The sequence below is a fragment of the Sylvia atricapilla genome, chromosome 6 (assembly GCF_009819655.1).
Source record: "Sylvia atricapilla isolate bSylAtr1 chromosome 6, bSylAtr1.pri, whole genome shotgun sequence".
Taxonomy (NCBI): domain Eukaryota; kingdom Metazoa; phylum Chordata; class Aves; order Passeriformes; family Sylviidae; genus Sylvia; species Sylvia atricapilla.
The window spans coordinates 56,832,393-57,106,458 of record NC_089145.1 but is presented as its reverse complement, the minus strand read 5'-3'; the positions used below and the strand labels follow the sequence as shown (position 1 = coordinate 57,106,458).

Genomic DNA, 274,066 nt, shown 5'->3' with positions numbered 1-274,066 from the left:
CAGGAGCTGAATCCTAGCAATACCCAGGGGTTGGAATGAGATTATCTTTAAGGTTCTTCCTAACCTAATCCAATCCCTGATTCTGTCACTCAAACAGCCTTCTGTTGTATTCCAGTCAGTACCAAGGCATTTGACAGTCAAAGTTTAGGGCATTTCTTTTTCAGGCAGCTTGCTTGGCCTGTAACACAATAAAATTAAAGCAGGGGGTTTAGGCCTCTTCCTTTTTATGCAGCAGCCTGTGACTGTAAAATGGAAAATGTTCCATCTCTGTGCAGTGTGCAATACTGCAACTCCCTCCTGGTTCCTGTAGGACAGAGGGTATTTGATGTTCTGGTAGCATTTGTCCTCTCAAAACTCAGCTCCCACCTTCTAAGAATTAAAAATTTTGCTGTGGGACAGATGGTCCACTGGACAGGCTAGTAAATGACAGTGGAATCTCCTGGGTGTGGGCAGGAGCAGAGGGCACAGGCCAGGCAGAACCTGTGTTGCTGCAGGCCAGAACATGCTTCCAAATCTAAAATGCAAAGTTTCTACCTGTGGCAGCATCCTTGCACTTGGATCCACTTCATCTATGGACTGGTAACACGGATTTGTTGGAAAAGTCAACTGACGCTTCTCAAAGGCCAGGAAGCCACCTCCTGGCCGTACCACACCACCCCATCCTGTGTTAGGTGCGCTGTGGGCCACTACTGGAGCAGAGCTGAAGGGATCTCATAGTTCTGGGGCAGGGCTTGGTGCCGGTGCTGCTGGAGCAGTGTCCTGGTAGCTGTGGGCTGTTGTCAGCCCCACGTCCCCGCTCCGACCAGCAGTCGGCTGCATCCCTCATCCTGGTGGGCGCACGGACGCGTGGATCCCTCCCGTGGATGGCTGCAGCTTGTAGAGCCGCGGCTGCTGGTGCTGGGCGCAGGAGCCCTGAGGACGGCAGCCGCTGCTGGCACACGGCTCTGGTCTCGCTCTCTGGCTGCTCCAGCCTGGAGCTCTGCCGTGCTCGCCCCAGCCCGCGCAGGAGCCCGGCGGGATGCGGCAGCGCTCGGGCACGGGGCGGGTGCGGCCGGTGCCTCTCCCTGAGCCCCCGTCCGGCCGCTCTCATGGCCTCATCCTCACACCGCCGGCCCCGCCGCTGCCCGGGTCTGCGGAGCCGCCGTGCGCTCGGCGGCGGGGGCCGGGAACGCCGGCAGGAGGCGCCGCGGGAGCGGCCGGGCTGTGCTGTGCCGGGCTGTGCCGGGCCGGGCTGGGCTGTGCGGGGCCGGGCTGTGCGGGGCTGTGCCGGGCTGTGCTGGGCCGGGCTGTGCTGGGCTGTGCGGGGCCGGGCTGTGCCGGGCTGTGCCGGGCTGTGCCGGGCCGGGCTGGGCTGTGCGGGGCCGGGCCGGGCTGTGCGGGGCTGTGCGGGGCCGGGCTGTGCGGGGCTGTGCCGGGCTGTGCGGGGCTGTGCGGGGCCGGGCTGTGCGGGGCTGTGAGGGGCTGTGCGGGGCCGTGCGGGGCCGGGCTGTGCTGGGCCGTGCGGGGCTGTGCGGGGCTGTGCGGGGCCGGGCTGTGCGGGGCTATGCGGGGCTGTGCCGGGCCGGGCTGTGCGGGGCTGTGCCGGGCCGTGCGGGGCCGGGCTGTGCGGGGCCGGGCTGGGCTGTGCGGGGCTGTGCGGGGCTGGGCTGTGCGGGGCTGTGCCGGGCTGTGCGGGGCTGTGAGGGGCCGGGCCGGGCTGTGCGGGGCTATGCGGGGCTGTGCCGGGCCGGGCCGGGCTGTGCGGGGCTGTGCGGGGCCGGGCTGTGCGGGGCCGGGCTGTGCGGGGCCGGGCTGGGCTGTGCCGGGCTGTGCGGGGCTGTGCGGGGCCGGGCCGGGCTGTGCCGGGCTGTGCGGGGCTGTGCTGGACCCGCGGGGCTCGGAGCGCCCGCTGTGCCCCGCAGCCTGGGAGTGCCCCGAGCACCGGCCGCCCCCGGCCCGGCGGGCAGCGCTCACAGCGGGTCCGGAGCTACGGGCTGGAGCCCCTCTCCTGTGAGAAAAGGCAGCGAGGGCTGGGGATGTTCAGCCGGGAGAAGAGGAGGCTCTGGGGAGACCTCAGAGCACCTTTCCAGTAGCTAAAGGTCTCTTAGGGGTACTCTAAAGGGTAAGCTGGAGAGGGACATTTTACCAGGGCTTGTGGTGGTAGGACAAGGAGCAATCGGGGTTCTAAACTGAAAGAGGATTTGGATTGCATATAACAACCTTTTAAAATGAGGGGGCTGAGGCACTGGAACAGGTCCAGGGAAGTGATGAATGCCCCATCCCTGGAAGTCTTCATGGCCGGGTTGGATAGGGCTCTGAGCTGCCCTATCCAGTGGAAGCAGTCCCTGCACGTGGCAGGGGGTTGAAACTAGATCACCTTTCAAGACTCCGTTCGGTTCAAACCTTTCTGTCATTCTATGGTTCATGGTGTCATCCCATGGTTCCATCAGATGGTTCTTGTTAAACATGTGAGCCCACTTGGCAACACTGATGCTTCCTGGCCATTTCACCTGCAGGCCTCTCTGCTTCCGAGATACCTGAAGGAGCTTAACAACCAGGACCACCAGCAGGAATTTCCAGAGTGCCAGCAAGCCTCCTCCAGGACATGCCCATCTTCTGTTTTGCAAGATCCACATTCAGGTCATAACTGTTGTGCTCGTTCTCACACCCACTAGTAGTTCAGGCCAGAGCTCTCCCCTGAGTGATGTGATACCATATTTCTCCTGAATCCCAGGCAGGTGAGCAGCAATACTTTTCCATTGCCTAGATGCTTATAACAGCCCTCTGGTGCCCTTCACATACTACCCCAGTTCTCTCTGCAAAGCCCCCCTTTCCTCTTCACTCCTAAGGAAAGGTAGGTACCACTGGCCCAAAATCACCAGGCCTGAGGCAATGAGGGATAATTCCAGCTACAGTAGTTTGGTGTGACTGCTCTCCACTGCATGCCTGACTCTCTTCTTCTTGCTGGACCCCTGGCAAGTGTCAGGGTCCATGGGCAGCGAGAACTATATTTCCCCAGAAGTGTTTTGCCAGCTCCTCACCCCTCTCTCCTGCCATCAGCTCATTCTGAAGAGGTTTAGTGGGCCATCATGCTCCCAAAGCTTCATTGTGGCCCTCTTCCTTTCCTCCTCATCCTCTCCCAACCCACTGCCCCCATCCTCTTGTAGGCAAGGTATGTGTGCAGTCCTGGGGACGGGGGCATCCAGCCTCTTCCTCCTTTGACTTGCAGCAGAGGATGCTTGGGGGTCATTACTTTGCACTTTTCACAGTACTGTTCTCACTTTGTCTATGAAAAATTGCCTTCTCTGCCCTTCTTGTCGGTGGCTGAGGGTGATTCCGTAACAATGTGGTAAGTGGTATTAACTAACCTTTGGCAGTGACCTGTCTCTCTTGTTTCATTTTGAGCCAAAGGCAACAGGTATGCATTTGTCTTTGTCCTTATTGGTTCTTCTACTCAGCTCGCTGGAAAACAAGCCCCAAAAATCCCCAGCCTTGATATTTACCAAGAGTCACGGAAACTGCTTTGATTGCCATGGTTGCCAGACTCTGCTGAGCACTATTGGCAGCAGCATGGCCCATGGCCGGGCACAGGACTGGAGACAGGGAAAACTGTGCTGCCAGGATGCTCACAGGGAAATGAGAAAACCCAATTGCTGCTCCCCTGAGCCTGGAAGCATCATCTGGCTTCCCATGGCTTTGCACACTTTCTGATTATTTGTGATCACTGGTTGCTGGTGATTGAAGTGGAGAGAGGTGGGCACAGGCAAAGGGAATGGCCCATGTGCATCCCGTGCTCACATGGAGGCATCATGCTCCTACTGGGCTCAGGAAACTGCTCTGTGGGCAGAGCTGGGTGGGTCACTTGTCCCTGGTTAAGGCCATGAGTCTCCCCACACCATGCAGCTGGTGGGGTGGCCAGGGTCATCTCCCAGCAGGGTGATGGAGGCAGGCAGGGCAGCTGCTGTCAGAGGTGTGGCCAGCCCCACGGCAGGGAGCTTGCTGTCAGCAACTCTGTCACCAACACTTTCCACATGAGGAAAAGATCCTTCCCTGCAGCTGAGAGGTCTTGCTGGTCAGGGCCACCAGGAAGGGCTGGCACCCATGACATCTTGGCTGGAGTTTGCCTTTTCTCTGCATCTGAATCCCCAGGAGCAGAAGCCTTGGGAGCACCTGTCAGCTCAGGCTGACTCCTCCACTGCTACCGAGTTGTAATTCCAGGCACAGCTGGTGCCTGTGATGCTTCCCCAAGCCTCAGTTCCTGTGACAGCCTCAGTGGCTCTGCCTGCATGCAGCTGGATCTCCTGCCCAGCACAGACATTTCAGCTCCTCACCACACACTTGGGGAAAAGGTGGTGAAGGAGCTGGTGCCAAGGCTGGCAGGGAAACACAGAGTAGCTCACTAAGGCCACTTTGCAGCCCATGCATCACCCGGGGCTGAGTTTGGGCTGAAGATGCAGTGTGTGGTTGTGGGATGAGAGAGCTTAATGATGCCGAGCCTTTGATTTTGTCTGTCAGGGTGAGCAAGAAGCTATTCCCAATCAGCTAAAGTGATGGGCTAATTTGATGGTGAAAAACCTTCCTCCAGATGCCTTGCTGTGGAGTTAAAGTGGGTTTTCTTTGGTTTGGCTTTTTTAAGTGGAGTGACCAACTCGAGTAGACTGAAGCCCAGGGACGTATTTGGTAGAGCAGGCAGTGATACGACTGACTGTGCTGATAATGTCTTTGTGAGCAAAGCCTGCCCAGGGGGTAGGGAGTGAGCCCAGTTGTACTAGGATGGCTTTAATGCTGATTAAGGACATCTGCCAAGGGGTTATTGAACTTCAGTCACTTCCAAGAAGGGAGGAAGGACTTTCCTCTCTCCAGTCCTGTGTCCTGCTGTGCTTGCATGGAGTGTAAGTGGGGTGCCATGGGGACTGGAGAAAGGTTAGGCCCTGTGGAGAAGGAAAAGCTTTTGCTGCTCGAGGCAGGAGGTGAACCACTGTGAGTAAGACTGACAGCTCTGCATCCCTGTCTAGTTCAAGGGACTCTGCTAGACAAAAAGGCCCCGTGTTTGCAAGGTGATGGACTTTTCCAGCCCTGGCTCCCAGCATTGTGGCCTGGAGCTCCTAGGAAATACCAGCATGAAGCTACTTCCAGAAGCCCACACGGATTTCAGCAAAAGCAGAGTTTGGGTCTCTTTGACAGAAGGGTTTCACTGCAGCCTGTCACGTCTCAGATGAAGCTTCAGGAACAGGATTGTTTGCCAGTAACCACCACCTTGTGCTGATGTTATCTAGTTTCTGCAGAATGAACTTGCTGAGTTGTCATCTGTGACACTGTCAGGGGAAGTCCTGACTCCTGACACTGCAGTTCCTGCCTCTGCTTTGCCATGGCTCCAATTCCAGCAGCATCAACTGGGCTGGTTGGATTTGCTGGATACCTGCTTGTGCTGCAGTGTCATGGGGCTGTCAGAAAGAGCTGGGGAGCAAGGCTCTGCTGCAGGCCTGCAGACTCCCAGATCCTATGGAGCTACTAGCAGGCTAACAGGTAGTTTCTGGCTGAGGATAAAATGGCTACTGACAGCTCATCTCAAGGTGCTGCTGAACACTTGGTGACCAGGCAGACAGCAAGAGGAGGTTTGCACTAGAGCAAACGTGTGGGTATTGTAAGTGCCTCTCAGTACGTGGGCTACTGACTTCTGTGACAGAGGCAAACTCTGTGGGTGCCAAGCAGAGGCACTGCTGCATTTTGCAGGTGTTTGCCAAGGGCGGCATCCCTTTGCTTCTGTGCAGACCTGCCCTGGAGGCAGTGACCTGATTCACTCTCTAGCTCCAGACAGGAATGGATGAGTGGCTAAGGTAGTCAGGTGCTGGCGCATGCTGGCACTGCTGTATGACTGGGCAGCATGATGCCACCCCATGCAGCCGGTGTAACAGGCTGGCAAAGCCAAGCTCACTCGTCCAAACAAAGCCCCTCAGCTGCAGGTGCAAGGTGTTCTCTGTGTCTGCAAAGTGGATGCAGGCACCTCTTCTGCTGTCTGTTGAATACCTGCAGGTTACTGGATCACGTGCGCAAGTTTTAGGAGCAGCCAGTGTGACATGGAGCCTCATTCAGGCAGGGCTTTGGAGCAGCACATTTCTTCATCTGACAGCAACCATCTGCTGTGGCTGCAAGGTCCCACAGTGCTTGGCAGCTGAGTTTGCACGCTGGGGTAGCAGCACCTCTGCGTTTCTCCCAGCCGTGCTCTGGAGGGTGCCTAAGTGCCAGCTGGCACCTGTGGTGGTTTAGATGTGAGTGCCAAAGGGTTCAAGGCTGTGCTCCAAATTTGAGATAGAGCTACCTGGTGGGTTCCTCTCCTGTGCAGTGGTGGGGAGAGGGGGAAGGCTGCATGGGGAATGGGATGAAGAAGAATACATCCATCCTTTATAGATGTAATGCCATGGTAGATGGGGAGAAGCTTCCCTCGGCTGCTGTGTTTGCTTCTGTCTTCCCTGCTGTGAAATCAGTAGACGTCCAAAGATGGGTGCTGACCTAAATTAGGACTGCAGGAAAATTTCCCTATGTAGGGACTAAAAGTCCCACTAGTTTAGAGTGGAAACTAGTGAAATGCCGCGTGATAGAGATGTGTGGAGCAATTCCTGGCTTAGAGATAAGTCTTTTCCTCTGCTCACCCCCTCACAAGATGTTCAAAGAAATGGAAAGACAACTCATTTCACACTGGTAAACTGACACACTTCTCACAGAGCCAGCAAACTGGTTTGTGCAGGTGGACAAGATGCCCTGCTGGCCAACAGTTTCAGATGGCTCACAAAGGATCAGGTATTGATATGAAAAGCAAGGATACCCAAAACCGAAGTAAAAAAGTTTGGCTTAAATAAGATAAAAGATGACATGATTCTTGGATATCTACTTTGGGGTTCAGGTAAAGAATGGTGGCAAGGAGTTTCTATTTTTCTGTCCCTTCTTTGAAACCAATTTTGGCATTATTAGTGACACCAGGAGGATCGAGTCTTCAAGTCAGGGCCTTGCACCATCACTGCTGGTATGGCTTAGGGTGTAGCACCTCTCCCTCATGCTGCCTCCAAAGCATCATGAGGGATGAGGTGCCAAGGGAGGCTGCAGGTCACTTGTGTCTGGGCACTGGTGTTGGCAGCCACACACAAAGCTGTAGGAAAAGTAGCCATGTCCCAGGAGGCTGATTACAGAGCACCTCTCTCTTGCCAGGTGCCAAAATGCGAGGGCAGAAAGCACAGAATTGATGATCATCTGAAACTGCTCCCTCTCCCTCCTTCCATCTGCTGCCCCTGAGTCCCCTGGGGAAACTTGTGGGACTTTACAAACCCTCTGAAATAGCCAGCACTAAGCAAGTCCTCCCTTGGTGTTTGGCCATGGGCCTCCTTCCTTATGTTTCTCTCAAAAAGGCACTGAAGAGCCCTGGCTGGGGGCTCTGGGGAATGGATCAGGTTTGGGTCAGGGGCTCAGCCCTGCCACTGCCTCCCTCAGCAGCCTGCTCTGGGACTCTGGGTTGTCTCCCAGGGAGCTGGCAGTAGGTGAGAGCTGTGTGAGCCAGGGTGTGACAGCACGTTGCCAGGGCACTGTCCAGGCTGATGGGGCTCATGCCCATTTCTGTGTTTTGGTGACTCTGCCATTGTGGTTCTGCCATTCAGCACTACTTGCACAGGCACCAAGTGTACCTTTGGCACAGCTACCCTGTCCCCTCCTTCACAGCCACTCTGCCCCACGCTGCCTGTCCTTCCCCACACTGCCTCCGACGTGCTCCAGCACTGTTTGCACAAGCACCACACATCCCTGGGCACAAGCTCACTGCATGTGAGCCTGTCAGTGCAGCTGCTGGTGCTGAACACCTCCTCCAACCATGCTGCGTGAGCTGAAGGATTTGGGAAGCTCTCGTTCCTACCAAATGGAGTGGAGAGAAGGGAAAACCGATGTACACACCCCCATAATCCAAAAGTGAAGCAGATCCCCTTGGGGTGTAAGTACAGTACTGGCGTGTGTGTTGCTCACAGCCATCTCCTGCTGAGGTGGATGTCTCAGAGTCTGTCTGCAAGAACATGTCCTAAATAAGCAGTACTCAAGCTTGGGAGTCTTAAACATGTTTTGTGGTGATGGGCGATGTTGAAGGACATTTTCATCTGAATGGAGTCATGAAGCAGCAACGTTATACACTCAAGAGTCATGTATTAATTTAAGAGACACCATCCGCCCCCATGCCACGAATCATGGCTTCAACCAAAGCCCTGTGAACATCAGATCCTCCATCAGGCATTGTTCACCCCCTGATTTTTGCTGCTTGGTTGTTGCAGTTGGGTTCGCTGCAGCAGTAGCAGAGTGTCAAGGTTGAGTCCTGTTGCCACCATGTTCAGGCTGAACAGCCGTGCCTCTCCTGCTCCTGTATCACCTGGAAATGCACACACTTGGAAGCACAAAGGAAGCTGGGGCCGTGGCCCCTTGCCATCACCAGTAAGTCTACCCCTGGGTGGATCAGCCCTTCTGGTTAAACGGGTCACTGCCCTTCCTCTTTGGGCCTTCCCCGTCATCACCGAACGAGACTGCCACCGAGATGAGTCAAACCGTCAGACAACATCTGCGCCCCGCGCACAGCACGTCCATGCGCTTGGATAGTTCAACTGCTGGGCTCAGCCCCGGCAGCGGAAGCAGAGAAACCCTGGCTGACTGGGGGGCGTCTGGTAGCTGAACCTTTTCAGTGTCCCAAGCACAGCTGGGTGACCTGGTTCGTTTTTCGACCGATCCCAGAAGGTAGACAAGGCCTGTGAAGACAGCGGTGAGAGAAAGGTTGGCCTTGAAAGGATGTACTCTACCAGGGTTTGACAGCTGCTGACCTGGAGACTCTTGTAAGTGTACATCTGAGTGTTTGCTCATGAGCTGCTAAGCCCTTGCCAGAAACAGATTAGAGGTTGGTCAACTCAATATACAACCAGTTGATCTGTTCAGGACAGAAGGAGAACGTGGTTCATCCCTTCAAAATAGCCTGGAGTGAACTCTAATAATTTCAGTCTTGAGACGGAAACTCCCGTGTATGCAGGAGGTCTGACCCTGCCAACCTCCTGTCAACCCTTCAGCTCAATCCAGGCTTGCTCTTCCTCTCCAGTTGGGTCAGATGGATCCCATCTACCTGGTACTCAGTGTCCATATCTGGAAAGCTAGCCCATTTGGCACTTTCTTTCTACAGTTTCCTTCTTTTAAAATATGGGAAAAAAAAAAAAAAAGGCATTACTAATGACATTTAAAAAAATCCACATAAAAGTGGCAAAGCAAAGTACTGAAAACCTGGAAATTGCCAGAAATGGGTTTGCCTGGGCAGCCTAGCTTCAGCTGTCTTGTGCACATGATCACTTCCTACATTTTGCACTGGATTGCCACCTCTTCAGCACCCAGGCTGGACCCTGGCTAGAGGGAGCAATAAGCTGAACAGCTAGGCTACCTCCTTTCTTGGCAGGGCTGGGAAACTCCTATCAAGTTGGTGAAGCAAGAGGCTGCAGAAAGAAAGGTGGTTCTCCTGGGCAGACAGCTGCTGCCTCCCTGGAGAGCTGGGTCTGTGTCTACCTTCCTTGAAGTTACTCTGTGAGTTGGTGAGCCACATAAGCAAGAGCTTTCACAGGAGCAGCCGTGTCTTCCTCGTTCCCCAAGCTGCTTTACAGAAGTGCTGAAGATTTGCAGATGCAGTCACAGACATCAGGATCTGGAGTTTGACTAAACTTAGTGCTATACAGTGCCAAATCCATAACAAAATTTAGTTCTAGTTGGTTCAAAATGTGTATCCAAAATGAATGAGTGCTAATGACCGAAATCTCTTTTGTCTCTTGTTTTCCACCTGTTAAATAGGTATGACTCCATCCCCTCATCCCCAGCTCCAGACCTGAAAAGTGGCTGAGAAAACAGCTTCATTAATAACCCTGAGACACTCATCTAGTGCTGAAGTGATGAGCATTAGAAAGAGTCCATGAAGAAATGGAAAAGCAGGATGTTGGAGCATGCTGACTGCAGGACAAGATAAAGGTAACACAACCATCCCAGGGGAATACACCCTAGTGGATCAGGCAGCCACAGAGAACAGCATATTATGCAGCATAAGGGCATAAATGCAGTGTGCTTTAAGAATTTAATTGTGGGATTTCTAGATTTTGAGTGCTTGACTTACAGCCCTTGTCATTTATCAGACATTCCGGGTGTAAAGTACCTGTTTATTGTACACTGGCTGGTAAGGACTGAAAGTGTTGGTGTTTGCTCTGTGCCAAGTGGGATGAATTTGGTGGGACTATGCTTCAGCTCTCCTGGCACAACCTCACTCTCACACTCAGCTCAGTGAAGATAAAATAGCCCTGGTGAAAGAGGCTGGAGAAGCTGCACATGTTGCAGACAGGACCACATGTGCTGGCAGAGCAGGACGTGGCAGAAGCATCTTGTAGAGAGCAGGGACATTGTTCAACACAGCCTTTCACTTAACATCTCTTCTCAGCCCTGATTTCTATGCAAAAGTCTTCAAACTCGTGTTAAAAATTATAAATAAATTGTTGCAATTGTCCAAATATTGTAAGAAATTATTTGCATAAAATGCTACATGTGAAGCAGAAACAACCTTGGTGGTTTACAGGAGGCTGAACTGCTCTAGGCTGGATTTTTAAATAGCACGATGCACTGAATGGTTGTGCAAACGAGATGAGTGAGGTGCATGGGGTGAGATGCTATTTTGAATGTTGTTGTCATAAGCCTGCTGCAGGCAAGAGCTCTGGACCTGGTTTACAAGGAAACTCCAGCACCCACCTGTGCTGAGAAAGGGGGTTGCACATATGGGACATAGAAATAAAATACTCCATGTGCTCTCTTGGTTCTGAGGAGCCCATCCTAGTAGCACCTCTTTTTTTTTTTTTTTCTCTCCCCTTATTTAAACTGTGGGAACATAACTCATAACATAATCCATCCCCTCACAGAGGCAGGATTCAACCTGGACTTCTTTTGAGAGATGTTTCTTCCCAGCCACTTCATGTAAAGGGGCTTGAATAACTTTCCTGAATTTCCCATCCTGTGGTCTTCCTAACCTCATCTTGCTTCAAATGTCAGATCTCCATCTTTCCTGCTGCAGTTGGAGCCTGTTGCTTCTTACCTTGCTTTGGCTGCACAGAAACCAGCTGACCACCCTTTCCATTACAACATATGACTGCTCTTCCTCACCACCCACTTCCCACCCCCAAGGCATCTCTTTTCTAGGCTAAATGGGCCCGCTTCTTCACTCCTTTCTCTCAGTGCAATATTTCTGTGTGTTCATCCTTTGTTTTGTTTTCTTCCAGACTACTCCACTTCTTGGCCTGGGGCTCTGAATGGGTCCTGTCAAGGCTGCACAAGGCAGTCATCTCCTCTACCTTGCCCCAGAACCCCAAGCTAATCCCTGACCCCTTTGCTGCTGGCAAAGCTTCAGTTTTCAGTCCTCTGCATCCCCTGGATTTTTCACTGCTGTTCTGTTGCCCCATCGGTTATTCCTCAGATCTTCTACCTACAGCTCACTTTGCTTTACATTTGCATTTGCTCTTGCTGAACTGCATCTTGCTGCTTTCAAACCATTGCTCTGCAGTCTAGATCACACTAAGCCTGGCTCCAGAGTCCCTGCAGCCACTCTGTCCTAGGAGAACAAGACTCCTAGGAGAACAAGACTCCCTTCAGCATTGCCTGCTGTAATTCACAAGGGACGAGTACAGGACTGGTTGGTCCTGTCCTTGCCCTAAAACCTCTGGAACCATCCTTTTTTTCATCAAGGTACTGGTATGGCAGTAGCTTAGGACTGGGGAGTTTTTCCAGTGCCACTGACAGCGATTTCACAGCTCCTGTGATTGAGCTCAAAGAAAACTAAATGATTGCAGAGAAAAGTTGCAGAAAGAGGGAATATTATTCACAGTGTAAATTTAGTCAGCTAAGTCAAGCACAGAGATTAGGAGACTGATTTCTGAAGCTCCCCCTCACAGCGTGGGGGAGCCTGGGCAGGGGCAGCAGGAAATCAGTTCCCCACGTTTTGCCTGCAGCAGGTGCCCAGGTCAGTTCCCACAAAGCTGTGAGCGGATGCTGGTGGAGCCATACTGGTGGTTTCTGCTGCTCTGGGTTGGGGAATCACACCTCTGACCAGAGAAATGGCAGGGGCCCCTCACTGCCTATGAGGAGACAACATGGGTCCAGCCCAGCCCACAGAAGTGCTGTGAAGGCTCTGCCCATCTTCCCACCAGGAGACACTTGTCTCGCTTATTTATCTGTTCATAAGTGGCAGGAACTCATAAACATCATGGCCAGTTCAAGGGAAAAGAGTGTGTTTGGACAAGGCAGGAAAAGGAATGCTCTCTTAGTCCTGGTCAGAAAGACCAGGTGTCCAAACCCTCTCCCATGCTGTTGCTTTCTCCTGAAGTATCTTCATCAGCTCTGAGCAAACCAAGGTGAACTCAAAACCTTCCTCCTGTGGATCAAAGAACATGATCAAAGGCTATGGCCTTTGCCATAACCACGTTCTGGGCAGTTTTGCACTGACTGTCCAGCTTCTGCCAGGACACTCAGCTTCCCTCACCACCTTCTGCCAACAGCTCCACACCTTCCCAGATGCCTCCCAGATGCTGGCCCTGCTAGGTGCAAAAGGAAGGAGTTCAGCTAATTTGTCCAATAACGAATAAGGATATTTTTCTGAGGAAGGGGTTCCCTCCATCCAGCAGCCTGCAGAGCAAGACAGCCAGGCAGACTCTGAAACCTGCTCACCAGCAGAGGAGTGTGGTTTCCTCAGGAGAGTGGGAATCCACCAATGCACTTCCTGGAAAGGAAGTGCCACACAGGGTTGCAGAGTTCAAAGGAAGTGTAGTGATGCAGCGAGCTAATGGATCCTTCAAGGGTTGTGCTGCTATCCAGTGCCTTGGGAGGCCTGAACCCAACACCTCTCCTCTCACTGATGCCTTTGGCTACTCCATTTCTGGAGCCAGCTGCACCAGAAGAGCCCTGTGTGCTACAGAGGGGATGTGCTTCCAGGAAATTGGGTCCCTCAGTGTGAGTCATGCCAAGAAAACACTTGCAGCCATGTTAAAAAGTGTGGTGGATCCTAGCATTTCCATATAGCACAGCAGGAGGAAAAATACACTCAGTGCTGTGAAGTGTTCAGATAAAAGGGCTAAGAGTAGAACACCAGTGCCACAGGATGTTTCTAAAAATGGAAATGGGTCAAAAGGGAGTAGTTTCCCTACTGGAGCAAAGTCAGGTTTCCCTGAGCCACCAAGCCCCATGCAGTTCTTGGTTTTAGCTATGTTTAATCCTGTATGGGCTCCATGTGTAGCAAGGATGGGGAGAAATGCTAGCAGTGCCCATGCAAGTCTGCACTGTGTTCCAAGCACGTGCTTCTCTGCTAGTGTGTTTTTTGTGCTGCAATACAGAAATTATTTCCAATACTTTCCCAAATGATGACTGCATCTCAAGTGCCCTGACCTATGTCCTGCTGCTGAGACTTGCTAGCAGTTCCTACCTGAAGGCAGGAGAAATTCAACCAAAAGACCCACAGGCAACAAAAATCAGTAAGCTGGGAACTGAGAATTGCTGTTTTCCACAGGAGTGGGTTACTGTAGGTGGGTTCATGGCTGTTTCCAGATCTGCTCCTTATTGCACATGCAAGAACTTAGCAGCTCCAAAGTTGTGTGCTCCTGCCTGTGGATGGAGAACCTTGTTGGCATGTGGTCCTGCCTCACCCTGCTGGATCTGGTGGCCTGGTGATGTGGTGAGCAGATCAGAAAGCAAATGGTCCTTGCTTTGGCACATTCTGCTGCTGCATTGTCACCTACAGAGCCACTACCATGGGGTACTCCAAGGATATCCCTGAAGCACTGCTGTCCTAGGGGCTGATGCCACATCTTCAGTCTTCTGAGGCATGTACCAAGGACAGAAGCAGTCCTAGAGAGCACAGCTGGTGGGAGGATGACAAAGAAGGGGATCCAAAGCAGCTTCTCCTTGCTGCTGTCTGCATGGGCTGATCCATAGATATATCTTTATATTTACAGCACTTTGTCTGCCAGGTTTGATAGCCCCTTAAGGGCCAGTAGTGACATCCTAATGAATGTTTTAAAGTGCTAAGGCCCTTTGCTTTGTAGAAAACACTACTCCTACCCAACCCAGTCCAAATGTTCTATGATCCTGAGCCTTTTTCTTCTTAAATGGGACTGGTGCTACAACCGTGCCCACATGAGCCAACTCAGGCAGTGTTTGTGTGGCACCTGCTCAGGGTGCCCGTCCCCTCCCTGGGACCCACGTCAGTGGTGTCGGGGGCGGCAGGAGGGGGTGGCTGGGTTGTGGGGAGATGTGTGGCTGCTTGGGAATTTCCTCTGCTGCATCGGGGTGACTGAGGTTGCCTGGGGTTGGATTGACCTCCTGCCTGCATCGGGCCGGAACACAGTGCCCGTGGAATTTCTGGGGCTCCCGGAGCCACCTCCTCCTCACTGCCCTCCTTTGAGGGTCCAGGTTTCACAGCCAGAGCTGGGGCTTTTCTTCCTTTCCATCTCTGCTGTTTGTCTCAGAGAAAACCCATCGCGTTGTTTTCAACTGCCTGAAGGTGTTTTTCGGGGGTTTTTCAGGCTATTTTGAAGCTCATTTTTCCCAGATGTACTTTTTTTTTTTTTCTTGTTCTTTTTTTTTTTTTTAATTGGGTTTTTTTTTTTTTTTAAGAAAAATTCTTCTGTAACTTTTCTTCTTTGCCCTAAAGTTTCCGGCCACGTGACTTTCAGCTTACATCCCTGAGGTTCTGAGAAACCACAGGAGGCAGAGACCTAAAGGGAAGGTGCAAGGGGCTCTGAGAGGAGAGGCAGCGAAAGTGTCATAGTGCTGGGCAGGAGGACAGAGTGAGAGCAGGGAGCCAAGGGCCACATCAGAGGTGACAGAGGAGGACAGAGGAGAGGCAGAGAAGCAAGACAGAAAGCAGGCACACCAAGAGCACAAAGGAAGCTGAAGAGACCCTGGGAGCCAGAAACAGCAGCTATGCCCCACAGCTCCGACAGCAGTGATTCCAGCAGCTTCAGCCAGTCTCCCCCTCCCAGCAAGCAGGTAAAGCCCTTCCCCAGCTGTCCCCAGTGATTTCAGGGTGGGCTATGGGTGGGCACGAAGTAGGGTGGCACCCACTGTCGGTGTTTTCACCGTGCAGTGTGGCACAGCTTTCTAAGAATGGCTGCGGGGACAGATGTGCAGGGCTCAGCCAAGGGCCCTGGCAGAAGCTCCAGCCACTGGGCTGGGGATGGGCAGAGAGAGATGACTCGGTCACCTGGGGCTGTACCAGCTGGGACCAGCACCCCAGGCACCGTGGATCCTGTGATACATGCCAGGCAGGAAGCTTTGGCTGACCTGGTGCTCTGGTGAGGAGCCTGAGAAGGCACCTCCTGGCCATGGACCAGGGTGGCTCAGGGACAACCTGCCTGCTTCCTGCTTCTGTGGACAGGGCTCAGGAAAGCCCTGCTACTTTGGATCTGCTTTCTTTACTCTTCAGTCTCAGCTGTTTTTCATGTCAGTGATGCTTCACAGAGGGATTTTGTTTTGTTGCATTGCATACCTTAGTGGTAGGTCTTTTGCTGGCAGATGCAGACACAAGCCTGAGGTATCCTCACTGCCTCTTCTAGCTAAACTTGATTTTATCTGTCATTTGCCACTTCTCTAGGGCTGGCAACAAGAGCAAGTGCCTCAGACTTTGCTCAGAAATCTTGCGGTTCATCAAGGTAGATGATTTTTGGCTTCCAAACAAGGATGGGAATGCATCCTGGCTTGCATCCTGGTAAAGACAGGGATAAAGCACAGGATTTTCCAAAGGATAGGAACTGGACTCGATGCAAGATATAGGAGCTGCTATATCTGAGACATTTTCAGGGCACTGAAGGCAAGGATAGAACGGTTAAGTTCAAAGAAAAATATCTGGGGTTGGGGGAGGGGGGAGAGGATGTGGACAGATAGATGGGCTGGGAAGATAACTTTTGTGGCTGAATTTTGTAGTCTTGTGGAGAAGTGGTGGTGTGAATGTTCAAGAGTCCACAAGAGGGGCAGTGCAATATGAAAATAGAAGATGAAAGTCTGTGTGACACAGTTTCAACCGTCAGAAGGACCAGATCTCAGCAGAGAATGGCTGGTGCATGAAGCTCATGAGCTGAAGCTTGGAGACCTCTGTTCACCCCTGCCTAAGAGTCTTGGGTGTGTTGCAGTCAGCACTGCAGGCATTGCTAACAGGGGACTCCAGAAAAGAGCAAGGAACAGAGAGAACAGAGAGGTGGAGCAAATAAGATCTGTGTTAAAACCAAAAGCTCTGAGTCTGTCTGGTTAAACAAAGCAGGGGCCATATTGTGTTGTGAGGGTCTGCAAAAAATAAAGCCTGAGGCAGAAGGGTGCTGGGGAAGAGAGGGACCTACAGGGGTGAAAAGAGGAAAACACGGGCTGAACATCTGGGATATGGTATATCCAAGGAGCTGGAATGTCTGCAGTGCCATTACCCTGCAGAGAGACAGGAAAGGAAAAGGTTTTCTGTACAAGAATTCAAATTGTCTTTTTTCCAGAGGAAGGTCCTTACTCTGGTCCATCAAACTATATTCCAGGTCAGTGTGTTGGTGAAGGGAGAGTGGTCATTTCCCAGCAGTTCTGGGATCCTCAAGAATGTCAGATGTGCCCCTGCTGGCAACAGGGGTACTAAAAGCATCACACATCGCCTGGGCTACAGCTTTATACTGGTGTGGAGGGTGTGTCCTTTGCTTCAATGATGTTATCTGCTGTGTCCCTTTCCCAACTATTGCCCTGCAGAAGAAGGGTGAGGGAGAGGATTACCCTGTCATTTCCATGCCTTGTTTCCCCAGGACTCTTCTGATGACGTGAGGAAAGTCCAAAGGAGGGAGAAGAATCGCATTGCTGCCCAGAAGAGCCGCCTGAGGCAGACCCAGAAAGCAGACACACTGCACTTGGTGAGCACTCCCACCTTCCCCTGGTGCTTTTCCCCTGGGACTCGGAGCAGAGATGCTCGGTGGAGGCAGGACAGGAGAAGTCAGGCCAGGGCAGGATGTAGGAGTCAGCTCTTGCAGTGAGAGCACACAGCCCAGAATGACTGCCACTGAAGCATTTGGTTTTGCAGCTAGTTTTGAATCCAACTTTATCTCTCAGTCTTTCATTACTGATTTCCTTTCCTAACCTCTTCTGACTGAGCTCTTTGAAAGCACAGTCTCAGCTGGGTTGGCTCTCTCCAGGTTTGAGATTCATGCCACCACTTATGCAGAGGTGCAAGAGCACACAAAGACACTTCAATGTGGCACTGTGGGCACTGCCAACAGCTCTTCCCGGTGTGAGGAATTAGATAGCTGCCTTTCAGGAGGGATGGTCACTTCTGGCTGTGTGTGTTTGGGCAGGCCTGTGCAGTCAGTGTTGGAGCATAAGGGCTGGGATGCTCTGCATTTTGCACAGTGGTAGGTGCAGCCCCAAGTATTTTGGGCCACTGCTGGGAAGGATGAAGAACATGCAGCCTGCAGTGGCCAGAAACTATCCTCATCCTTGTGCTGGGCTTGACTGTCCTCTAAAAAGTGGTAGTTGAGCTCATGTTTGAAAAAAACTTCCTTTGATTTAGCAATCTCCATATTCCCATTATTGGAAATAATTCTTGAGGATCCAGTTCTCAGCCTTCCTCCTTACACAGTGCCCTTAGTCCATGGTTGGAGCTAGGTTTAAGACAGAGATTTCACTCTTTTCTCAGTAGCTGATGAACCTTCTATCTCTAGGCTGATTCCATTACATCAGCCAGCAGCAATTCTTTCTGAGAGAGGTGAAAAATACCCTTTCCTTGGGGTCAGTGCTCTCTCCACAGTAATCCTAGAGGTAGGTATGGGCTCTGAGCTTCCTCCAGGAAAATCTGCCTAGCTGTGCCCCTAACAGAATTGGGCTGCTTTGATTATGAGATTAATACTGCTCAGCTAACACTGATAGCACACAGTCCTTGCCTGCCCATTTGGATGGGGCACTGGGGCTAAGTCCACTTTGGATCTTGACAGGCAGATGAAAAAATGTAGGGAGGCAAGTAGATGATGGATGGTAAATTTCTGCTAGGATTTTTTCAATTCCAGTGGACACCCTGCTGTTCCTGGGTTCATTCCCTGAGCACTCTTCTTTGCCTTTGGTCGATTCTGCATCAGGGCCTTTGTTTTTCTGACGTTGTTCTTCACAGACAAGCATGGCTCCTTTTGAGCTATGGTGATATGAAAGGAGGCACCAGCTCCATCTGCCCCAGGGTCTTCTAGCTTGTGTTTTGAGGGGAATGAGTCATGGGAAAGCTGGGGGTCCGGGCCCTTAGGTAATTCCCATCAGTTCCTGAGTTCAACAACAGTCATGATTTCCAAACCATTTGGTGATGCCTTCGAGATGCTGTTTGCTGTGTGAGCTCCTGCTGTGGCAGCAGCTGTAATTGCTGGGTGCACTTCAACCTGTGCACAGAGTGGGCACCACCAGGAACCAGCGTGGCAGCAGAGGGGTGAGCAGAAGGTTCACTTTGACAAGGTGGTGGTGCAGCTTTCCAGAACCTCCAAGTGCTGGGTCTTGCTTTAGCTCTCTCAGCTGAATTTCCAGTCCTCTGGTCCTGCCCAGGCTGCTGGCTCCATGGTCAGTTCATGCCTGCAATGCTCCAGCCTGGAGCTGGCTGCACTTCAGCAGAAGCAGAGGTAGCAAAGGCTTTGATGCTCTCAGTACTGTTGAGACATAGCTGAGCATCATTATTAACCCCTTTGTTGTTATTCTCATTAATACCAGTATTAATTCAGTTCTTCTGAGGCCTTAGTTTCTCTTTTCTTCTGACTCAGGCGTCTCCCCTTCCTCCCCATCTCGCTGCCGCTTTCCTCGGCCGCTCGCAGGAAGCAGTGAGTCTCTTCTTTCCAGGGCCACGGCAGGTTTCCTGTGGCAGGTGGTTTTCTGGTTAAAGACGGCGGTTATTCAACGTGCTCTCCCGCTGGGGGCTGGGAAGAGCCCGGAGATGTCTGTGTGCGAGAGAGGGAGCGAGAAAGCCTGGGCGGGAGCAAGCCGCAGTCAATTCTCGTAAGCCGGGGCTGGGGAGCGTGGCTGGGGCTGCCGGCATCGCACCCACACCCGGCCCGGCCAGCTGGCGGAGGAGGGTTTGCCCAGGCGTGGCTCTGCGATGAATTTACCAGAAATAAAGCATTCTGGAAATTCTGCGGGGCAGAGGAGGTGAAGTACCGCAACCCTCAGGTCTCTATCTCGTCGCCGTGGGTCCCATGCTGAGGAAGCCCCTGTGGTTTTGTCTCCTCAGGAGAGTGAAGATTTGGAGAGACAGAATGCTGCCCTGCGCCGGGAGATCAAGCAGCTGACAGAGGAAATGAAGCACTTCACCTCGATGCTGAGCTCCCATGAACCGCTCTGCTCCATCCTGACATCCCCTCCACCGCCTCCAGAAGTGCTTTATGCCACACACTCTTTTCACCAGCCCCACATTAGCTCCCCACGCTTCCAGCACTGAGCCAGCCAGCGGGACAGAAGCCTGCCAGCTCCACCGATGGAGGAGTAACTTTGTGGGGCTTGCTTTTCCATCCAAGGGAAGGAATTGGACAGATGGACATTCCTCCTTAAAGTATGTATTCTGAGTGACTTGCCTAAGACTTGCTCCCCGTGCAGAAATGGCAGAGCCACCATGAGGTGCCTTTGGACAGTTTCCAGCTTGGATTCTGGGAGGAAGGGGCAGTCACAAAAGGGCACCAACCCCATTCTCTGGCCCTTGTTTGGGGAGACTCCCAGGAGTGTGCAGCACCGGCAGCCTCCACAAGAGGCACGCAACAGCCAGACCTCCAGGAAGAGGAGAGGGAGCAGGGATGGAGGGGAAGGTTGGGGGCCACAGAGTGTCAGGGCAAAGCTGGTTTATTTTTTTAAAATAAAGATTGAAAATGCTTAACTCTTTGTTTCCAAAATAGGATTTGAGTCACTCCTAAGGCCTGGCATGATACAGTGAAGACACAGGCAGCAGGAGGGGAGAACTTGGAGCCCAGAAAACAGCCCTGCATGCATAGGGGTCTCATCCAGGGCAAGCCAACCAGAGGCCCACATTTAGAAGGGGAGCCCATGGATGTGGGCTGGGCAGGCTGAGGAGTGATGGTTTCTGGGGTGATGAGGTCCCTGGGGAGGATAGGTCTCTCCTTGCTGCAGGGCTGGACCTGGCTAATGACTGTGACATGCCACGTAGTATCACAGGTCTCTTCTCTGCTGAGCCCCTCAGCTCCCTGCTGCTGGTGGCTATGCCTCCACGTGCTCCCCTTGCATGTGTGGAGGTGCACTGCCGTGTTGTGTCAGCTCACAGGCAGGTCTTGGTGGGCTGCTGGAGCCTTCAGTTTGGCCAGCAGCACAGCTGGGAAGGAAGGAGCATCAGGGCATGGAGGGAGCTGGTGGTGTTTTCCTGGTGCATACAGGAGAAGCAGGACCTAGCAGGACCCTTGCTCCAAGGGACCCTGCTGAGGCATGTAGCTGCAGCCTACATTCTTTCCCCTTGCCCATCGGTCACAGCTTTACAAAAGGCTGCTGCACTACCTCATGCATTGAAACTGATGAAACTTGAAAGGTCAGAGAGGAGTATATTAGTACTTCTGAGTCTGATTTGTTGGAAACACGAGCCAGTCCATACAAGCAACCTCTGCACCTTACCCCACACCAGCCAGCAGCCCACTGATCAGCCCCACTCCACACACGAGGCTGAAGCCCATCTGGCAGTGGTTCTGTTGCTAACAGTGGCTCAGCACTGCTGCCATCTTCAAGAAGCATCAGCTGCAATCTTTTCAGCATAGAGTACCACAAGCAGTGCTGCTGATATAGGCTTTTAAATGAGGGAAATAGACCCAATTTGTAGATATCCTTCTTGCAGGCACAGAGAAGCAGCCTGTTTGTGGGAGCTGACAGTGGTCAGAACATGGATTCTTAGGCTCCAGGCAGTGCCTTGAAGCCTGTGGGAAAGCCAAGGACAAAACTCACTCAGTCTGGCCTGGAAAATCATGAAGAGAAACCCAAAACCATCCCTATAAACAATCCCTGTAGATAGTCTCCTCCTGACACCTAGTGTTTTTCCAACTTGTTTACTGGTAGAGATGCTTACAGAAAGGTGGTGCCCTTGAAGGACCAATCCTATTCATTTTACCAAAACACTGTATAAAAAGAATCTGTCTTTCAATACTTTGCTATAAGCCCTCCAAAAAACCGGAGTTCTACGTGTCATTATGTGAACTGTCCTGAATTGTAACGATAGCCCATTTCCAGATGGGTTTTCACAGCCCTCAAGAGCAGTTGGGTGAAGTCTGTAGTGCACCGTGCTGTGCACATTTTCTCTCTCTGGTTTGCAGTAGCAAGATGACAACCAAATACTGCCAGGTCTCAGCAAGATGTCCTCAGGATAGGCACAGGCAGCATTGTGATTTCTCCTGCCACAGTCTGTTCAGAGGTTTGTGAGCCTCCTGCCTCCAGTTTCTGTGCCAGCAGAAACTGTGGTCAGAGATGCCTGGTGTCAGCACACTGGCCTGGGTGTCACCTTATATCCGGGGTGTCACCTACAAAAGCAGTGCTGAGGCAATGGGTGATTGCACTGGCCCTCCCTGTCTGTGTGGCTCTGGGATGAGCACATTTAGGGAGGGACATAGGGAAGGACGGTGGTTATTGCAGCCAGGGACCCTGGTTTCTGCATATATGACGTGCACAATACATCTACAGGAACAATTTCAATGTGTCTACACCACCTCTCTCTGTTAGATCTCACACTAATAGGCTCCACTCTAAACATTGGTTCAACAAACAGAGCTGCTGATTCCTTGCACGGGCCATGCTTTGAGCCAGTCAGGCTACACAGGCTCTTCCCAAGGTGCTTTTCCCTGTAATTTCCCTTTAAGCCTGAGAGAGACAACTAACTCCAGCTCTAAATGAGATTGTCTTTACAGGGTCTGCTTCTGCTCCCTAAGCTTCTAATGGATTTTCTCCCAGATTTTTCACTATCACTTCTGCTGTTCCTTAGGGTTCTGATGTTCCCATGCTTCCTGGTTTAAAGGCAGAGAAAAAAAGCTACTGCTGTCTTGCTTGGGGCTTGCTGTGGAAGGCACTGCAGGCTCATGCTCTTCACTGGAGGATGCAACACAGTCCCACCAAAGCCTGCAGTGTTGCCTACAGTGAGAGATCTCCACCCTTGCTGTGACCTTTGTCACATTTTCTCATGGCTGTAGAATGCCAAGCTTGATTTTAGCTGCAGACAGAGAAGGTCCTGCCATGATGTACATGTCACCTATGCCCATTCAGATACGGAGCCAATATCTTTGCTGCAAAGCTGTCCAAGTCTAGATGCTTCAGGCTGGGTGGGGCTCTGTGGGAGCTGACAGTAGAATTGCTAGGCCCAGTCATATGTCTCAGGCATATTACTGCAACTCAGAGTGAAAATAACCAAATAGCAAGTGGTGAGACTGGGAGATGGGTTTGCAACAACATCCTCTCCAAAACCTAAACAATATTGTTGGCATCATCAGTCAGTGTGTCCTCCTTTTGCTCGCCTGACTGTGAGCTGGAAGCCTCCTACCAGTGCTGCACTCAGCAGTTTTGGCCAAACCAAGCCATTCTGGTGTTCGCTGGTCCTAAGAGACACATCTTCCAATCTGACTTGGCTTTGCCCCTGTCTTGCCCGCAAAAACCTGACCACAGAACATGATCTGCGTGGTTTTGACCTCTGCCTCCCTCTGTGAGGTACCTGATGCAGGCTTTTAAATGAGGGAAATAGACCCAATTTGTAGATATCCTTCTTGCAGGCACAGAGAAGCAGCCTGTTTGTGGGAGCTGACAGTGGTCAGAACATGGATTCTGGTACCTGGGAGGCAGTCTCTCTTTGTTATAAAGAATGGTTCTCCTGGGAGAATGTCCTTATCACCCAAGCAGCAAAGGACAACATATCATTTCTGCCCTTCCAAACAGTGTAGGGAAAAAAGATCATTTTCCCAAAGCTGTCTGCAGAGCTGCACGAACTGCTTGTTCCAGCTGTGCATGGAGATTCCTTCACATCTGTACTGGCGCTGTCTCTCGCTTCTATTTCCCGGCCTCTCTCAAGGCTCCTGACTCTCTACTTTTGGTTCCTGAGTAGCCAAGTGCCTGTCCTCTGGTGTGACCCTCACTGTTGGCCGCAAATGAACTCCAAATGAGCCTAAACGAGGAGCAAGGTGCAGGGAGGTGGCCGGGGCAATCACTGCCGATTGCTTGCCATTATCTGCTCCTCCCGGCAAAGCAATTCCTGTAATTTTCGTTTCCTTGGCATCTGGCATTCCTCAAGCGTTGCGTGTGTTATCTGGCCGTGCCCGGCCTTCGGGAGCACCGAGCTGCTGGCTGCCCCAAGGGAAGGGGACATTTCTGGGCACACAAATGGATACACCGGGTGATGTCCGGGGCTGTGGAAGCCTCTCCTTGCCCCAGCAGAATGTCAGCGCCTTTCTGCTGCGCTGCAGAGCCCCTCACTGAAATCCTCTCTGGAAGCAGGACGTGAACGAGGGGCTCACAGGAGGCTGGGAGGGTCTTTTCCAGCCGGGGAAGGAGGGAGACAGCTCTCTCCTGCTGAGAGCAGTGCGTGTGTGCTGGCCTCTGCTGGGCGGCGGGGAGCGCTCACAGCCGGCACCTGCGGCACCTCGGCACCGCCACCGGGGCAAGGCACACGCTGAACACCTCTGCCGCACATTTCGCTGTGGTTCCAATGTATTTATGCACTTGTCTCACGAATCCCATCTCAGAATTCTCTTCTGTTCGAGCTGCCAGCCTGTGCCAGCAAGAGATAACCTCCTGCGTGCCGAAGCGAAGCGTCAGCCCATAAAAGAGACCCTCTCCCTGCTTCCTTCATAGTGCCCAAAGCAGCACTAGTCATACAGAAACGCTGCCTGGATGCTAATGCTTCAGCACACAGAGATCAGCAATCACTGCTAGGAAACAAAGTATTTTTATAAATCATAGGCTGTCAGGAAGAAAAAAAAAAAAAACACCAAATAAACAAAGCAGGACATTGTTAAAATTTTCTCAGAGTGAACAGCCAGCCCTGTGCTCACTTTGTATTCTGCTGTGTGCCACCTTAGTGATTGTGGATCTGGAGGAGATTTGAGCAGTGAGGCAGTGTTATATGTATCCATGAAGTTTTTGTTGAGGTTACTCAAAACCCCTACAAAATGTTAGGGAGTATATATTCATTGCTTGCCAGGGCAGGGTCACAATTAGTATCTTAGGGTTAGAACATGAGACTATAATTTTTATCGCAGCTGATGTTACAGACACCAGCTCCTGAGAGTTCTCCTGCCTCAGAGACATCCATGCAGTGACTGAGACACCTTCCCCCCAACCCTTGTACCAGTTCTGTGCTTTTTGCTAAGACGCTGTCAACTTTTGTCCCCCCACAACAGTGGTGGTTTGGTGCCATGGTCCTCAGAATTTTTTCTAGGTTTGTTTTTTTTTTTTTTTTTTTTGCTGCGGGATGAGTGGGAGAAAGAAGAGGGAAATGCCTAAGTTCAGCAGTGAGGCCATGCACATTTCCAGCACTCTACTATTAATTAATGTCAGCTGCAAGCTATAGAAGATTAAAATCTTTTTCTCATGTCATTGCCATGAACTGGTATGACTCACTGAGATGGAGGCTGGAGGATGATGAGTAAGAAGGGCTTTTAGACTTCAAGGTTTGGTATTTGGGGTTAATCTGTGACCCTGATCTGGACAGGGCATGGAAATCTATGGCTGACTTTTGGGGCTAACTTAATCTTTTTTAACTTCTTTTATTCTGAGCTGAACAAAGAGATCTTCATATGTCATGTGCACGCCTGGTGCACAGCAGAGGAGTGAGGTGGGTTTGCTCCAATAACAGAGCTTATGCTCAGCTTTCCTCACAGCTGTATCTCCACAGCTTTTCACAAGCAGAGCTCGAGAACTGGGCTTAGGTACTCAAGCAGCTCAGCAGGCTAACCACAGTTACACAGTTTCTGGATTAGAGCTGGTTCTCATCCGGCCTGATCAGAGGACGGGGCAGAGCAAGTTGATGTTTTTGCAGAAGGCCATGCAGAGGTAGCACAAGAACCCTGTGTCTGGAGGGGTGTGTACTAACCAGAAATTGGCACCTTTGAGGCATCTTGCATTCAAGTGCTCTTCCATCCTGTGCGCTCCTTTTACATCTTTTTCTTGCTGCAAGGAGGCACCTGTGAATATTGGCACTTCAGCCATGCCCTCCCATCTACACTTACACGATTCATCCACACAAACATCACACCTGAACTGGACAGGGTTAAATGAAAACCATTGCTCTGTTAAAGCCAGGCTTTGAACAGGGAGATGGGATCTGCAAAGGAGTGTTCATTTCAAGGTGCTCTCCAGCAAGCCCTTGCAGCCCAGGCTGGAAGGTGTCAAACTGGCAGGGCCACACAAACCACCACTACTCTTTGTGCCCCTGTAAAATAGACACAAATGATGCATCCTCACTGAAGCTCCCAGAGATGGAGAGCTACACATGAAATATGCTAAATGGGAGCAAAACATTATTACCCTTCCCCGAGTTGTACTTCTGAAAGGCCAAAAGCTTTGGACAGTACAGGCTGGGTGCTCAGTTAGCCCCTGCACCACTTTGGTGGTTCTGAGGTCTGAAGTCTTCTCTAGATGAGATTTTAGACTGTGCAACTAAGCCATTGTGTTTTGTTTAGAGGAAGGTCGTTTTTGCGAAATTTTGAGTGCTGCAGATGTTGCCTGCTGCACTGTTGTGAATGGAGCTCTCCACCACTGTTCATGTATCCAGATCTTCACACTGAAAATGTAACAGGAAAGATTCTTAAGGGTTTAGGGCGTCAAAATAATTGTGTATCTAAACTACAGTAATAAATGAATCCATTGCCTTTATAAGCTGTATTCTGGGTGGCTCTTGGGATGCAGAAAGCTCTGGGAGCCAGCAGAGGGCTTGCAGGGTTCCCTGCTCCATCAGGGAACACCCCTGGCTGTGTCCAGCAGCCCTGCCAGCCCATGCTTCACTGTGTGTCTCCAGCTCAGCACTGAATCCACGTGTGACCCTGAAATGAGTGGCTCTGCCAGCTATTCGAGTCTTGTCTTTTGCTCTTATGATAAAACTCTGGAGAACTGGCCTCTGGAGAACTTCACTGAAGCAGTTTAGGTGCTGAACCCAAAAACAAAACCTTCTTCCTCCACTAACAAAGACCTTGCAATGTCTGTTGTGAAAAGTTGTGTGGGTATCTGCTGACAGTTCTTCTAGACCAAAATGCTATCAGCCAAAATGTGATAGAGCCATCTAAGAGGTAAGATAGTTAGGCTTTGTAAGTGCAATGATGAAATTTAGAGGCACAAATAACAAGCCTGAGTGTTTGAAAGCCTGGGACATCCTGTGATCCTTTGAGGTCAGACACTTCCCACTTAAAAGGAGCCTAGAGAACTGCATGGATGTAAAATCTGGTAGATCCTTGAGTACTTGCTTTTCCTTAGCAGTCTTTTTCTTTTGTTTACCTACTCCTTTGGATGTCTGAACAAGTGTGGAGAGAAAAGACACCAAGGAATTATACTTTTTCACAATAATTTTCTACAATACTTTGTGTATACCCCCCAAGCCAATTTTCTTCACCCATTCATTCGCTTTGCTTGTCACTGAGGCCTGCTGCCATCTGGATTATCATTGCTGTCACCATCCCTAGCATTTATATTTATATTTATTGGGTGGACTTTGAGAATAGCAAGCTTGTTGCAAGGCTTTACATAACATAAAGGAACTGTATGTACTAATTGGTCCATAAAGGCAGCATGTATTCCAAGAGTGTCAGTGCTGGATTTCTTGAGATCAGTAGGGAAGATTATAGAGGTTAGGCTCTACCTTACGGCCTGTACTGTTACACTTGATTTGGGTTCTGCTTCTTCCTCTGATTTAGTGCATTCCAATCTTCACAGACACTTTTGGCTCTAGGATCCTATAAGCTTTTTAGCACTTCTGTTAATCTCCATGTAAAGGAGATTTCCCTCTAGCTTTAAAATCCACTTCAAGGGGTTGTCCTGAAATATAAATAATTTTCCATGGCTAAGAAATTTTTATATAAATATGCTGTGATGAGGGAAATCCAAAAGCAGCTGCTCTGTTGCTTCGAGATGGGAAAAGAGGCATGTGAGTAGAAACAGATGCAGCAATAGAGGAGGAAATGCAAAGCACAGGGGTTTTATTTTAGTATTTTATAATTAGAAATCGGCAAATTATATAAAGGGGTGATTGAATAGTTCACAGAGTTAGTAACAAAACAGCCTTGAAATCCAAGGACAGGAGTTCAAGGAAGTGTGGGCCTATAGGAATGAAAAACCCTTGTCTGACTCAGTTTTGAGAAGCCAGTGTTGTTTCCCTGCCTGGCCCATGTTGACTTGCCAGGCTGCAGTCACCAGGGGCTGGGCACTGCTTTCATGCATCCGATTTCAGCTGTTATTTTCAGCAGAGTCTGTGTTGTAGTCATTCTTGACTCACCATTTGACTTTTCTGACAGGACTAACACATTGGAGCACATGGCTCCTTGCTTGGCGGGCTCTGACTTGCTGCAGATCTTATGTGATGCTGAGAAAACCAGAGGGTTTTTGAGAGAAATGTAGGAGCTGCAGGTGGGGCAAAAACAAAACTCAGGATGACAGACTGGTTTTGACTCCAGTTTGGAGTAGAGCTGGCAGGAGGCAAAGGACCCAATGTGTGTCTCATTTATCTTTCATATATCCAAAGATTTTTCTATTGTGTGTGTGGGTTTTTTAGCCATGTATCAAGAAATTTAACCGTTCTCTGTGTCTTCCTGATGTGTGATAGTATCTCCTCAATTCCTAATTTGTTCTCTTTACACTTTTTCTGCTTGTTCTTTTTCTGAAAACCACATTCAGTCACTGATATCTTCCTCTTTGCTGCCCAGAGACCTTATGACAGCAGACTGCCATAGAGTAGATAATTCCATTATCCTGCATTTATCTGAGTTTACAAATTAAAGATGCCATGGATTGTGATGATACTTTCAGTTACAGATAGCTAAAGCTACAGTCCTAAAGCCATTTCAACCTTAATATAACATGTAGGTGACATATTTAAGTTGGGCTTGGCTAACTGAGTAATATCTCAACCATCTGCAAATTTTGTTCCTTACACTGCTGAAGGGATAATAAATGATGGTCCTCTGAACAAACCCAGATAGCCACCCTAAAAATTGCCTGTACATTCCTTTTCTTGATTTTATTTTGGACTGCTCTTTAATCAATGATAGTGATTACCTCTGTGTAACTATGATTTCTGTATAACATCGTGGAGAATTTTATAAAGGTATTTTCAAATCTTATCAGCCTAGAAGTTAATCTTCTGTACTATCTCACTGTTTTATCGCTAGAATTCTCAGACTAAGCAGTTGTTGAACCATGATAGTCTTTTTCCTGCTCCATTTCACCTCTGCCCTATCTGTACTGCCATCAGTCATTGCATTCCTGATAACATTCAGATTACAAATTTGTTACAACTCTGTTCTTTCTGTTGTCTCAGTGCAGAGCTTTGAGTTAACTTTCGTTGCCTAACTTAATAATAAATGGGACTGAAAACCTCTTTTCTGGCTTTTGCTTCTAAATTTGCCTTTCCTTATTTATTATGTGAAAGGGCTGCATTTATGACTATGTTGTACTATTGTGAGAATCACGCCAGTGTTAGCGAGGAAAACACATAATCTGGGAGATTACGTGGGTGCTTTATTAAGAGCTCTGGGAGCCGGGGTACAAACCCAAATCCAACTCCGACGAGGGTCCAAGAAGACCCCAATATTATATATACCCCTCTGTTACACAACTCTATGTCAAACATTAACCTCCATTGTTCTATTGTATATGCCCACGCATGAATTTTGGTAAATATCTTGCCTTGTGATTCTCACGATTCTGGTTTGAGATAATAATTACGTTTAGCTACCAACAATCGTTACAATCATATCATCTATCTTATGATGATTAGGTACAGTTTCACCTGACCTAGTAAAGGAGAGCTTTATTTCCAAGTACAAATCGTCCTGACCTTTTCCTTCTCCCCCCACCCCGATTACCCAGGCAAAGTTATACTTGATTTGGTTGGAACAATGGAAGCAACATCCTGGTTGCAGTGGAGCTGAGGCTCCAGCTTTGCGGCCACAAAAATTATTAACCCTGTCTTAACACCAGGTGAGGCTGTAGGTTTGTTGGCAAAGCTGTGGGCTGAGGAGGGGGAGAGTAGGAGGGTTTGCAGCTCTGCCCTGTGGAACTTTCAGCAGAGTACATAGGGAAGACTGCACTGGCTCTGCTTGTCTCCAGCTCTTCTTCTGGCCACTGCTGAGAGTAGGGAATCCAAGCATGTGACAAGGAATAAGCTCTTGTGTGAGGATACACAGCAAGAACCACTTAAACTGACGTTTGTGCTGCTTGGAATAATTTGTGCAAAGCTTTTTTGTTAAAGGGTTTTGTTTGGTTGTTTGTTTTCTTTCGTGGTGAGATGATAAAGGCATCAAAGCTGTTTGTCTGTCTTTGCTCCTTACAGCAGGTAGATAACTCAGAGGAGAGCAGCAGTAACCTCTGACCATGTTCCACCAAGTATGCAAAAAGGTTATGATGCAGCTATCAAGTAAATACAAGCCACTTCACTTTTTCATACTCTGTATTCCTTTGTTTCAGGAGTAAAACATCCAAAAGACACTGCCCCTATTTTTTCAAATGAATTTTGACCTGCGTGTTAAATGCTGGAAGAGAGCTGAACACCACCAGCAAACTTGCATCCTTGTGCTGAAGAATGTTTATGCAATTCAGGTAACATGATGCTAATTAAATGAACTGTAGATCATAAATGATCTCCAGGCAGGCATCTGCCCGTGGTGTGTTGTTCAAGTAATGGGAAAACAAGCGCTGACTCATTAACTGCGAATTCCCCATGAGAATGGAAACAAACACACTCTTGGCTCTTTTACTTCAGCGACGCTGAGATGTTTTAATTTTGATTTCACTGGATATTTTCACTCTCTAGTGTGCCATTGCGAAAAAAAAAAAAAAAAAAAAATCAGAGGCCAACCCAAACGAAACCCAAACCTGTTCCTCCTCCAGGACTCCACCCTGGCATCTCTGGGGGAGCCGGGCATTGCCCACTCGCTCTCCGGGGTCACAGTTCTACCCAGCCCACGTTCCATTCATCACCGGCGGCCGAAGCCTCTGCTGTCCCCCGCCCTCCTGACGCCGGGGGGGCTCTGGGCGGGCCCGGGCAGCGGCCCTGGGGAGGGGGTCCCAGTCCCACTCCTGTCCGCAGGAGCGCCCCGTGAGTGCCCCGGGCCGGCCGAGCCCTCCCCGGCCTCGCTGCGGGGCGGGGCGGAGGGCGGAGAGAGCCGAGCCGTGCCGTGCCGTGCCGTGCCGGGCCGGGGGCACCTCCCCGCGCCGCGGCCGCCACGGAGCCCAGCGGGGGCGGGGGCCTTTGGGGCAGGTGGTGCCGTGCCGCGCCGAGCCGTGCCGGGCCGAGCCGAGCCGAGCCGAGCCGGGCCGAGCCGGGCCGGGCCGGGCCGGGCTGTACAGAGCCGTGCCGAGCCGTACAGAGCCGGGCCGTGCCGTACAGAGCCGTGCCGTGCCGAGCCGTGCCGAGCCGAGCCGAGCCGAGCCGTGCCGTGCCGAGCCGAGCCGAGCCCAGCCGAGCCGGGCCGGGCCGTACAGAGCCGTGCCGTGCCGTGCCGTGCCGAGCCGAGCCGGGCTCTGCCCACGGTGCCGGCATGGTGTTGCAGGAGCCCGCCGGGACGCCGAGTCCGTCGATTGCGGCGGGTGATGCCGCCGCCGAGGTGCGGCTGTCGCGGCTTCGCTGGGTTGTGCTGCTGCTCTTCAGCAGCTACTCGCTGTGCAACGCCTTCCAGTGGATCCAGTACGGCAGCATCAACAACGTCTTCGCGCGCTTCTACGACGTGAGCGCCTTCGCCATCGACTGGCTTTCCATGAGCTACATGCTCATCTACATCCCGCTGCTCTTCCCTGTCGCCTGGCTGCTGGACAAGAGGGGCCTGCGCCTCATCGCCTTGGCTGGCTCGGCCCTAAATGCCCTGGGCGCCTGGGTGAAGCTGGGCAGCCTGAAGCCGCACCTCTTCCCCGTCACCGTCCTGGGACAGGTCATCTGTGGCCTGGCGCAGGTCTTCATCCTGGGCATGCCCTCACGCATCGCGTCCGTCTGGTTTGGCTCCCACGAGGTCTCCACCGCCTGCTCCATTGCGGTCTTCGGGAACCAGGTAATGCGCCCCGGCTGGTCACGCGTGGGGCGGGCTGTCACCTGCCCGCCGGACACCCGGAGTGCTGAGGGAGCGGACCACGGAGGGGTAGGAGAAGGGCAGCCGCAGGGATAACACCTACTTACATGAAATTCCCTCTGCAAGATGCAGCTGGTATCTGGAAGGATACTGGTGTTAGCCTGAGGGCTGATGGTGGTGGCAGAGGCAAGGGAGACTTCCAGCTACAAAGTTCAGGGCAGCATGGGGGTCAGGTATGGTTTATGGTCAGGTATGGTTCTGGCTGTGAGAGGGCTTTGCTCAGGCTCTTCTCCAGAGCTTTGCACTTCCCGAGTGTGTGAATCTCCAGTCCAGGGCTGTGATTCTGTAGAACTGTGAAAGGCCGGGGCGGGGGGAAAGCAGAGTGCTGAGGAACTGCTGCAGGCAGAATGTCCTTCAGATCTTGTATCTGCGGTTGTATCTGGACTTGACACTGCAATATCCTCTTCCTGCTGACAGCTAGATGGGACAAAGGAGATTAGCCGTCTGCTGAAAACATTGTCATTGGGCCCTGGAGGAAAAGGACTTTAGCACTTTCACACCTCTTAAAAGTAGATAGAGAGTTTCCACGAGCAATTGCTTTGAAAAAAAGAAAAGTTCCATCAGGTCAGTGTGAGGTCAGCTCCCGAGGACTGAGGACTCTTGTATCAAGGCGGGTGCCGGAGGCCAGTGACCCACACTTGTTCAGGCTGTGACTGTCTTTTCTCGTAGCCAGAGGAGGTCAATTTTTATACAGCTTTGAAAGGATCAGGGAAATAGCTTCTTGACCCTTGCACCGGAACACCTGCTCATACCAGTTGCATGGAGTGAATAAGCCAATACTGATGCAGTGGAGCATAAGTGAAGCGAGCGTGGCTCTGCGGCTCTGACACAAAGGAGAGGAAAGTGGAACCTGGCATTAGCTGTGCCCCTGGCTTTGAGATGCAGTGTGTTCCCCTGCATGTGACTCCGCTCCACCCTGGACCGTTCAGCCTGTGAGTGACTGCCGTCCTGATTGGAATGGTTTTCAGTTCAGGTGGCTTTTAATGCAGGCTGCTTCTTCCCGTGTTTCCGTATTTCCTTAGATACTGCTGAGGCAAAAAGAGGTGAATGCTTGGAGGTGGATTTGAGGAAGAGTAGTTTGCTGGGCAGCACTAGGGAATTGTTATAAATGCCTATTATAAAGCTGGCTTTTCGCAAGATGTGTGCTGTATGATTAATAACTTGGTATGAATCATATAGCATAATAACTTGGTATATGGTAAGGATATAAGTTTTCATTTCTGCTGTTAGTAAAGAAAATTAGGCAAAGTGGTAGTAGTGATAGAGTATGGTTAAACTGTCTGTTTGGCTGGGATAACATCCAGTGAACGTGTAAAGAAGACTCTGCTATTGATATACCAGCTATCAGCATCTCCCATCTGAAGAAAGCACGGACCAAGGCCCAGTCTGGAGGTGATAATGAAGACACAGCCCAGAATCACGTATGCTCTAAAAAGGCGGACCCAAGGAGGGGCCCTGCAAAACAGTCCTTGGAATATGGAAATTAGTTTATGGGAAAAGATGAATATTCAACAGATCGATACAATAGGAACGGTATTTAAAGAAAGCCTGTGAAATAGCAGGGTGTGGACCTGGCTAAATGCCAAGTCACTGGCCAGCTGTACTTTGCTTTTTTCCCTTATCTCCTAATTGTCTTATCTTTTATTAAACCTATTTCTTAAAATCTATGTAAAAAGGGAATCTCGTTTTTCACAGGGAATTAAGGGGGTCACTTCACATCTTTTGGAAAGAGAAAACATTGAGTGCATCTAAGCTTTCCTTTTTGCTCTTGTCATCCCTCCTAGTGGGCTGGTTTTTATGTAGTTTTAAATGGATCTTTTAGAGTGGAAGGCATCTAACTTGGCATGAGCAAATAAGTAACTGAGCATTTTGCTGTCATATGATTTCTTAAAAATTATTCATGTGGAGTTGCTCAACAATGTGCATTAGAAATCCAAACAATGAGGCTGTCAGCCTGTGCTATATGCCAGTGTGGAGTCATCATCATCCCAAAAGGAGTGGCTTAGTGTAAAGGTTGCGAAAAGCAAACGTTGGCTACCCTTTTGGTGCTCCACACTGCTCTGGTGGTTGAACTGACATGACAATGAGACCTCAGTTCAGTACAGTCTTTGCTTTGTAAGCTCAGACTGTCCTTTTAGAGAATTGGGGAAGTCAGAAATGGTAGTGACTAAAGACAGAGCATACTCCATAGGGAAGGCCTATTTATTCCCAAAGTCAAGCATAATCACTGTGAATGAAAACTAGCTATTTTGTTTACTGGTGAGGTTGGGCAGGGGGAAGAAAGAGAGGCATACATTATTCCTGACTGCAGTTAAAGACTGTATTAGGGAGTGTTAGCAAAGGGTATAATACAGTGGTTTTCCAATTGCAGTATGATAAATTATTCCCTATGCTCATTTCTCTACATCTGTATGGTTTTCCTTGCCGTGTCACTTAGTTTAATTATTATTATTATTGAAGACCAAGCACTGTTGTCCCTCTCCACTAGGAATTGTAAGCAACTGCATGAAGAAGCAGGGAAGAGTCACTGCTTCTTTATTTACTATACTTGCCCTCTTTCTGCTCTTGCTGTCGTGGCCCCAGGCTGCACTTCAGCAGTGCTGTCCTGTGGAAAACCCTGTCTGCTGGCTCATGTTGGTCTGCTGGGGCCATGTTTGCTCAGGACACTGCCTTTGCTTGCCGACTGATGGTAACTTTCAAGTTCAAAGTTAGCCCTGAAGAGTAAATCATTGAATCAATCAAATTCCCTTTTAAAAAATCAAGCAATCCTTAGTAAGGTGTCAGAATCACCTCACTTGTTTCTGGTCATATGTTGGCTGTGGTGCAAAAACTGGTTGGATTGAGCACTCTTGAATCAGTGCTGAGGAGCTTCTAGAAGAGTGAGCACCTGTGAGTGTGATCACATTCTCCTGTTTACCCACTGCGGTTTTCATGATGTTTTACTTTTCCACATTTTAACAGGAAGATACATAGTTTTTTTTCCCATTTTCTTCCTTGTCATGGAAGTTCGTGTGGGGGGAGGCGTAGAATGAAGTTCACGTGTTGGATGCTTTGGCATTAATATATCAGTGTTATTGAAATACTACTGGCTTCTCCTTGCTTGAAAGACTAGCAAAAATCTATGTGGGGACTCCTCCTCACACTGAAGATCTGGGGTAAAAAGCAGAAGTGTTATGAGAGTTCACTAATGTTCTTCAGATGTATTTTAATATTGGCAGGAATTTGTCTGACATGTTACGAAATACAGCTGTCAGTAGTGTTGTGCCTGCTACATCAGCAGTGTTCCCTGTGGAGCACCTCGGTGCTGGAGATCTGTGTGCAGCCCCACACACGGAGTGGATGGGAGAGAGTGGTCTGAGTCAGGCCATGCTGTTACCATTTGGATGAATTGATTCATCAGCCCTGTTTGGGACTGTGGTTCAGACCTGACAGGCAGCAGCAAACAGGCTTCTAAACTTCTGTGCTGATGGCACACCGTCCATCATTTTCTGCCTGGTGGCAGGACGGCAGTGGGAAGAAATGCTCTCCTGGGATACTGGCATTTGCAGGAGTGTGTGCTGGCTGGAGCAGCAGGTCTTGCCCCTTCATTTAACACTTGTTCATCCCCACACTTGGGCATGAGGAAGCACATGGTCCTTTGGCATGACAGAACTAACATGGCTGTGGCGATGTTTAGGTCGCGAGTGAGGTTTTCATGGCATTTTGAAATGTATAAGCTGGATTTGATGGCCAGGTACCAGCTCTCTCCTTTAGCTGCCATGGTGCATGCTGAACTGCTGTGCCTGGGTTTTATGCATCTCTCACTCTTAACAGTTTATCTCCTTGTCACTTGATGGGGAAAGGGCATGGGCAGCATGTAGAGAAGTGTATAATTGTGTTGCATCCAGACGAAGAACATTCGTGGATTTGATTTGTATTGCTTTGCCACCAGTATTGGGTTTTTTTTTGATTGAGAGAGACCTTGTTCCTGTTTCTTGCTGTTTTGGGAAAGAAACAAGCAACTGATGGGCTTGGGAGTAAGGATGCAGGCCTGTTAAATGATCTTTTTGCAGTGATTTTGGTTTCTTTTTTTTTTTAAGCAGGGCTTGAAAAAAAGTGATGTGATTCAGGAGGAAAAAATACTTCAGCCTCACAGTAAGCTCTGATTTAGAGGAAAAATCATGCAGCACCTTGCTGATCTTAGGATCTGTCCCTGTTCTGATGTAGCTGCCATGTGACTTCAGAGATTTAGGACTTCTGTAACAGAGACAGCCTGAGCCAGAGATTTTAGGTGGTATCTGGAGCCTGCTGGGAGTGGCAGTCTCGAAGTGATTAGATGATGGCTTTTGAAATGGACAAAGCTAGTGATAAGGTGTAAATAAAATTCAGGGAAATGTTCTCTCTTTCGCCCCTGGCGGGTCCTTTCTTCTGTTTTGAATTGAGGGAAAGAATGCCTGGGGTAGTGGCTGAGGTGGGTTTTGCCGTGTGGTTGGGTCTGCAGCATCTGAATAGCCATTGCATTTGAGCTGGTAATCCTACAGCTGTTTGTACTCAGCATGTGCCATTGTTTGATGCTTCACTGATAACTCTGTTCTGTACCTTTTGCCCTTCAGGGAAGGCAGCATCTCAAAGTCTAAGAAGCACTGTGGAAATGTATCATATCCTGTGGAATCCCTGTCTTCCAGTCTTTGAGTGAACTTCTAGATCTTCTTTGGCTGCTTTGTCTCTGCTGAAGGATTTCCATTCCTTCAGATGATCCCCTGCTAGAAATATGGACAGGTGGTGATCTGTCTCACAGCTCCCTAGCTTGGCCCTGTATCTCTCAGAGTTTTAGCTATCAGAGTAGAGAAGATTTTAGTGGCAGTAGCTAATGGTTGACATAGTTGCTTGTAGTGAGGGTAGTTAATGGGTGACGTTCTCCAGCTCTCCTTTCTGTCCCTGAAAAAAAAAAAAAAAAAAAAAAAAAAAAGGGCAGGGCAGATCAGAATGCTTGGATCTCAAGGAGTGCTTTGTGGCCAACTCTCCAAGATCCTGGACGTGGCTCAGTGTGGGAGGGCGTGCTGACCAAACAGCAATGTGGCTTTTGCAGGAATGCCTCAGTTTCTATAAATGGACATGAGAGCCTGAAATGAACATTTTCTACCCATTTCGTGTGGTGCTTCCTTGCCAGACCAAAGGCAGTTCCCCTTTCTTTCTCTTAGAAGTTGGCTTTTGGGTTGAGTTCTGCCTGGGAGTTTAAACAAATGCCTGCAGTGTTTTTGATGGGAGGGCCTACCCTACAGCAAGCACCCTCAGCACTTACCCTGCAGGATATCCAGGACTGTCTGTGTGAGGAGACTGGAGTAGGTCCTTGACCAAAGCATATCCTCACTGAGGATTCTATAGTAGCAGCTGAGGTAGCTGTCAGAGCTGAAACCCCTCTGTTTTGCTCTCTCTCTTGTCTGCTTCTGTTGTTTTGCTGTGTTGCATTTCTTTCCCAGCAGACTAGGGGAAGGTGCATCTCACTGTACAGCATTGCATCATATAAAGCATTATGAAATGATGCCACAGGAGCAGAAGTGTGCTGCAGAAGGGAGTTTGCTTTGTTTTCAGACGAGCTTTGGTTGTGCAAGTGCAGTTTGGAAAAAACAAAAGGCCTCTCACATTAGTGGGAAAGTAAAACAGAGCTTAAGCCTTATCTTATTCTCATCAAAAGGCTTGATCACAATTTCTCCTTTCACAACTTGTATACTTTATTTTTTTGTAAAACACTGCAAGAAGGTTACATAAACTGTGTAAATATGCACGTTGACTTCCTGACTATCTGGATTTCAGTAGCTCTTCCATGCTGTCAGTGGTATGGAAGCATATTCTGGACGCCAATTCATACGAAAGTTTACTGTGTAGGAACTGGCAGCTTTTGCTTAAACAGCACCTCAGTTGGGCATTTTTCAATTCTCCTGTAGCCTTTTATATGGAAAGACTGCTGAGTCCTTTGCTGATAGCAAAGTATTGGGAAGCCAGTGTGCAGTTGGGAGGCACAGGGTGTGAGAAGGGGGTAGCTGTCTGCTCTCTGCAGGTTGTGATATATGAATTATAGGGTCAGGAGGTTCAGCTGCTCTTGTGAAATGTCATGGTTACAGTTTGAGGGGCACCTGTAGTTAGAAAAGGAGGGAGGGCCTAGGGCAGAGCTTTGATACCCAGATAAGAGTAGAAGAGGTTGCTGTGTTGCCCAGAGCTCTGGAGCAAGCATCTCCTCAAAGGGGTTCCCTGGGTGAATCCAGAGGGAGTCTGGAGTATATCCTCCTCTCTCTCCAGAGTCTTGGCTTGGGAACTTGCTAAGACCATGTTGAAATCATGTTGTCTGAAAAACCTGTTGTATTGGTGTTTATCAAAGTGTAGATCTTTCGATTGCCGCATTTTCTGTCCACTTGGCCAAACAAGCAGGCTGCTGGTCTCAGGGTTTCCTGTGAGTCCTGCTTCTGCTGAGCCTCCTAAAATTTAACATCACTTTTCTCTTCTTCTATTCTGATTTGAATATTTGGTAACAAACCATTTTGTATGTTTGTGTGCAAGTACTGTGGATTTTCTGTTGGCTTGCTCTTTTGAACCCCTAGATGAATACCAGCTGGTCCTGATGCCTCATAGAAGAAATTAGTTTAAATAAATTGAGTAATATCTTCCACTCATAATGCATCATGTCATGAATGATGGCCCAAAACCTCTTTCTCGAATGTTCTCCTTCCACACTGATCATATTTTGACCCTTCTGTCAGGTTTCCTGATTTCGTTGTGTTTGAAGAGTTTTGACTTAGTTTATAAAGCTGTTCTGGTGTCTCTTTTGGCCTAATTATGGTTTTACTTTAGGATGGTCCAGCTTTCTGTCATTTTTCTTTGCTTGAAGGAATAATGTCCAGTTTTAGAGCTGAGTGGTTTATGTTCTTGTGGTTTTGTTTTGTTTGTTTCTTTGCTTGTTTTGAGTATTTTTGCATTTTTGTTTTTTTTACTTAATAGTGATTCCTTTATTCTAAAATATTTTACTAATATTATCTAGGCTTGCAGTGAGACACTGATTCAGTGTCTTTGCACAATTTAATGCCACTTGCAAGCATTTAATTTCTTAGGCTTTTCTTCTTCATTTCTATTTAATACTTCTTTCCTTTTAGGCAGCTTCCTCTTGTGAGTTATATATTACTGTAGTGTTTTGGAGGGTGTTCCCTTTTTTTTTTTGTCGCTGCTGCAAGGAAGCTGAATTTCAGTTCAGTGCAGAAGCATTCTGTAATATTGATCATAGTCACTGTGCTGTTCTGGGTCAAAATCACGAATTGTGCTGCCTCTTATAAGTTTTCCTCAGCAAAGGGTATTTATGGAATCCAAAAATGCAGTCTCTGCATCATCCCTGTCATGATGCTTATTTAGTTTGCAAGGGCATTGTCAAAATTTCTTACTGTTGTATATTTTTGCTTTTGCAGCATCTCTCTCTCTCTTATCTTTTAACATTGTAATTGACCTTCTGGATTTGGTGGTTCCCTCTGTCAACATTTATACCTACTATTGGAATTTTACAGGGCTTCTGTGTTCCTGTTGCTGACTTGTAGTTTTATTTGAGGTGGAGGTTCACTCCTGCAGTCCTCCTCTGATCATTCATTTACAATTTTTATGGTGATACACCACTGGTTATCTTTCTTCAGGACACTCTTAGCAGTTAACCTTAGACATGTAATTTTCTATTTCGAGATTTTGAGTACATTTATACCATCTTCTTAGCTACTTACTCTTGGTTTTGTTGCCTTGTGCACACTTGAATATTGAATATGATGTTGTTTTTGTGACTGGTCCTTGGCAAAATTCAGGTAGAAAATACATTCCTTCTATCATTTACTAGTCTCTAAAGAGTAAATTGTCTGAACAGTGCACTCTGCTGTAGTTGTTGACTTTCCTGGCAGTGTGTTTAAAAATTACCCCAAAGCCTTTTTAAAATAAAGTGCCAACAGCCTGATCTCCTGGAGAGATCCTCAGAGATCAGGACAGTGCTGGGTGTTTTGGGTGAGGGGATTCTGAGTGATGTATCAAATTTTGAGAACAAGCTTATCTATATAGGTATTGGAGACCTGTCTGCTGGCATAAAGGCTGGAGATGCAAATTAAATAAGTGGCTTCATTATGATACTTTATGACTGATAGTGTCTGTAAGGAGGGTAGCAAAGACTTTTGCAGACCTAACCTTATTTTTACATTGCTCTTTTTTTCCCTGATGTGCAAGGGATGGAGAAGGGAGAGAAGTTATTTTTCCCTTTCTAAGGCATCTTTTAAATTTTCTGGTTAATTGGTTACAGTGTTTCTGCGGGCTGATGGTAATGTTCACACTGACCTGCTGAGAACCAGGCTAAAAATCTCCTTATAATAGTTAAAGTATATGCAGTGTAATAGTTATCATGTTGTTGAGAGCTTGTCTTCTTTGCTAAAAATGGTATGAATAATCCAGAGTCTGTGAGTGTCGTTCAGGAAATCTTTAGTTTTAGTCAAGACAAGGGGCTTCATCTTCACAGAATTATTAGCATGGGTTGCTCTGAAATATAAAATGTAGCTCCTATTGCTATGATTTTTTTTAATCCATTCTGCTACCTGGTTCTTATCAAAGGTATAATGAACTCCTAATGGATAAAAGTTGCTTCTGTTTGAGGGAAGAGAAGAGAAAGGACAAAACATCAATTAAAAAAGTTGTTTAGGAAAATTCTTCTGAAAAGGCAACAAGTAGTTCAAGAAAGCTGAAAGGTAAGTCTGTGACCCCTTGTGTAAGTGATGACTGTAGGACCTCTCAGTAAAAGATTTCTAAACAATCAACAGCACAATACCTTCTCAGTACCTTCTCAGTACCTTCTCATCACCTTCTCTGCTAGGTACAACAGATCCTTTTTCAGGAAGGAGCAGCTGGAGGGAGATTGGAAAAGATTGAATCTCAGCTGTGGTCCTGAAGAAACTTATGTCAGAGGTCAGAATAAAGCAAGGATCTCTCCTCTCCTGTTGTTTTGCTGCTGTTCAGCAGCTCATGTGGCTAGCATGTGATTGCAGAGAGGAGGAAGCCAAGAAGTACCTAGCACAGGAATCCAGCTTAGTTCTTCCAACAATGAAACAGTGGTAAAACAAAGAGTCAGTTTCCAGTCAACTGTTTGTAAACTTTAACTTGGGAAAGGGTGGAGGGCACATGGAACACCTGATATATGAGGCTCAATAGGACTCTTCTCTCAAATGGAAAGGAGCAATGTTGTCTTTTCCTTAAAGGCTAAATCTTTAGAAATGCTCTGGAGACAGGAGTGAAGTCCAGGCTGGCTGTGCCCTGGGCAGACCAGGCACACCAGAGGCACAGGCTTGCACCTGGCCACAAGGAGGGCAAAATAAATGTGCTGCAGGTACAAACGAGCTTCTGTCCTCTACCAGTGATCTCTGCGAGCTTCTGTGTTTGATGCCATTACCTTTTGTGTGCAGCTGTAGGTTTGTGTAGGGAAGGGGAGGCATGAATTTGATGGAGATTGGGACTTGAAGTCTCTGAACCATGATAGCTATGCTCACTGTAGTCAGTGGGCAGAGGAGGAGAGCCAGCCTGACTTGCTATGCTGAGAGGCTGGGCATAGGTCATATCTGAACAAAACTGAGCTCTGGCAGGTTTAGTCTTGTGTCAGTCTCTCTGTGCCACATGGATTTTAGGAAGGTTTATCCTCACTAATGGTCTTTTAAGTTTCCTCCTAAATTCTTTCAGTCCTTGACTTGCTGTCTAGGATGGCACAGCTTGGGTTTGGCTTCAGTCTATGTGACCAAACCTCAAATGTTCTTATTCTCGACAGTGCCTTGAACGGGTGGGGCACATCTGTAATCTCTTGGTGGCTCTTCTCACTAGCTCCCTGCAATGTCTGAGCACCAAGAATGAATTTAGCGTAGATATCTGTTGCTAATCCTGACCCAGAGCATTTCCAGTCCCAGTGGAGGGCACTGTTTGACACAGAAGTTTGGGCAGACATGGTTGAAAGTCACTTGTTTGTAAGCTAAATAGGATGCCTGAGGGTAGCAGATAGCTCTGTTTGAATCCAAAGCATTCTTCCTCTCTCAAAAATACACCAGCTGGATGGAGGAGGAGGGATTTGGTGGAGGGTTTTCTGGGGCTGGAGGGCACAAGCTGATTTTTAGCTTAACTACCAAATATTGCAACATATGAAATACAGCTGTTCTGAGATCTTTGTCTCGGCCAGTAAGTCAGTCTTCCAGAATGACTTTATCAGCATCCCAGAAACATGGGGACATGTCAGAAAAAAACATGACATGAGAAAGAGAAAGCACAAGGAGGTTTCGCTAGAAAACAGCCCAGGCAAGCTGTCCAAGCTCATGCCTGGGTTACAGGGCTCTTAGGTCTTCTAATCTGTGCTGATGTGCTTCCATGAGGTTTGTGGGCTACACAGGACTTGTCTTCCTTAGTCCTTGCTTTCTGTATAGTTCAGAGCAGTTTATCCAGGGACAGTTGCCAGGCTCTATTACTAAAACAACCTCGACATCTGAGATAGGTGCTGTCAGTACTTCCTTTGCATTCAGCCTTGATGTTCTAGGTTCTCCTGGTGGTCATAGGGTGAGCCTTGTCTTGGGAGGCTGTTCATTTGAAACTGTATCAAAGTTGGCTGAGCCAGATTAATATCTCAATTATGTGAGTGGTCAGGTGCCTCTGCCCTTGAATTTATGTGGCTGGAAAATAAATTGGTTCAACTCAATAACCCAGCAAATATTGGTTGGTTTTGATGGTCTTGTTTTCTGCCATTTTTAATGAGCAGAATTGAGTTACCAGGTGATCAGGCCAGCTCTAGGGCAGAGGCAAGGTAAGGAATGGGATGTGTGTGTTCCTGGGGAACAGGAGCATACATTTGTGGGGGAAGTAAGGGCAGGCCAGACCTCCACTGTGATGGAGCCAGGTATTCATTCTGCTCAATTCTCAATTCAGTTGCCTTGAATATCCTGACAGTTGTAAATGCAGTGGGAAAACCTCTCTTGTGGCCTGATTGCAGTGGGTGTCTGACTTTTATCTCTTAATTTTTAGGTGGTAAAGAAGATTTTAATCTTGGTTGTGAAATTGGATTGGTCTCAGTTGAGCCTGTACTGAGCTGTAGGGCAGTGGCATTGTTGTTTCATGTCATGCCTCTGTTTATCCCCTCTCTCTCCTCAGCTTGGCATTGCTGCTGGATTTCTAGTCCCTCCAGTTCTGATCCCTAATGTGGAGGATGTGGAGAAGCTGGCCTACCACATCAGCATCATGTTCTTCATGACTGCAGGTGTGGCATCAGCCCTGTTCATCCTGGTCATCATAGGTAAGGAGGTGGGAGTGTGAATGTGAAACCAGATGGAGCTGAGATTAGCTGAAATGCCCAGCAAAGAAATGGGCTGGGCAGGCCATCTGGGGATGTGTCCTACCATGCACCTCACAGGGTCATGCAATACTATATCTTGCTGCTTCAAACCCTTGATGAACAGCACACGAAGGAGGGAGGTTGTCAGCGAGCCTGCCAAATTGTTAGTTTTGTCCATTGCCTGTGTAGTAAATGCCAGGCATGAGTAAGTCCTTTGAAAACCAAAAGATATCTTGAAGGTTTTGTAGTCATCTTCCCTGCAAACAGGGAAGGTTGGGCCTTGGGGTTATGTCTGGGACCTGGCTACCCCTTAAGAGCAGAAAGAGGGAGATTATATGGCATCACAGGAACAAGCTGTTCTCAGGTATGAGTGGAGAGAATAAAGCATGAAGGACAGTAGTGGGACACAGGGGGTGCAATTACCCTGCTTAACACATGAATAGAAGCCAGATCTTTAGCATAAAAACTGGCCTGGTCACTGGCAAGCTGAGTTTGGTTGCTGAGTTCCATGCAATTTTTTTGACAGGTTCCTCTTGACAGTTTATTCATGTTGCTGGTGGCTGAATCAGATGTAGACTTCAAATAATGTGGGGCATGGAATAGACAAGGTACAAAAATACCTGTCTAGCACCTGGCACAGCATTATTGCCTGTGACTGGATTTCTGGATGCTACTTTAATACTAGTAAGGGGCAGCAGATGGCTTGGCATAAAAATAAATTCTGGTTTCTGAAATAAAACCTGGCAAAGGTTATTGTTCCCTGGGCACTGGCCACTGCAGAGCGCTAACCCACCTCTGTCAGCTGACTTGTCCAGTTCCACTTTGTCATTTGTAAATCCACATAACACTTTTGCACCTGGCTGCTCATCCTTCTAGAGCCAAAGGCATTAATAATACTAAGAACTCTTTCAGTGCTGCTGGGCACTGCCTACACAAAAAGCTAATTGAAGGCAAGATGTTTCCCTTGGGAAGGTGACAGGAGTTACTGTTGGAAGAGAGCTGTTTTTCCCTGTTCCTGGATAAGATCATGCATGGGGAATGGAGATCATTCTTTTTCCCTGTTCCTGGATAAGTTCATGCATGGGGACCAAAGCTTAAGGAAAACAATGTGTTTTGTACACTGGGTTCTACCAGCCCCTCTGCCATCCCTCAAACGGTGCAGCGTGTGCTCAGGCCCCTCACCTGCACCAGTACAAACAGGTGTACTTTGTGCCTGCTTTCAGTCTTCAAGGAGAAGCCTCCAAACCCTCCGAGCCGAGCTCAGGCTTCAATCCAGTCCAGACCCACGGCAGACTATTCCTACGTGCAGTCGATCCTCCGCCTGCTCCGCAATGCCAACTTTCTGCTGCTGATGGTCACTTATGGTAAGATCTGGCTTTTCTTCTTGTGTGCACTTATCATGGCTTCTCCCTCCCGCTCTGTGCTCTGCTGGGACAGTAACTGGCTTGAGTTGTTGTAGGGGAATGTAAAGATAGCTCCCCTGTGCTGCCAGAGACCAGGAATCCTTATAGCCCGGTTCTCTTCAGCAGTGGTTACCAGCAAATGCAGTGGGGAAGAACTAAAGGAAGGCAAGCCTTCCTATATCACAGAGGATGGTACGCTTCCACAATTGTTCTCCCAGACTTTGTTTGCTGTTCAGGGGATTTCCTTATCTGTTCTTTTTTCCTAGTCATTTAGTTAATTGCATCACGATCTAAGTGAAATACGTAGAAGTATCTGAATGCAAGTTGCCAGGACTGAGTGGAAGTCATTTCTGAAGGCAAGGATATGAATGTGACTGCCAGGCATCCCTGTAGAGGTCATGTGGAGTATGCAGATGTGCAGATCAGCTTCCTAGGCAGTCCCTGTGAAGCAATTGGAAAGAAAAACTGGAGAACATCTTATGTCATCTGTCCTTGCATGCTGAATTTGCTGCTTCCTTCTCATCAGCAGTCTCAGTCTGTTTGTTTGAGGGCAGTGTGATGTGTTGAATCTATTCCCTGATGCTGAACTGGCATATGGAAGTGCTTTTCTTACTAGCAGAAAGGCCACTGTGGTCTGTGCCTGGCTGCATAATAGGGTGTACTGTAGCCAGCTAGTCTGTGGGTAGTTTTGTCCTCACTCTTCCTACCAGCTTGATATGGAAACTTCTCAGGGAGACAGTTAAATATTGCTGAAAGTTCTGCACGTTCTGCCAGCAGTTGTATCTGAAAGACCTTGTGGATGAGTAGGCAGGTTGGAGAGAGGTCAGATGGTGGCTTTGTACTTGCTGAGGAGGTTAATGGTCTTTGGAGTTGTTGGAATCTCTGCTCCCTTCCTTCTCAGTGCAGTAGACTTCTAGAAATGCCCCTCTCAGATTGCTCTTAAACTCTCCTGGTTCACACTGCAGCTGCTGAGGTGTTTTTTTTTTTTTTTTTTTTCTCCATAGTACATAATGCCCTCTCAGAAACTGAAGACTGAAAAACCTGTCAGGCAGATTGTGTCTAAAGTTGGATTGTATCATCTGCTCGGTTCACATTTATCCTTCAGGAAAAAGAAAGTGGAAAGCATTTGCTCTAATAGGGAAAAACAAGTCCTAGAGGAGAGAGGAAGACTCTGAGTACAAAGAGCGTGTTTAGAATCTGACCCTCCTGGGATAATCCTTTTCTGGCAGTCAAAAACAGTGTGGAAAATGCATTCAGTGGGTCATAATTCATTTTCTCTTGCTGCTGGTCTGTGTATTTATTCTGTTCTTATGCCAATCTCCAGCTTCACTTGAGTGGTGACTGTTACTCAGAGAAGGAACTATGCTGTGAAACTTTTTTTTTTAGCTTGTCTGGGTTTAAAATGGTGACAGTTTTTCCTACTCAAGTCAAAAGTTACGTTGGCCAAGATTTAAGACATCTGCAGCCACATGAGCGCAACTGAGTCATTCTGCCTACCTAACACAAAGTTATCTGCAGCCTGTTGGCTTCTGTGTTACCATAGCATGTGTCAGGGGAGAGAGGTGCAAACCTGCTGCTTGTTCATCTCTCCTGGCTGTAGAAAGAACGGAGATCACTCTACAGTGCCAGGTCAGAACGGGTCTGCAGATCTCTAAGGTCTTGGTGTTACCAGCAGGCAATGATTCCTTTCCTGTGGCAAGACTGGCAGTGCTGGAAATGATGGTGTCACTCTTGCTATGTCAGTGCCAGTGAACTGTTTTCAGGAAGGCCCTCAGAGAACTTCTCCCCCGAGGCTGCTGACATTGCTTCCATAAAACTGAGGAATAACATGGAATGAGCATTAAGGAATTCCAAGTCTTGTGGGGTTGGGCTTTGCATTGGAGAGCATGTTGCTTGTGGGAGGCAGTAGGCAGGAAAGGGGTGGGAAATTCTGGGAAAGGCTGGTACAATGGGAGTAATGAGATAGTCTTAAAGAATCAGCATTTGGAATGGCGATCGGCAGTGAGGAGGAGGGAGGGCAGTGAGAACTGTGTAAGGAACCATTGTTGGGAAGGATTGCAAGGGTGAACAAGAGAAGGACCAAGAGTCTGACAGGTAGGTAATAGGCTATCTACCTGTGAGAGACCTAGGTTCTATTCTGAGGCTTAATAAGGGCTCATTTTGGAGCTATAGGCAATGAACTTGCCTCTTCTGGCCTCTATAAAATAGAGGAGACACTGAGGTATCAAAATTGTTATTCTACCTTACAAACAAACCATAGTAATTAGCTAAAGAATCAGGTGGTGCTGGACCTTCAGATGTCCTGCTCTCAGCTACTAGTTCTGGTTTCCCTCATCTGGGTGGGCAAATGGCCACTTACCCATTGCAAACAACCATAACCTGTTTTACAGACCTTCAAACAGCTGGAGTTCTCAGAGAAGCTTTACTGAGCAACTGTGACATATGAAGTGCCCACAATTTTTCTCAGCCCTCACATATGCAAATTTGACACATTGTCTTAATTCTTAGAATGTTTTGCCTGTCCTGCTGTCAAGTGCTGCTGCCAGCTCTTACTTACTGTCCAGCTTGGGAGCAGGGGCCCTTCTCTGTCTTGGAAATCACATGGGCCACAGAGCTGCTGTAAAGCTGGTTTACTGCATTAGGTACCAGAGCAGCATCTGACTGCCTTCACAAGGCTGCTGTCCTCTTGGCTGGATGAGAAATAGAGGTGCACAAATGAGTGGTTAATGCTTATGCCCAGCTTTGAAGCGAAGAAGCAGAAGGACTGTGCTGATCTGCCATACTCCTGTGTCCTTGCACTGCAGCATGTGTCAGCTTGTGAGTGGGGTGCTCCAGAGGTGGAGATTGGATGACGCTGATTTTGGGTGTGTTAGCTGTTTTGCCATAGCCAAGTGTTGCAAAGAGACAGCTTTCGAGGCTGGAGGGCGCCTCCTTGCTGTGACATCTGCAGTTTTTCTCCCCCATCCTTGGCTGCTGGCCCTGCTGGAGTTTCCAGCCTTCCTGAGTAAGTCTTGATAAGGATTGGGTATATTCTCCTGCCTAATGAGCATGTCACTCAGCTTACTAGCCTGTCCTGTAACCTTCTGACACATGATTTTGAAGTGGGGAGCATTGTCACAAGCAATATTTGGGATCACTTGTATCTTCATCTGTTGTCTGTACCATACAGCTGCAGAGTGAACTTTGCTTAATCACAGAATGGTTTGGGTTAGAAGGACTCTTAAAGATCATCTAGTTCTAAACTCCATGCCATGTGCAAGGACATGTTCCCTTAGACCTGGTCACTCAGAGCCCAGTCCAGGCTGGCCTTAAACACTTTCATCTACACCTTTGGGACAACCTGTTCCAGTGCCTCACCATCCTCACAGTAAATTGTAATGTTGTCAGAGGTGGTGTGTGAAGGAAGTGCTATGCACCCTCCAGCTGCCAATCCTGTGGCTCCTCATAGTGCTGTTTACTGCAACAGGTATCCGGTGTTTAGTGGATAGGTGCAGGATTTCGGAGCACTTAAGGGGAGCTGGGGGACTTCAGGGTTAGGAGAGCTCAGGGCTTTGTTCCCTCTGTCAAAGCTTTGCCTGCTAGACTGTACTTCTTTTTCCTGTGTTGTTAGTTTCTGCTTTTAGCTGAGGCTTAGAGAGGAAAAGTAGGAAGAGGAAACTTGACATGTATTCAGGATGTCAGGCATCTGTGCCTGAAAATCTGTTTTTAAACCCATGGCTCCATTTGGAGCCTATAGACGTGTGAGCTGCAGTGGTGAAATCTGTCCCTTTCCCTCCACCCATCAGAATCACTGAAGCCTTGAAGAGAAACCAGCTGCAAATGTAAATGACTTTCTGAGAAGAAAGTTACGGTGACTGTTACAGACCTCATCCACCTGGGGAGGGTTTCTCAGTATCAGCCAAGGTGAGAGTGTAGCCGTTGCCATACCTCTGGTCCAGTGCACAGGCATCTGTTCTTGCCTGCTGAACAAAGCTGTTGGGCTTTCTGCCCTTTTGAGAAAGCATTTAACCAACAAGAATTGCACGTAACATGGAGCAGTGTCTGAATGGGGCTTGACCAGTATCACCCCAGAAGTTTCATTCTCACCTTGGGTGATACTGAGAAACCTTCACCAGGTGGTTGATCCTTGTAACAGTTAATGTAAGTTCTCTTTCAGAAATACAATTACTTTCACAGTTTCTTTTCGGGCCTCAGTGATATCTTTTAAAGTGCAAGACCCTTCCCATGCAGACACACACCCCAGGTGCCTGAGGGTAGTGCTGTCTGTGCCTCACCAGTCAGCTCTGCTCCTACTTGTCTTCTGGCATTTCTTGGAGAGAGTGTTATTTGCAGGCTGTCAGGAAGAATGCTGACAGGCTCTTCTCTGGGAGGAAAACACACAGGTCAATGACACTGTTGTTAATTGAATCTCAGGTCATTGTTCAAGGTGTGATGCTGAGGCAGATACTTTTCTAGTATTCTGACTTGGCTGGGGGCAGAGGAGGAAATTGCACTGCTAAAGATGGATCTGGCTGTGAGAGAGGGTTGAGACTGTGAAGGAGTTGCAAGACTTTTCAGTACCAGAAATGTGCACAGCCCTTCCTCTAGCTGCTTAGGTAAGAACCATCCTGAAAATGCAGGGCTCTTCCTCCTGCTTCCATCCATGCTGAGGCCTGGATGTTGGTCTGCATTTCTTTCAGGAACCTGTGTCTAGCCAGTCTGTCTCACTCTCCTGAGACTCTGCAGCCTTGTTCTGGACTGATGGTCCCAAGGATTTCTCTCTCTGCATTTCCACCCTTTCACAACCCAGCGGGAGAGTAGCAGGCTCTGAATGTGCTGCATTTTTATCCCCTTCTCAGGTCTGAATGTAGGTTGTTTCTACGCCTTGTCCACTCTGCTGAACCGCATGGTGATCCATCACTACCCAGTAAGTGCACCCAACCCTCATGGCCCTCTCTAATGTTTGCTGTTGTCCAGCACTGGCTGCCAAAGGAGAGTCTGTGAGAAAGGCAGTGTCACAGCAATCCTGGCTGACTCTAGCACAAGTTGGCTGTTCCTTTTTTCCTTTACACCACCCCATGCTAAAGCTGGTGAGCTCTAGAAAAGACTGCTCCTTTGTGCCTTAAATGAAAGCATTTACTTCTGAGAAAATCTTCCAGCAATTTCCTCCCGTTGTTTTGACTGTGATTTCTACTGGGACATCTTTCCCAGGAGGCTGCCCATGCTCATGCTCAGGTGGCAGAAGGGTGGGATGCCTCAGTACCTGAGCTATTGTACAGCTTACTGCTGGTGTTGCATGCAGCAGAGCTCCTTTCTGTGCTGCCTTGAACTGAGTCCTAGTATTTCCTAGTCAATCTGGTCCAAATCCTATGAGCAAGCTTCATAGAGTTTATGCTAACTCCTCTGAGTGTATCTGCTCTCACTGGCCAGTGCACAGCTTTTTCTCAGGGCTGGCTCAGACACAATTGCCAGGCCACTTTTTTTTCATGGACCAGAAAGCATTGGCTCAGAAATTGGGCTTAAAATTGTTCCTGCAAAGGCTGGTTCTTGGTTAGTGTGTTACCAGCAGAAAACATGTACGAAGGCTTACTTTGATGTCTCTTCCTCTCTGGGTTTTCTGCACTTTGCTTTTTGTTGGACATGAGTTAGCTCCCGCATTTGTGTGAGTGTGTATGTGTCTCACCACAGGGGGAGGAGGTGAATGCTGGCAGGATTGGACTCACCATTGTACTGTCGGGGATGGTTGGGGCTCTGCTCTCCGGCATCTGGTTGGACAAAACCAAAACCTACAAGTAAGTCCCTTGTTTGTGCCCTGGTGACTGTGCTCTTCCTCCATACTGTGCAAGGACCAAGCCTGTGCAATTGCAAGTTGGTGGTCCAGAGACTGAATCATTGGGAGGATTTGTAGGGAAAAAAATAGGGTTCTTCAAAACCCAATTAGTCTAAAGTGGAATTTGGAGCTGTACATTATCTGGCACTGGGCCCATACAAGCTCTGGTGTTCGTGGTTCCTAGGGAAGCTTACAGAGAAGATGAGATGGCCCAGTAACTGCTTCATCAGGGATGAGAGAGTTCTTGGCACAAGCAGGAACAAGACTGTACCAGACCATTTCCCAGCCCTTACAAACCAGCCTCTGTGAATTTTTGTCCAGCTTAATGAAAGACACATTGAATCCAGTGCCCAGAGGCATTGTGTTGATGGCGTGTTGCTGTATTTAGGGCAGGCACAAGGGTCATTTGGGTTACGGGTGGATGATTCTGTGTTTGTTGCCCAGTGAGTTGGGAAGGCAGATCTGGCCAGCATACCTTGCCATCTGCAAAGGGACAGTTAAGAGTCTTTGCTTGTCCTACAGTTCCCAGTCCTCAGGAATTTGGATTTCACTGAAACATATCTCTCTGGAGGATATCCCAGGGGATACAGAGAGACTCTTGTGTCTTGTACTGGAGTCCAACCAGCTTTTTGGTTTCTCTGCTGGCTTTGAGAACTGTACTATAACCTGTTGTCTGAGCAGGTTGGCTGAGAGGGGGCTTTACTGGTAATGTACTGGTAATGACTTGAAAGGAATTTCAGAGTTTTGTTCCTTGCAGTGGCTTTTCATCTGGGGTAGTCTTAGTGCCATTATCCTGCCTCATATCTTGGGATAGAAATGCACATTCTCATTGTAGACAAGCTTAGATTAATCTGGCTAGCTGTGAGCTTGCAAATTCTGAAGTGGCCTCTGGCTTTATCTCCCTGTAAAGTACAGGGATCAGAAATAGAAATTTGACTTCACTAATAAGAAAGAGTGGTAGGTGAGGACTCCTGGGACTGGCAGGTAATTTGTTGCTGTGTCTAGATGGTTGTGTGGCACTCCAAATCTCATATGGGAGTCCTAGGAAATAGAAATACAGCTGTTAGAACTGCACTGCTAACCATGCAATGTGACTTGTCTCTTTTCAGCCCAGGGCTAGTGGCAAGGTGGCCTCAGCTGGCACTGCTAGACTGGATGATCTTCCTGGTTCTCCCTAAGGGAGGTTAAGTTGCAGTGTGAAGAGCTTGAAGAGCTTTGTGACTTACCATGCAGAGCTGGGACTTGAAATTTGGAATGGGAGAGAAAAAAACACAAATCCCATATTTGTTCCACATCCCCTCCTTCCTTGGAGGGATCATATAGGTAGGCAGAGCTGGGTAACAGTGCAGAAAAATAGGACTGTGTCATCCATGGAGTTTATCCTACAGACCCCAGGGACTATTGGGAGATAGTTTCAGCCTTAGGTGAGGAAAAACCCTGCTAAGAATTTGTTCTCCATTACAGCCTACAAAATGGATTTCTGTGAAACTAGCACATTTTTTTTTCTGAATGCTACATAGTCTTTATTTAGCCCCATTTAAAAGTCTATTTAAAAAAGCTGTCAAGATGCCAGATGTTCTAGGTGGATACCCTCCCCCTTCCCTCTGTTGCTGAGATAGTATCAAGAATAAAATGGTAAGTACATGAAAATCAGGAAGGAAAGATATCAAGCCTTTTTTTTTAGCCAGCTTGGAGAGAGAGGGAAGCAAATGAATGGGATCCAGCTGTGATTGAGGGGAGCAGAGGAAGGTTAATAACAGAAGGAATTGCAGAGCTCTACATGCATGTTTGATCTTTACTGTACCATCAGCAGTTCCTTGAAAGGGTGAGGCTGTGCTAAGTCAGGCTTTCCCCATATCTCATGCTCGGGCACCAAATGGCCTTGCACTCTTGCTTTTATTTGGCAGGCAAGTCCCTGCAGCATTCCCTGCACTGTTCTTGTTTTTGAAATAGCAGGGGCAAATTTGGTCCATCAGATAAACACGAGTTATGTAGTGACAAGAGAGCAGTGCAAGAACTGGGGTTGTCTTTGGTGGTATGGCTTCTTGAGAACAAACCCATCTCTTTGAGTCATAGAATCAGGAGAAGACCCTTAAGGTTTTGACATCGAGTTCCTGGCTCAGAGGACGGATGAGGTTGTGACACCTGGCTGGGTGTATTGGTATTTGCACTGGCTCAGAAGGAGGTGTTTGGGGACTGAATGAATTATCATTTCTCTTTGGATGTGCTTTTCTTTTAAGTGCAGTGTTCACATGGCCTCAGGTCCAGCTGGTTGCAGTCAGCACTCACCACTTTCATTGCTGCATCTCTGTAAGGCAGGATATATCCATCTTTTTCTCCATTGACTAGACAGAAGACCCCAAGTGTTGTTTTAGGACTGTACATATGCAAAGTACAAAAATTTGGGGGAGGGAGAAAAGATATTGGAGGATAGGGCACTTGGGCTTCTTCCACTGAAAGGTGAGTGCTCTCTCAGCCTAGCCTGACCTGCAGTTGGGGCCTTCTTATTATTGCCATTTTTACACAAGGTTAGTCCTTGTATAGTGGTTGTGTCTTCACCCTCTCCTGCTATATGTCTTATTTATATCATTTACCAAGACTATAATTTCTGACCTTCATACAGGAAGAAAGTGGCATAAAGCTGAATGCCAAAGGATAAGGGCATGGTGAAAACCAAAGCAGTCTTCTCCAATTCATCCCTTTCTCCAGCATCTGACACTTCCGTGTCTTCAGCTAGGAGATCTTCTGGGAGCGTAGGAACAAAGCCTTTGTTCAGGCTTGTGTGCAGCCTGGAATATGCTGTCCTCATGGCAAAGCCTGTGGAGGCCATCTGTCACCTTTGTCCGTACAGCAGAGCATGCTGGAGCTGCACACAACACTCCTGCGAGCAGCTAAAACTGTTGTACGTGGCTGTGCCCCTCATCTCACCTCCTGCTCCCAGCTTGTTCATTTGTTGCCTCAGATGTTGCTTGACTCAAGTGTTTTTGCAGCTGCAATCCCCTCTGAGTCTTGTCCTGTCACTTTTGCTTTCCTCGTCCAAGTGACCTTGTGGACAAGGCTGAGCTGGGCCATATCCACTCCTTACTCTGAGGCTTCTTCTGGAGCTGACTGAACAGCAGGAGGTGTATTCTTCATTTCAGCCCTGTTCCCTGCTGCTGCTGGCCCTGTCTGGCTTTTTTCCCCAAGGTCTCTTTTTTCTCACAGCCCCTTGTGTGAGCTCTTTAATCTGTCTCTTCAGGAGGTTTGGGAATGTGACTAGGAGGGCAGATGAATGTCAGGGCTGGTAAGGTTCATCTAAGTGACAAGTGTGTCAGGTCCTTCACAGATCTCCCTCTGGCTCTGCCACAGAGACTTGGCACTGGTGCCTTTGTAGCAATACTTCACATGGGTGCAGCAGGCTTCCTTTCCACACCCCAGAGCACAGGGTTGGGTTAATCTCAGCTTTTCTGAGGTAATGTAGCAGGATGCCTAACTTCCAGCCTGTATTCACTGCACTAATCAGACCGTCAATTAGACAGTCTCTGTTCCCTGTTCCAGGCAATGAAAATTGTCAGTCCCTGTAGAGTCATAGGAGTGGGTTGCTAAAAACACCAGAATGCAGTGCTGATGTGCTCTGATAATCTGCTTCTCCCCCTTCATGCTTTTCTCACTCCCATGAGATTTATGGCTATGATAAGAGGCTTATTAAGCTAAAACTGGGCACTTTTCCATGCCCTGTAGCCTGTAGGGCCACAGAGCATTCTTGTCCTCTGGTGAACAGGGTGTCAAAGGCCACTTCCTGAGAACACTCTGCCTGTGTGTCTTTCCTCAGGGGTTTTTGTTCCCCTGTGCACCAGTGTCTACCAGTATCTCAGTTAACCCTTTTCGAAATTTTGCATCTTTCTTGGACTGCTGAGCACTAAATCTCCTTTTCTTGTCATCAGCGGTATGCTCAGGGGAGCAGGGTTTTGCTGAAGCCTGGTTTAGGAGAAGTCTGCTTGTGTGCTTAAGGCTGTTTCCTGCAGCAGGATTTGCATTCACTGCTGTCTGTTCAGATCCTGTCAGGGGTCTCCTGTGGTGAGCAGGCAGCAGCTCATGGTGCTTCCTGGTCTGTGGGAATCACAGACCAGGAAGAATCTGGATGTGTTTATAACCAAAATTATGTGGTCTTGTTCTTCCACAAAGATCTGTTGATTAATTTTGTCTTTCTGCAGCCTAATGATCCAGGGAGGTCAGTGAGGAAAACTTGCTAGCTGAGGTACCCATGGCAGGATCAGTTTTCTCCATTTTGTCCTCTACATAGTTCTGCAGTTTCAGTGAAGAGCACCTTCAAGCATTTGCCTGCAGCTATGAATCTGCCTGCTCTGTTTCACAGTGGGGCACAGCTTGTTCTGGGAACTCCTCTCTTGCAGCTTGACTAATGACATAGCATCAATGTGAAACAAAGTCTTGACCACATCTGGTCACTATCTCATTCTTCACCTTTGCTTGGAGATGAGGGGCGAAGTGTGACATTTGGCAACTGTCATGACACTGAATAAGATACAAATCATTTGAGAAACCTGAACCATAAGCCAAGAAAACTTGAGATTTTGTGTGACTATCCTGAGACCTCTGCACTGAGCTCAAAACTGGCTGTAGTGAGAAAAAAATTATATGACTCTCCATGGGTTGAGTGTCCCTGCTGGCAGTGACTAAACTTCCAGGGGCTGCAGCCACCTCTTGGAGCCCTGGATAGTATTTTAGTACTGACTGCTATGTGGTTTGGAGACTTGTGTTCATGAAAGGAGCTCCCTGTTCAAACTTGGTTCATGTAGCCCAAGTACAGAACTGTAATTCTAGCTTTGAGCTCCTTTCCTAATAATTTCTTTCCTCCATGGCTGCTTGTCAAGGCACGGGAGGCATAAAAACCCATGGGATATACATGAGGAACCTGTATTGAACAGAAAAAGGCTTTTACTTGCATCTCTTTCACACTCTCTGGGACTGCTCTCTGTTCAGTCAGTCTTTCAGCTCTGCTCCTTCTGCAGCCTCCAGGTTCTGTGCCAGCCATGTAGCAGCTCTCTGCAATGGATTATAACAGAAGTAAGCAGGCCCTTTATGCTGCCTTCACAGATGAATTTATCCCTCAGTGAAAATTTTAGAAAAACGTTACTCTAGAAATAATACAGCACTGGAGATTAAGGGATTTAACTACTCCTTTGATACACAACAAAATTACATGCCACAGCATGTGGTTTAGCCTTTCAATATTTTAAATGAGCCTGGTGAACCCTGTGAGTAGGGATCAATAGCTGAAGCTTGAAATTAGCTTCTCAGGCCTATATTTGGATAAGAACTGACAAATGGGCATGAGCCCCACTGACTGCAGTCATTGCATAAATGAGGGAGGACAGAACCTTAGCTGGAACAGTCTGGATTTATCTGTAGTAATTCAGTTTACTGGAAACATTTTCTTACACATTGTAATACTTACTGCCTTCTTGGATTGGATTTTTGACCATGATAATTTGCATTAAAAAGGAAAAGTGAAAATAGTTTGAGATTTAGTTTCTTCAGTAGAATTCTAAAAACTGATATCAAACACATTCTTTAATGGATTAAGACTTCAATTTGGGAGAAAGTACACAAGTAGCTTGTAGTAATACATGTAACTTCTTCCTAAAAGACAATGATCAAAAGGTTTTATCAACTCTGGTAACTGTTCTGCTTTCAAAATCCTAGTGGAATTTCAGTCAGGTTAAGTATTGACCTTTCCCTCCTTTCCCTGCTCACAACTATGTACTGTGAAGACCTACTACTGCCTCTTGTACTAGAAAGAGCCTTTTTTTTTTTTTTTTTTTTTTTTTTTTTTTTTTTTTTTTTTTTTTTTTTTTTTAACGTGGAAGGGTTTTCTTGCTGTGCAGTCAAGGATGACAATTGCTAAATGTTGCGGTAAAAGCTGGCCTGGGCTGCTGCCTGTGTCTCACAGTACTGAGTCCACTAATGATCCTTGCGTGGCCTGGCTGCAGGTTTGGCTGCTCCCAGGATCTGACTGGCATACTTCCTGGGGTGTCTTTGTCTTCTCTGCACAGAGACAAGAGCTCGTGGCTCAGCTGCTGTTGGCTGTGGAACTACCACTGTGAGCTAAATGCTCACAAGGCTTGAGGGGTGAGGCTGTGAGGGCAACCTGGCTTGCATGTCACCTCTCCAAATACAGCAGGGAGTTTAAACAATAGAAAGGAGCAGCAATAAAAGCTGTTTCAGACAGCACTGAAAAATATAGGCCTGTAAGACTTTAGCAGTGCTGACACCTCTTTCCTTTATGTTCCTGCTTGATAGTGCTTGATCTCCTTGCCTCCTGCTTATAAGCAAGCATATTCAACTCACTATAGTACAGAGGATGCCCAAGAAAGATTAATGATCTCTTTAACAGGCATTTGTTCTCCTCCTCAAGTGGCATGTACCATATATGACCAGACACCTGTCAACCTGTGGTAGGATCTTCCTTCTTCTGCTGTGCTGCTCAATGTACAGACCCTTCCATGCTCTCTGTCAGTCCACTTCATCTGTTTGGGTATTAGTGTCAAGAGACTGTGAACCTTGAAATGTGTTTATTTTGTTTTTATGCATGTGCTATAAGCTATACTAAGATCTGTGGGCAAAAAAGGAAGACTGGATTAAATAAAACCCTGGTTGCTTTTTCTTGCAGGCAAACAACGCTAATTGTCTATATCATGTCTCTGGTGGGAATGATAGTCTACACCTTCACTCTGAGCCTGGGCCACCTCTGGGTGGTCTTTGTGACTGCTGGGTTGCTGGGGTAAGTTCATGTGCAAATGGTTTTCCTCAGCATATGATCTGTTAGTGGATGAGCAGGGAGGCAGAACTCCTGCTGTGGGTGGGACTGGGGAGAGCCATAGCATCTGAATGCCTCCTGCATGGTTTAAGGACAAAATTATCTGCCCTTCCCAATTCTCACTTGTATGTGTTTCATTCTAATCAGTGGCATTATCATGACTCTGCTCAGCTGCAGCCACTTAATTGTTTCAGGTAGTCAAGTGCAAGCTTTTGGAAAGCAAGTGGTACCCACAGGCCTAAGGATGATCAGTGGACAAGAGTAAAAAGTATGTGGGCTGAATGGCTGTTTGTGCTGGGGATGATGCCCCTTAGAGTTATGGTCTATATTGTGCCTCTTCAGTCTTCCTTCTGGCAGTTGCTGAGTCTTCTTTTCTGTGTACTTCATTACAGGTTTTTCATGACAGGGTACCTTCCCCTGGGCTTTGAGTTTGCTGCAGAGTTGACATACCCAGAATCAGAAGGAACATCATCAGGGCTCCTTAATGTCTCAGCACAGGTAGGTGTGCTGTCTTCCCTTTGCTTGCCTCTTTTTATGCAAAAAGAATTAATTGTAGTTCCAAGCCTTGAGTCTTATTTCTTGTCCATTATTGTGTAATGTACTTCAGATCTAAGCACCCTGGGACCTGGCATTTTGAATGATGTTCCTGATGGCATTTCTGTAGTGGTACTCATTCTGCTTCTGTTTAAGAAAATACTTCAGGGTGCCAGTCATCCTTGCCTTTCCAACATAGCTTCTAACAGTCCTGGCTTGTCTCCAGTGAGAGATGATATTCCAGCCATCGGGGTCATCTGTCATTCCATTAGCTGTAAGGAGGTGCCTCTGGATGTGTTTATAACCAAACTTTATCCTCACTAGGCCAACTGTTTGACTGGCCTGTATGCTCTGATAATTTGGTAAAGATTGGAAAGAGTTTGGGCTGCTTTATAGTAACAGTACAGCTTGACATTACTTTTGTTTGTTTGTAGATTTTTGGTATTGCCTTCACCATTGGCCAAGGGCAAATCATGGATCGCTTTGGGACAAGGGCAGGAAACCTCTTGCTTTGTTCTGTCCTGTTCCTGGGGACGGTTATGACAAGTAATTAAAATTTTCAGTGTTTTCTGCTCAGCCTTTGCTTTGGGCTTGGTATATTAATTGAAGGCTTTCGTGTGCAGTGCTTGCAGGAAAGGGCAGAACCACACAACAGTGCCATAACAATGCTGTTCCTCTTTAAGCATCTGGTCTTTGCTACAAAGAAGAGCCAAGGCTTTTTGCCCTGACTCTAGCTGGTGTCTCAAAGTTGCACTTTCTACATGCTGCAGTGGATAATCTCTATCCTGCCTGTTTCAGAAGCATTCTCAGCCTTGTGCAGGAGAGTGGTTTCTCTTGCTCACTGTAATGTGTTTCTGTCTCTTCTGGGGCTTATGCTGCTCCTTTGAGTCCTGGGGAGATTGACTTGGGCACTTGCATGGTGACTTGACTGCCTTCACATCTCTCTTCCTCCCTGTTTCAGCATTCATTAAGGCTGATCTCCGAAGACAACAGGCCAATTTGGAAAATGAACAGACAGTGAGTAAACCCCCCTTCAATTCCTGCTGTGCCCCTGCTATTAGCTCAGGACAACACCCAGCTTCTCTTCTTTCTAGGAAAGGGGTTGGTTTGTGGGGAAGCTCCTTGTTGTCATTTTCAAACTGGATGTAATCCCAGCTCTGCCAGCTGTTGAGGCCTCTGTTTGCTCAGTGTTAATGCATGCAGAATCTGTAGGCTCTGGTCCTCTGGGGTTCTGCAGGGCTTCACACATCTTCATACCACCTAGGGCCAGATATAGGGCAGTGCTGTGCTCCCTTCTCTCCCTTGACAATCTGCTGAGGTGAGTTCACAATGTGTTCAGTGCTTTGTTTTATTAGAGCTGAGTAACTATTATTCTAGGCCCCTAGGCTGGCAGGTTATTCCCTTTGCTCCTTGCCATCAGCTGCCAAGTGGGGTTCAGTGTATGTAACTGGAGGAAGCTCAAGTGACAAAGCCTAAGTGAGGGCTTGAGCAACCTGAGCACTTTGCATGGTGCTGCTGACACGGCTGCCAGTTCATCCTCGCACACCAGAGCTTGGTGTGTGATGTCCCTGTAGCATACTGTGCAATAAATGCAGCTGTTTGCACATGGGAGAAAGCCTCTGGTGAACCAATTGCAGTGGATACTGTCAGAAGCTCTCCCTGCAGGGAAGGGGAGGGGACTGGTTGCTTGAGGCTATTTTTGATATTGCTCTGGGCTCCTCTTGTAGGATGTTAGCAGAGATATCCACTCAAAGTTCAGACAACCATCAGCAACCATGAGTAGTGAAGTGCAAAAATCTCAGTTCTCTGCTGTCTTGAGTCAGCTCTATTCAAAAGGCAGTGCTGCCCTCCTCCAGTGCTGGTGGCACTGTTAGTTAAATTCATAACATGTATGTGGAAGGCCCAGGACAGGGCCTGAGGACCTTTGGCAGTGAAGGTGATGCCTTCTAGTAGTGAGATCCTTTCCTTTTGTCAGACATTTCTCTCATCAGATGAATTGTACATTTTTGTGTAAGCTGTTTTTAGTATAAATCTTTTTCAGTCTAAATACTATTGTAAGAGCTTGCTGCTGCATGGGGAAGAGCATTGCAACCAGAGCAGAGGTGGTGCAATGACATTTTTATAATCCTAAAAGTCTCCAGAACTGACAGTAGTAAGAGCCAGAGGGATGTGTGTAAGATAACAGGTCTCAGTCAGTAAAAATTTCACTGGCAGCTCCTTCCCTCTGAGGAGACATGCTCTGAAGAAGTAATGGTGCACACCCCACCCACACCCCCAAATGTGTCCTCCACATGGCTGAGCTCATCTGAGTGTTCTTAAACTTAACAACCAACTGCAGGTGCTCGACTGACTGAAGGTAGGCTGAATCTGGTGTTCTGCACTAGGATGGATGCCTCAGCCAGGGGAGCAGCCAGCTGGGCTTGGGCATTGTGTGCTGCCTCTGTGGAGAGCTCTGACAAAGTCAGGTACTGCAGCTTTTCTATCTGGCACAGCTGCCTTACACATGCTTGGGTGATTTTACTGGTTTCTTCCATTGCCTGTTTCCCTTTCTTATTTTGCTCTGCTTTCATTTCTTTTCCTACTTGCCTCCATATTTTCTGGGATGGTGACTTGTGACTATCATTACAGAGACTCCAAGGCAGCAATCAGATCATGGATTATGGGACTGTAGCTTGTAACTAACCCCATCAATTCCCACTCCTGCTCACTAGCTTAAACACATCAAGGTAGGATAATTGCACTAATCTACTTATCTGAACACTCACAGGGTGGCACAGGCACCAAACCAATGGCATTTTTGGGGTGGCTGCAGTGGCTGTAGAGTATCAAGAATCTTTCTGGTCTTCTTGAGTACTCAGCTGAAAGACAAGACAGCTTCCAAGAACAGAGTGGAGATCCCCCCAGACTCATGTCAGACAGAGATCTAGGGATTCAGCTAGATGCAGCAAAGCAAAGCCTGGTGCTGGAGCAGATGGAGAACTGAGCTGTCAGTTGTTTGTTAGGGAGAGGAGGTGCAGATATTTGGAGCCACTTCTCTGATACTATTTTTATAGTCCAGGTTCTTGGCAGGGGGTGATACCAGGAACCCTTTAAAGAATTGGCTTTGATCACAGCCAGGGTGAATGGCCAGCTTCAAGAGGGAAATTGAAAAACATGTAGCAATAATAGAGTCATTGGTTTGGCACCTTGTGGTATAAGAATGCCTGAAAATTGTAACATTCTGTGCTTGTTGATCTGTGAACCTCACTGGCATTTTGCATTTTCTCAGCTGGTGCTTGGGGTGGTATGCTTTACTACCTGCTGTCCTCTGCTTCACGCTGGCAGGCTGGTCTACTAAGTTATCCATGCTACCCTTTTCAAGGTGTGATAGACTGTGTGTATCATTTAGTGCCACAGCCTAAATGACTAACAGGCAAAAGCAGAGTGAGTCGATTGGGAAAACCAGCCTTAACCCTGCTAAGATTAGGGCATGTTCTACAGGGACCATGAAGCTGTTGTGCTTTGATGGAAGTATGAGGAAGATCCCTCAGGGGCAGGGAAAGAGTGATGGTAAATGGAATTATATCCAGTTGGTATCAGGTCACCAGTGGTGCGCCCCAAAGCTCACTATTGGGGACAGTCCTGTTTGATGTCTTTGTTGATGACCTGGCTGAGGGGATCGAGTCCACCCTTAGTCAGTTTGCAGACCAAAATCTGAGTTGGGCAGGAGTATCGTTGGAGGGTTGGAAGGCTCTGCAGAGGGACCTGGATAGGCTGGATCCATGGGCTGAGGTCATTTTATGAGGTTCAACAGGGTCAAGTGCTGGGTCCTGCAACTGGGTCACAACAACCCCAGGCAGTGCTGCAGGCTTGGAGAAGAGTGGCTGGAAAGTAGCCCATTGGAAAAAGACCTGAGAGTGCTGGTCAGCAGCCACTGAACATGAGCCAGTGTGTGCCCAGGTAGCCAAGAGGGCCACAGGCATCCTGGCTTATGTCAGGAACAGTGTGGCCAGCAGGGCTAGGGAAGGGATTGTCTCCCTGTACTTGGTGAGGCTGCGCCTCAAGTCCTGTGTCCAGTTTTGGCCCCTCATTACAAGAAGGTCATTGAGGTGCTCAAACATACCCAGAGAAGGGCAATGGAGCTGGTGAAGGGTCTGGAGCACAAGTCCTGTGAGGAGCACCTGAAGGAGCTGGAGTTGTTTAGCCTGGAGACAAGGAGGCTCAAGGGAGACCTTTTTGCTCTCTACAACCATCTGAAAGCAGGTCACAGTGAGCTGGGGGTCAGTCTCCTCTCCCAGCTAACAAGTGTCAGGAAGCTTGAGGAAATAACTTCAAGTTGCCTCATGGGAGATTTAGATGGAATATTAGGAAAATTTTTTCACCAAAAAGGTTGTCAAGCATTGGAACAGGCTGCTTAGGGAAATGTTAGAGTCACCATCCCAGGAGGTGACATTTATACGACATGTAGATATGGTTTTTAGGGACATGGTTTAGTGTGGACTGGGCAGTGCTGGGTTTGTAGTTGGACTCGGTGATCTTAAGGGTCTTTCCCAGCCTAAACAATTCTGTGGTTGTTGCAAGGAGACTTGACAAGAGTCAGTTGTGAGCTTGCAGAGCTGTGGAGTTGTGCAGATCTCACTTTCCATTGAAGCACTGTACCATTGGCTGTGTAGCACTTTGTCTTCTATTGGTGCTCTCGTCTGTTGTGGTTATAATTAAACAAATGTTGTTGTTAGTATATTAAATTAGCCTTGTGTACACCTTGTGTACATTGTGTACACCTTGTCCTCTATTAATTAAGCTGTAGTGTGGTCTCAGCAATCCTCCCCACTTTGTCTGCCTCAGTTCCCAGAGCTCCAGCTGGGTTAGCTTTCTATATCCCAGGATACTTGGATCAAATGCCTGTTTTATGTGATAATGAGGCTCTTTGTGTACTGCATTTGTTGTAAATGAATCTGAAGCCATTCTAATGTTTTGCCTTAAGATTTTATAGTAGTGTCAGTTGATTCAGCACAAACATTATACTCATAATATGCTGTGTACTGCTTGTGCTCATTTGCTTGTGATTTTCAGCATCCATGCAAGTCTTTTTGTACTGTTTCTTTGCATTAAGAAAAAGCATCTTTGCTGCTCTTCTGTAGTTTGTTTAGGACCAGTGTCCACCCTCAGTAGCTTACTTGATTCTTTTGGAAGCTGCACCATGCTTAGCCTCTAATGAAATACTGCTAATTAAAAATGCTGGAATTTTGTGTAGTGGGCACAAACAGTGTGTACCCATGCTCTGCTTCCCAAACTTCCCTACTCCATTTCTGTGTTTACTGTGTGGGAAGCAGGTTCTCCTCTCCCAAAGCCATAGGCAGGCTATCTGTAGGCCCTTTTCCAGTACTGTGACTCACAGCTGTGAGAGCAGCCTTCCTTTCCCAAGGTGGTGGAGCCCTGCAGACTGTCTGATCTAAATGTCTGCTCCTATAGCTCCACAGCAGATGACTGGTGCTGGGACCCCAGAGGTCCTTGGGGAGCCTGTTCTGAGTTGCTTGAGTGCTTCCATGGTGCATTCTGGGGGAGTTTCCAAAGTCTAAATGCAGATTTCCCCTTATTCCTACCTCCGGCACTACTTCATGAACCCCCCTACCCTTCCTGCTTGTTGAAGTCCCCCTTTGCACTTTCTGGCTTTTGCTTCCAGATGTCTCTTTAAAGCTTTCCTTATCTCACTGCTCTGCTTTGGGATATTGCTGCTGAATTCTGTAAAACCTTTTCACCTACAGATTGTGTAAGAGCCTACCAAAAATGAGACTGTTTCATATCTCTTGCTTCCATGCTGTCTGGATTTCTCTTAAACTGCACTGGGGATGTGAACCTCTTTCCTGTGCACCTCTGATTTCTGCCTCAGATGTCAGTCTTGCCCTACAGTGAAGAACTCAGAGTCCAGGCTGCAGGAAACTCCACATTCACCCTTACAAGTCTGTGTGCTGTCTTCTGAATTGGTGATAGCTGGGCTGTCTCACTGTAAGCAGCAGCAGAATCTGAGAGGTATCAGAAATCCACCAGGGGAAGAAGTCTCAAGATTAATCCTAACACCTCAGAAAGACTCAGAAGCTGAGCTTGTCAAACTCCACCCAGGAAAGCTGCACTGGAATTGTGACATTTTGACTGTTCTATGAAGCTGAGGATGGGGTGGTAATTGGGCACCAGTCTCCATTTTCCTTGCTTTTCCTCTGGGAAAAGCTCCCTTCCATCTTAAGGTTTCAAGAAATTAGGCTAGTTCTTCTACAGGATTTATTAAGAAAAATACTTTTGTATATTTGCCTCTTATTTCTTATGTTTTTTTAAGGTATAAGTAGTGAACTTCAAAGAAGTTCTGTGGAATTATCTCAGCCATAAATCTAAGATGGGGAAAGGGAAGAAGCAGGACAGAGGGTGCTAGCACTTCAACGGGCAGTGTGGGTGGAAATGAAAAGACTTGAAGATAAGGAAGATAAGCAATGTGTCTGGAAATGGAAGAGGCCTCAGACATGCTGGAGTAAGAACACAGGGGAACTAGTGGTTGAGCTGAGCCTCCTGAGGAAGTAAGAAAGCAAGTTCTCTCCAGTGTTTGGACAGACACTGTGGTGCCTCATGGCATGAAGGAGTTCCCAGCACTTTTCCTTGGGAACTGGCCCTGCAACTTCATGCTTTGAGGCTGAGCTTGTGTCACAGTGAAATGCTGGTGAGCTGGCTGTGGTACCTTCGGTGGTATGAGCCCCACAGTGAATTAATAATGGTCTGAGGACTGCAGCAAGTAGCTTTAAGAGACTGCCCTGCTGCCCCAGTGCCTCTGGCTTAGGCAGTCAGAGTGGCTAGAGTAGGAAGAGGGAAACCAGCAGCAGGCTGATTCTGAGGATGGTGATTCTTCTTTGGGGACTTCTGCACTAGCAGGGAGCTGTGAACTACCCAGGCTCTGGCCAGCTGATGTCTCTGAAGCCTGGGTCTGGCCAGCCAGGATCCTAACCATGCTGTTTTTCTCTGACTTGCAGAAAGTGTTGCCGGAAGCCTACACTAATCCCATAGTCCTTGAGGAGTCACGGCTGTGAAATGAAGGGGTGGCAAAGCTGGGAGATGAAGCCCCTCTCCTTTTCATCTTTTCTACTTGCACCATCCTCCTGTGACACGCACCCCATGGGAGTGGGGCAGCCTCAGGACAGGAGCCCTGTGAACTGCTTCTGAAAGTGTGAAAAGCAAAACAAGAGGAGGGGTTGCTTTCGTCAGGTTCATCTTTGCATCTTGCTGTTTTGGTGTTTGGGAGGAAAAGTTGGGAAAATCTCCCAGTCCTACTGTGTATGCTTGGAAAAAGCACATGTGCTGAGAGAACAGTGACAGTACCAGGCTAACCCTGAGCATGGTGGCACCTTGCCTATTGCTGTGACATGAAAGGCAGAAGCTAGACCACCCTTACTCTGTGAGCAGCCCTGGAAGACCTGGCTCTAGGGAAAAGGGATTGCTCTGCCTTGCTTCTCATGATGCTCTGTGTTGCACAGGTAAGTAGTAGAGGCCTCAGTACATTACCAGCAAGTGTGAAACAGTTCACAAGCTGCTGCCAGCTCTTCTTTTTTTTATTTGGCTTTCCCAGATGAAGCACTCTTAATCTGGATAAACTTCTGCTCAGAATTCACTGGGGTTGCCCTGACATTCCTACATATTAGGAGTAACAAGAGATATCAATATACCTCCTTCTAGCTCGAGGTAAGGACTAGTTCTGCAGCCTAAATCTAGCTCATCACTACATTAGCAACAAAAATGAGTCAAACCACAATTTCCCTGGGCTGAGGACTGCGTCTTCCTCCTTAAAAATGAAGTGCCTTTTGCATGTTTCAACACTACATACAAACTTTTGTGAAGTGTTATATTGAGAAAACCAGCCACGGCTGTGTTGCTTTTCACAGCCACAGAGAGGGGTGTGATGGGAATCCAGCTTTGCTCCAGTGTGGAAGCTTCTCACTTCATAATAGAGAACAGGAGAAGGTGCCCACTTACCAGCATTTGTGTCTTATAGACACTGCCCATCTGTATGCTGTTTATCTTCTAAACACAACTGTAGATCCTTTGATCACTTCTCCATCCTTTCCAGCATCCCACTCCTGCTGGTGACCTCAAGTGTCCTTGTTCACCTTAAATCATGTATTATGTAAATGATAAATAAATTCACCTTATATTATGTATTAATAATACATATGAATTCATATAAATAAAATACATATTAATTATATAGAAATTCACCTTAAATTATGTATTATTTGAGGCAGGGGACAAAACCTGTACTGAGGTGGAATGGTTAAAAATGCTCCTCTCTGATAAACTATTTTTGACAAAACTTTTTTTTTTTTTTTTTAACATTTTTTATACATTACATTTTGATACAGCCTGAGTTCACTAAGTGCTTAGACAACAGTCTCGGGCACATGGTGTGATTCTAAGGGGTCCTGTGCAGGGCCAGAAGTTGGACTGTGAGCCTGATAAATTCCAATTCAGTATATTCTACGATTGGAGTCCTAGCTTAAGTAATTTGGGATTGAGGATGGGGGTTTAGAATGATTTTCAATAGAAATTTTAATGTAAAATATAAGCTTTGAAGTGTACAATGAAACCTGACACATTCATATTAAATGGTTGAAACCAGTCTACATGTGGCTCATTTAATAGCCTGAAATGTTCGGCAGAGTGGAAAAATCATCTTTCTGCCCAGTGCTACTGCTGCGTTCTCTTCCTCCCTTTGTTTCCTTTTTCTTCTGCATGTGAATTGTCTTTCCACCTAGGAGTTCCTGCTTGTTTTTTTTGGTTGTTTTTTTTTTCTGCATTCTATGTGCTGCCCACTGTTTTGGGCATTATTTTTTCTAGGTCTAAGGAACCCGTTCCTGTTTTCTTCATCTTCGGTAGTTGTAACTCACTACACAAGAAGCTCAGTCCTTGCTCACAGAAGCATAGTTTGAGTTTGCATGCTGCAGAAGAGCATCAACGACCCTCTTCATGTGTGTTTAAGAGCAGTCAGAGCTGGAACTTTGTGGCAAGGAGTCAGGGGATGGTAGGTTTGTAAAGAGAGATGATGTATTCTGCAATATACAGTGGAAGCTACTGTTGGCTCTGATCCTTCTACCCACTGCTGTGGAGCAGAAAGACAAACATAGCCCATTCAGTTTTTTGTCATTTATTAGAAATGGCCCCTGGGGGAACACACACATGCAAGTTACACAGTAGTGCCAGGGGTAGCACCTGTTCTTTCTGGTCCAAAGCATTCAGCAAATCCTGGATCGTTCTGCCCTTTGTCCCCACAAGTACAGCAGGAGAGAAATCCTTAGTGCTCTGGGCATGCCAGAGACTTTGCCTACTACCCAAGGAGTCAGTCACCAACTGCCCCCCATAAGCTTTGATACAAACTCCTCTGGGACTTGGTCTTTGACTTCAGTCAGTTGAAATGTTGCCTGGACAAGACAAAAACAACTTGGTAACGACAGTGATTGACAGAGTCCAACACAGACCCACCAGCAGGACTGGTGTCCTGGAGAAGTTCAGCTGAGCTTTCGTAGAAGTCCAGCAGTGAAGGCAGAAGATGACACCGAACCTACAAGAAGCCCTAAACTTCAGTTTTTCTTCTTGTTTTGTGATAGTGCTTCTACCTCCAGGTACTGCAGCCCAATCAACATCCCCATAATAGAGAAACCTGTGACAGAGATACAGGATGAGTTGTGTAGAAAACGCTGGACAAGAGATGAGGCATCCCTTCAGCCCAGAGCTGCAGGGGGAGTTTTTCTGGAGTGTCATAGCTCCAAGGAGAGTGTGTATGGGGAGGATGCAGAGCTCTACTTACTTGCTACCATGAGGGGTGCCATAATTCCGATTGTCAAGGCTGCAGTGTGGTATATGAAGACCTCAGAGAGGAAGTGAGCAAGGGCCAGAAAGAAGGTAAAGAGCGTGATGTGATAGAGGCTGTTAAAGAGCAAAAAAAAAAAAAAAAAAAGGCAGGTTATCATATCATACTACAGGCATGAATATGGCTGAGTGAAAAAAAGGCAAACCTGCATGCTGCCCCATCTGCTCTCAGTGGCAGCACAGAGGGGACTTTGTCCCTCATCCACTGAGGTGCAAAATCTCCCTGGGCAGCAGCTGAGAGGAGAATGGGGCAGCACGTTCAATGGTGCATTGAAAGTCACAGGCATGAACTGGCCCGAAGGAAGGTGAAGAGGGGAGAGCATGAGTAGGGGACCAGTGATATGAGAAGTGTGTGTATATATAAAAAGGCGAGAGCTGGATGAGCAGAGAACTAGGGAGACAGGAGAGCTGGATGAGCAGAGAACTAGGGAGACAGGACTTGGCTGACTTCAGGCTGCATCACCCAATGTCTTCCCACTTGTGCTCTGCTACCCTCTATGGGCCACAGCTGTTGAAAAGGGAGCAGGTTCAAGAGATGCAAGATAAAATTCCTTGAAGAAACAACTATGTGTTTCAACTAATGTGACATTGCCACAACCCCCTAAAAACATATCGTTTAGTCCCTGCATCTCCCTACCTCAGATAAGCCTAGGCAATCCAAGCACATACTGGCAGGTGAACAGTGACTTCTGCTGCAGGGCCGAGGGAGGCAGGGACAAAAGCGTTTTAGCAACCTCCAATAAAGGCTTTGTCTAGCACAGACCTCAAGTCAGCTTGCTTGGAAACCTCTCTCAGAAACACTTGTTAGCACAGGGAGGAGAATTGGTGTGTCTCCCACTAGGCACCAGGCTGCCCCTCAGGCCCCGTTATCAGCCCCAGGTAAGTGTAGGAAAAAGAAGGACACCGGTTAAGACCACTGCAATGGGGCACCTAAAACTCTCAGTTTTCAGCTGAGCTGTCATAGTAAAAGAAGTACTGAGCATCAGTCACACGACAGCATTAGCAATTGCGTAGTTAACAGAGCAGCAATGCCATTCAGAAAATGCTTTCCAAGCTGCAGCTCCAAAATTGGTAACAGACGTTCTCAGATCTGCCAGTTTCTGACGGAGCTGAGAACAGGAATCAAACGCGCAGGCTGTCCCCACAGAGGAAGAAGGAGCAGCAGCTATCACACAAATCCCGTATCGCTATTTGAGCTTCTTCAGGGGAATGCTGTCAACACTATAGAAAGTTCAGGAATAGCTTTTGATTCCCACCTCCTCTGTGCCGCCCCCTAAGCCCAGGCTGTGTCTAGCAAGCAAACCAATGGATTTCTCGGGTGCTGCTTTACATACGTCCTGTTACGGATGTCGATTGCGCAGAGGCAGCGGATCACTGATGACAACAGGGTCCAGACGCCGAAGGTCCGAGCCTGGAGCCCATTCACTGCGTAAAGAAGGAGGGCGCACATGGAGACCACGCACGGCCCCGCTGCCGCCCCCGGTCCCGCCGCGGAGGCGCACACCGGGGCAGCAGGAAGCCCCCGGCCCCAGAGGTGGGACCCCGAGGAGAGCCCAAGGCCCACAGCGACCTCCAGGCGTCAGGGCGGCCGGCGCGGCCCTTACCGAGGCCGGGGCTGGCGGTGTACAGCTTCTCTGAGAGGAAGCCGTGATCACGAAAGCTTTGCAGGGTATTCCCGGCGGCGATGACCGACACCATCACCAGCCAGCTGCGCAGCACGTTCAGGAACCGGCTCATCCTCGCTGCCGGCTCGAACCGCGCCCGCCAGGACCAGCACCAGGATCAGTCACCGCCCGTTACCGGCGGCGCTCCCGCGGCGACACCGGAGCCCCGCCCACGCCACCGCCCCGCGCTCCGATTGGCCGCTGCGCGCCGCTCCATGCGCGCGCCACGTGACGCGACCTCCCCTCGCCAATCGGATCCCTCCCCGCGCGGGAGGCGGGCCCGCCGCCGTCCCCGCCCACCTCGCGGGAGTAGGTGGGAGCAGCGGCAGGGGGCGGGGCCAAACGCGCCTGCGCAGTGAGGCGGCGGGGGCGGCTGCGCGCCGGGGCGGAGCCGCCGCCCGTCGGTTGTTGTAGTAACGGGGAAGCGGCGGGAGGGGCCGGGGCTGCTGTGTGCGTCCGGCCCGACGCGGCCCGGTTGTGCGGGGGCAGGTACGGCTAGCACGGGGACCCGCTGCCTTAGGCGCTCCCCGCAGTTCTTGCATCCTTTGGGGCCGGCGGAGGTCGCCGTGCTCGGCCTGGCGCCGGGTAGGCCGGGCCGGAGGCCGCTCCTGCGCCGCCGGAGGCGTTACGGGGTCCGGCTGTCCTCGGGCGGCGGGGCGGTCTTGGCGGGCGGTTCCCGTTGGGCCCGGGCCGGCCTGGCGGGGCTCTGCGGCCCGGGGCGAGGCAGGGCGGGGCAGGGACGCGGTAAGCGCCCGAGTGGATCTCACGGACAGGTGCGGAATAATCTGCTGGGAGGTGATGCTTCTTTCTGCACTCTGGTGTCTCGGAGGTGATGTTTGATAGGTCACAGATGTTCAACAGACTTGTTGATAGTCCTGTGAGAAATACGTACTGGCAGGAGGTGGTTACCTGATACTTCTCACTGTCCTGCTTAGCTGTTCATTCCAGCATTTAACCTCTACTGCAGGTAACTGCTCTTGCAACTAGGACTGGGCTGTATGAAAACTCCCAGAGGAAATGCCAGCTGGGATGGCTAAGGATCTGGAGGAAACTGGTTCATCCTCAGAGGAGGAAGAAGGTGCTGTAGATGGACTGGAGTAAGTAGAAAAAAAACCCCTCTGAACTGTTTCTGTATCCCTGTGCTTTCTGGCGGATCTGTGGTAGTTTGAAAGGAAAAATGCATTCCTTAACCCTCCTACCTATGAAGTGGAAGATTATTTGTTTGGGCCTCAAGCCTATGGGCAGGCTACCTACATCTGCAGCCTAAAAGACCACCACATTCATCAGAGTGGGTTGTGCAGCTGGTCTTTGGTTGCGCTGAAGTCCATAGTTTCGTGGATTTCTTTCTGTCATGTTCCTAAAATGGAAATGTTTTGATGATACCTGTCTCTTTTCTTTTTCCTTTTTTTTTCTCCTTTGGCATGTGGCCTTTTTTGTGGTTTTTCTTTTTTTAAGCTTTTACTGCTGCAGAGATTAGAACTCTGTTCAAGTAGGTTGATATATGATGTTTTATGTAATTTCTATAAAACTTCTTTTGATAACTTAACTACTAGACTTCATATTTCTTACAAGTAACAAGGCATAATGTTTGTTCCATCTTTGTTTAGTAACTTCTTTTAGCTTTGCTTGTGAAGGAATTGCTCCCTTATTCTTTCCCATAGCTGAATCCCTTTTTTTCATCTGAACCTACTTCACTATACCCTCTTAGGGTTTTTTTGGGAGCACATTGTGACTGAGTGCCTAGCTGCAGACTACAGCAACTTAAGACATTTAGAGGGATGTTGCTTTGTAGCAAGTGGTTGGCTTGGATTTGCTTGGATCCTCGTGGATGGAAAGGTCCAGAACTAACTTCACCTAGAATGTAATTGTAGCAGTATGTCTGCATCAAGTGACCAGGGGTCATGCTGGGAATGAATGACTGTCACCTGGAGGATTGAGCCTTGCTGCAAATCCTCAGGACAGGCTTAGTATAAACTCCCGTCCTGTTGTCTCAGCTCCTTTTCCACTTACATAAGGCTCTGGCCTGTAGTGTAAATTCTGGAAGCTTCTTGGGTCCCTTACAGCCTGAATAGCTAATTACACCCCAGGTGCAGTTTTCTTTTAAAAATTATTTTTAGAGGTAGTGGAAGCAGGTGGGAGTGCTGTGAAGTTAGTTTGTTTGGGTGATAAAGGTAGTAACTTTGATAAGAGGAACAAGACTACCCTTCAGAGTCCTTGTCCTAGCCTCAGAAAGTTGCCCTTTTATCTCTGTTCCTTTGTTCTAAAAGTGTTGGAAGTGTTTTGTCTTGTGTAGCTTCTCCAAACCTTTGGCAAACAATGATCTTTCATATTCTGTAGAAAAACGCTTTTGTATATCTCTCTCAGTCTTTATATTTCTTCTTGTTAATGTAGAGATGTCTCTCCAACCCCTCAGTCTCTGTTTTCTGTTAACTTTTTCATGTTTTTGATTTCCATGTGCAGTGGTAATAAACAGCCAGAGTTTTATTTGCCTGGGGAGGTTGACAGTTTTTCTTTGTGTGATCCTAAAATTTGATATAACAGGTCTTAATTTTTTTGGTGTGTCTTTAATTCCTCTGAGGACATGACACTTCCCAGTGTAGTCTTGTTGGTTTGTACAGAACTGATCATTGCATCTCAGAGCCTGTAGCTTAAGTGGTGCACTGGGGGCATAATTCTTTAATTCTTTTCTTGCATTCTGCTGTATCTGACAGGAATTAAAAGGCCAAGAATACACAGCTTTATCCACTGTGTTGAGCCAAATCTGTTCTAGTCTCTCAAACTTTGCATTAATGCTTTTTTTCTGTGCACTTTAAACTCCAATATTACAGCCAGGCAGACTGCACTGATCTGCAGTTCTAAAATTGGAGGCTGGAACCTGCATTGCAAAGTCTGGTTGTGTGGATACCAGCAATTGTGGTTTATCTTGAATTATAGATCTTGTTTTCAGGCTATAAACTCAGAGAACTGTAGCTGTGAAGGCTCATGAGTCCTCTCCTAAATTATACCACTAAAAAAAAATACAGAACTAAACAGGATTAAACAGAACTCGGACTGGCAAGACGAACTCAGAAAGAGGAGGATTCCCTTTGTAGCTAAGTATCAAGAGTGCTGTATTGCATTTGTGTGGCCAGGTTTTGGCAGTGGGAGGGCTGCAGGGTGGGTTCTGTGAGAAGTTGCTGGAAGCTTCCTCTGTGTCTGACTGAGCTGGTGCTCCAATATGGAGCTGCCACTGGTCGAAATGGAGCCCAGGAATGATGGTAGAAACACCACTGTGGTAACATATCTATGAAGTGAAAAAAAAAGGCATTGCATGGGGATAATAGTGCTCAGAGGAGAGAGGAGTGAGAATATGTGACAGGAAGAGCTCTGCAGTCACCAAGAGGGCAAAGAGGTGCTCCAGGTGCCAGAGATGGAATTCCCTGCAGCTTATGATGAGGTAGCTGTGCCCCTGCAGTCCATGAAAATCTGTGGGAGTGCAGAGATCCACCTACAGCTCGTGGAGGAGCCCCACTGAAGCAGGTGTATGCCCAAAAGAAGGTTGGGATCCCATGGAAAGCCTGTACTGAAACAGCTCCTGGGAGGGACCTCCAGACCTATGGAGAGAGGAGCCTACCCTTGAACAGATTTGCTGACAGGACTTGTAACCCTATGGGGAGCTCATGCTGGAGCAGCCTTTCCTTTAAGTACTGAACCCTGTGGAAAGAGAGGCATGCTGGAGCAGTTCATGAAGAATTGTAGCCCATGAACAGGATTCACGTTGGAGAAGTTTGTCGGAGACTGTCTGCTGTGGGAGGAGACTCTATGCTGGGGCAGGGTATGGACTGTGCCTGAGGAGGAAGCAATGGCAGAAACAACATGTGATGAGCTGGCTGGAACCCCCATTCCACATCCTCCCTGCATGCTGAGGGGAAGGAGGTAGAGATTGAGGAATAAAGTTAAGCCCAGGAAGGTGTTTTTAAGATTTGATTTACTTCTCATTATCCTGCTCTGATTTTGATTGGTAGTAAGTTCAGTTAGTTTCCACAAGTTGAGTCTCTTTTGCCTGTGACTGTAATTGGTGAGTGATCCCTCCCTGCCCATAACTCATGAATCTTTTGGTAAATTTTTTCTCACCTGTCCAACTGTGGAAGAGAATGATGGAGCAGTTTTGGTGGGTGCTTGGCATCTAGACAGGGTACATCTAGCCACCACAGATGCTTGGTCTGTATGTGCGTTGAGTCAGCACAGGCAGGGCTTAGGGACAACCATACAACTGGCAGAAATGCAAAGAATAAATTTCTTTTTGTTACATTTTTCATGGGGGATCCCCAAAGCAGCATCAGAGGCATGAGGCAGGCAAACAGAGAGGCAAGCACTGTGAAGCTTGGTCCTTGCTAGAAGATCACTGGAGCTGCTGCTCACACCTGTCTTTCAGGGATTCTTGCAGGTGTTTTTTTGCCACTGTGCTTTGACCTTTCCCACTGTAGGGCAGGAATCTCAAGCGTGTTTGGTAGAGTGCCTTGAAGTCTCTTGCAGTGCTGAGCTATCTAACCTCAGTTCTACTTGTGAAACACACAAAGATAGACAACAGTTAGGGTGTCATATATGTTTTTCTACACCAAAGCTGTAGGTCACTTAGGCTTGTTTACAGTCCTCCTCACTAATCTTGCACTGGTTTCCCCAGCGTGTTTGCTTATGTCCTGTCCACAGGCCAGGTGGGTAAGTATGGAGAATTGCTGTGTGGTTACTGTAACTAACTGCTGCGTGTATGAAGCTCAGCAGTTGCTTATACTGATTGTCTCATCCTTTCAGGGATCATCCATGTATCAAGTGGACTGGTGGTGGCTGCAGGCGGGTCCCTGTCTTGGTGTTTCATGCTGAAGCCATTCTGACTAAGGATAGCTACCTCCGTCTCATTGGAGGTAGGTGCTACTAGGTGCCAGCTTTTGGCTTGAAGGCGTGAGGTAAGAGTCTCTTACCTGATGTTCCCTTCACTTTGTGGTGGGAAGAAGACATGATAGGAAAGAGATTAGAATCCTCTCTTGTCTCTGACCACTGAGACATTCAGAAACGCTTAATCTCTTGGTGAATGCTTATAATGTCTTTGCACTGTGGTAAGTGTCTGTCCCTCCACTGGGCCCTGATGTGTTTTCAGCTGGAGCTGTCTCCTTGCAAATTGAACTTGGTGGCCATGTTAGAACTTAAAACCAGAATACAAATTCACCATAGCTAAGACCTTAAAATGAGTCATTGCAGTGAGTCTTGAGAGTATCTCACTGGGAAATAAAACAGCCCCACAGTTGAACAATAATAAGCTGCAGTGACGAATCTCTGAGTCTACAGCTTCACAACCCTGAGAAGGCCATAAACGAAATGGTTGCTGGCAGCACTTGAGTTGGGTGACCAAACCTGTCTAGTGTCAAATAAGGGAGAGCCTCTAAAGAGGCTGGGTTGTTATGAACAGTCACTTTGGATTTGAAAAGTTAGTGCTTGTGGGTGTGTATGGCTGGGAGCTTGTTCTGGATGTGCTGAGTTGGAGAAAAGCTAAAATCTACTCAGCTTCTTTTTGTGAAGATGCTGACACTTCTTTCTTCTCTTGCTTTGTCCTTTCTTAGGTAATTGGTGCTTTAGTTTCTAATATATTATCCAAGTAGAAATGCTTCTGGCTCATTGGGGTAAGGGGTGGAAAAAGTGATTTATATGTGGAAACTCCTGATCCTTTTCATGTGAGTTAAAAACATACTTGGATGGTGCCAGAAGCTGATGGTAATTGTAACTCACAGTTTTATTGGAGCTTGGGGGTCTCTTCTACTTTTCTCACATGGTTTAACAAGTTGACTGCTGAATAGTGCAACTTGTTAAGTTTCTTTCACCTTTGTCTCATTCCTGATTATGATACTTCTTACTTTTTTGACTTATTTTTGTTGGTAGAACACACTTCCTGAAGTTTAATCTAGTCTTCACCTTTTATTCTGTTTGAATCATTCTTTAAACTGCCTCTTCTAGGCATTTCTGTATTCTAGCATTGCAGTTTCTTTCTCTACTGTCTTTGAACTCTTTTCTGGATTGCCACATCCTTTTGTATTACAACTGACCTATAGTCTTGCTACTCGCTTTTGGTTTATCTTACACCTCCAGGGCTGCTTACTGCCTTTTTTTTTATGACTTTCTACTTGCATAGTGAGTTTATTTTTTTTCCTTGTACTATTTACTTTATTTCTTACTCTCTTTGCACTTACTTGTTGGAAGATTGGTACAGGTGAATGAGATGTAAACAAAAATTCAGTGCTTTATTTTGAGGTTTCGGGATCTAAAAAGTGATCACATAAGTTAGCAATGTCAATGAGGGGCATGATACATGATTACTTTTAGCTAGGAATACCAATACTGAATAGAGAAGAAAGCTGAAATCATGTTTGGAGTGTTATAAAGCAGTCTATATATATATAACAGAATGTTTTTTAAAAAATAATCTGGGTATTTGTTAGGCTGTTCTAACAAATATTTAGTGCTTTATTTTTATATACTGGTGTTCTGTGATGCTACTACATTATGGCTAAGGATTGATGTAAGTCAGCTCAGTGATGTTGATTCTGGCATTTCCTATCTCCCTTTGCCTGTTACGTGCTGCTACACTCTGTGCATTAAGTGCAGCTGTACTGTCTGAGTCCTTTGGTAGCATGAGGGACTTTAATTTGTTCTTCCAGGTTCAGACTCTAATCTGTGTCTCTTTGCCCCTTCACAGAGCGCTTCCACATGTCCTATAAGATTGTGCGGACAGACAGCCGGCTGGTTCGGAGCATTCTGTCTGCCCATGGGTTCCATGAGGTGAGTGCAGTGAGCTTTCTGATCTGATTTGTGCTGGGCTGGGAGCTGATGATAATGGTTTTGGATTTTTTTTGGTGGGTTTTGTTTGTTTGGGTTTGTTGTTTTTTTTAACTATGCAGGGTTAGAACCAGGAGGTTGATATGGGCCCCCTTGAGGTTTTTGGTTTTGTCTTTTAATGTACTCTGCTAGTCAGACTGAAAATATGTCATTTTACTCTCTCAAAGGAGAACTCATTTGTCTTAAGCCTTCAAAAATAGGGAAAAAGGAATGCTGAAGTTTGTTCATGTGTTTTTTCTCTTTTTGCTTTTAAAGCGTCACACCCTTGGGAAGATCTGAAGGATTTAATTTCTCAGCCTTTATAAGCTCTCAGAAGTATTGATGTAGTATTTCACACTTCTCTTCTAGTGCCTGTCTTGCTCTAAAAATTGTCATGTATGCAGCTAATGGCAGTTTGAGAGATGTGTAGGGTAGATTTTTTTTCAGAATAACAGCAACTTGAGGAATTGATCTGACAGGCTTTGTGAAGAGATTTAAAATGCTTTACAAGCTGTGTTTAAACTGTCTGTGAAAATAACAGTCTCACAACTTTGTTTAGAAAAATTTGATATGGTTATTTCCCAGCAGAGGAATACCTTAGGGCAGCAGTTTGGCTGGAGTTGCCCTTGTATTAGAGATGGTAGAGGAGACTAGACTAACTCGAGTTGCTTTGGCCTTGTAGATCTAGGGACAAAGTGGTGTTGCTTTTCATTAGTTCAGTGTTTTTGTGTGTGGTGGTTTTTATGTTGCTTTTTAGGTTCACCCTAACAGCAGTGATTATAATCTCATGTGGACAGGATCACACTTGAAGCCCTGCTTGCTGCGTACCCTTACAGATGTTCAGAAAGTCAATCATTTCCCTAGGTAAGGCCTTGATACCATGTTATGTTGGACATTTCTGTGAGGATTTGCAAAAATCTGAACATAGAACCCCCCAAAAATAGACCATACATGCTACTGTAAAATCCCATCAGACTGGGCCAGTGCCACATGCTGTCTTCATTCTTCATGGTCTTTGGGGTTTTTGGGGAACAGTATATGAATTAAAATGCTTGTCTGTAGCCCAAGTTTTTAATTTTATTTTATTTGATGATAAATTATTTGTGACTTTGGGTTTTTAGTTAGAGGTATAGTCCTATGTCCCCAGCTAAATTTTGTAACTGATTGCTGTGCTTCAGTCTGCCTTGGGAGTTGCAAGAAGTGCCACAAATGATATGATTATTGCCATGAGGTAGAGGCAGTAAAGCTTGAGAGAAATTGTGGGTTAGGGTTGAGACATCTGACAAAGCTACAGATACTTCAGTAGCCAGGACAAAGGGTTGCTGTCATATCAGAGAGAAAAACAGATACAGTGTCTTGTTTTGGAACTCCAGGTCATATGAACTGACACGGAAGGACAGACTGTACAAGAATGTCTGTCGAATGCAGCTGGCCCATGGGTTCAAGACATTCCATATCTTACCTCAGACCTTTATCCTCCCGACAGAGTACCAGGACTTCTGTAGTAAGTGAATGGCTGGTGATGCCCAGACTTAAAATAATGGGATGTGAGGGGAAGGGAATTATTTTTAATATCCTAGTCTTTTGATCATGCCAGTGGTTAAGGCAACAAAATTAGAGGAAGCTGAGAAAACAGTAGAAAAGGCCCACATTATTTCCTTATGTAATTTATACTCTGATGTTTGCTTCATGCCTGTGTAAGTTTTCAAAAAGCTGATGTGGGCTTAAGACTCCAAAATGAAGGAGTTTTTATGTACACGGTGTTGTTGATGATTGGCTTCACAATATCCCTGCCTAATGCCTGGGAGTAATGAAGTAAGAAGTTATTCCTCCTTCTATTCCAGAAGGAGGAATAGAGTAGAAGAATTAATCTATTGGAGCAGCAGAGGGGGCTTCAGGAAGGGGCTGTAATGATTGCAGTGATTTCAAAGGGGTGAAATAGCACATGGAAAAAGCAGACTTTGATCTGCCTGTGGTGTTCTCTAAAGCCTTTTCTGTAGGCAACATCCTGGATTCCTGCTCCCCTGTTAATAAGCAAAATGGAAAATGTTGCAGACTTGTGCTGTTTTCTTTTAACCAGATACCTATTCTAAGGACAGAGGCCCGTGGATAGTGAAGCCTGTGGCCTCTTCCAGAGGTCGAGGTGTCTACCTGATAAATAATGTAAGTGTTCACTAAAAGGACTCTCTTCAAGTAACACTGTCTTCAAAACTATGTCAGCTTCCAGGCAAGAGGCATGGAGGCATATGACTGGACACTGGCCTTACTCTCAATTTTCAGCCATATGTTGGTGAGCAGTTCAACAGCCCTGAGCAGCTTGGAAGACCTGCCTGGGCCTGTGCTGTGTAACCAAAAGCAGTCTATCTGTATGCTGTGCTCATCTTGCAATCTACCTTCAAGTCTTAGCTTATTAGGAGCAAGTTTATACTCCCTGAGACAGTTTGGGAAGCTGTGCTGCTTCATGCTCTCTTTGTGGCTGACAGTAGCCTGGCCTTGTGGAGATTTCCAGAACTCTCCTGAGTTGTTTCTCTGTGTGACCTAAACAGTCCTCAAACAGACCCCTTGTCTCCCACTTCCCCATGGAAAAGACCAATTTAAATGAACCTTGATAGAGTAGGAAGAGTATCAATCTTAAAGCTATGTTATCTGAAGGTCAGTGTGGCCTTCCTAAGGTGTAATGGAGATCTTTGGAATCAATGTACGCATTTTTAGTGTCTTTTGCTCTTTGTGGGCTTTGCAGTTGTCATAAGTAACAAATACATCTGAACTGGATCCAAACACGTGAGGGGATTCCAATAAATATGCTCAACAGCAAAATGACTGTTGAGTCATTTTGTTTTCACTCATTCAAACCCCTTTAGCCTTCCCTGCACTGAAGGGGTGATGCTGCCTCATCTGTTCTCTACTTGGATCATTTCCCATAAAATAAGGGAGCGATTTGCCAAACGTATGAGGTAAGTATTTCCAGAGCTACACTCAGTTTTTTTCTTTGCTTGAAAGGGAGGAATGAGCTCAGGCTCACATGGCAGCTGGCCATGACCTGGGGAAAATACCCTTCTGGGACCAATATCCCTTTGTGTATTTTGTTCGAGAAACAGTGCCGTTAGTTTGACCTACAGGTCTGTTTCCTTCACTGTGATGCCATTAGAAGAGTGTCTTTCAGAATCTTACCACAAAAGTTTTTGAAAACAACAATAACCCCTGCAAACAAATTACAAATCTTTGCATTTCCCTGATCTATATAGAACAGTGTGTCACTTTCATGTGATACCCTGAGGGAAGTTGAGCTTGTTCTCTCACATTCTGTATAAGCATTTTATATACTCAGGTTTTCTGCTCATGATGCTGGTGTTGTGGCTGAGAAGATGCAAAATTGAATAAAGGCAGAATCCTGTGATTCTCTTGCCTGTTTTTCAAACTGAAGGCGAGAAAGTGTTGTGCGAGAAATTGGTTACAAGAGCCTTGCATACAGCAAAAAAAGTAAAAGCTTTTGCAACAGATCCCATAACTTTTTAATGTGTATTTGTCATAGTTGGAGCTTTCTGTTCTTACCTACAAGTGTAGCTTCTTTTGGGTACAGAAGCTCCTGCTGTGAACTGAGACTCAGTAGAAGCTAGGCAGAAAGGCTGGATACCAGCCCAGGATGTAGTTACAAAGATCACAAGTTGAGTCATTTTCTTCACTTGTGACTTCACCAGCTGTAGTTGCATACTCCATCCTGGGTCTTCTAAACCCCTTCTCCATGTGTTTGGTTAAACCCTTGAGAAGCAAACAGAGTAAAAGTTATTTCTTAGATGTGAGGGTTTGTTGCTTTTTTCCTCTTTTACGTCATTGCCATGTGGCTGTTGAATCTGTATGCTACTCTGAGTATTTTACTGGAAAATCTAATGAGCAGGTTTTTTGGCAATGTGATAATTCCTAGACTTCTCTTTAGGATCTAATTACCTTAAATATGTTGTGACTGACAGTTATGTTTTTTCCTTTTGATTTTATTTCTTCCTTCCCCAGACATACTTATTGGTACAGCGTGGATTTGAGAGGGAAAGGCAGGAAAAAATGGTGGATTTGATCTAATTTCTTTGTTTTCCTTACATCTTCTGTTTTTTGACTCTTAAATTCTGTTCTTCTGCAGCCAAACCAAATTATAGTGGAAGACAACATCTTGGTGTCTCGTTACATCAGCAATCCCTTGCTCATAGATGGTGAGTGTGCTCAGGAATTGCTTTGCTCTCTTCCCCCAACCCTGCCTCTGATGATCTCTGCAAGCTTTGCAGGAGTTAAGTTGAATAATTGAGTGGTCTAGCTTGGTCTAACATCAGACAAATGTAACTAAAGAATTCATTAAAACCTGGAAGCTTTTCAACTGGGGTAGTTTCAGGCACCTATGTCATCAGCAGATAATGGTTTATTGCTCTCAGAGTTTGTTGAAATTCCTCAGCTGGTTATGATGTTTGAATGATATTTGTAGTGACTGACTCTTGATAACTGTATTTCAGATTTCAAGTTTGATGTGCGTCTCTATGTTCTGGTTACATCCTATGATCCACTTGTCATCTATCTCTACGAGGAAGGATTGGCCAGGTATGGGAGAAGTCTTCCTTTTTGGTACCTGCACTTGGTGATCCAGACATTTCTTGGCTTGCCTTTGTACTCCTGAAACAATAGCAAAATGAGGAAAGTGCCAGTTAGGGAATTCTGCAGAGTTTAAATAGATAATACTTCATCATGCTTTGTCCCATCAGGTTTCTTCATATGGATTATAGGATCTTGAGTGAGGGATTTTGTATATATATTATATGGTAAATATAGCAAGTTTTCAACTCTCAAGGGTTTAATGACGAAACAAATCATCATTGGCATGTTCATTCTTAAGGCTGAGTTGTTCTTGAAACTTGTGGTTGTTGATACCTTTCTGCCTCTTCTCAATTCTCCAAGGGAAAGTGAATCCAAGCTTTCTCAAATTTATCCTTTAAAAAAAAAGTAGTTTGAGACCTGTTAATGAATGAGCTCAGTGACTCATTCATTTCAATGACTCTTCTAAACGTCAGGTCAGCATTTGCATTTCCTGCAGTGTTTGCTAAGTGGTTTTAGGCTAGTTTACTGTTTTTACCCTGCAAAATAACAATTTTCCTTTGTATGTAAGTCATGAGAGGCACCTAAGATTCCCTAGAATAAATACTTGTCTACCAAAAATACCTGGGTTTTTTTGTCACAGAAGTTTAGCAAAATATTTGTCTGTAGTAACTAATGGATTTGAAGCAATCATCCCTCTGAATTCTCAACAGATCAGAATTTTAACTGTAGTGATGTTTGAGAAAAGAACACCACAAAACTGCCTTCAGCAACAGTTTTAGGTAATGCTATATCTGTCTTACAAGCACATCTGATGTATTCAGAGTATCTCTGGGGTTCATGCCTGACATGGCTCTGACTTGGGTAGATACTGAATCCAAATTATCTTTGTCCCAAGAGGATAATGGATCCCAAAGGATACATAAATAATGATCCCACAAGAAATATCCATTAAACTGATGAATGTCCTTCAGGTGTGCTGTGATGTGCCTCTGCCTGCAAAGATAATGTGAACACATTTTTTCCCTAAAAGGAGGCAGAAAGGGGAGGTTTGTCTTCATAAGTGGAAAGCTTAACAACTATATTTACTTTAGAAAGGGAGCCTTAAATGTGCCAGTCATGCAAGACTTTTCTCTTGGGAACTGGCAGTTAAATTGTTACCTGTTAATACTGCATGTTTTTGGAAAGTGAAGAGGGAAACATGATAGCATAGAATTCCAGCATGTTCTCAGAATGAGCAGTACTAGCAGGCCTTCAAATATAGGATTTGCACCATCATTAATATCTTAAAGGTAATTCTGCTGATCTTGTAACAGAGGAATTTACTTCTGGAAAAATTGATCTCTATAAACACAAGTATTCTACTGTGAAGACAAGTGTGCATTTTTGCCAGTGGAGTAATATATTTTGCTTGAGGGTAAGAGTGTGGAAGTGCATATCTGGGTATCCATTCAGAAACATCAGTCTCAGCAATTCTGAACTCTCAATACTCCATGCCCATCTGGCAGCAATACTTGAAAAATCACTTTCCGGTGTTCTTAGTTTAGTTCTTAGCAGTTTTATGTATGTTTAGAGTCCATTTGTTTAAACTGTAATCAAATCTGCTGCACATGGTGTCAACACACGTGACAAGTGGAACATACAGGACACCACAGTATTATTAATTAAGTTTTCCTTCCTTTCAAATTGCACCCCATCCGTCAGCTTTCTGTGAGAGGTAGATAGTGTATGGAGACTAAATGTGGCACCAGGTATCTTAGCTCTGCTTTGCAGTATGGTCCACTCTACCAGTACAACTGTGGAAGAGGTGTAGAGGAAATGGAAATAATAAGCTATTGTCTCTCTTCCAAGAGGGATAATGCTGGCCTACGGAGAGTTCCTCTGGTTCTGTTACTAAACTTCAACTGCCCATTGAGCAATTTCAGCTGAATGTCAGCTTGTGGCTAAAGACTTGTAGTTGAATTCTTTCACATGATAGCTGTAAGCTTATTGCAGAGAGTATCTTTAATTATCCTTAAGCTTTTCCCATCTACTGTGGCTGGACAGCTGGTATGTTCTTGCTGCAAAGAGGGCTGGCAAGCTCTCTTTGGAGGACACCGCTCAAGGTGAGCAGAGGCTGATCAAACTTTAGGTGGCCTCCAGATGGCACTAGTGGTCTTCAGTTGCAGCGATTTGCGGTTTCCCCATAGCCTGCATTTGCAGATTCAGCTGGTGAGAGGTAGAGAACCTGGAGTTCCTGGATTATGGCTTCCTGTTTAGCAGTTTTGCCATTCATTTTACAGTGTGAGTTACATGCTGGGAGAGAGCACTGTATTGCCTCACATAGTGTAATGCTTTGGTTTAAAGCTGAGACAAAAGTTTAGCTCTGCAGGGAGAGGGAAATGTTTTAACCTTGGGGAGTAGAAGCTGTTTTTAATACTTTGCTTTAAAAAAAAAAAAAAAAACCATGCTGCTTAAGGGTAGAAACAATTTCTAGCAGAGAACTGGGAGGTTGTATCAGGGTCTGGAATCAAAGGTGGTATAGAAGCAATCTAAGGTGAAAAATTGAAAAGCAATCTGCTTTTGGAAGCTCAGCTAGTGCTTGCAGTGCACTGTGGTGACTTCCATGCTTTGAATTTGCTTTCTGAAGGCAGATAGTCTCTGAAGTGTAGTAAGGATGACCTAGCTTGGTGATAATTTTTTTTTTCCCCATTTTCTTAGTCTGGCTGAAAGGTCATGTTCCTCTCTAGTGTTAATGCTCTGCATATTCCAAGAGAAACCTGACTGTTTCAGTAAACTTTGTGGCCTCTACTAGAACAGGAGTGTTATGAGGAAACCATAAGATTTAATGATCTTTACAAGGAACAGACTTGGTCTAACAAGTATTTGTGATGTTTGACTAGATATTTCCTTAGGCCTTGTTTCTTCTGGCACAGCTAGACTTGTCATGACATGATCTAGAGTGGAATTTGAGGCTTCAGAGCTGAGGAGAAATAAGAAATTGTGGACCTAACGTTTTTGTACCTTCTGTTTTGCTTTCCAAGTTTCATTTGAAGGAGATAGTAAGGATATATACCCAGATGTGTGTAACAAAGCCTTCAGCTGTTGTGCAGGAAGTACTAAATAACTATTTGGTTTGCCCTGGCCAAAGTTCTTTCTCTCATTTTTATTAAATTTTTAAATGCAGTTTTTCAGGAAGATAATGACTTCAAAATGTTTGTGTTGGGGTGGAGTTTTCTTGGATTTTTTTTCTGTTTATCCTCTAAAAGAATATTGAGTAGAACTTAGGAAGCACTGATATTGAGTAGGTTCCTTTTCTAGCTATTTCCATCCCATTCCATGTGGAATAAGCTGTATGAGCGGACAGAGCCTCAAGTGAACAGAGTCAAGGGTCAGACTTCTGGAGAGTTATTAAGAGTGGTGTCAGTGAATGTGCTCTGTTTTTTTCTTCTGTTACAATACAACTTTTCTAGTTGTCCCTCCCTCGAACTCTGTCAAAACTCCTTGCGTATTTTGTGCCTGAGAGACCTCTAGAAGGAATGCTGCTAATAGATTGATTTGGAGATATTCAGTGATCTGTTTGGAGGGAGTGGAGTGGGGTGAGGATTTTTCTCTTACTTGAGGCTTGAAACACGATTGAAGCTGTGTGTAAGACATAAAGCAGCACTGAGTGACTTAAGATCCTCCTGCTGGATTGTAAAGTGTGTTGAACACTTTTCTAGTACATATTAAAAAAAAGTAGACAAAGTGTGCTGCCATACATCTGTTAAATTGGCAGATATTTAGTAACTTTGTTACTAAAGGAAACTGTAACTGTTACTAAAGGAACTTGTAACTGGAAAGGAAAATTATAATCTAGATTGGTTGTCTGTGATCAGAGCCTGGAGAATTGTACCTGGGACCTTTGCAATGAAGGTATAGGTTTGGAAAATAAGATGCTCATGGCAAGCTTGGTCCAGGTTTGTCTGAGGGTATAGCTCTGTCATCTGATAATACATTGAAATCTTGGTAGTTTTATTTATCTGAGATTTCCAAAACAGGCAGTGTAATATATTTATTGACATACCTTTTGTATCTTAGTTTGAATAAGAGGTACATTGTTAATAAACTACAGTCTTAATTATAAACTTTGGCATGCTTCTGAAGGTGACTCACCAAGCCCAGTTACATGGCTTCACTTAGAGCCAACTGCTGAATTGGTGGATTATGCTGGTTTTTGGAGGGGCATTCATGTAAGTAGAGAATAACAAGCCTGACTTGTGCCTGAAGTACAGCTAAAGAGAACATAGGGCCAGGAATAGCTTGTGCTGTTTGAGCCTTCCCTGTTTTGCTAGTTCTCTCTCCTGTCTAACTTCTCCTTCTCCTGTGTGGGGCAGAAAGGAGCCTGGAAGACCTCCCTTGCTTGGTGCCTGCAGGCATGATGAGGACTCACCACATAGTGTGGGGGATTCATTGTGAAATGGCTCCTTGTTTTGGGGAGACTTCTTGATAGAGTGCTTTTTCTCCTAAACCATGTTTAGACAGCCCTATTTCTGAGCTTGAATAGCTGGAAGGGTCTTAGACCATCAGGAATTTATCATTCGGATTTGCGCTGAATTTGAAAAATAGATTAGAGAAAAAGAAGAAGCAAAACTGAGTTGAAACTCAAACATTCTTGCAAAATGCAAAAGGTCTAAGGAGCAGCAGTGGGGAGACTTTCCAGTGGGACACAAGGGTTAGCTCTGGGATTAGACCACTGGGTTTCCCAGCACCTGCCACTAGCTGCCTTGCTCACACCACCTGAGCTCACACCACTCAGCCTTGTGACACCCTTCAGTAGCCTGGCTTCCTATTTGACACTGGCTCCTCTGGGATATTCACCATTTCTGGGCTGGATTCCTGTGGTTTCCAAAGAATTCAGGTGTTTGCTTTGTGCCAAGGAATTCACATTAGCTCACAGGCTGTGCTTAGGCCAGAGCTGGCTGAGCCAGCTGCAGCAGCCCCATCCCTTTGCAGTAACCTCTGCCCAGCAGCCTCTGCTCCTTAGAAAGTGCAACTCATTTATTTCTACATGGACACCTAGGACTGAGTTAGAGCCACTTCAGTAGACACTGCCCTGTGCAGAAGCTGTGGAGCAGTGTTATTTACTAGATGTACCTGCTGGACTTCAGGCCAGTGGATGGACTATGAAGCCAGAAAGCTTTATGTTGCTTTCTTACTTTTTAATTAAGATAATTAGATTCAGATCACTGAGGTGAATAACTACTGAATCACTGAGGTGTATAACTACATGACCCTCCTGTTGTGCTTAACAGACAGGCAGTTGTTAAAGCTGTTGACAGTCTGAACAATGAGAAACTAGAGAATCTGAGAAACAGAACATGAGAGGTTCACCAAATCCCAGAGTAGCTGATGTTAGAAGGGGTCTGGTCCAACCCCCTGCTCAAGTGGAGCCATCCAGGTCTGGTTGCCCAGGACCATGTCCAAATGGCTTTTGAATATCTCTGAGGAAGGAGGCTCCACAAACTCTCTGGGCAACCTGTGCCAGTGCTTGGTCATCCTCATGATGTTTGCTTGTGCTCCAAAGGTTCAAAATCCTGTTAATGCCAGTGCATAAATTGAAAACATACAAATTTGTTGTGAAAAGATTAATAAAAGGCTTTATTTTCCTCCCTGTTCCTGCAGACATCCAGTAAAACTGCTCCTGGATCTTGTTCTTTAACATAGAACTGTTTGAGTAATTTTATTCAGCTTTGATTAGAGAAACTGCCATCATAGAGGTGTCACCAAAACTCCTTTTTATGTTTAGTAATTCCCTTACAAGCTTTAGCTCCTGTTCATAGTCAGTTACTAACTTATATATCAGGTGGATGCTGTGAAACACTAATGTTGGGGTAGGGAGGGTTGTGATGGTCTTTAGACTTCTGTTTTCTGTCCTGTAGTGTAAGGGAACTGTGTTCCCTAAACAAAGTGGCAGCTAATAGACTAAGAGAGAGGCTAAAGTCTAATTCATGGGGAGGAATGAGGGACTGGGAAAGTGACTCCAAGTATAAAATGTGAGGAGCATGCTTGTAAAAGCACTACACTGATTATTTCCAGGACATTTATGCAGGAACTTTGTGTGTAGTCATGGAAAAGTCTATCATAATGTGTGCTTTTTTGTAGAACTCATTTGAGAGAAGAGAGATTAACTATTCTTTCCTTCTTCCCACTCCAGAGTCTTTTCCCTGCTTCTCTTCCTTTCCCAGGCACTGACTAGATGCCTCAAATAAGCATTCCAGAGCTGTCAAGTTTCATGCAAAACCATGTAGCATCTTCTGTAAATATTTCATGATCCAGTTTACATGTTTGTGAAATGACTTGCAAACTTTACCTTGTGGTTAGTTAATTTCCTGAAGTAATGCTGGAGATAAGGCAAAGAGCGTTGTACAATCCCTTGGGTGCTGTCCTGCCTGAAACTGTGACAGTAAAAGGGGAATTGTTTGGGTTAAGGCAGTGTAGGGATGTGGGTAAAGGGCCAAAGTTTGGTGTGGTGGATTTGGGGGTTTTTCAGTGTGACATGTTTTGTAGACTGCTAGGTGAGCAGGGAAAAAGCTTGCATGACACTTGTGGAGAAGGTGACCAATTGCAGATAGAGCTTAACTCTGGTTATTAGACTTTTAATGACCTCTTACAAGAAAGGGAAGGCTGGAATCTGTCAAAATCTGAATACCAAAGGTGAATTCTGAAGCATGACAGAGAGGCAGAGAGCTGGGATGTCTTTAGAGGTTATACTGTTAGTCTGGAGGTTGAGAGTAGTTCTGGGGTCTGAAGGAATTAGTGAGGAGTTTTCCCTTAATTTTCTTTTTGTGCTGCCCACCCTACCTGCTGCTGCTACTGTCACCCTTCTGCTTGCCTTTGATTGTTCTTTCTTCCTCTTAGATCCAAGAGGAAGTACAGCCAGAGGGAAGGGAAACGTGCTGTTGGGGAGGGTGAGCAGTGTAGTAGTTGCTGGTATAGAGAATGGGTTGTTGCCTTCATCCAGGCTGGAATATGCCTGTGTGACTTGTCTGTGGCAAACTGAGACATGAGCAGACATATCAGAACAGAGGAGTGTGTGAGGATGACTTCTGTATTCTGAGCTTTGAATTCAGAAATGAAGGGCATCTCCTCAGTCCTTCTGGGGAAAGAGAAGCTGCAGTGAAAGGGAAGGAGGCTGCCAGGGCTGTTCCCAATATGATTGCAGCTGCTTCTGCCTGGGAGGCTGTATTTACAGGCAGCAGTTAGTGTGGAAACTGAACAATGCACAGTCAACCTCAGTTTAACCTTTCCTATTTCCAGCTGTAGTTTTTGGGTAGAAGTTCTCCTATTATATTTCTTCCTAGAGGCTTTTGAAATCTAATCTGTTGTATACTGTGTTAGAATGTGTCCTTCATCTTCTTAACTTAGCCCTTTCCTCAGAGTTTAAAAGCCAAGATTCATTAAAAGGGGAGGATCTTTGAGAGAATGGGACTGCTGTAAGGGCAGGTAAACAAGTTAATGAAAGTGAGTATCTTTAGTATCACTTGCAGTTCATTTTCAACAGTGAATACAAGCAATACATAACATCAGGACATGGGAAGGTGCTTCCTGTGTTCTTTCTGCTGTGAACTGTATTATCTCTGTGTAATACATATCTCAGAGATGACCCAGGTTAATGCTGTCAGAGAGGATGATTCCTCTTGCATCTGCTACTGCTGCACTCTCTCCAAGTACATTGGCAGGTGAAATAAAGTTCAGTCATTCAGATTCGAAGACTGGCGGTTAGAACTCGTATTCTAGAGAAAGCAAATCTGAATTCAGGCCAAAACAGACTTGATACTCTTCTGATGGTGGATAGAGAACAGACATCCATTCCTTTCTTGGCTACCTGCATAATATTTCATATTGTTAACAATAAGGACTGCTGGTTTAGATGAAGTGGGGACAGAAGAATGCACTGAAGTGGCAGAAAACCTTCCTGTCTGACTAATAGTGGAAAATTTTACCTTTTCCTAGTTTTTTTTTTCCACTTAATGAGTCCTACAGGAAAATTCTATTTTTTTTTTTAAGAATTAAAAGCAATGTGAATCTAGTTGTTGAACCACTCACACTTCATCAGCAATGCCTGTTAAGTGTGGTGGGTCTCTGCATTGCAAGGCCTATGGAGTAGTCCAGAACTTGGACAGGAACAGATCATAGAGGGGGAAAATGACAGTTGCTTGAAGCAGAGTAAGAAGAGATGGTATTAGTAAGCAGCAGGTAGTGTTTAGATGAGTTTCCCTGGATAAAACACTCTTTTTTGGCTGAAGATGGGCCTCCACGTGTGGACAGTCCAGCCTTTGGTTTAGGAGTCCTCTTGGATTCCTGTCTGATTGCAGGCTCCCACATAGCAGCATCCACGAGTAATGCTTTGGCTCAGCAGCAGTCCTGTCCTGGCAGAGGGTGATCTGGACTCACGTACTTGTGCCTTCATCACTCTTTGGCTGGATTGTAGCAATATGAGACACCTGGGCATGAAGCCTTTAGTGTTTAGAAAAATAATTCGTGCAGAATATTGAAGTATATGCTTGTGGTAAATTCTGTTACTAGGAAAACACAAGGCTTGCCCTTTATTTTCTGTCCCTGCTTAGCATATAGTTTTTGAATTGCTTTTAGGGTCTTGGCCCTTATCTTTTAAGTAACATATATTCCATTCTTAATAGTGGCCCAGAATGAAATTGGAAAAGAATGTTGCCCTTAAATGAAGTCATCTTCTAAAAGATTGTAAGATTGCTCAAGAGTTTATTCTAATTTCAGTTCAATACCTAGAAATCAGGTTTTCTAATTTTCCATATTTTCTATTTTTCACTATTACTGTAAGGTGTTATCCTATGACCTTGGTTTCTCTAAAATAAGGGTAAATTTCTGCTGAAGCAAGACATTCTGTAGCCTGCAAGTCTCTTGTCCTTCCTGGAGAGAACAAGTGTGATGGATGAGCAGCATAGTTCCTACAGTGGAAGAATTACACATTAAAGTATGCTCTGTAAAGCTGCAGAACTGCAGAGTACTGAAGATAATTGTGATTGGTATTTCAGAGGTAGTAACACTCCTCCATCTCAGGCAAGTGGAAAACACAAAAGTGTAAGGAGTGTGGGCTATTTGCTAGCGTTCTACTTCTGGTCTGTTACTATTCTGACATCCAGAGGCTATTGATAGAAGCTCTAGAAATAGCTTGGATTTTCCATTTGCAGGCTTGCACTTAGCATGAGGCTGGTCAAACCAGCTCTTGGTGAATGTATTAATAAGTATTAGATTATGTTGCTTAAAGCTTGGGCTTTTTTGAGAGTAGATATGAATAATTTAACATTTTGGAGGTTTTTGATGCATTGCTGAAGTTGCCCATGATGTCTTTCAAGGTGATAGCATCCTCATAAAAGAGAAACCTTTGGTACTGGGAGCTCTAGAACACAGTGAAACATCATCTGAATAGACAGTCCCCATGGAAATGTAAAATTCTGAGCATGGAGCTCAGTCCACCTAAGAATTAAGGATATCTTTGTAGAAGGAAGCTAATGCAAGCATTTGAAGGTACAGAAGTACTGCTGTTGAGAGTATTGTCTGTGTCTGCCAGGGGTTCCTATTCTCATATTTGAGGATGAAAAATTAAAAGCATAAGCTGAAAAGCATGGTGAACCTAATTGCCCTCTGCTTGGAAGTACCAAGGAAGACTTGAAATGGCTCTCTGATTGTGCTCAGTATCTTCCAGGATCTGGCTGAAAGTATATTTCTACAAATACTTATAGTATGCTGCCAGTAAATAATTGTTAAGATGGGGATGATGAAATCATAAATAAGAACAAAATATATGACAGGGCTTTTGTCACTGTTTTCAAAACAAAAGTGCTAAATCCAGGAAACTTACAGTTAAACTGAAAAGAAATTCAAATACTTTAAGCTGTGGAAATATGTGGAAAGGGGATCCAGACTTCCAAATGTTTTTGTTGCCAGCTGTTCTGACTTCATACGTAGTTAAAGCTGAGAAAAATAAAGTGCAAAATATTTTTCACTCTTTTAACCTAGCCATTTAAAATTAGTTAGGTCATGGGGGGTTAGTTTCCCCCCCTGCTTCCACATGGGGATTTAAGGATAAGTTTAAGCATTTTCATGAATTTGCTGATATATTTCTCAAAATGGTTACCAAATGAGGGCAGTAGTGGCATCGTTTTAACTGAGAAATAAGGTCTTTGTTTTTTTGGCAATTCTTTCTAAAGGAGAGATGTGTTTTGGGGGTTTTTTTTGGTTTGGTATTCTTGGTTTTTTTTGGTGTAACTTGTTAGCTGTCCTTGTATACTTCAGTGTCTTCTGAAGTATGGAAAGTAACTGGGGAAGGATCAAGAGAGATGAGTATTAATGAAAAAAATTGGAGATGCATTCTTTTCTGAACCTTATTTCATTGCATGACCAGATGGTCCAACTTTCTCTCCCTCTTCCATTTTTCCTGAATCCTGCCTCCTTTTTCCTGCATTGAGGCTTCCCCCATATCTGCTCCCCTTTTTATGCAGCTGACCACGTTCTCCTTGGTACATACTTTTCCTCTTGCTGGGGCTTCTTTGGATAGCATGTGTTTGACTATACCCTTATCTTTTCTTACTCCCCTTATCTCTTTTGAGACATTGGCATCTTAAGCTCTTGTACAGGAGGATTGTCAGAGTGAAGGTGTTTTTTCTCTTGTGGTTTTTTTGTTTTTTGAACTGGAACATGGTGAACTGGAGCTATAGTGATTATCAGTGGCTAATACAGGTCATTCTACCTACCAGATGCTCTGGATTCTGCTCTCAATTTTTAAAAATATATTTTTCTCCAAAGTCTGAGGCCTAAAATATGTATTGAATCAGGTTTACATGTAGTGTAAGAAAACGGTTGCAGTTGGGCTAGATTCCTATTGTGGGTCCTTTCTAACTGCAACTATTCTATTACATTATATTCATATTTTATTATGTTATTTTTTGCCTGATATGTCCTTTGAGGATAAACTGTATTTTGCATTTGCTGAACTCTCATTACATGCATTCTCTCCCTAGGTGTTGCTGTTGAGTGGTCTGTGTGGTAGTCTGTGATTTGTAGTGACACGCTGTATCTAGCAAGGATGCCACTTGTTCAAGAAATACTGTGAATTTTTATTCCTCTTTACAGGTTTGCAACAGTGAGGTATGACCACACGCTCAAGAACATTAAAAACCAGTTCATGCATCTGACCAACTACAGTGTCAACAAGAAGAGTGGAGATTATGTCAGGTACTTGGCTGGAGAATGGAACTCGTTCTTTAGAGTTTGGGTCAGTTTACCTAAGTTGGTCTAGTGCTGATCCATAGAGGTAGGCCAGTGGTGTCAATCTCCTTCATTTATTTTTAGCTGTGATGATCCTGAAATAGAGGATTATGGAAACAAGTGGAGCATGAGTGCAATGCTGAGGTACTTAAAACAAGAGGGGAGAGACACTGCAGGTCAGTAAAAATCTTGTTCTTTTATTTCTTTGTTGGATCTTGATCATCTCACTAATGTGAATTCTGAGAAGTCAAGGAAGAGCCTCAGTGAGTCCCATTTATCACTAGAGCAGGGTGGAGGGAAGGATTGTTCCTTACTCACTAGAGCTGTGCATTTATTCCAGAGATATAAGGCCCAGATCTTTCCCCAGAGATAAGGCCTAACCTCTTCCTTTTTGCAACTAGTATTCTGAGACTTTCTCAGGGTGTGTTTCTTAATATTTTACCTACATTTCCCGTTTCTTAAGGTCATTCCATTCCTTCTAAAAGCTTCCCTCCCTCTACTGCTCCCATGGCCTGTTCAGTCTGATGAGTGACCAACCTCTGGACAACTGTGCCAGTTTGAATGACTCTTGGATGTGGTGTCATCTTTCCATGGCTCAGGTTTTTGCTGAGTGTTTTCATTTAGTCTGTGTTTCATATAAAATAGCTCCCTCTTCCACACCTTTGCCAGGTCTGCTGGGAGTAACTGCATCTGCAGAGTAGAATCCAGGTGTATCCTTTAAGGGATAATTTACCTGTGATACTGTGGCATCAGTAGAATTGCTGATAGCAGCTATGGCCCATGTTGCAAATGTTACCAAGGAACACTCGAATGTTTGAGAAAGGGGTTTGAATCTGGCTTTCAGACAGAAGTAGACGTTTTTTCCATCATGTGTGTGCATGGCTGTCCAATCCCTTGCAACCATATGTGTTCAGCAAGCTGTGAATGCATAGTTATTAATATTGATACATCTCCATGCCTCACCCCAACCTCAAATATAAAATATACACTCTTAATTATTAAGTAAACTACTGAACAATGCAAAAAGATTTCTTTAACTATCCATTACAAGACTTCTTGCACCTTTCTCTGATGCATCTGGTTCTGGTCATAGGGAGGCAGAATGCTGGCTGAAAAGTGCTGGCCTTGTCTGGGCTGGCAAGGTTTTTGTGTTCTGGGTTGTTTATGTGTGCTGGGCTGTTTCCATGCTATGTTGGTTTCACTTAGTTGTTTTCTGGTACAGAAGTTCACATCTGAATTTGTTTGCATGCTCTTTCTGTAATTGTTCAGGTCCCTGCATGTCATCATCTGAGCATGAGAAATAGTAATTGTAGACCTAAAGTAAACTCTCTAGTCAAGTGGTTTCTAGAAGATACTCTTTGAAGCAGGGATTGCCAGATGTCTGTGTGGATTTGCTTGTGCTCCCTTTGAGGGGTGGGGAAGGCTATCCTTTCATCCTTACTGACTTCTGAGACTGTGATTCCAGTATTTGTTCATTTCTCCCTTCTCTCGCTTCTCTCTATTGCTTGCCCTTGAAAACAAAACCAATGTGGTGTTCTTTCTATCGCATGACTCATCCCAAGTCCAGTGTAGAATCCAGGTCTATGTCTAAAGTGCATCTTTTCTTGCCTTTTGCTTCCTCCGTCTGCTTAGACTCCTGTTCCTGAGCTCTCTTCACAGGCTCATGCAGGAGCTGGAGAGTGCTTTCTTACTGTGGGTTATCTGTAGGTCAGCAGGACTGGGGGCTGTCACCAGTCACAAAATTTTGAAAAGATTTATGGATTTTGGTATGGGAATGGCTGCTTTAGAGGAAGGTGCAATGTCAAAGAACAGTTACCTCATAACAGTTCACAATAAGAATTTTTGTATCTCAGTGCTATGGCTTATTCTCTGTAGTTTGAGGGCTTATCTCACTAACCCACTCTTGCTTAACTCTTTTTTTTAATCCTTCCTAATACTCTGAGTGGGCAGTGGTCAGACTCCAGCTGACTTGTGCTGATGTTTTTGCCATATGTTCCTGCTTACCTGCACTGTACATGTGCTCACATTTACCATTCTCACGTTCTCATTTGTGAGCACTTTTGCACGAGGATACTTATGCATGTCTCCATATACTTAGGCTTGCATGGATTTCCAAGCATCATTGCTTTGTCATGTGCTTTGATTCACAAAGGTGTATCTCCATATGCGTATTCTCATACCTTTCTGGATATTATGTGTTACTTCACAATCTGCTTTTTTCCTTTTTCCTCCTGCCCCCCTCCCCTCCTTGCAGCACTGATGGCCAGCGTGGAGGACCTGATTATCAAGACTCTAGTTTCTGCTGAGCTGTCCATTGCCTCAGCGTGTAAAAGTTTTCTTTCACATCGTGGCAGCTGCTTTGGTAAGACACTGGGGACATCTTTGTTGATTGCCTGTTGAGTACTGTTTAGAACTTCCAGTTTTGTCATGCTAGAGAGAAATGTGCATTCCCTAGTGCAAGGAAGCTGGATACTATTTTGTTTTGGTTTGTTGTTTTTTTTTTTTTCCCCTCAGCATAAGCCTCAGTGAGGGCAGGGGACTTCGAGGGCACAGTTCACCCTGTGTCAGTACCATTGATCAGAGTCTCGTGCCAGAAAACGACAACAGGATGATGAAAGCGGACTTGAAAGGGAACTGGGGGGGAGCTGTTGGAAAGTTGGTGATTTACTAGTGCCCTTGCAAAGAACAGCTGTGGATGGTTAAACACGTTTTTAGAGCGTTTTCTGTTTTCTCTCGAGCCATCTAGCAGTGCAGTTTTCCCTTCCTAGGCGGTGTGAGCATGGGGAGAAGCCGCGCGGGGGCGGCCGAGGCCGCTGCTGGCAGGAGCCGCAGGCACAGCTATGTGCTGGCAAAGGCTCGGGGAGCTCCCTGCCAGCACATGCTGGGACGGGCTCCAGAAAGCAGCGGCTGGTACCACAGTGTGCCTTCTCCCGCTTTCCAGTGGCTGCTTCCCAACCTTCCCCAAAGAGGCCTCCTCCTGCTCCTAGCCGTCCTTTGCTGGTGTGGATGCACGCGTGAAGATGAAGTCTCAGTCGGTGCCTAAGCCAAAGGCAAAGCTTGGCTTAGGCTGTCCTGTATTTAGGTATTGGAACTTATCTGTGACAGGTCAAATCCGTTTATGTGGTCCTCGAGTTGCACTTAGATTCTGCAGCTTTCAACACTCCAGCATAAATGCATCTTTGGGTATTTGAGGATGATAAGACAGTCAAGAATCAAGGAGCCATGACAGATGGGTTGTTTAGTTATCTCCCAAAACAAGTTACCTCTCCCACCACAGTTTCTCCTGACTGACTCTGATGCCTTTGTTCGAAGTTGAAGGACCTGGTCATATGTGAGGATTTATGAGTTAGATAATAGTTTCAGTGAAATGACAAACTTTATTGGCAAGTTGAATAAAAGACACATCAAAACCACTTTAGCTGCCTCTTTTTTTGGCTTCTCTTTTCTTTCCTCAGCTGTGTCTCTAGAGCTGTATATATGGAAACTAATGTTCCTCATGTACTTTCTGCTGGGCCTGGCTCTGAGGTTATCCCACTTCCTGCTGCCTCCCCAGGGCTGTACTAACCACCCTCTCAGATGCTCCCCCACAAATAAACTGTTTTGTTCCGTTTATTTCAGTGTAAACATAAATTAAGAGCTTCCCAGGAAAGAGAGCTTAAGTAGGAGCCATACTGCTTCCCTGGGGAGACTTAGGCATTTCCAGAGCTCAGTACTTTCTGCCACCTTCCCCCACAATTAAGTGGTGGTCCTTGTCCCAAGGATTTAAACTTCCATCATGCTGTATGGTTCATTTGTCATCTGTGTGTCTTCTTCTGACACTTCTTAGTTGTATGACTTCTAACCTTGTTGTAAATATTCAATTTTTCTGGCTGAAAGTGTTCATAATGGTTCAGTTCATAGCTGTTGGCATGAAGGAGAAAACTGGGAATGAAGATTTCAAGGCAGCATGTAGTCTCACAAGGGCTGTTAGATTTTTTTAATTTTTTTTTTCATTCTGAGCTGTGAACAATGAAACTGAGTGTGTGTCCTGAGAAGGGCTGATCATGTGAAAAGTATCTCAGACTTCAGAAACCTTTATCTGAAATTCAGATGCAGAAATGGGTATTGTTTGGAAAACTTCTAAAAAATACAACTAAGTTGTATTCTATTCTAGAGTTTGCAATACTGTTACAGGGAATAGAATTCCTGTACAATTGCCACTTTGTTCCTGAAAATTAAATCATGAGTACTTATTTGTCCAGATGAGGTTGCCCACTTTATTTCTCTAATAGTTTAATACTGCTGTGGTCCTTCAGTTCTTTCACAAGTAAATGGTTTTTGTATGTAACGTACTTGTTTCCTAGATTTAGAGGGAGAGAATTTGTTCATGGCTTCTTCATCTCTAAGAAAAGACTGGTGAGACAGGCTGATTCCTACTACCAGTGCTTGCCTAGAAAGTGGGAGTGGTTGGTGAGGATGGTCCTTTTCCTAATGTCAAAACAGAGTGCTGGTGACAGTTTGTGTACAGAGTGTAGTGGGTTCCATTTTGGCCATGTAATGTGAGCTATTTACTGCATTCTAGTAATAATCAGTTTTCAAAGGACTTGGGAGGCTCAGTTTTGTTCCTCAGAAGTGCATCACAGAAGCACTAAAAGAGCACTACAAGTGCTACACGATTTTGTTGCCTTTGTTCATGCACTATTATTGACAAAGTGATCCTAGAGCTCTATTTTGTTCTTTGTGATTAGCTAATAATTCCTTATGTAAAATTAAGCTCCTGGTAAAAATTGTTTTAACTAGTAACTCCAGAGGAGGACATGCTGCCACTCTCCAAATCACTGCACTGTCCTGAAGCTGGTCACCAGCTGAGTCAGTGGTTACCTCTGGAGCCTTCTTTAAGAGGAAGACAGATTTTGCACTTATTTGAGGGACGTGACATCTCCATGTGGGAACAGGAGGTAGAAGAGGGCTGCATATGCCCAAGGTGATTACAGGCTGCATTTTTCTCCCTCCTGAAGTAAGCTCTTCTGGGTAGGCTAGGAAAGGCAGTAAGGCCTGTGTTCAGGCAGAATGAAAAATCTCCCTCTGGGATGCTTTAGTAGGGTACAAAATGAAGGTGGCTGGGTGCAGCACATATTTTTGCCAGCAGCCAGTGTAGCCCCATTTTGTGCACTCACTGAAATGTGAGCCTGAAGAAGCAACAGATTGAAGTCCTCTTGTTTTAGTTATGTTATAAATGAATGGGTTCTAAACCCAGCTGTGACACTGTTGAGCTTGTCTGCTATCAAGAAGGCAGGCCAGGATAGGGTAATGGGCATATTAATCCCACCAAAGCAATGAGTTTCTTATTTAGCTGCTTCTGTATCCTAAGGCTGAGTTGGTCAGGCTTTTGCTTCTAATCACATCTATACTGAGATAAAAGCAAACAATAAACTATTGTATGAATTGAGTGGTGCTGACCTGGAGCTAAATGCTTTAAAAAGTCTTTATTAGTGCTGAATCACCAGTTTCTCAACTGCCTATGTTGCTGTTCTTCACGAACATTTAACTTTCTTAGTAGTGGCAGTTGACTTATTTGGGGGAAGCCTTTTGTAGTTTTGAACAGTACTGACCTGCTCCATTATGACTTTTGCAGGGCATTAAAAATTTGAGGTTCTTAAGGAATTTCTGTACACACTTACTTGATGTGAGGTGAGTCCATGCTTAGTGACTTAAGTGAGCCATACACTTAAGTCACTATATATACCATATGTATTTCCTGTGTTTTTCTGGTTTCTTACAGGACATGTCACAGAAAATCTGAACAGGGATTTCATACCATTATCTTTTGTTTGCAAAGCTTAATCCAATCTATTTTTATAGCCTCACCATCAGTATTTGCTTTGAAGCCAGGTATTTAAAGATACCATTGGAACCTGAAAAAGGTTGTCTATTGCATTGTAGAATCCTCTGGCTACAAGCAGATTCAGGAGGCCTGTACCCTTCAATATAGGTGTTTTGATGATCTGATGGCAAGGTAGATTTTGTAATGTAACTATATCTTCAAATTTAAATCAGCTATCAGATGAATCTGAAGGATAAAATGCATTCAAGGCTTCCTGCCATGGATTAGGTCAGCTGCAAGCAGGTACAACCAGCAGTAGTTTAGGTGAGAGGAGTTGATGAGCTCATATCAGCTCCTATCTCTAGATTGATCTGTCCCTGTGATTACTGGAACAGGGCAGGTTTACACAAAAGCACAGAAGGTGGGACAATAAGGGCAGACTCTCTCATGGCTCTGGGGGAACTGTGGACAACATCTTTCCTAGAAAGCACAGTGTGCCTCCACAGAGATCCCACCACAGAGAGACAAAAGAGGGTCTATCCCGGCACTGTTTTTCTTACTTGTCACTTCATGGCTCTGAATGGTACCTATGTGATATTGATAATTTCACGCTTTTGGTTGAAAGATTCAAGATCTCAGCTGCTGCAGAAGCTTTCTGGTTTTTTAGGAAGTTGTTCTCAGCTTGTTAGCCCCGATTTTCTTTCTCAGAGGGCCATGGCAGACCTGAATAGTTTTTATGTCTGTTTTTGGGACATTTAGGAAATGACCAGCAGTGTCAATTTATCATCAATGGACTTGTGTTACCAAAGTCAGAATCAGCCCTGGCTTGTCATTCTGTCTTCTACTGCCACAGGTTCCCGCGGTGGCATTAGTCTTCACCAGCTAGATGACATGAAAGTGAGGAACTCCAGGTTACTCTTATCCTATGGCTTTCTTGGGGCTAAGGTTCTTGGAGTGTAATATCTTGAAATCAGAAGAACTTGGGCTAGTGAGGTTGGGAAACAGAGTCTCTCTATCTTTCACCTCATGTATCCATCTGTAGAGTCAGACGGCTTTTATTTTGGTCTACCTAGTATTATATTTTGTTAATTCAGGCACTTGAGTTTGTTGAGTACTGAGTAGCTGCATATCTACTCTTATATTCCTCAGTTTTGTAAGGGAAGTTAAAAAATGTCCTAAAGCGTTACTGGCATATTAACCTCTTTGCTCACTCTGGTATCACACACTGGGTTGAACAAGTTTATACCTTATAGGTGATATTTTATTTACTCAGTAAAACTAGGATTATGAAGGCAGCTCAATTTGCACCAAGACTCCCCTTTTATGATGATAGCTTGAAGCTGGCCTTACTAACTTTTCCTCCTTCAGAGTTGAAAGATTATTCTGAGTCTGATTTTGGTATAGATGATGCTAAGCTCAGTTGTAATCTTTGCTTCAACAAAGAAAGCAGTGGTTTATCTAGAAGGAGGACAACGAAGATGGAGAAAGGTCTTGAAGGCAAGAGTGTCAGGAAAAAGCTGAAATTGCTTGGCATGTTGATCCTGGAGATGGCTGAGGGGAGTGACCTTACTGCAGTCTACAACTGCCTCAAGGAGGGCAGTGGACAGGGATGTGCTGATCACCTCTCTCTGGTGACCAGTGGTAGGATACAAGGAAGTGGAATGAAGCTGCATCAGGAGAAGTTCAGGTGGGATGTCAGGAAAAGATTCTTCAGAGAGGGTGATCAGTTACTGGAACAGGCTCCCCAGCACAAATCCTGTCCCAATTCAAGGAACATCTGGATGATCCCTTACATCATACGGTTTAGTCTAAGGTAGTCATGTGAGGAGGAGGAGTTGGTCTCAGGGATCCTTATGGGTTCCTTCTACCTTAAGTTAGTCTCTGACTCTATGTATGTACCTTTAAATTAAACCACTTTTGAAGACTTTTATTGAGAATGTGAATAATTGTCCTTCGTGCTTCAGTAGAAGTAAGGTTCTCTGCAGAGAAGTGTTGTTGTGAGTGACAGGCTTTCTCTGGTTACCTAGAGTGCAGAGAGTGCCTCAGAGGGAGGCAGTCACATATTTGGCTGAGCTGGCATGACAGACTCTGGGTGGTGCAAGCTGCATCTCATGAAGTGGGCAAGAACACCAACATGTGGAATAATTTTGTCCTCTCTTGTTGGGTCCTTTTCTGTAATAACATAGAGATAAAACCTTTCTCTGTTAAAATAAAGTTCTCTTAAAAAAGGAAATAATATAAGAACAGAAAGAGTAGGAAAGAAAAATGGAAGACTTATTTCAGTGGCATAGTTTCCTTTCATTGGAAATGTCTATAAATGTGCTCCTGCATAAAACCAGGAGATGGGTTTTTTGTTGCAATGTCAAAAGAGTTACATGCTGTGCAAATTTTTTTCCCACTGTTTGTGTCCCTTCATAACTTCAGGTTGTCTCCATTTAATTGTAGAGTATGTACTTTGCAGTAAAGCTTTTTGTTTGTTTGTTTGTTTTTTTCTCTTGGGAACAAGCTGCAAAGAAAGACCAGAATTGCAGTGACTAAGCTTTAGGAACTGAGCTTATTCATGCTATGCAAAATCATGAAAAATTTGTTTATGCTACTGTGCTATATCACTTGTGACCTAGTTTCTATACTTACAGAGAATAACATATTCTTTGGGGATACTGTGTAAAAGAGAGTGCGGTGCAGTCTTGGAGAGGATTATAAGGTAAACTTGGAACACATGGGAGTTTACCACAACCAAAAAGCCTGAGACTACCTCACTAGACTTTGACTTAGTCTTAGATAATGTCATTGGCAAAAAAGTCTCTGGCTGAACTGTTGCTGTTAGACTGCACTCTGAAGCTGGGCTTTCTTTTGGGAGGATGGGAAGCTCAGTCAGCAGTGCCTACTCTGTGGGGATTAGAGGAGGCTGTTCCTGAGGAGTCTTGGAAACTCTTGGTACCTTCTGATATAATTCCAGTCTTTAGCAAAGTGCAGGGGTTTTGTGGACTAGTAGCAAGAGAAACACTATGGAAACTTGGTATCTTAGTTCCTTCCCTTCTTCCCTTAGTAACAATAGTGGCACTAGATGCCTTGTTTTGAGACTTCCATTGCCACAGTGTGAGGCATATTTTACTCTTTCAGTTGTTCTCTTTACTCTCTCTGCAGAGTGAAATGGCAGCCTTGCTGAAGTTGATAATTGCAGAGTATGTACTTTTATTATCCTATGTTCATATGACTCCACATCTTTGTCCTGCCTATGTATTTATTTTATAAAGCAGTAGTGGAGTTTCACAGTGAAGAGGGTACTATGACTGCTTGTTTTATCTAGGAAGTACATTTTCCAAATGTGGAAGAGGGTCAGCAAGATATTTCTGGGTAAACTTCTGACTGTTGAGCAGATCTTTGTGCTAAGCCCTACATGGAATCTGCAAGGCTTGACTCAGTTGCCAGAACATGGATGTTACATAGCTCCTGATGCCCTTTGGTAGCAGAGACATCTCTCTAGGGCTTGTAGATATGACTCAGAATATGTGAAGCTTGGGGCATTATGGAGCAACAGTGGAGACTTCCTAGGAGACCCTAAGTCATTGCAAGTGGTGTTAGAATCCATGTTTAACAACAGAATTGAGTCAACAGGGATACCCTGAAGAACTTACTTTCCTGATAAATAAGGCAAACATAAGAGAAAGGAATGTGAAGCTCCAGCAGCATGGTTAGAGCTAGTTGAGGTCAGAAGGTTTCCCATATGTATTTGAAAAAGTGGACAGGATGAGTAACTGGGTGGGAAAGATGGAGCTTTAAAGAGCAGGCAATTTGCAAGAGAATTGTGTGGGAGAGGACAAAGTCAGAGGAGCCAAAATACCAGGAAAGGGCCTCTGAGGGGCCAAGGAAGGGAATGGCCAGCAGCAAAAGAAGCAGGAGCTAGTCAAAACAAAATGAGTTGCTTCCTGACTGGGGCTGGGAGGTTGCAGAGCAGCAGCTGCTGCAGGCCCACTCATTGCTTCTCTGCCTTGGGCATGAGCTGCTAAGTTTTCTGTGCTTCACCAAACCTGAAATTGTATTTTGAAATAATGTATTAAAGTAATCAGAAATTTCTCCTGGTCAAAATGCTTTGCTAATGTTTATACTTACCATCCCCACCTTCTCCTTTTCCCCCTACTGCAGCCATTCCTGTCTGGGGAGCAAGAGAGCAAAATGTAGATTCAGCCTAATTTCTTTGGAGTGAACCAACTCTTTAACTCTCTGCTGTTTTGTTCCCCATTCAATGTCTGGCTGCAGACTCCAGAAGAGTGAGCAGGCAATGCTCACTCTTCTGCCATTTCCTCCCTTCCAAGCCCCCCCCGCCCCATTGTAAGCTACATGGGCTTTTGCACAGCTGTCTATATGGGAAGATCTTGTCAGGCAGTCCAGCTCCCCAGAGTCACCATCAATGTCAGGCAGGTGATAAAAGGCCAAGGCCAGAATTCAAGGAAAGAAACATGGCAAAGAAGTTATCCTGCTTTTATTTCAGGCACTAGGGAACTGGTTAATTCCATGAAAATCCTTCTCTGCCAATACTCTGTTTTGTGGTGTTTTCTTTTTTAAAAAATTCTTAAGTTATCCTGATGATTATTAAGTTTATTTCTTAATGCTGGAAGAAGGAGTTGCATTAATGCCAACTTCTGATTTACACTCATCTTTGTGTAGCATCTTTCTTGTAACTCTTTCCAAACTAGAGAAAATGTGTATAGAGAGTGAAATAGTAAAATCGGATTTGGAATGGGAAGCTGGCTTCAATCTGACCTGTGTAGAGCAGAACACATCTAGCAGATGTAATATGTTATGAATATTTTACAAACTAAGGAAAAAATATTTTTGTTATGGTTGCTGCAAAGTGGCAAGCTGTCAATAAGCTAAAATGTTATGGGAGGTTGTCCATGTAGATGGAGTTGCTGAGGAGAAGTCTGCTGTGTAACCCCATGGGGATATTGTAGAAAACATACAAAAATACTTGAAAAGAAGCTGATGCTTGAAAGAAGCAAGATTTTCTCTAGCTGACTGGAACAATGAATAAAGGGATTAAAAAGGGGGAAGGAGAATGAAGTTTTGTTGTTTCCAGGATGCAGTGGAAGAAGGAGATTGAACCTGCTATGCTTGTGTCGATTCTATGTGAAAGCAAGTAGTAGAGTTCTGTGTGAATTACAGCTTGTAGGCAATAAAGAGTTTTTTATTTTTCTGTATAATACTTTCCTAATATTTTTGTTCCCCTTTTTCCCCCACGGGCAGAACATATTTATGTAAGTTTGATTCTGAGGAGTGAAAATTTCTACTTGAGGAATGTTATTATTTGTTTGTCCCTAGAGAGTTTACTGGATTTAACATATATAATTTAGTGGAGACAAATGTTGGACCTTACCTGGATGCTTAAAGATGTAATAAAGTGAACTTAGATGACCTTAGTGTTTGCTGTGTTTTCAGAGCTATATGGTTTTGATGTCCTTATCGATGACACTCTGAAACCCTGGCTGTTGGAAGTGAACCTGTCACCATCATTGGCCTGGTAAGTGATTCCCAGTTTAATAAGTGGCAGGGACTGTTGCTAGAGATGATTGTCCTTGAAACTTGTGGTCCTAGGAGGGCATGATTTCATGATGCCTGCAAATTTTGTTCCACAGCTGGAACAAAATTGACAGACAGGATATTCCTTTGCTTTTTTTTTTCCTTTGGATAAACAAGCCTTGCAGCAGTAGGTTTTGAAAGAGCCCAGTTTGGATTCCATTTACTTCTTAATTATTTCTCTTCCGTCATCATTGTTAATGCTTCGTAATCTGTCATCATAGATAGATTTTGGAACTCTGTCAGACTATTGTGTTGGATTTCAATCTTCTTGGCTGATAGAAGCTTTAAGAATTTGGAGTCCAAGCAGAGTTCAATCAGTTACACATTACTTGAGTATGTAGAGGAGCTCTTGGGCTCTTCTAGTACTCTTATCAGATAAATTCTGAAGAGTAAGTGTTGACTTGGCCCTTATGTTGACCCTCATGCTCTAATGGAAATTGAGGATTTATTTTTGTAGATCTCTCAGCTATGATTTTATGTGAAAGAGGCATAGTTAAGTGTGGTTTTTAAGAATTCTATAACAGCAACTTTTATCTACTTCATGAAATGTAACATATACATTCAAAGAAAATGTTACTATCCCTAAGGAAAGTTTAAACAAAGCGATATGTGTCTGCATCAGGACACTAAAAGCTGTGGAAAAAGGACGAACAGATAATTTCCATTGCTCTCTGATCTTTATCTATGTATGTGAAAACCACCTAATTTTCTTCTTGTTTTTATCTGTTTTAAGAAGGTAAAGAAACTGTATTAGGAGATATACTGAAAACTGATGCATTCCTCTCATTTAATGCCAGAAAAATAATTCCTATTATCCTCTGTTGCATGTGGGGACAGTGATTCCCCCTTGGACCTGAAGATCAAAGCTAGCATGCTCTCAGATATGTTCACTCTTGTAGGTGAGTGAAACAAAAAAAAATCCTTCAATCTTTCCCTCATTTAAAACCAGTAAAAGGCAGGTTTATGAGCTGCATGTTACTAGATGAGTATAATAGAGGTGAACTCTAGTTAAGGAGAGCAGCTGTATTTAGCATTGAGAAGTGATACATGGACATTTCAATTTCAGAATAATCATCTCTTTGTGATGCTTAGGTGGTTTTAAGAGTCCCTAATTTGGTATTTGAAGACACTGCACTCTCTTTAGGTTTCAGAGTTAGTATTCATGCAATTTTTAGGTTGAATGTGTGGGTTTTGGTTGGGTTACTAGAATTGGAATACTGTCTAGAGCACAGTGTGCCTTGCATCTCTATTTAGTTGCTTGATGCAATTTACCCCAATAGTGAAAGAAGTAGTATTGTCATCAGGTACTCTGCTCAGCTGTTTAAAAAACCAAGTCTGTCTCTGTGGTGCTGTTCAGTAACCCATTCATTGATTTAAATACTTGGTCTTGAAGCAAGTTTTTTATTAAAAAAAAAGTAATGCAATTATAGTTTAGGATTAAACAAAGTAAGGTATAAAAAACAAAAGCATCCTTATTGGTCTTGGGGCAGAGACAAGAAGGTCATGTAAAGACAAAGATTGTGAACAGGAATGCTAGATTTATATTTCAGGGTTTGTCTGTCTTAAAGTTCTCATGTGGCTCTTGGTGCCCATAGGCCTTGTGTGCCAGGATCCGTGCCAGCGGTCAAGCCGGTCCATTTATCATTCCTCTGAATCTCTCAGAAGAAATCCATATCAGAAGTTGCAGGTAAGTGACTTTTACAAGGCCTGGCTGAGGAGCATAGGAGGGAGTAATTCTCACTGAATTTGACTCACAAGTGTGAGAGGCAGTGAGCAAGATCATCTGGATTTCTAGCATAACTACAGAAAATGAAATTTTTAACTGTAGGGTCGTGAGGCACTGAAACATGTTGCCCAAAGAGTTTGTGGACTCTGTATCCCTGGAGGTGTCTAGTCCTAATCCCAGGACTAGACTGGATGGGCCTTTGAGCATCCTGGTCTAGTGGAAGCTTCCCTGCTCATGGCAGGGGAGTTGGACCTAGATGACCTTTAAGGTCTTTCCAACCCAAACCATTCTGTGGCTCTCAGAGACTCAGGGGATACACCTGAGTTCTGGGCTTTTCAACCACTTTGATTTTGTTGTGGACGACAAGCTCCCAGAACCCTAGAGCTTTATGAATGTGTCCAAGACCTCTTTCTAGGTGAACAACTTCTTGCATTTGAAGTTCAAGGTTTCTTTCCCATTCTCTTTTGGAATCTCACTTTCTTTCCCATGGATTGTTGGACTGAGACCTCATGTGGCTTTCTGTGTCTGCCCCTTGCCTTTTCTGTTGAGGTAGTGCTTTCTCAGCCTTGTAATGTTGAAGGGCAGTTGTTCTCGATCTCTTTTTGTCTATGAAATGGATTCCATAAATATCTGTGGAAATGGAGCATTCACAAAAGGCAGGGAGATCTGTTATGTGGCTTGGACTTTCAACTCATTTCTCCTCAGGCAAATAGGCAGATGGTGTTCTCTGACATCTCTGCAGCTGATGGTGCTCTGGTGAACATGCAGCATGACCGTGTAGCTTGTGTTCAGTTAGGAAATGACTAGTCATTTTGCTCAGCGACAGGGAACCAAAACACTGTCCATTTTGGTATAGGGAAAACTCACAGAAATTGCAATATTTTGTCTCTTGTAAAACTTAGAGTCTTTAGTCACTGTGAGAGAGGCATATAGCTATAAAATGGGATTTGAGTGTCTTTAAGGATGCATGTCTGAGTCTGAAACTTCTAAGACAAATAAAATAGTTCTTTAAATACAGATCCCTCTGACTGCATAGGTGCTCTTTGTAGCAGACAAACAGTACATGAGCTAAGTTAGGAACCATTCCAAAAAAAGTACCCTTCTTTCTTCGAGTAATGTGATCAGATCCTGATGATTTGACAAAATTATACAAGACAGTCTCAGAAAATTATGCTGTTGTAAAGCATTGACATTTAAGGATGCTTTTGTTTGGCTTAACAAATACCCACAAGGTGATGTAATGCTGGCCAGTTGAAAAGTGCAAAGGTTTGCATGACAACACATTGGTAATGAGACGGGATTAGGGTTGTTCCCCTAACCTGTGTGTAACAGGAACAGGTTTGTAATCCAGTGATAAAGTTTTACAGCATTTTTTTCTTAAGTGCTTAAGTTGAAATCCCATGGCTAAATAGATGTTTAGGTCTTTCCATGATCCCTAAAAGTCGGTGTTTTAGCTTGTTCTTTGCTGAATACATTTTATCTAGGAGTTTTGGATTTTTGATACCTGTTCCAATTCTCTGTTGCAAAGGGCTATATGGAATATCTTTTGTTTTTTCTTACCTCCTTTATGATGTCTTAAGTTTTGATCATTCACATAGGCTGTTTTTAATAATTGTAAAAATGGCTGCTTGGAAAAGAACTGTTGGTACCAGTGCTTTTGAGACTTCTCTTGAATAGCTGTCTTGAGATGGTTACTTTTTTATTCTGAGTTTCACCAGACTGGACTGCAACTTTATTGTACAATTTATTTGGTTTGACTCCTTGTTTCTTTCTCTAGGGAAATGGACAACTTAGCTGCTTCCTTTGTAACTTCTTCTTGATTTGGGTTGGAGCTCTTTCAATTAATTGTAGGCAGTGAAGGGACCTTGATCTGTTTTGAATACACCAACTGTAGAGGAGAACTTGTCAGTAGTACAGCTAGAAATAAGTCTCCTGAGAATCCTTTCTCACACCATTTGTGCCTCTTGGGTGTTGGAGAGGAGGAACTCAGCCTGAATACCACTGAAGGCAAGAGAAATCTAAGCTCCAGTGATGATTGTTTTCTTTTGAACTTGTCCCTGTCCTTAAACTGGTTTTACTTGTAGGCCTGATACCACGTAAGTAATACAGAGTACTTCTTGACATTGTGATGTTTCTACACCTATGCTAGAGTGTTAAATAGTGTCTTGTTTCTCCACAAGAACTGGAATACTGTTGAGATATTTAAATGAAATTACTTGCAAAATTACGGGATTTTTTCTTTTTTCTTCCCCTCCGTTCTATGAACAATTTTATTTGACAGCATCTGTTTCTCCTTGATGCATAGCTATTAAATATTTTTATATGGGTGACTTATTTTACAGAAGTATGAATTTTGGTCATCACAGTTGAGTTCAGTGTGCTTTTGAAAACCATATGTCCAGATGCATTCTGCACAGTTGAGCACATACATGGTAAGAATGAGTGCTGTGTTTGGAGTGGGGACAGGATACATTTCTGCAGGATATGAGGAAGATCAGAACTGAGATGGTATAAGTGATTAGCTTTATCTCTGGACTTCAGTTATCACAGAATCATAGAATAGTTTGGATCAGAAAGTAACTTAAAGGTTATCAAATTCCAATCCCACTGCAATGGACAGGGACACCTTCCACAAGACCAGGTTGTTGTTCCAAGCCCTGTCCAGCTGTCTTTGAACAGTTCCAGGGCTGGGGCATCCACAATTTCTCTGACCAACCTGTTTCAGTGCCTCACCACTCTGCTTATACTGGTTTCTTTAGGGTACTTGCCAGTCTTCAGCAACTTGGGCAGGGATCATAGTGTCTTGGAGAACAAAAGATTTTTATTCTCTTTGTGTGTCTCTTGCAGCGTCCTGTGTCTGCACAGTCACAAGCAGCAAACAGTAGATTGGTAAGTACCCTTCAGCTCCCATCACCTGTATAAGGGCTCTGGTTTCAAATGTTAATGTGTACAATGCTTTTGGCATAATTAATCCCCAGATATATTTTACAGTTAGAGTAACCTGGGGCAGGGGTGGGGAGGGTGAGAGGGAAGTCAACATGAGAAGAGGAGATGGCACTAGCATGTTTCCATGTGGCAAAAGCAAATGTTGAAAAAATATTTACATCACTTCTAGCAGCTTAAAAAAAAAGTAGGTGAAGCATGCTGAGGGGCTAGCTTTATCAAATCCCTCAAAGTTTTTAAAACTAAAGTCTGAATGATGAGGTAAGCCCAGGAGAATCTATGCAGGCAAAATTCAGGTGGCCCTACAAGAGAAGTAATCTTTTTTCTGTGAGGCAGTCTTCTGAAGAATACTTCAAAAATTTGAGGGTGGACTGGGTCAAAATAGATGCAGAGAAAAGTATTTCTTAAAGGGAATGGAAAAGTATGGGACTATTGTGTACTGAAGTGAGACTGATCTATCTTGTTGTATTTGTCACCCTTCTTGCAAGTCACATAGACAAATCAATATTAGTTTACAATTTTGAGCACCTGGCCATGTGGGGACATGTTAGGTATTATTTTGCTGCTGGGCTTCCTGCAAAAATGTAGTAGAATTTTTTTAATTTTTTTTTTTAATGTGGTCTCCTCATCCAGAAGGGAAGGTAGAATGCATGGAATCATCTTGAGAACCTATTTCAGTGTATTCACTGTTGTTTGTCATTCTGAGTAAGTTTAGCTGAGACTCAGAGGAAAGAGTCTCACTAAATAACAAGATTTTGTAGAGAATAGGAAGGATCTTTGTGCCAGCTGCTGTCAGTGCTTATTAAATTAGAAACATTATTTGGGAACCAAGGATACTTGCAGAATTTGGAGATACACCAGAGTGGTTGGATTTATCCATACTTTTATAGATAAGCTGGGTCAAAGAGGAAACAAGATCTTTGTGAAGTTGGAGACATTTCTGTGCTACAGCCAGAGGGTATTCTGTAGTGAAACGTGGAAAAAAACTGTTTGTGCAGGAAGTCTAGCAAAGATAGAGTTTTCTCTAGCATTTTGACAGCAACGTGGTTTTGTTCTTAGGGAGGAGTCAGAGCTGCCAATACATAGACATACATTTACTGTTTGTAATCAATGGAATCATGTCTGTTATATTGAGACAATGGAGATGATTTCATTGAAGTGTTTTCTTAGTAAAGCAGATCATTCAATAGGATGAAGAATTACCTGTAGTATTCTTTCTGAGCAGCAGTTCTCACATGATGATGGATTGTTACAGTAGTGCCAGGAAGTGGTTTTTAAGAGAGGGTTACCCTATCAGGTTTTAGAGAAAGTTGTTAAGCAAAGTTTTTGAGCTGTGGATTTGAAATGGAAGAAAACTTAGAAAGAAAGACTAAAATCTTTCAACTTAGTGCCATCCACAGCATCAAGCAAACCTGTTTTATTGCTGGCATTTTTATTTCTTCTGCATATGTTTGTGTCTCCTGCCTTTTCATCCGGATTGTCTTGTTTTCTCTTCTCTTTTTAATCAGTTTTAGTTAGGCTTAGCAAAATGTTTCAGCTGGTGCCTATGTCTGTTTTATCTTTGGATTTTTCTGTGCCAATCACTGCAATATAACCTATTCCAGTGCAATGCCTGTTGCTTTTGCTGTTGCTTCATCTACAGATTCTGAATAGCTGGTTGCCATTTCTAATGAAACGGAGAGAATGGAATTCAATTCCAATAGTCTTTACAAATAAAGATGCATCCTGATCTTACCATGGATTTTTTTTTGTATCTGAGCAGTATGGGATGTTCCCCTGGACTTACCCACCTTAAGGTTTCTGTCATGTTTTTCTTTTCTTTCTAGATTAAGGCCCTCTCTGTGCATTCTTTGCTCAGTATAGAGCTAAAAGAAACTTCAAATTTAGTATGAATGCTTGAGACCTTCTCCGTAGACTCTTTTAGTGCTGTTTTTACAGAGGTAATTTATCTAAACTGAGCCTAAGACCATCTTAAATGTACTCGAGAACAAGTTCAAAGATTTGTCTTGCATGGATTTTAAAATTTTATAGTCCTGATGATTTGAAGACGTTTTGAATTCCTGTCTTTTTGTTAGAATTGGCCAGGACTGCCCATCAGGTTAAAAATAAGCTTAGTGACACTGTCTGCAAATTATTGCATTTCTTATTTTAAAAAATTTGCATAATTATGCAAATTTGCATGATGTAGCTGTGTACATCTGCAAGATGTATCTGTTAAGTGAGAGAAGTAGCAAGTTGACATTCAGCAGTATGGTAACAAAAGAATAACAGATGGTGCACTTTTCCCTGCAACATTGATCTCACCAGAGAATTACAGTTCTGTTGTTCTAATATAGCAGCACAGGGCTAGAGCTAGAGCAGAGAGTAAATCCAAGTGTATTTGGGTCCTGTGAATTCTGACTCTAATGCCCCTTGGATGAGGATTCTGACTTTGCTGCTTTTGGTATGTCTTCTGTTTTTCTGGAAGGGGCCAGGGGTGTAAATACTGGCAGTGATGCCTGAATTGTGCCTCCTGTGCTAAAATCTAAGAATCTGCATATTCACACTTAGTGACATCTGAGGTGTGGACTCTTCAACAGCTCTGGTGTGGAATTGTGAATTCTGGCTGTAGTGCTCTCGAGTGTAGAGCCTGCTGGGAATGGGGTCCTGGAATTTGAATGTAATTTTTTTAATGTGAAAATTGAGAGAGGGGAAAAAAAAAATCTGGATTCACACTGTCTCTACAGCGTACCCGTCCTATGTCTGCCAGTGATGCTGAAGTTAAAAGCTCGATGCCCTTAGGCAGGGAAAAGGCAACAGGAAGGCACAGCAACTCTGTGATAGGCCTCAGCATGGAGGAGGTAAGGAGGCTAATAAATAGTTTTTATTTACCTTGGCTTTCATGCAGTGTGTGGGGTTTTTTGCTCAACAAAGAGCAAGTGCATGTAAATGAAAAATGTGACAGAAGAGGTATAATTTTTGAAACAGGATTTGAGTTTTACTGCTGATATTGCCCTTTCCCTCAATCATGCCAAGCAGAGATGTGCTTGAAGCAGTGATAGACTCCTTCAGAATTTAAATGCAAGACAAAATTCCTTAAGGATATCATTATCTACCCAGTCCATTTGCAGGACTGAATGGTTTTGCTTTCTGAAATTCAGAGATTTTTGGAAAGTTCATTTTTCATTGTTATCTATTTTGCTGGCTATTTTCTTTTTTTTTTTTTTTTTATTTCAATTAGCTCAAAGTTCTTCGACGAGTGAGAGAGGAAAATGAACGGAGAGGTGGCTTCATCCGGATATTCCCTACCCCATTAACATGGGAACTTTATGGGTAAGAATAAAAATCTGATAGGATGGCACTGATGCTCTGTGCTGAGGGCTATTCTGTTAGATATGTGTAGATCAGCCATCTTGGCATTCAGAAAGATGTGTTGAAAGCTTTGGCAGAGTTTATTTGGGTGTTGAATATTCTCTTTTCTGATCCCTTGTTTTTATCAGCTGCTGCTTTGCTTAACTGAACCCTGTGGAAAGCTGTTGGACATTATTTCTGGTGTTGCTTTTCTGTTAGAATAGAAGTGTCTTCCTTTGAGATTTTTGCGATCTACTTTTGCATCCTCAAGCTGCATACTGTGTACTCCTGTCATTAGGCCATAAACACCTTAGGGCACTCACTCATTCTGAAAGTTATACTATATTACACTTTTCTAAGTTTATTTTTCCAGTCTGTAATGTCTTCTTCGTCTCTTGCACCACCAGGAACTTCAGCTGAGAAATGATAGCTCTCCTTTTGCCTTTTCTGTTGTGGTGCAGCATGTTGTCTGAATCCACTTCTGGGATGTTGTTTTAGAGGTCATTTTTTTCTGTATTATGCTGCCTTTCATTGTGTTGACCTCTATAATGATAATGCTGGTTTTTGTTTGTTTTTCCTAGATCTTTTCTAGAGCACAAGACATCAATGAACTACATGCTGGCTACACGTCTGTTTAAGGACAGGTAGAAAACTTCTCTGTTTGGGAGAGAGGTAAAGGGCACAAACAGTACAAAAAGGATTGATTCCACACTTATCCAATGTTACAGACACAAGCCTGGGATTTACAGGGGTGGTGATAGTTGTGAATGTCTTCTCTAGTGTGGCAGTGATTGTTGCTCATATATTTGTGTTGCTCTTCTGAAACCAAGGGCAAAAAGGTCAATACTCAAAAAGCGTGGGAATCGTTGGACTATGCTAGTACTAATATTACTATAGACATGAAAAAACTTAAAGCACTTAGGTTTCTCTATGAAGGGATTATAGGTAGCTTACCTTCAGTTTCAAATTTCAAATCACATTAAAGCTTGTCTTCATGGAAAGTAAGCCCTGGAATTGACTTCTGCAGTGTTTTAGTATCTCTATGTCTTGACCTCTGCAATCATGATTTGACGATTCTTTTTCTGGGTTGTGGTTGGTGGGAATGACAGTCATACCACTAGCTGAGCTTCCACTGAGAGTTGTGTGCAGGGTCTTTCACTGCATGTTTCATGTCCTTCCTTCTCAACAATTCTTGTGCAAATTTGAGCTCCACTATGAAGTAACTACTGAGTAAAGACAAGCTGGCTGAGAAAGGAGACAATTTACAGAAGCTCTTCCCAACATCAGTGCTGTACAAATTTTTTTCAATGTGTATATCCAGGGATGTGTCTAAAGAGTAGTACTAAATGATGCCTTCTCCAGCTTAGGCCAGACAAATGCAAATATCAGTTGTAGTACAGCTGCTCAGGGCTCTCTTTTGGAGCCTTTTTTTTTTCTCCTTTAAGATAGAACTCACAAGTAATTCTGTAAATATGGTCTTTCCATTGTACGAGAGAAAGACTAGGGAGGCTTTTTAATCAAGGCTGATCCAGGATGGAGAGTAATTTTTGACCTTTTTCTCTTTGTAGGGGCAAGATGAAAAGAGAGTTCATCACTGGGAAATCTCGGTAAATAGCTTCTTAATTAAATAATTTGTGCTTTTTTATTCTAAATTTAGATTTCCTTAGCTTTAGCTTCTAAGTTGTGAGTCAACATCTTTTCTACCTGAAATCCATGAAAATAATTTTAGAAACATAAATGCAGTGAGAAAAGAATATACCCACATGTGAAGAGCTCATGTTTTCATTGTACCTTAAAATTTCTCCTCATAGGCTTCACACCTTGGTATTCCTGCCATCGTGATAAGCCTCATCATTGAGCTCTCCCAAGAGATCTTGTAATGCACAAGGGTTTTGGACTTCATATACTCATATTTTCACTTTGTTAGACCTAGAAAGATAAATGAAACAATAAACATTTTCTATGCTTGTTTTTTACTTATATCATCAGGAGCACTTTCCTGTATCTTTGTGCACTGGCAGAAAATTGTTACTTTTGTATATTCCCTTTAAGGAATCTGACAGGGCTCCTTGTCCCTTGACTTACTAGAACTTGTAGGGGGTTTGACATTTTTCACTTTTATTGTGTTAAAATTCTTATATCTGATCAGTGAAGAACAAGCTGTCTACATAAATAGTTCAGGCAACTGGATTCGTGTCAATGTCCTCTCTTTCCATTCCCCTTCATTGTTTTGTATTCTGGCAATTTCCTCTGTTAATTATGTCCTGAGCTGTTGCATGATGGGATGATGCTGCTCAGTCATGAAAGCATGACACTAGGTGAATGTGTCTTGGGGCTTTGAAAGGTGATATTCTGTGAAGTACGTGCAAGACTCTCTTCAGACATTTACAGGCTTGACTAGAGCAGAGTTAGACCGATGGTAAATGTCAGGAAGAATGTTTCTTGAAGAAGTTTGATCTACTAGGTCTCTTGTATCATCAGGGAGAGAAAGACAAAGGGAGACTGAGGGATATCTCTGTACTGTGCTTCCCAGAGCAGGTCTCAATGGAAGGCCGGATGTGAGGCTGGAAGCTGTGGACTCTCATGCTCTCTTTTATGAGAGAAAGCTCATTTCCCTGGAGTTACGGAACCGTCAGCAAGGTACAGCAGAACAGACAAGTGCATCAGGTATGCATGGCTAGAGTTTTAGATGAGCAGTTAGTCAAAAACAAGCAAGCAAAGGACTTTTTCGTTTGAAATGTATGTGAATGGGGTTGTTTGGTTTCAAATGTTAGTAGTTTTCACTTCATTCTGGTTCTGAGCTTCTTGTTTGTTTGCTGCCTTGAATTTCATTCCCATTTTTCCACACTCCCATGTATATCATTAAAGGTGATCAGTGCTTGCTTGGAGATGAGCTTGTTATTGCATTTTGGATAAAGAATTCGACAGTATGTGTGCCTCTGTAATTCTTCAGCTTTTCAGAGAAAGAGGGGACCTTTCAGATTGGTTCTCCTAGACAGCTGTGACTTTTAAGCTGTTGGGAAGAGAAGTCTGTCCAAGCTGATGTTGGAAAAACTTAAAGGGGTACATAGGTGAATGATCCCCCACAAGTGAATGTGCCTGCCTTTTATCTAAACTCTTTCTAATAGCTGTGTGATACTGACTGCAGTAGGAGAGATGTTATAAGATCATTTTTGCTTCTATGTTAAGATATATGATCTTTCTTGGCACGTGTGGAAGTTTAGGTTTTGTAGCTTTGTTTTATTTGACACACGACATACAGAAAGGTGTTTATATATATATGAAGTATGAGTGTATATATGTCACTATATATGTAAGAATCAGGATAAAATATAGGAAAATGTCTTTACCTCTTTGATTTTGTGTGGGCATTGTTTTTTTCTTTTGTAACGTTGAAACTAGAATCTTGGTCTGTATTCTGTAATCTTGGAAAAATAGGCTTCTCAAGTGTTCAATACACAAGAAGAAAGACAGAAAGCATAATACAGAACAGTTATACTTAAGATGCTGTTCTGAAATGGTGGTGTTCCTTCCCTATAGCAGAAAAGAGTTTAGAGGTAAACCAAAGGATATAAATAGTAGAACAGTCCTCTCCACTTTCTTTATTCTTAACAAAAGTAAGTGATTTCTCCTCTACTACAGGCACATCAGAACCAACAAAGCTGTCTCTCAAGTCAGACATGGAAAGTGAGGAGGAAGAGGAGGTGGATGCAGATGAAGATGAAGACGTTGATAGAAGTGTTTGCTCTCTTTTGGACACTCAGGTGAAGAACAAGCCAAAGGTCTCTGACTCAGTGAAAACTACTGATAAGGAGAAGCTACCAAAAAAACTTGACAAGAAAAGTGGAGATGGAGAAGGGCCGTTTCTACAAAAACAAGACCCAGAACCTCAGTTTAACTTGTTTCAGATTCTTCAAAAGCAAGGAAACCTGAGGTGAGAGTTTTCTGTGTATTACCTCTAGTTTTGACTTGAAGCTAATACAAGTTAAAATATGGAGGGTGCATGTTATGAGTGTGAAGAGATAAGAAGACCCTAGAAAAGGGGCCTGAAATTTTGTTTAACTATGGTCTGCCTTAACATCTTGGCAGAGAAGGGGGACCATTGCAAAGTCTGACAGTTTATGTGAATTCCTGACCTGTTGGGTCAGTGTAAAGTGTGACCCTATGGTTTCCATTGCTGTTCTTTAATCTATTGATGGAAGCTTTTCTGTGCCAGCTCAGGCTTCTAAAATGTCTTTTTGCCTTAATGCAGGATGCCTGCTACTGAATTCTAAATTTTTTCTTCTCATTCTCTGTATTTGCCAAGAAGTGCTTATAAACACGTTAAATTATCCAAGAACAGTTGGATAGGAATATCTCAATGCTGTCTCTCTATAAAATTAGTTTTCTCATTTTTGTACTTTTATTTTTGATGGTAGAATTTTTACCTCTTATAGTAATATCTGCTCAAGGTCATTGCCTTCTGAGAGCAAGATGAGGAGGTAATTTGAGAGGGACAAATTACTGAAACATCTCATTGCATGTTGTTGAGTATGATGGTGTGGAGTTGAGTATGTTCTGATGCATGACTGTTTCTTAGAAAAAAGAGATGTGCTGGAGGAAATTCTAGAGAAAAACACCAAGCAAGGTCTTAACAAGATATTTTGAAATATGATCTTCCCCTTGAATGTGGGTAGCAAAACTCTAATTGCAGATGGACAGAAAGCGTCCAAAAAGAAAAGCATGAGCATATATATCTGTGTAGGAAGGCATTACGTCTTCTAGATAAGAAGCAGCATCATGTTTTCGGTGAAAAATGTCCAGATGTAGAGAAAATATTTCTTGTTGCTTTCTTAGTTTAGTTTCTGGGAGAAACTGTGGATTATTCAATGGCTTTGGGGGATTGTTCTGATGTCTAATTGTGGCAAGGACATTTGCTGCTGTGACAGGGAAAATTCTGAAACCTCTTTTGAGGATAAACATAGCCATGCTGTGTCTATATCTACGTATATATAGAACTGACTCCTGCCAAGAACATAAGCTCTGTCTGATGTTCCTGGCAGAATCTTGCTCAGCACCCAGCACTGTTGGGATTCCCCACAGAAGGTATAAGGCTTCTGGTGACCTCATGTTCCAGGATTGTGCTGGGCTTGGCCCCATCTGATCTGTCATTGATGTAAGCTTTGCTTGTGGGCTCAACAGGCAGAGGGGCTGAAGTAATAAAATTTTCATCGAGGCCCATTCTAGTCAGTTTTTGTAAGTGGTAGGAATTCTCTCTCCTTTAGTCAGCCTGATGAGGAAAGATCTACCTTCCACACACTGGGTGTTACTGGTAAAGAAATGATAGTCTAAGGAAACTTGATCCCCCAACTGTGCCATTCCCAAGGAAGTAAAATGAAAAAGTTACTTTTCCCTCAATTTTAAAGCCTTAAATACACCACCAAAGTAAAGGCAGTGTTAAACAAAAACCTTCTTTAGTTTTTAGTCATAGAAGTATCAGGAGCAGGCCAAGACTTGTATTATTGTGCTGATAATATTGTTGACCTGTATTATTGTGCTGATAAAATGTTGATAATGGGGGCTCCTTATCTAGCACAAATCTTGAACTAGTTTATGAGATGTTTGAGTTGTACCTAAACCAAACCTGGCAGCTCTAGAGAGCTGAGGTGAGAGCCTTTTCTGATACGTGGTTGCCTGATATAGAGAGTATCAGTTCTCAGCTAGGATTCAGAGTTCTCCCAATGTTCCACACATGTAGGAAGAAAAGGTAGATGTAGTGAGTAGTAGCATGCAGAGCTCAGAGATGTTACAAGGCCTGCTGTGCATTCTGGAGTTCACTGAAGTTCCTGCAAGACAGAAATTACAACCAGGTATTTTCATGATGTTTTAGTTGCTGCAGTACAGCTATTAACAGAGGATGTTAGCTTGAGACTCTTGTGCACTTGTCTTTGGCTTACTCCCTTTGGCCCTGTGTGACCTTGCAGAAGCATCAAAAGTTGATGATTAAGCTGATACATGGATACTTCCAATGTATTTTATTTTATCTTCAATTCTTACCTAAATTGATGCATCGATCTCTATAAGTACTGCTATGGTATGGTTTCTGTGTAACACTGTAATATAGTGTTCCTGAAATTTTACAGACCTATAAACCAGAAAGCCTTAATTGCTTAATTGCACAGAGTTTTTAATAGCATTTCAGGGACTCATGTACCTGGAGTCATAAGGACCGTGTAAGTACTTGAGTATATTCGTAAAAAGCAGAGAACAAGTAGAAAAAATATGGTGAGGTTCCTCAGGAATTGGTCTGAGGCTGATATTAATAATCAATTTGAGAATGACACAAAATGTACAAATGTGCTAATGGAATTTGATGGAAAACATTTGGGAGTTATTACCATGAGAAAAAAAGTAGTGCACTAAATATGAGAAAAATTGGATGACCTTGAGGATATAAATAATATAACTAGGATGAAATTCAGTAGAACAAAGTGCAATGGGATGCTCATAAGGACTAATAATTTAGAGCAGAAGTTCTGTCAGCTGGATGTTCATCAACTAGAAATTAATTATAAGGAAAAATATCTTGCATGCTGGTTGATCAGAGGAAGTTTGTGAAGCCCTAGCTCATGCATGCGTGAAAAGACCAAATGTGTTCCAGGGTTTATCACTTGACATACTTCTGAGACTTCATGTGGAGTATTGTATCACCCATATTCATGGAAGGCAAATTGTGAGTAGAACACAGGTGGAGGTGAGCTGCCAGTCTCATTGTCACCATTGTGGGTGCTTTGTTAGAAGACACTGGCAGATGGGGATAGTTCACACGAATAAAAGGAAAACTATGAAAGGATGTAACTTTAATAAAGACATTCAAGGTGGGAGACCCATCAGGGATTATATTTAAATACAGGCCAATGTTGGAGAAAGAAAAAGCAATTATAAACTGCTCATAAGTGAAGCTGGACTGGGTAGTGAGAGGAGGTTCCTATTTATTAGAACAGTAAATTCTGGAATAATATTTTAGGAAAGTAATGGGTTCAAAACTCTAGTTTGTTTAAAATGAAACTTAAAATTCTACAGAACATTAGGATACTTCCTGTGATAGAAAGGGAAATCTGTTGCTGACACTAAAGCCAATCTGCTGCTATTATCCTTATGAAAAGCTTCTAGCAACTGTGGGGAAAACTGTGAGGAAGAGCAGAGGCTGGGAGAGCAGAATGTTTGAGGGTAGGGTTTGGACCAAGAGGACAATGAACATAATTAGGCAGAGCTTTCAGCAATTTCTCTCACAACAAATGCATATACTGAAGTGGCTACTATTGTGAGGGAATGAGAAGCTATGTGTCCCTCCCTCTCCTCAGTTCATGCTTGCAGCTTCCCAACATGTTCAGCCAGCTGCAGAGCAGATTTTGCTGATGTTCCTTCATTCCTCAGTGGTGCCTTGCTCAATGAAATTTGGCTTGTATCCCTGAGCCAGCAGGGGAAGAGCTCACTTTCACAGATTTAATTCTTTCATTTCCAATGGGAATTACAGGGTCTTTGTTATAACTCTGGCACCAGTACCAAGCCCTTTGTTTATTTTAAGGTCTGTTGTTGTGGTGTTCAAAATGTTTGTGAAAACAGAGGCCCAGTAGAGCCTCGATTTTGTTTAAAAAATACACAGTTTTGCTTATGTCCATGTTACTGGCTTTTAGAGAATAACCAAGGCTGTAAAAGGCAGGAAGAACATTCCACTTTTAGAATTAATCTTCGAGAGTGTCTGCTGTCTTTTGTATGTCCTCCTGCAATACCTACCTCATCTTTGTGAAAATGCTGGTGGGGTGAAGGGGTCCTCCTTTCTTTGAGTTTCAGCATTAGTGCACTTAGGAGGTGCTTGCTGACTGTACTTTGCTCCATAGGCTGTGCCTGACTGCTGTAACTCTTCCCATTCCTATTCTGAAGGTAGCTGATTGATTCTTTTTGTCCACAGCAAAATACAAGCTCGTACAGCTTTCTCTGCCTATCTGCAGCATGTTCGGCTCCGACTGATGAGGGGGACTGGTGAACGGGTCCAGAATCCTACCTGGGCTGCCAAAGAGGAGGAGCAAATGGTAAGAAGCTTTGTGTTGGCCAGACTGAGAAGCCAAGTTGCAATCTACCTTGAGAGTTTTGAGGTCAGTTCCCATCCTTCCAAGTACAGCAGTCCAACTGAGATGACGGTTGTTCATCTTTGTCTAGCTGCTAGTGCTGTATTTTTAATACACAGATGAGGCAGGACTGCTTACTGACCTGAGAACAATGATAAACAGCTCTTAATGACTGGACTTAGTGACATTCAAGCTGCTCAGATCTCTTGTTGGTTCTCCTTCACTGATTTCTAAGCTTACCTGCTCTTGAATTCTTCTCTAGAAGGTTTTGTAAGATTACTTTTCAGGGTCTGGTTTCTGCTAAATTAAACAAAGTCTTCATCTACTCAAATAGAACAGGTACCCAGTTAAACTTTTTCTCTTATGTACTGTTGTAATATGTTCAGACATCTGTGTTTATGAATCTTACTTGCATTCTACATAGAGGAAATTCAAGTAAAAGCCACTGAGAAGAGGAAGTAAAAGTGATGGATTTTTCCAACAAGTATTTTAAAGTCCTGTGTTTGATATGTGTGCATTTTAAAAGCACAGCAAGCCCAGGTCCTTTCACAAACCTTCCTAAAAGAGCTTTGTACAGCAGGCTCTTGAGCTTTCTGCATATATTCTCACTGAGTGCATGTTGCAGGGAAACAGCCAATGTAGTTCAGAGATAAAATTGTGTGTCAAGAATAATCATTCAACTCAGTGGAAAATGTTACCTCTGCTCTTTCCAAGTGGAAATTAAAACGGGCTTTTCGAGAGTCACTTTGTCTGCTGTACTGAAGAATAATATTTGAAATAACAGATCAAACCAGCCTGGAGTAATGGCAGTGAGAGGCGAGCTGTGAAATCCAATAGTTTGGCTGTGAGGCTGCTCATTTATGCATTAGCAGAACTCCTAAGCAAAAGCAAAGCCAGAGGCGAGACAGAAAGGGTTCAAAACACCCACAGGATGCATCTTGCCTCAGGATCTGCCTTGCCATATGTTTCCCCCACCAGAGGTCAAACAGACATGGTGAGGGACAGGAATTACATGGCTGTAGATGTAGGCATCTATTGCTGTGGAGAGGATGTGTCAATAGTGTATGTATATATATATATGAAAAATTTTGAAATGGGGTTACCCATATCTGAACAAGATCCACTTCCCTGTGGTACTGCTGAGAGAGATTTTTGTCAGTGCACTTTTTCACAGGCCTTCTTTCAGCACATTGCAGTTGGGTTTTTGGAAACAATGTCTTAAGATACTGGACTTTACAGGTTATTATGTTTCATTGCATTTTGCTGGTTGGTTATTTTTTTCCTTTAACTGCCACGCTTTTGAGACAAACACTTTTTAAGTGTTCCAAATTCTGACCCACCTCAGGCAAGATACACCACTGTTTTTCTCCCCTACATTGGATTTATCGGGCAGTAATAAAAGTGCTTATTGGAGAATATTTTTGCCTGCCAGTTTTTTCAGCACATTTTCTCAGGACAAAGTGTTAGTTCCTGCAAATCCTTAGTTACTTCCTGCTGTAGCATCTCCATTCTCTTCTCCCCACATCTCGCAGATAGCAGGTTGCTAACTCCATCTCTCTTGCTTTCAGGAGCTCATCGTCCGCTTTCTGAGGCGGGCTGCCACCAACCTTCGGCAGTCCTTGAGCCTGCTGCTCCCCAGCCGTCATGTGGGATTGCCTCTCCGCCGTCGTATCCTGGCTCGCCAGCTGGGGGACTTCATCATCTCTTACAACAAGGTGACTTACTCTTTTTTTTAGATTTTTTTTTTTTATTTTTCTTTTCTTCTCACAAAGCGTCTCGTGCTCTCTGTTTCAAAGGCGCTCTTCTGTTATTTAGATGATCTGCTTGCAGCTGGGCATCCAATAATGGTACTTCATTGAAATTATCAGACAGACAACAGTATTATTACATAATATGTGCAGGCCAGTAATTATGTACATAAAAAAGTGCTGAAATGAAGTCGAATTTAACTGGCAGTGTGCTTTTTCTTTGCCTTGTCTTTGATTCTAGTGCTTTGCAATGCCTCTTCCTACTTCTGATTTTTATGGGGCTTCTTAAAAAATATTTTGTTTTCTACAGAACAGCATGAAATATGTATTTTACTATTTACTTGATATACTGAAGGACTGCGACATATCTGCAGGAAGGTACTCTGCATGCTCAGCGTTAAGGAGATGTAGGTCCTAATTTAAATAATTTTCACATCTTTATATGTAGGAGGTGTTGTTCTTAGCATAGTGGTTTCAACCTAATCCTTGTTCAGCAAGGACAACTTCCCCTTTCCTTTGCCCCCTTGCATTTCTTCAGTGTTAGAACAAGGGTAATTGAAATTCAGCTTTCAGAGGCTGCTGTGCAGAGGCCTCCAAGCTTCTACTTGTTAGGAGAGGATGTTCACTTACATTACCTTGTCAGAACTGACATCTGGTAACTTGATCTGTCTAATCAAGGTTGGTATTGAACCGAGTCTGTTCCAGGGAGTGCCTTGTATGCCTAATGCTCACTGAAGTACTCTGTTAGGAGGAACCACAAAACACTTGGGTGGCTCTGTGGTGAGTGAGGAATGCAGCTGCTTTGGATATAATTTCCACTTAAATTGTATTCAAACATTAGGATTTTCTGCTAACTCTTGAGTAAATTCACAAAATAAAGCTGTGTAGCTGGTAATAAATCAGTGCATAAACATATTTTCTCAGTTAGAACAAGTGAGAACATATCACTTGAGGTTTCAGGGCGTACGTGTTTAAGCCCTTGAGAGTCTGTTGGGCTGTGAGGTTTTTTTTGATTTCTGATTCCAACATAAAGACTTCTTTCATTGACTTGTAACTTCAGATTTAGTAGGGACTCCTGCTTGCCATTATATATCATCTATAATGACACAGAAGAAAAGAATACAGCTCCAGCAAATTAAATAAAACAGATCACATACTATCCAGACATTTACTTAAGTAGCAAAGGGTGAAGATGTCCTGAACCAGCTTTTTCTTCCCTGTCTTGAATTATGTTTCAAAAGATGTATCTGACCTTTTTTCCCTGGGAATGCTCAGGATAACAGCAGGAAGAAATGAAGTGGAGGTCAAGTCTGGTCAGATAAAGCTTTTAAGCTGATACTGGTATTTCAGACAGGTCTGAAGGTTTTTTCAGTGAACAAAAATATTTGTATCAATCTAACCTCTGGTGCCAGCCAATTCTACTGGTGTAAAATAGACTGTTAGTATCTGAAAACTTGCTCCCATTTTCACCCACAAAGGCTTACCATTTATTCCAGTATATTTCAGTGTATAAACACGTTTGCCACAGCCTGTACTGTTTTACTTTCTTAGTCTTTGCTAAAGCAAAGGGGTTTGGTATGCGAGGTTTTGGTATAAGCCCTCAGCAATTTGCTGCTTGACAAAAGAAATTAACTCAAGAGAACTGCTAGTTTATAGTAGAAAATATGTTAATTTTCTACAGGCATCCTTCCATTTCTTTAAGATTATTTTATACATTTTCCCTCCTTTCTTCTGTCTGTCTCCTTCTGGGACACATGCACAAATAAAAGCTGTTGAAAGGAACTCTGTGGCAGAAATAACAAAGGGGAGAGGAGACCTAGTACCTGTAAAGAATGATTTTTTTTTTCCCTTCCATACTTCCTTATGTTCTTGCAAAGGGTGTAGTTGAAGGAACAGAACATATTTTTGAGAACTTGACCTTTTCTCAGCAAATCAGTTGTGTCAGGTAGGGGAATGAACCCAGTGTATGCTTAGGATGTTGTCTCTGTGGCTTTCCATGTTTATTCATGTTGTTGCACATAGCAGTGTTCTTTTTTTTCTAGATCCTGTGGAATTGGTTTTTGTATTCTGGGAGCTGTAGCTATGCCATGGAACATAGAGACACTTACTGATACTGCTTATTAACAGGAAACAGAGCAGATGGTTCAGAAACAACCAAAAAAGAAACAGGAAGAGGAAGAGGAAGGAGTGAATCCTGAATGTTTTCAGAACTTCATTGCCACAGCAAGGTAGGAATAGATTTTATTCCCTTTGATGAATGGTCTCTCGGCCTTGAAGCATTGTTCTAAAGATGATTTGATTGATCTAAAGCCTCTAGACACCTTTATTTGCTGTAGGATCTGTTCCTGCAGAGGGACGGAGAGCTTGTCTCCTCTTGTCTCTCTTCCAGCAACCAAACACTTGTAACATCAGCACCTGGTGCATAGAGAAGAACATACAATAGATGTTTTGACCATTAAGTAACTTCCCAAAGGACAGCAGTGGTTGTCCTGCTCTGGCCTGTGTAAATTTCAAACTGCTGCTGGTGAGTTAATGGTTTATTTTCCGGTGATGCTGGACTAAATAAGGCAGCACTTTGGAAGGAGAATGAAACTAGAACTGCTCCTCAGATGATCTTGAGCTGCTGTGGTTGAACAGTTGTTACAGCTCTGACTCAAGTTTCTGCTCTCAGAAAAAAAAAAATAATCTCATGCTTGCTGCTTCTCTTCAGGAATTTTCCAGGTCTGGATTTTCTGAGATGAGCAAGGAAGGGAGTTAGGCCTCTTATTTCCCTGTTAAGGCAGTTCAGTGCAAGCAGTTACTTTCACAATGGACAAGCAGAATTTTCTGTCACTGCACTTTATCTGCTTTAAATTTTAAAGTGTCTGGTAAGAAACATATTTTAAAAATAGTTAAGTATTCCTTAGTGCCTGGAGCATTGTGTGAAAAACAGTGGAATTATAACTATCTGACTGTGGAGAGGTCTGAAATTATTCAGTGAACTGCAATTATGTTTTTGACGTCTCTGATTCTTGAGCACAAAAAGCAATAATTCCTCTTGACTCTCTCATTTGGTCTATATATGATATGCATATATTTGGTCTATATATGACATGCCTATTTGGGCAAGAACCCCTGTCAATATCTGGACAGAGTTTACCTGCCTTTTTAATGCCCATCTTCTTTTTTTTCTGTGAAGATTGATGGTCACTTCTTCTTTTGCATGACTACTTATTAAAGTGTTCTTTCTTTTCCTGTTTGGATAGCACTAATAGTGAATGATTGTAAGTGGGTGATAACTGAGGCATCCTAAGTAAGTTTAGGTGGTTTCACAGTCTGTCTTGATACATTCTTATGAAAACATTTTGCTAATATAATTGATGGAGTCATTACTGCAGCAGATTTACAGGATCACAGAAAAATCTTCAGATAAAGATGGGTTGTCTGACTGAGTGATATAGAATAGTGATATGATATTGGCAAAATATCATTTGCCAATGATCAGACAATTTCTAGCAATGATCTTTCTGCTTCTTATGAAGTATGAGGTGTGTTTGAAAACTCTGATATCTAACACTACTTGGCACTGTGCTGCAAGCTTAAATCAGTGAGCAAGTTATTTGGAGCCAAGCAAAGAGGATAGATTTCCACTTGGTGTGTTGATTCTGCAGTACAGTAAATTCAACAATGGAGAAAATTGGTAATAAATGTTGCTTCTTGAGATTGTCTCATTGACTTGCTAACTTTGATATCACATGGATGTCATTGTGTTTAGTTGTACATATGCTGTGACCATTGATTCTAAACATCCTCAGTGCATTGTAGAAGCACATACATACTGGTAAATTCATTTAAAAGTTTAAAGCAGCTTTCCACCAACAACTTCTCATTCTTATATTTTCTCCTCGCTTCTGTTCTGGGAGAAAAAGTCAAGTTTAGTTCTCCAGGGAATGCTGCAAACTTCAGTGTATCAGCTTTAGACATGGCTTTTACCAAAGCTTAGGCTAGCTAATACTAGTTACAGTTGTGATAGTCAGAAGATATTTTTAAAGATTCTAACTGCTGCTCTAAATATTAATAGAAAAATTAATTCTGCAAATTTATATTTCTGTGTTACATTTTCTTGCAGTGTTGCTGGCACTATACTACTTGCTTTGGTGTTTGCCATGCTATACAGCCACTCAGTGATGCTGAGGCAACACTATAAAGCAAAAGGGAAGCACATTAGATACTAAACAACTGGAACTACAGCTTACACAAATTCTGATAAGAATGGCCAAGAAACTGATGCTGGTTTGGGACCAATACATGTTTAGGATATTGGGGCTGTCCCACTTTGTTCTTGTAAAGAAAATGAGAAACATACGCAAGTTTTGTGAATTGCACAAAAATATTGACTGTTCTGGTTCTCCCGGAGTTTTGGCTAAATAACAAGCTTTTGTCTTCTTTCTTCTTCCTCTACTGCTGACTAGAAACTACTAATGGTGACCATAAAACAGAGGCTGAGCTGGGTTCTCTCATGGGAAGATAGCTGCTCATTCTAAAGAGCACCTGCAGAAGATTGACAAATTTAGCTGTGGATGGAATCTCTCATGTTGAGCTAATTTCACCAGATGTGGGGAGATGAGTTTGGAGTATTCACTTGCTCTTTATTTATCCTGAGAAGGCTCCTGAATGCCTTGAGTTTTGTACTGCATAAGAAGATGGTATTTTAGTGGGAATCACAGGTTTAACCAGGATATGTTGCCTTCATTCTGCTTTTACCTTGTAGAACTGAGCAAATCATTAGCTTGTCTAGTGTCACCCTTTTTTCCCCCTACTCCATTCTTCAATTTTCCTATTGTTTATTGTCATTGATTGTTACATGAATGCAGAAAAGTAGTGTCCTCACTCTACATTCATTCTTCTGTCCTTATTGCAGTGAAAGTGACCTGGAGGAAGTACTGACATTTTACACACACAAAAACAAATCAGCAAGTATCTTCCTAGGAGGAAAATCCACAAGCACAAAACACAGCAACAGCAGTCACCAGTCAGAGAAACAGCTCCAAGGTGGTAAGTTTTGTAGGCAGTTCTGAGATGATGTTGCCTAGACAAATCTAGTTTGACTTAAGTCTATGAAAAGACAACAACCTCTCCACAATGTTACTCAGGTTTTCCGAGGTTGCATATATCTTTATTTTTTTTTTCTTTTTTATCTCAGTTTTATGTGAAGGCTAGAGTAACTTCACTCCTGCCTTCTTTGCCTGAAGTGAAATGGCTTGAACTTAGAATGGCGTTTATAAGGAACTAGAGATAGTAGTTCATGGCTGAAATGAGAATGCAAACAGAAGGCAGTAAGAATTTAAGTGAACAGAGAATCCTGAAATCACAGTAAGGGACAAATGAAATCAAGGTCTTCAGTATTGCTGCCTGCAGTGAGAATATCCATTGGAGGGCAGAGACTGTGTATTTGAGCCTAGTTAGGCATTCCATGGAAGGAAAAGTGTGTCAGCTGTATGTATCTGGTAGTCCATGCTGCTGTACATGACAGCATAATTGTCATCAGTGAAGTTGTGTGGTCTACAGGATGTATTAGCAATAAAATCATTTATACAAGGGTAAATTCTGCAGCTTTCTTCTGGTGGTTTGTAATGTTCTACTTCCTAACTCCTTGATTTTGTTATAGAGCATCCTGAGATGGTGAAAAAAATGAAGGGTGATCATTCCAGAAGTTCAGTTGCAGATTTGTCTGCAGAAGGAGTATTAAAGGGCTGTAAACCCAAAGAAGCTAGATCAAGCTGTAAGTGAACTGACTTAATTAATCATAAAAAAAATATTGACTGCATATACTGTTTTCAATACTGTTATAAACAAAGGTTGGAACCTTTGGGTTCAAACTGAGAGATCCAAATGTCCAATTTTTACTTTTAAACACAAGAGAAAATACTGTAGAGTAGGGAAAGAGTTAGCTGCCCCTCACTGTGGGGGATGATCTAGATATGGCAGACTTTGAAAGAGGATATTTATCATGGAGAGCCTCTTGTCTCTGCTGCTAGATGAGGTCATTTTGGTTTCAGTGTGTCTGAATACAGGTATTTGGTATGTTGATACTATCAATGGACCTAAAAAGCAGATTTTTTTCTCATATAGTGTCTTCATTATCTTTGTATAGTTCCAGAAGGACTCAGCTCCTTAAATGCCGAAATGAAATTACCTCAGTGCATCCCTCTTGGTGCTTCTTCCTCTGCTCCTGCCGTGTTCCAGAGAAGTACCAGCTCTTGGATGCCATCTCAGCCTGCAGCACCTGAAAATTCAAAGGCACCTGGTCATCCTTCATTGCCAGCCCCTCCAGCTGCTCCCAGACTGATTCAGTCCCCACCTTCACTGCCCTCCTTGCAGAGCACAGCTCTTGACAGCTCTTCTGTCCTCACAAACCCGGGGTCTGCTGAGACTGGTGGCCTTGCAGGGTTACATCGTCGTTCTGCTAGCTGCACCATTGGCCCATTCTCCTCTTTTCAGAGAGCTGTTCAGATCTACAGCCAAAGTTTGTCCCAGCCAAACTCTGCAAAAGTAGGTGAGTGTTCTGGGATTCATAATAACCTGCTAGTCCAGTGCAGAGATTGTGGAGTAGATAGAAATTTTACATTTCCAGAATTGAGTCTCGTTGGTTGGTGCTAAATTTCTTCTCACAGAAAGCAGAAGTGCAGGATGCAGCCCTTGTTAGGCAGATGCTTTTATTGACCAAATGAACAGGCAATCATAGAATCATTTGGGCTGAAAAAGACCTTTTAGATCACCAAGTCCAACAAATAACACTAACAAGTCCAGCATTAACCAGGTCCCTAAGATCTGCATTTACCTGTCTTTCAAATATATTTGTGGATGGTGACTAAACCACTTCCTAGCAGCCTGTTCCAGTGCTTGACAACCCTTTTGGTGGAGAAATTTTTCCTAATATTCAATCTAAAACTTCCCTGGCACAACTTGAGGTCATTTCCTCATGTCCTGTTGTTTGTTATTTGGGAGAGGAGGCTGACCCCTCCCCCTCAAAAACCTTTTTTCTGGTGGTTATAGTGATAAGGTCTCCCCTCAGCCTTTGAACTTGTTCAGAAAGAGCTGTGAAATGAAGTTTTGTATATTTTCTTTATTATGTTATTGATCTCATATATCTTTAGTGGATTTAATGTTGTTTTCATTAGCAGAAGTCCTGTCTCAGTCTATGTGCTGTTCTTAGTTCTCTGGTTGCCTTAACAAGCATAGAAATCTTATTATGAAACCTTGTAAGTGTTGAGTACTTAAAGGTGTGTCAAGACCTCCAGAAGAGGAGGATCTGAACAAATCATTACAGTATCTTATTCTCTAAAGTGTTTCAGCACTGCCATATCCAAGGCTATCCCAGAAATAAGATTTCAAGACCTCTCCTCTATCATGCTGTGGTAAAACACAGCTAAGCAATGCAGCTATAGAGTGTAAAGAATTTGAAGGGTAGGAGAAATTGTAGGAGATTGCATGCAGACTGTAATCTATTTGGAAGCTTTTGGGAACCACACACAGGCTAACAGCTGTGATCCTGATAATACTATTTTTTTGTATTTTGATGGTATTTATTTGTTCTAGATTATGTGTCAGGGTCAGCACATGTTTACTAGGGTTGCTGTATACATATTGACAACCCCTGTAGTATTAAAAAACATCTTACTTCCCAACTGAGCAGCTTACTTAAAGAGATCCATTTGTTTTTAAGGAAAAAACTTTACAGATTAAACTTGAGTAACAGCTGCCAGTATCTCTGGAATTTGGTGCCATTAGATACATTGTAATAAAGAGAATGCAGGTTTGGAATTGCTAATTGTTCATAGGGGCAACACCCTTGCAGAATAGGTGTGTTCTGTGTTCTTCTTGCCATCTTGCTTGCTTTTGTGTGTCTGTGATGAGCAGGCTGTGTGACATCTGGGTCATGAAGCAGTTGCCATGTTTGTTTGGCAGGTGTCCATCGCAGCTCGAGCTGGCAGTGTGTGGGCTCGGGCAGGACACACAAAGATGCAGAACATCCCCCTTCCCAAGGCAAACGGCACAGCCCTGCTGGGGTGGCAGCAGAACTGCAGCAGCTGGCAGAAAAACAAGCAGCCTGCCAGTATTCCCCACCAGGCCACGTCAGTCTCCTTACACAGCAGGTATGTAAGCACTGCAGTAGGGTCCCTGTGCAAGGGAGAAGTTTGTTTCAGGCTTTTGTGTGAGTGCTGGGCTGGGCTGAGATGTGCTGCAAGCAGGAAATCTCATGAAAATTCTTCTCTGTCCTGTCATTTTGAAGTATTTACAGTCACCAAAGTTTTGATTTTCTGTGAGATGGCAAGAATGTCGGGGAGTCGTTTTATAGAGGAAAAAAGGCAGAGGATTAGAAAATATGTTATAAAAAATGAAATCCATGCTTTGTCTTACTAGACGATAAACCCAAGTCTTCTCAGATTTGTGCTTCCATGCAGTTTGCTTCCTCATCCCTCCAGTGTGTCATCACAGTGCTGGCAATGAAAGTCTGCAGAATGGCTTCTGATGTAAATTCTGTATTCCAATAACACTATAAAGACATAATGAAGTACTTACTGGCATGGGGAATGATAATCCTTTTCTCCAACATGCTGATACACATGAAATGTACATTGAGTTCTGGTAGAATTCCACTTACTTTTATATTTCTTGTTGAACTATGTCCTAAATGGTTACACAAAAACAATTTTTTTTGCTTTGAAATATGCTATAGTTGAACTCATCAAACGTGTTCAAGTTGAGTACTTCTCAGTTAATTAAAATGCCAGCTGCAGATTTTTTAGAATAGGCACTTTGCCTTGGACAGTAATTTTTTCTCTTTACTTGCTGATTTGAATGTCTTAGTTTGATTCTTGTCTTTTGGAATTACTGTTTTCACAGTTATATTTTGCTAAGTTTTCTGAGGCATGTTTAATAGTTGTAACAGCTGCTGGTATTTGCTTCTCTTTGCTTCTTTCAATTTTATTTTTATATATTTGGATTTTGAATATCTGTTTATGCTATTGGCAATATATTAATTTCAAAATGTGGGGTACATTTCTAATTTTAGGAAGCTGAATAGATTTTTTTCTTTGCACACAGCTCTTCCATTTTTAAAGGATATGTCAAAAAATAAAGTCCCTTCTTGTTGATGGACTTGGGAGAGAATGTGAGGACTGGCTATACTTGTGATGCTGAGGCCTGGTCTTGCATAAGGCCAGATCCTAGTTAGAAAACTTTCCTGTTTGCTTGTCTAGTAATACTCAGAGCTGTCAGTCTGGTTCTCAGCTGGTTTTGAGTTAAATGTTGTTGGTAAAACTGTTCAAAAACTTTGATAGTGAAACATTTTCATTCAGAAAATGTTGATTTGTTGAAAGCTAAATATATGATGGAAAGTGTCTCCTTGGATAAAAGTTAGTATTGAAACAAATACTTGGGAAAAATTTGAAATACATCTATTTCTTTTCAGTCTTTCCAGAAAAGAACTTTGAGTTCATAGACTTTTTCCCTAAAATCATTCACTGCCCATTCTGCTTCAACTGCCATAGTTTGTTAGGTCTATCTAGAGAACCCACTGTGTCTTCTTGCAGCCATTCCTGTAGCTATTAAATGATTTTTAAACTTCTGTATTCCTACCATGGCTAGTTACTCCTAGAAAAATTAGGAAGCATAGAAGGAGGAGTTAAGAAAGGAATTCAGAAAGATCTGCATGGGAATGGCAGCAGTTCTGTGAGCACAGCTGTGTTGGGTGACAAAGCAGCATACTCTGGTGGCAGCTGAAGCCTGTTTAGCCAGCAGTCAGTCTGTGTAGGTACACTCCAGAGTGAGGGTGGCTGTGAAGTGCATGGGTAGCCTGGAAATTAGTTTGCTGTAGTAACTGTGTCTGCATTGCTTTTGCTTCTGGGTTTTTCCAAGATACCTTCCCACGGAAGAGGTGGGAATTGCAAAGTAGGAAAATAATGATGATAGTTTGCTTTGCTACAAGCAAACAAGAGACATCTCAGCTCCTAGCAGACACTGCCAATTTTCTGACTCTGCTATATTTTGCATTCAACTATGCAGTGTTTGCACAGGCTTATTTTCAGTAGTGAAATATAGAAACATGTTAGGCTATGTCATTGTGATCTTGTGTCATCATGAAAAGATCCATGTAGAAAGGAATTCATGAGTCAATGAGAAGTTTAGAGCTGGAGTTCTGTCTGACAGTGAGTTTCCTTCCTGAGCCTGTGTCCATTAGTTCTAGACATCTGCCCTCTACAGTGATTTTTCTGGCCATGTTTTTTAAATAATGCCTTTGGAGAGATGAAATCTGAATCTGAAGCTGCTTAGTATGAAAATTTGGATTTAGTTGAGAACGGTTTTTAAGGCAATCTGTTTCTTCAGTACTGAATTTATGGCACATAGCAATTTCTAAGTGGAGACCATTATGTTAGGCACAGTTGAAACAGTGATGTTTTGGGAAGTTCAGATGTAGCTGCAAAGTCCAATGTATCATAACTAAAGCATGCAGTTACTGCTTATGCCTTTTTTTATTTTCCCCACACAGACACATTCTATTCTTCTGTCAGTCTTTAAAGAGTCATTCTGATTATTTTATTGACCCCCTGGATTTTAAATCCTGTCCTGCATGAAAGACTCAGGTTTTGTGGGAAGATAGAGCTGCCTTGGCAACACGGGCAGTAAGAGGTATCAGCATACAGTAAAACATAATAGTAGGGCAGCAAGGCTTGGGCTTATTGTTGAGGGACCTGGAGCTAGGATGACTTTGAACTGCTTGGCATGGATGTGGATTTGAAGCAGGGGCATTGAATATATAGAAGTGCAGGAATTGCAGAGTAGGGGCTGGCAGTTTGGAAAATGATTTGCAGGAGAATAGGTCACGTTGAAGCTACCTGGGAGTGCTGCATGGTTTCAGATTTGGGCAGACCTGGATTTGGCCTAAACCAGGAGGGGGAAGGCAGAGACAGATGAGACAGAGAAATATGTGGGTGAAGATTTAGTAAACACCTGGAGAGAACTGGGAAGTCAAAGACTTTTGGTATGAGATGAAAGCGGAAAAGGCTTAAGATGGCAGTGTTTGAGGGTTCTGGGTTATGGAACTGATGGCTTTAGGACAGGAGAATTAGGGGATTGAAAACTGAGAGGAGAGTAGAGAAAGGGCTCATACGGGGTCCTTTACCCTCATAAGGGTCACTTAATTAAACAGGGCATTACTTTCCTATAGATTTCTAGACAAGAAACTCTGCATTGTTATTTTCTCCCTTTTCACTTCTCTGTTTAAACCCCTTGAAATATGATACTATTTTTTTAAAAGCATTCTTAAATATATTGGCATGAAGATTAGAACATTACTTACCTAATAATAAAAATAGTACAATTGTTTAAAGCCATTCCAGAAACTTGGAGTTAGTCTACCTTTTTGGAAAGTACCTGGCTGGTATGAAAAGGGCTTGATATATGGATTTAATTATGTTTCATGATAAGATTAGGACCATTGATTTGGAGGGAGTATATGAAAGAGTGACTTTTGAAAATACTGGTGTTGCTGTGGACTGTGTTTTTTTTTGGGAGGGGGGGTGTGTGTATTTGTGTGGGATTTTTTTCCACCCCCAAGGGCAAGAACTTCTGTGTGAGAGTTGAATATCTTTGTGCATTGGTTCCCTGGGTTGTGCCAAGCTGTGTTCTGGAGGCTGGGGTACTCTGAATACATACCTCCTTCCAAAACCAGTTGGGAAGCTTATTTTCCATTCCCATTTTTGTGAGAATTGCTTCTGGTGTCTGTATAGTAGTGTGGGTCTCTGGGGTTCCCAGGAATGTAGCCTCAGCAGCTGTGCTTGGAATGGTGGTGTCATCCTGGTTGGGAGTCCACCTCTGTCCCTCTCCAATCTCTGCTGTTCCTTGCTGTTTTGTACCCATGCCCAAAGCACCTGTTTTGTGTTTCCTCTTTTACACTCTTGGTTTCTAGCCTCTATAGTAAATAAGTTTATTATTGAGTTATTTTTATTGATATAATTTTATTGATATTATTGATACTACTTCATTATTTACTACTAAAATATTAATGTAAAAGGCAAAATTTTAAGTATCTGATTAACTTTGAAAAAGGTGTTTAAGATCTGTTCTCTTAAGAAAAACAAGATTTTTGTGTTTACATCAGCTTTCTGTCTTATTCCTCTCTATTCACTTCTGAAGCATGAGATAGGATGATACTCATAGAATATACAATTCTTCATATATGAGAGATAGAGATGTAGGAATGTAAAACCTTACTGATGTGCAGTTGTGTTCTGTTGTACTCAGTTTTTATTCCTTGCAGACTGTCACACAAAGTGTGTAGGAACATTTTGCCTTTCATTAAGTTGTGTTTTTCTACTGTTTCTAAATACAGCTCATTTTGAGATTATGACAACAGCGGGAGTTAGGTACCTCTATCCATACTATATATTTCAGACACTGCCTGATTTTTGCAGTGTGTGCAATCTAACTATAGTACTCCAAAGCATCCAAAAATAGAAAGGTGAGCCTCTTGTTAACTACCCAATGTGTCTGGGAGCAAGCAACAGAGATCTCTATAGTAAATGTGCCTTTGAGGGTCCAGCATTAACCTGGTGAGGCAGTGGCTGAGTAGGCTAATAAGGAGGTATCTGATCTCAGATGGCCACAAGAAAATGGGTAATCTATTATGTCCTATCTATTAGAGTTCTTTGAACTGAGTAAAATAGCACAGAGTGTAATTTGTTTATGTTCAGACTTCCAAAAAAGATTTTGACAAGCTTTCAGCAAGTGCTGTTAGGATGGACAAGTGTCTTTAGGATGATAAAGAAAGTTTTATTACAGATTAAAAAAAAAAAAAAAAGACAGAAAGCAAACAAAAAAAAAAAACCTAGTCAATTTGCTATATAGTAAATGGATAACTGAAGATGCATAGTACAGAATGTACATGATCCAGTGTAAAATTAAAGGTTTGTAAGGATGAGGTTTATAATTAATAATTATTAATACGGCATTTTATTTTTTAAAGAATGAATACAAAATAAAATTATTGCAAGGTAATATAGGGTGTGAATTTATAGTAGATTAACTACTCTGTAGTGTTCATCCCTGTTTGTGCAGCTCATGTCTACTACATGAGGTGATTTCTAGTTACCTTCAGTATAATATAGGCTGCAAGAATCCCACATTCAGTTACAATGAAGTTAAGTGTGTGCTGTAAACTTAAACTTGAGCCTACCTCCTGGTAATTTGTCACTATGTTTGCATTCTTTCTTTGATTATTATGAGTAAAACTAGTAGAAATTTAAGAGCTGTGTTAATTGGGCTAGACATGGGCAGATGAAGCTCAGTATTTACAAATAACTAACTATATGATAAGCAATAATTTTAATTTCTTGAATGATTAATCTAAAGTTTATTTCTTTAGGGATGAAAATAAAGAATTTTATTTCATTGAAAGCTCAGTGGAGATACCTGTTTCAAGTTAAGCAGTAAAGTAAGCAAAAAAAAAAAGATTAAGGAACAGGATAGGATATATGTGTTTTAGTATAAGCATCAATTACATAACCTCCCTCAAAAATGTTTTCACTTCTGGATGACATTTCTAAAGTGTATTTAGGAAAAATAATTGGGATTCATAGATGATGGACTGCAAATGCAGTTTTAATTAGGAAGTGAAAACATTAAGTTTTTTGAGGGAGGAGTTAAGTGTGAAGGAATTACATAGAGCAGTGAAAGACAGGGTAAATAAAGTTTAGTTTATTGATGTTTCTCATAATAAGAAAAGGATATTCAGTTTAGCAAGAAGATATTGGAGTGAAAAAATTATAATAAAAGTGAATAGTTATTGTCACAGAATTTATTTACCTTCTGAAAGTCTCGGAAATGGGATATGATTAAAGTTGAAAAACTAGTAGGCTTTAGTTTCCTCTGACAGAATAATGAGCATTTTGCAAATGATAGATCCCTAGGTTTTACCATACAGAAATTAAAAATTCATTTGTCTTATCAGTAAGATGTTATATGCTTCGAAACCAAAATTTCTTCCATCTTCTGAAATACCTCAGACAGGATAGTAAGTTTGCTGGGCCTTTGATCTGAACTGACCTTTTATACTGATGAACATGTGCTATGCTGCTGCTTCCATACTTTCTTTGTTACATTGCTTTACTGTAGTCAATCTTTTCATTATGATAAGGGCATTACTGAGACACTTGTGAGGAACTCAGTGTCTGAAATTGATGATTTCCCTGGTTACATAAATCAGATGCCTGCTAATTATTTTTACAAAGCGATGATGTCTTTGTCAATGTGTGTGGTGTAGTGGTTAATGGTACATATTGACAATACAGTTTTCAGTTTCCTGAAATTTTCTTGTTCCAATTGCCCATTGTCTTGCATGAGCCTAAACGGTGACAGTACTGTTGGGGAAACAAGGCAGGTATATTGGTGGTGAACTGGGGAGTGAAGCCTCAAGATAGAGTTCAGCAAGCCCACTTCATTGGATGGGAACTTCGTTGCCTTTCCTGCCTTGATTTGTGTTGTAGAGATCTTACTGAGTACTTTGGGACTTCTGGACAGCTGAACTAAGAGGGTTTTTTTACCTCTACCTACTGTAAGCCATTAGCCTTTCCTGATGGACAGATGGATGAAGTCTTACCCAGACTACTTTTCCTTCTATACCAGGCTTTAATCCTAAAGTCCTTATTTCATCTATGTTTAGCATAAAACATTTCCATGTGTTTATGTTGCAAGACTTTCTGCAGGGAGGACATGAAAATACACAGCATGTGTGTACATCCAGAGCCAGGTGGCTGGATCCTGGATGCACATGAGTGTTTTATTTTGTGAATTTACATGCAACTTCTTTCTGAAGCACGCTGTAAGGTAAAAATTCTTGTGCAATGCTGTATCTGTGTGAGGTCCCTATTACTGCCTGGTGAGGGGGGCAGCAGTTGGAATCTAGCAGGCTGTAGTGCTTCGTGGTTATTAATGCTAGGGAAGTAAAGAATGTGTTGAATTGGCCAGCTTGACCAAGAGGAGGAGGAAGAGAAGGAGGGGAAAGCTGGTGGGAGCCCTGACTCGGTGTGTGTGGGAGAGTGAGAGATTTCAGGTCCCAGCTATCATCAGGAATAGCTCCAATTTTTGCAGCCGGGGAGTTTTATCATAGGGATAACATCAGACCACCCAGGCAAGGGCTATACAGAGCTGCCTCCTTCTGTGCTATGCAGCCAGTCAGTGCCCAAGATCCAGCAGCCAGGATTCCTGCAAACATACTGACAGATCCAGTGGAGGATAGGCCACTTGTCTCATTCTACTTCTATCATTTAGACAGAAGGTGGAAATGAGCAAGAAGCAGATGACTTTACTAAACCTTAGGACCAGGGAGAGGGAGTGAGGAAGAATCAAATGGAACATTTTACAGTGTCCCAGGGGGACCCAGTAAGGGAATCCCAAAATAGTGAGCTTCATCTTAACATCAGCTGCAGTATTGGAAGCCTCACCTGCCTTGTCCTCAACAGAGCAAACTGCCAAAATGCACTGTACAGGTCCCAGTGGGCATCAGCTCTTTCCTGAAAAGCACAAGAGCATTAAATTTAGAGTGCAGCAAATACTTCCAGAATTTTGGTGAGGCTGTTATCCCCACTGAGGAGTTTTTGGGTTTTTTTCAGTGATGATCCCTTGGTTTGACTCAACCCACTTAATCTGAGTCTTAGTTTTATTTTCTTTGTGACCATTTCTTTGGTTTTTACACTTCCACTGCTGGAGAGAAAGGGAAGTGTAAAGGAAAGAGGCATTTTACTGTAATTAGTAAGAGGAGCAAGAAGCAGGCAATCACCTCTGGGGCGCATTTTTCTTTCCTCTTTCACACACCTCTGCACTGCTGAAGGGCCACGCCTTCTCCTCACTCAAACTCTTCACACAGGAGCTGGAATTACTTTTATTACTACTGTTTTGTAGCAGCAGCAATAATGTAACCAGTTGGTCTCAGCAGAGGTTGTAGAAAGTGAAAAATCACTGTAGTTTCTGCTGTGCTCTTGTTGAACTCCTCCTGCTCTGAGGCTCCACAGGGAATAGAAGCAGAGGGTTTTGTTATGATGCAGCAACATCTGCAGATAGTCACCAAACAGGCCAGGCTCAGCAGCTAGGGCTCATGTTATGGGAAAGATTACACCCTGATCATCAAACTTTTGGCAGGATTGTGCCTTGTAAAAATCACTCCCACTGGAAGTTTTGAGGCAGAGTATCTAAATGAAAGCCTGACTTTTTCAGGAGAAGGAAGAGGGGGAGTTCAACCATCCACAGCAGCAGCTCTAATTTGGGTTTTCTTTTTTCACTGTTAAATGGATGCATATGCTGGAGACGCTACAAAGGAATTTGCAAGTTTGTCAGGTTTCCCAGGAATGTCTTTGGCAGGTCTTTGTCTGGAACGTTTTCTGGAGACTGGAACACTTGTGCTCTGTATGCATATGTATATCCTGTAAGCTGGTAAGCTCAGAGAGCAAAGAAGGAATGTCACAGGCCTTTGGCCAGATCAGCCTTGGTACACACACAGATTTCACACTTCCCCAGCCTGTTTGCCCCGGTTCTTCCCTCATGGCCAGCTGTTACTGCAGATTCAAATCTGTACATAAAATGAAGGTGCTTTAGTATGGGGTGCAGTCAGCAAGATGGCCTAGGTAACAGAAAGGTGGTTCTAGAAAAATCTGTTTGTATCACATGATTTCCTCATGGAATTTGCAGTGGTACATTTTGTTACACTGTTCAGGCAGTGGTTGTGTATGTGTCTTATCTGTGATTTGGGGTTTCCTTTGCCTCTTAAGAGGCAGGTTAAGACTGTGTAATTTTATTTTTTTTCCTTCTTTCCCTCCCCCATACTGGGATAGCCTGTTGGGTTCCAGTATCTTGATGCATTAAGGAAAGCAAGGCAGCTGGACTATTTCCAGCAGTTCTGGCAGACCTGCACGCTGTGTTAGACCAAGTCATGCTAGCCTGTCCTGGAACCCAGAAGTACCTTGAAGCTCTGTGGTAAAGCTAGGAGAATGCAAGACTCACTGGGGAGAGGACAGGTTAACAGTGAGTATTTATATTGTTGTAGCATCTAGTCAGTCATCTCTGAAGGCTGAAGGAAGAAAAACAACTGAAAAAATACAGCAAAAATTCTTTGTTTTGTTCCCCCCCCCTCCCCTCATGGCAAGTTCTTAGCTCTTCCCTTCTGTTAAAGATTTCATGGGTCTTGAAAGCCTTAGGGGTATCTGTGTTGGAGGAAGGCTTGGAAGTGAAAATATTTGTGACTATGGAAGCCAGATAATGAAAGAAAAAGCATATTTCATTTGCAAGCTGTTGGATAATGTTGGTGTTGTTGTATGAACAGTAAGTAAAAAAAGAGAGAATTAGGGATTGACTGAAGGGTCTTGAAGGAGTCAAACTGTATAAACTTATGGATACATATGCTTGCAGAGCATATGGGTAAAAATATATTGAAAGGCAAAGGAGAACACACTACAAATGATGAAACATTTTGGACTTTTTGCACATTTTCAAGTGGAATGGTTCCCTATTTGAGCTCATGATACAGTTTCATCTTGTCCTGTCTGACTCATCAAAATTTAAGGATTCTGGCCTGATACTAAGTCAGAGAAGTAGTGATCTTAGATGTATCTTCTAATGATCCTTGTCCAATCCTTCTTTAGACAAAAAAGCTTCTCAGTTAACAGTTTATTCATGTCTGCCTTTGTAACCTGTTGATAGGGAAAACTTTGTCTCCTCCTGCGTCTGACTGTGAAAATTTTATCATTTTGAAGGCTTTTCGCAAGAGACAAAGTAGGCCTATGGTTACTGCATTCTTTTGGCATATCTTTTAGGCTTGATATGTGAAATATAGCTTGAGCTCTGGACCCCTTTTCCTCCTCACCAGTCAGAAAGATCCAAATGGAAATGTGAGATGTGTGAACTGCGGAGGATGCAGTGTGGCTCCAAATAAGAGAAATGCTCTTTAGACTTTGTAAATCTTCAATCTCCACCACGTTTTAGGCCACAGGATATGACTGGCTTCTGAAAGAAAAGCGCTAAAACTGCCATCTGGAGAGGATCAAGTAGGCAGTTTGTCGTGTGTTGCTCGCTGTAGCATATTGACCAGTGAAACTTTGGATCTGCTGTTCAGGGTGTTGGTAATGAAAATTTAAATCACTTTTTCACTGCCTGCCAAGAGGGCCAGAGTAATAACTTCTAGTGGTGGTATGTCCCTGTTCACCCTGGTTGTCTCCTACAAACTAGCAAGAGAAGCATTCAGGCTTTCAGGAGGCTTATCCTGAATCTGTAGAGGCTGATCTATAACACTCATTATTATTATTATTATTATTATTATTATTATTATTATTATTGTTATTTGCTTTTTCTGACTGTTGTAATTTATGGCTTTAGCTTATTTCAAACATTAGAGAAGATGAAAAAGAAAATACTAACTTTATTATAGAAAATTATTTTTGGATATGATAATGGGAAACTCTTGAAGGACTAGTATAATGTGGATCAGAAAAGTGAAAGCTATTAAGCTCTTTTTCTGACTGTTGCTTGTGATTTCTTAGAAGTACTCTACAATGGATCTTTGTCTGTAGGCTGCTATTAATTGGATGTAAATTCTATCCTGAAGTTTTTATTCCCATCTGTACTTGGAGAGTTCATATTTCATATTGAATTTTTAAAGCAGATTAACAAAAACAAACCCCTCAACTCCTATATTCAGCACTTTGGAGTATCATTCTGTGTTGTGGCCTTGCTTTCAGTCTTAAAGTTTTTTCAGAAATAAATTTCTCAGAATGATGCATGACCATAGAAATCAGTTCTTTTAAGCTGAAGTGTCTCTGCTGGCAAGGCCAAATGCATTGCAGTCATAAACTTACCTTGTAACGTTTAAAAATAAAAAATAAATGTAAAAAAGTACTTCAGCATTATGCAATAGCTTGTCTTTTGGCTTATTAGCATAATATTGAAGTAAATACAACAGTACATATATGGACTGTTTCTAACACAGCTCTCTATTGATATGGCTGTGACAACCCACATGTTGTTCTCCTCTCCCCTCATTTTTTCATGTTGTATCACAAATAGAAATACATCAACTGGGTTCTTTTTCTTCTGTGAAAGCTTTTGGGGATTTACTGTATCATGGTGTTAGTGTGTTCCTTTCAGATTCTGACATCTTTGTTGCCCCAATCAGTTTAAAAATTGTAGCAAAACTTTATGAATCCTTCTATCATGAGAGATATTAGCTGTGTATTGTCTTGCCTTTTACAAGGTCCACAAAGAATGTGACAAGAGATATTTGAAAATTGGGATGTTTGAAGTGTGCAGTGCAGCCCATACAGGTCTCCTGTCATACTGTCAGTGTCACGAAAAATACTCTCAAGTCAATCACTGCTAATGAAAAACAGGAATCTTACCAAGCAGGAGGGTTTGAACCATCTTGTTGCAACTGTTTGAAAATTAACTTAATTCTTATAGATCCACACCAAAAACCACCTTCTCTGTTGAGCCCCACTAGCCTTTCTTGGTTTTGGAGAGATTTTTATATTTGTTTGGTTTTGCTCCTTTAGTACTATTTCTGAAGCTCTTTTATATGGATTTTTTGGTCCAGGTGCTCTACATTACCTTTTACAACAAAGTGATTTGCTGCTCAGTATTTGCCTCTGTAAAGGGAAGAGTGCAGTTCAATCAGGTGCACAGGGAGAGTAGGAAGTCAAGGCACTGCTGAGCACAGATGTGTTGGGAGGGCCTCAGTAATCCTTCCAACCAACCCCCTGACCAGCCAATTATAGCAGCTGCCATGTCTCAAAGCATGGCACAGTAACAAGCAGTAACACCTGTCTGGGTGGGCTGAGTGCAGCTAAACCTTACATTCTTGCTGATGTTCTCTCTCTCTTTCTGAATCCTTCACCTGTTTTTAATCCTGCTGTAGTTTAAACACCTTTCTATCAGGAATGTGTGAAATGTTGCTATTACCCATGCTGTTACCTGTTTGCTCACCTGCTTAAAAAGACAGCTTTCAAATAAACAATGATACAATGATAATTAAAAAGGAAAGCATGACAAAGTAATAGAGTAGGATGGTAATTCATCAGACTAAATGGTTCTTGGCATCAAGATGATGATGAGAGAAAATGTGATGAAGTCATCTTCATTTTACACATTGGATGTGTTAGCAAAATTGTAATCACTGTTGCTGACAAGCTAAGAATTGTATATAACCTATTTTATTTATCATGTTGCCTTTTGTGTTTGCATCATTTACCATTCTTCTTCTTTTCAGACAATAAATTCTTTGTGACCGGCAACTGCCATTGTTAGGTATTTGTATGGTGCCTGGCACAATCAGAACTAAATCTAATTTGAAGCTTTCTGTTACTGCAATGAAGATGCTTTAAATTTAAATTAAATTCTGTGGAACACAGTGACATTAAGAGTGAGGTAGAGGCACCAAAATGACACTAATACTATTTCCATATTAGTGGCTAACAGTACCCATTACTAAACTTGCCTGATACTGTCCCACTGTAATATCTTGTCTTCAATTGCTTATAGTGTTCTGTAACTTTATTAATTTGAATTAATGTTCTCTATGCTTATTGTTCAGTTTTCAGAACACTTCAGGCAAGGTGAAGTATTCCAGCCAAAACCAAGGCTGGATTAAAAAGATATTTTGTGCATTTTAATATCTGTAGAACTTTTCTTTTAAATCTCTTCATCTCCCATGCTTTGAAATAGCAATTTAGAACTTGATATTACAAATGTACATCTAACATGATTTTTGTACGTTTACTTGTACGAACACAGTTCTTTGTAAGTGGTTGTGTGAGCAGTTTCTTTAATGTTTGGTTGAGTTTTGGTTTGAATTTTATATCCAAGGTACTTACGCTTTTGGGTTGTGCCTGTATGTTTGTATAGAGAGGGGCAGAGACAGGACAGGTGCATATGGCTGGCTTACTGACACAGCTCATGGTGACTGGAGAGATACTCTGGTCTCTGCTCAGTGTAATTTAGGCTTGTAGCTTTTGATCAGTGCATGTGGAGTTCATTTTTCACATGGCAGGAATTTTTTTGCTTTGGGATTTTTGTCCCATCTTTGTCCTTTTCCTCCTCTGTTCTTCTGTGAATGGAAGGGTTGTAATTTTTGTTCTGACCCCTGAATTCATCTCAGGCATGGTGGATGTTGGTGTCATCTCTCTCTGTTTTATGGAACTAGCACAGTGCTTTCACATTTGAATATTCCCATTTTGTAGTAGTTTCACTTCTCTTAGTACATACTCTATCCCATTTACTTAGTGATACCTTTATCTCTTTTCTTTGCTTTTAATTGTTTCTGATAGCTTGTTTGGGTTTGTTTTTGTTTTGTTTGTTTGTTGGTGGTTTGTTGTGTTTGTTTTTTTCTTTTTTTTTTGTGCCTCTTTAGTTAACAAACCTGGACTTGGCAAGTGGAGCTATGAGCAAGGGGAATGCAGCTGCCCTACAGAGCTACTGGTCACCATTCAACAAAAGAGGGTCACTGTGGCCTGGTCAGTCAGACACTCATAGAGATGACAAAAGATCTGTCCCTTCAGAAGTGAGGTAAGTTAAAATTGCTGCTCTAGCTTTTTGAAGAATGCAATCACTTAGGACCTCATTTGTAATTTGTATTTGGCTTCTTGCTCGGATGCAGGAGTATGTCCAGAGAAGGGCAACAGAGCTGGTGAAGGGTCTGGAGCACAAGTCTCATATGAAGCAGCTAAGGGAGTTGTGGCTGTTTATCCTTGAGAAAAGGAGTCTTTGAGAGTGGGGGGCACAATATTACTCTGTACAACTCCTTGCAAGGAGGTTGTAGCAAGGTGTGTGTTGGTTTCTTCTCCCAAATAACAAATAATAGGACAAGAGGAAATGACCTCGAGTTCCACTGGAGGAAGTTTAGATTAGATATTAGGAAAAATTTGTTCACCAAAAGCGTTGTCAAATATTGGAACAAGCCACTTTGGGAAGTGGAGCCACCTGAGGGTTTTTAAAACATGTGGATGTGGTACTTAGGGGTGTGTTTTAATGATGAACTTGATAGTGTTACGATTAACAGCTGGACTCAAGGATCTTAAAAGGAGGATCTTTTCCAGCATAAACAATTCTATAATTCTAAGGGCTTAGTAATGGTTCCTCTCAGGTCTAGAAACTAGCCCTACGAAAATAACTATGATCCCAGAGCTTTCAGGTTCATAAGCTTTCAGGTGAAATAAGGGCATAGATGAACATGGTGGATGAAAAGGAAATGTCTGTTTTTCCTTGAACATTTCCCATCCCTGCATCTATAAATTAAGGTTTGCTGGTGTTGAGACATATATGCAGGATACAAACTTAGACCTGATGCTACAAAAATCTCCACTAAGTCCTAATCTTCATGCTTTTTCCATGAATATCAAGTTCAGATTGTTCAAAGAGCAGTGTTTATCAGAGTTTCTTTTCCAGATGTCTTCTTTATATTCTATACTAATTTTGGGCATTGGAATTGATATTTATGGCTTATACACTCTTTGGAATCAGGGCAGGGGACTGATTCTGCAGTAAAACCATTCTTCCTGTGATTCAAAGAAAAGCAAGATTTACTTGCACTGAAGTCTGAATCTTGGAAGCCAGGAACAAGGCAAACTTGCTGCAGTAACCAGGCTGGAAAACAAGCCCAAGACTCCTGGAGATTTGAGTTCTTCCTTTGCCATTCCAGTGAATAATATTGATTCCTTTGCCTAAGTGTTAGTTTTCTGTCTTTTAAAACAGAATAATAAGGCAGAACTTCTCCAAGACATGCATTTAGGTCTGGAAAGCACTGTGTACATGAAAATACTGATTTTTATCCCTGGTTCCTGAATGCTACTGGAAAATGGAGGGAAGTGAGAGGAGAAAGACAGTGCAGAAGGCATGTGATCTGAGTGGTGATCCTTTCCCAAATGGGTCCTTTAATAGAAAGATTGTAATGGGATTTGGAAAGCTCAAGTAAAATTGTTCTTATTTCATCAGTCACTACTTTTCATCCTGCCTAAAGAAGAGGAATGTGAGAAATGAATTCTTGGCCTGTTTCTGTTCCAGCACAATGTTTGCCTCAGGGGTTTAAAGTTATTGAGAGAAGTGGTGGTGATTCTGCTCTTGGACCCCATCCAGGCAAGCTATTACCTAGTCCAAATAAAGAACCTATCCAACAGGTGTAAACTGCCTTCCCCTCGCACATGGCTTGAGAGAGGAGCAGCATGCAGGCTGTCCTAGAGCTTCCCTTTTCAGCTCTGCACCTTTGCATGGGTTCACAGACAGCTGCAAACCCCACCACTAATGCCCAGAACTCCATTCTGAATGACTTCCAGGGTGGTGCCTCATCTAGCATTGTGTGCATAGTTTAATGCCTTTAGTTAAAGTTTCTGTTTTATTTTGTACAGCGATCTGAAAATATTCAGAATTTTCCAGTCACAACTTCAAATCTTTTACAAGGCATTTAGTCTTTCATTACTTCAATTGCTCTGTTTTTATCCTCAGGACAAGAGTCAGAAAGATGCCTTAAGACTGACTCCCTATTGAATTATTTTATCTTCATGGCTGCTTTTATTGAATGGCCAAAATACTGGGGGTTAAGAGTTTTGTATAAATCTGGAAATGAAAAAAAAAAAAAATTCTTGAGGCAGTGGTGGATTACTTGGTCTGTGAACTTGTGTTTAATGAGAGAATTCCAAAAGGAATATGAGAGTCATGATATATGGAGATGACTATCTTGTACTGTAAATGCCTTTTTTGCTACTTGATTTGTTATATTGGAGCAAGCAATTCATAGAGGGTCATCTGATGGGTGTCAGCCTGTGCTCAGTGCTGGAAGACTGAAGAAAAGCTTCCTGTTTTGTTCCACTGAGATTCTTGTCTGTCAGTTGCAGAATTCAGCAAGGATGGAAATGTTCTGTAAATGAGTCTCTTATCTGGCTTGCACTTAGCTCCAGTTCAAGCATCTGTCTCTGCAGTGCAGTCCTCACAGGACGTTTTGTATGCCTCTGTGGTAAATTGAAGCCATTTTAGTGCTGCTGAAGTTCGTTAGAAAATTTTCGTTTGATGCTTGGTTTTGCAAGTCGGTAGGATTCAGGCTATTCTTTTAGACAAGTCATCTTCCCCTTTAATTCCCGCTCTCCCAGTACTGACTTATCTAAATGTATCTCAAAAGAACTTATCCTTTCTTTTGTTGATTCCTTTTCTTTGCCTATGAGATAAAGTGCCAAATTAGTAGCCTGCTTGCCAAAAGGCAAAGGAGGTCTTGGGTTTGTAATACAGAGACAGAGGACCATTCTAGATATTTCAAAATATTATTTTATAAATCTGCACTGCTGTGCATTTTGAGATTCTTTTTTTGCCACTTTCTGTAAGCATTGGCACTGTTTCCACTCAAATGATGGCCTAGCCTGTTGCTGCACCTCAGACAAAGAAGCCTGCAGGGCTGCACAAGAGGGGAAATGTTCCAAATTGTATGTGGCCTTACTTCTGACTACTGTGACATGATTATCAACCTCTGCCACATTTGCTGCAGACCTGCCTTTGTTGCCCTCTGTGTATCAATGAAGTTATGCCAAATATGTTCCCTCCTTCTTTAATTCTAGCTCTGTCTCAGTGCTCTGTCTCAGTTCTCTCTCAGCTTCTCACTCAGTCCATTGGGCAGGATTGTCACTCCTTCACATTGTGCTGTAAAAGGCGTGAAATAAAATTACGTGTTTTGTAGTAGAGTTATTAAAGATTACCATATATCATTTTAATCTCAATTTTAGTAATGTAATCCAAGGACAGCAACCATGAAAGTGATTCCTTATTATCTAATGAAACTACAAGTCAGCTGAAGCCAAGACCATACTAGAGCTGCTCTTGAAAAAGCGTTCTCCTGAAAGCATTCTTTGTTTCATAATAAAGGTAAAAAGTCAGGTGTTTAACAGTATGAAACTTGTTGATTCAGACCATAAACTGGCTTTGAAGCATCTGTTAGCAAATAGCTGCGTAATCCCTAGTTGTGAGGACAGTAGATGGAGGTTAGCAGAGGTTTCTGGCACTGGAATTTCCACCTGCTATGCCACTTGTTTTTTGAAAAAGGCAGTGGATTTCATCCCCAAGAATTACTTAGGCTCTGCAGGTCACTAAATCTCTAAGACCTGGACCAGAACTAGCAAGAAAGATTTCTTTCTAGCTGGTACAGATTTCTGTGTTTTCAGTGGGCACCTTGGATTCAGCAGCAGCCATCCTTGCTCATGTTCATCTTGTAGAATTCATAGGGACAGTAAATTGGCAATTCAGCAGTGAGATGGTTGGTGTTTTCTGAGATCTCTGTTTCGTTAGCTTCTTGTTCTTTTATAACATCTATCTCAAACCTGAAGACTGACCTCGCACTTCTAAGCTGTTCAGCATATTTTTTCCTTGGATTTTCTGAGAGATTTACCTGATTTGATTAGGGCAGCCAGGCAGGCTTCCTTGTCATCAGTCAGAGGGTAGAATGGCAGTCAAATTTATATCAGAGAGCCCATGAAGGGCTGCTGCAGTCAGAGAACTTCCCTTGCAACATGCAAGCAACTTCCCAGGCAACTTCCCTTGCTTGACATGTCTGAAATACTTCTCTAGCTCATAATTTCCGCCAAGGTGCTCAGGTTCATCAAGAAATTGTTTCTTTGGTAGATTGGTCTAATCTGGTTTAAATATATATAAAGATGTGCTTTTCCAAGTTTTTTTCTGGTATCACTCTCAGTGATAGTAATAGCAGCAGCTCTCACACAGGCAGTGGTGCACATACCTGTATGTCCAGGTTCCCAAACAATCTCTGCTTTGGGTATTTTCATTTTTATTTTTGCTTTCCTAGAAGGATCAAATAGGGTGGAAAACAAGATGTTATCTAGACATTTATCATCTCAGATACTTCTGGGTCACATTGCATATATTTACTGCTCATGTACAAATCAACAATGTAGGTGCAAGAAATCCAGTACTATTTGAAAAGCTTCATGTGCCTGCTCTAATAGAAAATGTGTATTAATTTATATCCCCAAAATTCTACAGCAGAAAGATTTTACACTCTGCTGTCTTGCACACCCCAGCTCACAAACTAAGATTGCTGCGCTGCATTCTCTGACAGATAGTCTCCCAAATCAGGACCTTCCTTTTAATTGCTGGCCTTCCTTAGCCTTGGCAGCATAGTGGATATCCTGATTCCCCACCTAGTGCCTACTACTGCTTCATGCTGATTTCTTTTATTGCTAGGGTTACATGTACTATGTGTTCTACGTTTCAGATGCTCTGATTCCACCAAGTGTATATCCTTTGGACTTGTGAGGAAGAATCCCAGGTCTCTTTTGAGTAGTTTCTCTGAGCTGGTGTATTTGGCTTCTGTAATTTCACTGAATCTTTGAGTTTTGCCGGAAATACCCTAGACAGCAGTCACCAGCTAATTATGGTTCACTGGTCTCAATCCTTTGTGTCAAAGGGGCAGTTGGCTGTGTTTGACATGAAGGGAAAGTGAAAGTGGTTTCGTTGTTTCCTCAGTTTTTATATTACATTTTGGAGCTGACGAATGTGAAATAAGATGTCATGCTTGGACCCTGACTAGAAAGGGTCAGAAAAGCAATGAGAAGAGGGAGACTGAAATAGACAAAGGACATCCAGGGTGATTCTTACAAGGATAGAAGGGTGAGCAGTTGATGGGACAGTCTCGCTTTTTTCAAGACTCTTGAGCTAGACTAGGGTGGGCTTAGAATGGCAGAAGCAGCATGGGTGTTGCAGTTGGGGCTGTGGGAGAGAGTTAACTGTATGGGCTTGTAGCTGGAAGTAAGGACAAGAATTCCTTGGGACGTTGGCAGCTAACGCCAAGTTTTTTATAAGAATAAACCTCTTCTCTATGTTACATATGTATTACCTTGTAGTTCCCGGTTGATGGTAACTTTCTTCTCTTCCAAATCATTGTTTCAAGCTCCCTGCGGTTTCTTGCAAAGTGGAGGCTACCTCACTGCTCTCTGGTTCTGCATTTGCTCAATTTAGAGCCTATTTGTTTGCACAGCATCTAGCTGTAAGGTAACTTGGAGGCTCTGCTACGCTGATGCCTCTGGAGGAAATGAAGAGGGAAAGCAGCAAGCACGGAGGGTTACACAGTAGGCCCTCAGGTCAGTTTGAGCAAACTGCAGTGATCCTCACACCTCCCTGGCTAAGCACTACAGAAGTGACAGCAGCAGCCCAACAGCACTGAGTCCAGCCCTATGCTAGCATAGCCACATGTCTTTTCCTTGCTCCCCACAGTGCTAGTTCTCTTCTCTTTTCTCGTTACCTTAATGCCTGAATTAATTCAATTTCTTTATCTGAGGCAGAGAAGTAATTGAGGGTGGGTTCAGTGGTTTTTCTGTGACCTTTGCATCACCTCAGCAGCTGTCGTGCTGATTCTACCTGCAGTCCTTGAGAGGCAGCATTTCTGAGAGCCCTGAATTTTGGGGGTTTATTACTTCCTGCTCAGAGGAGGTTTGAGGAGGGCAGGTGAAAAATAGAACTACTGCCTGGGTAGCTGTACATTTTTGCAAGTCACCCTGTTTCCAGTTTGTGCATGTTGTTCTTCTCTCTGTGCATCCATGCATATTTGTGCCTGTAACTTCTTCCTCAACACCCTCTTACCTTTAGTTGTGTTTTTTTTTCCACATGTGCCTCCCAGGGTCACCAGTGACAACTTGTTAAGTGTGGAAGTGAATTGGCTGACTTCAACTTCAGAAATGCATGCTTTGCCTTGTATTTATATAAATATATATAGGTCACACTAAGGAAACTCGCGTTGTCAGGGCCAATCATTCTCCATCCTGCTTGGAACTCGCTCTGGTCCTCAGCACCATGGATTGGCACAGTCCTCAAGGATCCCTGCTTCCCACAGCTCGGCCTTGGCTCTGTCTGTCTGGAGGCTGCAGGAGAGGAAAGGCAGAAAGCTCGTGACTTGCCCAGACAGTCTGAGGCCTGGCCCTGCAGCCTCAGCTCCCCAGACGCTGTTGAGTCGGACTTGGCCGGCGGCCGCCGCGCTGTTACTTTTCCGAGGTAATAAGTGAGATTAATCACAGGACCCTTTCCAGAGGCAGAGGAGGTTTGTGCTGCGTGCAGGGAGACCGTAGGAGCCAGTGCTGGGGCCTCACGGCAGGGCAGAGCAGGGCACCAGGGGGATTGTGCAAGTGTGGCCTCTCCACTCAGCTGCTTCTGGGAAGCGCCGCTGGAGCTGCAGCCTGGGGGCTCCCCTGGATGGGCCCTGCCTGAGCACAGGCCTTGGACAATTACATTTTCTGCAAATAACTCTCAATATCTGAGAGGCAACAGGCTTTTTTTTTTGACTGCATGACTTCCAGAGGAGATAGGAGGATTTTCTCTGCTATTCCCTACAGCATACTGTGGAGAGCAAGCAGTCCATGTTGATGTGTGGAGAGGAGTGACAGTCTCCCAATCCAATACTGCAAAATTGGTTTGGGTTTCCTCTTTTCAGCTGCCTCCACAAACTGACGTTACCCTAATGTGAACACAGGATTTGCTATCCTGGACTGGGCTGCAAAGCTCTTCAATTCTCCCCATCCTCTGCTTCAGAGCAACTATCTCCACCATCATCAGTGCAGAAAATATTCTGATGGGCAGCAGGGAAATTCCCTTTCTGAGGGGGAGATAGATTTTGCCCTCTAACTGCTAACAGCTGGCATGTAGAACTTGCAATACTTTTTTCTATGTACTCTAATGTGGATATTATCATCAATCATGTATTTTACCTTCTGCAAAAAATGTAGTCCCATTAAGTTGTAGCAGTGAGTTCCACAGGTGGTGCATATTATGCAAAAGTTTCCTTTTTTAATTTTTTTGCAAAATTTGCCAGGAATCTCTATACCTGTAGTAAGATCACATGAAGGCAAACAGAAATGCTTGGTTCATTTTCTGCACTATTTGTTCTCTATCTTTTTATCATCTCCCTTCTTTTTTTCTCTCTAAGCTAAACAGTTCCATTCTTTTCAAATTCTAAATGGAAATCTTCCTGGCCCTCTAATAATTGTCTGGCTGTCTTTATAGAGATAACAAGAAATTAAAACAGTACATCAAGAAGGGGTGAAACATTCATTTCATGTAAATAGCACTAGCATATCTTTTCTTTCTATCTCAACTTACATATAGCAATATCTTGTTGGCTTCTGACCATAGTAAACACTTGAATTTTTTATTAATATGCAGTTGTTTTTTCTTTGATTATTACCGTAAATGTTGAACTGAGCAACAGGTATAGGTAGGTCATTTTTTTTTTCAGGGATTTTTTTTCTTTCCCCATTCCTTGCTAGGCAACTCTTCTTTTCCTGCACCAGTGGATTTTCTTGGCTATGATGGAAGTTGCTTGATCTCTTCTATTAAACACCTCATTCTATATGGAACAAGTTGAAATCTTTTAGTGTCTTGCACTACTTGACTCATCATGTTCCCCCAGTCGACCCTGATCTTGCAGGTCTTGGAAATACACTATTATCACTTCTAGATATTTCATGTTGCAAATTGACCAGCACACCTTCCTTTCCTCTGCATTTATTTAAACCTCCCATTCACCATTAAAACAGTTGTTTTCCAGGGTGGTTTTCAGAGGGTTAATATGCCTGTAGTTCTCATGGGGGAGATCTACTCTGCTCCTTACATTCATGGAGGAATGAGGGGACCTGTATTCTGGTGCTCTGTAGGAGTGGCTTTGGCTACAACAGCTTTACTCTCTAAAGGAGTTCTGAAAGGGTTACAAGGGAGCCTTGGCTGTTTCTTTGAGCTATTTGGAAAGGACGGGCCTCAGACAGCTTGGCAGGAACCTGAGGCCCTGTTTTTTCCAGCCCAGCCCTTCCTTCTGCACAGAGCTGTCAGGGAATCCCACGAATGTCTGGTTTTTCCCCTTTCCTAATTCTTTTAACAATATTTTTATCCATTTGTGACTCTTCCTCACACAAGGATCTCAAATTTTATCCATTGATTTGCCTTGCACGTAGTGAAGTATAAATGAAAGCTGTGCTACCATGCCATAGCTGTTGGAACTAGTTCAGAGTTGTGCAGCTGAGAAGGGCATTGGGAAGTTTCCCAGAACAATGTCCTTTCTGGCATTGATCTTAGGGCAGGTCCATCTGGCCTAAGAACAGAGGGATTGAGTGGGCCCATCTTTGAACTGTGCTACTTCTGTGTGTTACAGTGAGGCACTCTGAAATCTTGGGGCTGCATATTCTGTATCCTCCCTCCTGCATATTCTGTATTATCAGGCATACAGAATGCTGCCTTGTGGAAATGGAAATCCCCTTTGTAAGCCAGGCTTATGAAAGACAAGATAGGGTTAGTGACTTTTCCTTCATTTGCCTCGTGCTCTCCAGGACTATCCTGAAATTGAAATCATTGTGACTATTTTGGAGATTTCCAAGTCTGCCCTGTGCTTTTTCACTTCAAGAAAATGGAGCTGTAGTGGGTAGTGTGAGAAGGGAAGTTTGGTTACTCATGAGAGCAAAGGTCTTGAACAGCTGTGTTGAAGATATTGGTGTTGTACAGCTGAGGAAGAGAAATTGGATTAGGATTATGTTGCTATCTCAGTAAGCCTGTCCAATGCTGGGAATAGGGTGTGATCTGAGTTCCATGTAGGAGGACTTCCAGAAGGCAGCCCTCCTTTGGGGCAGTCCCTGGACAACCCTCCAACGTCAGCAGCCAAAGGGCCTGGAATCAAGCTCAGTTGAGTTGAGGGTTTTGGTGACCAAGTACAAATGCCAGAGTGGAAGGTAGCAAAAGGGGCCAAAGGTTTTTCCTTCCTACTAGGCTTTGTTTTGGAGCTATCTTCCATTGTACAGTGAACTTTTCACCAGTAATGCACATTCAGATTTTCCATCCAGACCAAGGTCATGCTTTAGCTTGGCTTTCTCAGGAGGAACAATCTTTTTGGTGTTTTGTACTGTGATATAAATGGGAAATCCCTGCAAAAGCACGAAGAAACCCCTTTCCTGTCCCTGAAAGTGTTAGTTGGTCTTTCCTGTGAAGATTCTGTTTTCACCTAATTTTCCCTAGCTTTTTAACTGGTAAAATTTTGTAGCTGACACCAGAGCTTGTGAATTGCATGCTGTTGGCTCTGTGTCAGTCTGTTATTCTCCAGGGTTTCTTTGGGCAACAGGTATCAAGCAGCAGCTGGTTTGTGAACCATGCAGGGATCCAGTGTTTAACAAGAATGCCTTTTGAAAAAGGGAAAGGGAAAAATGTAAAAAAGCCAGGATTATTTCAGTTCCTCTGTACGTGGTGACAGCTTTGCTTGGTGATCCTGTACAGTAGGTCCTAGGGGTAGGTGTGTTGTGTAATCTGAAGAAGATGCAGCAACCAGAACTCTACTGTGGAGCACCAACTTTTTGTTTAGGGAGTAGCGTGGCTTTCAATAATGAGTAACATTTTTGGTTACTAGTACTTTTTTAGATCACTACCCAGCACTGGATACTCTCAGCCATTGAGTAGTTTGACCAAAATGCTCTGGGTAAGAGAAGTTTGATCGGTAATGAGCAAAAAGACTCTCTCAAAAAAGCTTGTTACTGGATTGTCTAGAACCAGTGCCAATTACAAGAATTTGTAAATGCAAATCCAGCCTCGTGTTAAGGCTGGACTTGCAGTGTCAGGATGGAAATGTCAAGAATCCTTTATTACAAGCAGTTATTTCTAGGATTTCATTCTGTAACAGTAGTTGAAAGATATGTTCTTAAAAAAAAAAAAAAAAAAAAAAAAAAAAAAGGCAGGGGAGAGTGGGCAAAAAAACTAGGCAGTGCTAAAAGATACCAGTTTCCAGACTCTCTCCTATTGCACACATGGCATTTTTATGAGTATTTCTTATCCAAGAACTGTTCACAGTAAACCAGGTGGGGAGATGCCAGGCCAGCCTGGCTGATTCAAATCTGTTCAAAACTGGCCCTGAGACAACAACCTTTAGTAAAAGGAATTTAAAACTAAGAGAGCTCTGCTGGATGGTTGGGCATGTTAACAGGCTCCCAGGGGAAGTGGGGAGCCTGCCAGAGTGTTTGAACAATACTCTTGGGCACACAGTGTGACTCTTGGGGTGTCCCGTGCACAGCCAGGAGTTGGATGTCAATGATCCTTGTGAGTCAATTCCAACTCAGGACATTCTGTGATTCTGTATTGCTTGGCTTCTTTGCTTGAATTTCAGATTACATCTGGCTCAGTACATGTCTTCCACTCCCCTTTCTATCTTTCTGCTCTCTGGCACATAAGACTTAACTGAAAAGTCAGTCAGAGAAGGTCTGGCAGTGCTGTACATGCTATTGGCAGCTGTCTGTCAGGGATACTTTGCCTGGGCAAGATTCATCCTTTAAAGCAAAAGGACTGTGAATTTCTAGGTCCAAACCTTTTGTATGTATAAAAATTTCTTTATTTGCTTGCTGCTGGGAAAAAAAAATAGAATCTTCTCTGTGAAGAATGTAGCCAGGTTGGGCCATGAATGTCCTCAGTGCTGAAAATTTGAGTTTTCTCAAAATTCAACTGAGAAAATTTTTATGTTTGGTAGACCAACTAAAAAGGAGGAGGAAATTTCAGATCTGTACCATCTGCTTCTTTTTTTATATTGGGATAAAGATGTTAGTGGATAAAGGGATGTCAGTTTGTCTTCATTTAGCATTTTGAAAAGTTGAAGATGCAGAGACTTGAAATTGAGTAGGTTTAGGATTTTTTTTTTCTTGGTACTGCTACTTAGTTCAGAAAAGCTTTTCACAGTCAGATTCTGAATTTCAAATGAAATTTTTTTCATTTACTTACTAAAGACAATGTACTCTGAGTAGAGTGACTTATACTTCCCATTGCAGTTTCCTAGAACGTCTCAAGCTGTGGTGTTAGAAAAAGCTTGAAATAACTTGCTAGAAAGAATGTTCTGTTCAATAAATTTCTGATCTCAGCTCCTCTAGACACTTGGGTGTGATTCTTTGACAGTCTCATGATGCTAAAGATTCTGGCTTCTCTGTAAATATCTTTGGATGGATCATAATTTGAACAATAATTAAAGGCTTTCTGATGCAGGCAGTCAACGTGACAAAGAGAATACAGTCTCATCTTTTGTGAAGAAATTAGTAAATCCAACAGTGTGTGTGAGAAATTGAAGTGCAGGCCCAAAAACTCAGCCCCAAAAGTGATTCTTCACAGAATCACTGTTCAGTTAAAACAATCTTCATTTGCTGTTTTTAAGATTCAGTGCTTTGATGAGCAAATTCCTTTCCAATAAGGAACTGTGTATAATATCTCTAGAATATTCTCCAGGAGCATGAGATTTAGATTTCTACTATCAGTGATCCTCCTAGCCTTCTGTTTTCAAAATTCCTTACCAGAAAAGCAAGGAAGTTTAGACTTATTGCTTAGGAACAATTCCAACAAAGGCTGCCAATTAAGATTTTTTTGAAACAGCTGTCTTTCATAGAGTTTGGTTTTGCATATTGACAATTTGCTTATCTTTATTCAAAGCTGAAAAACTTCAAGGAGGAGCTGTGTTTTAATGTGGAATAAGTTTTGCTAAAAAATCAACAGGAATAATAACTTCTCTCTTATTAAAAAGTTCACAAATATTTTAAGTTTTTAATTTTAATTTCTGTAAGTAAGCACATATAACACATTTGAAAGTGTTAAGTAAAATAATAGGTACTGGTAAAATAATTTTGAAAATCCAGTTTTAATAGTTGGATTATTCTGGTACATTTAAAGAAACTTGGATCCAATCCATCTTTAGTCATTTAAATATTTTGTTTTTCTGTTCAGGACATTGTTTGCATAACTGATTTTGCTTTTTTCAAAGGTCATAGTCATGTTTTCATTTGTTTCTGAAATCCCACTTTCCTACTGCTGATAATAACGTGAATGATTTAAATATGAAAGTATCCTCCACTATAAAGAGAGCAAAATTTATACATCAATTTCTAGGTAGTTTTGAGGTGTAGGGGACAGACTGTGGTTAATGTAGTCCAGAAGTTTACACTGATATTTTCTGTTTATACTGATAACATCTACTTCTATTTTCTAAATAGAAAAAAAGAATGTTAACATTCTGTGTTCTCTAAAGCATTGCAAATCCTGAATATGAGGGTAGACATTACTGAGAAGCACTTCTGTGTAAGTGCTGGGTATTTTGCTGTTTGCATGTTTCTCTCTGAAATTACCTAAACTCCTGGCATCATGTAACATTATGAATTGTGAATTGTTGCTACTCAAGGCATAGTTGTTTGTGTATTGTTTGTCAAAATCTCACTCTGGTGTTTATGGTGTCTATTGTTAGGTAGCAAAACCAGGTACTGACCACTCCTGTCACTTACTTTCAGGCTTTTTTCTAACACTGTTACTTTTGTGTGAGGGCTTGCTTACTGCCTTGTACTCCAACTGGTCTGTAGAGCCTTAAACACAGTACACAACATGAAGGTTAACCTCTTTGCAAGTGTTTTGTTTTCATCTCAAGCCTTCTGGAGGCCATGTTTGGACTTTTATCTGCCTGTACTGCAGATGAATTTTCTGTGAAATGTACCAGTTGTGGCCTTTGAGTCTGCTCTATTTAGAATATTTGCTGAAACATCCTGAAAGGCATCAAGTATAAAGAAGCAGCATATAATGGAGATTTCTGGATGGACACTGTTGTTATTTTCCTTGCTTGATGTATCTTATCTGTGACAGGAGGGAAGTCTTGAAAGGACATTTTTCCACCAGTGGCTGGGGTATTTTAGTCTGCCCTTTTAAGAGATTAGTGTCTGCATTTTTGATGTACTCAGAAGTACATGCAATCACTTGGTGGAATTCCTGGGGTAGAGATTCCATGGTTCCCATCTGTGTTCCTGAGTCTGGGAGCTTCTGACTAATTATACAATTTTCTCTGTACTTGTAGGAAACAATTTCATTTTGGCTCTAGAAAAAGGGATTGGGTTGGAGTGGAATATAGGATTGCATAACTTTTTTCATGTTTAACCGCAAATTCCACAAATGAAAGTTATTGTACTTCCTCTGAAGATACCTACTCTTGGCTTTTGGCTTTCAGAGTCAGTAGAAATATTCAACCCCCATATACAGTCCAAAAAGACCTATCAATTGAAAGGCTTACCCAAAATCTGTCATTAATGAATCCAGCAAAATTGCATCTTTAAGGAAACAGCAGCATTCCTAGATGCCTATTTTCAAACCCCAAGGGGAAAAGATAGATGCAGTATGCAGCTGGGATGATCAGCAGAGCTGGCACAACTATCATAGACTTTTCTGTCCATGCTGGAGGAGAAAAGATCATAAATACAGGTGCCTGGTCAAATGGAGATAATCGAAAAGCTTTTTTCCTAGGTGTTGCAAACAAAACTGGTGCTTACAGTCTCTACCTCCAATCCTACAGTTGTAGGTAGAGACAGAAATCTCATAAAAATACTTCAGGCAGTGAATGATCAAGTAAGTTTTGTGCAACTTGAACATCTTCTACAGACAGGATCTGACAGGGATCTTTCAATGAATACTGGACAAGTTTGGGAACTGTGTTTTAAAATGTGCTGTCTCATCTTGTGGTACTATACAGTATAATTATCTTAACATGTTTTTACTCATCTTCCTCTAATGACAAACTTGGTCTGTCATCAGATGTATCAGTTTCCTGGAGAAAGATTTTTGTTTACCCAGTTTACCGAGATAAGCCTGAGCCTTTTCTGTAGTTTCAGAGGTTTCATTACAGATTTGCTGTTCTCAATGCTAATTGTTTTCTGTCAGCTGGCCTTCTTGGTCAGCACCTGTGTTGCTGCCTTCTGGAGAAAAGAGACAACTGAATGATTTGGGGCTCTCCCATGTTTTTCAACTGCTCCACTTGTTTTGGAAGTGGTTGCAGGACTGCCAAACACACTGGAGTGGTTACGTGTACCAGCTCCTAAAGAAGCTGAAGGGGAGGAGTGGTTCTTGCCTCGTGGGTTTTCAAAGGGAGCTGAGACTTTGATGTTCTGTTTTAGCAGCTGCTAGATATAGTGCCTCAGCCCTATGCAGCACTTGTGGCCCCAGCCTTCATGCATTGTATTCTTCTTCACACTGCCAGAATGGAGAGAGAAAATAAAATAAAATAAATTAAGCTGAGAGTAGGGGCATTAGCAATAGTGTTGCTTTGTTATATTTTACACTTTGAGTTACAGTGCCTTGTGTCTCATGCCAGTGAAGTACCTTTCACTTAATTGCGCCTATTAGAGTAAGAAGTTTATTTCACTTCAGTGTTCTTTGCCTTTCTAATTGCTTCTTCTTCACCTCTTCTGTTTTGTGTCTGCTTCCAAATTAATTGTAGTAATTTTAGTCTTTTGTTCTGTAATGACCACATAAAATAGGCAGAAATTTAGGTGTATGGTGCACCAGAATTCCTTGCTTAGTCTAGAGGGACTGGATCATCTTTCCAGTAAGGATTGAGGGAGACAGAGAAATGTGGTGGCTAAACCAAGGCTTCATGTAAAGCCTCAGTTAAAGCAGGAACAGACAACACTTTGCTGTATCTGCTGAAGGTACTTTGCTGGGAATTTCCCCATTACTCACTTAGTTCTTCACTGCCAGAAATAAGATGCTCTAACTCAAAATATTCTATGAATATTGAACTTCTCTGTGGTAATGTAAACTCCTCTCTGATTTTCCTTGTTGAAATACTGGTTTATTGGAAATGCTGGAGGCTGAGTTCTCTTTTCAGGTGAAGAGGCAGATAGATCCCAATAGTAAGAGTAGAAGGGCACCGTGTTCTGTGTAGTTTAAAACTGAAGAGGCCAAAATTGTGGTGAACTGGAATGGTCTTTTTTGGCAAGGCAATACACTTCTGTGGTATGTATCTCTGGAGTACAAAGTCCAAAAATATGGGGAGATTCTTGCTCTGCAGTACTAGCTTTTCCAGGTAAGGCTGTATAAATAAATACAAGCCTTTCCAGTCTTTTCTTGCAGTTCTTTATAATACAATTCTGGTATGTCATCACCCAGGCAATAAAGGGGGACAGATGGAAATTTTTGGGAAGGAAATGTCACTATTGGTTTTTCATCTTTGTTCTAGTGCTGGCTATAGAATTTCTAAGTTTTTTTGTCTTCCCATATTAAAAATCAATAACACCTAAATCAAAATTGAATCTGCCATTCTGTCCTGAAGTTTTTTTCTTAGGCTGCATTTTAGCTATCAACAAAACACAACATATTTGTTCTTTTCTGAAAAGTAGTTTCCTCCAAATAAGGTGTCTCTTGAGGATTCTTAGAAGGAACATTACAGACCTGGAAAACTTCTGTCACTTTTAGCCTGAGAAAATTATTGCTAGGAATTTATGCTATCTTGGTTGAAATAATAAGCACTTTTATAAAGTACCTTCCATTACTTCTAAAGAAGTTGGGTAGAGTGAGGGGAAAAACAACACTTGCTTTTTACAATGAAAATACAGTGCTTTGTGGCCATCGATGAGGATTGCAGTGATATTTTAATAATTAAAAAAAAAGAGAGCTTTAAAACAGCTAGCACCATACTCCTGTGTTGCTTTGGTGTCAGTGTCCCATGCTGCTCCTAGAATGGCTGAAAGTCTATATCATGATGGTATCTATCTGGGATCTCTGTATATGTAACCCTTTTTCTTACATTTTTACATTTCCTGGAATGTGTGGGATAGGATAGTCTTGCCTCTGCAGCATATACAGTCACTGGGCCAGCTTCTTCAGTAGGTAACAACCCATGCTAGATTTTCTCTGTGTATCTGAGCATATTCCACCAACATCCCCTGATTCTGTTTTACACAACTACTTTGTTACAGACTTTAGGAAGTGTGTGCTGTTACAGATATAGTCACTTTTTCCTCTAGCCCATTGTTAAATGTTCAGAGAGCCACAGCAGGTGAGTCGATCTTTGTACTGGAGGTGGAGGTAAAAGAATTCTCCCTTAGCTCCAGCGTAAACGAACTGCAAAAGGAACCTTAGGAGGAAAAACATTCAGTTTAACAGGTGGGATCACTCTCAGAGACAGTCTATTTCATGTCATACCTTATTACCTTACAGAAATCCACTTGAGGGACGAGGAAAGCAGAAACTATGTATACATGTGGAAAGTGAGTTTTTAGCATAGGGTAGAATGCTAAAGGCACAGTTTTGGCCAGCATGTGAATATTGTCAGGCTTAGGGGACTGTGCCAGTCTATCTTTTTATTTGGACACTAATGTAGCTTCACTACATTAGATGTAGGTTGGTAAAATTCAGTTGTTTAGGATCTTTACTTTGCCCTGGTATCAGTGCTTGGGGAATTATTCAGAAAAAAGACACTATTAACCACAAGCCTCTAGCCTCGTAGCAAGGACCCAGAAAAGTGACCTTCAGTTCTTGTTTTGTATTTTTTGTCATCTTTTACTTTATTTCAACAGCTAGATATTCTACAGCTTCAGTTGTGTTACTGAATGGTAGCACAGCAGATGCATCTTACTGATGCTGTGCTGTTTCTCTACCTCTTTTACCTGGAACATTTATCTTGGTATAACTGGCCAGCTGGCTTTCAGGTGACACTTTCCACAATCCCTGATGAAGTGAATTTGTAGATAGATGTTTGCTCAGGAAGTGCAGAACAGATCCTAGCCTTCCCTTTGGGCATATAGATTATAAATGTAGAGGTATTGCTTCCTTTGTGAAGTTCTCTTATCTCCTATAATTCCTGAAATGTATAGTCATGATGTCAGGCAACTGTCTACCTCAGCTGCTTTGTCCCCATTAGACAGACCATCTAAGCTGCCAGATTTATCAAGTCTTCTCTAAAACACACTCATAAAGGAATCTTTGTCTACCACACAACAAGGTGATAGTTGTACTGATTGTCGAGTCAGGTTGCTTTAATCAATTTCAGTGTAAATTTTGTGGAACCTAGAGATTTCAGACTACTAGATATTTAATATTTAGACAACAAAATAGCCAAAGTAAAGTGCATGAGATGTCTACTACTTGGTCATATGGCACAAAAATTTTTGTTTGGGCCTCAAATGATATGAAATCTGAACAGCAAAACCCTAAGGAATCCTTAAGGATCTCTAGTGTAAGACCATCCTGTGCTATTTCTTTTGGGATATTGATGGTGGCAGGGACATTAAGCTCTGGGCAGGGACAGGGCTTTGAGTACTCTCCCTCGTCTCATGAATCCTAACTCTGCAAAAACTCAACAGCTTGTTTTTTGTTTGTTTGTTTATTCTTCTCAAGTGCTCTAGATTTCACCAGTTTAGCCCAATTGTAACTTTTCACTTGGCTCTTGGGGTTTAAAGAGGAGCCTGAGCTGCTTTCTTCATTCCCCATTTTCTTACTCATTGGGATCTTGCAGCTGCTGCTTGAGCACATATAGCAAAGAGCAGCACACTCTGGGAAAGCTTACACAGGAGGAAGCTTAATGGAAAATATGAAAGGGAGAAAAATGTGTTTGATGGACTTTTAATATAAAAAGGGGGTAAGAAAAGAAAAGGAGGAGGGGGAGATTTATTCACTGTAATAGGAACCAAATGTTGGCTGGGACAGCAGCTATAGTCTCACTCTTTCCCTGTAAACTCTATGAAAAGCTTTTCAGAGGCATTATAGGGTGCAGGGCTAATGTAGTGGTCCTGACTTAACCCCTGCCTCTCTAGAGAGTGGTAAGGAGTATGGTTTTCAGGGGAGATGGGTGACTTTAATTACAAGCTCAGTCAAAAGCATATTCTAGACAGATAATATTGCCCATTTACTGCTTTCATCATTGTGTGCTACTGCTGCTATCCACCCGTAGAATGCAAAATCTGCTTGCATGAAGCTCTAAAAAAGGCTTTATGTCTAGAAATAGAGCTTGTGAGTCTCAGTTTGGTTTTCAATAAACTTGTCTACAGTGAAGAAGTAGAATAATGTTGTTACAACTCATGTTCACCAAGCTGGTCCACTTGATTCATACTAGCCTTTTACAGTGGAACCTCCTCAGTAAGGAGTACCTTTCCCATCTATAAATGGTGCAATACTGCATCTAATTTTCTGGTACTTTGGATTCTGTGTAATGTTAATAGTCACACCAGAAACACTGCCTGGACTAGGATAAGTGGTCAAATTTAAGATGGCACTTAATACATGATCTTAGTCTGAATGACTTACCTTAAGAAAAGCAGATCCAGACAGTACAGTGAGGTAAATTAAGTGGGTCCACCCTGCTCTGTCTGAACTTCCTTAATTAATTAATACTTCAGAATTGGGGGTAGGGTATGTGGGACCACCCAACACAGTTCAGGCAGTTGCATGTCAGAGTTAAGCAGGCAATCCTCCCCAAAACTTCCTTATGACAGCAAAATGATAATGAGGTTTCTGTTTTAGTCTTACTATGTATATGTCTTGCTGTTAAAATATTTTTGCCGGCTCTAACTGTGTTTGCAGGTGTGGAAATACATGCAAGAAACAGGAACCAGAAGAGCCTTCCACTCAGTAAAGCTCAACCCTGTGTTTGCACTAATTGAGGGTATAAAGGCTGTGTGATCCTGTTAGTCTAGATCACTTGGAGGAGATATGCTCATTACCTTCATTACCTTTCCAGTGACCTGATGAGCCACAGTAGGATGAAGGCACTGAACTTTGCAGTCATCTGGCTGTTGGTTATCTTCTTGATTCAGCCTTTCTGCTAGTGAATTTCAGAGCTGCCATGTGTAAAGAGAAGAAAAAAAAAAAGTTATTTGTTTACCTGCCAAGTGTTCCCCAGATCAGAGAGACTGACAGTATTTTGTAACAGGCATGAAGCCAAGGATGCTACTAGGGGCCCAACAAAGATTATCTCCACTGAAGGGTAAATACTTGATTTAATTTGCTGAGACTGGCACATTCACTGCTTCTGATTGATAATGCCAGTTAAATCCAGGAGTAGCTGAGATAGGTCAGGCCTTTCCCAAAGATATTTTCCAATGCTCCATAATCTCATTCTACCCTTCCCCTCCTAGACTATCAGAAGGCTGTTTTGATGCATCTCGTTTCTAACCTAGCAGGTTAGACACTTAACACACATTACCTTGCCTGTATATGGAAACCTAGGATGTAAAAAGCACTTAATTTCTGATTTGAATTGCCTTTTTTATAAGAAAATCCTTACGTTTCAAACCCCACGTTTATCAATGGTGAGTAAACAGCAAGAATAATTTTCAGAAGCTAGGGAGCAAGATATAAGTTATCCAGCAACATGTGGCAGAAAAGAAGGAAGCTTGTGGACTTTGATAGTAGTTGTTGAAAAAAGTGAAGGAGCAAGAAGTCAGTGGGCTTTCCTTGTATAGCTATTGTGCATGCACATCTGGAATAATAAAGTGGAAAAAGTTCACAGAAAAGCAATGTGCAATCAAGGCCAGAAAGGACTGAGTTGAGGAAAAAGAAGGGAGTTAAGTGTGCCAAGGCTGGCTGAGCTCAAAGGAGGCATAGTTCTAGTAGTGAAGGCTTAGTCCTGAAATAAGAAGAATGTCATATAATAAAATGTGAAGTTTTAAGTTTAATTGGGCGTGTTGGGGGAAATTCTTGCTTGTGGAGTTGTGCAGCTGGATGTCACACATGGACTCCTACAGCCACTGAAAATGTTGATCCCGCACCACAAGGAGATAAGCTGGATTCATGTATTTGTTTCTAAGTAAAATTCTTAGAAAATATCAGTTGTCTCAGCTGAAAGCTGGAATTGTGAGAATAGCAGAGGGAGGCTCCTGAGATTTGCTAGGTATTGTGCATATTAAAATGTTCTGGAATGCTTGAATTGTGCCTCTGGTAGCTCTTACAGTTAACCTGTGAATGGATTTGAAAATTGTAGTTAAACACACAAAACTTTACATGTTTTTTGCCTAAACCAAGTCATTCCTAAAGTTTTGCACATTGATATTATACATCTTCTGCTTTCTGTTCATCTTTTGTGATGCAAATATACTCATGCTAAGAGCCTCTTCTGTAGGTAAAAGTAGCTTGAGCTGCTGGGAAAAGGGGGAGCTGAGGAACCAAGGCTGAAACTAGTTCATGATGCCTCCTCAATAATAGAGGAAAGTTTTGATTGATGGTCTGTGACAGAAGCTCTCCTACATCTCTACACCATGTCTACCATGGGAGACTGTACTTTCCCCTTTGAACTAGATTTGAACCCAAAATGCAGTTCTGCAAGTTTATTGTGCCAGTGCAGCCTTAACAAGCCACTCATTAACTTTAGAGGCTGTTGCTTCGCTTCTCTTGAAGAGTATAAAAGTAGCTTGCAGGTTGGGTGATGGCATCCTCTCTTTATACAGGCCAATTGCACCCTGCCCCTTCCCTGTCTCCAAGTACCTGAACCATGGTGAGTTCTGGACAGCTCCCAGTGCCTCAGATCTCCAAAATCCCGGGCTTAGCTCTTTTAGGAATATTCAGAATGCTTTGTTCGCCCCTGGTGTTTTGTGAAACTATATTTCTTTACCTTTGTAACACAGCTCATGCTGTATTACAAAGCAGGAGATTTTTAGAGGCTTGCAAGTACCAGCAATCAGAGCTACAGTCCTTGCTAAAATATAGACTCTTACTGACTAAACTGCACCAAAGTCACTCTTTCATGGACACTGCTGATAATAGCAGAAGCCAGGAGCGAACCATTCTCAGAGACTTGTTGCTCTGTTTTTCAGTTTTTAATTTACTGCTTTTGAAGCTGAGGGGAAGGAAAGAGGGAGAAGGACAAAGAAAGGCCTGAAGGCAAGTGAGAGACCCAAAACTCCTGCATCCCAGCCAGGACCCCAGCGTCCTGGGCTTCATCCCACTCTGTTTATCATTGCTCTGTAGCCAGCCCCAATCTAGGACCTATTGTTAGGGATTGGAAGAAGCACACAATGTGCCAAAGAAAATGTTCTGTGTTTTTCTGAGTGCCTGAACATAAGTCAGCAGGATGCTAGGAGCTGCCATGCTAGACAAAATCATTAGTTACTATGCCAACTACTTTCTAGCAGCTGGTGCTCACCAAGGATTTGTACTGAAAACTTCCTAGACTTGTCATACCATCTGAATGCCCTGTGGGAAAGAAACTGCTGCCCAAGATTGTCTTACATTCTGTGGCAAGGTGGGAGCACTGATTTATAAATGTGCTGGGTTCCCTTATTGCCAGCAGTGGCTCTTGTTCCTCCTTAGCTCCAGCCTTTACAGGAAAGGATGCAAAGTACTTTCATTGTCTTTGTTCCCTCGTTTAGTAGGAAAATAATTGTTTTCTTAGTTTGCTAGACCTCTAGACATACTGATTTCTGCTGTGATCCTTTTAGTTCTCACAAACTAAGCAGGGTTAAACAGAAGAATATCCTTCATGAATGCTGAAGCTTCATTTACACAAAAATTTGAGACCAGTTTGCACTGCCTTTCAATGGGATGTAGACACTTTTCAAGTATTTCAAAAGTGACTGCTTAGTGAGTGATATATGGAGAATACCAGTGTATTTCATGAATTTGTATTGTTGCCTGCCACATAGGAATTGGTATCAAGCAAGTGCCCAACTGTGCCATTGGAAGGAAGCTTCAGCTGAAATATAAATGTAGGCTGATGTGTCATTCTTTTAGTACAGACTTGCTGTTTGTCTTGTAGTTCTTTGTAACTATGAGATCCTCAGTGACTGGTCTTCTGGGGGCTGGTCTTGTCTACAACTTCAGTCCTTGGAATTCACTTCAAATTTGAAATGAAAACAGAAGCCATCTCTCCTTTCTTCTAAGAGCTGATAATCACATCCCTTCTGTATGGAGACTGAATTTCATAGAGACTTTTTTTTCTGTAATCAATGAAAAAAATGCATTAACATTTTATTAGTCCTTAGTATTTTAGTACGCTGACATTAGTTTCTAGTACAGGTGTAAGTAGTTGATTGCATAAAGGTTGCTTACATCAGAAAAGAGCTAACGAGTTGGAAAAGAGAGCTAGAGTAGAAAGGCAGTCTGGAACCAGAAAACCTGGAGATGAATGTGTGGTGTTCTAGCCCTTTTGGACTGGATCCCAATCATAATCACACGGTGATTTGTTGAAAATGGTCTCATAATCAAACTTGTATCTTTTGTGGTACAAAAAACTGCAGCAGAGAGGTTTTATGCTGTCAGTGATTTGGAAGAGAGAATTCTGGCGCTGCCTTTATGGAAGCTACAGTTGAAAGAAAGGAACACAGTGGGTTTCTTGCCAAAAACACTGAGTAGCCTGAAGAGCCGCTGGAAGGGCAGAATCTTGCTTACAAAGGATGGGCCATAATGCCAAAGGCTGAGATTTCCTGTGCATAGTGAAGGCCTGAATGCTGGCCAGGTCTCTAAACTAAGCAACTCATAAATAATTCTGAGCAAGCTGTGAGAAGATTGCTCACAACCAGCCTGGCTGACAGAACGAAACCAAATCTTTTCTGGTGGCACAGGCAGGAATTTCTATTTCCCATTTGCATGTTTGTGCATCTGTGTATAAGTCTGTTGTCTGTACATGTGAAGAAATGAATATTCAGTCATTAGTGTTCAAGCAATCATCCTGAATTGCAAACAAGCAGGTCTGTGAGTACTGACTCTACAATTCTCATTTCCATTCAGGGTGTGGAGGTTTTTTTCTGGTTATTTTTGGCTTTGCCTAAAACAGTGTACGTTTTTAGAAATTTCGTTTAGGGTATTTATACAGTCTCCCTAAGAAGTGAACTCTTTAATATCCATTAAGGTGTGAGGTCCTCTACAGCTGTTTTGCAGCCTTCATGATGGTGCCGAAGCTGTTGTAATTTCCTTAGGCAGAACTAATTACTGCTTCAGGGTGTAAAAGTGTTATCATGTTTTGATAAATGATCCAACAGGCAGAGACTGAGAATAGGAGATGCTCCATGACTCATTCCCGTTAGCATGGCAGATAGACTGAGAGCTGGAGTGTGTCTCTGGCAGCAGTGTCTTCAGTCTCAGATCCTCAGCCTGTTCTGTACCAGGGCAAACATCACCTTAGATGTAATACCAGCACTTGATAACATGTTATGTGAGGACTTACAAAACTGCAGATGAAATATCTCTTTATGAAAGTGACCCCAAGACTGCCAAATGCACTGGCTTTCTGTTGTCAAGTATTGAATGTTTATATTACAGAAGGTTGAAGTTATATTTTGCAACATAATGCATAAATGCAGAATAGTGCATTTACTTTGATTTCTGTCTGTAAGTAAGGAAAACCCCAACAGAAGCATATTCAATCCAGAAGGATTCTGCAGGCCATGAGGATAAAATCTGCTTAGGCAAGCAATAGTGTTTTTTATACAGCATCTAGAAAAAAAACTAAGTGTTGTTTTGTTGTGTCATGTGAGAGGAGGTATTGGAACCACAGGGAGTTGTGTACAAAATTGTGCTGCAAAAAAAAATCTTAGCCAAAGTTTTGTGGTTTGTTTGGGATTTTTAAATTTAGTTTTTCCTAAAGGTTTAATAATGTAGTTTCAACAGAGCTTTCCTGGGTAATTTACGACAAGTTTACCTGGGCAATATTATGTCCAGTATATTGGTTGAAACTCAAAAAGTGAATTAAAGCAAGTTAGAAACCCAATGAAAGAATTTGAGAATTCATTGAAAAGGCAGCAATCTTGGTGCATTTTTAAAAAGTCAGATTTAAGTATTTGTGAATACTTAACTGTTAATCCTTTGCTCAAAACAAAAGAAATAAGAATCAGGGAGTTGTTACTAAGATGTTGCCATTTAGATAGTGGCCCACACAGTACTACAGACTGCAGTCACTGCACGTTATCTCTGTGGCACACAATCTGGCTATTGGCAGGTCCAGTTTTAGTGGAGTTTTCATTTATATCAGTTTTGTCTCCTCCATTTTGTCTTGGCTGTTACATTTTAAAAATAATCTCTCAATCCTGAGCTTCATAAGCATTCTTTTGGATCAAAGGATGAATTTTATGTATTGCAGGTTCTGAGTTGGAGGTAGGCATGGGAGGAGTTGGAACAGATGTTAGTTTGTAGAATTATTAATATAACTTGAATGTACAGCTTAAAGTGTGCTTGAGTGAGTTTTCTTATTTCTGAATATTTTAAGGGTTTGCAATGACGAAGCTTTTGGGGGAAGGAGCAACACACTCAAGGCAAGCTGTGATATGTTTAAAGAATATATGTTGTAAGTTTTGATAGGTTCCTGAAGCAAAGAGATTGCAGTTAAATCCATTGCCAAAACCATGACTTATACTCCAAATCATGGCATGAAAGACACCAATTAATTTACATCTCAGATATGTGTGATGTAGATAGGAAATATAAGGGAAGTCTTCCCTGGGAATCCAAAGGAAATATTTGGAAGGAGTGGCTGAGAGAAACATGTCAGAGATCAGCAGACACTTGGGAAGCTCAGGCATTGAGGCTTGAAGGTTATATTAGCCAGTGTCAGGATTCAGTGGGTCATACAACATCTGTTATGTCAGCACAGAATGTGTGAATTGCTGGGCCGTGGTAGCCTCTTCAGGACACCTTGTGGTCCTGTCAGTCTGCCACCTGCTCTCTGCAAAGCCCCTCAGCCTCGTGTAGAAGTGTGTTGGTGCTGCCTTCTCGCCAAGGCTAACAAACTTCAAAGCAAGCTGGTGAGCTTCTCTTGGTACTTCTCATGTTGCAGGCCACAGCTGAACTCCTACCATGTAAGCCTGGGCTTCCTGTCTCTTTGCAGGAGGCCTTTTGTCCTCTAAGAAAAACTTGCATTTCTCTGAGGATGAAAGAAATGAGCCTATCTCACTCCCCCAGGCCTTTTGGATTGCAGCTGTATGGAGTCAGTATGTATCCTAGTTCTACCCTCACCCAACCAGTCCTTTATCCTCTCTGGATGTTGTACTGCGTGTCTGTTTCTATTCCATTGTCACTGCAGCATGTATGTGCCTAGTGTAAGCCTTGTGTTACTGTATTAAAGCCTCTACCAATCCAAATAAATAATTATCTCATTAGTAATGGGAATCAGCTTTTTTCCTGCTGCTGTTCTGCCTGTCTTCAATGCTAATCAGCCACAGAAATGTTCCAGTTCAGAGTTTTTATTCTCCTTTCCTTTTTGCTCCTCAAGAGAATGTCTAGGAATGTAGTTCCAGCCTGTATTCAAGAAAGTGCTTAGCAGGAAGCAGTTGGCACGTGGCACCTTCAGCAGGTGTTGTACTTGCTAAGGCCACTTAATACAAATTCATAGCTGGCTGAATATTGAGAGGTTTTTTTGAAGCAGCAATGCCTTATAGGCAGGAGTCCTTATACACAGAATGGTGAAAACATGATGGCTCTTCTTTCCTCAGGACTCCAGAGAATCATCATTTTGCCTTGGAAGGAGAGATGGAGAACAGTGTCTACAAGGCAGCACGGAGTCCTCTGGCACATCCCAGCTATCAGCTTCAGTTTGCTGTGCAGCAACTTCAGCAGCAGAAACTTCAGGCAAGACTGTTGGAGCAAAACCAAGCACGGCAACAGGTAACTAAGAAAACATCCTGTCTGGGATGTAGCAGTGCTGACTGAGTCCTAGATATGCAGAACAAACCCAGAGACAGTACATATGGCAGAGATTTTGTGAAGGAAGTAGCTCTTAAAGTGGGTTGCAACAAACCCAGTATTACCTGCAGTGATTTTGACAGTATGGTTCCAAAGAGCTCCTTCCATTACATTGACATCTCTAAGAGCTGGAGGAAATCTGAAAAACGGCTTGTATTATTGATGTTCTGGATGACTCCTAGATGCCAAAGGTGGACCACTATGTATGAACAGTATTTCCATTCTGCCAGGAGAATCTTTCAAGGTTATAATGACTTAATTGATACACTTGTTACCTTACTTTGTTATTATGGAGAGAAAGATGTATTCTGAGGGATGTCCAAAAGGCTTCCCTACTAAAAGGAAGGAAGCCTTTGGGTGAACAAACTCTCATTCAAAACAGCTTGGTCTCCAAGAGCAAGGAGCTGTTTGTTAGCAGTCTGGTATTTCTGGACTCCCACAAACAGACTTAACACATGGAGGTCTGGACAGCCACTCTCCCTGCTGTGAAGCAGATGATTCATTAGTTAGGGTCCTTGAGAATAGGTTATAGGCAAATTGCCCTCATCCTTTTCTGGGAGCATCTTGAAGGAGAGGTCCTCCTGGTTTTTTGGCTCCTTGCTCTCCTTTCAAGGGTCTTACTTAGCCATGTAGTTTCCATCCTCAACTTCTCTCACCTACAGTCTTCTCACTCCCACTCCATGCAGAAGGTCTTCCTTTCATCTCTGTCTTCTGAGCTCTGGGTGGGTAGATGTGGCTGCTCATGAGCTCAGGAAAGGGCTGTAAACTGGCTTGTGCCTGTGAGGAGGCTGGAGCTGGCCATGGGGCCTGGCTGAGCCCTCTTCTAACTGCTGACATTGAGCTGATGTTATTCTTGGCGTGGGGCAGAGCCATTACTCAGGAGTTTCTGTTAAAATGATTCTTTGTTAAACCTCCTCTCACCCCCACAATGTTCCCTCTCCTTTCTCTCCCTCCCTTCTCCTTCTGAGCCAAGCGTTTTGGAGTTGCTGTATTGAGGCTGTTGCTGTGCTGCAGGACTCAGGCTGCACTGAGTTTGATGTTAAGGAAGAAAAATACTTGCTGAACATAGGGGCCTTCATTTCTGTCATGAATAAAATGTGATCTTAATAAAATGATTGTCTTTTGGATGCTTCCTGTCCAAGGCATTGTATAGAGCCAGCCATCCCTCCTCTTCCAATCACACTTGCATCCTCTGATGCCCATCCTGCCAGTCATGGCACTGCCCTTGTCTTGCCCTGTACCCTCTCTAGCTTTCTGTCACTAACCTGTTCCTTCTGCTAGTTAGCTTCTCAGACTTCAGTCCTTTAACTTGGCCTAAGAACTGCCTTCTTGTTTCTGCTGCTTATTCATTCTCTGACCTACATCTTCCCACTCACACTGCTTTGACTTCTGCACTGCCCTTTCATGCTGACTCTCATTTGTCTTCCCTTTTTAGCTAGAGTTCATGTAGCTTATCCTAGCCTGCATGGCTTTACCACATTTCCTTGTCAGTGTCACCTATGGTACCTATCTCCCACTGCTTGCTGTTTTGTTTCTCTTCCTTCTCGTGTTACAAGATCTACTCCATCCTTTGTTGTCTTGCCTGCTACATTCAAATTTGTCAGTCTCCCCTCAACAAAAGAAATATATCCTCCAAGACTGAAGGCCTATCACTTGAAAGAGTGTCATCTCTCTACTTTGGGGAATGCATGCAGGATGTCTCTGAGACTGTTTTGTCTGATTGTTCGAGTTCTTGTTATGATCAGAAGGCAGACTAGCCATTTGTCAGTAGCTGAAGTACATCTCTAAATTAATACATCTTGAGGTGCACCCTGAGTGTGGTGTGACCATGCAGCATGACTAGATGCCAGCCTTTCCTTCTGTCTCCAGCAAAGGGACTAGTTACATGTATGACTACATGTAGAAGCACCATGATTATTAACACAGTAAATGCTTCTCCTGTACATTAACCAGCTCAGTATGTTGGAGGTGAGATGGATTCACTGGAATGCATGGACTTTTCTAGTCAATTATTTGTGTCATAAGAATCTCTCCATCTACCATGCAGTAGCTCTATCTCATCATGTGTGTTAACATGAAGGCTTGTTGCAGCACCCACTCTTGGTTGAGCACTTTCCAGACATGTAAGAATGATGATGATTTCTCCAGGCATTTAACAATCTGCAGAATATCAAATACTGTGTGGGTGGAGGAAGAGGAATAATAATGAACAGTTTTCCCTCATTGTGTGCAGAAGCTAGTTCACACAGTGTAGTATGGTAGAAATAGACCTTTGATGCCAGAATAGGTACTTGGTTACTTGGACAAAAAGAAAAACACCAAACTGACTGGATGGGACTCTAACAAACAAATAGGTGAAGTGATATGGACCAGGAACAGACACAGTACAGACCTTGAGAAAAGTGAACAAAAATAGAAAGGGGAAGAGTTTGAAAGTAGAGACAAGAAGCTTAAATCTGATATCAGTAAAGTCAAGGAACAAGAGTTACAAAATCAAACCAAAAGACAAAAAAACCCAGGCTTATAGCAGTATTTTTAATGTTTAAAGGAGTCTTCCTGTGACATGTTATGACCTAGATGTTATTATCACTGCTGCAGTTGGCAAGACAGTTAATATACCATCATTGTTTATTCTCTAATTGTTTCCTGTACTGGAAAGATGCCATTCGCTGTCAGGGAGGTTCCTTCTTTGTGTAGCTATGTTCTGTCTGCTTAGCCTAGCATCTACTGGGTTTAAAATTTTATGCCAAACATTTCACATGGGAAAAAAAGCTAAATTAAAACAAGGGAAGTACAATTGTATGGTGGAATGATCCCCGTCAGTCCTGCTCACATCAAAAAGGCTCATGTTAAATAAGACATGAATCATGTTAATGAGTTGTGTGGGCAGTTATGTGATCACATTTCAATCACAAGTTTAAGTAGATTTTATACTGTAGAAGGTTAGGCTAAATTAATCTTAAATTATTCTCCTCTCAATTATTTAAAAATTCAGAGTATGTCCTCTGAAGTATTCCTCATTTTATGAAGTTCAGCAAATTTTTGTCTTTCAATATTTGTGATTCTCTTCTGACATCCTTACCATTTATTTAGATCTAACTGGAAATGCTGAGTACTGTGAATAATATTCCTAGTGTTTCTAGAACTATATTATTGCTGCCTGAGGATACAGGGCATCTTTGAATGCAGCCTTGAACATCATTAAACTGTTTTCTAAACTGTTATATGTGGAGCTGCTGTCAGATTTGCAGTATCTCTTTTCCTTCAGTTTCTTGTTCATTCTTGTTTTGTAGCTTTCTCCCTCAGATTGTTTTCCCACTAAATGTGCTAACTGCCATTTTTCCTATTTGAGTCTTGTGATACTGATGAGTCAAAGTCTCAGCATAAATAAAATACAACCAGAGCAAGCAGTAGTCTGAATGGATTTATAACAGCTGAAATTTTGTCCCTGTGGTTCTGATCCTGTCACTATTATTAGAATTATGGTAACACTCAGATGTATTAACTATCTTTCCAATACAATGGTACAGCCCAATCCTTGCCCCAGAGAGCTAGCAGTACCAAGAGAAAACAGAAGGCACCAAGTCAGCTGAATATAGTATATTTTTTTCTTGCTCTGAAGAATTTATCAAAGAGGACATGGTTCAGGGCCATGAGCCTGTGCTGATTTAAGACCCTAAGATCCTCTTCTTAGTGCAGTTTAACACTGTGGTAGTTAATAGTACATTTTGAGTCTACTCTTTATTGTCACTTTGTGAATTTTCAATTCCACCCATCGTTGTATCCAAACTGATTTAACTAAATGCATTAATATGTGTTCAAAAGAATTTCCACTAAACAATTTATATGACTGGAAAAGGTCTTCCAAGCCTTTTAATTCTCTGTATTTTTGCAATGTTCTCTGAAACACAGTTGCTTTTCTAAAAGTGGTGGGTTGTGTTTTGTTGGGTTTGCTGCCTTTTTTTTTTTTTTTTTTTTCTTCTTCTTCTTAAAACCTCATTATTGTTTATTGCTTATAAACATCTCAGTTTGCAGTGCCAGGGATTTGGAACTAGCTGCACAGATCCTTATGCAATACATGTGTGTGTGTCTGTCTGTCAGTTCTCATACACTGCTGAGTCTCTCATCTTTTTCAGATTTGCTGATCCAATTGAATGTGAATGACTGTGGGATAGAAATCTCACAGCTATGATTCATACAAATTGCATTAAAATCAAGAGCCATATATCTGGGAAGGGGGTTCAGCTACTGTTCCCATTAAGGGAAAGGCTGCAGCATGAGACCACTCCTAATTAGACAGCACAAAATCAACACAAGAGTGCCCAGACCCAAGAAGGGAGGCATAATTTGGGATTTGCTTTATATTAGATACTGTAAGACAGATTCACAGGAAATGAGCTTCATTACCTCCTCTGGTCACACGACAAACATGTTTTTGCTTGCAACATTTGTTCCATTACTGTGCTAGGGATGGGTGTTAGATACAGGGATGGTAGCTGCCAGGAACATTCTTTCTGTTTTTGAAGAGCATTAATATATCTGCTTTTCTTCAAAGTGTTACACTACTACTCTGCTTTCAATCACTACCAGCCCAAACTTAGCTGCTACTAAGACTCTTAGACAGTCATTGTTCTTACTGACAAGGTGTACACCTTGAGAATTTCTAATATAAAAATTACTTTTTTTTTTTTGTACAGGTAAGACTTTGTGTATGGTATTGTAGATATTGAAGCAAGAAGGTACTGCTTCAGTCTGTGATGTAGGGAAAAATACTTTCTCTGTCAGTGCTAACTTTCTTCATGGTCAGGACTGGGTTAATGCTGCTCCTCCTCTCCAGAAAATTGTGTGCAAGAATTAACTCACTAATAATTTACAGAAATTCTAGCTAAAACATTTTATAGCTTTTTTTAGTATTTTTCAGATTTGTTGCCCTAGACACTGGTTAGGGTATCAAATGTCTCCTCAACATCAAGTTAAATCTGCCAGCCTGGGAACTGTAATTTAAACTTTTTCACCTGAGGCAGTGGTAGTTGTAGAGTGCTACCTGCCTCACCCAAGGTTGGTCTCGGCTTCTGCTCTCCCTAGACCCATAATCTTCAGAATCCTGAGTGATAAGGTCTGTCTCCTATGTTTTGGATGTGCTGAAAGCTTCCCAACCCTTCCTTTGTGTGGTCAGGCTCTGCTCTCCCCAGCTGTCCTCTCCACTTGCACAGAAGCTTCTCCTGGTTTCCTGTCTTGTCCCCATGAAGTTCACAGCAGGGCAGAGTACTCTGGCTGAATCTAGAAGCTGTGGTCCTTGTCAGCTTCCGATCTCCCAATCCTTGCCTGGAAGACAGCCAGAATCTCAACACAGTGTGGAGACAAAAGGCGTTTTCAGAAGTCTGTAACCCCCAAGAAAAACATCCATGACCTTTTTTAGGCAGGTTTCAACACAGTTTTTGTTCTAACAGACTTTGTTAGAGCATCCCTGCTTGCTGTTTGTTCAGAGTCATGGACCTCCTTGCCAGTGCATATTAACGCAGGGACAGGGTTATGACTGTATGCATTGTGGACTCCAGGATTTTAGTGATATTAGTAACAAGAAAAAGAATTTACAGGAAAAATGCATGATATCAAAAGACCTTATAGGAGAGATGGATAATATTTCACAGTGAAATGTCACTGCTGAATACGAAGTGGGTGCAGTCACTTGAGGGTCTCCATCCCAACCCTACGATGTGTCAGGCTCTGAGAGGCAGGAGACTAAACCAAGTTCTGTTTTACTTATTTTTTTTCCTGTGGAGAGATGGGGTGTGACTGCTCTTTTCCAGACTTCTGCACTTGTAGTAGCTTCCTTGTTGAGAATCTGGAAGCTGCAATCAAGGTAGAGCTTCGGGGAAGGGAGAGGTTAAGAAGGATTGGGAGCTCAAGGGCATCTTGTCAGTGAGCTCTAGTGAGGAAACAGGCCAGTTTTGGCTCCTGCACTTCCTTCTCTCCCTAGAAGTCTGCCTGTCAGAAACGCCTTCCCACACACCACTGCTATGCCATTTGCCAGAGAATTGCGGGGGAGAGGGGCTTTTCCTGTCTGTGTGCTGAGACTCAGCCAGCTCTCAGACTGTGGTTTTCTCTGGAGCCTGGAGCCCATTTGCTGTGGCTTTGTGTATTTTCCACCCGAGGAGAAACTGAGGACAAACTCAGTGAAGGGCGCTGCTCCCAGGGTCACACTGAGGGCTCAGCTCTTCCCCTTATCTCCTATCCTGACCTCTAGATGCCAAATTACAAGGTTACGGTGTTGCCTCTGCACTGGGAATGACTGACTTCGAGGAAAGACAAAGCAGAACTCCCAGCAGGTTGCTCCTTTCTGAAGAGAGTTTTGCAGTCTGCAGAGCTCCCATGGGGGAAATATTGTCTACTCCCTGCTTTGCTGGGCCATTGCTCAGTTCTCCAGTGTCTCATAACATGTAGATCCTTTTGTTCCCTGTGTCGTATCTCCAACATGCCTACTCTCCCACATGCTATAGGAATAGAAATATTCTCTGTTCCCTGTATTACTGGGGATTTCCTTTTTGTCACTGGTGGACTTAAAGTTCCTTTTTCAGAAGAAGGTACCTTGGAGCTCTTCTGTTATTCCAAGCACCTACACAGTTAGACCAAATAAGTAGCAATGTATGTCCCCATAACCTTCCTCTTTCTTAGAACAGTGTCTCAATCCTACCTCCCACATAAAGAATAATTTAGCAAGATAATGCTGAAAGACAATGTAATGAAATCTTTACTTTGTGGATGGAAGCCCACTGCAAGATTAGGTTGAGGATTGGGCCTCTTGTTTTTTAATCCAGAGTGGTAGAATTCTGTGGCAGTAGAGAGGTTGTCTGCCTTCCTAGAAGCTAGTCCTGGCTTCCAAGGACATAAAATTCACTGACTTAACAACTTAACTCTTTATGTGTGGGACTTTCCCTAGAGCCCTGGGATTGCCTCCACCAGGCAGATACTATCCCTCACAAAAATATCACCCACCTTCATCAGCATTCTTAACAAGGTTCACAGAGGTAATCACCAATTACTATGGTGTTTTTTTCTTTTTTTACCCAGGCTGTTTTTGCCAACTGCTTACAACCCAGCACCAGTCATATATCTATGCCAGCTGGCTCTGATGCCCGCAAGACATCCAGTGCCACTTCTAGTATCCAGAAGGCAGCCAGTTTGCACAAAGTGATGCCATCCCAGAGTACAGCTCCTCAGCTGCTTCCAAAGCCTCCAACAAACCACAGACAGGCAGTGATCAGAAAGGCTCCAGCCCAGAGGATTTCCAAGTAAGTTTTATCTCCTCCATCCACTATAGGGAGTTGGCACTGGTTATCCCTGAAAATGAATATTGGAGAAGAAACTGTCTACATCTGACTCTGACAGATCTTTTTGGCTGTGCTGTCCAGGATAAATCTGAGAATAACCTGAGGTGTACATATTGAAATAAGCATTGCACTGTGTTGCAGCTGTGTGTTTCACAAGGGTATGGAAGGTAACTGTAGCATCATACAAAGGTGAGGACATAGGAACTGTCAAATTGATCCCAGAGTGGGATTCAGCAATGTAAGTACAGGTTGCTAGAGCCATTTTGGATGACCAGGGCTATTCCACCTGACTTCCAGCTGCTCTTCCAGATGAGTACAGGTCTTCTGTAGATCTTGTGTTGTATCTGTCAGTCCCATGCAGATGTCTCAAATAACTTGAGAGCACCATTTATGGTACATCTGCATTTAGGCACTTAAGTCTCTCCCTCTGTCTCATCTTTGATGGGGGCTAGAATCTGGTGGGTGCAAAAAAAAAAATAAATAGCCAAAACAAAGCAATTCAATAACTTTAAGAAGATAATCTGCCCCTGAGCCAAAATTTCCCATAAATTTAACACACTATGTTGGATTTAGGCCTTCAAGCACAAGTGTTTATTTCTTTTGAAATGTTTATATTGTGCCTGATGTAATGATAGCTTTTCTCATTAACTGTAGAAATCCTTCTTTTAACTTTTAGTAAGCTTTTAGTTAAATAATGCTTGCTATTCTAAGGTAAGTGGATGGATTTGACAGTTATCTTTAAAAACAGGTGCTATCTTTAAAAACAAACAAAAATATTCACCATGAGATTTTGCTTACTGATTGTAAGTTTCCTCCCTTTCCATTTCTCGGTGTGTCTTCTCTTTTGTGCATTATGAGAAAATGTGAGCAAGACTTCTGGGTTTTCAGCTTCCAGAACTCTCTGTTTATCTCCTCTTAAATGGCAGAACTGCTTTAGTCTAAATCCTTCATCAGGTTTTTCCCCATATATCCTCAGACTTGTTTCGTCCTGAAAAATGGATTTCATAACTTCCTTCCTGGTACTTACTCTACAGCCAGAAGAGTTGTAAAGCTTTCAGAGCAAGCTCCTGTGAGGTTTCCTAATTCTGTTTTCACTTCCTGTTTAAAGAGAGAAGTTTTAGTTTTAGATCACTGATGAAAGACACCTTATGAAGATGCAGTCACTATGTGTGAATCAAATCTAGAACCACAAGGCATATTTAAGGAACTTGGACAGAACTGCTTTGGGGAAGTTTGTGTATTTGCTGCCTGTACTCTTGCTATCTTAAGAGATAGCACACAGAGTTAATCCCCCAAAAGTATTTAAAAAGAAAACAAGAAGTTAGTCAATTTTGTCAGCTCAGCAAATGCAGATGTGAGCATCAGGTCTGGCAGGTATGCTCTAGTAGCTTTGCTATCTGATTTCTTTCATGTTGGGTGGCTCTTGTTAGTACAGGTGACAGGCTGTGTCAGTGGGTTTCTCTGCTGGGCAGCAGGGATGTGTATTTGAAGATGCCGGTGTGCTGTGCTCACTTCTTGGCAAAGGAAATGTTTATCCTTGTGAGATGGAATTGCAGCTCCTTGGACAGACTTTACTTTGCTGCATTTTTGTGGTTTCTGCTCTGTGACAGGCAGGAGTGTGGGAAAACCGGAAAAAGTTCAGCACCAAAAATGCACAGAAGGGGGAAAAAAAGCAAAAGATTCCTTCAGAATTTCAGAAAACTAATCCAAGTATTGAAGGCTGCAAGGAGCCACTCCGGAAATATTTTCCAAGTTGCCTTTTAGTCTCCAGCACAAGGCTCCAAACCCATTCTTGCCATTCATGGGATCTTGCAGTAACATTTTTTCACTTACATGGAAAACAACAGTGCCTAGCTATATTTCCAGCACACTGAGAGCTGATGGTTTAAAAACTGCAATGTTTCAGACTAATTTAATCCATTCATTGTTGTCAGGAAAAGACCAGATACACATCTACAGAGGGGAGTGAATGGAGAAAAGCCTCTGTTGTCACAGGAATATAGACTAGGGAGGAAAAAGATGTCTTGAGTGCTCCAGGCTGTTTTCTATAGTCCCTGATAATTTGTACAGAGTATTCTTGGACACATTGTATAGTCTCCTTTCAAAAAAGCCCCATGGTAGAAACTCTAGTGTGTGCTATAAAAATCTATTTAAGAATCTAGATAACCTTTTAATCATCTAGTCTCTCCTGATGTTCTATCTGAGTTTTTCCTTTGTTTCAGCCTGTTGTACCTTGTTCCTCCTTCCTGAACCCTGAACATTTTCTCATGTAACTACTTTCCATCTTTTGAATATCCTTTTACTTCTTGGAGTATCCTAATTTAACTTAGACTTGTTGAGGTTTTGTTAACCTCAGATAGTAGTCCTACCTGCCAAGTCCTTAATTGTCTTGAATTTACTGTATTTTCTTCAGTTTGTCGGAGTGCTTGGACTGTGGCACCCAAAATTGTGCTTTTCCAGTGAGACTATCATGTTGTTAGGTCATGATGTGGCAAATATCCGTCTCCTTAACATCTTTTTGGCTGCTTCATTTATCTGTCAGGTCACTCTTGATTTGATGCCTTCTCTCACTCCCTAATATTTCTTGGCCGTTTTTCTGATCTCCTTCCTCAAAGAGGATCTCAGTGCTATGTATTATTTCTGCAAGACTCACTGAAACTTAGTGAAACTAATCCCATTCTGTTGTTAAAGCTCTCATGTCTCTTTCTCCCCACATATATTTCAGTTAGCCAGACCTTATTTCTGTTTGCTCTTGCACTGTCTGGCTTTTGTTTCACATCTTAACAAAGATCATCTTTTTAAAGTTGTTTCTAGAATTTCTCCAGAGACAGGACTGTGATGGCAAAACTAAAATCAGCTTTGTCTCTTTGACCTATCTCCTCCTTGCATGCCTTACCAGTTCTCTCCCAGCCAGCACACATGGCTTCCAGAAAAGGAAGAAACAAGAAGTAGAAAACTCAACTACAAACAGAATGAGATGCTAAAGATGAACATTACTGATTCAGAAACTGTCGAGTAACTTGGATACTTTCCTGGTTGAAACATAAAGGAAAAAAGTAATGTAACAGCCAGACAATTCAGTCTTGTCTTTTCAGTTCCTGGCTTCTCTTGTTTTTGTAAAAGATGGTAGGTTGACTTTATAATGGATTGTGTCCAAAGCAGACTCCTTGCTAGAACTAACAGAGTGGAAAACTGGGGCCCATATTAAGGTGTGGAAAAAGACTAAGTGGGAGAAATGGTTTAGTATGCAGCTCTATGCTGAAACGGAGTGCCATAAAATGGTCTCACAGGGCTCTGTAGTTTTGATTAAATGTGCTCATATCACTGATAGATAGTTTTTGAACAGCTAACAAAACAAGCTCTTTTTTCTTTCCCAGAGTCAGATTGGGTCTTTCCCACTGCTCATGTTGCCACTACTATTGACAGGTCTGTGAGCCATGAAGAGACCTGCTGATATTTTGAGATAGAGATCACAGATACAGTATTTATAAGCTATGGAATGAAGCAGATGTTCCCTGGAAGCAGTGTTTGGTGTATGGAATCTTCACATTACAGATGACAGCATGCAAAGTAGAAAAATACATTAGCTCAGCTGTTCACCAGAGTGAACTGGTGGTAGATGAAAAATATCTCAGCTTTTAGGAATGACTAAGTCATAATAAATACACATTTCTGTGCTATCATTCACATAGTAACTTCTCAGAAACTCTCTCTCTGTGGCAGTGTCAAGAAGAGTAAGGCTTTGAACAACCTGTGAACAGAACTATCAGTCAAAGAAAACGTCTCAGAAAAATTGATCTGTCAATATTAGACCCCTGTATATAAAGAGAGGAAATGCTGGGAAGGGAAAAGGACCAGTGTTGTTCAAGATGTTATCAGAGAGAGGCTAAGAACATCACCAAGTTTACCAGCAGCAGACTGGAACATTACAAGCTGTTGGGGATATTGATCAGCATGAGATAATTTCTTGTACTGAAGATCTCTGTAAATGTCATAACAACTCTATTCAGGAAGCTTTTTGAAATAAATATTCCATTCAAGTCCCACCACCACAGCACAAAAATCTTTCTGCCATGTTCTCTTTTGTTTTACATGGTGCCAGCAGTAGAAGAGCCAAAGCTCTTCTCTATTGTAACTAGTACAGAAATAGGGTAGAGTGGGATCCATTTCACCAGGGTTCAGGAAATCTGTCCCAGAGTGGGGAGGAGCCCTGACTGCAGTTGGACACAGAAGTAGCCAGCTTTTCTAGGATACAGTGGCCAAGCCTAGCAAATGTGCCAAAAGCAGATGATGATCACAGAGCGAGCCCTGTAAAAAACAATGGCTCTGTTTTGTATCCTGTCTTGTCCATGCGTTAAGTGTCTTTAGTGAGCCTGATGCATCACACACATAAACTGAGTGCCCACTGAAGAGAGGACAGGCAGCAGATCACACATCTAACAGTTACTGGAACCCCTTTGACTGTTTTGCTACTGCTCAACTGCAGCACACTCGTTTTTTCAGCTCCCGAGTATCTGGGTTAATCAGGCTGCCTGACCCTTAGACAGTTTTGGCAGTAAAAGCAGTGCATCTGAGAGACATGTCTTGATTTAACACCCTGACACAGCTGGGCTCACTAAACCTGTAGCTTGTAGCCCTTGGATAGCCTCACATCATACACACAGATACACATGCAGGGATACCCTATCCAAGAACAATAAAGAGGAACAAGGCTCCCTGGCTCTGGGTCTTTACATCTGTTGCTGTCCTCTTGTCAAATCTGGGCTTTTTGTGCTGTGAATATAGTAGTGTCAGATCTGTCTGGTTCCACTGGACCTTTAGATGCATCTGTAGCATCCCAGAAATAGGTTGTTAAAACAAAGATGTTCAAAATTCAGTCAAAGAAATACTTCTCTTTCACCTGTGGAACAGAATTTGCAGTCCAAGGCTGGACAGCTTAATGCTAGTCTACTACCTAAATTAAGGAAGCTAGTATCAGTTTCAGGGAGGAGTTAGCTGTAAAGGACATAGAAAAGAGCAATGACAGATATTTAAATGGAGGTGACAGTTGGGACTGGTTTTAGTATTAGTATTGAAGAAGAAATGGAGAGCATAACAATGGATTGCACTGGAGAAGTGGAAGCAAAAACAACACAGACATTAAAAGTAGGAAACTGAGAAAAGGCAGTAGGATTTCAGCCAACCCAAGGAGGAAGAAAGTGGAAAGGGATTACCTCAGTTTAAACAGTGACTATGTTCTGGCACTGAAGCTTCCATCAAGACAGCACAAGAGAGTATGAGGAAGTGAGCTTAGCATGGTGGGAGATCCCAGGAGCAGAGCTGAGAATGAGCTCTCAGTGAGGTGACTTGAAACTGCAAGAATCAAGGTACCCAGCGTTGTGGGTAGGCAGAGAAGAAGGGCAAGTCTGTAGAGATAGTCTCTGAATAATAAGGTAGAAGAGTGACTGTTCCTGGGTTTTGTTGTTGTTGTTGTACTTACTGACATTCTTGATTACTTTTTCAGCTACTGGTCTTGCATTCTGCTTACAGAAGGGTGAGCTGAATTTGGCTGTCAGTTGTGCTGTGTTAACAAAGTGGACAAGCTAATTATCAGCATGGAACCTATGTGTAAAAAACAGAGATCCATCTGGGTTCTCTGCTCTCCGAAGGACCATGCAGTATCAGCACAAAAAACCCCCATAAGTACAGATCCAAAATTCTCTCCAAGAGACAATAAACACAGAAACAGGCACCTCATTTGACAATAGCATTTCCAGTTAAGGCTGACTGAAGTAAGGGGTTGTGGTATGCAAATGTATCTGCATTCCTCTCCCTTCATGTATGGACTCCAATTAATTTCCCTTAATCCAGCTGAAATAAGATTCAGGAGTCCCTCACAGACCTTTTAGCTGTCAGAAACACTTGGCTTACTGGCAACTTGCTGACTTTGAAATATGGAAGCAAAAGGTTTCAGATAAAACCATAGAAACTGTACATGTTTAAACAGTCAATTAAAATCTAAACAGTGAATAACAGTCTGTTAGTTGTCAGGGCGTCCCATGGGGATTGGAGACTATGATGCTCTTCAGGGGAAGAGCTGACAGCAGCTGTAGCACTGAAGAGCTGAAAGAGTGAAGAAGGGCTCTGGCAGAGATGAGTGTACACACAAAAGTCTGTAGTGATTGGAGATGAGTTGGACTGGAAGGAAGAAAAACAAAGAAGAATAAGGGAGGAGAGGACAAACCAGGAATAGATGGATAATTGTATACCTTTTTAAAGACAGAATAGATCCTTGCAGCTGTATAGATTGCCCTTCTCTTGTGAGTAGACCCAATTTTACTGTAGGAGAACGTGGTCTCAGGTTAGTAATGAATGTTTGGGACTTAAAGTGCAGTTGGAGTCTACAGAGTATAGTTTTGCTGTAACTCGAGTGCTGAGATCAGTGCAGGAGGATTTGCATAAGATATCTGCTTGAGGAATGGCACTGGATTACTGAAAATTAGATGCATCCCATGTGTCTCAGTTTGCAAGTGAGAAATCTTGACTAAATGAGCTCTCTCTGCTGAGGCAAGATGCAAAGACTTAACTCTCAAATTTAGCATGTTTTGACAGTATGTGCATTTCTGTGCAACAGTTGCTTAATCACTTAAATTCAGATCCTTGGGCTGACCACAGCATTACTAGTTGCAATGTATGTTGGTGGTCCAATACAATTTGCTATCTTCTTTATTCTCCAGAATCAGCTTCCAAGGCACATGAGACAATTAAGTGTTTTAGTCACATCAAAGTTTTCCTGGTGGCTTGACTGTTCATTTGTCTTGCTCTGCCTTTTTGGAGTCAGTTGCTGTCACTGCCTTTTTCATACCACATTCAGGCACAGCTTCATGGTTACAGTCCCAGTGAGATTATGTAAACAAGAGGAATTCTCAGTTTTTTGAGACTTTTATTCTTCCTTGCTGTATCACTATATCTGTGTCTAATTTTATGGTTTTACCTCATAGGGTCGCCTCCACTGAAAAGCAGCTAACTGGATCCCAGAACAGCCTTCACAGTTCTGCATCCTGTGAGCAAGTGACTTATTCCACAGGTGAGTGACAGTGCCAAAGACCATGAAAGTGGGAGTGAGCATGCTGGGATGCTTTCATCTTTTTCAAGAATGGGCAGGGAAAAACTATCAGCAAGAAGAAACACAGCTGCCTCCTCTACATGTAGTGGTTCCTAGGTAACAGTCTGGGTTCAGCTGTGCAGGGAATTTATACCCCCTGGGATTAAAAAGACTAAACAGAAGGCAACAAAGGCTGAGTTTCATAGAGTTGGAAGACCCCTTAAAATATGGCTGGGGAGGAAAAAAACCCACCTTGGCTCAAATGGTTCCTTTTTGCTTTAGACTTTGGCTCAAGATGCTCTCGTTTAAGCTTGGCCTGTAATAAAGGGCCAGGACATTCTTCACTTTTTTTTTTTTTTGGTCTTGCAGAAAAGCTCTTAGTGCATAAAGACATAGCTGAGACTTGTGAATCAGCTGCATAGTGAAGACAATCAGTAGAGGTGAAAGTATCCAATGGAAGTCACTGAGGGTTACAGAATCAAATCTTTGTCATTCCCTAGTGGCTAATTAATTCAAACAGGTTTATCTGCTGGCAAGTTCTCAGCAAATGAGGACCCAATCAGTTTTTCATTTATGCAGAGCTATTGGCAGGTAGAGCATAGTCTTGTAAACCCATACTACCTGTGGCTCACAGTGATTTGTGATAGTGCTGTAATGCTGACACATTACATTCCAGAATGCTTTGAAAAATTATTTCTGACCTTCTGTTTTGCAATGGGACTGTGAGAACATGACTTAAGTATCACTAGTGCAGTGTTCTCTGTATTTTTAGAGGCTGAAAGAAAAGTTTGTGGAGGGGTGAATTACCCAGTTCATCTCTTGGATATTTATCTCTGAAACTTAAAATATGACATTTTCATTATTTATGTCAGGGATTTTTTTGCTGATCCTCTAGCACAAACATTTAGCTAATGCACTTAACATACAGTTCCAAACTGCCTCCCACACTTTACCACCTGCCAAAAACTCCAGTTATCCTACCAGAAATTTTACAGGGTGAATGGCCATAGTCAGTATAAAACACCTTATGGTACATTGGAATGTGACAGTGTCCTCTGGCATATAATGGGATTATCATTATGTCAGCCCTGTGTTATATGTGTAGCTGAATCAAAAGTTTTAGTCTACTGTATAGTGCAATTAAAGTTTTTAGTGCAGTATATAAAGCAAGGTTACAAATCACTTTAAAAGTAAATGTAAAAATTAAGTTCTCAATATATTGACAAAACTGGTTTTTGAGTGGACTTACATGAAGGTGTTTGTGTGCTGAATTCTGCCTTCTTTTTCACATTTTCAAGAGTACTGTTACAGTACTCACCCTGTAATTTTAACCTTTCCAAGAGAATCTCTCCCTCTCCTCTTGATACTGTTGTTATGTGTGTCCATAAGCATTTGTGTGTCCAGGTAGCATTTTGTTATCCTTCCCCATTTCTGTGAATATCTACAGTGCATACATGAAGATGGATTATAATATTAAGGATGGTATGCAACAGCCAGAGCTGGAGGAATAACAGAGGCTAGATAACAACTGTAAAGTTCAGGGTAGTCGCTTGTCTGTGAATACTTGTAATCCAGTGAAAATTGAGAACTTCAGCTCATGTTTTCTTCTGTAGAACTGGCCTAGCTGCATTGTGCTAAACTACCCTCTCTGAAGCTGAGGCAAAGGGTTAACCTGCTGTTTAACTAAGAGTATCAGGGCTTAGGTAGAGCCCAGGTTTGGCTAGGGGTAGGCTAATAGAACCATGGTGGGTGGGTCACTCAAAGCTTCCTTGCTGCTAAAAGCTCCAAGGACAGTGCTAAATATTGCTGTGATTAAACTAACTATAGCAAAATGTTTGTTCTTGGAAACTGGGGAATGATATTTTCTTCAGCTTTGCACCAAGCCACTGGTATGTGTCAGAGTCTGTTGTGGCCAGTTTTTGTGTCTCAGAAACTACTCTGCAGTAGTAGTCCTTTCTGCAGGAACAGCTGTTTTTCTTCTTCACTCTCTCCATTGATTGCTTATACTAGGGCCCTGATTTCCCCTCAGCAGCAGTTTACATGGGGTTACTGTTTCACATGTATTTAGTATCTTAGATACCAACTAGAGGGGCTGGACACACAAGTCATAAAGCAAATCACAGAATGAGCTTCAAGCGTTTAAAGATTGAAGGCTGTGAAAAGCTGCAGATGTAAAAGAGGAACCAGACAGAACCTCTGTATAAACACATACACACAGATGTTCAAAAAGTCTGAAAAGCTTGAACAGCCTATCTGAGAATAGTTATGGGGCTCTGTGAAAAAACATAAAGGTGTCACAAGTGATCTTACCTCAAGCCAGGATGATGCTCAGTGGAAGAGAAAGTCAGGCAGTGTGGAGACTTTTAACTGGACTGCCCAGGAGACAGTTCACTAGTGGCCAGTGCTGCAACTGTAAAATAGCAGTTGTAGACACTGTTGTACAGTGGGCTTAGGTTCTTGAGAACAGATCCTTTGAAATAAAAAGGGAAAAGTCAACATTTCTGCAAAGTAGTTCAGGATTCTGAAACAAGCCATCACTACAAAGAAAGTAGCCTCATCCTCATTACATAGAGAGGCAGAAATTGTGGGAGCTGTCTGTCACTGGTGTAGCGAGAGAGGAGGCAGAGAGCCCCATAACTCTATACAGACAGGAAGCTAAATTTGCAAGACAGCAAATGGGGGTTATTTGTAGTGTCTGAAGAGATAGATTCTTAGCAAAATTTGTGGAAGTTTAGCAGGATTTATTCTTATAAAGAAAGACTGAGAATTACTACCTCTAGGGAACATTTAAATTGCTTGTGACCTGAGTTTTCACTGAACACCAGCCACTCTTGGGTTCCTGAAGATGCAGCTCTTATCACATGGCTTTTTTTATTCTGTTTTACATTGAGGGTCCCTCACCATTACACTGATTGTTTCCTGAATTTAGCAATTCAGTTAGGATTATTGAAACAGGGTGATTTTGAATTAAGTAACCAGTTCTCTTTTCAAAGTCTTTTTCAGAGTATAGCTTGCTGAATGACAGCCAAGATAAGTGCTGTGATTGGTTGTTCAGGTCCAGGTTGTCTTTAGAAGGCTGTGTTTGATATATGGAGGCTGTGTTGAGTTCAAATGATGGTCAGGCTGATCATTTTTGTTTCATTGTATATTTAAAGAATGTAAGGTGTACGGAGATATTTTGCCATGTTTTGCTGGTTTATTTCCTTTCCTCTCTAGTGGCATTAGGTAAATAGTGTGTGAATTTGTTTTCTTGAGATAGTGAGGGTCTAGGAAAAAAAGATGTCATTTTGCCACCAGAATTTAGCTTTTGAACAAGCTGGCAAGAAATATCAAGGATTTTTTGTAATTATGTGTCAATCTTAAAGTTAGAAATGAATTCTGTTTATTATTTTTCATTTTTGAAAATGCTAACACAAAGGAGGTTTGGGGGAGACTAGAGGATGAAGAGCACTTTTTGAAAACATAATAGCATGGTCCCAACTGGCTTCTCTGTTCCTGAACTGGACTCTTGTCTGCAAGAGCCTGGAGATAGGAACAATCTGAAAATACAGTTAACCCCTCAGTGCAGCAGTGGAGGAGACACTCACATTGATTTTACTTGGTTTGGTTTGATTTCCAAAGGTTAACAGCAACTGTTGAGTTGCTCTGTGAATGACACCTGTGTTTTTTAGGCTTTTCTCCTTCCTTTGTTACCAGCTTCTGGACAGTTTGTGACTTCTATTTTAAAAGCTTCAAAAGACAGAAACATCTCTGGGGTTCTGTTTTGCTATGACAAAAACATAATGTACTAATAAACTGTATAATTACAAATAAATATGAATCATGATTAAAGCTGGGCAAAACTGATGCCTGGCTCCAAACTTGACAGGACCTTCATCTTTGCATAATCAGACTGATTAACAGTAATGCAGTTTTATTATGCTGATATTTATATTGCTAATGTCCACATAAATTTTCCACTGTGTCTGCTGAGAGGAGAAAAAACCCATTAGAATTATGGGAGGTAAAAATTAATGATATGCATTTCAAGTTTGACAGTGAAGACTGCTAATTCATACAAAGTCTTGGATCTCTCCCTAGTCTGGTTGAAAACGTGAGTCCAAAACGAATTTATTTGTATTTTAGTTCTCTAGAGAATACTTGATGCGGAAAGTGAGTGTCAAAACTCGGTCTGAAACTAGGATGAATCTTCTTGAGCCTAGTTAGTATAGACTTGATTTTATTTCCCATGATTTTCCGTTCTGTAGCTGTGCTTAGTTGCAGGGTGATGAACAGTTGTCTGTTTATTTTGGACACTCACCTGCCCCCATATCTGCACAGAATGCCAAGTCCAGAAAGTATGCAACTCTTTGAAATAAAGTGTGTTATCATCTATAAGGGCTTAAAACAGCATTCTGAACTGCAAAGAGACTAGAAGAATATGGGGATTAATAAAATGGTTTTGATCTAATCCATGTAGGAGGCAGGCTATTCTTCATTTTCTAGTGATATCCCTCTTTAGGCTAAGGTGGAGAGCAGTGTCCAAATGCCATCCAAAGGTGATGAATGTGTAAGCAGTGTGGTCCAGTGTGGAACAATGAATGGAGACTGCTTGTAAACTAATGACAGTAACAAGCACTTTTGTATTTACTCTTCTCACCATCTAGCACCAGATTTTTTTCATTTTACAGAAAATCTACAAGTAAACTGCGTATTCCTGAATTTTTTTATATTCAAGATTATTGTATGGACTTTCAAAACAAGGTCATGTTATTATATGTCTTGTTATTGAAATTAGAGGTAGCATTGGAGGTGCTAAGTCTTGACTGGCTGTTGTCTACCCACTGCTTGAACATTATTCTTGAAATGCAGCCTCTTTAGATTCTTTTAGCAGGTATGCAAAGGTACAAGCTTCTAAATTGTCCTAGTCCAGGAAAAAAAAAAGGCAAGTAAATACAGCAGGCATATAAACAAGACATGCACAATCACTTCATCTTTTTTGTCAAATCTAAACAAATTAAAAAAACAAACCATTTGGAGTTTGGATATTCTTTTATCCATGAGAATCTCTTAACTCTCTTGGAGCATAAAGGGTGGAGATGGGATCTAATATGTAGTGTTACCACTGTGCATGGCCTGTGTCAGACTTCCAGCCATTTGTTACAGTGGGGTGGAATTCCCAGCTGCCCAGCCTTGTCCAGGCTTCCTCAGCTTCTGCCAGGTTCCCTGCAGCCTTGGAAAGCAGTAGATTGTTGAACACCAATGTATTTATTTTTATGTTGTTACCACATTCCCAGGAGGAACCTTGACTATGATTTCAGCTGGTCTCACCACACTGTCCAAATCCTTCATCAGGAGCAGCTGGGAAAAGAAATCACTCAGGTTTCTACACAGCACACTGCTGTTACGCCTCCTCCCTCTCTCTAATCCTGATAATTCCAGTCTTCATTTGCACACTCCTGGTTCTCTCTGTTGTTGCTGTGATTGACTGCACAAATGGTCTTCACTTTAAAGGATGACCTTCAAATGGGCACCTCGAGTAACCTCTACCTCAGACTGCTTTGACTATTCAGGCACAAGGTATCTTATGGCACAAAAGAGCAACTTTGGATGTCACCTCATTACTTATCTTGGTCCAGGAATGGAGTCATGATGAGCTCTTACACATAAAACCTTTCAGAACCACCTATCTGGCTGAGAAGCTCCGGGTGGATCATTGAAGAGGGAGCTCCTGTGTAATATCCAGCACTTCGCATCAAACTTTTCTGGTGTGGTCTCTTGCCCTGCACATAGCCTTTGTTAACAGCAGTTCTGTCAGTATCTCTCTGTAATGTGTCTCCATGCAGAGAAAGGATCATTGAGAAACAGAATTAGTCCCTTTTATCATACTTTGGAAAGCAGTGGAGCTTGAGTTGAATCCTACTATTGTGCCTCCCTTTTTGGGAGGGCAAAGAATCAGTTACAATGGAGGATATTTAGTTGCACATTTGTTCTTATTGTTATCTTCCTAAAGCCATTGTTTTTTTATGCATCACAAAAGCATCTTGAATAATTTCTTTCTTACCCCTACTGACCTCCACAGTTTTATAAAGAGGAAGGGGGTAAAAATAATTTCACTCGCTGCTTTAGCTGATGAATCAGTCCTAGGTCACATAATGACACACAAGCCTGTAGTACCAGATGGGCCAGAAACGAAAGGAGAAGGGTGAAGAGGCTTTCCTTTTACCTCATTTCTTAGTACTCTTTGGAGGGGCAGGGAACCATTATCCTATGACTAACAATGAGCAAATACAGCTGTTTTAAATCAGTACCTTTAAAATAGATACAGGTTATCAACTGGTCATGAATATGTTTGAGTTTACCCAGTTCTCTGAGAAGTGTAAGTCTCATTAAGTATCAGCAGAGTGTAAAGTGCTGCCGGCAGCATTCCAGGCCCTTCTCAGGTGGCCAACCCAGCCATGGCCTCTCAGATAGAACTGAGGGTCAGTGTTCACTTCTAATCATCAGAAATGACATTTATTCTTTAACTTGTGAGAAAACCTGCTTCACTCACATCTTCACTCAACCTTTTGCCTTTCTTTTATGAAAGGAAGGAGCTTTTTCCTGTTGCTGCTGATCTCATGCCACTGAAAGGACATCCCACATCTCAGGACTCTTCCTAAGAAAGCAGGAGAAAATGGAAAGAACACTCTTTAGAAATGAGCTTCTCTGTCTAAGAGCTAGAGCTCAGCTTGAATTGTAGGAGCCTTCACTTCTGATAAACTCTGAAGCAAGATAAGTAACGATGCAGGCAGTTGGCATTTTTGCCTGACTGGAGGCTGGGCATTGCTTGTTCTCAGTAGTGAGGCGATGGCAAACTGCCTGTGTTTCCTTGCTGTGTTGGAAATGTCACTCAAGATCAGGTGTGCAAAAGACTGGGGAGAGGTTATATAATATTTTGGCTGCTTCTGTCTCACATCTGGTCCTTTGGCATTAAGCTACCTATAGAGAGGATGACTTTGCCCATCCAAATTGGATTTTGTTTTAATCTGGCATTGTTTTATTGAGGCTAAAAATAGATGCCAAAATGTGTGTGAATAGGCTAAAACATGTGTCTGAAGTTAAGAAATGAAATGTGAGGAAGAGCCAGAGAAGAGAGAGCCACAGTGAACCATAAGAGAAATCAGAGAGAAGGCTGTCAAGTCCAGAAGAGCATTAGCAGTTGGGATGAGTGTGTGGTAAGTGTCTTTAACATGGGGAGCAGGAAGGCTCATGGTGACTTCCACTGGTGTTTCTGTACTTGTCAGTGAATCTGCTCGCTGCTTTTGTATGCAGGAAGACTTCTCTGGAATACAGCTGCATGTACTGTTCATGACATACAAAACACACTCAGACATTTACACCTCCCCACCCCCCAAGAAAGTTTTCATGACTTAGAACTGCTGCTTTCCCTTGCCTTCCTGGTCCAGCAAGTCAGGTTGAAATTGTGCCCAAAATATGGGGGAGGGAAGGCTGGCTTTCTGTTGTCAGCTGTCCTGGCTTGCTGGTGTCAGTCACCCATAGATATAAATAAACCCCATTTATTTATTGCCTTTCTTAGTTATACTGTGTATTATCAAGAGAATGCTGGGCATCATTCTAAGATCAAAAATTCACTCTGGGATAAAAAAAAATCTGAATTTCTAGGATAATCTTAGCTTTTCAGGGAGAAGGGAAGTTCCTGTTTTCAACACTAGATTCAGGAGACTTCAATATGCTGCTCAGTTCTCCCACAAACTTTCTGCAGGTTAGATGAAACAGTCCTAACTAGCTGTTAAAAATGTTATTAGCATGGGTTCCTGACCTAGTGCTGTCACCTAGCTTTCTGCTCTTCTCTGTATTATTCCTGCAGCTTGGAAGCACAGTAGGTTAGGTGCTGGTTTGTGAGCAAGGCTGTGTACATCCCTGCTGGGAAAGTCTTTATGGCACTGAATTTTAGTGTGCAGATATCTCTTAAATGACTTCATGCAACTCCTTTGATTTCCTTGTGACTCAGATTCATATCCTTAAAAGGGAGGTAATCCTTTTCTTCCCACTGTGACTGTTCTGGGTTTTTGAGGTCCAGTCATGGATGACATAATAGTGTGTAAACATGTGGACAGACATATCAGAAGATACTTTGACACCTCCTGGCAGGCAAAGAATAAAGAAGGCTTATGCTGTTGTATGTGGTGATTCACTGCAATGACTCTTTATCACTGGAGAGAATCAACCCTAAATGTTGTCAATGAGCTCTTTTTCTGTTCCCCCTATTCAACCAAAACCTCCATCTGCTCAACTACAAGGAGGTAGAATGCTCACCAGTACTTTTGAAATGATAAAACTTCCAAGAATTACATACATTAATATCTATGAAATTACTGAATTGGCAACAAGCTGCACTCTCATTAGGAACTTACACGTTTACTTGTAGACATAGGAATGGCCCTCCCTGTGCTGTACATTAATATCTATGAAATTACTGAATTGGCAACAAGCTGCACTCTCATTAGGAACTTACACGTTTACTTGTAGACATAGGAATGGCCCTCCCTGTGCTGAGTCCTCCAGGTAATCATACAAGAACCCCAGGACAGTGATTCTAATTCAGTTCGTGAGAAACGACAAACTGTGCTCTGCATTTCTGTAGGAATACGAAGGCTCAAACATCTTCAAGACAGGAAAATGAGGTTGAAGTTGGCTGCCTTCTCTCATGTGCCTTTGTTTCCTTAATTCCAGCATATTGCCAAGGGATACGTTTCTGGACTGGTATCCTATCTTAATGCACATGGTTGACAGTTTGGTTCCTAAGTCAGTTTTCAAACTTTCTGTGCAGTGACATAGCTTGTAATTCCACTTTCTAAATATCTTTCCAGTATTTCCTTTGTGCTCTGTGATGTTTGGCTCTATGCAGGACTTTCAAGGAGGGTGTATTTTCTTTAAATAAAGCAATATTTTTAATAAACAGCTCTCACCAAATGTCACTTATGTTTAGAAGCAAGCTGATGTGCCAAATACACAGGACAAGCTTTACCTACCAGATTAGCTGTAAAATGCAAGCAGTCCAAAATAAACTTGGTACATTTCTGAGTGTTTTGGATTTTTCTTTTTAAAGGGCTGTCTAAGGATGTTTAAGTAAATGATGTAAAGATGACATTGACATTTTCTCATAATGTGCCTAAATAGTAAAATGCTGCAGTATGTGGAAATCAAAACTGTATCTTTATAATAATGGAGGGGAGCAAAATTCCATATTCCCATTCTGTTTCTTTTTAAAGATCAACCTTTTCACACCCTTAGTTCTCCTGCACCAAGGTCCTCAGCATGTGATGGAGTGGGGAAGTAGACTTTTATGCAAGCAAATGGGTAAAAGACCCAAAGAAAGAGATAAAGCATACTGATATTGGAGAAATATTTAGAGGAGGGTGCATGTGAAGAGATGAGTCACATGAGTCAGAAGCAAGAGTGAAGAAGGCATTCTGGTGCTTGAAAAGAATACCAAGAGTACTTTTTCACACAGTGGCTTACTACACTGGTCTGTGATGTCATCTATTGTGGCAGAGAGGTTGTGTGGTAGGGACACCCAGGTCTCTGGTCATGGCTGAGATTTGCAGAGCAGTACAGCAGCTTTTCCCACAGTCCTTCATGATTACTTGCAATCTTTGAGTAAAGAAACTTTGGTTTTTTTCCCAGCTTCTGCTCGCAGAGAAGGATTAACACACAACTCCAGGTGAGGAATCCCAAGAGTTGCTTTAAGTGTGGACAGAGGAAGAAGCAGCAGCAGTGACTTCACACCATCACACCCATATCAGCCAAAAAAGAGAGAAGAGGAGGCCTTGGTGAGAGAACAACCCACTGAAAAGAGTATCTAAACATCTGTGAATGCAGATTGTGGTGATACATCTGCAAGCTGAGGTGAAGGAATGCTTCTGAGAGCTTCTGCTGCTGAGTCTTTGTCACTTCCTCCCTTTTCTTCCTGATCACTAACTGTGAGATCTTTCTTTCTGTAAGAAGAGATCTTTCTGACAGCTGTTCTACCTAAAGTCCAGGCTTGAGCATAAAGTCTCACTTGCTCAGCCATTTCAGTCTGTTCTAGTCTGGTAATAGCCAAGATCCCATGCTTTCATTACATGGCAACTATCAGCAGAGAAATTAGAACATGGGACTGAAGATGTCTGTGTTGGTTGCCATCTTGAGTTTTGGCACAGAGCCATAGAAATTAACAATTTAAATAAAGTCATTTCACTTGTTGGTTTTGGTTATAATTTTTGTTATTAATTCACGCGCCCAAATATTTGCTGTTGTAATACTGGACAGGATTTTAAATCTGTCTTTGTTTCACTGTGGGATACTTGTATTCTGTGTGGCTTGTTTTGTATTTTGGTTTCTGTTTGTTTAGACTTTGTAAACTTTTTTAATTGGCTGATGTTTTCAGACCCCAGCTTGAACCATAAGGCCCAGGTGGCTCTTATCAGTTGCAATACTGTCTTGGTGAAGCACTCCAGTTAAAATTTGCCTGGTGTTATGAAAATTAGTTTACTTGTGTTAGAAAATAATGTCAGCAGCTGGAAATTGTATTGGAGGGAAGATCCGTCCGTCCTCAAAATGAACAGGAAGCAGCTTCAGTTCTGCCTCTTTGTTGGTGCCAAATTAAAGGAAAACTCAGTATTTTGCCACTTCTGCCTTGTCCAGCAGCAAGGGGTGTGATTGATAGTTCTTAAAGGTAAAAAATCTTCTATTGCTTGTATCAGAGTCATCAGAGATTGGATTAAACATCCTGTTTGATCTATTTTCTTACTCCACTTTCCCCTGTCTTTTCTAGTTTGTATAGTCAGTGTTAAGAGATCATTCAGATGTGTTGACAAGTAGATAGTGATCAACCCAAAGGACTGACAGAAGAAAGTGTATCAGAGGGGGAAGGTATTTTTGCTTGAAATGATTATGTTCTTGTTCACCCTTGTATTCCACATATTTTCTGTCACTCAAGACCAGATAAATTGTGAGAAGGTTCAATAATTATGTTCATACCTTATTAGTTTCACCACCACTCACTTTAGGCATGAATTCTTAGGACAGAACATGCATTTTTTATTTCTGGTACACTCACACACGTGAGACATTGAATACTTCACTTATCCAAAATGCAGCTCTCTGGTACATCTGTTCCCTTCATTAGCTTATCTTTCATTTCCATTAGACAGTCACGGTCACATTCACTGTCTTCACATTTTTGTTGGCTCACAATTAGTGCAAGTTTAGTTGCAGAAGTTGTTACTTCAGACTTGTGCACATTGTCAGCAGCTGTGGGCTTCAAGATACACCTTTTCTAGGTCTGTCTTCTCACAGCCTCCTCTGCTATGTGTGGTATTGGCTATCACCTCCAGCTCAGTCAGAGGGGCTATTTCCATGTGAGATTTAGCTTCAGTAAATAACCATTCCTTTCCTTTCTTCCAGAGGATCTGAGTTATCCTTATTCCATTGGGTTTTATGTACAGGATTGAGTAGCTGTAGGATATACATCCTTGTGGACATCTTATCTCTGCTTTTGTTCTCTAGTTTGTTTGTTCAGGCCACTGCTGAGAACTGTAGAGAGGTTTGTAGGATAAAGATTGAGTTAGCTCAGGAAGGGTAAGTGTCTTACAGGCATCATTGTCAAAAGCAACATTCTTACATCTTTGTCACGAAAATTACCAATTAGTGTTGGCTTATTATGAACACAAGTGAATTGCTTTGTCAGCTTTGCCAGTCTCACACCCACTCATTCTAGGATAACGATTTGAACTTGGTTTTAGACATTTTTCCTGAACTTCTTTGCTTTGCATGTTAGATGCAGCCAACCCCCACATCTGTAACTGTGATGGCTTAGTAACGGTATATTAAATATCCTGTCTCTAAGATTTTTTAGATATTCAGGAAAATGCACAGTGCAGTCTAAGACCCATATTTTGAAGGGATGAATTTTGTCAGGAGCAGTGAAGAATTGCATCCTTTTGCCTAAGAAAATTTTTCTTCTGCTTCTGACAGATAAAAAAAAACCCCAAACCAACAACCCAGGAGTATCAAGACTGGTCCTTTACCTGAAGCCAAACACCTAGACCTTGAATTCCAAATTATTCTCAGGATGTGCTCATACAGAGCATCACAAGACATAGCAGTCTTCCTTTGTCTTGAGCATCTGCTGATCCCATCTCTGAACACAAATGCTGATGCATTGGGAACATGTGCAATAGAGATTGGGGATAAATTCTGTGATTCCAGCCTCTTTATTTTTCCATCCCCCTGTATTCTTCAGCCTGGAGTCCATGTGTCTTTGTGCATGGTGGGTACTGTGTACTGAAGGGAAGGCTAACATGTATTTTGTCTCTTTGCAGCTCTGCTACTTCATGTCCCTTTCCATAAGCCTCTCAGTGCTGCAGTGAAGAGATTCAGTGGGGAAGCACAGAACTGTTCCCCTCCCATCTTGGGAGAGAAGGCGTTTTACAGGAAGTGTTTTCTACTACAAGGGAGGGAAGTAGAATAGCAAACCATTTTGGATATGTAATAGTTGTACAAGGGGAGTACAGTTTTACGTGTTTCTCAAGTGTGGTTTATTTTTTTGTGTATTCATCAGTAGTTCCATCAGAAGTGTCCTTCTTCACTGCAAGAAAATTACTAACAGGAAGCCCCAACAATCATTCAGCATCTATCTCAGTGGTGACAGTGAATAATGTAATCAAAGGATCCCCCTCTTCTGTGATGTTTGTATCACTTCTAAATTACAGAGCTTGTTCTAGTGACAGAGAATCAGTCTGGAAAGCAGTAATGTGCACATCAGAGTCCTGGAGGCTGAGTTAATGACAAGTTCATGCAGCATTTTGTGCTGTGTTTTAAGTGTTGACCTTTAAAACAACTTCACAAAGCACGTGAGTGCCGTCAGTGGGAGATCATGTTGTGACCCTAGACAAACCACTTAGTGTTGGATGCCAACGAGATGTACTGAAGTTTCTCCTCTCAAGTCTAGGTATGTTTTTGGACAATCATGATTTGTTGGAAATGCTCCTCACTATGATGCCTGCAAGATCAGCAGATGGGTCTCTGATACTGGTTCCACATTGTGGAAGGAAGTTTTGGTATCAAGGCCTTTGTTTGCTAGTAGGAATCTCAGTGCTGTGCCTTTTCCTCATAACAGATATTCTCCATATGGAGTTGAATGGTTGGCAGTGCTAGACCATTCTTCTTTATCTGAGGAACTCACTGATGTACAGATGACTTTACAGAACCAACTTGGATTCTCAGCATGCATTCTCTAAGCCTGTACCTTGTACTAATACAACACTTGCAGCAATTTTGGATTATTTGCTGGAAACAAAAGTAGTCTGGCTCCTGTTTGATTTTTTAAGATTTTCTTGATAAAACTGCCAAGGACTTTTTTCTCAGTCAGTTCCTATATTTGCTGATAATCCTGGGCTCACTGTTTGAATCTGAATGGGTTATTTTCAGGTGTATAAATAGTTTGATTTTTTTGGTTGCAGTAAGTGGCTGATTTATCCTCTTCAAATTATTTCCTTTCTGGACACATTATTCTCATGGTTCTGTCATAGGTTTCTTCCAAAAGAAGCTTCTGAGCTTTACCTAAATCTGGGGCTGGGCTTTTTTTCCTTCTAGAACCTCATGTTTCTGAAGCTGAGACATCCTTGTTTACACCAAACATCAGGAGAACCCTATTTACCTTTACAGAACTGAGATTGCTTATACCAACAGCTTAACATTCATAGTTTTCTTCATGCAGAAAGTGGTTAATTGGAAAAGAGATGAGAAAGGAGGGTAGGTAAGGGAGAAGTTGGAAAAGGAGTAATTGTTCATAATCATGCCCACTAGAAGTAGGAGCATCAAATGTAACTAACAGATAAAAGTTTCAAAGAGAAAAAAAAAGAAAGTGGGGGAGATGGCAACTTTTTTTCCACCTATGGAATTTCTCATTACAAGATGTGAATACAAAATACAGCATGTGGTTTGAAAAGACAAGTAGACAAATCCATGAAAAAGTAATCTGCTGGAGCATATTAAATATTAAAACTGAAAAACAGGAAGTTTCTCAGACTTCACAAATTACTGTTCTGGGGAAGTCTCACAGTGGGTTGTTCCAGTTTTTAACTTATGCATCAGGCATGGGCTGTTGACCTCTGTCCAACAAGAGCTGAGCTAGGTGGTCTTGTAGTCTGACTCTGCATGGGTTTTTTATTTTGGCAGTTCCAGTACAGACTACCAGAACAGCCAAAACAAAGTTACCTTCATGACAATGGCATGTTCCACCAGAATTCATCCTCTGATGTTTTCTTAAGGAAAGTGTCTATTGCTGACATATGCCAAGTTGTCAAATGAAACTTGTCTGTGCTTTCACCTGGGTGAGCACCATATATTGCAGATGCTTTCAAAATGATGAAACTTTTAAAAGAACATAAGAGACACCAACATCCACCTCTGGACAAACTGGGAATTTGGAGGAAAGTAGGTTGCTATATGGAAGTCATCCATAATGTGATCCTTGTAAACGGTTAATCGCATAAATAACTTCAGTTACTTTCATGTAACTGAAGTTTTTAAGTTATCTTATTCATACACATTTCACTTCTTACCGTCTTTGTCTTCCAGAGAGCTTGAGTGCAGAGCACCTTCAAGGTGAATGTGCACAACCACAGCATGTCTTAATGAACCTGGTAACTTGTTCCTTCCCACTTTAGAACACTGATGTCCTTTTCCAAAGAATGAAGTTTCCCTGCTGACTTAGAGATGAGTAGTTAGGAAATGCAGACTGATCTCAAAATTGTTGGATTCTGAGTGTTCCTTTGCAGTTGTAATACAGGAGGACAACTCCACTGAACTGAAGGTGACAAATAACACCAAGTCTGCCCTGAGGAGTCTACTTTATTACCTTACCAAAAAAGGATTTTATTGGCCCTCACTGAAAAGGAGTTTTCACTGCTGTTTTGAATTAAAAGGAAAGAATCACTGATCACTGTGGAGACCCTGGTATGAAGCCTTTGCCAGTGGTATTCAGTGAATCATAGTGGTTCCCAAGGGAAAAGACTATACTTAACAAGGCCTCTTCTCTACAAGTCCACGCCTATAGCACAGACGGTGAGCCTGGGAAATCTTCTGTTCTTTGAAAAGAAGTGGCTTCTTTGATCTATCAGACAAATCAAGTCTGTCTTAAAAAGACCAAATTTGATGCAGTTGTTAAGGATTTGGGGGCTGTTAAAAATGCATATTTTATTAACAAAATTTTTATCATTTGTTTGGGGCAGGTGAAAGAGGTGCTGTCATCTCTAAAAGCAATTTGAATACTGTATATGACATTTTGCCTTCTGCTGTTCTGGGATGTGCAACAGAAGATAACCTCAGAACATTAGTTCAATTTGGTGCCCCTGCAAGAATATTTTAGAAAATCTTATTTTGGCATAGTTATAGCAATGGTGAAGTGTAGTCTCCTTCCCCCACACAAAGGGGAAACAAATTACAGTACTCAGTGTAATTATGTTCCAAAGTCATAAAATATTTTGGGGTTATTGAACTGATCCCTGTATCTTGAGTATCATCATGTCAAAAGTCAGGAGGGAGTCTTTGAAAAGTTTCTGTACTAACAAGTTAAAAGGCTTGACAGTTATCACTCCCTTATTCTACTATAAAACTGTTTTTTTCTGAGTCTAGGGAAGAAAAATGACAAGGGATTTTTTTCCACTCTGTTTCCAGTAATTATTGTATAGGATTTACCCCATGGTTTTCATGTGGTTTTGCCTTATTTTTATGACCTTCTGAAAAAGTTATCCTGTGTCAGATATATTTAATATAATATATTTAATACATCTAGGATGTCTTAATACACCATTCTTCAAGGTGCAGATAGAGAGCTGTGAATCTGCTGGGAAGTTTTAGGCATCCCATTGGTGCCACTACTTACATTACTAATGCTTCCAGTTGCATGATGCTTCCCCCATTCAGTCTGGGGTTTTCTTCCTTCCTGACAGCATTTTCTCCACTATTTCTAATTCTAGAAATTCAGTGTGGAATACATTTTGTCTGTGATACCAGCCTGGATTTTTATTTTTTTCTTTATCCACAGACATACAAAACTCATGTCTCCATATATGTAGTAAAACTTCCTTTTGAAAATTATTTAGGAATAAAGATTGGTGGCACTCTCTGCCAAATTGTGGCCCAGGTCTTTTGAATGAAGGCAAGTAAATTACAAAAATGAAGACAATTTAAAATGTGTATTCAGTGCAGTGTAACTGCTGCTACACAACACTTTCCTGAGATTTTATTGCCATCTCTTTTATTTTGTTTCTCTTTGTAATGTTTGTTCAGATTAGCAGGACAGAGCACTTAGCATGGTAGTATCTAAATGAGATCTTCAGATCCTGGAGCATACTTAGAGATTTTTCTAACAAGTCTCCTTTGAGGGGGCAGACGTCAAATTGTGTCATGCAAGGCAGCTCACTGCAGGCTGGATGTCTTTCAGAGACTCTTGTTGTGAGTCAGACTGTCTGCTGCTGCTTTCCTCTGCAAGTGGAGTTTCTTACAAGTCTTTGAAAACAGTGGATTTCTCCCAAGCATCTAGTCAACCTACAAAAGGATTTCAGCACTTCAAAAGGCCAAAATTTTGTTTCAAGAAAGGGCCAGAATATGGCTACCATGACATTCCCCAGTCATTACACTACATGCATTGCACAAATCCTGTAAGATTTGCCCCTGGCTGCACAGCAAATCTTTGTTTTGTCTGCTTCCTGAAGAGGATAATAACTTCAGGAGAAAAAAGAAATCCTTCCTGAAAAATGTCAGGAAATCTGGTTTGATATGACCCAGCTGCTTTCTTTCATCAAGTGATGTATATGCACTGGCCATGATATATTATTATAATGCCTCATTTCTGAATCTGATGAGTGAATGTCTAAACAGCTAGTGAGAAATGGCTGAGTGTTGGCAGACCAGAAAAAGGAAGCCTGCTTTGCTTTCTGCAACACACCTAATTACCTACATGTTGATCTTTTTTCCTATATAGGCCCCGTGTGACCAGCAATGAGGTATCTTCTTCCTTTTCTTCTCTCACACCTGAAGGATGGGTTGCCATCCAGTAGCACCTGGACAAACTCAAGAAGTGGGGCCATGGGAACTTCTTGAGGTTTAACAGGGTCAACTCTAAGGTGCTGCACCTGGGTCAGGGTAACCCTGGTATCAGCACAGACTGTGGGATGAACAGATGGAGAGAAGCCCTGCTGAGAAGGACTTTGGGGGTGAGAGGAGAGGTGAGCATGAGCCAGCAGTGTGAGCTCACAGCCCAGAAACCAAACTGTGTCCTGGGCTGCATCCAAAGCAGCATGGGCAGCAGGGTGAGGAAGGAGATTGCTCTGCTCTGGTGACACCCCACCTGCAGTGCTGTGTACAGCTCTGGGATCCCCAGCACAGGAAGAACAGAGACCTGCTGAAGCAAGTGCAGAGGAGAGACACCAAGATGATCACAAGGATAGAGCACTTCTCCTGTGAAGACAGAGTGAGAGAATTGGGTTTGTTCAGCCTGGAAATGAGATGGCTTAGGGGTGGACCTAACTGGGGCCTTCCAGTACCCGAAGGGAGCCCACAAGACAAAAAGAGACTTTTTACAACATCGTGTAGTGACAGGACAAGAAGGAATGGATTCAAACTGAAGGAGTAACTTTAGATTAGATATTAGGAAGCAATTCTTTACTGTGAGATTTATGGGGCACTGGAACAGGCTGCCTAGGGAAAATGTGGATGCTGGGACCCTGGGGATGTTCAAGGCCAGGCTGGATGAAACTCTGAGCAACATGGTCTAACAGAAGGTGTCCCTGTCCATGGTGGGGGGTTGGAACTACATTATCTTTAAGGTTCCTTCCAACCCAAACCATTTTATGATCTTTCCTAGTCAACTAAGTGAAATGAGAGGCAAAGAATATCAATCTGCACAAAGACCACAACCCTCCTGAAAGGGGGATAAATAAGTCTTTGCCTTCAGAAGGTACCACTTGGTACTAACTGGTTTAAGTTAACAGTAGCAGCCTAAACCAGCACAGGGGACAGAGTTTCTCCCTGGAAGCTGTTTACTAAGTTTCTCCCTGGAAGCTGTTGACTAAGTTTGCAGGATGTAGGAGACCAATAACGGGAATGGAGGGGAGTAGGGGAGGAGTGATTTGCCATAAACCACAGCTGTAAAGAAACCATTATTCACTGCCAGATAGAAAGGTCCTTATCCCTAAGTGTATTTTTCATTGAATCATAGGCCAATAGGGGAAAGGGCCCAGCTGCTTTGTTGACTGCTTTCAGACCATCTCTGCATCTTTCTAAGAAACCTAGCCCTATATGAGTGTGTTATAAAGCAGGCAAGTAATAGATTTTTAATCTTGGAAATTGGCCTTTTCTGGAAACACACTGTGACATCCAAAGTGCTGTACCGTAGTCTTTCTGTAATTATGGGCGTAAGTGGCATCTCAAATGCATTACTGCTGTTTAAAGAATGGCAACCATTAATTAACAGTTTTCATTTGCTGTATTTCTTGTTGATAAACCAGAATTCATTTCTAAGACAATTATTTCATAATGAGTAAACTGTCTCATGTCTTCTGTGTTGACTTGCTGCATGATAAAGGATCTTGCATTTCTATCTGAAGCCTCTCTTCAAAAGAGGACAAGAGACACTGAGCTTTGTTGTTTCGATCTGTCACTTCTGGAACTGCATAAAAAATTAACCAGGATTTAAATTAATTCCCTCTATGCAAAAGAAAATACTGGTAAAGCAAAGATCTGAAAGTCCGGGTGTTCTTTTACTAAACATAGTAATTTTATACAGCTTTTGACCAATATTTTCTACTGAGTTTGAATGTAAAAAATAATAGATGTTATTTTTAAAGAATTAGAACGCATATTTGCATCCTTGCAGTGTATCCAAACTGCTGCTATTATTCTAAACCACAATTAATGTAGATTATAGGTAGCCAATAAGACCACAAAGAAGTATAGTTTTCCAAGTGTGTAGATACCACACTGTTGACTCCATATGTCTTGAAAACTGTATTTTCATGATGGACTTTATTGCCTTTCAATCACCTATTAGAGAAGACAAGCCAGTACTACAGAGATGCTCTTTTGTATGCCATTAGAAATACTTGTAGTGGGCAAAAAACCTTTTCTGCACAGTGAAGCTGGCTCTAGAGCTGCATTCTGGTCACTGTGATACTCAGCCTGCCCTGCATTGGACTTGAGATCAGATTGAAGACATCTGCCTTCTAAGACATTCCAATGGATCCTCTTCATGGGGTGGCTGTAGTGATTGCATTTACAAAGAAACCTGAGCCAGACCTTCTGTATATTTCCTCTGGTGAGGACATTCTAGTCACAGATAAGGCAAGCTTCAGAGCAGCATAGAAAGATGAGAAAAGGATCTGTGAACTGAGAAAAATGAAACTTTGATAGCTGCAACAGATACAAGGCATCCCAGAACCCAGCAGAACAGAGCTATGATGTTGCCAGAGGAGTGGACAGGTATGTTTGTCTTTTATTACTTTTGGGCACAGTCCATCTTTCTGACTGAGTGCATTGATGCCTGTTGGTTGTATGGAAAGGTGAAACACACGGTGGTGACAGGGATGGGCTTTATGTAAGTGCAGTGGGATTGCTAGAGACCATCCAATTCAAAGCCCAGGGAACAAAGACTCATTTAGTCTGCAAAGACCATTCTTTGCTGAGGTATAAGTGTATGTTCTGTACTCACTGAAGCAGTGTTCCTCTCAGAGCTCTACAGTGCACTACAGCCCGAAAAACAAGGTGTTCAGGTTCAGGTCTAGATCTTTTGCATACTGTAATAGTTTGCTATAGAGAAACAGGGACTGCACAGAAGGTTGTTTGATCATCTGTGTAGGATCTGCATTATGGCACTGCAGAATAGGGTTTTTTCACTCTTTCTAACCATTGATCTTTGTTAAAGAGACAAACTGTGCTGGGATTGTTTTCATCAGCTTTTGTTTGTTTCTGAAAACAACAAAAGGGAACTGTTGAGGGATGTATTCAGTGTTGGCAATGAAGATCCCACTTTTTCTTTCCCATTGTCTTCTTCAATTTGCTAGCTAGTAACAGCACAGTAACTGCCCTCTGCCTTCTCACACAAGTGTCCTGAAACGTTTTGGTACGCTTGTGCCCAGGAGTGTATTCAGTCTGTTACTAAGCCCCATGTAGCCAGTATAGTTTGTTGCTCAATTATAGCCAAAGCATCCCTGGAAAAGTTACTTTAGTTTCAAGAAAATGAATTCAGAGCCTATCTCACAAATCTAATTCTCAAATGTTGCTACAGAAATGGAAGGCTGAACAGAAAAGCAGTAACTGAAATGTGCTGGATTTCAAAAATTGCTGTTCCCATGAGTGTTTTACTGGTTGGACACCCCCGGACACTTCACCCCTGATTTTCCATTGCCATTTTATCTCCTTTGCCAAGAGGCAAAAGGCTTGGTCTTTCTCCAGCCCCTTCCTGTCACTGAGGAGCAGCAGTGAACAAGGGATAGTAAGACAGTCCCATGTCAAGGGGCTGCCAGGGTTAATCCTTGGGTGGTTCCGATGTGCTCCAAGTGCCACGCAGAACTTTGAGTGTGCAAGTGTTCTAGCTCAACCCTTTGCAGCTCTCCCTCCTTCCCTATTTCCCTGTTTTGCTTCCCTGTTTATTAGCAAGGAAGCCCTTCAGTTGGATGGGGAGCAAAGCCAGCCCAGGGCTTGGGAGGAGCAATGACCTAAGAACAGGCTGCACCTTGTAAACCAAAACCTTCCTTGAGGCTGCTATGAAAAGGGGATCAGAGAGAATTCCTATGCCAACAGGCAGGTGGATTTCTCCCACACACACGCTCTCTTGTAGCTAGTAGATTTCTGGCCTGATTGTCAGCATGGTGGTGTAGTCATAGTGCATTTATTTGCTCCCTTCCTGGGCAGGTGGCAGGGAAGCCTGGGTATGGAGAGATGCACAGGGCACAGCAATACTCTAGTGCTGCAGGACTGATCAGAGCTTTCATCATCACACCTATCACACACGTCAGGGAGCCCCTGAGAGATGAAAAGGATAAAGCACTGAGGAGTGCCTCTATCAGGGCACGTGTGCCCTGGCCATAGTGGCACACAGGTTTGGCAGGCTGTCTCCACTGACCCACCCTTGCTAACCTCTAACCAGTTGGTAATGGATCAGGAAGGGCAAGACATTTGAGTTTAGGTGGTTTGGCAGCCTCACATGAGCTATATGGAAGCAGCTGCTATTGTGAAGGGCTTGATGGAAGAGCTGGATTCTGAGCTGACCGTGGAGAGCCCTGGCCTCAGGTGATGAACCAGCCAGGTGTCATTTTACACTCAGTTGCTGGGGACCAGGAAATGGGAGGAGACAGGGAGGAACCTCTGTGGTCTCTAGAACATGACCTTTAAGTAGCTGTATTTTGACAAGTCAGACACAGCCTCTGAGTCTCATGTGGCATTCAGTACCAGAGGTTTTTACCTCTGGGAGTATCTGTGGCTGCAAAAACACATTCAATGGATCACATTGATTTCTTGCCCAGGCAGCATCTGTAATCTTTTTTATGAGCATCAGATCAGTACGTGAGAGGAAGGATGTGTTATTTACCTGGATGTACAGGTCTGTTCTGGCAGACCATATATACCTTCAAATGGACATAGGACATTTGTCAGCTGTGGCAACTGCAATGCCTTGGATATTTAAACAGTATTGCTGAAAGTGTTTTATCTTTGAGGGGAGCTTTATATGAATCTATCAAAAGCAGATGCCGGCGGTGATGTACATGTCTGAAGGACTAGGTTGGCACAGGGCACATTTACACCACATACAGTTTCAGGGTAATAAGAAATTTCCATTTGGGGATTTTCTTGCTGACCTAAATCCTATCTGTTCTTTTGAAGAAACGTTTTGGAAAGGGTAAAAATTTTAGACTGAGTATGCCACAGCAGTAGCAATTTAAAACCAGCAAATCATCTAACCCTCCAGCAAAAAACTTGCTTGTGAAAAAATTTGCATCTCCCCCCACCCCCCAAATATTTATTTTTTTACAAAGTTTTTGAGATTACTATTTTTTAAGTCTTGGCAGGTGAGACCAAGTTCAGGTCATCATGCAGAACCGGTGCAGAACACCCCAAAGCACCTCACAAACCACAACAGACAAGAGGCCCTTGGGGTGTATCAGATCACAAATGAATAGGCCCAGTATCCAGGTACCCACAGATGCTCCTGCCCTGACCCCGAAACCATCTCTTAGAAACTCCAGGAAGGCAAAAGAGCTGAATGGAGACATCAGTCTCTGAAAATGGTCTCAGCACCCTCTTTCCTTGTATTTGCCCACCCTTGGTGGGCTGACTGGGAGCCTTGCAGTTTGCATTTGGAACCCAATAGCCAGGATCCTGTCAACTGAACTTAGAGGTTTTGGCAGACACGGCTTCAGTTGCAGGACTCCTGGAGCACAGCTCTGAGGAACAAAAGTCTTAAGTGTATCTCTGAGCACTTCTTCTCTTAGCAGCTTCCCTGCTTGGTGCATTTTCCTTCTCTAAGGAAACCTCCAAAAATTCCTCCTGCAGGGAAAACCTTTAACACTTTAGGCTAATGGGGAGAGCTGAGGTCTTAAGATAGCTAAAGCAAGAATAGAAAACATCTCCCCTTTTCCATTCTCCCTTTCACCTGCTTTTTCATTCTCTTGCTTTCCCATCTTAACCACCCAGCATTCAAATACACAGCAGTTCTTCCACATTATCCTTTTCTTCCACATCAACTGTCCAGCCATTTTGGAGAGTGTGGCCTTTGTGTCATCAAAGTACTTCCTAGAAGGAACATTACACTGCCAAGACGACCAAGGAGTGTTCCAGAAGAAATCCCCAAGGGCTGCCAGACTCTCAAGGTTTGGCACTTGGCCCTCAGCATGCGTAGTCTCTGACCCCCAGTTCTCTTTGTGTTAGCCCGGGAGCAGGAGAGTGGGTGCTGACAGTTTTTTCCTTGGCTTTGGGTGGGCCAGGGGGCCCTTCAGCTGCACTTGCAGGATTTCACCACCATGTTGGAGAGCTGCTCCACTTTGGGGGTCCTCCCGACATAGTACAAGATAGTGAGTGGCTCCAGGTCCTGGGGAACACAGCAGGGCGAAGCAGATGCCTCAGGGTTCAGCGTGTTATATAAACCCAGCACCTGCAGGAACAAAGTAAATGTTGTGACAAGGCCAGGAATACACTTAAGTTGGTTGAGGACAGGAAGGGGCTGCCAAGTCAACAAGCCTCTAGGTGTTTGTACTGTGCTCATCAGAGGGTATTTCCCTGAGATGAGTAATACTCCTCTGTCACTTCCTGATCATGGCCTGCTTCTAAAGTGTCTCACCTGTCCTGGCCTGACTCTTAAGAGTTTTTTGTTTTGTTTTGTTTTGTTTCTAACTGTAATACCCTTGCTCTCTGTGACTGATGCTTAAGGGTTGAAGGAGTACAAGTAGTTGTCTCCTTTCATCTCTAATTTGGTACAGCAGTGTGTCACAATTTTTGCTTTTAACAAGGTTGGGTGTAACCAGCCTGGGGCCATGCTGTCTTGGATTCTATTAAAGAAACCAGAAAAAAGAATATCCATGCTGCTTATTTCAACCAACATCTCCAGATAGCACTGGGTGGATGCCAGTCCTCTCAAGTATCCACAATTCCCTTCCAGCTTTGAACTGTCTGATGCCTTCTCCCTCCACTCCAAGTCATTACACTGTAATACTGGAGCCAGGACAGTGTCCTGTGGGACCTCACTGGATTCTTCCTCCCAGCTGGCCCCAGCCCACAGATGACTATACACTGCAGCCATGTAACCACTACAGAACAGTTGCCACATTTCTTGCCAGAGGTGACCACTTCTCAGCAGTGAGCATGATCTCACCTGCACTAGTGTGGTCCCTTCAGTGCTTATCTGGTATAAATGACAGGGTCTGGCGCATTGTATTTTAACAATTTAACAGTCTTTGGGGATGAGAGGTGCTAAGGATACATCTTGTTCTGTCATCCAGACCCATGTAATCACTGTTGTTGTGGTACTCTCTGGGATCCTAAGCAAAGTACCCCTGGCTGTCCACAGGGTATCATGTGCTCTGGGGCCTCTACTCAACAGCAAGTTAAACAGACTGGTGAGAAGTTTTCATCATCTTTTTCCAAAGTGGTGCTGGCAAGCTCTCAGCAGCTATATTGTTCTAAAGTTTTCTTTGATCATTTCACTGACCTTAACGCTTGCTCATTTCCTTTCTTGCTTAAGATCATAGGAGTCATTTTAAAGTCTCCTGTCTCTCACACTGATTCAGTCCAGTTACCTTCTAGAGAGCTTCTCAGGACAACCAGATGGTAAAGCTACATGCCCATTACCCTTCCAAAGCTGTTCATTCCCTTGCTTTGTCTTGTGCTTACTGCCCAGCATCTGTTCACTTCTTCATTCCCATAGATCAGCTGTTCCCACTGATATTAGTCCTTGAGCTTCAGTGAACTTCACTGCTATGCAGACTGTCAAGCTGCCAAGAAAATTCAGTATTTTTTCTGAAATACCATCTTTACCTAGTTATTTTTCTTCAGCTGAATCTGCTTTTTCCATTGGTTTTTTAGTGAAATCTGAAGTTAATTTGCTAGTGAGCTGTTGCATTATCTAGATTGCTGCCTTTTGTCTTTTGTGGGCAGAAGAAGCACAGGATTTTCCTCTGTCCTTTCCTGCTTCAGCAGTGGACTGTCTGATCCTTAGTCTGTCTTTTCCTCTTGATACTTTTCCCATACCTGTGCTATTCTATTGCTTTTATTTTCTTCCACTCTAGCCAGGCTCAGACTGTATTCTTCCCAAAGACTGACCAGAGGTTATGCCTAAGTTACCTAAAGACATTTGCTTTCTGCCAAGTTTTCACTCAAAAATTTCACTGCCTAGTAGCTTCCTCCCTGCTGTAGGTCAGGTAGGATTTATGCATCTGGAAAGGATACCTGTGAGAAAGGAGATCTTACTGAATGGCTGTGTTCACTTCTGGAAATGGACATGGATTTCCCTGCACTTCTGAGCTATAGCTGCCCCTTTAGGAGCAGATGGCAGGCACATGCCATTGCACAACAGTTTTTCATGACAGCCTGGCACAGAGTGTTGAAAAATCCTTTGTCCACTGCAAATTGCAGGAGAAATTTGGGAAGAAGATAATTACCAGGACTGATGTTTGATGTGAACAATTCAGTTAATACCATGGCCACTGCCAAGTAAGTACCCTAAAACCATCAGTCCTGCTGTTTCACATCTCATCCAAGAGACAACAGCATCTTTCTCCTCAAGATTTGCCTGAGACCAGACTCAGTACTCACTCCAAAGCAAGCGCATTTTCTCTTCTGAACCACCAAACTTGTTTTCTGCACTTTCCTTGGAGTGTTTTTCACGAATATTGATCTGAACTACTTGTGCTGCTTTGAAGAGACTGGATATTGACCAGGCTTAGGGAGGAAGGGGCAATCCCAGCCCCAAGCCCTGGCAGGATAATATACTGGATGTACCGTGCTGTGGGTGGTGTCTGCGCTGCGAAGGTACGGGCAAGGGCCTGAACAGAAGTTAGCAAAGTAGCCCTTTGGCTCGTGGACCCATTTCCAGCCAAGGTCCTGTCGGAAGTCAATGTACAGCGGACGCACGCAGCAGTTCTCCTCCAGGTTCCTGAAACACGGCAATGAAACACAGTGAATCTAAAGGGGGACTCAACATGCAAGATGCAGCTTCCTGAGCAGAAGGACTTGTACCAGCAGTGCTGGTGGGACGTGGTGGCTGCGTGTGCCAAGTGCCAGGAGTGGCACAGCCCGGCAGCAGGGGCAGGTGGGCACTGCTCGTGCTGCTGGCAGGTGGCTTTCCCACCACCCCTGCTGCTCCAGCAACCAGCACGGGGCTGCTGCAGGCTCCTGCCCAGCCTGTGCTCCTGGAAGGTGCTGGCAGGCCTCTTTGAACCAGTGGCTCTGCCAGAAGCACACAGCACCTCTGCTGAACTGGCCAGTGGCCCTTCTGGCACTACAGTGACCTACAGCCCCCTTGGAGGGCTCTGCCTTTCCTGGTGGCATGGAGTCTCGCCAGGCCTGCCCACCTCAGGCGAAGGATCTGAGCAGGTTTCTCACTTACCGGAAACAGTAGTTGGTATCCAGGGCCCGTTTCTTTCTCTGGCTTCCCAACACAGGGCTCTCCAGTCGATGTGGGGGTAACATCATTAAGATGAGGTGGGGATTATGCAAGTCTTTCTGCTTCTTCAAGCGTCCCAAGTCCCCACGGCCATAGTCATCGTCACTGTCAATGCCTTCAAAAAAAGAGGATGCACAAAGAAGAAATCAGCATGGAAGTGGAGGATGCAACAAGACCTTTCAGTACATTTAACACTCTCACGTTTGTTCTTGAACCAGGTTCAGGCACGGTGTCTACTTATTTCTGCCCTCACAGAGACCCCTTTATTTCTGGTGAATTTCACTGTTGCAGGCCTGAAACAGAGGCTTATGGGCCACCTGTTTTACCATTTGTAAACTGCTGGTGGGGCCATTAATCCATCCCACTCACTCCTGGCTTGAGTCCCAGGATAGGCAGAAGATGAATGGTTTAAAGAAGATGTCAGATAATTGGCACTCTGCAGAACAGCCTCAGAAATGGAGCCTGTGGGGGCCAGTGGCTGCTGCCCAGGGCTGCAAGCCAGGAGGTTCCTAGTTCTTAGGCCAGCCAAGCCACTGACTCTCTGAGCCACCTCACACAGGATGCCTAACTTCCTTGTGTTTCAGTCACCCTAACTAGAAAGTAGAGCCTCTGTGGAAATCTGAGAAGGCATCAAGTTGAACTTCCCAGAGAGACGCTGAAATATAAAATTATTCCTTTCTGCAAACACTCATGCAAACCCACCTCGCCTGGCCTTGCTTCTTTTTGTAACCTGTGTATATAGTGGATATACCCCTATAATGAACACACAAACCCAGATGTGTATGTTTTAAGACAAATGTTACACAATGTAAAGTGCTTGAATACACAAAGCACGACCTCATTTTTTTCTTTATATACTTGAGGCTTTCCCTTCCCCAAGAGCCTCCCCTAACCCAGCTCTTTATCACCTTTGAACTTGATCTCCAGCACTTCATGCAAATTCTCCAAGATGTCCCCGTTGGGCTGAAAAGTATGGCAAGGACAGTGTATGCTAATTTCCAGGCCAAGGTTGGATTCTGCAAAGAAGATGACTCTGTGAGAAACAGTTGGGACAGCTCCTGGCATAAGGAAGTTTTAAAGAAGTTTTACATATGCTGTGCTAACTCCTGGACAATGGGTTGGTCTCAGAGTCAGGGATGTTATCAGAGTTGAGGAACAGACGCTGTCTTGGGAAGAACAGGAAGAAAAACCCACTAGCTTCACCTTTGCCAAAAGCCTTGCTCTTGCTCAAGGGAACTTTCTGGAGAGGTAAGAAGGGTGCTTCTTGTTACATTTTTTAGGCTCTTCAGTGTTCAAAAACATTTGTGAGCTTCAAGGAGCTTCCCTGGGAAAATAAGTATTTTGAAGAGCTGACTTTTAGTCTCTTAAATCAGTTTTGCCATCCTCAGTACCGATTAACTGGCTTCTGCTTAGTGTCTGAAGGAGAAATCTGAAAATAAGCAAGTTGGATATGGACAAGCAATTTTACTGGAAGCATTTTTCTCAGCAGCTGCAGCCTCCTGTTTTGGTGAACTGCTAGCAGCCTAAGTCACACAGACTTTCCAGAGGCAAATCTACTTTCATAATAACTTCCTGGACCAGTCATGCTGTGTGGGCCTGACTACAGGACTCTTATGAAAGCTCCTTTTTTATGTTGTGCCATGAATTGAAACATCTGGCTTCCTGGGGCATTGACAAGGTGCCTAGCACCCTTTTTCCTCAGCACTATGTATACTCTGTGATGTGTTGTCAGCTAGTGTGCCTGCCCAGAGCTTGCTGCAGTTTGAGCTCTGAACTTCAGCCATCAGGACACAACTCAGATTGCTCGAAATAGGAGGAGCCTGCAAGCTCACAGCTTACCCTTCCAGGGAGTAGCTGCTTGCCAGTACCTGCATTCCAGTCTTCAGTGGCACCTAGCTTCTATCTGTGAGGCCAGTCCAGCTGTGAGTCACGATGCCTTATGCTCCAGCTGTGAATGGGGTCAGTGTTCCTGCTGGGAACTGCCCTGTAACTATCTGTTGGGCTGTCCAGTGGTAGCAGAGGTACATTCTCTGCAGTGTTAAAGCCTCCATCTGTCTAGGTGTCTCAGCCTCTGGTATTTCCTCACCTTTATAGCTGACAAGCTGTACACAGCTAAATAAACCAGGATCCTTGCTGCTTTTTCCCACCCTACATTTGCTCTAATTCACGTGAAAATTTAAGCAAAGAACTTGTCATTTTCTGTGATCATTTAGACAAGCAGAGGGGGTCCCTTCTGGGCTTAGTTGTAAAGAATTTCTTCCAGGGAATGAATCCTCGTTCTGACTCAGCCCACAGAGCTACATGGTTAGGCCTCCAGGAAAGAGCCAGGAATCCAGCAATTATCACACACTGAGGAAGCTCCCTGGAGGAAGGCTTATTCTCTCACTGAAAGAACCTGTCCTCCCGGTGAACCAAGCTCCTGCAACAAGGGGAGCAGCAAGATACTTCTGTGAACACTGATCCCCATTTCTGTGGATGCCCTGTGCAGTTAAGACTCCTACCTCTGTGCAGAAGCCACTCGCGCACGGTGTCGGTGACATCGAAGGACAGCCACTCAGGGGAGCCCCGAGTCTGCACGTTCCTGCCACTGAGGTACCGCTGCTTTGCTATGTGCTCGTCTGGCCGAAGGATCTGTGTCAGAAGGAGTGGTAGAAACAATCAACCAGTGCTGTGCAGAAGGAAGGGACAGTCTTCGGTCTTTTTTTCTCCTACAGCTTGCTAAAAACTAATTTAGAAGGTTGGTCTTGGCAAGTGAGACACCAGGAATACCCTGGGTCAGGTGAGAGGATATGCTTCACAACCAGCAGGAACTCCAGAGATCATCTACACAATGCTTATTTCTGTGTCCTAAGCAGCCCACCTCTCTCAGTTCAGAATTGTTTTGGGGCACACATATAGAGGCAGAAGCACACGGCAATTCATCTAATGGATGGATTTGGTTTTGTATACACCTGTGGAATATGGATCTGGATTTCAGACTAGAACCAGTGATAAATACAGCATCTTGCCACAAGTCACCAGCCCAGGAAGCCAATTTACTGAGTTCTCACTGTGGCATTTTCAGGTGTTCCTACACTCTTCAACTTCTGTCAAAACACACCAGGGCTGTTTAAGTTTGGAGACCTCTGCCTCTGCTCTGACATTTCTTCCCACTTCCAGACAAACAACCACAGCACATTCAAGCTGTTCCTTCCTGCAGACCCCGGGGTGACTCCACAGACCACTGAACCTATGGAGAAGCTCTGAGATCACCTCCTGTGTCAGCTGTGTGGTGGAGAATTGCTCTGACCTTTGATGCTGGATTCCAGGAAGTCCTCAAGAACTACCACCCAAAGACAATTTTAGCTGCACTCTCATGGAAAAGTGGACAGACATGAGCCTGTGGGAGTGTGCTGCTAAGCTGGGATGCTAAGCTGTATCATTACGTGGTCCAGTTCAGCCTATTACCACTTCCAAGCCTGAACTAGACCTTATTCTGTCAGTCCCTAGGTTCAAAGGAAACTCCAGATAAGTATCTGGATTAACAGGTGGGCTGAATTGTGCTTCTGGGGAGCTGCTGCTGAAGGGATCATTGAAAGCAAGCACTGTTTTTCTAGTAAATAAGTGACAAGACGGAGAGCTCCATCAATTGGATTAGCACCAACTGTACTACAACAGTCAAAGGAATAAAACTGCCAAGGGTAGGTCCTACACATGATGTGACAGAAGGGTCAGAGCTGCTCCACTGATGAGGGGCTCCCCTTCCAAGTGGGAAAAGGGCAGCACCACATTGTAAAAGGAAAGGAAGGTGACTGTATCAGTGCATATGGTGGAAGAACCCTGGATTACAGCCTGCACTTTCTTCTATGGCTCTGCACATACCAGCTGAGACAACAATTAAGGAGTCAAGCTATTCTGGGCCCAGACACTGGGGAAAGTGATCAGAACACTCACCTGGAAGAGCTCAATGCGCTGCTCACTGCGTTTGGAGCTTGGGTTGGGCACACGCAGCACCCGAAACTCAGCTCGGAATAGGTTGGTGCTGTTCTTCTCTGCTGACGACACATTAAAGCGGAACACATTGGAGGTGATGCCTTTTGGACAAGTGCCCAACTCATCTAGGAGAAAGAGATACAGAAACACTGAGAACCACATCTCTGAGAGGCAGGATATCAAATAAATATTGTTTGAGAAAGAGCTTTCCAGTAGAGACTTGTCATTCAAACATCTTGCCACCTGTGAAGCACAGCTATCTAGCTCAAGATAACACAGGACTAATTAATTCAAATTTGGTCTACATTGCAACATTTTGCAAATATTCCCACTTACTGTCATCATAATTTCAATGCCACAAGACGAAGAATCCATAAAGATCAACCACAGTATGTTTATTATTATGTCTTCTAACTCTGTTCATCAAATCTTGCTAATACTCATGAGCTGCAACCAAAATGACAACCCAAGGCCAGGCAATGGGACAACCTCACTTGCAGTTAGTGTGGCCTATTCCCCACAGCTAGGATGTTGTGATTCTGCTCATGATGGAGACATGAAGCCATACACAAAGTGACCCCATTGCTGCTGAATCTTGACATTGCCTCCTAGAACGGAAGCCACCCAGTGTCAAAAACCACAAAGCATTAGGTGTCAAAGGCTCTTTAGGGCAGTGATTATCCAATGTGTACTGAAAGAACTAGGGTTTAAAATTGATTCTCACTCATGAACTGGAGGAGGAATTCATGAATAGTACTGGGACTGTGGAGATCACGCACATGGGCAGGAAATAATACAGCAATTTTCTGTTTCCATGTGTGCCTGCTGAACAGAAAAACCCATTTCATAGATGCCTCAAAAGAGAGGAGGTAAACCTTTAAAGTCCAAAACAAGGTCCTCAGGAGCAAGTAACACTCTCATCAGAGGGGTCATTTTGGTTTCATTGAAGTCTTTGTTGCTGTCATTTCTCTCCTATTGACCTTGTTAGCCTTCAAGGTTCTAGAATCATGAAAGCTTCCTGCAGACAAGACACAGCAGCTCTGCTCTGTGTCCACATGCCCATTTGTTTGCAGCCCTGCAGAGTCTCTCAGATGACCTCTCAGTGTTGTCCAGTGCACGAGGAGGCTCTTATATCTCCTGGTACCTAATTTGCTTCTAAACAAACAGAAAGAGAAACTATCACCTGTTCCCAGACATGGTTCCAGCCTATGACAAACTGGCTAGAGGCCCTAGCTGGAACAACCTTCAAGTTACATTCCTAAAGTCCTGCTGGCCCCTCTTTTGATCCCACGATCACTGTCTCTCCTGAGAAACAGCTTCTGAAAATGGGATAGTGTGAAACAGCACCTGAGTGCAGAGGCTCACCTCCCATGCCAAATCCTGATTTCAGCAACACTGATGTACACTCTTACCAATGGAGATTAAGGTCTTCCTCTTGTGTTACAAATTCAGCAAGCAGGACCCTGCCAGTTTTTAAGGATGTGTGTTTTAGGGTGCTGAAACTTTACCCAGTAAGCTAATGACCAGATGGTGACACTGGGCTTTAATTGGAGGAGTTTTTGTCATTAGTGCTACTGAACAGAACAGCATTCCCATAAGGGAAAGTCTCCAGCTGTTATTGAAGGAGAGACCAGACCCCACTGCAGGCATAAGCTGGCCTGCTCCACCCAAAAACCCTGCAACATAAAGGGCACCCCCAGCCACACACGAATGCCTGCTGGGGAGAACTCCACCCCTGTGACCACTGCAAGGTTTGATGCTGCAGAAAAGCCCAGCAAAACCCCAAGTTTTCATTAAGTGCCCAAAGACATCTTCGTAGCTGAAGTCTAACACTCATTACTGTTCTGTGTCCTAGACCTAGGCAGATACTGTGTTTCAATAGCCCCTGAAGCTGCTTTGCACGCCTAGCCCTATTAACAGTGCTCTTAACAGCCTGCCCTTTCATTTCAGACCTGACTGCCTGGCCCTAAGGGGTGTCCCAATTATCATCAGAAATGCCTTTTTGCATCAGACCACTGGTCAGTGTAGCTCAGTATGTTTCCAACAGCAGTGCTTTATCCGACAATCTATTTAGAGTCTACGAATATGGTCCTACAGCACAGAGCTGATGAGAGACAACTATTGTACTATCATCTCCTTAATGTTTTTGGCTAAATTAGACAGCCATGGTGCTAACATATTACCTCTATTGAATTTTACTTGCTGTGAAAGAAAGAAAGCCACATTGCTTTCTACCTACTTCACCGTCAAGGTGCTGGTCTTGAGAAACCTTCCCAGTGAAAACAGTTATAGCTTTTTCCCCTTTCCTAAAAGTTTCATGTTCCCTTTGTACCCTGGGAACAAGCCCTCTGTGATGCAGAAATGGAGCTGTGTTTTGTGTTTCACTCTAAGCCCTGTGAAGCTGGAGCCTGTTTCTCATAGCATGGGGTTCAGGAAAGAGGTCTCACTCCCTGGAAACTTGACAGCAAAGTACCTTTTTGCATGAGGGCACAGGCAAAGGGAGCAAGGGGATTTTTCAGGGAATTTGGTCCAGGCCCAGCTGAGGTGTGTTAATCACACTGGAATCCAGTCCTGTTCACCACAGAACAAAGCCTGGAGGCAATATTCCTGCAAGCTCTCCCAGTCCACAACTCTCAGTGGCAGTAAACAGGCCTGGAGACCAGGAATCTGTGCACCCATGCCAGGCTATGTCTGGTATGACATACCCTCACAACTGGACCCAGCTATTACTGTGGAGTTGACAGCCCAGAGCTGTTCACTGCACCAACGATGAGACCAGTAGCCTCTTTCTGTGTATAAAATGTGATACAGAGAGCGGGTTCTTTTCTCTTTTGGGAGCTTCCACCTTCCTACCACTGCTCTAAGTGAGGTGCAGGCTCACCACACGCTACTGGATCCAGCAGAAACTGTTGTTTCTGGCACACCCCAGGAAGGCTGATGGCTGTACAGTTCAAGTTTGATGAGAAGGAAGGGTAGGCTGCCTGTGAGCAGGTATTGCCTCACTCTGTATCATACCCCTGAATCACCAAGGTGTTTCATGCCAAAGCTGCATAACTTTGGAGAAAAAAAAGTTGATCCATCTGGAACTCTGCAGGTGGCAGGTTTGGAGGGAATAGATGTTTGGCCCTAGTGATCCATGACTTTAATTGCCTTGTCTCTCAAGCTGCCTTGGAAAATGGCAGCTGTTTTTCCTTCAGGAAGGTAAGTAAAAAGCTATTTGCAGGACTGTTGCAGATGCTTCCCGAGCTTGAACATAACCAAGTCAGTGGTTAAGATGATCTGATCCACCTGAGTTTTATGAGATCCCTGAAGTGAATGGCTGGTCAAAAGTGAGTTATTCTCTGAAAGAAAATCACTTTTAATTCAGGCAGTGTACCTGAGAGGCACAGGGGAAAAGACCATTCCATGAGTCACCAGGCAGTTCAAAGAAAGGATGGAGAACTTGGCTCTCCCCCCTGCTATTTTTGCTCCTCAGCTCTCCTCACGTTTGGGCCTTGCATCTTTGAAAAGGATGGGTTCTCTGAGCCAGTATGCCACTTGACTAACAGTCTGGAGCTAGAACAGTTTGTGTGAATGTGCACACATTTCAGACTTCTCTGTATCATCACTGCAGTTCCTTCAATGGAGTAGTCCTCCCCTTCCCCCCCCCAGGAGACTGGCTTTGGCTCAGAGCATGCTCTTAGATCACCACCTGGCACAGTGACAGAGTCATGGGAAAGTTGAACACCAGCCACTTCTGAAGATGCGGGGCCAAATTCAGCCATGGTGTAAGCAATGAAACTCCCCAGGTTTCAAGAAGAGTGTCTCTCACCACCACCACGATCTGTCTGGAGCTAGTCTCCCCCAGTGTGACCAAATTACAAAGTTCCCTCTTTCTGTGGGTAGTGGCATCTACTGCCCACTCCCAGAAATTTAATCTCAGCACTACTTGGTCTTTTGAACCCAGTGTCCTATGGGGACATGGGAGAGGATCACTCATTTCCACAGGAATTTTCCCAAAGCCACAATCTCTGCTCATCACTCCTTTTCATGCACCGTTTCTTCATTCCACTTTCCCCTCAATTTCAGCCAAATCCACACCCCTAACTTCATTTGCCACTGTCATGCTTTGTGTTTTCCCCATTCCCTTCCCCCCCAAAATGCTAGTGCGTAGTGTGGCTGTACTATTTTGCAGACACTTGGTTTTGCCATATATGTCTATAATTTCACAAATGACACTTCAGTAGGTCAAAACCGCCGAAATACAGGTAACCTTTGCCCCTTCTGTTCCTTGAATCTCGGTGTCTCCTGAGCTAAGAGCTAATCATATAACCATATGGAATGCAGTCTGGTAGAGATTAAGTAAAATTTGTTGCATTACCACATTGTAGCTTATTCCAGCTCATCATATGTCAAGATTAACATAAACCTGGCAGAGTAACTGCATTCTGAGACTGCCTGCACCAAGTCACAGCTCCTCCCAGAACTGCTGGTGTTCAAATCTTATCCCCAGGACGGCACATCACAGGAGAACACCCTGGATAGTGGTATGACTGCATCTTCCAATTCCAAGGAATCCTAAACAAACCAAAATGACTGCTTGTGCCTACATGTGCACAGCATCTGCAATCTGCTTTGGGTTCATGTCTGCTCAGTCTCTTTGTAGCTGCTCAGCTTCTGCACCTGAATCTGTTTAGTGTCTGCATCTGGGCCTGCTCATCATCTGCTCCACACCTGCTCCACATCTGTCACGTTTCCTCAGTGCTCGTGTTCCCTTGGGGGTCCGTTTGGCATCACTGTCTGCTTTACACCTGCTCAGCATCCCTGTTGTCTTCTGCTTGCTCTCTGAACGCTCACACCATCTGACTAACACCTTAACCAGTGTCCTCCAAGCAGCAGTCTCTTCAGCAAGTGCCTCTCCACCTTCTCTACCGCCGGCGCGAGTGCTGCACGGACCGGACAGTTGCCTGTATCTCTGCGGCAGGCGCTGGAGCTCCGGCAGGGAGGAGGCCGTCTACCTGCTCTCACCCAAACACCAGACCTGCGCCGTCTCGCAGCCCGGTGCGCAGCGTTCACCTCGCCCCCCGCAAGGCTTCCCCTCCCCGCCTTGTTCGGATGTCGAGGCTCTAGGCAGGGGCTTGGCTCTCCGCTGCCGGCCGGGGCCTGGGCCGACGCCGCTCCCGGACGCTGCTACCCACCGTCCCCGCCGCCGGCTAAGCCCCGCGCCGTCCTGCCGCCGGTCCGAGCGCCCCCCGCCCCGCGGCTCCCGCTCACCTCCGCAGCGGAGCGCGGCCGGGCGGGGACGCGCCCCCCGCCCGCCTCCGCCCCGCCGGGGAAGCGGCCCCTTCCCGGGGCCCGGCGCCCCTCGGCCCCGCCGGCCGCCCCTCCCCCGCGCCCGGGATCCCGGGCAGTCTGCCCCGCGGGCGCGGCACCCCGGCCGGCACCGGGGAGCCCCGCACTTACTGTGCTCGGGGGGGCCCTGGATCATGTCAAATTTATGAATCTCTTTGGCATAGTATTCGGACTCGGTGTTGTCCTGAGAGCAGCTCTCTTCCTTCTCCTCCTCCATCTCCTCCAGCAGCTCCCGAGTGCTGTTATAGAGAGCCAGGATCTGGTAGGGCACATGGGCCGGCCCCACGGTCTCCGGGGGGCTGGTGAGCCGCAGCTTGCTCAGGATCTGCCCTCGGATGGCCTCTACCCTCTTCTTCTTGATGTGGTCCAGGTCCAAGGTGGTGCAGGAGGACAGCGAGAGGCTCACGGTAGCGAAGCTCAGCAGGGAGAGCAGTACCAGAGCCCTTTGCACGTACATCTTCATGTGTGAGTGGGCGGCAGCGGGGGCCTCCGGGAGAGACCCTCGAGCGGCGGCGAAAGTGCGCGGGGGACCGGGCGGTGTGCTGGCGGCAGCCTCGCCAGAACCCGCAGGCTGAGGCTTGGCGAGGAGGTGCATGAACTCACTGCGCCGCGCGCGACTCAGGACTTCCAGGAAGAGCTGGCAGCGCTCCGCAAGGAGAAGCGGCAGGCGCCGTGCCTCGCCGGGCCGCGCTCCTTCCCCATGCGCCGCCCCGCGCCCCGCGGAGCAGGGGGCGCCCCGCCGCGCCGCGCCGCCGCACGTGTCAGCGGCCCGCGCCGCCCCGCCGCCGCGGGGGGAGCGCCGCGCCCGCCCCTCTCGCTGCACCATTCATGCCCCCGCCGGGCCCCGCGTCCTACATCGGTGCCCGGGAGCGTGGCACCGCGGCGCTTCTCGACCGGCCGGGAGCGGTGCCGCCGGGGCCGTCCGCTGCGCCCGCGGGTTCCGCCGGCCGCCGCGCCCCGCTCCGCGCACCGACACCGCTCCACGCCGGCCCGCCCGCGCGCACTGCCGCTCCCCCGGCCCCGACGCTGAAATTTTATACCTCCCTCCCATGACGTCCCCGGGACGGGGCTCGGGCGGGGGAGGGAGCTCCAAGCCCGGCCTTCGGCCGCGCCAGCCCGGCGCTAATGGCTCCGGCAGCCGCACGGCCCCCGGCGCTCCCCCCGCTCCGCGCCCCGCCGCCCCCGCGCTGGCTGAGGGCTCCGAGCCCCGCGCGCCCCGGGCCCCTCAGCGCGGGCCGGCCCCGCGCGCGCTCCGACGTGGCCGCCGCACATGTCCCGGCGGCGGCGCGCGGCCGCCCCCTGCTGGCGGCGCTCGGCCGGCGGCCCCTTCGCGGTGGTCCGGGCGGCGCGGGGAGGCCCCTCCCGCTCCCAGCTGCGAAATCGCGTTAAAAGCCGCTAAAAATACCCCGAATACTTTCCTGATGTGGTTTCTTTCCGAGGGAGGGGCCAAGCGGCGGGGTTCGGCCGCCGCGCTGCGGGCGGGGGGCTGCGGGCGGGGGCCGAAGCGCGGTGGCGGCGGGGTCAGGGCGATGCCCCTCGGCCCTGAAGGCAGGTGGCAAGGAGAGCTCTGGGGGTGCCCGGTCACGGCAGCCCTCGCTGCGGTCAAGGGGCTGCGTCGGGCATCCGCTGCTCTCGGAGTGGGCCAGGAGCACAGGCGGGAGGAAAAGCACCGGCCGTGGATGGGGTTATAATTCATAACCCGGGCCTGTTCGGGTCTCTGTCCCGGGGCGTGCCCTCAATACGGCCACCCGCCACACTGGCCTCAGTGCCCGGGCTGGGCCCGTGCCTGCTGTGCCGGGGACCAGAGAGGGGTTCCCGGTCCGTGGAAGGAGCGAGAGCCCTTCTCCTGGCATCACCTGGACCCTGCCGCCAGCCCTTCTCCCGGGGCCAGCAGAGGGGCAGCCCCTGAGCCAGCGGCTTTGTGCCTTCCCGACCCATGGCAGCTGCTGGCAGCGCTGGCTGCGCTGCCGAAGGAGCCAGCCAACCCACTGGGCTGGTGGTGCGCTAGGAAAGGGGGGCAGGGACAGCTCCTGCGAGGGCTCTGGGCAAGCTGGGATGTGGGCAGAACGCTCTGTGAAAGCAAATCCTGGATCTTGATGCTCTGGGCCCCGGGGCATGTGGCCCCTTGAAAGCGGTGGTGTCCTGCAACAGCAGGCATCAGTGCAGCTGGAGGCATCTGGAAACACCAGGCACAGCTGCAGGGAGCCTTCCCTTACCTGCGTGTTCGGGGGCCGTGGGCTGGGGGAGCACTGCAAGCTCGGAGGACAGCGGCTCACCCAAGACGTGGAGTGTGGAAACAGGTTGACAGGGAATCCACGGAGCATCTGGGCGTGGTGGATGTCCTGTGAGCCATTTTGTGCAGCTCTGAGGATATGGTGAGCTGCTCACTGTTGGCTTGCGCTTTGCTTGGGGAAGAGGAATTAAGAGTTCTTTGATGGAGCAGACAAAGATGTAAAAGATCTAGTGGCTCCAAGATGATGTCAGGTAAATTTTGACTTGAAGTAAGATGCAAATTCTGACTGTTGATGTTAACTATCCATAGGATATTATGTAGATTGTGATGGATGTTTCTAGAACTCCCCAGGCACTTCTGAAATGGTTTTTGGATGCTTTTCCACACTGGGATCTTCCCTACCCTGCTGCCAGATTGGAGGTCACACTAAATGCAGTCAAACTGATTGCCTTGGACTCCAGTAATCCATTTGCTGCAGTGCCGCATGGTGAGTTATTAGTTAAGATGGAGATAAGTACAGAAATTTTAAGAAATTACCAGAGTTTCCCAGAGGCTGGTCCTGGGCCCAGGTTTTATTAATGATCTTGGCACACCAAAATGGATGTGCTAATGAAATTGGCTGCTCATCCAGAACTGGAGACATTGTCAATACAGGAGTGGGCTGGGATATCCTACAGGAGAGAGTAGGCAGTTTTGAAGGCTAATACAGGAGAAATGGGATGAAATACACCAGCAGAAAATGCACGGTTATGTTGCTAATGGCTGAGATCAGACTTTTCTCTTGCAAGCTAGCAGTGGGAGCTTACTGCTTGGAAGTAATAGTGGAGAAGGATGTAGGTGTCCTGCTGGTTCCAGTATTGGGCCACTCACTTTCTGCTCCAAGTGTTGTTGGGTTGAAAAGAGGCGGGGAAGCCCCATGGTCTGACATGCACTGGAAGCGATGCTGGTGGCTGTGAGCAGCAGTCATTAACAGGCTGCACATCTTGTTCACGCTGGAATCCAGTTAGGCTGAGGGAGAACCTGACAGGGCAACTGAACCTGTGAGTATCATAGGAAATATGTCACACTTGGCAACTCTGGCTGGGGTTTGACAGTCTGAGCTGGGGCTGATGTAACATGAACAGCATCTGTCCTCGTGGAGATCAAGACAGGAAAATGTGTGTGTGCCTTTGCTGCCTGTCAAAGCCCCTTCCACCTTCCAGAGAGAGGAACATCTTCTTTGAAGCTTTGCAATTGTTAGGGGATTTTGTTCTGGAGCCTACAGAAATAAACATATTGCATTTGTTTCCCTCCTCCAAAACTCCTTAGAGATGGGGTACATACTTAGGAGGTGCATGGAGGAAAAAAAACTGCAAAAAACTTAAACTGAGATGCTCTTAGCTGCCAGCATGCTGCTAATGTGAAGCAGGCTGCAGCAGAAGTGTTTGCTGAGTGTTTCGCTTCCCAGTGGAAGCTTAATGTTTTAATGAATTGGCTCATATCAAAATTGGGAGTCGGGCTGGCTGCCTGATGTGAAGACTGGGTGAGGAATAAAGCGCAGTGCTGTGTCACTTGTTGCTACTGGAATTGCTCTGCATCCCATAAATCCAGCTGTCAAAGAGTTGCTTTAGGAAGCCTTTGGGCCATTCTGAGTAAGGTGGTTATCGTGCTACCATGTGGCTTTCCACCAGAGCTGTAGCTTTAACTACATTGTGTGTGCCTTTGCTTTAGAGGGGGTCTAGGACCAGAAGCATATGGGAGGGCTCAAGTGTGATTGCTTTCCCAGACTTTCTCATGGATAGGAGGACCAGACACAAGCTCTATTCATGCGTCTGCCAGTTAAGAAGAAATCCCCAGTAAACAGCACTAGTGAGGGACTCTGTTAGTCCTATTCTGTGTGATCAGGTTTGTGTTGAAACCATATGGAGAGAGTCCATGCTTAGATGTGAGAACTTTCCATGAAAGGAATGCTTGCGTAGTTCTTTCTTGCTGTTCAGCTGAGAGGGAGCGGCAGCAGTGTGATTTACAGTGAGGGCAAATCCAAACAAGTATGGCAGAATGACAGCTGAGAATACACCTGGAACTGTACACTGGGAAACCTGGCACCACAGATCTGAACTGGACAGAAAGCAAGCACTGAAAACAGCTTTGGACAACCACAGCAGCACCAGACATTTGTCCTGGTACCTGGCTCCTTTTGGTTGGTTGAGTGGAGCCAGTCTAGGCCCAGGGTCAAATGCTGCCTGTGGTGTCACCAGTAGGACAGAACTCAACTGTTCAGAAAATGTGACTCCAACACTTAACGCAAGCAAAATCCACTTTAGCCACAATATGAAGCGATGGATGAAAACTATTTTCCTCCTGTTGCCCTCCTCAAGCAGGCAGAACTGTCAGGGGTAGGTGACAAACTCCCTTCCAGTAAGTAGAGTCCAGAGGGACTCAAGGTAGGACAGATTTTAGGTTTTGTTCTTTCTGCATATCTGCTCTTCTCTCTCATTGAAAAACTCTCAAGTCAGGAGTCAAAATGCTGAGGCAAGGCTCAGTTCCCCAAATCCTTACATGCTTTCTTTCCTGCGCATGGACTTCACTCTCCCTCCACTGGCCTGAGGCTTCTCTCCCTGGGGTAGGCAGCAAGCAGCACAGAGTGTCTTGAGGGGAAATGGTGTACTGTCTGGGATGGGGACCCAGGGGAACTGTGAGGAGAAGCTTGGAGGAGGAGGGCAGTTCCAAACAAGTGAATGCACCAGTCATGCTGCTTCATGATCTGTCTGTCCAGGATGGTACCCAGGATGGCTCTGCCCTGGCTCTGGGAGGATCACCCTGCCAGCTACCTGTGTGGGAGCACAGCTGGCAATGTACCCAAGGATTCCTGCCCCAGGGATGCTTCCTGTTTTAGCAGACATTGCTCTGGGTGCTATCATGCTCCTCTTAGGATGCTCTTTTTCTGATAAAGAAGGTCAGCTGTAAGTGTATTGTAACCCCAGAGCTACAGTCTGTCTCTCTGTCTCCTGGCGTCTGTGTAGCTGTGTTGTTGCAGCAGCTGTTTGGAGGAGTTGGGGAGAATTGGGAAATGCAGGGCCATATTCCCATGGCCCTGGTGGCGGAGCATGGGGCTAGGTGCAAACTGCCTTCTCTACCTCATGAATGCTTGAATCTGTAGTTAAAAGAGAAGAACAAAATATATGGAAGATCATAATTTCATAAAGCCCAGCGAGCCTGGCTTCAAAAAAGGAAAATCATGTCTCACTTACTGAATTCCTTGAACATGTCAAGGTTTGTAAAGGGAGATAATATCTTTTATTAGGCCAACTGATATAGCTGGAAAAAACACACAAGCTTTCAGGCACAGAAACCCTTCTTGTATGTTTTTTTCCAGCTATATCAGTTGGTCTAATAAAAAGTTATTACCTCTGCCCACTAATCTTATTCACTTAATCCTTAGATCATCACAGCACAACTACTTGAACATGTCAGTAGGAATGGAAAAAAAGGAGAATTATTTGATACAGTTTTTTATAGATGACTTGAAGTTCCTCAGCCAAACCATGAGCTTCTACAAAAGATAAGCAGGTATGGAGTGAAATCTGGTGCCTTTAGTAAAAGGTATTCCTGGGAGGCTTAAAGGTTTAGACTTAGAGAATCAATTTTCATCATGGCAAAGCATTAGCAGTGTAGTTTCTGGTGTGGTACAGTTCTCTATTGTAGCAGCAGAAGAAATTATTTAGGCTAATGAGGATGGGTGAAAAGTGTGAGGAATGTGAGATTGCAGAAAAAAATACAGGCAAAGGGACGACATACTGGAAAACTGAGTATTTGTTAAACATGTGGAGCAAAAAACAGATCTATTTACAATTAACTGTACATCTGTCCAGCCAAGAAACAGACTGGGGTCGTTTTATAGAGCTCAGTGGAAATCTCTGCACAACTCACGGTTGAGAAGGATGTGTGTAATGATCGTTGTGCTTACATTTGATCCTTGGCATTGCCTCCACCGTGGGCTCTGGGGACTGGCTGCCCCATCTGGAAAGCTGTGAGAGCCAGGGAGAATTGGGAAGAGCATCAGAAGCCATCAGGAGACTTTAGCAAAAGCCTCCATCAGGAGACAGATCTGTAAGGCTAGGATTATCTGCCTTAGTGCGAACCTAAGAAGCGTCTTCGGCAAAAATAAAACTGGAGAAAGCAGAGCGTCAGAGTGTTCCTGGCCTGCCACACTGCAGGTGGAATTAGAAAGGGACATCAGAGTTCCCGAGGTGTTGCAGCACTGGTGTCTCCCTCACTCGGGCCAAATTTTAAGACTGGCGCGGGGGTGGATGTTTCTGTGGCTGCCAGGCGCTGGGTCCTCGGCCGAGCCCGGAGCCCGGCGGGGCCGTGCCCGCGGTTGCCGGGGCAGCGGGGCCGATCCCGGCGGGGCCGTGCCCGCGGGTGCCGGGGCAGCGGAGCCGATTGGGCCGAGCCCGCGGTTGCCGGGGCCGATCCCGGCGGGGCCGTGCCCGCGGGTGCCGGGGCGGAGGGGCCGAGCCCGCGGTTACCGGGGCGGAGGGGCCGAGCCCGCGGGTGCCGGGGCGGAGGGGCCGAGCCCGCGGTTACCGGGGCGGAGGGGCCGAGCCCGCGGGTGCCGGGGCCGATCCCGGCGGGGCCGAGCCCGCGGTTACCGGGGCGGAGGGGCCGAGCCCGCGGGTGCCGGGGCGGAGGGGCCGATCCCGGCGGGGCCGAGCCCGCGGTTACCGGGGCGGAGGGGCCGATCCCGCGGGTGCCGGGGCGGGCTGTCCGCCGGAAGCCCCGGCGGCGGCGGCGGCGGATGGAGGCTGAGGCGGAGCGGGCGGAGGCGCCGCGGAGGGGCGGCGTGGCCGGGGTGAGCGGGCCCGGGGCGGGCCCGGCCTCTCCGAGCGGGGGGCTCCGGGGCCGTGGGGCTGCCGTGGGGCGCCGTGCGGGGAAGGGCCGGGCCGGGCCCAGCAGCGCGGCCGGGAGGCGGCTGCGGGGCTCTCACCTGCGGCAGGTGATGCCTCCGCACTGTGCGGCACCGCGCTGCTCCCTGCCGTGCCCGGCGCTGTGCTCCCTGCGCTGAAACGGCTCCTGTCAGTAACTGTGTCCTTCTGCTCCTTCTGCGCTACAGGTACTAAAGATGGGCCGCCGAGCCCGCCAAGACCTCTTTGCAGATGAAAATCTCAGCAGGAAGAATTCCCCGTCTGCTTCTCTTGGAGAGGTGGGTGTGCTGTCAGGAGGACTTGTGTGTTGTCCTGCTGTTGTCTCCAGTGGAGAATTATTAATTTCTTCTGAAATTCCTTCCTGTATGGCGTGCTTTGCCCTTTGAATTTTATCCTTAGATTTGGGCCTCATGTGACTGCCCTGTCCCTTTCCTAGCGTTGCCCACTGTATAATAGTTTACACACAGGGCCCTATCTAAGGCTATGGTTTCTCCCATGTCAAGTATGGAGAGTAGTATCATACAGGACTTGGGGCCTCTCCCTCCTGTGCACGCATATCTTCCTGTTACTTTAATTTTTAGAATTAAAATATTAGCAGGCACATCATTCTGTGATGAGTTTTTCCACCGTCTATGGTAGCAAGGCAGATAAACAGATGCCTTACTTTTGTGCTTTGCTTTGCTAGAGCCAGAGTACATCTGACATGGTCTCTATCAAGTTTGTGTAGTGATGCTCTTTTTCATTTTCTCTGTGCATGCCTACAAAGGTCATGCTAGGAGCCAGCTTTGCAGCATCTGAGACTTTTCCTTGTGGGTAATAATGTGCAAACTCAGCTCTAACTTGTCTTTGGAGGAAAACTTTGGTTCAGAGGCTGTTCTATCAGTACATCTTCAAATGGTAGAAGCGGGTCAGGAACCCCTCTTTCTCAGGAGAATGAGGCAACATCCTCAAATATCCAGGAATAGATCTGAACTGCTTCAATTAATTTTTTTGCTTAGTGTTGCAGAAAGCTAAAATTCTTCCTGGAAGCTTGCTGTTGGATGTTAGCATGACTTCTCCACAGGCATCTCCTAGATGGTGCAGCACTCAAGAAATGACATACCAGTTTTGCTCCCTGACACATACCAGATGGACAAAAGTGTCATCTGACTTCCACCCTGTTGACAGTGATATTTGTTTAAATGAGGTGATGCTTACCTTTTTGCAGTGCTAGTCAATGGTCTCCAGCATATCATATTCTTGGCTTCTTTAAACTGGAGACCCATTTTGCTCTGCTGGCCACCCTGGCACCAGCTCTGCTTCAAGTTACTCTGCTCAGAGCTCTGGGACCTTCTGTCTTGGAGTGACTACCCCCTGATTCCCTGTGCAGTGACAAAACTCTCCTGTTACAGAGGAGCTGTGTCCCAGACATCCATGCCAAAATGTTTATGGGGGAATTTTTCCTTTGGGACCCTGTGATGCTGTTGAAAATGGCACTGTTATTACAGCTTAGGTTACAATAGCACCTCATAGAGCAGGTTTTATTTCTGCATGCTCTTTTGATAGGTGTAATGGAGAATCATCTTCCACCTAGGGATTCTCCCCCTGGATATGCTATAGGCATTCAGGATGGATTTTGTGAGGGAATTTGCAGAAGATGCAGTTTAAGAAATAGAACCTCATAAGTAAAGAAAGTCTTAATGAACCCAGCTGGTGGTTTAAGGGGGTGTAATCATTAGCTGGCCTCCACATTAGGGTGGCTCACTGTCAGGTTGTTCTGTTGTTGCAACTGGCCATCCTAGTTCATGGGCTGATTCCCTGGTTTTAAAGAGACCAGGGCATTATGCAGAGGTACAGCTGATGGACTGTAACTTAGTGCAGTTTACTTGTGCTTACTGCTTGCATCATAACCATTTCAATAGCTGGGAAGAGATCATAGAGGCTCCAGGCCTTGGGCAACCCTGAAGGAGACTAAGAAATATTTATTGTTCTGTTTGAAAGCAGTGAGCTTTTCAGCAGCAGAAGAGTGAGGACTCCCATGCCTTAAAACATTCAAATATGTTAGTACTGGATCTTAACCACCAGGAAGAATCAGTTTGTGTCAACAGTCTCCCTTCAGACTGGTCTTTGTTGCTAAATGTTTGCGTTAATCAAAAACCTTGGAGCTACTGGAAGAAAGACAAAATCCACTGTAAATAATCCTCAGCCTTTTCCTTTGATATAAAATTGGAGGCTTTTTATATGTGACCATTACTGAAATGAGTATTTAACAGAACTAATATTGTTTTTTCCTTCACCCTAGATTGGAAATCACCTTTTACTTTTCTGGAAGCTTGGCCTTGGCTTACTCTTAAGTGGTGGGATCAGCTGTTAAAATGGATGTCTCATTCAGCCATCTAGTCATCTTGAAATCTTTATAAGAAATCTTCCCCAAAGGAATGCAAGATTAAAATAAACAGTCCTTTCTTTTATTTTTTTTTTCTGGAACTGGCAGCAGTGGAGTAGGCCCCATGTAATTAATTTCAGCATAAAAGGTTTTATTCTTATTACTGATTTTGAAGACAAAGGGGTTTGTCTTAAACCTTTGCCGTATTCACACCCTCGTATGCAGTTTTACATGCAGGTTAGTGATTTTGCCTTCAGAGGTTAACTCAGAGTTTTAAAACTGGCTTAATTCACCTTGACCCTTTTTTAATTTTTTTTCTTAATTCCATGCCAATCCACCCAGTTTCCACCCATCTCAGATTTCTGTTATGGATGTACCATTCGTGCTATTGTTCAGGTCTTTTCTTGACACTGAGAAGCATCCAGGAAGTGTTTTCCAGTCAGAGCAGCTTGCTTGAAGGAAGCAAAAAGTACCTGCCTATCCATGTTTCAACATCTGGGTTTATGACAAGGAAATTCACTTAGGGAGTGAATAAATATTGTAATTAAAAAGATCTTTGTTTTGAAGTCAATAGGCAAATCATCTGACTTGGAGCAGAGATCTTATCAGGTTACTGCTGATCTCTGCTTGGCCTGGGCTCTCTCTTCCAAAAGAGACTCCAAACTGTGTGTTGCTCTATTCAACAAATGTGTTGTGAAAACCCCCTTCCCCAGGGCATAGTTGCAATGTCTTGTCCCTTGGAGCCTAATCTACTTCCTCCAAGCTCTATGAAAGCACTATGATATCTTAGTATATTTTCAGTGCCTGTTGTGTGTATGTATCTCCCACATATTCTTAACCATAGCAGCAAATCTGTAATTCCTCTGCCCAAATTTCTACTCTACTTCATAATTCCCATTCTTTGTGGAAGAATGTATTATCTTCAAATGTAGAACTCCTCAAGGGGCTCATGAAAGGTAACAAAGCTCACACTCTGCCCATGTGACATGCAGAGCATTCCTGCCTTTTCAGAAGTACAAGTACTAACAAACAGCACTACAGCTGTGTGTTGTTTCACCAGGCAAGATGGAACATGATTATTTGCTGTCATTGGTGCACTTGGCACCCTCCTGCAGCCAAGGCTGTGCATGTTCCTGGCCTTCAGAGCTCCTTGGCAATCCAGCAGGCGCTTCTTGGGCACCCAGGGGAATATGCTGTAAGTGGGAATTCCTAGAGATAAATCTGCTTGCTGCATGCCAGAACTCCGCATTTCAAACATTCATTTTCAGAGGGGTAATGTATCTCTTTTTCCATTGAGAGGCCTTTCCCATCCCCTGGCTTGATGTGGTACATTTACTCATCCTGATGCTATCAAGTTTCTGACAGAATGGGAGAAACTCAAGCTAACCATGTTATTTGTATAATGGGAGGGACAGATCATATAATGAGATCTGTTGAAGATCTTTGCTATCCCATCCTAACAGGACTTCTGGACACTTTTATAGAATAAAAGTCAAACCTTTTTCCTGGCTCTAACATCAGTAAAATCACTGCACCCAACAGCCTGAATGCTGGTTTGATGACATCCATCAGGAAAAGCTGTTTGGCCAAGTTTGGAGCTCTTGATGAGATTGATTTGGAAAGTTGAGTGGAAAAGCCTTAAAAAAATGTATCAGCAGATTCTTCCTTTCCTCTTTCTTCTCTCGACAAGAGTGAACTATTTGCTGTTCTGCAAGAAATCTGTATGCAAAAATATTTTAATGCTATCCTACTTCCATGGTTTTTTTCCTCTTTATCCTACAGTGATGTGATTCCCTGGGGACCTGGTTCAAGAGTTCCTTGGTTTCTGTCTCTTACAGTCTCAGTATGATTTTGCCAGCCTGTCTCTGGCAGCACTCAATAGATCCTTTGAGTGGAGACTAGGCAATGGTCAGCCTAAAGGATGAAGGTTTTCCCTAATTTGAGAATATTTCCATACAGGTAGGACACAATTACTTTCATATCAGGGTTTGCCCAAAAATCAAGTTCCCTGCTGGTTCTCTCTGCCACATTTCACCACAGCCTGGGGAAAGGCTCTGTGCTTTCAGTTCTGAAAGTATGTTCTTCTCTTGTTGTCCTAGGTAGGTATTTGTAAGCTTGCTTATGTAGTTGTGGTCCTTGGGTGGTAGTTAAAAAGCAGTTTTTGCTGTAAAAAATACCTTGTTCAGCATAGATCCAGGTAGAAGACAAAAACTTGGGCCATCTCTGCTGCATGTTGGAGGGATGTTCCCACAGGTGAATTTTGCAAAGCATCTATCTGGACTTCCACCATCCATTTTACAAACACTCCTGGCAGTGATTCTTTAGGCTGACATCCAGGCATTGTTTAAACAGGACTCCATTACCCAGCCCAAATGAGTAAAGAATAATAATAATAATAATAAAAAGAATTGCAGAGGGTGAAACCCACGTGGAAGATTGCTCCAAGTTGTGGTTATTTAAATGCTTTTCCAACATGTGTTGCCTAGCTGGATTTTCTTCTGTGCCAGTGCAAGTCTTGTACCAGTTGGGCTCCATATATCCAGAGAAGTTTAGACCCCACAGAAGCCTTTTTGCTTTTGGCTGTGGGAACAAGCAGGCCCCTGGCTGACAGATACATGCTTCCAACACATTTTTACCAGTTGGGCAAATCTGATTTCATTTGTGCTGCTCGTTGGTAAGGACACTTCTGTACTCCAGCTGCTCTAATCTACATGTAGCCCCCTCTGCTCTTGTTGTAGTAAGATCTTAAGACCAGGTGACAGCAAAGACACAAAATTAACTCAGATACCAAACCACTTCCATCAGAGATGTATGCAATTTATGAATCACGTGGCTTCCATGTTCCACAGGAGAGATGATTTATCCAGAGGAAAAGTCAGGTGGGTTAGTGTTAGTGTTTCCAGCCATCCTATGCATATTCCTGGTGCAGGGTCATAGGTCAATCTAGGATACTCTAAATTCTCCTCCTGAGTGGTTCTGAACACTGTCATTTCTAGAACAGCACAGAGGTTATTGGGTTCTTAATTACCTCCTTGCATTTGGTGCCTAACAGCACTGATTGTTGCAACTGCTGGTGCTGAGAGTCTGCTCATCTAAAAGGTTCTCAACCAGTTTGCAACTTTCACAGTGATTGACAGGCTGATTTTCTTGAGTTACTTACCTACCCCACAACCAAGCTGCTCCCTTACAGTATTAGCTAAAGATCACTTGCTGAAGCTAACACTGATATCAGCGATTCAGGGGACAATCTGAGGTTGCCTTGAGAAACAGTAGCTTCTGAAGAAAGGGCTGTAGCCTGCCACAGTGTATATCCCCTGGTATGACTGGTCCAGCATCAATTCTGTTCTCTGGGATGGCTGCAGGGACTCTCTGTATGAATCTTTCTAGAATCCTACACACCTGAATAATTTGAATTTTATCATGCTATAGGGATAATGAGCTAAGTCAGTTCTCTTCTTGCTCATGTTTTTTTTTTTAAGTATCACAGTTGGCATCTGCATAAATGACTGGATATAAAATGTTATAATGGTGGGATCAACTTTGTGCTTTCTTCAAGTGAATAAGGTTGCAGAGCACATGCTGCAGGACAGCCATAAATGTCAATCTGTAAGCTCTTTTGTGCAGCCTTCCATAATGCTTCCTTTTAACTTCTTTCTCTCTTTTTCCCTCCTGACCTTTCTAGGATGAAGACTCTCAGGCAAAGGTTGACCATGTAAGATTAGAGGCTTTCTAGGTAGATGCTGGCACCTCTGAAGGGGACTAGTAGGATTAACCTATTATGTGTCTGGAGACTACCTTGAGAGGGTACTCTAGCACTGGAGAATAATCTAAAGTTTGCTTTGGATGCAGTGCCTTTCCTGCATCCTCTGTTTCTGTTGCTGACAGATTTTTAATTATCTTTGGAGCAGCTGCTCTTATCAGCTGCTGCATCTTGTTTTGAGGTCACAGATGTATATGTGGCCACTGAAAAGATGCTCTATTTTCATTTAAAAGTCAGGACAGCAATTAGCTAATAGAGTACAAAACCTGACTGAACCTAGATTGCTGTCCAGTATGGTTAGTTTGCTCTTATAACATGAAAACTTGTCTTTAGGGCAGGTGAAGTCTTGCTGGTGCCCCAGAGGGGAAGGCCAGGCAGTAGTAACAAGGACATGTGCCTTTGTATTTTCTATGAGCCTTTTTATTTTATCGCACCAGCACTGAATGCCAGAATCTGTAATTAATAATGTCATTGTGCTTCTTACCAGGCTCTTGTTACACACAGAGAAGGAATACACATGTCCTTGGTTAACCTGCACCAAAGCTAAAAATATGCCTTAGCATTAATTTAGCACTAGAAGCCAGGATGATGCTGCTCAGAACAACCTGAGAAGTTCTACCTGTTTCTGTTGAAGTCTTTGGGCTAATTGCATTGCGTTCTTCCTGACCATGGAATTGGTGTTGCCCAGTTTTTCCTGCCTAGAGTTGCTCTCTGTTAGATAATTAAAACACCCTCTCCTGTGCTCTTAATTCCTTCTACTGAAGGACCACTACCACTGTACTGGTAGCACAATAGATTCATCTGTGAAATATAAAGCCCAGAAAAGAAACAGGTATCACCCATCTCATTAATTCTGGCCTCAGAAGGGTATGCTCATCACAAGGAGTCAAGACTATGCAGATTAGCTCAGTTTTCTCTTGGTAGTGCAAGAGATGATATTGTAAAAAAGATCCACTGGGTTTATTTGGCAGTGATGGATGGTTCAGGACTATGCCCAGAGCACTTTTCCATTTATTAGGCAAAGAGACCTCCCACTGATGGGTATAGTTTTGGGGACTGGTTGCCTAATAGAAATTTTTACTGATAATTGATCTAATCTTCCCCTCCCCGCCTCGCTGGAACCAGTCCTTACAGCCATTTCACTGGAACTAATTCCACCTCCATACAGTGCCCTAAATCATTGATTCCCAAGGTCTGCTGTTGAGTGCTGACTGGTCACATGCCACAGGCGCCTTCTTGCTTCTGGCTGCTAAATTTCATTAAAATAACTTTACTGATGTGACTCTTCCACATGAGCAATTGTTGCTTCAGGGATGTTACGCAATGGTGCCTGGCAAGGAGATTTTACTTAGTATGAGGGGATTCCTGCTTTGAAAACCCTCTTGTTTGGGTAATTCCTGTGTCCTTTATTCAGGCTTATGCTCTGAAGCATGACAGTCACACTTTACAGTATTTTTCCATTTGTAAAAATCTGTAAATGGTATAAAATGGTTAACTGAGTGTTCAGAAATCTGACTGATCAGTAAGCTGCTTGTAACTTACACTACTGTAATGCTTACAAACTTCTGTTAATTGTATCTTAAGTCTCTTCCAAATCAACTGTTAGTGGATAACTTTATGTTATAAATTGTGATTCAAATCTTGTTGCAGTATATCCCTCCCTTAGTCATTGCCTGGCCGATCTGAAATACTTGGCTTCTTGACTCATTGTCCGAAGTTGGCTCCTTTGTCCCCTGATGTCTCATAGAACCCTTCTCTGAACTCCCTTTGGGCTTTGCTGAGTGTTACAATCTGAACTCTTCCTGGAATTGGTCCCTTTCCTCTTGCTGTGCTGAAGATAACTTTGTAGCTGCTTGAATACTAGCAAACAGCCCCATCTGGGTTGTCGATGTGAACGTACCTGCAGAAGTCCTGCCCTCCAGCCATCTGCCTGCTCTGAAACTTGTTTTGCATCCTTTGGCAAACCACTCATCTTGCATCTGAATTTTTGCCAGTCGAATCACTCATTTGGCTGCACCTTCCAAGACTGCCTGGGATATTTAGCCAAAGGCTGTTAGGCTAATCAATGGTATAATAAAGCGTGTATCCTAATATTTAAATTAATTTGCAGAGGCAGAATAAGCAGTAGTATGAATGTGGTTGTGAGCCAAGATTTTGCTGGGTTCTTTTTGTGGCTTTGCCATAGATTTGCTTTGGGGCCTTGGAGAAGTCCTTCTACTAGTTTTCTTTAGTCCCTGTCTGAAAGGAAAGCTAGAGCTTTATGCAGAAGCACTGTGGGTATTCCATAAATTGACCCACAGGGGGATTTAGATGCTGTATCCTCATAACAAAATCCATATCCTGCACTGGGTGCCTGTGTAGTGTGTAGATAATCTCAGGCTGGGCTGGTGGATCTGTTGAGATGTCAGAAAGTGGCTGGGAATGGCAGTGTATCTGAAACCCTGTCCTTCTGTGCAGTTCTGGCCCCATTCCTCGAGCTCTGGCTGTGCATGTCCTTGCACTTCCAGTGAGAGACCCTGATCCCCATCCTGTGTCTTCTGGCCTTCACAAGTGGAGCAGGGCTTTTCCTTGCCTTCAGGGACCTCCAGGTCCTGAACAAGCAGATGTTCATTTCACTGTTGGAAATGCTTTAGGCATAGAGACTAAACTAGCAATCTCCTTTCTAAGCTGGAAAGCACTGATTTTATTGTCCTCTTCCTTCTCTGAGAAAGATGCAGCAAGTAATGTTTGCCACCTCTGTAAGGGCATATTATATATAATGACAACCCTATGAGCTCTTCTGTGTCTGAGAAGGCTCTCAGTCCTTTCTCCTGAAGCTGCTCTGCTTTGCAAATGGAACCAAAACAATTTTGGTACCATAGAGAAAGACTTTCTAACTGAAGGCAACAACATTTGAGTGGGAAGACATCAGTTCCAATGAGTCCAGCTGGGACCTCATCCTCAAGTTGTGCTTTGGTAGACATGCTAAAAGTAGTCTCAAGGTCCTTCACGGAATAAAAACAGGGACAGCACCTGATTTCTGACCCTAATACAGGTGGATGCTGGCCTCTGTGGCTCTGTATCACTCAGTGTTTAAGTGACAACATGCTTTAGGGCAACAGCTGGAAAGAGGATTTGAAGATCTGACCTTTCCAGAGGGGGCATCAAAGTCCTTTTGTAGTTCTAGTTGCCAGTGCTTCTAAAACATTTGGGTGGAAAAATGAGCTGTTGCTTTTTAGGTTAAATCAACATGTCAGGATCAGTTGTTTTCACTGAATGTTTGTTGGAAGAAAAACTATTAAAAAAAATGTAAGTACCTGAAATACAAGGCCAGTTGTGTTCTTACATTGCTAAGTCACTCAGTTGGGTGGGGTTGAGTGAGTGTATCTGCATTCTAAAATACAGTGCAGAATGATGTGGAGATCCCCTGGTGAGAAGCAACTTGCATTCTACCTGGGGAGGTACCAGCTTTGTTACCAGAAGTACCTAAAGCAAGACAATTTCCAGACTTGAGCTGACTTAGATGGATCCTGCTCGCAGGTGTGTCTGCACCTGTGGTGTAGACATGGCCTGGGGCTTGATATGATCAGGGCCTTTAATCAGAGCGGTGTTTTCCTGACCCAGTTCTTACCCTTGCACAGTGGTTGGCATCCAGCTCCAAACTCTCATTTCATTGTCTGGTCTGGTCTGGATCTGTGCAGCAGCCACCCCCCAAGTGCTGTCCTCTACATTCCCTGAAACTTAGAAATATGTAAGTGAGGAACCCAGTACCAGTTGTACTCAGCTGAGTGTTGATATGGGGACCTTATTTGCATCAAAATAATCACATTGGTTTGGACACTGTCCTTCAGAAGTCATAATTGTAATGCAGTCACAGTCATTTCTGTATCTACAATTTGCACTGCAACAAGATCTAGAGAGTGTTGGTGTATGGCTGGAACAAAAATTTCCTGTTTCCAAAGACCTTACAGTCTAACTGCAATGTTTTTCTCTAGCATTCTGTTTTCCCCTGTGATCTTCAGCTTGTAGAGGAGCCTTCACCAGGGGTAGCTGCATTTTTTATATGGCATGTTGCCAGGGTTTTGCCTTCTTAGGCACGCAGTTGGGAGTAGGGTGGACTGGCAGTAGACAGCTCTTGAAGCAATTGGCATTTCTGAGAACCTGGGAGGGTTCTCTGAGGCAGAATTTCCTGTAGCTATTGCACACTGCAAATGCCCTCCCATCTCTGTGGTCCTGGGCTGAGCTGTGTGTGTCCCTTCATGTCCCAGAGTTTCTGTCATTTGATTCTTGCATTATTCTAGTAAATACCCTCCACTGAAAGGATCCAGCATCCAAGGAAGCACTGGGGTTTTTTTACCTGCTTTACCTGCTTCCATTTTACAGGGTTTGCTTTTTTTTTTTTTTTTTTTTTTTTTTTTTTTTTTTTTTTTTTTTTTTGTTTCCCAGAGGTCTTCTGGTTGCTTGTAGAAATGCTGGACTCCCAGCCTGTTCCTGGGGACCTCTCATCTGGAAGCTGGCCAGAGTCTCCAGGAGGAATCTTAAAAATGCAGCTGAACTTTTGTTCCCTAATTAGGCCAACTTCCCCAGTGTGAGCCCCAGCACTGCATGGCCTGGAGCTCCCCAAGGCCTTGTGCAGCCTCTCTCCCGTGCACCCCGACTGGCTGACTGGCAGGGCAGTTTATTTTCAGCTTTCTGAGCTTATCTCCTTGCCTTTTGATGACATCTTCTGAAATAGCTTTTCTAGTCAGCCATGTTTCCCAGCCTTTCTAGCAGTATCCTGCCTGCTTGTCTACCTTAATGTGGATTAGGGACAGTCTCATTGAAAATAATTTTATTAAAAGCTTTTCCTTTTCCACACATTCGTTTCATACTTTGAGTGCTCCTGGACCCACCTCAAGGCAACAAAAAGAACAGTAGGAAGTGGGAAGGTGGATGGGAAAATGCCTGACCATATGTAGCATAAAGTGGTAGCAAACTGTTTGAGAAATGCTCGTGTCTAGGAGGGCTGGAGGGGCACTTCCCTATGACTGGGGTTGTGAGAGGGTTCTACCTGGTGACCCCTTGTTCAGAGAATCAGATTGTTGTGTGCTGTTTTCCTGCAGGGGAGAGCAGTAACTCAGACAGGTTAAGGTGCCAAATGCTGCAAAGGTGACAGCCTTCCTCATGGGTGCACAGCTGACAAATAGCTGGCCACTCTTTTAGCAGAGCAGTTCTTGATAGCTGGTTAACAATATGAAACGCTTCTTTACCTGTGGTAGATGGCAGAGAATATTTGAAGGCCCCCAAGAACTTCTGTCTCAATAACATTTTCCATAGTAAAGGAAAGTCAGTGGCTGTGAAAAGAAGGACAGTTGGTGGATGAAATGCAAATCCAGTATTTTCTGCTTGGTGTTTAAGACATGCAGAAGTCCTTGAAGGGTATTCATTAAAATCAGATGCACTATTTGAACTGTCCATGGACATGATAAAGAGAGCCAGCAGAGATGGGTTGTTCTTTGCAAAAAGCCCAGGCTTGCATAAATCTTGGAATTGATGTGGTTTGGATATCATACATGCTCTGAGATCAGTATATATTATATTATGTGTCTCTTTAGGGGCAGTGGGGCTATTTCACTTACACCTCCTAAAATGGCATCAATCAAAGCTAATTAATCAGGCCTGATTGTGGAGATTTGCTTTTCTTCAGTCAAGGGAGCCTCTGGCATCTTGCTGGAGAAGAGAATCTTGAGACTGCCCATACTTCTTTCTTTTCACTTCATGATCAATATTGGATAAAAACAGGACATCTACATACTGTGTAAAATCTCACAGTGTTTGTATATTGGAAAAACATAGATCCTCCATATTTTAAGAGAAATATGACATGAATTGTGTGTCCTCTGTTGCACGCTGTCAATGTCATTTGAATCCCTGCATCCCTGCACAGAGTGCTCAGTGTTTCAAAGGAGTTGTCATGTTGATGAAGGTAAATTAATCCATATTTCCAGCCCCACCTGAGAATCTGAAGGACTTAACATGCCCATAATCTGTCTCTCATGTGGTAGGTCCTAAAAGAAACTTTGCTGGACTTTCAGGATTCAGAGACACACAAGGTAGTTGCTTCCATGAGGGAAGCAGCATCCAACTGGCACCTTCAGAACTGCAGACATGATCTGACAAGTAGCCTGGAAATTTCTGCTTTAATGGGGAAGCCAGATTAGAATTCTGCATCTATCTGATAAGAAAGGGCCTGAAAAACAATAAAGAAGGTGGTAGAGTTTCTACTTTAATGAAGGAGAGATGGAATTCAGGCCAGTCATTTTTCCAAGGGAGAGATAAAATACTGATTTAGTATTCTAGTATCAAAATGTTGGTAAGGAAGGTGGCCTGAGAAGTACTGGAAAAATGCCATCACAAAAATGGTGAGCTGAGTTTCTCAGAAAAACAACCAAAAAACCAAAACAACAACAAGAAAACAAAAAAACTCAGACCATGGCAATTTTCCCTGGAAAAGAGACAATCTGCAGAAACTCAAGTAGAGGAGATCTCCTGGAGATAAATAACAAACAAAACTGAAGTGGAAAGGCAAATCCCAGCAAGTAAGTGATTAGTTGATGCTGTGAAAGAGACTGAGCAGCAAGGGCTGAGAAACAACACTGTTGTCAGGAGCTGGTGGAATCTCAGTGTTTTGAAAACTAAACAGTTTGGATGTATAGCTTTCCATTTGGGAACATATATACAAATCTTGCCTAAGGTATAACACTAGGCCAACAAGTTCTGATCATTTAAATCCCCCAGTCTTCTTCACCAAAAAGGTATGCTTAGGAGCACATTTGCTGCATTACAGAAGAACAGTGTACTCTGTTTCTGCTCTGATCCCTCTGGGGTTTACATTTGTCCCACTTTCTGCCTTGAGCTCTTGCCTGCAGCTGCAAAGTCCCTACCTGTCACCATATTATGGCAAAGCACGACATTGCATTCTCAATTGTAAATTATGCTGAGGTTTTGGAACTGTGAAAGTATATGAAGGTAAGTTTATTTACTTGACAAAAGTGTATGTGGCATGTGGCCTTATTGCAGCACTTTCCAGGCAGCTAACAAAGAAAAGCTATTTCTCCTCAGCTGACAGTTAACGTTGCCTTTCCTGTTGCTAGTGATCCTGTAGGCAATTCAGAAAGAATTACCTGATATATTGCAAGAGGAATAAAAGACCTGTAGGTGTATGTGAGGTGTTTTTCAGGATCTGACAGACATTCAGGGTTGCCTGGTGTGTATGATCAATGGGAACATGTTGTAACATTGGCAAGACATTGGAATCAAACTCCTAGATGCCCTGGAGTCATGCCTTTTGCAAAGACTGGGCCAGGCATTGTCATCACCCCCTGATCTAATGTGCCCCACTTGAGTTATCTTTGATCTGAAGGCTATTTTTGATGATGAGTAAATTAAATTGCAGGTGCATTGAAATGTCCTGGAGATGCTGCATTTTCCCTCAGCCTTATGGCCCAGATTCTTTGGTGTAATTTTTGTATCTCCATGCTCCTTTGTGAGGAGTTGTGAAGGCTGTGTGTTGGAAACGTGGCTTGCTGGCTATCAGAGGGAGAGTGTGAGGGGGAAGGGGGTTGTTTAAATGGGAAGCATTTGTATGGGAAGGAGTGTGTTTTTGAGTGTGGGGTGTGTGTAATGGGAATGGGGATGTTTATGTGGGCATGCACGCCCATATGTGGTGTGTGTTCCCATTTTTTCCTGGGCTCTGGGTGTGTCCAGATCAACTGAATTCAAAATGCTCCTTTTTTGGCACTGTAGCCTCTTCTCTGGTTTGGCATCTTAAGAATCTAGGGGAATCATTTAAAGATCAGAAAACTCCATTCACTTGGGCCCCTGAAGGCTTCACATTCTGTGACATGGTCATTCCAGTCGACTGAGCTCTGTCCCCTACGGATGAGCCCATATAAGGAGGCTGTTTCCTGCGTTTCACGCTCCCTGCCTGTCCCTCTGCCCTCCTGTGCTCCCTTTGCTGAAGAAAGTTGGTATTTTGGGACTGCAGCTCCTGCCTCATTCCTGCTCCCTGTTTATTTTTGGAGGATGACTATTTTTGCTCCTATCAGGGAGCTATGCAGGGTCATACCCCCTCCCTGCAGCAGGCAGAGGCTGCCCCTGGCAGGGTCTCTTAATTTCCCACACTCACAAACAATGCTTCTACTTCAAGAAATAAACATGTGAGACCCCTACCGACAGGGGTTAGCTCGACCCTGTCCTCATCTGTGGCAAGAGGCGAGTTGGCTTTGGCTCAGGGTTGACCCCACCACACATGCAAGGTCCTCTCTGAAGTCAAAACTCCTAAGGAGTCATCCCACTTATTCACTTTGTTAATAAAAGCTGTGGAAGCCACCTGTGCCCCCACCATTCCGTTGCATTTAGCATTTTTCCTCTGTTTCGGGACATCTTTTACCCAATCATTCTTTCTCATGGTGGTCCATTCACAGGTCCCCGTAATCCATCTTCCCTCACTGGGCACCATCAATTGGGAGCTTTGTAAGCTGGGTTCTCCTTACCTCTGCTTTCATCCCTGCCTGCCATGCAGAACACTGAAGGCAGTGCTGTACAAAGTGCCTCAGGCTGGGGGAACTAAGCCCCAAATGGCAATGGGCAGCTTCCAAATGGTGGGAATTCATGGCCTCATTTGGAAATTCCCATCATAAGCCCCAAGCTGAATTCCCGTTTTCTCTTGCCATGTGGCAGAGTGCCACACAAGACAATGCAAGAAAATAGCAGGGGATGTCTTTAAGCTCCAGATGATCTTCCCCTTTGGATTTTGGTGGTGGCAGTGGTGGGATTCATCCCAACTAACTCTGGAAGAGTTTGGGTATGGATCACTGTATCTGAACTTGGCATCTATTCTCCTATTCTAAGCAGCAGACAAAAGCAGACTTTTTAAGAACAATTCCTCATATAAAACAAGATGTCTAAAACATGCTGTCTTGTACCCTAGGAAAGGCATATCATGATGCCTCCCACTGATATGTGGGAAACAGTGCTGAACAAGTTCCCAGTGATCCCTATTTTGCCAGGAGAGCACATCTTCTGTGGATCAGTCAGCTACTGTATTGTGTGTCCTCAAAAAGTCAAAGGCACACAGACCTGAAACTTGTCAAGATACTGATTAGGGTGATGCATCTTTTGTTTACAGACAAGCTTAAAAACCTGTCCTGTAGTTTATGTCTTCCTTTTATTTTATGATTAAAGAGCATTTTAAACACTGTCTCTCCATTATTTGGTAAAGTGTTCCATTAGTGTGTGTGGACCTGGTGTCTCAATTGGCTTGACTTTGCCTTAGCCAGAGATGTCTGTAACATGTCTCTTCTCTTTATTAAAGGTTCCACCACCTAAACCCCCACGCCGGCAAGGAGGCTGGGCCGACGATCCTGTACTGGCACATAACAAGTGAGTCCTCACCTCTTTCTGTATTAAGAGGGACTTAGGTGTGGAATAAAGGAACATCACTAGCTGGACCTTGTCACAGATATTGGAATAGTTTTCCTGGTCTTTTAGATGGTCTCACTTTCCAATATCAGTGTAACTTGTTCAAGCCATTTGAAGTATTGCTCTTGCTTGGTTCCATGGTGAGGCTTTGAACTGTGTACGTGTCCCTGTTTGCCAGAGACAGTGTATTCCTTACCTGGTACCATGACTGGAATGAGTCAAGAGCATAATAAGCATGTTAAATGCAGGAGCTGGGATGGGGGGATTTGACTGGTTCCGTCCTTTCCAGGAGAGTGACACATGACAGCATCACACTGACAAGAGTGCAATGAACACATCAGGATTTAGTGATCAGCCTTGACAGTAAAGGTGAAATTTGTCAATGTTTATGTGTGTATAGGGTTATGGTATAATGGAGATGGATGGAGATGGTCAGCAAGAAGAGATGGCAGGAAAAAGTATACAAATTGTAGAATGTGTGTTGAGAAGCCTGATGCTTATGTGAAGGACACGTAAGACAAAGGAAATATCTGGGCATGGAAATAGAATAGGTATGAAAACTAAAGGACAGTTCAGACTGGGAGGACATTACTTGCTTTCAAATAGTTGTGGTTTTCCAAGCTGAGAAGTTATGCTGAAGTATTTCATATTCACAGAGCTGAAGGGCTCAGCTGTGGAGTGGTATAAGATTGCTTGTGTAGTAAAAGGCTTATAATAAAAGTCTGTATGTCTTATTATATACTTTGGAGGCACTATGATTTATAAATTATATGTATTTTCCTTTCTGAAACTGAGAACGGGTGAGGACATCCAGAAGCCTGTTACACAATCAGTATTTCTTGGGAAGGGAGAAAGGTGGTCTGTATTCTGGGAAAATTAACACTCTAATTATCTCTGAAAAATAGTCTGGAAATCTGATCCAGAATAAAGATCTCAGCCTGAATTCCTGTTGCTCTCCAGTTTAACTCTGATGCGGTTATTTTTCAGAGGCTGGCTGCAGCTAGAAGTTGCTATTGAAAAGATGGCACCTCAGGGTGTTTTAACACCTCAGGGTGTTAAAAAAGTGCCACCAATGATCCTGGATCTTTGTAGGACCAAGCAGAAGCTTTCTGGAAATGTGACAGCAGACAAGAAGGTTCAATTTCATTGTTTAGGAAAAACAAGTTATGTAATTGTTGGTTAGGTGAAGGACTAGATTGGAGGTAATACATATGCAGGGCTGTGCCTAATGTGCCCTGAAGGACAGTGAGCAGGTTCCTAATGTAACAGCACTGTGCCACGTGCTATATCACCATGTTTTCCATTGTTTGACATTAGCTTTATCGTATAGATTTGCAGCATTAGCTGTGGGTGGTGCTCCCCCAGCATCTCAGCTGTGTGGATTACAAGACATTGTAAGTGTCTGGAGTAAAGGCTTCTGTGACAGCGGATATAGTTCACTGCAACACAGTGTTGCAGATCCTTCTGCCTCTGAGAGTCTACACACTGGGACATGAGACCAAGCTGTGTCTCTTGCTCAGTCATGCATGTGATATGTCATATCTGACAATGTTCATTTGTAATAAGGGTTTTTATTGCATGAATTTTATGAAGAAGTTTGTTCTGACTTTCTCCAGTCATATGAGGTACAAGGGTTTTGTACAACTAATTCCCCTGTCTTTCCTTGTGTATTGTCCCCAAGCTGATCTCTCTTCTTCTCTCCCTTTAAAAAGTCTGACATGCTGGCCTGTAGGGCTTGCTTTGTGATATATCCCAGGGTAAAGCCTTCATGTGAAAAGTCTGAGTCATTGGCTGATGTCATACCAATGTTGCTGTAGCTTTGTTGTTTCTGTTTTCTCAGGCTCTATCTCCCCAAAGCTTTTCAACCAATTTGACTCAGTTTGGAAGCCCGTCAAGTTAACTTGCTCCAAGTTCACTAATGTAGATGTAGTTAGAATAACATGCTTCTGTTGATATATCTGATTTAAGTTTAAGCCCTTTTTTGCCAGTGTAACTGAACTTACACTTGGGAATTGGTCTGTTAGAAGTAATTTGATTTTCAGACAATGTTAAAATCTGATTTTTTTTTTCTTTCACTTAGAAAGGAAGGATGAGCAGAGTGGCTACAGTTAGATTTTCTGTGACATGTAAATATATTGTGGGTCAGATGGGATACTGCAGCCACTTGTGCAATGATCTTGTAGCTATTTATGTTATTCTTTCTCCATCTGAAGTCTTAGCTTTTAGTTCTGTATATGACAGATTCAGTCAGTTACAACTGCATATGTGTTGCATTTTCTACAGGGATGCTTTTCTGCTGTGTTTCTAGTTCAGAGACTTACCAGTATGAAATGATCACTTGAAATTGTTCTTTTTATTTCCATTTGGCACATGTTCGAGTAGAATTTAGTTTGTAACTTGTTTTTCTACCTTTGTGCTCTCTTTTAGTCCCTTACCTGCCCAGCTCATGCCATGCTTATGTAAACTTGTAAATATTCTCAACATCTTGCTGATTATTTCCATCAGACTGTTGCAAGATAGGTCTTTAAAACTGATTAGCACGGATGGTATGCGAGATACAGTATCTTATCAGAATTCCCATAGCATTTGTAAGTGTCAGATATTTAAATTGCTGAGAGCTATCAAAATTACCTATTTTATCAAGTTTTCAAAAGCCAAATGTGGGAAGACGACTTTGCACTCCCAGTACTCTTACAGAACAGTTGTCATTTCTAGAAGTCCCATTTTCTACATCTGGGTAATGATGAGGACCACTGGTAGGTATCTGAGCAAACCCCCAGGCTGGTCCTTTGCAAACAGCAACTAAATGGTTCAAAGTAGTGACAGGAAATTCATTTTTCTGTACTACCAGGGCCATCTGTACCTGAATCTGCTGTATCTACTTAAACCTGTACTCAGAAGAATCATTCCCTGTGAGAAGAAGCTCACTGCTGCCCCAGCAACATTCTAGCACCAGTATTAGCCGAAAGGGGACCAGCCAAGAATCTGGGCAGCCACTTGGAGCCTAGTAGCCTGCTGAGATAAATAACAGTAATTACAGTTGGGTTTTCCTACAGAAGCAGCTCTTTAACCACTGGATGGAGCCCAAGTGCCATTCTGAAAGCTGTGCTGATGTCCCTAATGACATCAACGCTGACACTCCTGAGAGGCAAAGCAGAGTTTTACTGTCAGGTTACCTCACGCATCAAAAGGAAGAAACGCAAAGTGCCTGCCAATGGGGGAAGGAAAAGGGAGCTCAGTTTTGCATACTGGTGAGGATTTCATAAAAGAGGAGTGCTTCCATGATTCATTTAATTCCAACTTCTTCTGCTCTCATCTCTCTGACTTACCTCATAGAATTTCTTCCAGTTTCCTCTCTAGCAGTATCTTATTTTTTTTGCTTCTTGGGTCTCTTTCAATTTACTTGGGTGCTTGATCCCTTTGGTCTTGCAGTGAGCCCTCCTAAAATTCCTACAAGCTCTATGGGCAGCAGCTGGGGTTGTTGAGGAATAAATACAGCTTGTTCAGGTAGCCCTGCAAGCAAGCACAATGCTGCTTTCAATAGGAAGTCCCTTCCAGTGCCTGCACGTGTACCTCGTTTCTTTTACATAGATCATGACAGTTTAGCAACAGGTGCTTCAGCTGCAACTGGAATTTCCCCTTTCTGACTGATAGGCCACACAAAGTTGGAACAATCAAGGCTTGTTTAGGAAAATGACCATGCTGAAGTATTTTGGAACAGAAGTGGTACAGTGTCCAGGAATGCTTTTGTCAAGAAGGTGAATATTAAGTAGGAAGGAATAGGATGCTGTGGGGGTGACCTTTACAGCAGGGTAGCCCAGCCCTTGTGTAGATATCATTCAAGGCTCTGAAGGCTGGGCAGTGGTGAGATTGCACCCTGGAGCTGGAGGAAAGTTATTTAAGAGATTAAGGGGTTTTATGGTTCAAGGTCTCTAGAGATAAGTAAAGTTAAAAACCTCCTGTTTCAAAAATATGGGCTTAAACTATTCTGTATTCTCTCTATAAGAAATGACCCCTGAGAGTGTCTGGTTTTAGAACCTGTAGCAATCCCTATCTTGCAGCTGGGAGTAGTAAAATGCTCATGAGTTTGTCTGGGCAGTGGAGGAAAGCTTGTGTCATTGCTTCTGTTCTCTATTCCAATCCAGCAGCGTTGAGGTGAGTTTTGGTCTGGACTTCCCTGTGACACTGCCACGTTAGCAGCAGAGCCAGACTCCTGACTGCATGGGAGATGTCAGCCTCACTCTGCAGCTTGCAGCCATCTGTGGATGTCCTCAGTGAAGTGAGGAGTATAGGCAGAGAGGATCAAGGCTGCCAAGTGAGGGGGCACAACTTAGAAGGAGAAGAAAGAAAAGGAAGTCCGATTAAGTTTTGTCTTGAAGTGTCTGTTTTTGGGTTTGTCCCTGCATTGATCTGCAAGGGAATGAGGCAAGTAATGGCCCCTTGGGGACCTTCAGGACTTTCTTCTCAATGTCAGCCGTCATTTTCAATCACCCTCTCCCTCCCAGCCATTAATTTTGGCCCAGGATCATGGGGACTTGTCCATCTATCACTCCTAATTGACACTAAATGATCTGTCAGTTTATTGATGAACGGCAGGAGTGGAATTGTCACAATATATTTTACTTTCTAACAACTCCTCCTGACAATTTTACCTTGTCCATCTCACTCTCCTCACATAAATCTCCATTGGCCTCTCATTCCTTCTCTTGGGCTGATCTGGTGCCAGCCACCTCCATGCCATCGGCACGCCTCAAGGACATCAAGATGGCAGTGAGCTGCAATGTGCGGGCCCAGGGTGGGTTTTTTTCTTCTCTCTCCCTGTCCCCTCCTCTTTTTATTTTTCTTTCTTTTTTTTTTTTTCTTTCTTTTTTTTTTCTTTAATAGGCTGGATGTTCCAGGAATGCTAACAAGCTCCTGTCCTCTTGTCCCTTCATGTCATTGCTGGGGCGAGCTCTCCTTGGTGTTTCTGTTTAGACTCAGTAAAGATAACTGGCAGAAAAAGAAATGTCGCTAAAAGACAGAAGAGTCACCTGAGAATCTCTCAGCGCCCTGGCTGTCACAGGGGATTTTTATTCCTTTTAAACCTGCTTAGTGTGACTTGCAAGAGTTTCCTGCAAGGGGAAAGTGTTAGAGTTATGTCCATTTATGTCTTTGCAGTGCTCAGAGGAGCCTGGAAAAAGAGTTTTGCTTCTTCTTTTTCCTTTTTTCACCCTTTTTTCTTTTCAATAGTTTTTTTACATTTTAAATTTTTTCTTTTTCCTTTTTTTTTTCTCTCTCTCTCATTTTTAACCTAGATTTCTGTTTATTTTTCCCAGTTAGTGACATTTTCTTTGACTTCTTTTTCTGGAAAGGTACAGGGCAATGGAAGGTCTAGTAGGATTGCAGCCTCTTGCTCCCATAGAAATGAATCTTGCATGACAAAAATGGAAACTGAAGTGTGGCATTTTTGATAATGATATCTGTCATAACCAAGGCTAAAAGCTTGTCTGGCCATTGTAGGTCACCTGTATATTAGCTCTGAAGTCTAGCTTAATGCAGTTTACCTGTTGAAAGGGACCTGAGATGACTTGATCTACTTGCTTGACCCTATTTCCCCCTCCCCCAGCCCCCTTCCCCATAAAACCCCTCTACTATTCTCAAATTCTTAATCCAGGTTCTTAAAATATCTTCGTTCAGAAGCTCTTGCTCTCAGATGACAGAACAAGATACCATTCAGTAGTAAACACCTAATTCTTTGTAATATTTTTCAAATAAATGTTTTCAGTGAGGCCAGTCACAAGTGAAAGGTCTTTGAACCTCATAATCATAGGTTTGTTCTCTATTGTGAGATCTGAAAAAACCCCAAACAACCTTAAATACATTTTCTGTCTCCTTTAGCAGTCAGTTCTTTCCTGTAACCATGAAGATCCAGAAGTGTGCTTTTTTTTCTTTAAATGGAAGCTGAAATGCTCCTGTAACCTCAAGAGTCATTTTTTGTGGGAGCTGGGCTTTGTGCTTACTGGAGGCCAAGAACGTGATCACTTGGATGGAAGCCTCTGTTCTCAGGGACCAAAGACATGTGGTGGATACCTCTAGAAACTGCAGCGCTGCTTTCTGTTTTCCCACACAGCAGGAATTTGTGTTGAGTGTTGTTGTTTTTACTGTTGCTCAGTGGGAGCTCTGAACAGCTCTGCCGGTCAGCTCTCTACCAGTGAACGAGAGAGGGAACCCTGGGATAATCTGCTTCGGGGATGATGCAGTGAGCAGGCTGAGGTTCAGTGATCCTCGGGAGCACTCTCTGTCAGCTTGTTCTTTTGTGCCAGTTCCTAAAGTCCTGCTTGCCAGAGCCTTCCTCCTTTGTTGCTTCTTTTAAGTAAGCCCACATATTAGGACGTGAGGAGAAACGAAAACACTTCAACTGGAGATTAAGTGCCTCACAAGTCCATTTCAGCTGCAGCTGGCTAGCAGCAGTGTCTGTCAGATCCCATCTCACAGAGCATGCCTGCTCATTGCTGTATCCATCCTCTTCCAGAGCCACGCTCCGGGGCAGTGTGTTCAGCATGCAGACCAGCACAGGCAGCTTCTGAGGGGCCAGAAAGTGGATGGTAGGGCCATTACAGTTTAAAAATGTGTGTCTGCCCAAAACCCCTTTGCAGTGATCCAGATAGCCATGCATTCCAGAGCTAGGAAGTGGAGGGCTGTGAGGTGACATCCTGTGATGAAAATAGAACCTCATAGCATACTGAAATCAATGGCAAAACTTGCCTCAATTGTAGGAGATGTGAAGATTAAACTCCTTTATTTTGTAAAGGAAAACCTGGATTTCCCAGGCTGCCACAGGCCAGAAAGAGAGGCTGGAAACTTAAAACAACAGATCAGAGCCCCAGCGAAGGTGCAATAGCCGAGAAGGCAACTTGTGGTGCTTTCCAGCACGGGTAGTAGTTCTAATTTACAGACAGCTTTGGTGAATGTGTCTTTTCCTGTGCCACAGCAAACAAGCAGTGACCAAGACCCACACTTGGAGAGCCCGGAGAACTATCAGTTAGCACTCATGTGTCATATTGGATGTGTAAGTTAGTTGTGCCTTAGGCTATTGAACAAGCTGCAACTCCTAGCTCACCACCCACTCACTGTGGTGATGGGCACTTAAGGAACACTTGAGCAAGAGGGTACAACGTCTTTTAAAATATTTTTTTCCCCTCCCCTCTCAGGCCTAGACCTGAATTACAGTCTTTGCCCGAGAGGCAAAAAGCTTCGTGCCTCGCTGTGGGCTGAGCCAAGCCTTGGGTGTTGGGATGGGGCATGGTTTTGGATGGAAGCACTGAGGCAGAACGCTGGCTGCTGACTTGCTTCCTGCGCACCCAGCCTGCTTCTGCCGCCCTTTGATCGCCCTACTGTCTCCCACAAAACGCATCTCTGAACATCACGACCTTCTCCTCTTTCCCCGTTTCATTCTTTTAGCACGCGGGATGCTTGGAGCGGCTTTCTGGTTCCAGGTGATTCGTTGAAGGGGTTGAGGCACGCCGGCAAATACGCCAGCACACACAGGGGCAGATGAATTTCTCCCGCGCTGCCCTGTAAAATGAGAGCAGCCGGCTCTGGATCCGGACAGGCGATGGGTGCGGACCCGGCCCGCAGTGGGTGCAGACACAGCACAGCCCGCAGTGGGTGCAGGCACGGCCCGCAGTGGGTGCAGACACAGCACAGCCCGCAGTGGGTGCAGGCACAGCCCGCAGTGGGTGCAGGCACAGCACACAGTGGGTGCAGGCACAGCACACAGTGGGTGCAGGCACAGCACAGCACACAGTGGGTGCAGCACAGCACACAGTGGGTGCAGCACGGCCCGCAGTGGGTGCAGGCACAGCCCGCAGTGGGTGCAGGCACAGCCCGCAGTGGGTGCAGGCACAGCACACAGTGGGTGCAGCACGGCCCGCAGTGGGTGCAGGCACAGCACACAGTGGGTGCAGGCACAGCCCGCAGTGGGTGCAGGCACAGCCCGCAGTGGGTGCAGGCACAGCACACAGTGGGTGCAGGCACAGCCCGCAGTGGGTGCAGGCACAGCACACAGTGGGTGCAGGCACAGCCCGCAGTGGGTGCAGGCACAGCCCGCAGTGGGTGCAGCACAGCACACAGTGGGTGCAGCACGGCCCGCAGTGGGTGCAGGCACAGCCCGCAGTGGGTGCAGGCACAGCCCGCAGTGGGTGCAGGCACAGCACACAGTGGGTGCAGGCACAGCACACAGTGGGTGCAGGCACAGCACAGCCCGCAGTGGGTGCAGGCACAGCACAGCACACAGTGGGTGCAGGCACAGCACACAGTGGGTGCAGGCACAGCACGGCCCGCAGTGGGTGCAGGCACAGCACACAGTGGGTGCAGGCACAGCACAGCCCGCAGTGGGTGCAGGCACAGCCCGCAGTGGGTGCAGGCACAGCACACAGTGGGTGCAGGCACAGCACACAGTGGGTGCAGGCACAGCACACAGTGGGTGCAGGCACAGCACAGCCCGCAGTGGGTGCAGGCACAGCACAGCACACAGTGGGTGCAGGCACAGCACACAGTGGGTGCAGGCACAGCACGGCCCGCAGTGGGTGCAGGCACAGCCCGCAGTGGGTGCAGGCACAGCACAGCCCGCAGTGGGTGCAGGCACAGCACACAGTGGGTGCAGACGCGGCCCGGGCCCGCAGCTCCGCGCTGTGCCCGGCAGGGGGCGGCCGCGGCCCGGCGATGCTGAGGCTGAGGCGGCGGCGCGGCCCGGAGCGGCCTCGGGCGGAGCGGGGCGGGCTCAGGTCCCGGGGCCGGGCTCAGCTCCCGGGGCCGGGCTCAGGTCCCGGGGCCGGGCTCAGCTCCCGGGGCTCAGCTCCCGGGGCCGGGCTCAGCTCCCGGGGCCCGGGGCTCAGCTCCCGGGGCCCGGGGCTCAGCTCCCGGGTTCGGGCTCAGCTCCCGGGGCCGGGCTCAGGTCCCGGGGCCGGGCTCAGCTCCCGGGGCCGGGCTCAGCTCCCGGGGCCGGGCTCAGCTCCCGGGGCCCAGCTCGGCTCCCGGGGCCCGGCTCAGCTCCCGGGGCCCAGTTGCCTGCCCGCGCTCCCGGCCTTCTCTTCTCCTCCCCGCCGTGCTGGGCGTTCCCGTCCCGCCGGCTCCGAATGTTTTAGCAAGCTGCTGTCTTTTCTTCCCTTCTCCTTAGGCGTGCCCGCCCTCACACCTTCCCGGGCTGCATGAGAGAAGCTCCGGTCCTGCACAGTGAGCCCCTTGGAGCTTGTGCAGAGCACAAATGTGTCTGGAGCTCTCATGAGCTGTGGACATTAAAAGATTTCAAGGACGTTTTTCCCCATTCATCCCAGTTATGTCCTCTGCTAAAATAGGTTAACGGTGTCTAATTAACCACTGCACATTGTCATGCTGCATAAAGATAGCATCCTGGCTGTTCTCTGAGCCCTGCCACTTTATCTCCATTTAGATCTCCGTGGTAGTCCATTAAATGAGAAAGAAACAGTTTAACGGAGATGATGTCTACATTGGAACTGCCTTTCACCCTTCAGCACAGAAGTTGCAGGCAGCTCAGCTGTACATCAGGGGGCTGTGTGGGAGTAAAGTCTCGGGTTTGAGGTTTAACCCGTTCTTATTAATGTGGATGAAGGATTCCTGCTGGGCAGAACTGAGCAAAGACAACACTCGAGAGAGATCAGATCTATATCCTCTGCCCCAGGGCACAGGTAGGAGAGAAACAGGTATTCTGTACTAGGAGTTACATCCCATGGGGTTACACAAGGACTCTCAGGGTCTTTCACCCACTTTCACAGCTATTCAGTACTCTGAAACAGAGAGGGAGTAGGCAGCTGTCCAAAGCCAGAGGGAATATTCTAGGATTATGATTATGTTTGGGAGTGCTGATGGCCTCTCAGGGAAAGGGAGTTTAAAGCACTGGTCTCACTGTCCAGGTGATGGAGTGAGTCCATGTTCTTTGCCCCTCTAGATGCAATGGACTTGAGAGCATAAGAGAAAAAACCAGATGTATCCCTGTCTCACAAAAATGGGGAGTGGCTGGTGTATAATACAGCAGACTGAATGTATTTCTGAGCACTGCTCCTGGGATTGTATTGTTTTGTTTATCCTTACTTGAGTGACTGTAACTGTAGTCATATTCAATTGCTCATTTTGTAGGTCCTTGTTACTGCCCTCCCTGGGTGCCTGCTGCTGCAGCAGAAAAAGCAGGGCAGTGCACTTCGTGTTGTTGAGAATATGGGAAAAGAGTAGGAAAGCTGGCTTGAGTTTAGTTGGGTTTGTTCCATGTCTGCTTTGACTCACCATTAGAAAGCTCACAAGATGAATAAAGAAGGTGCTGTTTATCCAGACCTGATATTCCTGAAGGAGGAAATGTTGGTCTCAGTGTGTGGCAGTTGGCATTGTTACGATGAGACTATTCTTAGGAAGGGCTACTCCACAATCCTTAAAGCAATGTGATAACATCATGAAGAAATCCTGTGAGGCTTCCCATAGTACTTGGAGAGCAAAGAGACAAGCAGTTGATTGTTTCTGCATGAATACTATCTCCAGGTATAGCTTAGCCCTCAGCTAAGTTTATGGAATGGGCAGAATTGAAGGTGGGGCACCTTTTGAAGATCTATTAATGATTTCTCTTGCTTCCTTGAAGGTTTTTAACCTTAGGACACAAGACAAAGCTGATCTTTTCTCTCAGAGTCACTTTGCTACATAGATTTAGGGACTGCAGTTTTGCAAAAAAAGCAAAAGACTAGTTAAATAAAAAATGTTTTGTGATTTTTTTCCCCAATCTGAAACAAGAACTCAAAAAGTAATTTGGCACCAAACAAAACGAAAGGAAGCCTTATGAAAAAAGAGGAAATTGTTGGTTGCCTGGTTTCTTCTTTGCTTGATCATTTAAGGCCAAGGAGAGTGTAAAACAGACAATTCTTTCCTGCGCTACAGAAGTTTCATACTATATTTTCGGGACAGTTTTCTACATGTGAGCTCATGAGCTGACTTGAAATGCTAGTTTCATCAAATAATGCTGTACCAAACCATGTATTAACAAACATATCTAGTACAGGTGACTGGAAGCAGATGTCTTTCCTAAAGAGCAGTCATTTCTAGCTGCTGCTCCAGTGCCGTTAGTATGTAAATGCTCTGTATAAACCGCAATACTGTCAGCATGGGAGACTTGCCTCACCCAGTGCCACTGTTGGGACCTGTGGCACCGGGACGAAGGTGTTCTCCTGGGGGCACTGACCACGGGGCTGTAATTTTCCCTGGGAAGAGGAAGGAATGGTCTTGTTTGATGGGAGAGTTATAACACCTGGGCTTTGGAATTAAAGGGGCCAGTACTATTCCCCCTCACCTCCCTGCTCATGAGTTTGTTCCCCAAATTACTGTGTTTTCCAATATATAGTGCAGCTGTTTCATAGTGAGGTATTTGCTTATTGTCCTGAATAAGTCCTTTCCTAACAACACAGAAAAGTTTAGAAAGCTTGAGTCTCAGAACATAAGCAAAGCAGTCTTTGTCTCTAGGACTAACATGACTGCCTTCCCTGTGGGCCACCTGGATATCAGTCACGACAGGGAGCTTAGGAAAAAGAAACAGAAAATTGCTTACAGGGATAGTAGCAGTGACCTTTTCTCCTGGGAAGTATGAACATGTGGAGTGCTTCATTCCTGCCTGGAGACAGGAGCAAAAATGTAAGGAGTGTGAATACTGAGGAAGAGAATGTTACTTGGGATTGGACAATCATCAAGAGTAACGGGATCACACCAAGAAGATGTTAAATTGAGCCCCTAGGAAATCATCTCACTGTGCATGGCTGTGCAATGCCATCATTTGGGATGTTTCAGCTTGGAGAGGGCAAGGCTCTGTGGGAACCAGTTCTGTGAAGGCATAAAGGAGGAATAAAATAGGAAAAATCTTGCATCATCTTTCTACCTCTTCTCAGAGTCTAAACACCATTGAGCGCTGGTGGAGGGTTCTCCGAAGCCATCCATATCTTTCTCCATCAGGAGAAAGGAAGTTCACAAAAAGTGTTTTGTACTACGACTGGGAAGAAGGATGGAGTTGGACACTCCATCCTCACTGGAAGAGCTCTTTTCCCAGTTATGTTGCATTTCTGCCTCTGAACAGAGGGTACAGATACAGCTGAAAGCCCAGGTGCAGATGTCACCACACAGCTGCTGTTCTTATTATAGCAGTCGATATTTACTGTGCTCAGATCACTGATTCAGTGTAATCTTCAGCTTCTCACAGACTGCAAACTCCAGAGAGAGCAGTAGAGACAAAGGACTTTATTCTTATACCTCTTCTCTGTATAGCTAGGCATCTTCTCTGTCCTACTCCTTGCTCTTAGAAGAATAGGTTATTCACAGGAGAGCTAGATGAAGATGACTTGCTAGAACAGAGAGCAGATGAGGAGAGGCCTGTGCCATGTCATGAAGTGCTTTGAAAAGAGCAGTGCAAGGCAGTGAAGCAACTTTTCTTACATCATGGTGTGTCCTAGGACAGTGCATGTGATAGGGGAGAGCCTCATGTATTCTTTGTCATGGAACCTTGACTTCAGGGGAGGGGAGAATATTTATTCCCAACGCATAGACATGAAACTTCACTCTGCAAAATGGCCAAAGCAATCAGCGAGTGATGGAGTATCTGCTAAAAAGAAACCTGGCATTTAATTAACTTTTCAAAGTGCTGGTTCAGCAATCTCCATGTTTTACATTTTGAATATTGAACAAGCGTCCCTAATCGGGACTGAATTACTTCTGGGCTTGCTGGGGTGGAGAGCAAGGGAGCTGCCATTTGCCAGCACCTCCCTGCCATGTTATTATTATGAACTCTTGTTAACTCAGCCAGATCAACCCTGATTTTCTGCAGCAACTGCATGTCTGACCTGAGCTTGACCAGCTCAGGTGGGACTCCTAATCTGAAAGACAACCAGAAGGTCTTTATGCACAACCATGGGGAGGAAACTGTTGATCTCTCAGGAGCAGGTAGACGAGGTATTGCACCTTCTTCACTCCTTAATGCGCCAACCTCTCTACTCAGGTGTGGCCAGCTTTTCCTGCAGCTGATGGCAAAGGGGATAAAAACGTATCTGAGATAATGAAGAACCAGAGAGGATGGTTTTTGCCATATCTGGGCACAGCTGTCTTTTGGGACCCAAGTGGTTTTGTTTCAGTCTGTCGTGCTCCGGGACTTTTTGGTACACTGGCTTAATAGTCACTCAGAACTCTTTAAGGTGTGATGTGTTATATCAGACCTGATGCAGGAGCTGTTTTGCACAATAATAATCATATGGGGAAAGGCAAAGTTTTTAATTTTCTCTAGCCTTTTCTAAACATAGGCCTTCCTTGTCTTGCAGGTCAGGAAGAAAGCATGCAGAAGAAGTAGAAGAGTAAGTTCCCATTGTTGCTGAGACTTCTTCCACAACTGTTACATCTGATCTGATCATCTGACCAGTACACCAAGATCTGAAAGTTGGGAAGATGCAGAGCCTGTCAGTTCATATCATGTGTCCTGGGATGGGGCAGGGCTGGTCATTCTGCAGTTCCCTGAGTAGGGAGTAGATGATGTCACTCCTATAAAACAGAAAGAAGGAAAATTAGAAAGCCGCTTCTTTCCTCCCAGACCCACCCCAAGCCCTACTGTGTGCAGCCTAGGGGTTTGTCTTAGGTACATCTTGCTTAAGATGAAATTTCTGCTGAGGCCAGCAATGAGGGATATGGAAGATCAGTCTGCGGGCTAAGCACACTTGGAAACTCTCTCCTTGACAAGATATGAAATTTGTGGGGAGAAAGGGGGCACAAGGTGTTTTTCTGTGCTTGCAGTTGAAATTTTTTCTTGTCCTTTGCTGCAGCCATCGTCTCAGACAGCAGAGCCTGGAGGCATCAGATGATGGAGGAGGTAAGGTATCACGTACTTGAGTGCAAGAAATGCCTTCATGCATGTCTAGGGGCTCTCCAGTAAAGTGAGCAGAGGCATCTTGTAAGAAATTGCAATGAAATTAACCACTCTGGGGGTAAACAAATGTAGGAGCTGCTTAAGTCTCCCCAGATGAATGAGGGAGAAAGGGTAAAGGAGATGGAGAGGGAGGGTGAGGAAAGGAACTTGTAGTCTAACTCTGGCTCTTCAACAACACAGAATTATAGAGAACCCTTGGAAAGCAGGAAAGTGGCAAGGACACACTTTTCTCTGTAATCACCTCCATGGAGAATAGTGGACTGGGCAAAATGAGAGCTAAAAGCACAATAAAAGATTTAGAGTGGGGAAGGAAGTCCCTGCTATCCCCTGGTTTATGTGATAGTAGGCTCTGTTTAAAGCATCTGTTATCTTTTATAGTAATATCCTTGTTGCTTGGGGTTTCTGTCATGATGGAATTCTTAATTTAAAAAAACCTGCTTGCCTTAACCCAAGATCATAGATCATAAGCTAAACATAATATTGGTGGGTAATCCCATCTCCTCCCTGTACAGGCGGCTATGAAATCTACTGGACTCCTGACTTAGCACTAGTTTTCTTTATAGTGTATATTACCTGCTCTTCTAGGACTGGATGAGTTAAGAGAAATGTCAGGAAAAATCCACTGTGTGAATTTCAAGACAAGCACTAGACAACTGTGGGGAGCATAGAAATTCATTAAAGCCTCTAGGAGGTACTTCAGTTTTCAAGGGCTAAGAATTTTATACAGTGTATAAAAAGTTGCATCTGTAAAATATCACCAAGCATCAGAGGAATTATCTGGAGTCACAAAGGATCAGACATCAGTATAGTTTATGAGATTAAATGAAGACTTACTTGGGTCTTACAGACAGATTAAGCATTACAACATATGACTGCCACAAGTGGCACCTTTATAGCATTGGCATCTTCAGAACAGACTAAATTTTCCCCCTGGGAAGTTCCTTGGGCTTCTTAAATTTCAGCGTATGTCACTGAGGCTGGTAGTCTGTTCTGAACTGCTCTGACTGTTTGCATACGTGCTGTCCTTTTTGTTGAACCTTGGTCATGTACTTGGAGTATGACTTGTCTTTGCTAACCAGGCATAAAAATGCTTGCCACATGTTTGTTTGTAGCATGTGACTTTCAGCACTCCAAGACCTTGGGTAATAAATATAGACTAGAATTGATGCAGAGTGTGGTATGAATACATGTTGAATCCTAATTGACTTAACTTATTTATCTGTGCCTAACCTGTGGTTAGCAGTTGAATTTGGATTGTTTGCAAACTGGCATTTGGCTTTGGATTAAGTCTCTGCATTAGAAGAAAGATTTTGTATGGTTCCTACCCAGGCAGTTTCTTGTACAAATATGCTGGGTTGTGGATCTAATTAGCATATAGAAAATCTCTAAATGGATGGTGCATTGCATTGTTGTGGTCCTATTTCGACAGGGAGATAAGGTAAATTGTTCTGGGAGAGGAATTCTGCCTGTGGGCTCAGCAGCTGGAGTGAAGAAAAGTGACACATAAACAAACTCCAGAACTTGAATAAAATTACTTTCTTGAATAAGCAGAGAGATACAAAAAACTGCCTAATGTAGAAGGCAGGGAGTAGCACGCAGTGACCGTGGCTGTGCAGTAAATTGAGCTGTATCAGCCTCCCCTTTGCACAGAACTGCACTTGAGTTTGTGTCCTTAACTGGAACAGTAAAGCTCAGATTCTAAACGTACAAAAATCAAGACATTGGTGTATGGATCCCCAAGGATGGGTCACGGTTATTTTGTGCTGCATAATGTCTTAGCTTGTACACCTTAATATGAACAGGCGCGGTTGCGTAATGATTGCTGCTGTCAACCAATACATTTGGATCGCCTTCCTTTAACCTATTAGAAAGCTGAGCTGTACCATTCCATTAACATTGTTTGTCCCCCATCCAACCTTTTCATTAGAAGAATGAAGGACAAAACTATATGCCCTTAAAAAAGTGTTCTTGTGAATTTGAAATGTGCTCGGTTGTGATTGTTTATACATCACGAGCAAACAGAGCCTCCAAGTTTGGAGTCCATTTGAGAATGTGTTAAAAAAGTTTAGGGGCTATAGAGAACCCCGTTTGGCAGGTGGAGTGGAGGGAAGTTTGTACAGCCAAGTGGAGACTTTTGGGCTTGATGGGCCTTGTAGTTTCAGAAATAAAAATAGAATTCTTTCACTGCTCCTGGCCTGTGTATGAAATAGCATCTGACTCCTTATCTCTGTGGGAGTTTGGGGGAGAAGGATGGGGACACTTCTCAGGCTGTGTGGAGTGACTGAAAAAGTATGGGAGGTGGTAAGTAGGTGGAGGAGACAGGGACATGCATGGAATGATCTGCAGTTTCAGCCATTTGTTACAGTTGTACAGAGAAACCCAGAAGGTGGAAGACAGTTTTGAAAAAGTGCAGTGTCTCTCCAAAAGTAGCTCTGGAATATCTAATTGATAGCTAGGTTGATTTCCTACAGCACCCACTGCAATCTTAGTGCCCACCCTCCTGAACACATGCTGGTACTCACGAGAACTCAGGCACAGCAAATGGATAATGTGCTGTCACACTGGACTTTGTCATGGGGGACCAGGTCCTCTGCATGGTGAGAAACTTGCTTTAGCAGGATTTAATGCATCACACTTGAGGAATAATAAACCTTCACAAGCAACACAAAAGTGTTTAATTCCTAAAGGACAGGCCTAGTTAAGTCACTTTTGACCAGGGGCAATTGGGGGCTTAATGCTTTGTATGTAGCAATCTGTGCAATCTGAGAGAGAGGAGTTTGAGGGTAATTGCTCAATTTTCTGTCCATGTCAACAGGGAAAATGAGCAGCAGTGACTGAGCTCTGTATGGCAGGGAAACTGCATGAGATGGGAGGTGTGAGACTCTCTGTGGAAATTAAAAGGTGCTATCTGCAGCACACTGCTTCCTTTTCTGTAGCAGCCAAGAGCTTTGCCACGTGCAGATTATCCTTTGTCATGAGGTGGGAAGGAAGATGGGACAACCAAGCTGAAGTTGAAGGGCTTTATCCTCCCTTTGCTCCTTTCTCCAGCACAGCACAGAGGGCTTTGCTCGTGTGTCTCTTTCTGGCACAGAGCTAGATAGGGCTGTTTCCTGTCAGGGTGAGAAATGCTAACATTTCTCCCCCACCTCAACAATCTGATTTGTCCTTTGACTAGAAGTTTCTTTGTTGTTCCTTTCTTGCCCACCAGTTCTGCACTGCTGTATTGTATTCCCCCTGATGTCTTTCTCCTTACTACTTTGCTCTTGGATTTTTCTCCTCAGCACTTTATGTGAATTTATTAGCTAAGGTTGTAATCCCTCTCCCAGCTATTCCCATGTAGACTATTGCGACATTATCAGAAGTCCCTTTCTGCTTTCTCTCTGTTACTCTAGGGATGCATAGCTCCCAGAAAAGGGCTTTTCTTGGAAGACTGGGATGTGATGTGTGATTTTCTGTCTGCAGGAACAACAGCTTGTTATTTTAAAGCAGATAGTGTGTGTGAATGAGACAGCTGATTGAAATGAAAGCCTGACTATGCTACACAGACAACTGGAACCTGACCTGCAGGTGAGGAAAGCTGCCAGGAGACAGTCACTGGATCTGTGCCCTCAAGGCAAAACCCCTTCCTGCCTGCTGGGAAGCCTCCTCAAGGAAGCAGAGCTGATGATTAGACCTCTCTATGCAATGTCAAACCTCTAGAAGGACTTCTTACCCTTCTGGCATGTGCCAGCAGCTCCTTTGCATGTGAACAAGATGAGAGTCCGGACTTTGAACAACAGAGGGGAAGTAGGCAGATGCCACAGTTCCCAATTCTTCTGGGTAGTGATATGTGTCAGGTGGGAGATCTGAAATTCACAGCCATAAAATATCCAGCATTTCTTGAGCTGTATGCAGATATACACCAATGATGATATTGCTCCAAACAGAGCTGGGAATAGAGCACAATGAGGGTTATTGTTGGCTCTGTCATTCCTGATGAATTTTGCCAGTTGCTTCCCTAGTGAGCTGCTGTTTCTACAGAGCACACCAAGTGCTGGTGGATTCCACATGCCATGAGCTGCAGGACAACTGCAGTGGCTGAGCATGAGGGCAAGAGATGGCAGAATTTGCAGGAACAGTCAGGAATATGGCCAGTGGGTACTTCATAGGCTCAGAAGGCAGTGTTGGAGTGATTTGGTGAGAGCTAAATGGATGAAAAGTTCTGAGCATCAGTGAAATGGAGACAGAGTGAAAGACATGCTGTTTTGGAAGTGGTATGAGTGGGTTGAATAGAAGGTTTTGGGGCAGAGAATGTCAGTAGTTACTGGGTCTCTGGGAATCTGCATTGTGACTTCATGCGTGGCTCTGTCAGCACACCACAGCTCTCCCCACTGCTGCTCCCCCACCCAGTGTACTGCTCTCAGTCTCTGTGCAAGGTCACTGAAGGGCAGACTCAGCCCAGCCTGATGGTTTCCACTGAACTGTTGGTCCAGGCCAACTTGAACCCCTCCAGTAACTGCTGGTGTTGTGATCTAGAGCCTCTGGTGCTGGAGGACAGCTCTCTCTTGAGAGCCACAGTGGGCAGGGGAGAGCAGAGAGTATGTCCCAAGAGACTGTCTGAAGTTCTATTTGAAGCAGCAGACCATTGGCTAAGGGGCAGTGGGCTCCTTAATTACAAGGGAGCACACAGAGCTTGTCCAGGGCTGAAAGTGACAGTCTGGGGAAGCATCTTCTGTTGCTAAATTCTGCGATATGGTTGATACACAGTCATATTGGGTCTGTGATTGCTGAGTCCATAAATGGAGTTGACGGACTGGGTTTACCTAAAATACCCTTTAAGAAAAAGCTCTTGAAAGATGATTACAGAATTGAGACACCATCATTTAAAACTGCCTGAGGCAAACTCCTTTGAAAATTGCAGCAGTGGAGGGACAGAGAGAGAACCGCGTAGCCCTTGATTGTAGTGTCGTTCCCTCAGGACCCATCCCCCCTCCTCCTCAGTTTCTCATCTGATACGAGAAAGAGCAGCAGTAAGATTCCTCATCTGTCTTATGAAAATCCGATTCTGAGTGGCTCTGATCAAACCCGGCCGGCTGTCAGCAGCGGTGGCCTTGTGTGGAGGGAGAGAGGCTTCTGAGGAGTCGCTGGATGTGGAGGTGTCATGGGTGCTGCCGATCAAAGAGGCATTTTTTAATAAATATATATAAGAAAAAATAAAAAAAACCTAAGGATTTAGCATAAAAGAAATGTAGTTTGTCTTGTTTTTCCAGTGTAACATGAAGAGGATGAAATAGAATCAGGCACGCCTGCTCCTGAACATACTTCCACAGGAGCATCCTGAGAAGCTGCTTTCCCTGCCCCAGTAATGCTCTAAGGCAGTCCCTCGTCTCCAGCATTGCTGAAGAGGGTTTTATGTTTCTGAGTTCACTAGACCCTCTCAGGACACCTCATACCTTCTCATCTGATGCCCCACTACCTTGTGAATATGTTTTAGCACAGGAATGCTGCAAAGGAACAGGGAGCAGCCTTTGAAAAGAGGAAAACACATGTTACTGGAAAGGAGGGCAGGTGTAGCGCTCTGTCAGGAGGCTCTTGGTCAGACCAGGAGCTGTGTTGGCACTCTAAATGCTGATAACCTCAGGAACATGGTGGACTCCAGGTCCTAGGCCTGGCCTCCAGTCTCTCCTGTCTTCTATTGCTGATGAACAAACCTATGCAAGAGATTCCTCACCTTTAAAGCTTTCAGGGTCTGCTTCTACTTCTTGCATAAGTACAAGCCATGCACTACTGCTTGTGAAGCCCTGCACTGAGCCCAGTGACTCCTCTGACAGGGCCGTTCTGTGCCTCTCCTCACACTTCAAATGACTGAAACTGGGCAGAGCCTTTGTGTCAGCAGCAGCCTTGGGAAGCAGTGGAAATGCCTGATGCCTGTCCCCTGCGAGCTGTCAGGTGCAGAAGTCATGCCACACCAAGCAGTCTGTGAAAGCACTACACTACTGAAGCTAGTAGAATATCTCCCAGACCACCTGATGCCCCAGCCAGTCATTCATTCATCTAACTGAGATGCAATATTATGCAAAACAAATGTATAACCTTTTAATTCAAGGTGGTAAGGTCAGTACTGAATCTGCTGTATGACCTTCCCTAGATCCTGTGAGTCCTCTGGCACCCACTCACAGGGTGACTTTTCCCATCAGCTTGGCCAGGTTGTGCTGTTACCATTCTCTTCTCAGAAGGGGGCTTTGGGACATGGGACACTCAGGTTATCTTTTGCTTATCTCAGCTTTTGAGAGAGTGGCTTAGTAGCTGTGGTACTGTCTGCTTTTCACCCTACTGTTTTCATCTCCCTGCTGGTTGGTCAGGCAGGTACGCTGCTCCATGTTGGCCTACTAGTAGGGCAATTTCAGTCAGGGAAAGACATCCCTATGAAATTAATGTCCAAGCATCCGAAGAAGCATTCTTTATTCTCTCCATTTGCCTGATGCTCTCCTGAGAAAACTTCCAAGAGGCTTCAAGCTTGTTTGTGTGTTCAGCAGAAGCTGTCTGTGTCCCTTGTTCTTTATGTTTTTTTGAAGATTTTTTTTGCCTGTTGCTTTCCACTTTTTTAGTTCCTTTTTTTTTTTTTAATTCTCCATTTTTCCACTTAGAGAGAAAAATTATTTATTGCATTGAGATGTGCTAATTAAAGCGATTTTCTGGTATTTGGTTACTGAAGTGTTTGATGTCTCTCTGACAAGACCATGAAATGCACAGAGTGTCCACAGGGACAGAATTTGCTGAACACGGTGCTTTGTAAATGAGGGGACACAGTGTCGCAGCAGCTCATGAATATGAAACGCCCATGATGCTACCTCAGTGGACTTGGGAACACAGATGAATCCTGTCATGTGCTAAATGAGACCAATTTCTTTCACTTAACTTCATCTTCAATCAGACCTTCCATTTGCCTGTTTAAAATTCCCCAAACGTGATGCAGAAGGTAACAGCATTCAGTAAAACAAAGTTTTGCAGCAGCAGAGATATTGTAATTATTTCAGTTTTACATTTTATAAGCAAGCAACATAAAATAAAGTTAGTTTCATTTTTATACCTGCTTGGTGGTCGGAGACTCCCAGCTCCAGAAGCCACTACCCTCTTTGTGTTCTCTGGATATGATGGTGTGTGCACAGGGAGGGCAGCACAGTACCCACTACAAGAGTGTCCATTCTGAACTGGCCTTTGTAACACTGACCTAGTTGAGGAAAGTGGATCAGACTGTGTGAGATGGAGTCTTCTTTGTTTACAGGGGCTCAGGGTATTCTTAAAGCAGCTTAGGGAGTAAGCAGCTGCCACACTCTTGACTAACTGCAGGTCTGAACTGGAACATGGTTTCTAGACGTAGCTTTGCCAGTGATTTACTGCCTGACCTGGAAGAGATTCTGCCTATCCCTATTTATGTGCCATCTTGTATCTAGCAGACAACTTAGTTCTTTTGGGCAGGGACCAGATCTTACTGGGAGTTTAGGATTTTAAGACACCTAGGCTGCAGGTGTTGCTACTAAACCAAAAATCAGCTGTGCTTAAGAGGGGAGGTGCAATTCACCAACTTTCAGGAGCAGCTGGGTATTAGACTGGTACAGGTTCTCCTATCGCCTGCTCCTTGCTTTTGTTGTTGTCTTATTTGCCTGTAAGTAAGTTATTTGCTAAGAGGTAAAAAAGGTGATGGTTAGTACATGTACTTTAATATAAACACATAAAACCTTCCTTTCTGAATGACGTGAAAATCTGCTGTTCCTGCTTATTTTTTGTTTGACTGCATGTAGCATGGGTTGCCTTCATTCTTTCCCCTCCATCTTCTCCTCCCATTCTCACACTTCTGTCTTATTTTTAAATTTATTATTAAACCCATTGGTGCCATGCCATAACTTAGTCACAAAGCTCTTTTTGTCTAAGACATAGCTAAGTACAGCTGTTGAAATAAAATATTATTCTTAATTATATGCTGGGACTTAGATGTTCTGGGACAATCAGTTTTGTGCAGTGACTTAACTCCCCAATAAGCCAACATTAGGTACTGGTATCTTCTGCCCCACCATAACTTCCATATGAGTGCGCTCATTTTGATTTCATTCTTTGTTCACTTGTTCATAACCATCTGGGAGGTGGAGGGGAGTTTGAATTTGTCATTTAGCGTTTGATGCTCACTCATCTTTGCACAGGCCATTTGTTCACTTCATTGTTCACATCATTGCAGTGAACTGGTATCCCCGCAGTGGAGGTGTGTCCTTTTCTGCAGTCATTTCTGAGGTTTGCCCACATGGGCATGAGAGCCTGGCCAGTAAAGTATGTGTCAAGCTTCTGCACCAGAAACAGGTGTATGGAAAATTATCTGAAACCCCCACACGGAACAGGAGAGGAAAAATAGGAGTCATAGAGAAAAGCACACAGAATGGGGGTTTGTCATGCAACTTCGATGTTGGAAAAAGATGCAGTGTGAGATTGGGAGGACATGGTCCTGTGAACATTTCTGCAGGTACTAATGCTGTGTGTAAATACTCCCTGCAGCTAGTAGGAATATTAATAGTAGAGCATATGCCTACTCTCCTGCAGCATGATAGCTATTCCCCCTGTGCTATTCCCCCTGCAGCTGACACTGTACTACAACTTAGCTATGTTACCAGAGCGTACAGGAAACAAAGATGTGAGTCTCAAGAAAAGCAACAAAAACAATTAAGTGGCTGGAGAATGAGTGGGGGTAATGTTGGAACCTTGGTGATAAGTCAGAACTGAGACACTTTGCAATCCGTACAGAGAGAAGGGAGAGGGATTGTGCAAAAGTGGCACATTGGGAATTGGCAGAGGAAAGAGGTAATTATGAGTAACAAGTGAAATAAAGACACAAATATTTCAGGAATTATTTGCCCCTGATAGCAGTTAGCCCAGGGACCTGGTATTTGCTTAAAATTTGAGATATTTCTGTACTGTTTCCTGTCAGTCTCACAGTCCTGAAGGGCATTGCTTCTGCCTAGAAATGGGCAAGGCATCTGCACTTTGCAGTAAGAACAAGCGTGCACTGGCCTTTGTTGGAGGGACTGGCAGGGGCCCCCAGAGCTTTTGCAGCTCCTCTGTCTGAAATATTTTCAAAGTGTCTATAAAATATTGGAGCCTTGAATTTCTTTTGGAAAGAATTTCTAAGTGATCGCCTGAATTTTGCTAATACAGAGTGGAGGTCGTGCTCTGCAAGGGGTTTAGAAATCTCTTTATTCAATGGTAATGAAATAAAATCAGCACTGGAGAACCCAGGAGTCTTTGTGAACCTGCAAAATGGAAGGGACATCACTGATCAGGGCCCTAAGTTTACAACTTTTTCTAGTGTAGAAAGAACTCAACAAAAATGAAAGAGAACTAGGAAGAGTAGACTCCTAAAATAGCTGCCAACATGAGCACTGAGTGAAGAAATTCACTTTCTTGTAAACACCTTTTACATTGCTGCTGTCAGAAGTGGATCTGACCTTCTCCTGCTCTGTGGGTGAAGACAGCTCTGTTCCCAGGTAGTTTTTAATTTACTTCTGTTTGCTGAGAAACGTTCATAGTCTCATCATAAAAGGATAAATCAGTTCAGGAGAGGTTAAATGGTTTCTCATTCCTATGCTCATTTTCCTGGACTTAACAGGGCACCCCTGCACAGAGCTTCATTCCCCACCTTGGACCAGTCTCACCAATCTGTTCCCTCCTTGGTCCTTGTTGCTTATATACAGGGACTTTCTCCCACATTATCCCTGAGCAGACTTGACCAGCTGCCTCCACATGTCAGTCTGTCTATCCCTGGAGATGCTTTTGTCCCATAACTGCATTTTGCTACGAGTTTTACCAAGACCTGGGAGCCTCTGCAGGGAAGAGCCGGGGGATAGCAGCTTCTACCAGGTATTGTCCTCACAAGCAGAGAGGTTTGGAGATCTGCCCCAAACTCCCAGCGTTGAACAGGTGAGACATTCCTTGCACTTGCCTCCTCTAAGGAAGCGTGCAGGTAGTGGCTGTCGCGGCAGTTTCCCTTTAAATGTCTTCGGGAAGTTTGCTGCAGTTGGAGAACCTCTTCGCAGGCACCTGCTCCTTGGGCGGCCGGGGAGCTGGAAGGCACAGCTCTGCTGAGGCTGCCCAAGCTGTCACTCCTCTTGCCGTGGCCGTGCTCCTGACAGCCCCTGTCCCGCTCAGCCTTCCGCCAGGCAACCAATTAGTGAGAAATCCCAGTGTGTGTCCGGGGCCCGCCTGACCCGTGCCCTGCTGCAGCTGGCCCGGGGCTGGCCCTGGCCGGCCAGACCAGGGGCTTCTCGGGAAGACCCTGCCCAGGGCCCTCGGCACCATAGGTGGGAATGTCTCTCCAGCTCCTGAATATTCATCTCAGCCTGGGCTGCAAAACGGGGCAAAGCCAGGCTCAGCTCCCTGCTGCCATGCAGTAGGAGCGTTGCCGCGCTGCCGGCAGAGCTGGGAGCAGGCTGCTCGTTCCAGCTCTGCCTGCACACGGGGCAGGTGGAACCTTTTCCCTGAGCCAAACCAGCTTCTTCATGGTTTGAGGCCTGGAGAGCCTTTGTGGTCTTGAGTCTTTAAAGGAACTCTGTATTCGTGTACTCTGTTCTTGCTTTGTGCCTCCAGTTACTTTGCTTTCTATTTCTGCTTTTTTTGCACTAACTTTTTGCAGTGCTTTGTCAAATGACAGACTGTAATACTTTCAGGGCCTTGCTTCTTTAGCAGGATGCAAAGCACACTCAGTTCGTCCTCCTATCCTCAATAATTTTGTTCATAGCATCCTTTTTAGTTGGAGTAGCCATTGTCCTCATGGTGGGAATACCCAGTGACCTTCAGCCATTCCAGGATGACACTGGAAGCCTTGAAAAGATTTGTTACAATGCTGCCAGACATGTGTTCCATAGTGTTTGTATCTGCTAGACCACCAGCACTTCTTTCCTGAGGAAGATCATGGGTCTCTGCACAGCCTGAGACCCCAAGAGCAGATCCTTCAACATGCAGTTTTATGTGGATTCTTTCGGTTTCTGCCCCATGCTTCACTTTTAACAGATTCTAGGCGACTGGTGTCTGAATAAATGAAAACACATAACAAGCAAATTCTTGCCAGTTCACGATGGCAATGCAGGCAGCAAGGTTTAGTACAGGTGGCTTCTTTCAGCTTCAAGGTTGTATTCACAGATGCATAGTCCATGGCCTATAGAGCCCTACCTGGATTAATCTGCTCCTCTTGCAAGATTTCTTGTGACCTCAGACTTCAAAGTTTTATTGCCTTGTTTTAATATTAAACCATATATTTTTAATTATTGCTAAATAACCTTTTTTGTGTTTCCCTTTAATAAGAAACAGAGTGCTTCACAGCTGTGAAGCAAGGGAACCTTTGTCTTCAGTGAGAGGAGAGCACAACACTCCCCACTTACTGCTGCTGCTTTCTCTTGTTGCAGACATTCCTGTGATCCCTGACTTGGAGGATGTCCAGGAGGAAGATCTGGCCATGCAAGTGGCAGCTCCCCCCAGGTAAGAGCCCTGCCAGGTGCTCTTGAGGCTCTCATCAGCAGTGCAGACTGGCTAGTGAAATTAAACCCATCTTACTCATGCTCTGGATGTCAGCAGCAGTGCTGTTCAGCAGGATTTGGTGCAGTGTTTTGTGACAGTAGTGCTCCAAGCTGAACAGTGCAAAATTCTTGCTTTCTATTACACAGAGAAAGCAATTACTGTATATTCTCTCTATATATAAAAAAACCCCTACATTAGAATAACGTATTTGATGTTGCAAAATCAAACTCTCAAAAGTAGGGAATTTCTTGATATAAGGTTGTCTGCATAATCCAAATGTCTCCAATACACATGCATTATCACACACACTTTAATTTTGATGGTCATGGGCTGTTTTGCCCTCCACAGGAGATCCTTCTTACTCAAGTGTGTAGTTAATTTGCAAAGTACAATCCTGTTGTTTGAAGGTGCTGTCACAGTAGCCTTGGAGTCAGCTCAAGGGAGACCAGAAAGTTTTAAAAAATGAAAGTTTTTGGAGTTTTGTCTTAAACATACCAGGAAAGTCTTCTTTGCTCTATTGGGCCTATTGCCAAGGTCACAGTCTGGGATTTCTGTTGATCCTTATTTGGAGGAGTGGGATATCTTACTCCTGGCCACAGATGCTTCTCTCACAAGTGTGGAGTAGTGGATATTATATAGCTGTTAATAATTATATAGCTGTTAACAAAAATAATTAACAGTTTATAGTAGTAACTTTAAAATTACTGTGTCTCTCATTGGAATCAATTTCTTTTTCTCTCTCTTTTTTTTATAAAGTGATCTGATCCTCCTGTGTTTATAGTTTTCTTGCAGTAGAAGAGACAAGTGATTTTTGTGGACAAACACAAGCAAATTCAATTAACAGAGGTCTTTTCTATACTGTTGGATCACTTGTGAAGGCAAGTGTGGTACAACAATGTATCACCTCCCTACACCATGTTTTTCTTGGAAGGCTACACTTTAGGAAGTCATATTTTATAGCTCTGATGCAGCTCTGACATTAAAAGCCAAAAATCCCTACTGTCTGTAGCTTGTATGGTGTTGCTCTCAGAGGCTCCTTTGCTAAGGCACTGGGGCTGTTTGAATACTCACAATGATATTTTCTTTCTAGAGCTTGCAACTAGTCTATGGTTCTTCTTTTGGCATGCTGGCTTCTCTCAGGGGGTCCATGGTTGTTCCACATTCTGTTTTTATGCATGTACACAGCCTGGTACATAGATTTGTCAATGACTATTCATTTGCTGACTGAGGTGTGCTTCTGTCTGGGTACATCCATCCCAAGAGTCTACATGGGGGATGTGGACACCTAAGAAGTCACCAGACTACTGCTCACACCAGTCTTCTCCTCACATGTGCTTCCACACTGACACAGGCTTGTTCTCTGACCCTTTCTGGCTGCAGCGTGCAAGTGAACCGAGTGCTGACCTACCATGACCTGGACAAAGATCTAATGAAATATGCTGCCTTCCAGACCTTGGTAAGTGGATGTTCTATGGGCTGTGAATCCCTCTTCTTCTGGGCTCATGACATCCTCCACAGTGATACTCAGCTGCACAAAATACACAGCCTTATCATCCAAAGAACTTGCAGTCTCCCTGTAAGTCTGCTCCTCTCTGCAGCGTGGCTTTTGTACTTGTCTGTGTCTGTAAATAATGTGGATATGGTGTCTGTTGCTCAGATGAGGTTCTTGCTGTTGTCCTGGACCAAGTGACCCTTACGAGGCAAATGTGGTGATGCCTAACAAATGTATCTGGTGAAATTGATGGTGTTCATTTTCTCAGTGTCTGTAAGAGTGTGACTCTGTGTGTTCATAGGATGGGGAGGTGGACCTGAAGCTCCTCACCAAAGTTTTGGCTCCAGAGCATGAACTACGAGAGGTAAGTCTTTGTTTTGTGGAAACACCAACAAGATAAAAGCTTATTCTGTGTCTCAGAGTGTACTAGGAAAGGAAGTCTTGTCAGTGGGGTGAAGAAGAGATGTGAGGAGGAACTTGTCCAAGCTGTTGGAGGTTTGATTTCCCCAGCAGGTGATTTTTAAGATTGATAGTGCTTTCTTGGTGTGAGTTTCTGACATCACTATGATTGGCCCCCTTCAGTATGAAGGAGCTGGTCAGGAAAATGTGAAAGGCCTAGTACTGTCAGAGATCCCTGCAGAAGCAGCCCTATGTCCTTTGGTAGCCACCATGAGGTATAGGTGGTTCTTCAGAAAACTCCAGAGGGACAAAGGCAGAAAGCATTTTGGGTTTGGCCATGGGGTTTTTAAAGCAGACAGAACAAGCTCAATACAACTGGGTGGGCAGGAGCTCAGGGCTTGCAACAAAGGATTTCTGCAGCTTTGAACTGCACATGCTTCAGCAGAAGTGCAGAAGAGTGGAAGGAGTCCTTTCTACGGCCTGCCTGGGAGTATCTGATATTAACAAGAATATACAAATATGTCCTTTCTGGAATTTTAGAACATGAATAATTTTGTCCACGTTTTAAAATTGTAGCAGATAATCACATTTCATTCTGGCTAGTATTCTTGCTCTAGCAAGCGGAATCTGAGACTTCCCTGGTCAGGGCAGTTGCCTTTTGGTTTCTCTCTTTGCTGTCCTGGCATTGTTCAGAGAACTTTGGGTGACACCAGTAACATTTCAGCATGTTTGTCTTTTTTCCTCTTGGTAGGATGATGTCAGCTGGGATTGGGACCATCTCTTCACAGAGGTGTCATCAGAACTAGTGACTGAGTGGGACCTGGGACAGTTGGAGAGGGAGGACCACCTCAGTATCCCATAGAGCTCTGGCACCAAATGTCTCATACGTCCATCTCCTGTAAATAGTTGAGCATTTAAATTTTCTATTCACTTGTTTGTATTTGAGAATTTATTTCAGACATGAAAATAAATAGGATCTTGCTTCATAGAAAAAATTGTCTTGGGAGAAGTTTTGGATATTTTTTAATAAGAATTTTTGTTCTCAAAAGAAATTAAGAATTCCAAACACAATAAAATATTTACTTATAAAGAGTCATTCCACCTCAATAGCACCTCTACAGATAACTGCAGTGGTTGATCTTTTCTCTATGGAAACGCAGCCTCTCTGCAGTGGACCATTGTACAATGGAGTGTGGTTTGTACTGATGGCTATCAGAGAAGCTTAGGCTGATAGGACTTGTTTTCATAGGACATCCAGGTTACCATCTTCCTCACAACAGACACCTCAAGTTGTCAGGATATCTGATTTACATTTCACCCAGCAGCCTCCAGCCTTTCCTTGTTAGTTTAACCTCTCTCTTGGAACCTTACTTCTGTATTGGCTCAGGAAGCAGCATCACCTATTAAACTGCCACTTCTCACAGCCCCTCTTTATACCTTGAGGTTTCCCAGCTAAATTCTGACCAGGCATAACCTCACTTAGCTTTTGCAATCACACAAAAACCACAGCCTAAATAGAGATCGCTTCAGGCATAAGTGCTTTGCAAGGAAAATGCTTATTCCAATGTGGGTGAAAGAATGGAGCCTGATGCTCCCAAATAAGGTAACTCCCTGGTGGGTGTCTCCTAGGAACCAAGAAACTCACTCTTATTGTCATCTAAAGAAAAACTCATTTAGCTGTTAATACCTTGTCCCTGTAGAACCGTGGTCATTATTTGCAGGAAACAGTAACATTACTTCTAAACCAATGTCCTTCAAAGCCTTGCCCTGTTGGAGAATCTTGCTATATACTTCTGGAGAGGGCAGGTACTGGGGGGAAGCTTGCTGTACTGCTTTTCTTTGCTTGTTTGGCTGGTCTAACAGAGCACTGCATTCCTGCTTTTGTGACAGCGGGACTGCTCAAATAGCTCACTGTGAATTCATACTCTGCAGAATTTCAGGTGAGAGTTGACATACCAAACAACTTTACCAACAAAAAAGAAGGAGCTGGGCCCCAGTCTGGGGCCACAAAAATAATGGGAGGCTTATCTGTCCTAAGGAAACACTAATTTTTTTAGAACCAAGACATCTTTCCTATAACTAGAAAACTAAGTAAGGAATAAGCTTGGGAGGCCATTGTATGGAAGATAATCCTGAAGTCTTTCTCTGAGCAGAGAAACTTTTGGAAGGAGCAGAAACTTCCCAGCTGAGCTAGCATCTACTTTTCTATGACACTTTGGATTCCTGGCCAAAGAGAATTTAGAATGCTTTGTACATCCCAAGAAAAAAAATGAAATTCAGCAAACTAAAACAGGTTAATATATCAGACAATAAGCCAGTCTGACAGGGGAAGAAATGGGTGCTTTTGGCTACCTGCCTCAGCTGGGGACTCTGGGCAGGGATACTCTGGGGTGAGAAGCAGGTGTATGTGGGCCAGGCCTGTGCCCAGTCTGGGACCTTGGTAACCCAGCAAACACCTGAGCAGAGCTGGAGAGAAGGGCTTGAAAAAAATGCCAGCATCATCTATTTTGTGGCAGGAAGAGGTATCTTTGATCATTTAGTCTGACCTGCTATAATACAGGCCATGTTAGGGTCCAATGAGATGGGGGTGAGCTTTGCTTGTCTTTTAGAAAGGCAGACAATATATATAAAACTCTTTCCTGGTTACTTTTTAACAGATGATTGCCCTTATGGTTTAAAATCTGCTTTATTTCTAGACTCAGATTTTGAGTTTCATATTTTGTTTCTTGAGCTTGCTTGCTTTCACCTTTCCACAGCCATGCTGTCAGATATTTTCCCCTTGCTTCAGTATTTATGTGCACTGGGATCAAGGTGTCTCTTTAATTTCTTTCAATAAATTAATAGACTGAGACTTGTTTCCACGTCTCTTCAATTCCTTGCACAGCTGGAGGAGGGGAGGTGGGTGTTGGGCTCCTGGCCCTTCTCTAGTAAGCTGTTCCACCTTCCTTCCCCAGTTTTGTTGTGGTTGCAGCATTGGAAAGATGAATAAGACCTGTTGATTCTTATTCTTCTTTCTCAAGTCCTGGTGCTGTCACACTCATCTTCCTGTCCTTACTAAAGAGGAACCATGAGCTGCTCTTTCACAGGCCCAGGCTTGTGGTGATGTGTAGGAGGAGGGCATAGAGGTGACCTCACCCCTGATAAGTAACAGCTTTGTTAATTAACCAATACAGTCTCGCCCCTGATGAGTAACAGCTATATCCAATAAGGATGAGTGAGATAAAAGAGGGGCTTAGCTGGAAAGGGGAGGATCATCATGGATGAGGAACCTTGGGAAGCATGAGGGAGAGAATCATGGATGCAAGGTCAGTCTGTGTCTGCAGTTAGAGCCTGTTGTTGGAACCTGTAGTCATAGCCTGCATTCAGAGTCTGCAAACTAATGTGCAGTCACAGTTTGGCAGGAAATAACCAGCAGTCAGAGGCTGCAAGGGAAACCTACAGCAGGAGCTTGCTGCAGCCAGAGTCAGCAAATAGTTTGAGTTAAGATGGCTAAGCTGTAAAGAGGAATAAACCAGGACCCTTTTGATGCTGTATTTAACAAGAAGTCTGTGCCTCGGCTCATTTTTACTCTCTAACAAGAGGGCTGCTGCAACAGTGATGCACCAGAGTGTATTGGCTGTGACAGAGCTGCCTCAGGAACCCACATTTCTGACAAGTCCTGTGGAAAGAGAATGCAGGAGAGGAAATGGCAGGTATGACTTTGTTGTAGACTGCGAAGCAGTTGCTCTGTTTGAGCTTCAGGTGAGATAAGAAGAGGGGCCAGTTTCCAAAATAGTGTCCCTAGGAACTTGGATCAGCCCTCTGGGCTGTGCCTGGCCAAGGCATACAGCAGTATCCTCTTGCTGGTCCACAGATCCTGTATTGCAAGGTATAGCAGTGGTGTGCTTAGGGCTGCACAATTAATCTTTGGTAGAATCAGGGAAATAGAAATAAGGAACATCAAGTTCCCAGTTCAAACATGGCTTTCACATACCTGGCAAATGCTTTTCATCTTCAATTCAGACAATTCAATGTAAGGCAGTCTTGCTTGGTCTTTGTTCTATTCTTTACTTACATTGCTGAGACAGAGCTGCAAACCTGTAAGAGTGTGTGTGTCAACAGCATGTTTAACTCAGTGAGCAGGCATGAGGTGTCTGCCCAGGGATTCGCTGGGATTCTGGATGGATGTAAATATCTGCTTGCAGATAGCTTCTGGCAGACTAAGAGCTCAATAGAGCAATACTGTGCAAATGGAGACGCTCATCACAAATAAAGTAAAAGAAGTGCATAAAGGAAAAATTAAATCGAGGTCCTATCAGTTTTAGAAGTCTCTGGTTTTGCTTGTAGTAATACATATTTGTAGGCTTTCTTGATGGAGATGCCTTGCTAGGGTGCAGTTTGTCGGTGATGGGGGAATATTGGGGCTGAGACAGCCTAGGAAACACTGGAAAAAATGGAGGAAATAAAAGCTGAAAAAAAGCCAGACCCAGCAACTTTCCATTGAAGAACCTCTTAGAGGGACTCTGGCTGGCTGTTTTAATAAGTGGGATAGAGTGAGTGGAGGTGGGGGGGAGCTCCTATGTTAATAAGTTGGAAAGGCACTGCCATTCCTCTCTCCAAAGCAGCTCAGGGAAAGTGGAATTAATTCATGGCATATGCTCCCAGCATCTGCTGCGGTGACCTGGAGTGGCAGGAGCCCAGTGCCAGGCAGTGCCAGCCAGAGCCTGTATTCCCAGCTCCTCCCCAGGGCCTTGTGCAGTGCTGCTGCCTGTGGCTGCTCCAGTGGAACAGCCCTGCTGGCCGGGCTATGGGCTGTCACAGCCCGGGCCACGGTGTTTCTGCCTCTGAAGAAGGAGAGGTGCTCTAGGCTTGGGGAGGGAGAAGGGGATGTTTGGATATAAAAGAGATCCTTTTGAATGAAAGCTAATCCCGTTTGTCCCAAACAACTGAAACTCCTCCCACAGCATTCCCTGACCAAGACCTCCCTTCTCCAAGCATCTGACTTGTCCTGTCTTGCTTTGAGGTTCTGAATCCTCAGTTTTTCGCTTCCTTCTTTCCCACCATATCTTTACAGATGATTTGATCCTCTCCTCAAGAGAGAGGACAGACACATTTGGTGTTGGATGGGATTTCATTCTCTGTTTAATGGCTTCTGGGAAATAACTTTTCACACCTTATTTCTCCTTGACTGACCCAGACCACTAGTACAGAGTGCTGTGGTAATCTTTGCCTGTGCTTCATGACCTGCCCGTGAGCTTTCCCTCAGGAAAGGACACCCAGAGCCAACCCTCCAGGCTGCTCTTTCTGCAGCCACATCCTTCCACCTTTTTGGACAACTACCTGAGATAGTTTTCATGGCCTGGAGAGCTGACAGAGCCAGGAGAAACTGGAGTGCTGGGTGATCCCCAGGCAGGGCAGAGATGCCCCAATGCTGCTTCTGTGCTCTCCCAGCAACTGGTCCTTACAGCTTCTCCACTTGTGCTCCCTTTTGAAATGTGGTTCCCCAGTCCTGGGCTGTGCAGGGATAGTGCTGTGCTGAGTGAGGGCAACACAGGGGACCCACAGCTGGCTGCCCTGGTGAGACCAGTCCTCTCAGAGCATTCTTCATCCAGAGGGATGATCTGCACTCCTGGCACTCACAACCTAGGGAGGACCTTGATTCATTTGGTCATGAATGCTATGTGGCATGGATGTGCAGAGTTCCTGAGCCCACTAGTCTCTCTGCCATGATCCCTGGAGAGATGAAACATTTCCTCCTAGTGCCCTTTTACTTTGCATCTGCCCAAGCAGGCTGCTGTGCACAGACCTCACTGGGGCCAGGACAGCTCCATGCCATGGGCCCTCTTATCAGCCTCCATCTCCTGTCACTTTCAGGACCACTTCATTATCCTTTTATTAGCCCTCTTCTCCTGCTTATCGTTATTAATAATCACACTGGATCAGCTGGAGTGCTGACAGCTGCCCCT

General features: G+C 44.1%; 6 protein-coding genes across 8 annotated transcripts; 4 read left to right on the top strand and 2 right to left on the bottom strand.

Moving 5' to 3' along the window:
* Positions 1-8,952: 8,952 nt before the first annotated feature.
* BATF (basic leucine zipper ATF-like transcription factor) lies at positions 8,953-21,123 on the top strand. Of its 2 annotated transcripts, XM_066322025.1 has the most exons (5): positions 8,953-9,996; positions 13,389-13,526; positions 14,705-15,042; positions 16,824-16,928; positions 19,268-21,123. In XM_066322025.1, the coding sequence occupies exons 3-5, from the start codon at positions 14,977-14,979 to the stop codon at positions 19,472-19,474; spliced, it is 378 nt and encodes a 125-aa protein (XP_066178122.1). In that variant the 5' UTR covers positions 8,953-9,996; positions 13,389-13,526; positions 14,705-14,976; the 3' UTR covers positions 19,475-21,123. The 2 variants fall into 2 exon arrangements, with proteins under 2 accessions (XP_066178122.1, XP_066178123.1); XM_066322026.1 differs by lacking the exon at positions 8,953-9,996 and having other exon boundaries at positions 13,297-13,526.
* A 9,620-nt stretch (positions 21,124-30,743) lies between these two features.
* FLVCR2 (FLVCR choline and putative heme transporter 2) lies at positions 30,744-65,441 on the top strand. The gene is made up of 10 exons (XM_066322024.1): positions 30,744-31,247; positions 42,486-42,627; positions 43,890-44,030; positions 48,908-48,975; positions 49,737-49,840; positions 56,549-56,659; positions 57,088-57,193; positions 57,664-57,775; positions 58,191-58,246; positions 64,222-65,441. Exons 1-10 carry the CDS (start codon positions 30,744-30,746, stop codon positions 64,276-64,278), a joined length of 1,401 nt encoding a protein of 466 aa, XP_066178121.1. The 3' UTR covers positions 64,279-65,441.
* Positions 65,442-66,370: 929 nt separating this feature from the next.
* ERG28 (ergosterol biosynthesis 28 homolog) lies at positions 66,371-68,915 on the bottom strand. Of its 2 annotated transcripts, XM_066322023.1 has the most exons (4): positions 68,713-68,909; positions 68,443-68,533; positions 67,047-67,165; positions 66,721-66,899 (listed from the first exon to the last, which is right to left on the bottom strand). In XM_066322023.1, exons 1-4 carry the CDS (start codon positions 68,843-68,845, stop codon positions 66,820-66,822), a joined length of 423 nt encoding a protein of 140 aa, XP_066178120.1. In that variant the 5' UTR covers positions 68,846-68,909; the 3' UTR covers positions 66,721-66,819. The 2 variants fall into 2 exon arrangements, with proteins under 2 accessions (XP_066178118.1, XP_066178120.1); XM_066322021.1 differs by lacking the exon at positions 67,047-67,165 and having other exon boundaries at positions 66,371-66,899; positions 68,713-68,915.
* A 229-nt stretch (positions 68,916-69,144) lies between these two features.
* TTLL5 (tubulin tyrosine ligase like 5) lies at positions 69,145-192,805 on the top strand. Its single transcript, XM_066322020.1, has 34 exons — positions 69,145-69,261; positions 69,740-69,869; positions 73,564-73,673; positions 75,497-75,579; positions 76,373-76,479; positions 76,989-77,119; positions 77,696-77,778; positions 79,748-79,817; positions 80,112-80,196; positions 91,318-91,419; positions 91,537-91,628; positions 93,707-93,814; positions 102,695-102,776; positions 103,673-103,734; positions 104,431-104,522; positions 107,409-107,450; positions 110,231-110,344; positions 110,725-110,816; positions 111,416-111,478; positions 112,403-112,441; positions 113,368-113,501; positions 114,477-114,768; positions 118,786-118,906; positions 120,511-120,657; positions 122,818-122,918; positions 125,591-125,724; positions 126,338-126,451; positions 126,824-127,225; positions 128,638-128,825; positions 142,118-142,272; positions 167,913-168,084; positions 175,234-175,454; positions 182,474-182,559; positions 192,247-192,805. The coding sequence occupies exons 2-34, from the start codon at positions 69,790-69,792 to the stop codon at positions 192,285-192,287; spliced, it is 3,945 nt and encodes a 1,314-aa protein (XP_066178117.1). The 5' UTR covers positions 69,145-69,261; positions 69,740-69,789; the 3' UTR covers positions 192,288-192,805.
* Positions 192,806-204,307: 11,502 nt separating this feature from the next.
* Positions 204,308-218,888, bottom strand: TGFB3 (transforming growth factor beta 3). Its single transcript, XM_066322019.1, has 7 exons — positions 218,174-218,888; positions 212,693-212,856; positions 211,261-211,390; positions 209,668-209,775; positions 208,703-208,874; positions 208,096-208,249; positions 204,308-205,753 (listed from the first exon to the last, which is right to left on the bottom strand). Exons 1-7 carry the CDS (start codon positions 218,886-218,888, stop codon positions 205,595-205,597), a joined length of 1,602 nt encoding a protein of 533 aa, XP_066178116.1. The 3' UTR covers positions 204,308-205,594.
* A 6,157-nt stretch (positions 218,889-225,045) lies between these two features.
* Positions 225,046-269,693, top strand: IFT43 (intraflagellar transport 43). The gene is made up of 9 exons (XM_066322018.1): positions 225,046-225,126; positions 225,388-225,477; positions 240,659-240,726; positions 254,097-254,129; positions 254,592-254,638; positions 266,119-266,191; positions 267,611-267,686; positions 268,024-268,086; positions 268,873-269,693. Exons 1-9 carry the CDS (start codon positions 225,073-225,075, stop codon positions 268,981-268,983), a joined length of 615 nt encoding a protein of 204 aa, XP_066178115.1. The 5' UTR covers positions 225,046-225,072; the 3' UTR covers positions 268,984-269,693.
* Positions 269,694-274,066: the final 4,373 nt, after the last annotated feature.

What these genes read in the sequence shown, in the direction of transcription:
- BATF (XM_066322025.1), top strand. Translation starts at nt 14,977, where the DNA reads ATGCCCCACAGCTCCGACAGCAGTGATTCCAGCAGCTTCAGCCAGTCT. An exon ending in CTCCCCCTCCCAGCAAGCAG is followed by an intron (nt 15,043 to 16,823) that starts GTAAAGCCCTTC and finishes TTGTTTCCCCAG; the next exon opens with GACTCTTCTGATGACGTGAG. An exon ending in AAGCAGACACACTGCACTTG is followed by an intron (nt 16,929 to 19,267) that starts GTGAGCACTCCC and finishes TTGTCTCCTCAG; the next exon opens with GAGAGTGAAGATTTGGAGAG.
- FLVCR2 (XM_066322024.1), top strand. Translation starts at nt 30,744, where the DNA reads ATGGTGTTGCAGGAGCCCGCCGGGACGCCGAGTCCGTCGATTGCGGCG. An exon ending in GCTGCTGATGGTCACTTATG is followed by an intron (nt 44,031 to 48,907) that starts GTAAGATCTGGC and finishes TCCCCTTCTCAG; the next exon opens with GTCTGAATGTAGGTTGTTTC. An exon ending in TCCTTAATGTCTCAGCACAG is followed by an intron (nt 57,194 to 57,663) that starts GTAGGTGTGCTG and finishes GTTTGTTTGTAG; the next exon opens with ATTTTTGGTATTGCCTTCAC.
- ERG28 (XM_066322021.1), bottom strand. Translation starts at nt 68,845, where the DNA reads ATGAGCCGGTTCCTGAACGTGCTGCGCAGCTGGCTGGTGATGGTGTCG. An exon ending in CACCGCCAGCCCCGGCCTCG is followed by an intron (nt 68,534 to 68,712) that starts GTAAGGGCCGCG and finishes TTCTTTACGCAG; the next exon opens with TGAATGGGCTCCAGGCTCGG. An exon ending in ATCGACATCCGTAACAGGAC is followed by an intron (nt 66,900 to 68,442) that starts GTATGTAAAGCA and finishes TCTCTGTCACAG; the next exon opens with GTTTCTCTATTATGGGGATG.
- TTLL5 (XM_066322020.1), top strand. Translation starts at nt 69,790, where the DNA reads ATGCCAGCTGGGATGGCTAAGGATCTGGAGGAAACTGGTTCATCCTCA. An exon ending in CTGCCCATGGGTTCCATGAG is followed by an intron (nt 75,580 to 76,372) that starts GTGAGTGCAGTG and finishes GTTGCTTTTTAG; the next exon opens with GTTCACCCTAACAGCAGTGA. An exon ending in CAATCCCTTGCTCATAGATG is followed by an intron (nt 79,818 to 80,111) that starts GTGAGTGTGCTC and finishes ACTGTATTTCAG; the next exon opens with ATTTCAAGTTTGATGTGCGT.
- TGFB3 (XM_066322019.1), bottom strand. Translation starts at nt 218,888, where the DNA reads ATGGTGCAGCGAGAGGGGCGGGCGCGGCGCTCCCCCCGCGGCGGCGGG. An exon ending in CGAGTGGCTTCTGCACAGAG is followed by an intron (nt 209,776 to 211,260) that starts GTAGGAGTCTTA and finishes TCTTCTTTGCAG; the next exon opens with AATCCAACCTTGGCCTGGAA. An exon ending in GATACCAACTACTGTTTCCG is followed by an intron (nt 208,250 to 208,702) that starts GTAAGTGAGAAA and finishes GCCGTGTTTCAG; the next exon opens with GAACCTGGAGGAGAACTGCT.
- IFT43 (XM_066322018.1), top strand. Translation starts at nt 225,073, where the DNA reads ATGGAGGCTGAGGCGGAGCGGGCGGAGGCGCCGCGGAGGGGCGGCGTG. An exon ending in GGAGGGGCGGCGTGGCCGGG is followed by an intron (nt 225,127 to 225,387) that starts GTGAGCGGGCCC and finishes TCTGCGCTACAG; the next exon opens with GTACTAAAGATGGGCCGCCG. An exon ending in ATGCTGCCTTCCAGACCTTG is followed by an intron (nt 267,687 to 268,023) that starts GTAAGTGGATGT and finishes GTGTGTTCATAG; the next exon opens with GATGGGGAGGTGGACCTGAA.